The sequence below is a fragment of the Oryctolagus cuniculus genome, chromosome 17 (assembly GCF_051225735.1).
Source record: "Oryctolagus cuniculus isolate XC-2025 breed Fujian yellow rabbit chromosome 17, ASM5122573v1, whole genome shotgun sequence".
NCBI classification, from domain to species: Eukaryota; Metazoa; Chordata; class Mammalia; order Lagomorpha; family Leporidae; genus Oryctolagus; species Oryctolagus cuniculus.
Genome location: NC_142883.1, coordinates 36,892,085 through 37,145,623, shown reverse-complemented (window position 1 = coordinate 37,145,623; position 253,539 = coordinate 36,892,085). Strand labels below are relative to the sequence as shown.

Genomic DNA, 253,539 nt, shown 5'->3' with positions numbered 1-253,539 from the left:
GTTAGGCGTTGGAGTGTTGGTCCTGAGGCCACGGCGGCCCCCGTCTCCCCAGGAGGAGCTGGGTGCTGAGAGCCTGCAGCAGCTGTTTGCTGACTGTTTGCCCTGGCAACCAGAGCAGGTTGCATCTGACCCAGGGCCAGAATGAGCTCCTTCATGGAGGAGGTGGAGGGCAGGGGGCAGGAGAAAGACACTACAGAGAGCTGAGCACCTGCAGCTGGCCGCTGGGCTGTCTTTAGGGTTTCGCAACTATGCTATGCCCTCTCTGCCCCTCTGCCTCCCCATCTGCCTAAGGGGTTTGCTAGCATCCACTCTGCCTCTCAGAGTCACTGTGATGCCCAGGGTGACACTTGTCATGAGTCTAGAGCCATAGGGACCACAGAGTGGAACCCACGAGGACGGGGTGTGGTTAGGACTTCCGGCCCTGCAGTGGGCTTGTCCTGCACAGGAGCGTCCCTTCAGTGGGCTGGGCAGCACCCCATCTCCAGACACACATCCAGGGCGGACCCACAGGCAGCCCCTCTCTGGACCAGAACAAGCTTCACCATGACCCTGGCTCCATCGTGGTGCCCACCTTGGGATCCAGGCAGGTCCACACTGTAGTCCCAGTAGTGATGAGTGGGCAAAGGTGGCCCTGGAGCGCCTCTGAGAGAGCCCCGTGGGTGCTGAGTCACAGGCTGTCCTGACCACCAGGGCAACCGTGGCACACGGCTGCCGCCTTGCCCTGCCCCAGTTCTTCGAGTGAGTTGATCTGTGTGTCCTGGGCAAGCTGCCTTTGCCAGGCCCCAGCTTCTGCCTCTGTAAAGTGGGGGACAGAGGGCAGTGAAATGGCCTTATTTGGCACTCACACTGAGTGCCACCTCCCACCAAGCGTCCTCTTGTGCCTTCTGTGCCCAGAGTCCAGGCACCAGCCCAGCTGAGGCCTCTGTTGGCTCTGGACCAGAAACAGCTCTTGTAGACCTGATCTTGGGGTTTCTATTTTCATGAGGGGTCTACACTCGCCATGCCTGCAGGTCCCTGTCCTTGGCACCTAGGCATTCTGAGAAGTGGGCCTGCTGGCAGCCTGTCACTGCTCTCACACACTGGAGCTCATCCCAGCCAATGAGATGCGGCTCCCACAGCCTCCAGGGAACCCCTGCACCCGATGCTGGTGGGCCAGTCCCTAAGATGACTCACAGGAGGAACCTTCTGTCCAGAGCAGGGTGACTCAGCGACAGCTGAGATGCCAAAGCCCCCCACCTCTCAGGCGCCTCCCTTAAACTCCATCTAGAGCTGAAATAGATGTATGGCTTCCCCCAGTATCCTGTGCTCTCCCCTTTATCTGTTCTCAAGTGCTCTTCCCCTTCTGGAATGCTCTTCAACCACTGCCCTCTCAACCCCACCCTCGGTCCTGCCATCCACACCGTGTCCTTAGTTTATTCTTTTTCCTTCTCTGAACCTCTGCTTTATCATCAACCCCCACGGAAGGACCTCTCAAGACCATGAGGATTAATTAGCACCCTGTGCCTGGGTACCAGCCTCACCCACAGCGGTCCATCAGACTCCGAGCTTTGAAAGCCAACACAGCTCCTATTGTAGCCTCTGACACACAGGAGGCATTTAATAAAATCACTGGTGCCTGAAGGAATGACAAGGGCATTTTGACACTGTTCCCTCCTGGGAAGATTGCTCTGGCGTGGCGGGTAGGTGGGGAAGGACACAAGACCAGAGGAAAGGGCACAGGTCACGTGGAGGACCCATGCGTCACAAGAGCCACGTGGAGGAGTCAGGAAGTTGAAAACCCTTTGTACTCATCAAATGAGGAATCCCAAGGGCACATGAGGATCCTGGGGTTGTCGCTGCAGCTGTCTGATGCAACCAACAAGCCTCCAGTTGGTCTGAATGCCCTCCTGAGCTTGGAGCTTGGACCACCTGCAGCATGCCCTGCACAGCACGACATCCTTTTATGAAGTCCAGCAGCAAGACAGGCACGGACCAGGCACCGGTCCTGTTGGGCTCAGCCTCTCTGACAGCTATAGCTTGGCCATGGCCCTGGGCTAATGGGACCACCAGAGGTGGGCTCTCAGGTAGGCCTGGAATGGTGCAGGGCTTTTGTCACCTGCTCTGGGAGAGGTCCCGGGTATGTGGTGCAGTCTGTGCATTGCCCAAGAGCATAGCCAACGAAGTGAGACTGACCACGGCAGAGGTGACACTTGCCAGGAGCAGGGAGCCTCGCTGAGGGGCCTCCAACAGAGGGGTCATCACCTGGTTAGAGCCGATGTGCCAGCTGGGCCTGAAGCTTGGCCAGGAAGGAAAAGGAAGGCTGTTCTGGCAGGCAGGATCAGAGATTCCTGGAGACTGAAACAGCTAGGAGGTGGGACTTAGACCTGGCCCAGGAACTGCCTGTGGAGGGGACTCGGAGCCTGGGCATTAGGAGCAGACGAGTCTGCTTAATGGGCACCCTATGCTTTGTTCTGGCTGGGTCAGGAGGCCACTTCTGTACCCACCTCATCCTCACCCTCCCAGGACCCTTTTTTGGCACGGTGTCCCCAAGTGCCTCCGGCTCTGTCCTATACCCCTGGGGCCAGCCCACTGCCTTGCTCAGACTGGGGTGCCCCAGGACTCAGCCCCCAGCGTTGGTAGCAATGAGGACCCGCCAAGCATCTACACTGGAATTCTTACCTAACCAGATAGAGGCTGCTGGTGCTGGTGGTGACCAGGGCTGCCTGCCCTGCTCTACAGCTTGCCTCCCTCCCTCCTGTACCTTTTCCACCATCGCTGACCCACAGTCTGGGTACCGATCCCCTGAGTCCAGGCCCCAGACCCCACGCAGCCTCTGGTCTTGGAGGCTCGGCCGAGAAGTCGACCTCGCCCGTGTTCCCAGGGTACACAGACTGCGGCGCAGGGCAAGGGAGAAGTGAGGCTGCTACCGCGGCTCCAGGGCTCTGGCCGCTGCTCCGAGGGCGCTGTCCACACCGTGGTGCTGAATCGCGCCGCGGAGCCACCCATGAGAGGACACTCCCAGGCTGCAGGATCCGACCAGGACTCCAGGACGCGACCACACTGGTGCCATAACCGTCACAGTTCTCACCCCCGTAGGTTAACCAAGAAGCAGAGGGGAAGTCCAATCTTGCCTATGGAGGCTCAGCGCAGGCACCAGGCAGGCCCAAGAGAAGCAGGCAAACTCCACTCCCCTGCTCTTTCCAGGCACCAGCGGGAGTCCACCCGTCTTAGACGTAGTCCCTGCACATTCCAGACCTATTTTACGGATTGTGGGCAGTAGGCTGGGCACAGGGAAGGCTCGCCTCAGTTTCCTGGGACTCAACCCATGTATGGCGTCCAAGCCGCGCAAACGCACAGGGAGAAACTCCCCAGAGATCCTTCCGTGTGCCTCCCACACTGTGAATGCGCCCTTCTTTGGCTCGGACACCCCCGTCCTTTGCCTCCCAGAGTCCCTAGAAGGATGGGGGCCGGCTGTTCCCAGCGAAGAGTATAGCAGCTGCGGAACCAGGTTTTGCTCATGAGCGTGGGGACGGCTAGGCTGCTGGAGGAGTTGTGCTCATATGGACTGTGCTACTAGGAAGCCAGAAGAGGCGGGCGCGACTCTGCGCACCAGGCTCAGAAAAATAGAACCGAAAAGTACCACGAGCATCCAGAAAGCCGTGCCCCCTGGGCCCCTCTCATCGGTCCCGCCGCGCCGCTGCCCAAGGTCTGCTTCCTGATCAACCGGAAGCGCGGTTCGAGTCCGAATAGTGGAGGCAGACTTCGGGCAGGCAGGTGCTGTCCAGCGCTCTCCAGTGGAGCCGAGCCCGCGGCAAGCGCCCGCTCTGCGCCGCCAGACCGCGCGCCAGGCAGAGGCTGGCGCGGGAGACGGAGACGCCCAGCGCCGAGCTGCCAGGGACCTCGCGTCCTGACCCCTCGCTGTCCCGCGGCGCCGCCAGCAGCAGGCCGCACCCTGCAGGCACCTCCAGGCAGCGGGGTGCGGCAGGGAGAGCCAGCAGGCACGGAGCCTTCCCAGAGAGAAAGCGGAACATGCCCCAGCCGGGCGTTCCCCACTGGGCTGCTGGGCTGCGGGCTGATCTCTAAGGTGTGCAGTTGTTCACAGCCAGCCCTGGGAGGGTGGGAATGCAGGCAGAAGACAGACCTCTCCCTCTTACCAGCCTTTTATGCTACAAAATGAAAATGCGGGGCTCATTGTTCATGAAGTAAGGATATCAAGTCGGGAGCAGCAGAGCATTAAACCAAGCGCAGAGCCCTTCCAGGGGCACCCCCTGTCACTACACAAGCCCCACACCCACGAAGCCAGCTCTGCCCCTACGCAGCCCACACGTTTTGGAGGACCTTGGGACTACTTACTATTGCACCCCCCAGTCAGCTGCCCCAGTGGCGTAGTAAGGGAGGAGGCAGGGTAGGAGGCTTTATGAGCGCCCCGAGGGTGCTGGCAGCCAGCCCTTGTCAGAGGTAGTAGGGCCTTGCCAACCCTTGGCTTCTTTCTGCAGCCCCAATACCTCCATCACACCCCAGGGTGTGGAGCGGCCAGGGCCACACCAGGGGGAGGAACCGGCTCTTAGGGACCTGCTGCCTTGTTCTCAACTGTTCCTTCCCAGTATCTAAGCAGGCGGACTTCTGAAGTTAGTGAGGCCGACCGTGGCAGTGGTGTCTGGGAAGCCTCTGGAAGGAAGAACAGAGTCTTAGATCCCAGGTCTGGAGGGGACCTAAACAGTGGGTCCTCACCGGTCCAAACATTGCTCCGTTGTTATTAAATGACGCCTTCCCTAACCCGGGAAAGAGGCGCTAAGGAAGGAGAGACCTATCCTTAGGCAGGGATAAGAACTTCCAAACCATGGAAGGCCCTGATGGTTGGAAGAGCAGGGACAGCAGAGGGCGCCCTTGTTGTGCAGACACGGGGAGGCAGCACCCACAAGCACACACATTTTATCACACCTGCCCAGAGCCCCTCACCCTCGCCCTCACCCGTGCACGTACACATGCCCGGCCTCACAGGCATCTGCGAGGCCAGAGTTAGGACGCAAAGGACTCTCAGAAACCCTTCACCTTAACCCCCACGCCCCAACTCTCCATTTCCATGAACTTGTGGCCCGGCTCAACCAGCTGGGAAGAGGAACTGGGACCCGCGGATTCCTTCCCCACCCTGTGGCCCTGTGTATCTGTCCGGTGGGAAGATGTTCACTGCAGTGTTATTTTCAGTGGGGAGTAAGCTGATAACACCATCTGGGTGTGTTGCAGAGGCACAAAATGACAGCTGTGAAGGCTGTGAGCCATAAAGATAGAAAAGCAGGACACCAAGTTATTCCCATGTCAACAGTGCATTTGCATATGGAAATGAAACCTGGACTGAGCTGGGATGGACGATGGTTCTCATTTTGATTTTCCTAAGGATGTGTCAAACAGTCCCCTCTGGGAGAGAGAGGTTCCTGGTGATTGTTTTTCCCTTGTTTCTGACATGTTCCACAATGAGCAGGTATGAGTGGGATAATCAAGGGCAAAGAAGCAAACACACACACACACACACACACACATACACACGTCCCTGAAAGAGCCTGTTCTGTTAACACTGCCACAGTGGTATTAATCCGGGAGGGCATTCTCTGCCCCAGGCCGCCTTGGGGGATGGGGGCTCTTCCTTTTCCTCCCCACAGATTTCCCCCTCTTGACCCTTTTAACCTTCTTTAGGGGTCCCTGGACCACCCAAACAGGATGCAAATGAACACACTTGGAAGATCCAAAGGCCTCTGGTCCCAGCTTCCTGCTGTGTGAGCCTGGGCTCCTGGGTCGGGACACTGGGGGAGGGGGGACACCCATGGGGGTTATTCCTAAGCTTTCTGCGTGGCAGGAACCAAACACAAGCCCTCCCCACTGCCTGGCTGCCGGTTCTACTGCGAAAGGTTCCGAGGGAGGGAGGAAGCTTCTGGCGGCTCCTCTGCCAGGAGGCCCTTGTCCTGCTCCAGGGACAGTCTGCGGCTAGCTCTCTCTCTCCCGGCCCCTCTTCCCGCTTCCCGGGATTCTCCCCGCAGCCCAGAGAAACGGGGCAGGCACGAAGAGGAGGGAACGGGGGCTGCCGCTCTCACAGGTGTTGGCAGAGAAGCGGCTGTCTTGTTTTTATTGAGAAATGGCAGAGATCCAGGCTGGGGAGTGGTGGAGCCAGGCTACGGATTAAACCTTGTTCTGTGTGGGATTTAATCTCAACATCAGGGTCACAAAAGCTGGAACCTCTGCAAACTCTTCCCTGAATCATCTGCTAATCAGTGGAAAGTCAGAGGGTGCGGGGAGCAAGGGCAGGAGGAGGCCGGGGCTCCCCGTGGGAGGTGTGTGTGGGCACCGGGTGCGGGGAAGGTAGCACGGAAGTGCACTGGGAAGCAGTGGCAGGGTTCAAATCTCACCTCTGCTCTCTCCTCACTGGGCAATCTGGGCAAGTCACTGGCTTCTCCGGGCCTCAGCTTCCGCTCCTGTAACTCGGCACAGTACTGAGGACCCTGTTCCCACCTGGGAGCAAGTGACCCTCTCAGAGGGTGTCTCCCTGACAATACAATCAGGATCCTGCTGTACACCCTCCACCAAAAGAAATTCCAGCCCACCCCTCGAATCCCAACAGAAAAGTCCTGCCAGCTAGCCCCCAAAACACTCACTTCCTGGTCTCTGCTCTCAGCGTCTCCCCTCTCTCCTGAACACCCACCTCCCTGCCTGCCCTCATCCGCTTCCTTGCTTGCATTTCTCTTCCCTTCCATGTCCTGTTTTGAATGTTAATTTATTTATTGATTCATGGACTTGAAAGGCAGGGCAACAGAGAGGGAGAGATATAGACAGAGACATCCTCCATCTGCTGGGTCACTCCCAGATGGCCCCAACAGCCAGGGTTGGGCCAGGCTGAAGCCAGGAGCCAGGAATTCCTTCGGGGTCTCCCATGTGGGTGGCAGGGGCCCAAGTACTTGAGCCATCCTCTGTTGCCTCCCAGGAAGCTGGACTGGCAGCAGAGGCAGGACTTGATCCCAGGTACTCCAACAAGGAATGTGGGAGGTCCAAGGGTTGGCTTAACCCCCTGCACCCCAAGGCCTGCCCCTCCCTTCCCTTTCTTGGTTAGCGCCCACTTCTCTTTTAAGGCTTAGCTCTGGTCTCACCTACAACTCCTTCTCCAGGCCACTCCTCTGGACTCTGGTAACATTCTGTGCCTAAAGCCATTGTCATCCTCAGGGCAGGAATCCGGGTGAGGTTTATTGAGCACTCACTAAGGGCCTGCCCCTCCACCGTGCCCAGCACTGTCCCGTTGAGTTGTAGCCGTACCCACGTGAGAGAAGCGCCATCCTTGTCCCCTTTCTCTTCATCAGGACGCTGAGCCCGAGGGGTGGAGGGCACGTTTCGGCTTGGGCTGTGAACCCAGGGCAGTGCGCTCCCAAGCCTGTTGTGCCTTTCCCTTCAGACTGTGCCTGCCTCGCATTCTCAGGATTGGGCATGGTAGCTGTGCATCTAGGGAGTTGTATTTGACCCGCCCCCGGGCTATGAAAACCAGAACCGAAGCTCTCCTGTGCCTTTGTCCCTTGCCTAGCGGCGATCCCAGGAGGGCTAAGTCAGAATCTCCCAAGTCCAGGCCCCTGCCACTCAGGTTCCCTTCCCAGCCCCCGCAGTACAGGGAAAGCCCTGAGGTCCAGGGCCCCGCCCACCCAATTTCACCCTAAAGCTGCCTTGGGTCAGGTTTGATTTCACATCTACACCTGCCAAGGGTCAGCTTGGATCCAGGTAGGTAGTCTCTGCTTAGAGACTATGGTCACATGTGCCGCTGTGCCAAGCCCCGGGCCAGCCTTCCTCAGACTCCAGCTCACTGAATCCTTGTGGCAGAGAGATGACAGTATGACTTCCATCTGCTGATAAGAGGAACTGAGGGTCCACCGGACAGCGCAGAACAAGTGGGCGGAGCTAGAAGAGGGTGGTCCTCAAAGCCCTTCAGCTTCCCCACTGCCCCCCTTCAGCTCTGGACAGGGCTCTGGGAGTGCAAATCCCCCGAGGACAAGAACTGTGATTCACCCTCGAATCTGCCCCGGGTACACCCGCAGCCACCAGGAAGCCGGTTGTGAAAGTCTGGGCTGGGCACGCTCTGCTCTCAGGTTCCCAATAACTGTTTATTGGCAGGGGCCAAGCAGGGCAGAGATCATCATCCCCGCTTTATGAATGAGGAAGTCGCAATCAGAGAGGAATAGCGAAGTTGCCTAAGGTCAACCCGAGTCAGAGGAAGAACAAAGACTTGAACTCAGGACCCCATATTCAGGATACTGGAGACGGAGTGCCGAGGAAGAGAAAGGAGGCTGCAGCGATAGGGCTGCTGGACAGGCAGCTTTCCAGGCATCAAGAAGCCCCCCGCCATGTGTTAGCATCCATCTCTGCCCTGATGACCCCAGAGCAGGCCTTGCCTCCTGCAGGGAAGCTGGGCCCCAGGCAGCCTGGACAGTGTGACAGGTGACTGGTTTATGGCAAGCCAGCTCTGGGGTTGTGGCCGGGAGATAAGCCTGGGAATGCTGAGACCAGAAGTGGGAGGGATAGGACAACCCAACCTGTGTGACCCTTACACCAGAGATAGCAGAGCCATCCCCCTGCCCCCCAGGACCCCTGGGCAGCCTCCTTGGTGCCTCCATGCATCCCAGCCTCCGCCCACATATGTCAGAGGGGACACCCGCAGGGCCCACTCCTCCTTCCTTATCTCCCCCCACACACCAGGATCCTCCTCCACTCTCCTACCCCCTCCCCCCATTTCTGATCACTCCCCTTTCTGGTCAGGGGCTGGCTTGGGGTCAGAGATTGGCATCCCCCCACCCCATCCCCCAGGCCTAAAAGAGCCATTTTTACAACCATGGGAACAAAAACACTGCCCAGGAAAATCTCCCTAGAAAGGGGTGGGAAACAGTGGAGAAGCTCTTCCCACTCCATCATGGTCTCAGGCCAGCTGGAGGTTAAAATCTAAGGCAGGGCTGGCACCGCGGCTCACTAGGCTAATCCTCCGCCTAGCGGCGCCGGCACACCGGGTTCTAGTCCCGGTCGGGGCGCCGGAGTCTGTCCCGGTTGCCCCTCTTCCAGGCCAGCCCTCTGCTGTGGCCAGGGAGTGCAGTGGAGGATGGCCCAGGTGCTTGGGCCCTGCACCCCATGGGAGACCAGGAAAAGCACCTGGCTCCTGGCTCCTGCCATCGGATCAGCGCGGTGCGCCGGCCGCAGCGCGCGCAGCCGCGGCAGCCATTGGAGGGTGAACCAAGGGCAAAAGGAAGACCTTTCTCTCTGTCTCTCTCTCTCACTGTCCACTCTGCCTGTAAAAAAAAAAAAAAAAAAAAAAATCTAAGGCAGTGTAGACAGTGGGTTAAAATTCCAAAGCAGTGTAGATAGTGGGCCCAAGGCTGATGTGCAGCCCCCGACACACACAACCTGCCTTTATAGGATCAAAGCTGCTCGCAGAGGCTGTGTGATCCGCGGCCAGAAGCTGGGAGCAGACCACCAGTCTGACCGAGGAGGAAGCCCCTTGGCCTGGGTGGTTCTGGGGGAGGCCATCCCCTTCAGAGGTCCCTCACCCAGGTTCAAAGGCCGGTAGGAGCCGAGAGGTTGGCAGCGGATGGGGAAGTGGCTGAACCAGAAAACCGGGGCTTCCTGTTGAGGGTGGGGGTCCCGGTCCTTGGCTTGGATCCTCCTCTCTCCCCCACCCCAGTCTGGGCTTCCCAAATTCCTGGGAAGGTCCCCTCCTCCATGCGGGACACACAGAACCTGCAGAAGAAGGGGACCCCAGGCAAGAGAGGAGACAAGAAAGGCAGCTTCCCTTATGCCATCGGCCAGTGTTCCCAAACGCTGGGACTTTTCCTTTCCCCCGACGCCTCTGCAGACCCTTTGCAGGTGGGAGAACTGAGTGTCTATTCAGATCCCGGGCGCTTCTCAGCTCTCCGGTCCAGGGAGGCCTCGGGAGGACCCAGCCCCTGGCCTCCGACCCCTCGGTTCCTCCCCCACTGAGCCCCCTGGCAGTCTGCGTCAGGGTCGCCCCCTCGGCACTTCCCAGACACAACCGCTCTGGGCAGTTTTGTTCCGTGTTGAAAGAGGGTCTTTGGTCATTTTGGAAATTAGCTTTGGAGCAGCCTGGGAGGAAACAGCAGGGAAAAAAAAAAAAAAAAAAAAAAAAAAAGATGAGCCCCAGGGAACGGGCGATCGTGGCCAGCGTTCTCCCCGGGGCCGCCGACGCGACACTCAGCAGCGCGCACGCCCCCACGCCCTCCTCCACAGCACCAAACCCGCGCGGTTGCAAGGACCCATTTCAAGATCCTTGCGCAGTGGCTGGCGCCAAAATGATGATGGAAACCAGGAATCTGGGGCACTCGCCCCCGTGGAAGTAAAGTGCTTTGTGCTGCCACTGCCTTGGTCCCCAACCAGCAGCCAGGGCGCGAAAGGCACTCTTTAGGGCAGAGGGGATGCGGACGGAGTGAGGGGGCCTCACGCCCCAAGCCAAGGGGGGCAGGGCGGGGCGGGGGATGGGGGAGAGCGATGATTTCAGATCGGGGACTGGACGCGGGGAGGGAGAGGAGGCCCCGCCAGGGGGAGGAGCCGCCTCCCGCGACCGCTGTCGGGGCTCGCTCCCGTCGCGGCTCCGCTATAAAACCCCGGCCAGCATGCTCGCCGCAGCCCCCGCGGCTTCCTTGGCGCGCGACCCCCGCTTGGACGCCTTCTTCGCTCCGGAACACCATGCAGCTACTGTTTGCACTCCTGGCCCTCGGCGCGCTCCGGCCCCTGGCCGGCGAAGGTGAGCGCCTGGGTTTCCGCCCCAGGTGCACCTCGGAGGCGCCCTCTACGCCCCCGGCCTCGCGCCCCTGCTGAGGCTCGGCTGCGGGCGGTTGCGCGCGGTACGGAGGTGACAGGGGCGCGGGGGGCGGGCGGCCGGGCCCGGGGACGCGCGAGCTCCGGGGCGCACACGCGCTGTAGCCGGCGGGTGCGGGCCAGGGTGTGTGCGCCGCCGCACGGTGTGCTCGTGGCCCGCGGCCGGGGGCGTGAGTCGGTGGCAGGGCTGGGCCTCTGACCCGCCTCGGCGCACGCCTCTTTTTCTCACCCTGCTGCGGCTCCGTCCGTCTGCGGGTGGCCGTCGGTCCCGCCGCGGCTCAGTGCTGCGTGCTGCCCCCGGCCCAGAACAAGGGCAGTAGTGGGGTGCGGTAGGGTCCTGGCCCTCTCCAGGTGTTTGCAGGCTCCCCTCGCCGTCCCAGCCCCCCGCGCTGGATTAGGAGCCTGGCGGGGGGCACTGGAGACCCGAGGTCCCGGCTGAGCCGGTCTTTCCGGACGGGGTGATTTTCGTTTAAAGATTAATGGTGAGGCCGAGCTCTTAATTATTCGACTAGGTGGGAGGTGGCAGGAGAGACGTGTTAATATTTGATAAGGAGCTGAAGGCGCTCACGGAGGCCGGGCCCCATCTCCACCGCCCCGCGGCGCTTCCAGGAGGGCCCCATCTGCCTGCCGGTCTCCAGCCCAGCTGTCCTCCTTGGCTTTGGGGTCTCCCCACCCCGGCTAGACCTCCCCTTCAAAGTTAGGTGCTCTGTCCTTGCAGGCGGCGGTGAGGGCTGAGGGTGCCCGAGGCTACAGGAGGGACTTAGCTGGGCTCGGAGCTTCCCAAGGAAGGAGGACCGAGAAAAGGCAGAATTTCTGTAAAAAACAAAAAACGCACAGGGACATTTAAAACCTAAGTATCTGGGAACACCTGTGCTGTATAGCCACCAGGCAGGCTGAGCCACTAATCTGTTTTCTTATCTACAAAAAGGAATAGTGATTGCAGGTGTTGGGTTAGAGATTGGAATGAGATAAAGACTGTCAGTGCTCCCAAGGTGCCTACCTGTGCGGCTCAGCCCGGTGCTGGGGACCAGATGGTCAGGAATTCAGCTGGACTGGCTGCCTCACACAAGCTGGGCTTTCCTTGGTGCCAGGATTTTCTGACCAGGACCCGCCTTGCTCATCCCCAGAGGGACCAGATTGCATAAAGAAGCCCAGACCCCCCAGCATCTACTCCCACCGAGAGAGGGAGAGGGGAGGGGATCTGGCCCCTCCGGAGCCCCAGACCCCTGGCCAGGACGCACAGAGACTTTGCCCAGCACACACTGGGTTTTGCTGAGCTGGCTTTCAGGATCCCCCTTCCCTCCAGGCGGGCGGGGTGAGCAAGGTCCATGGGGGGAGAGAGCTGCTTCTGCCATCTCTAAAGAAAGGGGGGGGGGGCGGTGAGGTTGCAGTGGGGACAGTGGCTGGGTGACTGGCAGTGGATTTTAGGGTTCTTTGGAGCTTGAAGCTAAGATACATGGGTAGCCCCTCTCCCTCTGCAGCCTTCTTGGCCGTGGCTGGAGACAGTGGGCCAAGACAGGGGATCCCGGGCACCAATGAGTACAGGGGTGGAGCTGGTAGGGGCCCCTGCCGGTTCCTGACTGCCAGCCAGCACTCCACCCTCACAACACGGACACAGACCTCAGCCCTGGCCTTGGCCTCATCATCGCTGTGTTCTCCTGACTCCTGAAGGGGTAGTTACAAGCGCATTCAGCCAAGCAGGTCAAAAATCTCCGTGATTAAGACTGTGGATCAGAGGTCACCACTACAGACCCAGGAGCTGCAGCGAGAGCCAGGGACAGGGTGAATTCCTGAGAAACGCTCACCCTGGACCAGATGGGCCCCGGGGAGCTGCTCCGAGAGCTGGCTCCCGCAGCTCTGCAGCTCCGGCTTGAGCAGGGGAGTTCAGGGAGAGCTTCCCCCCACTCGCCCCAGGAGGAGGGGGGCTCCAGGCCAAAGGAGGGGCCTGCTAGACCACAGAGACCTTGCTGAGGGAAGGGGCCCTGGGCCACCACAGCAGGGATGCTCTCCCCAGCCAGTGACCTCTGATCCCGGTGGGCGGCAGCACCTTCTGCCTGAAGGGGAATGCAGGGCAGAGCCAGAGCCCGCAGCCAGGTGGACAGAGCGCTGCCCCCTGCAGGAAGGGGTCGCAGCGGGCCTCGGGGAGGGGTTTCCAGAGACAGCAGAGCGCTGTGCAGGCCAGGAGATGAACCATCCTGAAATAGGCTACACAGCAGGGGAGGCACAGCATGGATCCCCGCTGGGGGCGGGGCTTGCTCTCCAGGCCCAGAGCCCTCCCCCAGGGCACTAGCAGGGGCTCCACCTTCTCAGGGCTCTCTCCCCAACCTGTCCCCGTTCCAGCACCCCCTCCCCTGGCCCAGACCCCAGAGATGGGCTGGGCAGCACACAGGCAAGGAGGGGGCCGTGCTTAGGCGTGGCGGTCTTGGCTGCGGCTGCGCTTGGGAGTGGGAATTTTCTTAGGAAATTTCCTCATCCCTGAGTTCTTTCCAGCTCATTTCATGCTGCTCCTCTCTGCCCCTGCTTGGCCGGGGCCATCTGCTCCCCGACAGGAGGCCGCCAGAGGGAGGGAGGCAGCGGGACGGAAGGCTGCATCCCAGGGAACTTTCTGAGCCCCAGCCTCCCGGAACACCCTCTGCCACCCCTCGTTTACTCCTCCTCACAGCCCCGTGAGGTGGGTGCGTGTAGACCCCATTTTAGAGATGATGAAACCGAGGCCCAGGGAGATTGGGGGACGTGTCTGCTTCCTAAGTGGCTCAGCAGAATTTTAGCCCCAGATAAAATGCTTTATTCACCCTGCTGGCGCAACCACTTAGTCTTTGTTGTTAAGGTAGTTGTTTTTTTTAATTAACAGACTATTTTTGGAGCAGTTTTGAGTTTACAGGAAAGGGGAGCAGGAAGCACAGGGGTCCCCTGCGGCCCTCTGCCCTGCACGGTTTCCCTTCGAGTGCCTGGCACTGGTGGGGAACATTTGTGGTGCGGCCTTTTTCCCCAGATGCCCGGTTCTGCCATCCCAAGGCAGAGGATGGAGTTTAGCCAAGAATGGGACTTCCCATGGTGGGGGCTGGCACTTGGGGGAAGGGCAGCCTCATCTCCTCTGCCCTCTCCCATCAGCCCTTGGAAGGCTGGGAAGGCAGCCAGGCTGACCCTGGCTCCCAGGTCCAGGGATAATCCTCCTCCTCCCCTCTCCAGGTTTGGGGTGGGGATTGGAGGGAGGAGGGGGAGGCAGGTGACCAAGGGATGGAGAATGTCCAGGCCAGCTGCACAGTTGGAGCTATTGGGCCCAGGGGGGTCTAGGGGGTTGGCCGAGGGGGGACAGCCCTAGGTTTTCTTATTCAGTCCCCTTTGCCTGGGTTCTCACCCCACCCCAGGGGCTCTGACCCTAAGAGTGTCCCCGTGGGTGCAGGTGCATGTGCGCATGCACACACACAGAGTTCCCACGTGCACAGCTCATCGGGCGCTTAGACAGTCTGTGCTCACAGCGCCTCTGACCAGCACCCCCCAGGCTCACACCCTTCTCCTGTCTGCCGTAGAGTTACACTGGTGCTACGAGATTCAAGCGTCTAACTACTCCTGCCTGGGTGAGTACAGCCAGTCTGCGGGTGGGCCCTCCTGCGTGGTGGGGAACCCCTCAGGGGGTGGGAGGCAGCCCCTCAACACCCACACAAACTCCTAATGCTCAGGGAACACAAGCTGACCGAAGTCCTCGAAGTCCAGCAGGTCAGCACTGAAAGGGAGATGCGTTTGACTTCCTTTAAAAAAAAGTGCATTCATTTGAAAGGCAGAGAGAGGAGAGAAGGTCTCTGCTCACGAAGTGGAGAGTTGGGTTTACCCCAGTGCCTCCCCCTGCAGAGGGGAGTGGTCCCTTGCAGTTTTATCCAGATGCAGCCCTTTCTTCCTGGCCCTGCTGTGTGTCAGTAGCTTATTGGCCTGCCCCATCCCCTGCCCAGCTGAGCTCTGAGGGTGAGGAACCAGGCCTCCTCCCCTCCCCCCATTCCTCAGATAATGCTTGGTGTCTCTGGAGCAGCCCTTGGGGGGCAGGGCGGTCCCATGCCACAGCTCTCAAACCCACTCCTATTCAGCTCCTTTGAATTTCAGAATGTCCCACTTCTCAGTTGACAAAACCAGGGCTCAGAGAGCTGGTGTCCCTACCCAGAGCTCACAGCCACCCGCTGGCCACCTCCTTCCCGCCCTCTCCCCACCCCTCTCACCCCCCCCCCACCTCCGCCACAACTGCCACTGGAGGACAAGGAGGCAGGCCAGGGGCCGGTGAGGGCCGGCTTGTGAGCGGAGTGTCCCAGCAATGTGGCCTCCCAACCATCCCCAGACCTTGCATCCAGCGAGCTGGGTACCTGACTCCCAGCACCCGCTGTGCTCAGGGCCAGACAAGTGGCAGGAGGACTGCCAGAAAAGCCGCCAGTCCCCCATCAACATCGTCACCACCAAGGCAGAGGTGGACCACAGCCTGGGACGCTTCCACTTCTCCGGCTACGACCAGAGGGAAGCACGACTCGTGGAGAACAACGGGCACTCAGGTGGGCCTCGGGTGGCCTTAGTAGAGGACCTGGGCAGGACCAGGAGGCAGGGGCTCCCTCTACTAGAGGGGCTGCAAACCTCATGGTAGGGGAGGGGCGGGGAAGCACAGGCTCCAGCGAGGAGGGAACACTTGAGGTGCGACCGGTGAGGGCGGTGTTCCAGGAAGAAGGCTCGACCTCTGCAAAGGCACAGAGGCGTGAAGCAGCCTGCCAGGGACCTGCCAGGAGGAGTAGTTCCATGTGGATGGAGGGCGGAGAGAAGAGCTGGGAGGGGCTGGAGCGAGGCCCAGGGACAGGTCACCGTCACCGAGGAGTCTGGCCATGACCCTGGGGACAGCAAGGCACTGCCAAGGGGCTATAGCAGAAGAGGGACCAGCGCAGTTGCCACCTGGGGGCTGTGGGCGTTGTACAGGAGAAAGGGAAGCACTGAGGAGGCTCAGCCGTACTGCCCCATCCCATCCCTGGGGGCCCAGGACTGGAGCCTCTAGGGGCGGGAGCAGGGGGGAGGGGCTGGGGAGGCTGGTGCAAGGGTCTCTGGTCCTGTGCCCCCAGTGATGGTGTCGCTGGGGGATGAGATCTCCATCAGTGGAGGAGGACTGCCTGCCCGGTACCGAGCCACGCAGCTGCACCTGCACTGGTCCCAGGAGCTGGACAGGGGCTCGGAGCACAGCCTTGACGGGGAGCGCTCTGCCATGGAGGTGAGGGTCCCCTTCCCGACTATGGCCTTGGCTGGGCTCGGGCTCTACCTGCCTTGGGCAAGAAGGGTGGCCTGGATGCTCACAGGTCCTCTCTCTCCCTCATGCCCCCACCAGATGCACATAGTCCACCAGAAGGAGACGGGGACCTCAGGGAACGAGGTCCAGGACTCTGACGACTCGATAGCAGTGCTGGCCTTCCTGGTGGAGGTGGGCTTCCCACTCCTGGTCCCCGGCCAGCCGGGGTGCAAGGAGCTGTTGCTTAGGACCCAAGGCCTGGGGCTCCAGCAGGGCAGGAGGTGTTGGTTGGGGGAGGCCCCAACGTCCCCACTGTTTCTGGGTAGCTGTGTATCCCAAGGCTGGGGGGTGCCTGGAGCCTCATTCCCAGAAGCTTCCTGCTGCCCCCTCCCCGGGTCAGGAGAATGACCTGAGGGTCCCCATCAGCTCCCTCAGTGCCCTCTCAAGCCCCCTTCCCTCCCATTCTAGGCCGGACCCACGATGAATGAGGGCTTCCAACCCCTGGTGACGGCTCTGTCTGCTATCTCCATCCCTGGTGAGTCAGGTGGGGACAGACGGGGAGGGGGCTTCTTCCTGCAAAGGAAGAGGCCGGGTGTGGGGCCCAGGGCTCCTGGAGAGAGGTGATGAGGGGCTCTCTCCCTGTTCCTGACCCCCCACCCCGACACCACCCTCCCCATCCCCACGGCAGGCACGAATACCACGATGGCCCCGAGCAGCCTGTGGGACCTGCTGCCCGCGGAGGAGGAGCTCAGGCACTACTTCCGCTACATGGGCTCCCTCACCACACCGGCCTGCAGCGAGACGGTTGTCTGGACTGTGTTCCAGGAGCCCATTCGGCTCCACAGAGACCAGGTACACAGAGCCTTCCCGCTGCCTGGCTCCCCAGAAATCATCCTTCTGTGTGCCGCCAGGGGTCCCTGGGGTGGGGTAGGGAGCCCCAGAGCCATTCCGTGCAAGAAGGATCTGGGCTGTTTCATGTCCCGGCAGAGAAAGGGGCTGAAACCAGGTACGGCCAGCGAGCCAGTGTCCTGGGGAGAAGGCAGCTGGCCACGGCAGCAGGAGGAAATAGCCACTCATTCAGCAAGCTCTGGGCTCTTGGGAGACCACAGTGAGCCCGAAGAGCCCAACTCCCAGTTCTTCCCCCTCTCTAACAGCAATTCTCAAAGCGTGGTCCCTCGACCAATGCGTCAACCTCATCAGCAGTGCGACTTTGCTGGAAAATGCTCAGTCTCAGGCCTCACCCCAGACCCACTGAACCTGTCACCCTGGGGTGAGGCCTCCCAGCGGCTCCTGCTTGAGCCCTGCTGTGTGTGACGCTGCAGATCAGTGAGAACAGAGTACCGGAGCGGCCACGGGCCCTCAGCACTCTGAGTTAGGGAAGGCCTTTTACATCTTCCTAACACCCCGGAGAGGTTGGCGTCTTGAGCCAGTCTTCCCCTTGAGGGCTCAGAGAGGTGAGCTGCCTGCCTGAGGCCACACAGCAGGGAGTGTAGCTGCACCTGCTGGCGCCTGCTGAGCCCTGTCCATCCCGCAGATCCTGGAGTTCTCGAGCAAGCTCTACTATGACCAGGAGCGGAAGATGAACATGAAGGACAACGTCAGGCCGCTGCAGCGCCTGGGGGACCGCTCGGTGTTTAAGTCACAGGCCGCAGGCCAGCTGCTACCCTTGCCCCTGCCTACTCTGCTGGTCCCCACACTCGCCTGCGTGATGGCCGGCCTCCTCCGATGATGGCTCGCTCGCTTCTGCATGGCTGATCTCTGACCTCTGATGGTGTGGCTTCCCGCACTGGGCTTGAGTGAATGATTAAAATATGGATATATTTTTGGAGAAACTTTCTGAAGTTTTGTTTTCTAGCTCTCCACAATTACCGCTGTCCTGCTGAACCTCACCCCCCCCCCCCACTGCCCAGGGCAGAGGCCTTAAAGCCTGAGGCTTCTTGCAGGTACCACCAGGTGCCCCCATGTCCCGCCTTTGTGGATTCCCTGTTTATACCCCAGCTCTATTCTCTCCTGACCTTGGAGCTCCAACATAGCCAAAGCCAGAGGATCCAAACTAACTTCTTCCATCGCCAGGGAACTGAGGCTCTGAAGGGAAAAGAGGCTGGCCAGAGGCTGCATGTAGGGGCTAGAGCGGAGCCCACCAAGGCCCCCGCGTCCTAGGGATGGACAGTCGATTGTGTGTGGGTGCAGCCTTAGCAAGGTGGGCAGCAGGGAGCTCCTTTGTTGGCGCCAATATTTCTCAGGCATGTCTACTGCAGGCCCTGGGGATATAGCTGGGAGTAAAACAGGAGAAAACACCTGCCTTCCTGGAATTCTTACAGAAATGGACACGGGTGGCTGGCCCAGTGATTAACACAGCCGTATCCCACATCGGAGGGCCTGGGTTCAACTCCTGGCTCCGGTTCCTGATTCCTGCCACTGCAGACCCTGGGAGGCAGTCATTGGATTCCTGCCATAAGGGAGACCTGGATTGAGATCCTGCCTTCAGGCTCTGGCCCTAACCCAGGCATTCTGGGAATGAAACAGCACTTGGGAGCTCTGTGTGGCTGTCTCTGCTTCTCAAATACATTTAAAAAAAAAATAAATGGACACATTGTCTAGGATATAAGAAGGCAGTAAGTGCTAAGGGGAAAGACAAGTGGGAGAAGAGTGGCTGCAGATTCCGTGGGTGGACAGGGAGGAGGAAGAGGCACCCGGCGGCTGGAAGGGCAGCCATCTGGAGGCAGCAAATGTTCTGACTCTGAGCGGGGGGCCCTGGGAGAAACAGCAGGGGCTGCAGAGGTGGGGAAGCAGAGGGCATGGGAGAGGGTGGGTGGGGTGAGAGACACAAGGGCTGAGGCCCTTGCAGGATCCCCTATGGACATGGTTTGGAGCCACCAGAGCACATGGGCAGAGGGATGTGATCTGGCTGTGTTGTGCAGCAGGGGTGGAGAGCAGAGGGCAGGGTGTGGGGGAATAGTGCAGAGGCTACAGGATTTGCTGGCAGGTCAGCCCAGGGAGGTGGGAGGAAGGGGGGGTCACAGGTGAGACCTGGGGGAGGAAAAGTGATGCTCCCCCTCCTCCACCCCTCCCCAGTTGCTGGCCAAGAATAAGCAACCCCACCCTTTGCCAGTGACCACACAGCTGGGGGTGCTGGCATTGCCATTACCATGGCAACAGCTGGCAGCCTGTGTCAGCAGAGAGTGTGTGGACACTGAGTCTGTTCTGTGGTTCCCACACAGCCTGTGGCGGGGGGGAGGGGGGTCTAAGCCGCTTCCTCCACCCCCACCAGAGGCTCAGGGTTCTGAGGTCAGAACTGTTTCTCCCTACTCCCTACCAATACCCTAACACCTCTCCACCTTGTCCCTGCCCTCAAGGCCATGTTCGGTGAGTAACATGGCAGCAGAACCAGGGAGTCCCAGTTTTTTGCAAGACAGGAGGGCAGCTCTGCTTCTCCACCCCCAGGCAAGAGACACATGACCCTCCCACCTCCTGCCTGTCGCCTAGTAATAAGCCTAGCCAGTGGGAGTCAGAATGGGCACAGCTTGTCCAGGGCCCAGGGCTCAGGCCAGTCCCCCACATCCCACCTGCCCTCCCTGCGGCCTGGACTCCCAGCAAAGTCACTCCCTGCCAGGCCGCGCCAAGGGTGAGGCCACACCCGGAGGCCAAGGCTGCTGGGCATTGCTGTTTGTGTGTGTTCCTGAAGAGCTTCCTCTTCTGAGCAAGTTCATTCCCTCGTGTCTGCGTGGGCAGACCCCCACCCTGGAAAACGTGGGTGGCTCTAAGTTCCCTGTGCCCAGCCTGGCCCCTGAGCCCGCCTTTCATTCATTTCTGAGCACCCTGGTGACCGTGACCGCACTGGGTACACGCGCACACACACTTTCACTGCCTGTTCTAGAGAAGGCTCCTGGCTCACCGTTTCGGCCACAGCATGACTTCCCTGAGGCTCGCCGGCTCTTTTCAGTTCCCCACGCGGAGCAGGAGGCACATTGGTTGAATGCCTACTACAGCTGGGCATGGGCCCCACAACCTTCCTATCAGGGTGGTATTCTCTCTCCCATTGCATGGATGAGGAAACTGAGGCACCGAGAGGTGTCATGGACCCTCAGAGCCTGGGGTCATTTCTCTGCACCTCCTCGGCCCCCACAGCCAGCACTGTCCTTGGGCAGAGTCACAGCAACAGGGGACAGACATCTGTGACAGGGGCAGGGTGGAGTGAGCAGCACCCCCTCCCACCCTGCCTCCTCTGTTTTCTATCCCCAACGGGACGCCTTGCTGGCCTCGATTAGAGTTGGCATCCGGGTGGGAGCTGGTGGCTAAAAATACTCCCCATGTGTTTAGACCATTCTTGGAAAATAAACTTCCCCATCTTGGCTCCTGGTTTGCATACTCACTGGCCCTGCTTCCTGCGGCTCTGATCTGTGTGCTGGGGGGAGGAAGGGGAGAGCAGACAGGTCCATGAGGGCCTGGGGTTGCAGGGGTGAGGGTGGCGTGTGAGCATACCTGAGTGTAAGCTGCTGCGTCACACAGAACTCCAGGGGGCGCCTGTGCCGAGCCCACGTGGAGAGCTGTCCCTGGCCTGAGCCCTGGGGTGGAAGCAGGGCCTTCTGCGCTGGGCCTTGATGAATCCACCTGCAGAGGGGGTAACTTGGCTCTCCCATCTGACCAGGCTGAGCTGTCCCCAGGTTCCTGCCAGTGACCTCGGGAGGAAGGCCAGGCCTATCTCTCTGGGTGGGGCACGGCTCCTGCATCCCGAATCACACATGTCCCAGAGGCTCTGTTTGTTTATCTGTGTGGGGACAAAGGCACTGCCTCCTCTACAGATGAAGAGTGATGTCCCAGGCCCAGGCAGGCCCAGGGAGGGGCTTCCTCTGGAGGAGAGCAGCGGGACAGGTGTGTCACAGGCCAGTTCCTTCCGCAGAGCCCCACTCAGCTCACTGGACACGTAGGAGGCTCCCTGGTTGTTCCAAGGGCTGGCTGCCATAGGCTGGGAGGAGAGGGAGAGGACGGAGGAGCAGGACCCAGGGGTGGGCTATGGGTAGGTTTGGGAACAAGATTTTGTCTTTCAGCAAACACTATTACTTCCTCTGGGCTAGTGGCTGAGGACTTAGGGGCCAAAAATCCCATCTAGGTCTTTCTCCCAAGACTCCCAGCTGTAGCGCAAACACAGCAGGCACTGGAGCACAAGGTCTACTAAATGCAGGCCAGCAGGATGCAGACACCAGAGCAAGAACCCTAGGGTCACTTGGACCTAGGCTTGAATCCCTGGCTGACCAGCTAGGTGCCCTTGGTCATTTAATTCACCTTCCTGAGCCTTGGCTTCCTCCTCTGTGAAATGGGGACGATGGCGGCATTTACCTAGGACGGTTGGCTGTCAAGACAGACTGGCACGCTGGGCAAGGGGACACAGTAACCAGTCCTTGTTATCATGGCTCTTTTTTTTATTAAGGGAGCCCTGGAGGATGCTGGGACTTACAGATCGGGGTAGGGACACTGGGTGGGGGTTGGCTTCTGGGTTGAGCACCAGATACATGGTGGGTAGCAGGTCCTCGCCTCTCCCAGGGAGAACTCCCAACTCCCGGGGAGGCTGGCCCTCTGCCCCACACTCAGGGACCCGCCCCAGCACTTGGGCCTACAGAAGAGCTCCCGAGGCGGAATCTGCCAGCTTCAGCCGCCCAGGGCAGCCTAGAGCATCAGGACCAGAGGGGGCCGCTCTGCAGTCCTCACAGCCCTGCCTTGTCAGGTGGGGATCAGGGGTGCAGTGGGACCCCACACCAGTGGCCCTTCTTGCTGTGGGCTAGGGACTACGGTTTCCCACTTCCCTTAGTTCCAAGCCTTCCTCTCCCCCTCCCAAGGAGCTGTAGGATTACAGTGTCTGTGCTGGGCCGGGTCTCCCTCTCCATTACCAGTTCCGTCCAGAGCTACTGCAGGCTCCTTCTAGCTAAGGCCTGGGCCCATCTAGACCCAACACAGAACGCCCAGTTCACAGTGAATTTCAGGGGCTGGCGTTGTGGCGTAGTGGGTTAAGCCACCACCTGAGACTCTGGTTTCCCATATGGGTGCTGGCTCCAGTCTCGGCTGCTCCACTCCTGATCTGGCTCCCTGTTAAAGCACCTGGGAGGGGCTGGTGCTGTGACTCACTTGGCTAATCCTCCACCTGCGGAACCAGCATCCCATATAGGCACCAGGTTCTAGTCCCGGCTGCTTCTCTTCCAGGCCAGCTCTCTGCTATGGCCCGGGAGTACAGTGGAGGATGGCCCAAGTGCTTGGGCCCTGCACCTGCATGGGAGACCAGGAAGAAGCACCTGGCTCCTGGCTTCAGATTGATGCAGCTCCAGCCATTGCGGCCATTTGGGGTTTGGGGAGTAAACCAACTGAAGGAAGACCTTTCTCTGTCTCTCTCTCTCTCATTGTCTATAACCCTACCTGTCAAAAAAAAAAAAAAAAAAAAAAGCGCCTGGGAAAGCCGTGGAAGACGGCCCAAGTGTATGGGCCCCTGCACCCATGGGGGAGACCCCAAGGAAGCTCCTGGCTTTGGCCTGGCCCAGCCCTGGCCATTGCAGCTATCTGGGGAGTGAACCAGTGGATGGAGAACTCTGTCTCCCTCCCTTTTTTATTATTTATTTTATTTATTTATTTTTGACAGGCAGAGTGGACAGTGAGAGAGAGAGACAGAGAGAAAAGTCTTCCTTTGCCATTGGTTCACCCTCCAATGGCCGCTGTGGCCGGCGTGCTACGGCCAGCGCACTGCACTGATCCGATGGAAGGAGCCAGGTACTTCTCCTGGTCTCCCATGGGGTGCAGGGCCCAAGCACTTGGGCCATCCTCCACTGCACTCCCGGGCCACAGCAGAGAGCTGGCCTGGAAGAGGGACAACCGGGACAGAATCCGGCACCCCGACCGGGACTAGAACCCGGTGTGCCGGCGCCGCTAGGCAGAGGATTAGCCTAGTGAGCTGTGGCGCCAGCCTTCCCTCCCTCTCTAACTCTGACTTTCAAATAAATAAATTTTTTAAAAAACATGAATTTCAGATCAACAAGAGTTTTAGTATATCCCTAAAGCTGCACAGAGCATCCTCTCTGAAACGCTACTTCTTGTCATCTGAAATCCAAACTTCAGTGGGTGTGCTGTGTTTTTATTCACTAGGTCTGGTGAGCCCACCCTGTCCTACCTGCTTCAGGGCCACCGAAGCCAACCCAGAAGGGTGGGCAAGAGAAGGGGACCGACTGACCGAGCCAGCCACCGCCCCTCCCTCCCCTTCCGCCTTCCCCCTCCTCCAGCTGGCCACGCCTTCCAGGAGCAGATAGCAGTATGGTCACTAGTGTGGGGCTGGTGCCCGGCACCCTGTGGGGCGGGCAGCGGGCGCACCTCGGAGGGGATGCTGGAGTGGGCCCATCTGCCTGTGGGTTTCCTCCTCACGGCTTGCCAACAACTTGGCGGAGGCCAGTGCCAGGCACATCCTGAGTCCTTCTCTCTTGGTCTCAGTCCAGCTTCCGCCCGGCTCCTTCCCTGCGGCCCAGCTCCCCTCACCTCCTCCCAGGGGCCAGCTCCTGCGGAAGGGAACCCTCAGGCCTGGCTGGGGGGAGGCCCCCCCCACCAGGGTTTTATTTACAAATCAGAGACAGACTCAAGAACCCAGGACCTGGGGTGGGGGGAGAGCTGGAGCACCCCGCTCACGTCACCATTGTTGAAGTGCAGGAAGGGTGGGATCCAGGGAGCCAGACAGCAGCAGGGCGCTGAGCCCCTTTCCAATCCAGTTCCTCTCACCCTGTCGTCTCCCTCATCTCTGTCACTGTCACTGCCTTCGGCCCGCAGCACCCCCACGCCTGCCCCCCACGCCTGCCGTGCTGGGCCCGGCCCTTGGCCCTTCGCAAGGTACTTTACAGCGCTTGCCTCACCTGGTCCTGACAGCACCTTCAGCACATGGCTGCGGCACTGTTCTGGGGACTGCTTGTGCTGGGTGGAGACGCCTTCAGGCCCTCGGCCTCTGGGGAGAGGGAGCCTCTTGCTCACTCAAGGTCACTCTCCATTCTGGGGTGGCCTGCAGCCAACGACAAGGACAATGGATGGCGGTGGGGGTGGGGGTGCGAAGGGCCAGGCCGCACTCAGGCGGGCTCCAAAGGGCAGCTCCACTTCTTCCTCTTTCCGCATCCACCCCTCCCACAGGTGTGGGCCCCTGAGGCGCTCCATAGGGAGCTCTGTGCACACTGCCCCTGGGTGATGGCTTCCCAGGGAAGCCAGCCAGCCTGCGCCACTGAGGCCATCCGCACCGAGGAATCCTGCACGGGGAGGAAACAGGGCGCGGGGATGGCAAGGTTTCCTCAGGGAAAACTGACGCGCTTTCTGGCTCACTGAGCCACAGCACACCCTTCCGAGCTGAGCACATTCCTGTTTGCTGCATTCACAGATGAGGAAATGAAACACACGGGCTACACGGCTACCCAGTGGGAGAGCCACGATCCGCACCCCGCAGCTGCACGCTCCGGCCCGCCGAGCTCGGCCAGCTGAGGCTCCCGGTGGTAAGGGAACTTTGCCCCTTGCCAGCTATGCAGTGGCCGACTGGGAACTGGACCCCAGTCTGCAGAGCCCCGCATCCGTGCTGCTTCCTTTAAGCTGGGTGCTGTGGGCCTGAAAGGGCTTCTTGCCAGTTGCCACGTAGAAGACAGCGTGGCTGTGGAAACCTCCAGGCGAGGCAGAGTGGGACACACGCTGTTCCCAAGGCCTAGGGTGCTCTCCCCTCTCCCACCCCATCATGGGTCCTTTCAGCAAGTCTGCACATCAGCCAAGCCCCAGCTGAAAAGCTGCTTCCTCCTCCTCCCCCGCCAAGACTCCCCGAGGGAAGGAACAGACCACAGGGTCATGTCTTAGTCACTGGAGCATCGCGGTGCCATGGCCAAGGCCGGCCACACCGAGAGGGACAGGCAGCAAATGTTTGCAGGATGAATGAACAGAAGGAAAAAGCACAGCAAAGAATGGGATTACCAGGCCCTGTTCCAGGTCTGGGACGAAATATTTACCCTGCCCACCGGGAAATCCTGAGATAAACCTGGTTTCCACACTCTATTCATGCCAACTTTCCTTCAGAGGCTGACACAGCCAGCCTGGTTTGGTTAGTTTGAACAGCTGTTCCCACATGTGGGGCCTGGGTGTGCGCCGTGCTTCCACTGTTCCCTGGGGAATCTGCTCCCCAATCCTTTAAAAGAAATATTTACTTATTTGAAAGAGTCACACACACAGGGAGAGACAAGAGGTATCATCCGTCTGTTGGTTTACTCCCCAGAGGTTCACAACAGCCAGGGCTGAGCCAGGCCAAAGCCAGGAATTCCATGCGGGTCTTCCATGTGCGTGGCAGGAACCCAACCACCTGGGCCATCATCTACTGCCTCTCGCGTGCCTTAGCAGGCAGCTGGGTTGGAAACAAAGGTGGGACTCAATTCCGCAATCCTTGAGTCCCGGTGGCTTTGCCCTTCCTTACTGTGGGCCTGATCTGCCCACAGTCCCCATGCCGGTGAGAGTGGGGCTTCACTCTAGCTGAAGCCAAGGATCCATGTTTGGCCATGGTTTAAGCCACATCAGGAGCTGCTTGGAGCACTAAGATAGACCCGCCAGCATCTACTGCCTGGAACAGCCTCTTGGGACAAAGTCTCTTCAGGGAGCAGGGCTGGGTGTGACAACTGCTGAGCTGTAGGGAGGAGCCCCCAGGATTCACACTGACCCCTAAGGAGAACGGGAGTGGCCCCCGAACATGGACACAGACAGGTATCTCTGCTTGGGGAACTCTGGTGGAGTGGCCTGGAGCCCCGGCAGTGGTGTTGGGTGGGAGGTGCCCAGTGGACACCACAGGGCAGCTGAGAGCCCATCTGTGATACCCCTGGAGACTGCCGTCCGTATGTGGAGGGAGGCTAGGACTCGGGGAGGGGGAGGGATGAGGCGCAGTGGAACCTGGGTCATTTCAGGGCGTGAGCTTTCACAGGACAACGTGGCCGGCACAGAAGCTGATTCAGGGGACACTGCTGCTTGATTAGGTGTGGCCTGTGTTCCAGGGCAGCGCAGACTGTAGATGCAAGGACAGCCACAGAAGACACGCTCCAGCCAAGCCTTGCGGGCAGCGTCTCTGCAGCCGCCTCTGGAGGGGAATTCCCTGGGCAGGGGAGCAGGCCCTGGGCTCCAACGTTCCCTTTCCAGTTACGGAGTCTGGATTTTCCTCTGATTTTCCCTGGCTACTTCCGTATAGCCCAAATTAGGTGAGACTGTTTTTTACTCTCTTTTCTTGGATGGACATCAGTTTTAGATTGAGGGTTAACATTTCCATCGCTTTCAAAGGGAGAGGTGAGAAAACCAATGCTGGGCTCATAAGCCCAGGGGTAAAGGCTCTGAGCTGCCTCTCTGGGACTTGGCACAGTCAGGACAGAGCGGATGCAGGCAGCGGGGGTGGCCCGCTGGGTGGCTGCACCGACATGTGGGATTCAGTTTAGAGCCCAGGCTGCTGCAGGCAAACACCTGGAGAGAGATGGTCGGGCTCAATTGTTCTCGCTCCCTTCCCAGGAAAAGCCAGGAAGGAAAAGGCCCCAGTCCGAAGGGGAAGGCATTGTGCTTGGTGGGTTCAGCATGGTCAGGTAATCAGGTCTGGCAGGGAGCCAGTAGGGAACAGGAGTCTCAAGCCACCGTGGCCACGGGTGGGAGCTGCCCTCCCCAGAGGAGCTCATCCCAATCATGTCTCTCCCAGGCTGCCTCCAAAAACCGTCACCCTGGTGTTAAATCTCTGATATCATCTGCCACTCCGAAATCCAGCCTGACGCTGGCGACCTTGAGCCTCTCCTCCCCTCTGCTGCCCCTTTCCTACCTCAAGTCCAGGGCGTAAGGTCCCTGGGCCACCACCAGCAGCAAAGAGAACAGGATGTCAACAGTCCCTGTGTGGCTCCGTCTGCAGCTGAGTTCCACTTCTCCAGGGATGGGAGGAGGAGCTGCTGCCAGGACACCCGCTTCTCCCTGCGTGGAACGAGACTGCGTAGTCGCCCTGTTAGGGCTTCGAGGATTTCACACCCCCTTCCTCACCCAGGGCTTCTCATGCCCCTCATCCCTTGGTAAAGATCAGGCCACTGAGGCTGGGTGACGGACTGTCTTGCTAGGGATTGCGAAGGGCAGGGTCACAGACTCCAGAGGGAAGAAAGGTGGGTTACCAGCAGGTACATTAACCTGGATTCGAACCCAGCTCAGAAATGTTCTATCTGTGTGACACCTTGGTCAAGTGACTTAACCTTGTGGAGCGTCAGCTTCCTGTCTGTAACAAGAGATGATAATGACTGCTCACAGAGGTGCGATGAGCATTCAGTAACAGTCAAACAGCCTGGCGAGGGGCCTGGCGGGCGCAAGTCCAGCAAGCGCCTCAATGTCCTCTCCAGCTTTCCTTCCAGCCTCACGCTCAGGACTCGCCTACGCTCAGGACTCGCCTTTAAGCCGCACAGCAGGCACTGAAGAACCGTCCGACGAGGAACGAGGGACGAGGGACGAGGGAGTGGCAGACTCACTGGCCCATCTCTCCCGAAGCGAGAGGCTGTTTATTCCGCAGCTGCAAGCCGCAGGGAGCTCACCAAATGAGGAGCAGCAGCACTAACTTTCCCCAGCTGGCACAACAATTAAAGGCCTCAGGCCCTGGAGCTGGCTCCCGGCAGACACCCAGCGGCTGGGAGCAGGCTGAGGGCTGCAGGCACTCCCCACGGCCTCTGGAAGGGAGGGAGGCACACTGGCCCCCGCCCTCGTTGCCCCCTTGATTTCCAGCGGACTCACAGCGCTCTCCTGGGAGAGGCAGCAAGTCCTCTTGCTGGGGCCAATTCCCCGGGGAGTGTCCCAGGTGCTGCCGGAGTCCCGCCTGACTGGCCTTCTGAGTGCTTACAGGTGAAAGGCACTCAAGCAGACACGTGACCCAGGCCCACATGAGTTGCTCAGGCAGCACCCCCGGCCCCTTCAGCCTGAGCTCCTCTGCGTGATCTATTGGCTCTTCAGTAAAATGCGGTTGGAAGAAAGGGTCTGGTCCTCCTGTGGTTTCTAAATAAAACCTGAGGACCACTGACCTAATGCAACCCCCTCCTTATTCACAAGGGGAGCTGAGGCGCAGAGGAAGCAGGTGACCGGCCAAGGTCACACGATCCCGGACAGCGAGCACTGCGGACTGCCCTCCTGGTCCTGTGCTGCTTTTGCTGGCACTGCAACCCCAGCGGGCACAAAGGCTCCTGCTGTGAAGAACTGAAGGTGGCGCGGAGGAAACCCGCCTGCCCCCCTTCCCCTCCATCCCTCCTCCCTCACCAGGCTTTGGATGCCTCCACTAACCAGGCACACTTCTTTCTGGGCTGCAGGCGCCCAGCTGGTAGGACACGCTGTCTCCCAGGGTTCTTCCACTTTCCCGCCCCCTCTCGCCTGGTCCTGTTTTCTTCCTCCTTCACTTACTTTTGTCTTCACCGAGCGCTTTAAGCCTAATGTCCACCTATGAGCTCCTCCTGGGCTCGTGGTAAGGTCTAACGTGGATCGTCAAGAGAAATTCCAGCAAAGGTGGATTGTATAAAAAAGATAAAGTTAAATGATGGCAAACAAAATTCGTGTTTCTAAAACAGTGATCTAAACTAGATTTAGTGTACTTACACAAACTGCTTGAAAATGTTTTGCAAGCACACCAAGATACTTGGCAACGTGGAACACGTTTAGTACGACTGGTCTGACCTTCAAAACATGGATCTTGCCTTGTTGTCTTGTACCATGTTCCCCGGGCACCTTCAGCCCCACTCAGCCAGGCCTATCCCGCCTCTGTTCCCCGGGTGTCGGTCTTGTCTCGAAGGTCAGACTACGCTCCTCGCTTCTGATGATGCAACCTGGATCTCACTTCGGGGTGTAGCTCACTTCCTTCTTCCCTGAACACTTTGTGCCTCGTGTCTCATGTCCCCAGTCAGCACTTCAGAAACAATTATGTGTGGGGAGCCTTGCACTCCTCTTAGGTGTGTGCCTGTGTGTATTGTCTTTCCCTAATTAGCCTGGAAATGATTCACGCCCGGCAGCAGTGGTTTCCACGAATGACCAGTCTGCAGGCCTGTGCCAGCGGAGGAACTTGTTGAAATGCAGATTCTTAGACTGCATGGGAGACGCTGAGCACATTAATCTGGGCGTACACAGGCACAGCACATTTGGTGTGGTGTGACAATGATGGGCGGGACTCAGGTCAGCACATTTAACAGGCTCCTACCCGGGTCTGAGAACGCTATCTGCCAGGCTGGGAACGGCTGTCCCGAGAACTGATCACAGAGTTCTTACACAGTAGGTGCTCACGTGTTGTTTAATTGTATGCCTCTGGGCTCGTAATGAACTCCATCGTAACATTATTGCTTTACAAGCACTACACCTATGCTGTATTTCCTTAGGAAGGGAAAGACTTTTCATTTGAGAACAGAGGCCAAGCTCTTTGCCTATTTATATGCATGATCTATTCCCTTTAATAACCTTTGGAAATAAAATGGTATTCTCATCAGGCACGAGAACTCTGAGGGTCTAAGAAACTTGTTTTAGTTCACAGCTGTTGTCACAACAGAGCTAGAATCTGATCTCTGACTTAATGGCTCAGAGTTCGTGACCTCGCTGTTTACCGGAGAACTGGTGGCTTGTACCTGGTTTGTGAAAGTTTCCATTTGGGCAGCACAAGTTCCGAAATTTAAAAATATTAATTACCAACATTTCTAGCTTGGATATTTTATATTAATATCTGGATCTCTGGCTTCTTGCTAAAGAAAAAAAGAATCAGTTAACACTGGGGCCTACATTCCTGCAGGGCACCAGTCACTCGGAGCCTTTGCAGGGTTATGCGCTTACAGCTCCCATACGCCCCACTGCTCCCCATCTTACCCGCCCGCTCCCTCACACTCTGTTCCCTACCGGGTCCCAAAGGGCCTGGACATTTATCTACTATCTTGCTTCCCATTATTCAGGAACTAACGTCAGCCCTTTTTTTTTTTTTTTTTGTTGCTCCATCTTGCATGAGTCTCTCTGATCAAAAATGTATGATTTCAACGCTTAGGAACCTCCCTGCACCTGCTTCCCAAGCCACATTCTGGCTTCGAAAACGGAAGAACTCTGGGAGACAGCGTGCCCTACCAGTAAAATTTTATGTTCCGTCTTTAGAACAGCTGGGGGAAATGCAGCAAACCATCTATTTGCCCTATTCAGTGGTGACTGCACGTCAGAAAGCCACAGTGAGCGATGCCACCAAGTGGTGGAGTGCCTCCATGCGGAATCACCACCTCTAACCAAAGACCTATCTCAACATGCAGGACCACTGGAAACCAAACACTTGCCTGCTTCCATTAGTGGATCCTTCCAAGGCTGCTGCTGCTTTAAAAGTTAGGGACATGGACTGGCACTGCAGAAGCCGTGCTTCAACTTTTAGGACTTCCTAGATCCATTTGGCTTGTTCTCCTTAAATAAGCTGCCACTGCTACTGATTCAACACATTTTATTACTTTATCTTTTAAAAAGGTTTATCTATTTGCAAGGCACAGTGATGAGGGGTAGGGGAAGAGAGATTGATCTTCTATACATTGGTTCACTCCCCAAATGATGGCAATAGCCATGTCTGGGCCAGACTGAGGTCAGGAAACAAGAATTCCATCTGGGTCTCCTGCATGGGGTGGCAGGGGCCCAAGTATTTGGGGGCATCTTCTGCTGCCTTCCTAGGTACACAGCAGCTGGGACTTGAACTAGCACTCTGATATAGGATCCTGGCACTGCAAGCAGCAACTTAACCTCTGTACCAAATGCACACCCAACACATTTCAAAATCCGAAAAAATTTATTTATTTATTTCTAATTACTTGAGAGGCAGAGAAAGCGAGAGCGAGAGTCACATTGAGAAATGTTCCCAGTTGTCCATGATAGGCCTAGGCCGGGCTGAAGCTGAGAGCCCAGAATTCAATCCAAGTGGTGGCAGGAACCCACTCACTTGAGCTATCTCCTGTGGCCTCTGAGGATCTGCATTTGTCAGGAAACCGTGGTGTTAGGAGCGGGAGCTGAGCATTAACCCCAGGTGCTGCAAGGTGGGACGTGGGACGCCTTCACTGGTGGCTTAACTGCTAGGCTGAACACTCCCTCCTCCATGAACTTTCTGAAGTGCCATTGCATTCCAGTTTTTGGAGAACGAGCAGATAGCTATTAAACTCTTTCAGTCTCAATACACACAGTGAGGGGCCAACAAAAAGCACTCTGCACCAGAGGATGGAATCTGAAGAAGGAAGAGTTTTGTACTCACTGAGCACTCACCAAGCAACTGTGCCAGACATTTATAGACTTCAATTATTTGTCCTAAGCCTGAGTATGACACATGCTAATTTTAGGGGCAGGTATTTGTTGCAGTGGTTAAGATGCTGCTTGGGACATCCGCATCCCCGTATCAAAATGCCTGGTTTGAGCACCAGTTCCTCAACTTCTGACCCAGCTTCCTGTGAATACACAACACACCTTGAAAGGCTGTGGATGATGGTGCAAGTCCTTGGGTCCTTGCTATCCATGTTGGAGACCTGGTATAGTTCTAGGCCCTCAGCTTTGCCCTGACAACCCTGGCTAATGCAGGTATTTGGGGAGTGAACTAGCAGATGGAAGATCTCTCTGTCTCTGTCTAATAAAATGAAAAAAAATTTTAAGTATTGTAATTTTATAGGTAACAAATATAGGTTCGCAGATCTCATGGAAGGGTGAGGGACCCTGACAATGAGAATCAGCTTCAGGTTTTATACCAGAGACATACCTAGTTTTCCAGTGCTCCTAGAAACCTCAAGTCAGCTCAAGGCATTTTATAAATGAGATGTTTTCCTCTTCTTCACTTTATCTCATAATCTGTATGACAACAACTATAAGACCTCCCCTACTAATTCCCAGTTAACTACTAACTCTCCCCCCATTCCCCAACCCTTATAAGGCCTTTCTGATAATTTCTGAATGTGAGCTACATTCAAGTTGAATTCATCTGGTCAGTGCAGATACCTTATTTTGCCTTCAGCACAATTTCCATCCCCTCAGAGATGAGAGTATCCACTCTACAGAATCAGACGTGCATTATTCAAGTAGGGGAATTAAAAACAGGATTGCAGAGAGAAAGCTAAAGAATTTGACTTTTTGTCTTTACTTGTATGAGGAAAAACAGCACAGAGAGGCATCCACAGTATTTAATTTGTTTGGATAATAGTTACAGATAAACAGGTACACTCCATATACAATTACCAATACATTTTTATACAGTTCATATTTCAGTACATCAACACTATTTTATTTACACTCTATGTATGTACATTAACATCTTTCTAAAGTCAGTGCACTGTCAACAAGTTTTATACAGTAATTTACAAGGTGACTGTAGTTAATAGTTAATTTAATAAACTTTATGCTAGTTCATGAATTAAAAAATTAATTACAACCAATATAACAAACAGATCAAACAACATTAGTAGATTGTGCTACCTGCTTAAATAAAACATCTGTAAGTAAATTATTAAAATCTTTTTCACTTTTTCATGGGACTTGTTCAAGTAGGAATGAACAGATTTTATATACTGAAAAGTCCTCAAACTGTAAAGTATGCATTTTGTCTGACTTCATTATTACACCATTTAGGCCATACCTTCCTACTTGCAACTATATTCTTCTTCTGAAGAGTTTCAATTTGGGCAGCAATTTTTCAGACACCTTTTCCAAATGCTCTGAGAAGAGATATTTACTGGCCTCATATATCAGAACACAAACACTTAACCACATCAGAACTTACTACCTACGAGGAAGGAAGAGTAATGTAATCTGACAATTAATGAGAGTCAACTTCCAGGGTCTAAAAGAATACACAAGAGACTGAGGGAAGAAAAGGCTAAACATTTCCTTTGAATACATACTAAAATACAACACAGGAAAAAAAATGCTGCTCAAAATAAACATTTATACTTTTGTTCCAGTCTTGAATAATTGGAGGAAAAAATGAAGCAAAGAAACATAACTCTTGATGACTAGTGTAAATTTTAAAAAAAGCCAAATATAAAACAGAAAAAAAAAAAAAAACGGACATGCAAACAAAACTAGAGGTTACTTCCTAAAACCCTCGATTTCATTTAAAAATATTTTTGCACTATTCAGATCCAGGTTTGGGACGTGTTGTGTTTTTGAATTTACTATGATGGGGAAAGTACCCCAGTGAAGTTAATTTATAGCCCTTAGAGCCATCAAATACGGACCAGTCCATTTGTACATATTCTCTTTCTTGTTAAAGTGCAACACAAAGAAACAAAGGAAAAAAAAAACCACTAGTTGTGAAACACTAGCTAGCTTTAATGCTGCTCACCTTCCCAGAAGCTCTCTGTGCAACGTGCGCAAGTGAGGATGGTGCAAACCCTGGCAGCCACCCTGGCAGCCACCCTGGCACACTCAGCAGTGGGGGGAGGGCATCCATTTTTTGAGGATGCTTTGTCTTTCTACTGGGTCTCCCAACCAAGGCCCTGGGTAGAAGGCACATAGTTCTTAGGACATTCTTCAGACTGACCACTATATGCCTCTGCCACCAATGACTGGTTGTGTTTCCAACACAAAAACAAAAAAGCAAGCAAGAAATAGTAGGGAAATGATCTAAAAAATAAATCAAACACTCTGCATCCATGCCATAAGAATCATTTGCACACCTTCATGATCTTGCTTTCTCCCTCTTATCAATACAATGGAATAAAACTTCAGGAAAAAGGAGGTAGCATATCATGTCGTCCCCAGACAACACTACAATTTTTTGTTTTTTACTTTGACTCCAAGGAAATCTTTAGTATTTTGTTATGATTATTAGTAAACTCTATAGTCACTACATGTTTGTTCACATCTTGACAAGCACAATTTAATTCTTATTTGGTCCCAGGTGGCTGGTGCCAAACCCTTGTGTTTACAGGCTAATGGTGGGCTCTGCCTGAAAGTTCTCTAGTGGAGAGCTTGTATAAGACTTCAAAACAAAATTATTACTACTCTTAAAAGGTAACTGCTATTTTAATTAGGATTTTTATTTTGTGCTTCAGGGTCACAGGATAAAATAACTCTATTTAGCTTGCCTTTCAGCGATGCTTTTGCCAAATGTCAGCTACAGAAGTCGCCTCCCTCACCACCAGCCTGTCTAGCAGCCAGAGTGGTGGCTCTACTGTAACACACAATACTTTTTGTAATCAGACTCAAAGTCTTCATCCATGCTGCTTGTGTCTGCCATCTTTTTGCCATCGATCTTGGGCAGGAATTGTGCACAGTCTAGCCCCTGCTGCTCATAGAAAAGAATGTAGGCAGAATCGGTGTCAATTTCATCAGGGTGAAGTTCCTGAAGGGGCAAGAAAAGCCTTTAACAGAACAGCCATTGCTCTGCCGGTTCTTCCTCCTCGCCTGGGAGAGAAGACCAGCCCAATTCCCTCTCATAATTAAATGTGATTTCTTCCCATCAACTTAATATTTTTGCTGTCTCACAGTTGTCCCTAAAATAAATCTCATTATTTTCAATGTTTGTTTTGGGGAAAATATTTTAATGACAGACAAGTCAAAAGAATGACCTAAAACCACACGAAATTCTACTAGTTCAAAAGATAAGAACATCTTCTCATTAACTGACAGCTTATTTTCCTTGCTATTTGTGCTTTTATTCCTTATTCTCCTTACCAGTGCCAGCATCTATATACTGGTCCTAACAGAAAATCTATTTCTTATTCAGGACAAAGTCCGTTATTTCTACAAATGCCCCCAGATCTGATGACATTTTGTTTCCAACTTTCATGCAAACATTGAGATCATTTACCTTACAGCTGCTGTCATTGTAACAGTACCACTTGCAGTTTGGGTTTTTGGCGTAAGTGACGTAATGGCCCCCACCCAGAATTCCTGAATGGCACTGCAAAGACAGAAGAGAGGGGAGGGCTGTGAGCAGTTGACAGAGCCGTGGCCATGGCACGGCCATTGAGTCTAAGCATATTATATAGACTACTGGGGCCAGCGCTGTGGTGTAGCAGGTAAGGCCGCCGCCGGCAGTGCTGACATCCCATATGGGCGACGGTTCTTGTCCTGGCTGTTCCACTTCCAATCCAGCTTTCTGCTATGGCCTGGAAAATCAGTGGAAGATGGCCCAAGTCCTTGGGCTCCTGCACCTGAGTGGGAGACCCAGAAGAAGCTCCTCGCTCCTGGTTTCAGATTGGCGCAGCTCCAGCTGTTGTGACCAACTGGGGAGTGAACCAGCAGATGGAAGACCTCTCTCTGCCTCTCCTTTCTCTGGGTAACTCTGACTTTCAAATAAATAATAAATCTTTAAAAAAAAAAAAGTATACTTGAGCCCATTAAAAAAAAGAATACAGACTACTTAGGTGGTTAAGAAAAACATGTTCTGGAACCATCTAATTTCTTTCCTAAAACAAAATAAACAAAAAGCAAAATTCAGCCAGGTGCTGCGGCTCACTTGGCTAACCCTCTGCCTGTGGCACTGGCACCCCAGGTTCTAGTCCTGGTTGGGGCGCCGGATTCTGTCCCGGTTGTTCCTCTTCCAGTCCAGCTCTCTGCTGTGGCCCGGGAAGGCAGTGGAGGATGGCCCAAGTGCTTGGGCCCTGCACCCGCATGGGAGACCAGGAGAAACACTTGGCTCCTGGCTTCGGATCGGAGCAGCACGCCGGCCGTAGCGGCCATTTGGGGAGTGAACCGACAGAAGGAAGACCTTTCTCTCTGTCTCTATCACTGTTTAACTCTGCCTGTCCAAAAAAAAAAGCAAAATTCAAAAATCCGAAGTTCCAAATCTTGTGTGGATAGAGAATCATTATGTAGCTATAGTTAGTTTTGAGTAAGCAACAATTCCTTTGGAACACACAGTTAGGAATGACTTGAATCACACAACTATCGCCTGCACCACTCTGTGAGCTCCTGGGATTCTACCTAGAAGGGCAAAATTTCTGGAGTAACTTTCTCTACCATCAAGCTCAGTGTCTTATAAACAAGCAGGCCCTGAAAAACATCTGTTGGTGAATGAATGAAAACAAGTGACCAAGCCAGTGAAAAGTAAAGACCACTCTGAAAACCATACAACGAATCACTTACCGAGATTGCATACAGATTATAAATGGGCTTAATGCGGGGATCTTCTCTTTGGTCATCAAGGCTGTCTTCTTCCCTGTGATTTCCAAACTGCCCATTGCTATAGCCATTGCCGCACGCCTCATGCTCATAAAGGAATCCATTGGCCAAGGCTACCTCATGGTCCTGAGGGGTGACGAGCTCAGGCTGGCTGCCTCCCAGCATGTGCATTCTGCTCAAGGCATCAGCCAGTTCACAGATCTGCCCAGACCCATTTTCTCTGCTGGCATCCAAGTTCTCTTTACTACTTGATAGTTTATTTTTGCTGCCAATCTGGGGTAGGCGGAGCCTCCCTTTGCTCCTCCCCAAAGTCCGTGGGCTACTGTTAGGGCTACTGTTTTTGCTAGAAGGACAGCTGGTTCCACTCTTTCTTGATGAAGAAGGGGAACCTGTGAAAGGGAGAGCAGGTTCAAAAATCCAAATTCAGCAAGTCAAACCAGCCACCAAATGCTAACCGAGAGGCAAAAAGTTCACTAATAAACACATGAAGGTGAAGACAGGGGAGTCCTGACTGGCCACTCTGTACTTCTTACTATGTAGCTAAAAAGTGACATTCCTGTTTCTGCAGTGCCAATCCCTGTGGACAGCAATGTTCTGAAATGTAAATATACTAGAGAGTCTTACAAAACAGGGAAAGGCGAGTTATGTCAGATTCAGTTCTAAACAATGTAATTTTTAGACTAAGGACTTGTACATATTCCTCTCCTTCGTCAAATTAAGATGACAAAAGATGACTAGCTTTTATGAAGTGCTGCTGCTCAGCATGGTACTTGGATCTCTCTCTCTCACCTCCACCCTCACAGGAATTCTGTAAGGCAGTGGCTTTGCAACGTTTTGGTCACAGCCCTTGTGATCCCTTTTGTCACCTTTAAAACATTATCAAGGACCCCTAGGGCTTTGAAAAAGCATATATTATCTAAGTATTTTTTCTAAAGATAGTGTTGATCCTTCAGACCCTCTGAGAGGGTCTCAGGGCCCCCTAGGGACGCCCAGCAGATTACATTTTTGAGAAGCTCTGCTGTAAGGAAACACGGATGCCAGCACGGTTCACGCCAACCATGGCTCAAGCATCATGTGAACGTGTCCGACTCCACACAGCAAATCCTCATGCTCTGTGAGCTGGGTATGCTCTCTCCTCCGCAGATGAGAACACAGAAACAGAGAAGCTGCGTCTCTTCCTTTCTGAGTCACGTAGCTCAAACAGATTCCAGAGAGATTCTTTCCACCCCACCAAGCCGCTGGCGGCTCCACAGCAGAAGACGGGGAAACAGGCAGCCTCCGGACATCCCGAGAAGCTGCGCGGGCAGGCATCTCACCTTTTGGGCTACCGAGCACGCCGGCGCTGAGGGAGGACGGGCTCTTGCTGAGCAGCACCTCCTCTTCCCCAGCGGAGCTCTGGGCATCCACCCTCTTCACCTCTCCTGCCGGGACCCTGGCCTCGCAGAGCTCATCCCCCTGGGGTGTGAGCAGCTTACGCTGGCACAGAGCAGGGTCTCTTGGTACCAGAAAAGCGCTAGGGTCAAAACTCTCACGAGGAAATTTAACAATTTTCTGTGATTTTATCCATCGACCATTTACAAACTGGAATCGTTTAAGGTGGATAATCTGGAGGAGAGAATGTAGAAAACATCTGCATCAAAGGGTTCTAATGACACAAACTTTACATCTAAGAAACAGGACTAACATGCATGAGTGTTCAACAACATAGCATATAACTGACTCCTCACTCTTCAAAGACTTCAAAAACATGGTTTCCACAAAAGCATTTACTTCATAATTTGAAAATAATATACATTTTCACAAACCATTTTATATATATATACATATAATTTTTTTCCACTTAATTTGTAAGGCAGAGAGACAGAGATGAACAGAAAGATGGAGAGAGATCTTCCATCTGCCGGTTCACTCCCCAAAATGTCTGCAACAGCCAGGTCAAAGCTAGGAGCCCAGAACTCCAACTAAGTCTCCCATGTCAGTAATAGGGACCCAAATACTTGAGCCATCATCTGGCAGAAAGCTGGATCGGAAGTAGAGTAGCTGGGACTTTAAACCAGGCACTGTGTATGGGATGTGGGCGTCTCAAACAGCATCTTAACCACTCACTACACGTCACGCTCACGACATGCTTTATGTGATGGTTGCAGGAATACATACAAGTGTCAAACATCATCAAAATGTATATTTAAAATCTACCATTGAGTTGCATGTTTATTATACTTTGACTAAATAAAAAGTCTCCCTCCTTCATACCCTCCTTGTCCCCAAGCCTGTCCCTGCCCTCTTCTTCCCTTCCCCCAGTCCCCACCCCTGGAACTAGCTAACCAATGTTATTAACCTCCTGGGTATTCTTCCCTGGGAAGCTGCTCTGGCCTAAGGAAAGAAAAACCTGCTAGTACGGAGTAAGCAGGAGGATGAAGACATGAGGAAGGACATACACAGTGTCTGGTTACAATCACGTTTGAAGGAGCTCCCACCTCTCAGGAAAAAGCTATTTTAGAAGACTCCTGACAAGCAACAGGAGACTCTCCTAATCTATGAAGGGACAACGTAGGAGTAAAGCAAGCCTAAAAGACGACCAAGCCCCAGTGCACTGGTGCGCCTGTATGCACAAGTGGCTCAGCAGCGTGCCGCGGTCACGGGCGCTGGCGAGAGGCCATGGGCAGCTCCTGGCTCTCATGCTTCTCCGCAGTCTACTAAGAGCTCGCCTAACGCGTCCTTGGCCCAGAGAACCAGCAGCGTTCTCAGCCTCCTCCGAAGTTCAAATTCTCCTCTGTGGCACTTTTCACATGGTGCTGAACTGCAGTTACAGTCTGTGGGATTCCCCTTTCCTTTTAGGCTGCAAGCTCTTTGGGAATGGGAACTATCAAACATTTAGAGAACAGTTCACTTCTGTGCTCCACATACAAGCCTCGCGTAGTTTTAAATATTGCTGCAGGAAGTTTCTCACTCTCAAAATCACCAAAATGCCTGTTCCCTCATGGCTTCTTTCTTTCTGAGAGATTTCTTCACCTCAAAGGTGGGGCTAAGACATACCAGGATAGGGGGAAGCCTCCAGAGATCCAGCTTCTTGGTTGCCAAGCAGTGGGTCTTACACTTGGAGCAGTAGTACATCTCGTTCTCCCCCAGCTCCTCCTCGCTGGTGAAAGCACGGAGGCAGCTGTCCAGGTTGATGGGCTCAGCTTGCGCCTGCCGACTCTGCTCCACACTCTCGTGCTCATCTACGACCTGAAGGTGGAGGCAACAGGACGAACGTGAGCTGTGGAGAGCCTGGCTGGGTGCCATCCTCTCGCTCGCTCACTCCTGCCCTACTCTGCATGAGGAAAAAGAAACTCAAACCTGGAGTTTTAGAGTAAACACAGCAGCCACCCAATTGTTCACAAAGACCACATCAGTAACACTGGATAATACTTCTATTACACGATGGTAACTATTCTAGGAAAATTCCTGAATGTTTCAAGATGACAAAACAAACAACTAAGGAACTGCCTGTTTATTTCCCAACTGTGGAACCCTCAAGTGGTTTACAGGAGAACTGGTCCTCAAGCCAGTGGTGCTGAGAGGAAGCCATTGATTTTTCAGAAGACAGGGCATTGCTGGTAAGCTGCAGGCTACACAGAAGCTGGGACAAAGAGCCTGCAGCACCAGCGCCGGATCTAAATGAGGTAAGAAAGTGTGCAGAGACGTTCACTAGGAGAAGGCAACAGTCCCTATGGGAGGCAACTCATTTGCACTTCAACATGCGGGTCATCATCTGCCCTTGTACCTGAGGAGGCAACGAAAGAGCAGGCTGAAAAGAGCGAGCGTTCCTAACCACTGCAGTCTTGTTAGCTAGCACCCTCGTCTGCAGAGCAAGGAGGAAATCAGGATCAGAAAGGAAACAGAACCAAGCAGGGCAGTGATACAGAGTGGTGAGGAACAGGGCGGACTGGGAGAAGAAAGGATCCAGAATGCAACAGAAAAAGATGAGTTTTTCCTTTCCCCATTCCTGGCTGCCACTTGACAAGCAATTAGGAAGCATGACGCTGGGACACTGTGTTTGGGAAGGTGGAAGAATGCTACAGGAGACTTCAGGGGCTCTTTTTGTCCTATGGCAGAGCCAGGGCTACAAGACCAATAGTGACTGACTCTCTCTGACAGAGGTCAGACATCCGTTCATCACCTCACATGACGCTCTTCCCCTTCAGGGGTGAACTGCATTCTTTGCCTCAGGCAGTTTCTCTTACAAAATCCATGATGGGAATCCCGGGATACTTAGGTTACAAATTGGCACAGCTCCAGGCACCCAGTTTAGAAAAAGTTTTCAGGTGAGACCTTTCTCTCTGCAGAAGAAAGCTGAGTCACGAAGCTGTCACAAGACCCAATAAACTATCAAGGTTGGGACAGGTCACGCAATTAAGGTTTTACCATTGCATCACCATCCAGTCTAAAGAAATAATTTAAAATGGGGAACTTACAGGAAAATTTGGTTTTTAGAAAAGGAAACCTTGCCTGACCTCGGGTCAATGACATTTTTGGTGAGCCCAAGTTCTGTAGTAACAAGGTACTATTAACTGTCACGATCTTTTGAGCTGGTTACTCAAGGGAAAAATGGACATGCATCAAAAAGGAAGCATGCTCTACCAGGGCTGATGGAACGAGTGAGTAGGAAAAAAGGTGTGCCAAGCTCAGTGGTGTTGCTTTTCTCACAGCCAGTTAAATATTACCTCTATTATCTCTGCTAGGTATGCTTTATGGCCAACCACAAATTAGGGTAAGCTAGTCAAGAATGTTGATTTTTATTGACTATAATTTCTGTGGAACACAGGCTATACAGCTAGATGGAGACAGGAGGAAGGCACAGTGAAAAAAAAAAAAAACTTGTGGACTGACAATAATTTATATTTACCGGTAAAATTTCCCTAAACAATAAAGACTTGCTTTACTTTGTGGGACCCATGCTTTGATCCTTTCCCATTGCTCTAAATTATTTATAGACAGCATTTCATTTTTCTTCCAAATGGCTTTAAAGTTCATCCTTAACACAAAACATAGGGGATGAATTAACAGCTTTCATACATTGTAAGACTATTTTTAATAGAGAAAGAGAAACCTAAGATGTTATCTAGCTTCACTTGCTGTTGAGGAATGTGAGGTCCAAATGGGGAGGGGGGGTATACAAAGAATGAGAGTAAAGGGGCTGGCATTGTGGTGCAGCAGGTTAAGCTACCACTTGTGATGCTATCACCCCACATGAGTGATGGTTTGAGTCTAAGTTGCTCTGCTTCCTATCCAGTTCCCTGTTTATGTTGAGTGGGAAGGCTGTAGATAAAGGCTGTAGATAAAGGGAGACCTGGATGGAGTACAGGTTCCTGGCTTCAACCTGGCTGAGTCCTGGCCATTGAGACCATTTGGAAAATAAACCAGTGGATGGAAGACCTCTCTTCTCTTCTCTTGTTATTTCACTCTACCTTTCAAATAAAATTTTTTAAAAAAGATTTATTTATTTGAAAATCAGAGATACAGAGAAAGAGAGAGGGAGGGATGGAGGGAGGGGAAGGGGGAAAGGGAGGGGGAGGAGAGGGGGAGAGGGAGAGAGAATATTTTCCATCTGTTGGTTCATTCTCCAGATGATTGCAATGGCCAGGGTTGAGCCAGGTTGAAGCCAGGAGCCAGGAGATTCTTCCAGGTCTCTCACATGGGTAGCAGGAGCCCGAGCACTTGGACCATCTTCCATTGCTTTTCCCAGGCCATTAGCAGTGAGCTGGATTAGAAGTGGAGTAGCCAGGACACAAACCAGCACCCATGTGGGATGCCCGCATTGCAGGCAGTGGCTTTACCCACTTATGCCATGTTGCTGGCCCTAAGTAAAATAATCTTAAAAAAATTTTTTTAGTATCTTACAATTAATATCAGTAAAAACTGATAAAAACTGATTTTCAGTGACTGCATAATATTTCATCCAATAAGCATACCACACTTTATTTAACCACTCCTTTATAAAATGTGACAAGCACAGGTTGTTTCTAATATTTTTATAATCATGGCAGTTTTGATGCGGGGTACCTCCTTTGTCTACGTGACTCCCCAAGCACACGTAGAAACCGCACATAGGACGAGCCCGGATTAGTCATGCGTCCTCACTCCCCAGTAAGGCATGGCACCCTCAGTGCACCAGTATAACTGGAAGTGGCGCAAGACTTAACACACCACAAGGGCTCCTCTTCCTAGAACTAGAATGTTTTCTGAATTTTGAAACTACACATTAGGCTTGTTAAAAAGAGAAAGAGATTTACATAGTCAAATAATTTTTCATCTTTATCTGAATAAATGTCCTGGAGCATACAAGGCTAAGCCTCTGCCTGAGGCACTGGCATCCCATATGAGCACCAGTTCCTGTCCTGACTATCCCTCTTCTGATCCAGCTCTCTGCTTATGGTCTGGAGAAGCAGCGGAAGATGGTCCTAGTGCTTGGGCCCCTGAACCCATGTGGGAGACCCAGATGAAGCTCTTGGCTCTGGATTGGCCCAGCTCTGGCTGTTGTGGCCAACAGGGGAGTGAACCAGTGGATGGAGATCTTTCTCTGTCTGTAACTCTGCCTCTCAAATAAATAAACAAATCTTAAAAAGTATATAATAATGTCCTGTCAGATTTTTTGCTGGCAAAGATGTGGGTATCTTTGTTCAGACTTCCCCTTCAAAGGAAGCACAGCTGACCTTACCGTATTACTTTGCTACAGTGAGCATGATTACAACATCAACTTCTTTTCAGCTTTCTTTAGGTTCAGCTCAAAGATCTTTCATTTGGCAAAAAAGTATAAGTTATACTCATCCTTAGCTAGAAAGGGCTAAGGAGCCTCAGGGTGTGTGAACATTTAGGGAACCAAACAGGGAGTAAAATCTAGAACTGGTAGTTTTCCTACTCATAAATAGCGTAAAAACAAAAGTCAATTACCATTACTAACTTATCTACAAGGAATGCTGAAGAAATAAGGAAATTTCCAACAATCAAGAGCCACATAAATGCAAAAATCATTACAATTCTTCACGCGACTTAGGTACTCCTCTGATGCTGCTGGTTTGACTTTTCCAACAGAGTGTTACTGTCAGCACCCTGCACACAGTACTTAGTTGATTAAGAACTACCCAAGGAAAACATTTTTAGGTAGGGATTTAGTATTTCTGAAGTTATATCTTCAAAATTTAAAAATTGCTGTGGCCAGAAGGTATCAGGAAAGGAACCAAGTATAAACAACACCCATAAAAAATGGACGCTTAAATATCCAGTCTTGAAGTGTTTTAATTCTTTCTGTAATTTTTCTGATTGCTATGTCCACTATAGGTAGCAGCTACAGCCCGAGGATGCATGTGGGTTAACTGTATTTAATAAACATGCCAGCTTTGATAACACTTAAAAGTGTGCAGAGGGAAGTTTATTGGTAGATCATGGCCAGAGAATATAATTTCTTGACTACAATCAGGTTTATTTCAATATTTACTTAATATTAGTATTTTTAATTTATTTCTACATATTTTTAGAGATTTATTTCTTTGAAAGGCAGAGAGAGAGAGATCAATCGATCTCCTATTGCTGGTTCACCCCTCAAATGCCCATTATAGTTGTAGTTGAGCAAAGCTAAAGCCAGGAACCAGGAGCTCCATCCAGGTCTCCCATGTGAGATGCAAGAACCCAAGCACATAGGCTGCCATCTACTGCCTTCTCACACACATTAGCAGGAAGCTGGATTAGAAGTAGAGGAGCTGAGACTCAAACAATTACTCTGATATAAGATGGAGGTGTCACAAGCAGTGGCCCAAACCTCTGTGCCACAATGCCTGCCCCCAATATTAGTAATTTTTTTTAAATGTAATGCTCCAGTCTAGAAGACATAAGATAGTAAAACCTAAGCAATCATGTCAATAAATCAAGTGTCATAGAGAATGCCACTAAATGTTTTTCTGGTTACACTTAAGATGTCTAAAACAGTATAATTAAACTGGGGAAAATTTCCCATATGAAGCCAGCATTTTTTTAAAGACTTATTTAGGCCGGCACCGCGGCTCACTAGGCTAATCCTCCACCTAGCGGCGCCGGCACACCGGGTTCTAGTCCCGGTCGGGGCACCGGATACTGTCCCAGTTGCCCCTCTTCCAGGCCAGCTCTCTGCTGTGGCCAGGGAGTGCAGTGGAGGATGGCCCAAGTGCTTGGGCCCTGCACCCCATGGGAGACCAGGATAAGCACCTGGCTCCTGGCTTCGGATCAGCGCGGTGCGCCAGCTGCGGTGGCCATTGGAAGGTGATCCAATGGCAAAGGAAGACCTTCCTCTCTGTCTCACTGTCCACTCTGCCTGTCAAAAAAAATAAAATTAAAAAAATTAAAAAAACCACTTATTTATTTATTTGAAATTCAGAGTTACAGACAGAGAGATCTTCCATTGCTAGTTCACTCCCCAGATGCCTGCAATGGCTGGGACTGAGCCAGGTGGAAGCCAGGAACCTATAGTTTCACCTGGGTCTGCCATGTGGGTAAAGGGGCCTAAGCACTTGGGCCCTCTTCCACTGCTTTCCCAGGCCATTAGCAGGGAGCTGGGTGGAAGTCGAGCAACTAGGATATGAACCAGCGGCCATATGGGATGTGGCAACATTACCTGCTTTGCCACAATGCCAGCCCCACGAATCTACCACTTTAGGGTGACCCTGGCTACTTACTCTTTCCTGTGAGGTTTGATAGCGAAGGTGAAGGGCTGTGGGATCCCAATCCACGGCAATATAGGCATTTCCAATGAAAGCTCTATCTTCCCCACAATCAATTTTACAGCCTCTGCAAAATCTAAAAGCAGGGGAAAGATCCATAGAAGAAATAATCATAAAGGAATTTAAATTTTTGTAATCAGAAATACTCTCCTTTCCAACTTTTCTACTTTCTTCTTGGGCTTCTAAATTGAGATTCTGATAAATGTAAAGCATATTTATTAATAATAGCATGCTTATCACTTATTAAGTATTTGGCTTCACAAAGCACTTGATAAACCTTTGTTAATGCACAGGATGATGTGAATTTAATGGCAAATAAATGATGGAACTGGCTGTGTGAGACAAAGTAGCTCTTATGAAATTCCTAAATTCAGTTATTTCATGCTCTAAGGGAAGACAATTTACCTGGGACAACAAGGCCTATCTCCTGGTTTGTACAGTGGCACATGAAAATACGACAGGCCTTCAAAAAGTTCGTGGAAAACGCATATTATGAAAAAAAATGAATTTCAAAAATTTTTGCACCATAATAAACTTACCTTTTTATTAAGCTTTCCACAGGGAAAAATTGTTTTTTAATTTATTTGAAAGGCAGAGAGACAGAGACATTTCATCCTTTGGCTCTCTCCCTCAGTGACTGCAACAGCCAGGAATGGGCCAGACTGAAGCCAGGAGCCTGGAACTCAAGCTGGGTCTCCCATGTGGGTGGTAGGAACCCAGACACTTGAGCCATTGCCCGCTGTCTCCCAGCGTGCACACCAGTAAGGGAACTGGAATCAGGAGTAGAGACGAGACTCAAAACCAGGCACTTTGGCATGAGATCTGAGCATCTTGTGTACTGAGCCCAAGGCCAGGTTCCCCACAAACTTTCTGAATCATCATTGTATATGTATATAAAAATTTATGGCATTACAAGGGGAGGGCATGACAAAGTCATGATTCCAATGCCTGTTCGACACTCAGTTTGCTAATCTATTACAGTTCTCTAAAGGTTCATTTCAGTCTTGCCAGGTGCCTTCCTTGCTTTAACAGCAATGACTGATGGATCTGTGCAACTCTTTTAAAAACCAAAACTAGACTTCTATTAAGGCCTAGTAAATAGACTATGTTCTACCAGACTCAGAACTGCCAAACTGATTTATATTTTAAGGAGCAGAAGATCCAGAATAATAAAGATTGAAAATAAACTATGAAGTTGGTATGAACTGTGGAGTTCATACAACTGGCTAAGTCTCAAAAGTAAAACTCAGCAATCAACCTCACAAGAGTCTCATTATTTGCTATTACTTCTCATAACTAGGAATATCTTTGAAAAACTGTGTAATATCTAACTCTGCGTGGCTCTGCAATTCTACCAAAATGTTTCTTTTGCAAAAGCTCACTTTACCTGTACCATGGGCACCAAGCACAGGAGTTTCCATCTTTCTGTACAACTCGTAGAGTGAACGGGTATTGATAGCCCATGCTGTCATCACTGAAACAGAGCAGAACACAAACCAAAAAGTGTCAGAAGCCTTTCTGGTGTGAGGTTCAACTCACTTTCATCTTCCTTTGAAGAATCCTAGGAAAGGGCAGCTGCCATAGCAGTATGCAAACGCTCACAGCACAGTATTATCCTAATCCCCCACCTGCAGCCTTGAGCCAGCTCCATTCTGGACTCCCAAGCTATAACTGGATGGCCAGATGTCTCAAAAAGAGTCCATGTGGTTCACGAACATGTTCAAAGATAAGCTAATCATGAAGCCAAACGACAATTATCTTCCAGCCATAATTTTATCAGAGGACTTAATTCACATTAAATTGAAATAATTAGACAGTTTCATGCCAAGAACATTGACACATCACAGAAAGTTGAATATTTAGGTGCTTCCTTTAATCAGACTCCTGATATAATAACACATGCTAGGTACGCACCTTTTCCCTGCCTTATCTACTCAAAGACAGAAATGACTTATTAAGCTCAGAGAAACCTTTTTTTTTTTTTTTTTTTTTTTTGACAGGAAGAGTTAGATAGTAAGAGAGAGAGAGACAGAGAGAAAGGTCTTCCTTCCATTGGTTCACCCCCAAATGGCCACTAAGGTGCTGCGCCGATCCAAAGCCAGGAGCCAGGAGCCAGGAGCCAGGAGCCAGGTGCTTCCTCCTTGGTCTCCCATGCAGATGCAGGGCCCAAGCACTTGGGCCATCCTCCACTGCCTTCCTGGGCCACAGCAGAGAGCTGGACTGGAAGAGGAGCAACCGGGACAGAATCCGGAGCCCCAACTGGGACTAGAATCCAGGGTGCTGGCACCACAGGCGGAGGAGTAGCCAAGTGAGCCGCGGCGCCAGCCAAGCTCAGAGAAACTTTTTTTTAAAAAATGTATTTATTTATTTCAAAGTCAGTTGCAGAGAGAGAGAGAGAGAGAGAGAGAGAGAGAGAGAGAGAGAGGCCTCCTATCTATTGGTTCATTCCTGAAATGGCTACAATGGCTGGGGCTCAACGCTGGCTCCACAGTGTTTCAAAAACCATCACCACCACCACCTACATCTGAAAGTTGTTCACCTTCCCAAACAGAAGCTTTTACCCATTAAGCAGCTGTAAACTCCCTCCCTTACACCCAGACCCTGATCTCTAATCTATTTTCTGCCCTTATGAATTTGCCTATTCTAGATACCTTATAAATGAAATCATACAATATTTATCATTTGTGTCTGGCTTATTTCACTTAGCATAGTACTTTTAATTAAAAATTTGAAAGGATTGATTTTATGTATTTGAAAGGTAGAGTTACAGGGAGGGAGGGACAGAGACAGAAGAAATCTTCCATCCCCTGATTCACTACCCAAATAGCAATAAGAGCCATGGCTGGGTTAGGACAAAGCCAAGAGCCAGGAACTCCATCCAGGTCTATCACGTGGGTGGCAGGGGACCAAGCACTCAGGAAGTTTTCCACTGCCTTCGCAGGTACTTTAGCAAGGAACTGGCCTGGAAGTGGAATAGCTGGGACTAGAACTGGCCTTGAGGGTGGTGACTTAAACTGCTACACCACAACGCTGGCCCAGAGCATAGTGTTTTTTTTTTTTTGTTTTTTTTTTTTTTAATTTTTTTTTTGACAGGCAGAGCAGACAATGAGAGAGAGAAAGACAGAGAGAAAGGTCTTCATTTACTGTTGGTTCACCCTCCAACGGCCGCTGCTGGCAGTGCGCTGTGACCGGCGCACCGTGCTGATCCGAAGCCAGGAGCCAGGTGTTTATCCTGGTCTCCCATGGGGTGCAGGGCCCAAGCACTTGGGCCATCCTCCAATGCCTTCCCGGGCCACAGCAGAGAGCTGGCCTGGAAGAGGGGCAACCGGGACAGAATTTGGCGCCCAGACCGGGACTAGAACCCGGTGTGCCGGTGCCACAAGGCGGAGGATTAGCCTAGTGAGCCACAGCACCGGGCCTAGAGCATAGTATTTTTAAAGTTCATTTATGTTGTAATGTGTATCAGAATTACATTCCTTCATTTTTATAGTTAAATAATATCCCATTACATGTATATGCTACATTTTGTCCATTTATTTGTTGAAGGACATTTGGCTTGCTGCTCTGACACATTAGATTCTTTTGATGGGAATCAGATGCAATTTATCATTTCACCCACGAGTATCTCATCATGTACTTCCAATGCAGGCTGGACAATCTTTATTTAACCCAACCCAACACCCATGCCTTCATCTATACCATGTCACTAAAACAGCTTTCAGAAAGGTCACCAAAAACCACCACCTTATCAAATCCAGAGGGCAATTTCCACTTTTTTTTTTCTTGATTTTTAAAAGATTTATTTACTTGATGGGGGCTGGCACTGTGGTGCAGTGGGTTAAGCCACGGCCTGCAGCACCAGCATCGCATATGGGCACAGGTTTGAGTACTGGCTACTCCATTTCTGATCCAGTGCCCTGCTAATGCACCTGGAAAAGCAGTAGGAGATGGTTCAAGTCCTTGGGATCCTGAACCAATATGGGAGACCCGTGAAGAAGCTCCTGACTCTTGGCTTCGGCTGCAGTCCAGCCCTGGTTACTGTGGCCACTTTGGGAGTAAACCAGCGTATAGAAGCTCTCAGTCTCTCCTCTCTGTCACTCTGCCTTTCACATAAATAAATAAATTTTAAGCAAAAAAAAGGGACACATTTATTTGAAAGGCAGAGTGACAGAGAAAGACAGAAATCTGCTGGTTCACTTCCCAAATGGTTGCGATGGTCAGGGGCTGGGACAGGTTGAAGCCAGAAGGCAAAATCCATCCTGGTCTCCCACATAGGTGGCAGGGACCTAAGCAACTGGGCCCTTCTCTGCTGCCTTGCTAGGCACATTAGCAGGTAGATGAACTGGAAGCAGAGTGGCCAAGACGTCAATCAGTTTTCAGATGAGATGCAGGTTTTACAAATGGTGGCTTAACCTGCTCACCACAATACCTGCTCCACTTGCTCTTTTTAATTCCAAATGCTGGAATGCATCAGAAATTAACATCTTAGCATCTTGGGGTCAGAGTTGTAGCACAGTGGCTAAGGGGCTACCTGTGATGTTGGCATCTTATGTCAGGGCTGGTTCATGTTCTGGCTGCTCCACTTTTATTCCATCTTCCTGATAATGTGCCTGGGAAAGCAGCGGCAGAAGGCCCAAGTACTTTGGTCCCTATGATCCCATGGGAGACCTGGATGAAGCACCTGGCTCCTGGCTTCTGTATGGCCCAAACAGGGCCACTGTTGTCATCTGGAGACAGAACCAGTGGACAGAAGACATCCTTCTCCCTCTTTGTAACTCTTTCAAATAATAAAAGAAATAAATCTTGGCCAGCACTGTGCCTCACTTAGGCTAATCCTCCGCCTGTGGCACCGGTACCCCAGGTTCTAGTCCCGGTCAGGGTGCTGGATTCTGTCCCGGTTGCTCCTCTTCCAGTCCAGCTCTCTGCTGTGGCCCGGGAAGGCATTGGAGGATGGCCCAAGTGCTTGGGCCCTACATCTGCATGGGAGACCAAGAGGAAGCACCCGGCTCCTGGCTTCAGATTGGCGTGGCGCTGGCCGTGGCGGCCATTTCGGGTGTAAACCAATGGAAGGAAGACCTTTCTCTCTGTCTCTCTCTCACTGTCTAACTCTGCCTGTCAAAAAAATAAATAAATAAAAATTAAAAAAATAAAAAAATAAATAAATCTTAAAAGAAGAATCTTGGCATATTTTCTTTCTTTTTTAAAAAAATATTTTGAGATTACTTATTTATTAGATTTATTTTACTTATTTGAAAGGCAGAGTTACAGAGAGTTCTTCCATCCACTGGTTCACTCCCCAAATGGCCACAATAGCTGGAGCTGAGCTGATCCGAAGTTAGGAGCCAGAAGCTTCTCTCATTTGGTTCCCAAGCCATTCTCTGGTACTTTCCTAGACCTGTCAGCAGGGAGCTGGATTGGAAGTAGAGCAGCTAGGACTAGAATGGGCGCTAATATGGGATGCCGGTGCTGCAGGCCTGGGCTTTAACCCACTTTGCCATGGTGCCAGTTCCTCTTGGCATATTTTCTATCTGATTTTATTATCTGGTGTTAAGGTTTTTTTTTTTTCCTCTTAAGATTTACTTATTTTATTATTTGAAAGTCAGAGTTACAGAGTAAGAGGAAGAGACAGAGATATTCCATGTGCTGGTTCACTTTCCAGATGGCCACATTTCAGGTCTCCCATGTGTATGGCAGGGGCCCAATACTTGGTCCATCTTCCACTGCTCTTCCTAGGCCACTGGCAGGGAGCTAGATTTGAAGGGGAACAGTCGGGACTTGAAAGGGTGCCCATATGGGATGCTGGCAGCTTAAGTAGCTGGTTTATCCATTACGCCACACCACCAGCCCCAGTGTTAAGGTTTTAAATACCAATTATTTGTTGATGACATCTACACTTATAGCTCTAAGAAAGGACGTTCAGGCCGGCGCCGCAGCTCACAAGGCTAATCCTCCGCCTAGCGGCGCCGGCACACCGGGTTCTAGTCCTGGTTGGGGTGCCGGATTCTGTCCCGGTTGCCCCTCTTCCAGGCCAGCTCTCTGCTGTGGCCAGGGAGTGCAGTGGAGGATGGCCCAGGTGCTTGGGCCCTGCACCCCATGGGAGACCAGGAAAAAGCACCTGGCTCCTGGCTCCTGTCATCGGATCAGCACGGTGCGCCAGCCGCAGCGCACCGGCCGCGGCGGCCATTGGAGGGTGAACCAACGGCAAAGGAAGACCTTTCTCTCTGTTTCTCTCTCTCTCACTGTCCACTCTGCCTGTCAAAAAATAAAAAATAAAAAAATAATATAAAAAAAAGAAAAAAAGAAAGGACGTTCAAAAGAACTGGAAAAGGGGGAGTGAGGGAGAAGGAAAGGAAATATCATTTTATTGTTAGAATTTATCTACAAACTACATTGAATATGTTAAAAACTAATTAAAAATTAAAATAAAAAATTAAGGGGGCTGGTGCCGTGGCGCACTAGGTTAGTCCTCCACCTGCAGCGCTGGCATCCCATACGGGCGCTGGGTTCTAGTCCCAGTTGCTCCTCTTCCAGTCCAGCTCTCTGCTGTGGCCTGGGAAGGCAGTGGAGGATGGCCCAAGTGCTTGGGCCCCTGCACCAGCATGGGAAACCAGGAGGAAGCACCTGGTTCCTGGCTTTGGATCAGCGTAACTCCAGCCATTGCAGCCATTTGGGGAGTGAACCAACAGAAGGAAGACCTTTCTCTCTGTCTCTCTCTCACTGTCTGTAACTCTACCTGTCAAATAAATAAATAAAAATCTTTTAAAAAATAAATAAAATAAAAATTTAAAAAAGACCAGAAAAACCTTAATATAAAAACACATATCTTGGGGGCTGGTGCTGTGGTATAGTGAGTAAAGCCACCGCCTGCAGCGTCAGCATCCCCTATCAGCGCCAGTTCAAGTCCTAGCTGCTCTACTTCCGATCCAACTCTCTGCTATGGCCTGCGAAAGCAGTAGAGATGGCCCAAGTTCTTGGGCCCCTGCACCCATGTGGGAGACCTGGAAGAAGCTCCTGGCTCCTAGCTTCAGATCGGCGCAGCTCTGGCCATTGCAGCCAAGTGGGGAGTCAACCAGTGGATGGAAGACCTCTCTCTCTCTCTCTCTCTCTCTCTGTTTCTCTCTCCTCCTCTTTCTGTGTAACTCTGACTTTCAAATAAATAAATAAATCTTTAAAAAAAGCCCCCCCAAAAAAACCAAAAAATCATATCTTGAATATCATTCAATATCTTGAATTTAACTTGGATGGTCTCTTCCTGCCAGAACTACCTCCTCCTTGTTTTCTTCTTTGTATTAATTGGCAGCAACAGTCACAAACAATGGCTATAGACTCTATTCTCCCTCTCCCTCATACTTCATATTCAATTCATTGGTAAGCCCAGGAAAGTCCTCTTTAGATTTTTACTTCAAATTTAATCTCACTTGACTGTCATTTCTGCTAAATATAACACTCATCAGTTAAGTTGCTTATCTATTTTTTTAAAATTTTAATTAATTAATTTATTTATTTTGACAGGCAGAGTGGAGAGTGAGAGAGAGACAGAGAGAAAGGTCTTCCTTTGCTGTTGGTTCACCCTCCAATGGCTGCCATGGCCGGTGCATCGCGCTGATCTGACGGCAGGAGCCAGGTACTTATCCTGGTCTCCCATGCGGTGCAGGGCCTCCACTGCACTCCCTGGCCACAGCAGAGAGCTGGCCTGGAAGAGGGGCAACCAGGACAGAATCCAGCGCCCCGACTGGGACTAGAACCTGGTGTGCCGGCGCCGCAAGGCGGAGGATTAGCCTAGTGAGCCGCGGCGCCGGCATAGTTGCTTATCTATTATTTGCCATTTTCCTTCAATATTTATTTACATTAAGCTCTATCCTAATTATCAAAAGACCCCATATCAAAGATAACTTGTTTGACTCAGTTGCCACAGAAGCAGAACTCTGATTTGCAATATGAAAACAAGAAAATGAAATCCAATTCAACTGGGATACAAATAAGGTATCACAATCCCAAAGATTATTCAAAGTTCAATAGAATACCATTAGGAGGAATGGAAAGCAAACAAAACGTTTATCTTTACCTAGTTAAATGACATAGTATGGAAATAATTTAACTGAATCATTTGTTATGACATGAGATGTTTTTAGAGTTCATGTATGACGAAACAGATCATGGAAAAATTAAATGAAGAATTTATTTTGTGCAACAAAATCTGAAGTCTATGTGTTTTCCATGAGCTTTTTTAAGAAAAGATTTTATTTATTTGAGAGGTAGAGTTACAGAGAGAGGAAGAAACAGAGACAAAGGTCTTCCATCAGCTGGTTCACTCCCCAAATGGTCACAACGGCCAGAGCTGGGCCGATCCAAAGCCAGGAGCTGGAGCTTCTTCCGGGTCTCTCACGTGGGTGCAGGGATCCAAACACTTGGGCCATCTTCCACTGTTTTCCCAGGCCATAGCAAAGAGCTGGGTTGGAAGAGGGGCAGCTGGGACACTAACTGCCACTGCAGGCGAAGGTATAGCCTACTACGCCACAGGGCTGGCCCCATGAACTTTTTTAAAAGCCCTCATATACAATCATTTTTAAGACTTTCCCATCCCCAGATAAATTTGTCTTTTAATTCCATTTTCCATGAACTCTCTGAAGTACCCTTCACATGTACACTGTTACTCCCATTCTCAATCTCAGAGATTAAGATGACACAAATTTCCTGATGAATTAACTCTTTACTTTTACAATAACAGAAGACAAGAATATTACCTAAAGCACTGGCAGGAGGGATTTAGGCAAGAGGTTAGTAAAGGGTTATTGGACACCAGGATGTCTAGGAGAGGAAAGAAAGCTTTCCCTCCATACGCACAGTATCAAATCAAATGGCTGTATTATATGCTTTCTGAATGGTTCTTCCCAGAGTCATTAACTTAATGTGGAATGAGTTCTAGTAATCACACAGAATTCACACAAATCATTGAGAGTTTGAGAACTGCAAGTCTAGGTGATGCCCTGAACTCACCAATCCTGAGCATGGTTACTAGCTTCCTGAGGTGGGAGTGGGCTGGCTAATCGAGACACTTGAATCCAAACTGCATCATAGAGGTCTTTCTTCCGGGTATGCACAGTACATGGCACAATCAGTGGCATTCCAAAAAGACTGGGGCGATTCTTCTGAGATGACAGGAAATAGAGTTCTGTCCTCATCTATGTGTAAAACAAGAGGAGAGAGAGATGAGAAGAGAGATTTCTGATTCTTCCCTTCAGTTTTTCTAAGACGGCCAATAATAGGCATTGCTACCATTTTCAAATTAGTATCACACTCATCTCTTTATTTATAGAACCATCTATGGTAACATGAAGAGAAAGGCTATTTAAAATAGAGTCATTGAAAGATTCAGGTATTCCCAATTTCAGAGTTGTTGTCCATCAAACTTGGATTTCAGCAACTAATATATTTTTTAAAGATTTTTTTTTATTTGAAAGGTAAAGTTACAGAGATAGAGAAGGAGAGAGGGAGAGAGATCTTCCATCCACTGGTTCATTCCCCAAATGGCCACAATGACTGGAGGTTGACCAGGCTAAAGCCAGGAGCCAGGAGCTTATTCCAGGTCTCCCACATAAGTGCAGGAGCCCAAGGACTTGGGCCATCTTCAGCTACTTTCCAGGCACATAGCAGAAAAATGGAGCAACTAGGACTTAAATGGGATGCCAGCACAGCAGGACGTGGCTTAACCCACTGGTGTCATAGCACTGGCCCCGGAAATTAATATTTTCAAACTATTTTTTTCTGATAACATTTCATACATATACTGAATCATATATATAAACTAGTAATAGTTTCATAGTTTAAGGCTTTTAAAAAATTAAAACTATTTTTTTTCTCTAAAGTATGGCAGAAACCAAAATGCTCCCTTCAAAATTTTCTAAGAGGAAGTTGTTGATAGCAGTTGTTATGGCATAAATACCTAAATATTTGGAGACTTGTGAATCCCAGTTACTAATTTTTTAACAACTTACCACCTTCCTAAAAGCAGCTAAGAGATCTTAGCTTTTTTTTTTTAAACAAATGATAGAATATAAAGTAAAAGGAATTTAAATTTGCTTTGAATATGTTAAGTAAAATTTAAAAATAAATTATTCATTTGAGAGGCGGAGGGAAAGAGAACTAGAGATCCTGATGTTTCACTTCCCAAATGCTTGCAACGGTCCCAGGCAGGGGGCCAAACCCAGGAACTCAATTCTTGTCTCCTACATGGGTGGCAGGAAAACAATCTCTTGGGCTGTCACTACTGCCTCACAGAGTGTGCATTAGCAGGAAGCTGGAATCAAAAGCCAGAGCTGAGAATCAAACCCAGGCACCTAGGTAAGTGACGCAGGTGTTTGTGTGTTTAAATATTATTTTATTTATTTGAAAGACAGACTAACAGAGAGAGAAAGAGAGAGAGAGAAAGTCTTCCATCTGCTGGTTCACTATCTAAATTGCTGCAACAGCCAGGACTGGTTAGGCTGAAGCCAAGAGCCAGGAACCAGGAGCTTCTTCATGGGTCTCCCATATGCGTGCAGAGGCCCAAGCACTTGGGCTTTCTTCTACTGCTTTCCCAGATGCATTATCAGGGAGCTGGATTGGAAGCAAAGCAGCCAGGACTCAACCTGTGCTGATATGGGATGCTGTTTTTGCAGGTGGCTGCTTAATCTGCTATTCCACAACACCAGCCCCATAGGTGTGTTAACCATTTGGACAAACACCTGCCCCCAGAGTTTTAAAAATGATATTCCTTAACACAGAAAATTCAGAGAATTAGATTAGAAAGAGTTGCTTAATAACAAAAAAGTTGGGGCCGGCGCAGTGGCTCAGCAGGTTAAAGCCATGAACTACAGCACCAACATCCCATATGGACACTGGATCCAGTCTTGGCTGTTCCACTTCGGATGCAGCTCCCTGCTAATGCACCTAGGAAACTAGCAGAGGATGGTCCAAGTCCATGTGGAAGAACTGAAAGAAGCTCCTGGCTTGTGGCTTCAGCCTGGCCCAATCTTGGCTGTGTGGCCATTTGGGGAGTGAACCAGCATATGAAAGATCTCTCTCCTGGGGCTGGCGCTGTGGCGTAGTGGGTAAAGCCGCCGCCTGCAGTGCTGGCATCTCATATGGGCGCCGGTTCAAGTCCCGGCTGCTTCACTTCTGATCCAGCTCTCTGCTGTGCCCAGAGAAAACAGTGGAAGATGGCCCAAGCCTTTGTGCCCCTGCACCCATGTGGGAGACCCAGAAGAGGTTCCTGGCTCCTGATTGGCACAGCTCTGGCCATTGCAGCCAATTGGGGAGTCAATCAGCAGATGGAAGACCTCTCTCTCTGACTCGCCTTCTCTCTCTGTGTAACTCTTTCAGATAAATAAATAAATCTTTTAAAAAATTATAAACTTACTAGAGGTTATTGTTTCTAGATTAAAATATACTTCTGGTGGCCTGTGTTGTGGAGAGCAGGTTAAGCTTCTGCATGTGACACCAGCATCCCATATTGGAGCACCAGTTTGAGTCCTCCCTCTCTGTTTCCAGTCCAGATCTCTACCAATGCACCTGAGAAAGCAGTGAAGGATGGCCCCAGTACTTGGGCCCCTACACTCACGTGGGAGACCCAGATGGAGTTCCTGGCTCCTGGCTTCCATCTGGCCTAGTTCTGAGTGTTGCAGCTACTTGGGGAATTAACCAGCAGATGATATCTCTGTCTCTTCCTGTCTCTCTGTAACTCTGGCCTTTCAAATAAACAAAATTAAATCTTTTCTTTTAAACATTTATTTATTTAATTATTTGAAAGTCAGCATTAAATAGAGAAAGAGAGATCTTCCATCCACCAGTTCACTCGCCAGATGGCCACAAAGGCAAGGCTGGGCCAGGCTGAAGCCAGGAGCCTCTTCCAGGTCTCCCAGATGGGTGTAGAGGACCAAGTACTTGGGCCATTCTCCACTGCTTTCCCAGGCACATTAGCAGGGAGCTGGATCAGAAGTGAAGCAGTCAGGACTTGAACATCATCCTGTTATGGTAACCTTTCCCTATGCCCTAGAGGTAAAAACCTGCTCGTTTCTCACTGGTTAAATCTTATTCCCCACTCTACTGCAGAAATTTATTTTACTTTTCATATTTATTTATTTGAAAGGTAAGAGTGACAGAGCTTGAGGGAGAAAAGAGAGAAATCTTTGATTTACTGGTTTACTCCCCAAATGGTTGCAACATCCAGGTCTGGGTCAGGCTGCAGATAGGAGCCAGAAGCTCCATCTGGGTCTCCCACATAGGTGGCAGGGGTCCAGGTATGTGGGCCATCTTCTGCAGCCTTCCCAGGCACATTAGAAAAAGCTGAGCTGGAAGTACAAAATAGCAGGGACTCAAACCGGCACTCCAATATGGGAATACGGGCATCCAGCGGGGGTTAACCTGCTGTACCATGATTCCCACCCCTCTGTCCTTTAAAAATAATTTCATTAATTTTAAAGGCAAGTAGACAGAGATAGAAAGAGTGACATCTCCCATCTACTGGTTCTCTCTTGCAATGTCCACAACATCATGGCAGAGCCAGGCTGAAGCTAGGAGCTTAGAACTTAATTCATGTCTCATATGTTGGTGGCAGGGACCCAAGTATTCAAATCATCAACTGCTGCCTCTCAGGGTGTACCCTGGTAGGAAGCTGGAATCAGGAGCAGAGCCAGGGCTCAAACCAATGCACTCTGATATGGGATGTGGGTATCCACATAACATCTTAACCACTGAAACTGCATCAAACACCAGACCCTTCATATTTTCTTATTGGTATCTTTGGATGGAACTGAGGTTCTTACTGTGTTCAAATTCAGTTCTATAGTTCACCTGGAATTGTGAGAGGTAGGTGCTGATTAGTAGGATATCTATTTGTCCCAGCACCATTTACTGAGAACATGATTTTTCTCTTACTGTTCTGCAATGTCACCATTGTTATAAATCAAGTGCTCATGTATGTGTTTACCTATTTTTTCTTAATGATTTATTTGAAAGGCAGAGTTAACACAGAAAGAGATACAGACAAAGAGATCTTCCTTCCACTGGTTGATTTTCCAAATGGCCAGCACGGCTAGGGCTGGGCCACGCAGAAGCCAGGAACCTGGAACTCCATCCAGGTCTCCCACATGGGTAACAAGGCCGAAGCCCTTAGGCAATCTTCTGCTGCTTTTCCCATCAGCAGGGAGCTGGATAGGAAGTGGTGCAGCTAGGACTCGAACTGGCACTCATAAGGGACAATGATGTTGGAGGCAATGGGTTAACCTGCTGTGCCTCAGTGCTGGCTCCTGTGTACCTATTCTTACGCTCTATTCTATTCCACTGGTATGTCTTTCCTTGCACCAATATTTCAAGTACCACAGCTTTATGTAATACATGTCAGCATCTAGTAGCTCTATTTCTCATGCCTTATTGTTTTCCTTTTTTTTTTAAAAAAGATTTGTTTATTTATTTGAAAATCAGAGTTACACAGAGAGGAGAGGCAGAGAAAGAGAGAGAGGTCTTCCATCCATTAGTTCACTTCCTAGTTGGCCACAACAGCCAGAGCTGCGCCAATCCTTAGCTAGGAGCCAGGAGCTTCATCTGGGTCTCCCACGTGGGTGCAGGGGCCCAAGGACTTAGGCCATCTTCTACTGCTTTCCCAGGCCATATCAGAGAGCTGGATTGGAAGTGGAGCCGCTGGGACTATAACCAGCGCCCACAGGGGATACTAGCACTTCATGCCAGGGTGCTAACCCGCTACGCCACAGCGCCTGCCCCATCCTTATTGTTTTTTTAAAGTTTTTATTTAATGAGTGCATTTTTTCATAGATTTAACTTTAGGAATATAGTGGTTCTTTCCCCCATGTCCCCCCTACCTTATTGTGTTTCAAAAGTTATTATGGTTATTCCTGGTGTTTTAGTATTTCTAAATCAGAATCAGCTAATCAAGTGATATACACAGAAGTGTGACCATGCACGCACACATAAAGTTAGTATTTTTACTGGATTTTATGTTCAATCTGTAGATTAGTTTGTGGAGGACTGGAATCTTTAAAACACTGAATCTTCTAATCCACAAACACAGCCTATTCCTTCAAATATTTATTTTAATTTCTGATAATATTTTATTATTTACTATATAGATATATCTTCTAAAGTTTATACTAAGTACTTAATTTTTGGATGGAAAATCTAAATTTTTTGATTGTATGATAATTGGTATTTGTAGTAAGTTAAATGGTAATCCCCCAAAAGATATGTCTATATTCCAATATATACCTATATTCAAATTACCTGGAAAAGGTAAATATGATCCTATTTGTAATAACAGTTTTTGCAGATGTAATTAAATTGAGAAACTTGTGCAGAGATCATCCTGGGTTATCTGGGTGGGCATTAAGTACAATGACAAGTATCCTTGTAAGAGACAAGCAGAAGGAGAGGGAAAAGGCCATGTGGACATGTGGAGGTTACAGTTATGCAGCAAGGAAAGTCCAAACCACCAGAAGTTGGAAGAGGCAAGGAAGCATTTTTCCCTAGAGCCTTTGGAAGGAGCACAGCCCTCCTGACACCTTGATCTGGACTTCTGGCCTCCTGACTGTGAAAGAATAATTTCTGCTATTTTCAGACACAAAACCCGTGATGAGGGCCAGTGCTGTGGCACAGAAGGCTAAGCTTTTGCCTGCAGTACCAGTATCCCATATGGGCACAGGTTCAAGTCCCATCTGCTCCACTTCTGATCCAGCTCCTTGCCAATGCGTCTGGGAAAGCAGCCAAGGATGGCGCAGGTGCATGGGTCTCTGTACCCACGTGGGAGACCCAACAGAGCTCCTGGCTCCTCCTGGCTTCTGCCTGGACCAGCCCTGGCCACTGCGGCTATTTGGGGAGTGAACCAATGGATAGAAGATCTCTCTCTGTTTCTTCTTCTCTATTTCTCTGCCTTTGAATTAAATAAATAAATTAACAAAAAAACTTGCAGTATTTTGTTATAAAAGTCCTAAGAAACTAATACAGTGCCTTTAGCACAACTTCATTTTTTCTTGTTGCTGCTACATAATTAATACTTGATTCTTTACAATGATTTTGCATCCTTAAAAAGTTCAGTTCATCTGCTTTTTAAATGAATAGGGAGAAGTACTTTTTAAAAAAAGATTTATTGCACTGCGGCTCACTTGGCTAACCCTTCACCTGTGGTGCTGGCACCCTGGGTTCTAGTCCCAGTTGGGGCTCCAGATTCTGTCCCGGTTGCTCCTCTTCCAGTCCAGCTCCCTGCTGTGGCCCAGGAAGGCAGTGGAGGATGGCCCAAGTGCTTGGGCCCTGCACCCGCATGGGAGACCAGGAGAGGCACCTGACTCCTGGCTTCGGATTGGCGCAGCACGCCAGTCACAGCACACCAGCCGTAGTGGCCATTTGGGGGGTGAACCAACGGAAAAAGAAGACCTTTCTCTCTGTCTCTCTCTCTCTCTCTCTCACTGTCTAACTCTGCCTGTCAAAAAAAAAAAAAGATTTTTATTTATTTGAAAGGCACAGTTAGAGAGACAGAGAGAGAGAGAGAGAGAGAGAGAGAGAGAGAGAAAGAGAAAGAGAAAGAGAGAAAGAAATCTTCCATCTGCTGGCTCACTCCCCAAATGGCAGCAACGGGTAGAGCTGGGCTAGGCTAAAGCCAGGAGGCAGGAGCTTTAGGAGTATCTTTTAGTCCCATAGATGTAATAAATTAGATGGGAATATAAAAATAAAAGTGAATTTTATAGTTTGGATAATTAATGCATTTCAGGAATTTTCTAATAGTCCTAGTTTTTATTTTATAAAAGTCCAAAGAACTCAATCAGTTACCCAGTGCAAAATTGTTACCAAAACACAGGATGTTCAATTTCTTATCTAGTGCTTTCTATTTTTCCAAGTTGCCACTGTACCTAATGACTACCTCTTTAACAATATCTAGTTATTTAACAGATCACAGTTTTCAAATTTTTCTATTTATTTATTTGAGAAGAGAGAGGGAGAGACAGCTTTTATCTGCTGCCTCATTTGCCAAATGCCTGTACTAGCTGGGAACACCCTGGGCCAAAGCACGGGACTGAGAACCCAAACCAGGTCTCCCATGTGGATGGGTGGATGGCAGGAACCCAATCACTTGAGCCATCATTGCTACTTCCCAGTGTCCACATTAGCAGGAAGCTAATCAGGAATGGAGCTGCACACTGAATCCAGGAACTTGGATGCGGACGTCTTTTTTTTTTTTATTTTTTTTTATTTTTTATTTTTTTATTTTTTGACAGGCAGAGTGGACAGTGAGAGAGAGAGACAGAGAGAAAGGTCTTCCTTTGCCGTTGGTTCACCCTCCAATGGCCGCCGCGGCCGGCGCGCTGCGGCCGGCGCACCGTGCTGATCCGATGGCAGGAGCCAGGAGCCAGGTGCTTTTCCTGGTCTCCCATGGGGTGCAGGGCCCAAGCACCTGGGCCATCCTCCACTGCACTCCCAGGCCACAGCAGAGAGCTGGCCTGGAAGAGGGGCAACCGGGACAGAATCCGGCACCCCAACCGGGACTAGAACCCGGTGTGCCGGCGCCGCTAGGCGGAGGATTAGCCTAGTGAGCCGCGGCGCCGGCCAGGATGCGGACGTCTTATTCACTAGGCAAGGATGCTTGGCCTGACATCTTTTTTTTTTTTTTTTTTTCTCTAAATCAAAGAGTCACCCTTTAATGAAGTAGCTATATACAAGTATGCATCAAAAAGTTCATGGAGGGGGCTGATGTTGTAGTGTAGAGAGTAAAGCCACTGCCTGCACACCGGCATCCCATATGGGCACCAATTTGTGTCCTGGTTGCTCCATTTCTGATCCAGCTCCCTGATAATGGCCTGGAAAAGCAGCAAGAAGATGGCCCAAGTGTTTGGGCTCCTCCTGCTCATGTGGGTTATCCAGATGAGGCACCTGGCTTGAGCCTGGCCCAGTCCTAGTTGTTGAGGTCATCTGGGGAGTAAGCCAGCAGATAGAAAAGCCCCCCCCCCCTCTTTCTCCCTCTTTCTCTGTAACTGTGACATTCAAATAAATAAATATTTTTTTAAAAAGTTCATGGAAGAATGGAATTGGAAGATTCCACACACTTTCTGAAACACCCCTGAATAAGTCTATTAAGGGAGGAATTATGCATAGCTTGTCTTGCCCAAGAACATCCATGTGTCCTCCAAAAATATTATAAGCATACACAAACAAATTACAAAACGAATATAAAAAGAACGTTCTCCAAAGATATTCACAGTTAACGGCAGAGATGTACATGCCTACATGTGCAACAGTATACACCAATTTTTACAGAAAGTAGTCCTTAGAAGCACCAGCTATCCTGCTGTCTCTTAATGTAAGAGTGAGGAACGCCAATTTTTATACTTGATCTTAGCCAAAAGGCCGAGAAGTGATGGGAATGCCAATTTTCACATTGGCTATCATATATGATACTAAATCCTGGCCCTGATCACGTACATTAGTATATGCCACACTTGGAAAGTGTGTTCGATGAAGGAGCTGTAAAGACAGAAAATGCCTATATTTCACAAATGACACTGGCATGACCAGCAGTAAGTTGTCTAACATTTAACTAACCATTTTTCGGTGGACGGCAATGATGTAGCCTGTAAAGGGGTTGTCAGGAAGAGACGGCATATGACCATTCACCATTCCATTTGTGAAGTTCTTTTCAGTCCCACATGGTACAACAGTGTTTGGCATTCCATTGGGGATGAAGATTGGTCGGGGCAGATCCCCATTGGTAGTTAGGGTGAATATGCCATTTGTAGATGGGGAAGAGGAGAAATCTACAAATTCAAAGATAAGTAACATATGATAAGCTTGTGGAACCTTCACCTTAGTTCTTCTGTCAAGTATCCTGAGGCCTGAACCACACTGACAGTACTGTCTCTTAACACAGCATTGGGAAAAACTATAGTTAAAATAATAATTGTAAATTTCCTGGAAGATTCATTTTCAGAATTCACTGCCACTATGATTAAATGGCAAAGCACAGTAACTTCTGGAAACTGTTAAGGAGAATTTGCAAAAACCTATATTAGTACCATCTTATAGCACAAAGACAGCTCTAAAACTTTTCTTTTTCCTGTCCTCTAAAAATGCATTTCTCCATTCCTCTAAAAATGCTCTAATATAGTAGCCTCTAGTCAAATGGTTTTTAAATGAAAATTAAATTAAAATTGTATTCCCTCAACCTCACTGGTCACAGCCCAAGTGTTCAGTGCCCACGTGACTGCTGGATACTGTACCAGATGGCAAATATCACAGACAGTTTTCCTCACTGAGTTCTACTGCACAGTGACGTTCCAAACAGAAAGCAACATTACACAGCTACCCATCAGCCATCAGTACCATTTGCTAAATACAGTGAGAGGAGTCTCATTTCTGTGAAGCCCTTTATGGTTCTGAATCAACCTAATATAAGCAGTAAAAAGAAGAACAGACAAAGCACTAATAATGGTTGAAAGGATTTACCAAATGACCGTATTAAATCATATGTGTTTTTTTATACACAGATTCCTTTTCAATTATATTTATTGTTTTTATTTACTGGTGGAGTGTTCCTCTCACACCATCTGTTTCATATTAATATTAGATAAATGAGCTAAAAGAGGTCTGAATTCCAATGGTATTTTAGGTAAAAACAACTGATCTTAGTCACTTAGGTTCTTTGATATTTAGGTTCCTTATCTATTAAGTGAGGATTATGAGCCAAATGACCAGTAAGGTTTCCTTTGTGTTCCAAAATTCTCTTGTTCTTGTATCCTTGGCACAAATATAAAAATGATGAAAACCCTTGGGCCAACACTTAAAGCTGAGATCAGGAGAAGAAGCACTAGTTCCACCTTACCTGTCTGTACTGGACTGGAAGCAGAAACTGGAGAAGCAGGGATAGGGATTTCAAATGCACACAAAAATCCACTCACTGACAGTCGTACTTTTTGGTTGTCCTGAGGGAAGTTCTACAAAAAAGAGGAAAGATGAAAAGGTAGAGATGTTTCAGATAAATGTTTTATTAAAGATTTATTTTTTTGAAATGCAGAGTGACAGAGAAAGAAGCAGAAATAGTGAATCAAAGAGATTTTCCTTCTGCTGCTTTATTCCCCAAATAGTCCAGGGTTGGGCCAGGCTGAAGCTAGAAGCCAGGAACCCTATCTGGATCTCTCCCAACATGGCTGGCAGGACCCCAAGTGCTTGGGCCATCTTCTGCTGCTTTCCCAGGTGCATAAGCAGGGAGCTGGATCAGAAGTATAACAGCTAGGACCAGAACTCACTATACCACAATGCCAGTCCCTCAGATAAATCTGACAAATTCTCTCTCTGATACACAATGGAAGAGAATGACTTAGAGAGCGACTTTCATCATGAAACAGTAAGATTGAATAATCTTTCAACTAAAATTATGGTCTTGATAAAAATAACTGAAATTTAACCTCAATGTCAAAGAAAACCATTACTTCTTCCCTACTGTCTATGATTGACAAGCTTTGTTATTTGTTTCAAGCATCTGAACTCCAGACCCTCAAAGAGATGTCACACTCACATTTCAGATGAAGGAAGAAATGTCAGTGAGGTAGATTTTAAAGGGCAAGTGCTGTGGCGCAGCTGGTTAACGCCCTGGCCTGAGTGCTGGCATCCCATATGGGCACTGGTTTGAGACCCAGCTGCTCCACTTCCGATCCAGCTCTCTGCTATGGCCTGGGAAAGCAGTATGGCCCAAGTGCTTGGGCCCCTGCACCCACATGGGAGACCCAGAGGAAGCTCCTGGCTTCGGATTGGTGCAGCTCCGGCTGTTGCGGCCATCTGGGGAGTAAACTAGGAGATGGAGGGCCTTTCTCTCTGTCTCTCTGTCTCTACCTCTCTCTGCCTCTCCTTTCTCTGTATAACTCTTTCAGATAAATAAATAAATCTTAAAAAAAAAAAAGAAACCCCAATAATAAATAATACCAACAGAAGAAGCTAAGTTTGAGGTGGATGATATCTTTATTAAATTGTTTATATGCAGGAAGATGTGATTTGTGTGATTTTGCCTTTACTCTTTAATTTTGTAGTGTGATTAAAGGCCGAGAACGTACAACTAACACTTGGTATCTATAGAGGACTGATTCCAGGACTCCAAACTCTGCAGGTGTTCAAATATCCTACATAAAATGGTGCAGTATTTGCATATAACCTATGCACATCTTCCTGTATACTTGAAACTATTTCTAGATTATGGGCAATACCCAATACATTGCAAAATGATAGGCAAATAGTTACAGTACATTGTTTACGGAGTAATGACAAGGAAAATAAGCCTATATATGTTTATAACATCTCTTTTTTCTTTCTTCCCCCAATTTTTTGAGCCATAATTGGTTAAATCCACAGATACAGAATCCAAGAATAGAGAAGGCTATTTGTATACTCATAAATACTAAAAACACACATTTATAAATACATAAAATAATTAAATTAGGATGACTTCTAGTGAGAGTACAGTGCAGAAGAGTGCTCATGTGCAGTTGGGGGAAACTTATACCATAGTGAAACAGCTAGATCACTCCATACAGGCAGTTTTGCCTTTCAAATAATAAATAAATAAGTCTTTTAAAAATCATCATCATTATTATTCCTTTATTCTGGCAGACAACCTTTTAAATTTCTGGGTTAGAAAACAAATGGTGCTGGGAAAATTGGATCTCCGCCTGGAGAAGTATGAAACAAGACCCCTACCTTACATCTTATACAAAAATCAACTCAAAATGGATCAAGGATCTGAATCTATGACCTGATACCATCAAATTCCTAGAGGAGAACATTGGGGAAACTGCAAGACATTAGCACAGGTAAAGAGTTCTTGGAAAAGATCCCAGAAGCACAAGCAATCAAAGCCAAAATAGACAAGTAGGGTCATATCAAGCTAAGAAGCTTCTTTACTGGAAAAAGAATATTCAGCAAAGTGATGAGACCACTGACAGAATGGGAGAAAATATTTGCAAACCATAAAACTGATAAAGGATTAATATCTAGAATCTATAAAAAGCTCAAGAAACTCAAAAACAAAACAAATAATCCACTTAAGAAATGAGCAAAGGACTTGAATAGGCACTTTTCAAAACAGAAAATTCAAATGGCCAACAGACACATGAAAAGATGTTCCAGATCATTAGCCACCAGGGAAATGCAAATCAAAACCACAATGAGGTTTTTCACCTTCACCCCAGTTAAAAAGGCTCTCACATAAAAATCAACAAACAATAAATGCTGGTGAGGATGTGGGGGAAAGGTACCCTACTCCACAGCTGGTAGGAATGTAAACTAGTACAACCATTGTGGAAGACAGTATGGAGGTATCTCAGAAAGGTAAAAATAGATACATCATATGATCCAGCAATCCCACTCCTGGGAATTTACCCAAGGGAAATGAAATCAGCATATGAAAGAGTTATCTGTACCTCCAAGTTAATTGCAGTTCAATTCACAATAGCTAAGATATGGAATCAACCCAGATGTCCATCAACTGATGACTAGATAAAGAAATTACGGTACATATACACTATGGAACAATACTCAGTTGTAAAAAAAAAAACCAATATTCTGGTTTTTTGCAAGAAAATGAATGCAATTGGAAACTATTACACTTAATGAAATAAGCCAGTCCCAAAAAGACAAATAACATATGTTTACCTTGATCTGTGGTAACTAAGAGTACCAAAAATGTAACGTATAGGAGTGAAATGGACAGCCTGAGCTTTGATGATTGTTTATAGCCCTTGTCTCTACTGTTGACAAATGGTGTTTTTTTCTTCTTACTATTTGTTGACCTCCTTACTTAGTGTAGGGTTAGTTTTATGAGTATAAAACTAAAATGAAAGTAGATCATTGTAAAATTAAGAGAAGGAATGAGAGGAAGTAGGAGGAAGGGCAGGTGCATGGGCAGGAGGGTGGGTAGGGTGGGAAGTATCAACATGTTCCTAAATACGCATATATGAAATACATGAGACTTGTATACCTTAAGTGAAATTAAAAAAAAAAATAAAACTAGACAATATCTTTTTGTTTGGGTTTAGTTTTGAACTAACAAGTAGTAATAATTGAGAAAACTGATCTGTGAAGGATAGAATCAGAGGTATTCTAGGGAGAGCACAGCAGAGCAGATAACATTACCTTTATGTTGGAACTGTGTACTTCTGCAAGAAGGATTTGTTCTGGCTTAAGTCCACAGAGATCACTCAGCTGTTTTTTCAAACCAGTGTACTTTTCATCCATATTTAGCCTTAGTCCATATCGTACGGGAGTTGTACCATCTAACTTAATTACTAGTAAAGAGAAAATATCTTTTATCAGTAAAATTCAGGTTTTGTTGAAAGTCTTACAAACTGGATGTGGATGTATGTTTGAAATTAAAAAAAGAATCAACAAAACGGGCTCATGTTCCAAATCTTGCAAATTTCAAATCATACCACCAACTAGTCTGCTAGATTATGACATACTGATGAACAATCCTTATGAGAACCCATTAAAAATAAACAATCATACTTGTAAATTTAGGCTGTTTTAATGAGGTAAAAGAAAATGGAATCCAGTAATACTTCACGACTTTGTTACTCACCTGTTATTTCTAAGTGCATGTAACTGTCCATTGGTAGTGGCAAAGACAAAAAATTGAAGGGATCAAATCGGACACTTATATGCCCACACGTTTTACATTTGACTTGGGATCTTAGCTGCCCATGAAACAAATCCACAACAATTGATCGATTTCTCCTCAGATGGTTGTCCCAGGCCTAGCAAGAAAAAACATGACAAAATATTTTTCAAAATTCAAAAGATAAGAATTTCTACATAAATCCAAAGGGATTAGTTAAATGATTAGATCTAAATGTCAAGGAATAAACCTTAATATTCATTTAAAATATAAGATCTTTCTACCTTTAAATGTATAACTTAAATATAGAATTTAAAATGTACTAAATAGAGAGCAGAGAAAACCAGTTATGGAATCAAACCTAATTCTTTCTGAGCAATCTGTAAAATATTAAATTCAGATGGAAAATCCTATTTTTCATTTCTTCTGGCCATGCTAACAATCTTGAAGATTAAAGTTCTTTGTTATAAAGCAGATAAAATATGCTTATAGGAACAGAGGAGCTGTTAAACTCCAAATACAGAAAATGTAAGGAAATGGAAAGAGTATAATCGGTTTATGCTGTGTTTATGTGTTGCAATATTGCACTGTACTCCTTAAAAATGTACAAATACTACATGTTAATCCAAAATGTGAAAAGAGGAAAAAAAATCTTTAGCAAAAACCCCACCAAAATATGTCCACTGCACATTACTGTAGCAGTTAGGGGAATGAGGACTCTAAATTCTGCTGGATAATTATTCCTGCTTCCTATCATACAAAGTTTAAAACATGAAATGGCATTATTTTTCTATTTTCATTTAAAGTACTTTTCTTTTGGTATTATAGCATAGGAATTAAGCCCAGATAAGTAAATTCCTCACAGAATTCATACAATTCTGGTCACAGAATAATTTAGTTTGCACTTAATTTATGTTACACATATTTGTGGTCAGAATGTTACACTGACAAACCAGGGCCAGCATTGTGGTACAATGGGTAAAGCTGCCACCTATAATGCTGGCGTTCCATATGGGTACTGCTTTGTGTCCCAGCTGCTTCACTTCCGGTCCAGCTTCCTGTTAATGACCTGGGAATAGCACGGAGGATGGCTCAAGTGCCTCGGCCCCTGGAACCTATATGGGAGACCTGGAAGAAGCTCCTGGCTCCTGACTTCTGCCTGGCCCAGCCCCAGGCCATTGCGACCATCTGGAGAGTGAACCAGTGGGTGGAAGACCACTCTGTCTGTCTCTCCTTCTCTCTCTGTAACTCTGCCTTTCAAATAAATAAAATGTCTTTAATAAACAACAACAACAACAAAACTGACAAACCTCTGCAGCTACTTCCCAATCTGGCCGGCCATCACTGTCCTTCAGTTCTACATATGGCTTCTCATGGACTCGGTTCAGATCTTCATGAAGACCATCCAAAAGAAAAGCCAAAAGTTCTTGGGAGTCTTGTTGTTGGAACCCATTAAACCTGGGAGCATACTTCGCTATTGTCCACTATAAACATAAGAGAAGTCATGGCTGTTATTTCCTACCCCATAAAATTTGTGATGCACATGCCTTATAAATGAATCAGAGAGTGCATAATCAAGTAAGTAACTTAGTAGTCTGTCTCTATTTCAGCAAGTGTTTTGGATAATCACAAAATCTTTTTAATTTTTATCTCAAATAATCAAAAAGAAAAACACTGGCTAATTTTGACGTGTCAGCATCATATAAGCAAACAGTTCTTCAAGCACACAGATGTTAAGACAGAAATAATAAAATAGCATTTGTTCACACTGAGAGACTTCCTGTTCTACATAATGTTTCCTTACTCAGTTTCCTTTTCTGGTTTTGTCATAGGCTAACTTTTATTTCGAGAGTCAGAGCAGTGACTATGAGGACCATGAGGACTAAGCACTAAGGACTAAGCCATCTAAGCACTTTGAGTCTTAGTTTTTTCAGCCACAAAACAGAGATAGTAACGTTGAAATACAGTCTAGGACTAATAAGAGAACTAAATGGGTGGTAAGTCATCAAATTTTTAGCTTTTATGATTATTAATTTTTAACCTAAAAAACTTTCACCTTGTTTTAAAACAGATAATACTCCTAACTTCACAACTTCACTAAAATCTACTTCATATATGCCATTAATTTAAAACTTGCAGCCATTAAGTACATTCTTTCCTCCTGTTACTTTTTTATTTTCTTCAGATGCTGCTGTAAATGCTGGGTATATCTGGAATGAACTGTGCAGTTAGTTATCACTAACAGTGAAGGATTCCCAAATAAAGTTTACTCTTTATATAACGAAGACATTTGATACATTAGTAAAATGAACAACATTCCAAATTTAAACTATGCCTTTGGTCTTTTTGACATACTACATATTAAGAGCACTTCAAAAAGTTCATGGAAAATGGAATAAAAAGACAAGTTCATTTTAGTGAAAGTATTTGAGGAGCCAGTTTGTGTCCTGACTACTCTTCTGATCGAGCTCTCTGCTTATGGCCTGGGAAAGCAGTGGAAAATGACCCAAGTATTTGGGCTCCTGCACCAGCATGGGAGACCAGAAAAAAGCTCCTGGCTCCTGGCTTTAGATCAGCCCCAGCTCTGGTGGTTGCAGCCATTTTGGGATTGATCCAGTGGATGGAAGATCTTTCTCTGTGTCTCTCCCCCATCCCTCTCTGTAACTCTGCCTCTCAAATAAATTAATAAAATCTTAAAAAGTTTTTTGGGGCTGGCGCTGTGGCATAGCAGGTAAAGCTGCCGCCTGCAGTGCCAGCATACCATATGGGCCCCGGTTCAAGTCCCGGCTGCTCCACTTCTGATTCAGCTCTCTGCTATGGTCTGGGAAAGCAGCAGAAGATGGCCCAAGTCCTTGGACCCTTGCACCTGCAGGGGAGACCCATAGGAAGTTCCTGGTTCCTGGCTTTGAATCGGCACAGATCTGGCCAATGTGGCCACTGAAGAGTGAACCAGTGGATGGAAGACTTCTCTCTATCTCTGCCTCTGCCTCTCTGAAACTCTGCCTTTCAAATAAATAAGTAAATAAATATTTTTTAAAAAAGTTTTTGAAATCCATGCAGTTTTTTCATAATATGCATTTTTCCATGAACTTTTAGAAGACCCTCTGTATACAGCAGTGTTTTGTATATATATATTGACATATCAAAGTATTTGACATCTGGACCCCAAAACATTTATTTAACTAAACTAAAAAGCTAAGCAGAAAAAGCATGTAGAGAAAAATGATTCCTTCAACAACTGTTTAGAAATTAAATACTTTAACGTTATTTTAACTTACTTACCCGAAGCTTTAATGGAGCAACGTTCTTCTGGGTCCCACTCCAGAGCTCCTGTACTAAATCACCATAGCATTTAGCCATATGCCCCTTCATGCCGATGGGATTGGTTCTAGAAGTTTGAGAGGAAAATTTGTTACCAAACAGTCTCATAAATCACAATCTTCTGGACAGAGAGATGTCCAGCATCTCACATCAAATTAATTATCTTTTCTTTCTGAAATAAAGGAAGTATCCCTTAGGCCTTATTTCATACTAAATAGGGCTATAAGACTTTCCTGGCTCAGAGTAAAGAAAAAGGAGATTTAGGCGACACTGGTTCATACCAATGTCACAGAAGGTTAAGGGGCCAACAGTTCAAAAGTGATTACCTGTTGAGTTCATAAAGATGTCTCCCTGAGATAAAATACTGTGTCAGTGGCTGTGTGTTACTAACGCACTGTATGCTAGAGTTCATGAAGCATGTATTTCCCAGGTTACTCAGACCTGTGGCTCCCTTTTCTGTTGGAACTGGAACAAAAAATGTGAGAATCAATGCTGAGCTGTAGGAATATTTAAACAACAAACAGTATCTTGGTTCAATGCAGTGAGTTTTATAACTCTTTTAATCAGCTAAAGGGAGCTAATCTTTTTTTTAGCAGGTCTTTCAAATGCTAAAGTTGAGAAGGTCTAGCATGGAATCTCTGGCAATAACGATGATGCATGCTCATTTGTAATTCAGAAGCAGTAATTATCTAATTTCTAGGATTTTTTTTTTTTTTTTTTTTGACAGGCAGAGTGGACAGTGAGAGAGAGAGACAGAGAGAAAGGTCTTCCTTTTGCCGTTGGTTCACCCTCCAATGGCCGCCGTGGCTGGCGCACTGCAGCCGGTGCACCGCGCTGATCCGATGGCAGGAGCCAGGTACTTCTCCTGGTCTCCCATGGGGTGCAGGGCCCAAGCACTTGGGCCATCCTCCACTGCACTCCCTGGCCACAGCAGAGAGCTGGCCTGGAAGAGGGGCAACCGGGACAGAATCCGGCGCCCCAACCGGGACTAGAACCCGGTGTGCCGGCGCCGCTAGGCGGAGGATTAGCCTAGTGAGCCGCGGCGCCGGCAATCTCTAGGATTTTTTAAAAAAGAATTCAAACAATTATTTTCCTAGAATGTTTCAAAGAAATTTAAACTATTTAATTGCAGAGTTAGAAATTTAGAAAATAGGCCGAGCATGGCTCACTAGGCTAATCCTCTGCCTGCAGTACCAGCACCCGGGGTTCTAGTCCCGGTTGGGGCGCTGGTTCTGTCCCAGTTGCTCCTCTTCCAGTCCAGCTCTCTGCTGTGGCCCGGGAGTGCAGTGGAGGATGGCCCAAGTGCTTGGGCCCTGCATTTGCATGGGAGACCGGGAAAAAGCACCTGGCTCCTGGCTTTGGATCGGTGCAGCGCGCCGGCAATAGCAGCCATTTGGGGGGGTGAACAAACAGAAGGAAGACCTTTCTGTCTCTCTCTCACTGTCTAACTCTACCTATCAAAAAAAAGAAATTTAGAAAATACTCTGATGTTGGGTTTATCAACAACAAAGGCTACTTCAAGAAAAAAGAACAAGAGAAGGTCTTAGTAACTTTTGAATTAGAAAAAGTTGTTAGCATTTCAATAGCTGAAAGAATATATTTAAAACTGTCTCTTTAACAATAATATACTGGATACTTACCCTTGTGTCTATCTATTTTACTACTGTTCGCTATAAAAGACATTTCTTCTGGCCAACTCATATCTTTGTTGCGCACTGTAAAGAGAGATAGAAATGCGTTAATTTTCTATCTGCACAATTCAAAGCCACTCAGTTCCCTCTGCTTAAAAATTTCTGAATCAGACACACTCAATAAAAAAAAAAAAAAGTTGATTTAAGTAATTGGCTCTGAAACCATTTCTATTCTTTGTATTGGTTAGAATAAGCTATTACTTCAATTACCTACTTAAAGTAAAATTATACCCTATCATCTATAAATGTAATTAAGCCTTAGGCACAAATTTCCAAATCTCAAACCATTAGAAATATTATAATTCTTCCTTAAATTGTAACCCTGTCAGAGTAATCTACTCAATTTAACACAAAGGCAGTTACCAGTACTTCCATGAATCTTGAAGAGAAAAGAAACACTGTCTAAACCTATGTGTGAATATACAAGCAGCTCTGTTGGTGAGCAGCCAGCACTGACGACTAATGAGACCTGTGTGCTACTAACTATCTCAGAAAGCTGATTTCTTTACTAAATCTCAAAGAAGCAGTCTGAAAATCCCAAGAAATTGTAATTTGTAACTGAATTCACTTGTTTTTAACCTTCTCACCTCTTGTTAGCCAATGACTACAAACAAGTTATTTTTCTTTTAAAGCAATCTACATAGTATGGGAAGATTATATAAAAACGCAGCTGGTTTTCTTTACCACAAAGAGAATAATTATCAAATAATAGCTTCCCTGGAAAAGATTATAAAATTATTAGTACCTTTTTAAATACTTCCACTAAGATTCCAACAGGAATGCTGATACATGCTCTCATTACGTACCCTCAATGACCAGGTGCTGTTCATCCTGGATTTTCAAATATTCCAATCTATGATCTTCATCATCCAGAAGAGTAAGGTAATTCTATTTAATAAGGAAGAGATCTTTTTGTTAATTTTGTTAGTAAACTGGAAGCAAATATAGAAGTAAAGAAGAATGATAATTAAAAACTTCCTTGCAGTTACATAACCCATTTCACAATTATTTGGGAAATTATAGTTGGCTAGCAGTGCTGAGCTACAAAACAAGGAAGATAACATGTGGTATATAAACATTCTATGTCCCTAAAACAAAATTACACACGACTGGGGGCAGAGACCAAGAAAAGATCCATCACACATAAAACTAAAATTTACTGAGAAAGATTTCCTGAAAAGTGCAGAAATTCTTTAGTATCCAGTTTGAAATTCAGTAAACGTTCTAAACAGAATTTGATTGCTTACTTAGGAACTGAAAATGCAGAACCAAGTACAAAATTAGTTCTTTTAATGCTCACAACAACTCTAAGGAGATACTATTATTTTCCCATTTTACTCATGAGAAAATTGAGGGGCAAGGATTAAGTGATTTGCCCTTAGTTATACAACTTAACAGTGGCAGAGCCAGGCATTTAATTCCTGGCAGTGTGATTCCGTGAACCATGCTCTTAAACGCTATGCAATACTGCCCCTCAGTGGTGACCAAAGGAAGAACACACAGGGGATAGAGATTGGTTAGCACTAAGGATCCAATTTCAGAGTATTATCTATAGCATATATGTTAAGCAATTAACAGCACTGTCTCTGAGAAGAGGTAACAGAGGCTAGGGGATGGGAAGGAGAATGTTCCACTGTATATTCCTGTATTGTATGAATTTTTTAGCACCCATATAAACTACTTTAACTCAGGTGACAATGATTTACATGTATGCATACATGAATTTGAAAGTTAAAATTTTCACTGAGATCTTAGACATACATGGCTTTTAGTATAATTACTACAGAGAAAAAAAACCCACACTCATGAAACTTGATTTAACCATCAGACTCTTCATGACACTGAGATACCTCTTACCTCACTGTTGTATAGCCACAGGCGCATGTCTTCCTCTTTGATGCGCAGCCTTTGAGACAAATATTCATGAATTTCCTTGATGGTCTGCATTCGACTAAAACAGCCTGTATAGGCTAATACTCGCTTTAAAGGTGCATTCGGAGAAGGTACATTTCCTACGGTTGTAGTAATCACAATAAGGAAAAAGGCAGATGTAAAAAAGGCACCCTTCTCAGCAATGGAGTCCATGCTATTTTGGGAAATAATGTTAAGAAATGAGAATTACAGGTTTAATTTTATAAATGAAGAGTACCATTGAGTTTTTAAAATGAAGACAGGAGACTGAAGAGTCTTGAAGTCAGTCCAAAGTCTGAGCAACAAATGCCCAGAGCTTAAATGATTGGCAATATTTAGATCCCAAGGAGAGTGGGGACCCACTGGCAAATGACTGGCAATGGTCAATGGCTGCCCTCAGTTAGGTTACACTCGACAGCAAATGAAATAAAACCCTGAGTAAGAATGAGGGGGAGGCAGGGGCTGGACAAAAAAGTATTTAAAAAAAAAAAAAAAAAAAAAAAGAGTTGCGGGGGAATAAAATGGGACCAGTTTTGAATGCCATAGATAGATAATTGGGTTCTTCTGATCTACTTTCTTAAAATAAACAGCCTTAGAATTCCTAATCCCATCACTGTCAGTCATTAAGTGGCCCAATTATTTGGCACACTGGTACAATTATACAAGAAAAGAAAATGTGACTTAATATCTTCTACACAGCCAAATACAGTTCCAAAATGAAGCCAAGAAAATTCCCATGGTGACATAAATAAGTAAACAGATAGTCTTATTGCAAAGGAGTAGGGTGAAAGAAGTCACATAATCTGTCAGGCTAATAACAGCACAGCAGACATGACCTAGAATTCCTGAAGGGCCAAAGGTGGAAACAGAAAAGTGGCAATAGAGTCATCCCTCAGTACTGCAGGAGCCCGGGTCTAGGACCCCTACTTCCAAGAATACCAGCACCCAGAGATGCTCAATCCCTTACACAAAATGGGTAGTACTTGATTTAACTCAGACTCATCCTCCCATATACTTTAAATCATCTCCAGATCAGTAATAGTGTCTTTCACAAAGTAAATACTATATAAATAGCTTCTATTCTGTATTCTTTAGCAAACAATGACAAGAAAGAGGACTCTACATGTTCAGTACAGATATCGTTTTTTATAAAACATTTTCCATTCAAGGTTGGTTGATCCTCTGGATGCTTAACCTGCACACAGAGGGCTAACTATACAGGGAGGAAAAGGAGAAGAGTGAAGGAAGAATATATCCAGAGTAACTCATACTTCAAAAGAGGAAGAGGGGGCCAGCACCCCATATGGGTGCCACTTTGTGTCCCGGCTGCTTCTCTTCCAATCTAGCTCTCTGCTTTGGCCTGGGAAAACAGTGGAAGATGGCGCAAGTGCTTGGATCCCTGCACCCATGTGAGAGACCCGGAAGAAACTCCTGGCTCCTGGCTTTGGATTGGCCCAGTTCTGGCCGTTGCAGCCATTTGGGGAGTGAACCAGCAGATGGATCTCTTTCTGTCTTTCCCTCTCTCTGTCTGTAACTCTGCCTCTCAAATAAATAAACATTTTTTAAAAAAGAGGAAGGGGATAAAAAGATTATAAAAATCAAAAAAAAGTTTGCTAAGAACAAAAATAAAAACAAACTTGTTAAAACCCAGAAAACTAACTATTCAGTGAAAAATCTCAACAAAGCTGTACCTTAAATGGTCACCTTTGGCTATATACAGAAGGCTGTATTTTATTAAGCAGCCTCAATGAAAATGATGAACTTTTGTAACACAGTGTTTTTAGGATATAAACATACATTCCAGGTAGTTTTCCAGCCAGTCAGTGGTGACTTATCTTCTTCCTCCCATTAAATGTGCTTTTATAAGTTTTCATTTACTAAATAAGCAGATAAAAATATTGGCAACATCAGCTTTTTAAAGCTTCCAAGAAGAATTCACTCACCTAATCCTGGCTGAAAATTATCTAAGGAATAATGACTTCTGTAGCCTTGTCTTTAGAAAAAGCCACAATGAAGTCATGGTAACTGTGGCAAGGTTTACTTCAAAAGGAAAACAGAACCTTAATAAACAGCTATGGTAAACTGAGTAACTGAGAAAGATGAATATTATGTAATGACAGAACAAAACTTAACCATAATCAGTTTTTAAATGCACAGCAAAGCAAATTTTTTTACTATGAGCAAGCAAAAGATAATCTCTAAAAGAGCAAATTTATCTAATTACACATCAGAGGATTAGTCATAAGATTACAGCAAGAAAGCATATTTTTATAAACTTCAAAATGATTAATGATTGATTTCACAGTTAATTAGTAAGGAATAAAATTTCAAATTAAGAACAAATTTGGAGCATCAGAACTACCCCATTCTAGGATTCAGAAGCATTTGCAAGTATAGTGTCCAAGTCAATCTCTATTGTCCTAAGCCACAATAAGAAACTTTTTGAGTTCTAGATAGTTTTTACAGCAAGCTCATTAAACAGGCAGCCATTTATTACCAATAATTGTGTGCTTTTGAATGGCACCAACAAATCTAGTTGAATTTACAGAAGCAACAAAAATCTAGATCGGCACAGGAGTTACAAAGAATACTTACTAAAAGCGCAACAACACATCTTGCCTTTCATGTTATCTTTCAAAGAGAATCAAGAAAGACATATGCTATGGGTGCCCATGAAATCAAGGCTAATACTTTTATTTACTGGAAAATTATATCAAAAATTTTCAAAGTAATTCTATATTTCAATGTTCATTGATGTTCTCCCCAAAGATCGAGTTTTGGTTAGGCAGAGGCCACTAAGTTGTTATAATTTCTCACTAAACAATATGCAAAAGGATATTCATATATTATCAGAATATAACCTTTGGGGAATACAAAATTAACTCTATTTAAATTTAAAGGTAGCATATTACTTACAAAGGGTTGGTTTGGGCTCAGAAGTAGTTCCCGTTTATTAAGTTACACAAACTACAGTAACACACAGTCTGAGACAGTGTAAATGAATGAACTCACTATTTCTTTACTGCTGAAGAACAATTTCAAATATATGCAAGGCAAAAACATACAGCAAGGCTCATCCATCAATAACATTTTCTCTTACAGAGAAATCAAAATAAAACTTTTTGTATACTATACATTAAAATAGGAACTTTGCATGTCTTATAAATTTGATGTTTTTTGGGGTCAATGTGTCAATTTCATTTTCAAAAACATATCCTTTACTCTATATTACCTATTTATTTAAAAGCCTCCTTAGATTTAGCACAAGAAATATAACATTTTTTGCCAAACAAAACTCAAAGAAACAAATACAAATCATTATATGCCATAGGATCACTTTTAAAATAAATTTTAGTGGAACTGAAAAGACCCGTCTAAAGCTAGCAAACTACAGTTTGGGTCTACAATTTACAATGGCTTACTTCAAAGATATAAAGCATATAAAATCCACTCCAATTAATTACTTTCCTAAGTTTACAAACTAGAAAAGGAAACAATTCTTATCATTTTGCTGCTGGGTTTGCTTCTACCCCCATGTGTGGTTTTGCACATGATGTTGATCTAAGCCTTATAAGTGATTTACTGATTTGGATCAAAGTAGGTGGGACTGTGAATTAGTACAGTGGCATCAGACTTAGAGCAACTTGGTTTCACTATGGCTTTAAAAATTTTTTTAAAGTAAATTCATAGTATTCTTGCTGCATTCTTAAGTTACCTCTCGGTAAATGCTGAGGAAACATTCTCAGGCTCATCATACCCATATTCACCCAGATGTTAGACTGCTGTGTCCGAGTGGCAGGCTGCTGTCTCAGGAAGAGAAGGTAGCGAGGAAATAATTCCAGCTCTGGGATATCTGTCTTGCTATTCTTGATCACCTGTTATTTTACAATATAAAAGTAATTACTCTAAAAGAAGAAACAAAGATTGCCATTATAATGTAATGAGATTTACCACTCCACTAAAATCCTTGACCAGTCATTACCTATTTTTTCATAGTACTGAAACTCATGAGTATATTTAAGTTACATGGACTTGAATACTCTCAGGTTCCTGTTCCTAAAATTATGTTCCAAGAATAGAACTTTTTGTGTGTATCTTCTATATTTAAACTTAAAAGCAAGCAACAATAAAAATTAAGGGGGAAAAAGCTTCAGTATTATCTTACCGTATCTTACCCTCTTCACTTTTATATGTCATGTATATAAATGATTTTCTGAGGACATATTCACAGAGTTGGCGTTAAATAAGTCAAAAAGCATGGAAGTGGAGGTGTTCATGTCTGCAACTATAGAGCCATGCTACCACCCAAAGGTTAGCCATCTACACTATTTCCATAATATACAATTATTCTGTGCTCACAAAACTTTATCATTGGACACTACTTAGATACATTCCCATTTCTTTAATACATATAATTGTAAATTTGCTTCAACTTTTCTTTTTTAAAAATATTATTCTGTAGTTTTCTAATTTTTTAAAAAAGATTTACTTATTTGAATTAGAGAGAGAGAGAGACAGCACTTGGGTCATCTTCCATTGCTTTCCCAGGCTATTAGCAGAGAGCTGGATTGGAAGTGGAGCAGCAGGGACCTGAACTGGAGCCCTTATAGGATGCTAGTGTCACAGGTGGTGGCTTTACCCATTATGCCACGATACTGGCCCTTCAACATTTTTTTTGGTATTAGTAGTGAGGATAAAACTATTTTTAAATAAAAATTTATTCTCTGTTCTACTTCTACAATGGGTCTGTTCCTGTATTTTTTTTTTCTGTGATTAAAAACGAAACTGGAAGTATAAACCGATGTTACACATTGTTGGAATAGGATTTTCAAGCTGCTCCCTCAAAATTACCTGCTTTTCAGTCCACAGACACAGGAAATCACCTGCTTACCAAAATATTATTTAGAAGTAGCATGTTAGCAATTTTATATTGCAAAAGGATAGCAGCATAAACATCTAAACTATTTTTATTTAAGTATTTATTTATTTGAAAGGCAGAGTTACAGAGAGAGAAGGAGAGACAAAGAGAGAGAGAGAGGTTGGTTCACTCCCCAAATGGCCACAACAGCCAGGGCTGGGCTAGACTGAGGCTATGAGCATCTTCCAGATCTCCCATGTGGGTGTAGGGGCCCAAGGACTTGGGCCATACTGTGCCACTTTCCCAGGTGCGTTAGCAGGGAGCTGGATCAGATGTGGAGCAGTATCCCCAAACGGGATGCTGGCACTGCAGTCCATGGCTTTAAACCAATGCGCCACAGTGACAGTCCCAATACTTAAACTCTTTAGAACAGATCCTACAGGGGGTTAGATTTTTTTTTTTTTTTTCGACAGGCAGAGTGGACAGTGAGAGAGAGACAGACAGAGAGAAAGGTCTTCCTTTTGCTGTTGGTTCACCCTCCAATGGCCGCTGCAGCCGGCGCGCTGCGGCCGGCGCATGGTGCTGATTCCAAGCCAGGAGCCAGGTGCTTCTCCTGGTCTCCCATGGGGTGCAGGGCCCAAGCACTTGGGCCATCCTCCACTGCACTCCCAGGCCACAGCAGAGAGCTGGCCTGGAAGAAGGGCAACCGGGACAGAATTCGGCGCCCTGACAGGGACAAGGTGGAGGATTAGCCTATTGAGCCGTGGCACCGGCTCGGTGGTTAGATTTTATTTCCTCGTAACCAAGGTCTTCTGCAATGTAACTTTTTTTTTTTTTTTAATTTGAAAGGCAGAACGACAAAGAAAGAGATAGAGAGTGCTTTTCCATTCACTGATTCACTCTTCAAATGCCCTCGATAGTGGGAATCAACTCGGAACTACCATGTGAGCACAGGAATCCAATTACTTGAGCCATCACCACTGTTTCCCAGTATCCACATTAGCAAGAACCTGAGCCAGGTATTAAACTCAAATACTCTTGATATGGGATGTAGATATCTTAAATGGCATATTAACCACTAAGCTAAACGTCCACACCAAGAGAGTATTTTTCATTACCCCCTCCCAAGATTTATTTTTTTATTTGAAAGCCAAAGTTGCAGAGAGAAGAGGAGAGACAGAGAGATCTTCCATCTGCTGATTCATTCCCTAGATGGCTGCAACAGCCAGAGCTGACCCAGGCCAAATCCAGGAGCCAGGAGCTTCATCCAGGTCTCCCACATGGGCCATCTTCATTATTTTTTCTCAGGCACATTAGCAGGAAACCAGATCAGAAATGGAGTAGCTGGGACTTGAAGTGGCACCAATATGGGATGCTAGCACTGCAGGTGGAATTCTTAGCTACTATGTTACAATGCTGGTTCCAAGCTTTTTTGCTGGTTCCAAGTTGTTGTTTTTTTTTTTTTTTTGACAGGCAGAGTGGACAGTAAGAGAGAGAGAAACAGAGAGAAAGGTCTTCCTTTGCTGTTGGTTCACCCTCCAATGGCCGCCGTGGCCGGTGTGCTGTGGCAGGCGCATTGCGCTGATCCGAAGCCAGGAGCCAGGTGCTTCTCCTGGTCTCCCATGCGGGTGCAGGGCCCAATGACTTGGGCCATCCTCCACTGCACTCCCAGGCCACAGCAGAGAGCTGGCCTGGAAGAGGGGCAACCGGGACAGAATCCGGCGCCCCGACCGGGACTAGAACCCAGTGTGCTGGCGCCGCAGCCAGAGGATTAGCCTATTGAGCTGCGACGCCGGCCCAAGCATATTTTTTAAAAAAGGTCTTAATATTTAGTTATTATTATTGCTTGAAAGGCAGAAAGACAGAGCCAGCCTGCAATATCTTCTATCCACTGTTTCCGTCCCCAGTGTCTGCAATAGCTGGGGCTGAGCCAGGCCAAAGTTATGAGCCCAGAACTCAATCTGGGTCTCCCATGTGGGTGACAGGAACCCAACTATTTGAGTCATCACCACTGTTTCACCAGGTCCAAAATGGTAGGAAGCTGGAGTCAGGAGGCAGAGGCAGAGCTAGAGCTAGAGCTAGAGCTAGATATTAAACTTTGAAATGGGACACAGGTGCCTTAACTGGCATCTTAAATACTAGGCTAAATGTCTACTATGATAAAATTTTTTAAGTTTTATGTTTATATTTAATAAGACAACAGCTTTCAAAAATATTGATTATTTATTTGAAAGGGAGTGTAACAGAGAGATCTTCCACTTGCTGGTGTACTCCCTAACACTCACAAAAGCTGGGGCTGAGCTAAAGCCAAAGTCAAAGCCAGAAACCTGGAACTCAGTCCAGGTCTCGGAAGTAGATGGCTGGAACCCAACTATGTGAGCCATCACCTGCCTCCCAAAGTACACATTAGCAGGAAACTGGATTGGAGGAGGAGTGGGGACTCAAACCCAGGCACTCTGATATGAGATGTGGGTTTTTTTTTTTTTTAAAGATCCATTTATTTATTTGAGAGACAAAATTACAGAAAGAGGTAGGCAGAGACAGAGAGAGGTCTTCCATCCGCTGGTTCACTCCCAAGATGGCCACAATGGCTGGAGAAGCGCAGATCTGAAGCCAGGAGCCAGGAGCTTCCTCCAGGTCTCCCACATGGGTGCAGGGGCCTAAGGACTTGGGCCATCTTCTACTGCTTTCCTAGGCCATAGCAGAGAGCCGGATCCAAAGTGGAATAGCCAGGACTTGAACCGGTACCCACATGGGATGCCGGCACTGCAGGCAGTGGCTACTCCTCTGCCAAACACCTGCCCTCAAAACAGAGTATTTTTTTTTGAAGGTTTATTTATTTATTTGGAAGGCAGAGTTAGAGAGGCAGAGAGAGAGAGAGAGAGAGAGAAAGGGAGAGAGCGAGCAAGCGAGCATGCATGCTGGTTCACTCCCCAAATGGCCACAATGGCAGCAGCTGGACAGATCCAAAGCCAGGAGCCAGGAGCTTCTTAAGGATCTCCCATGAGGATACAGGGGCCAAAGGACTTGGGTCATCTTGTACTGCTTTCCCAGACCACAGCAGAGAGCTGGATGGGAAGTGGAACAGCCAGGACTCAAACTGGTGCCCATATGGCATGCTGACACTACAGGTGGCTCTATCCACTATGCCACAGCGGCAGCCCCAAAACAGTATTTTAACACTACAAGATGGACAATAAAGGATCAAATAAAAACACTATTACAAATCACAGTATTGCACGCATTCTGATAAATCATAACATAACATTTGAAAGACTCTATTTGGGAACATTTTAACTCCTACTTCAGTAGCATAAAAGCAACTTTTCCTGACATTCCTCTAAGACCACTGGAAGAAACAAAACCTGTGTGCCTTCCCAAACAGCAAGACACAGTGACGACTGCAAAGCCATCTACAATTTCTTAGGACTGCAATTTAAGTGTGATTTTCAGAAAGACTGATAATTTAGTATCTTTAGTTATAAGACTACATAAAAACATATCACCAGGAGAATCTCAATGGATAATTCAGTAATTTCTATAATACTTATCTTGCTTTTGAAGATAACAAGTGATTTTGTGAGCAAGAGCTTAACAAATTCTCTCTCTCTCTCTCACACACACACACACACACACATATATATATACACATTCATTTACATTTTAATTATCTTTGTCTATAAACTTGTAAATTTCAATAGTTCCCAGCAAACAACAGATGCAAAATAATCCCATCATATAAAACTATTCAGGTATAATCTTTACAGAAAAGAATGAACAATATGTATGAAATATGAGTATGACTTTTAATATAGTAATTCCACTTACAGGAATTTTCTTTTTTTATTTTTAAAGGTTTATTTACTTTTTTATTTTTTATTTGAAAGGTAGAATTAGAGAGAGAGAGAAAGAGAGAGGGGGAAAAATATCTTCCACCCACTGGTTCATTCCCCAAATAGCCTCAACAGCTTCTTTTGGATCTCCCATGTGAATACAGGGGCCCAAGCACTTGGGCCATTTTCTGCTGCTTTCCCAGGTGCATCAGCAGAGAGCTGAATTAGAAGTAGAGCAGCCAGGACAAGAACTGGAGCCTATATGGGAGGCTGGTGCTGCAGGCAGCAGCTGAACCTGTTATGCCACCCCAGGAATTTTCCTTAATCATCATAGAGATTTGGAAAGAGAATGTTCACCAGAAAATTGCTCCAAACAGATAAAAGCTAGAGGGAAATAAAATATCTATCATTAAAAATGATGGCACAAATCTAAATGTATTAACCTATAAAAATCCATGTGTCCATGTTCGTTTTAAAAACAGATCATGGCCGGCGCCGCGGCTCACTTGGCTAGTCCTCCGCCTGCGGCGCCAGCACCCCGGGTTCTGGTCCCAGTTGGGGCATCGGGTACTAGTCCCGATTGCTCCTCTTCCAGTCCAGCTCTCTGCTGTGGCCCAGGAGGGCAGCGGAGGATGGCCCAAGTCCTTGGGCCCCTGCACCCGCATGGGAGACTGGGAGGAAGCACCTGGCTCCTGGCTTTGGATCGGCACAGCGCTGGCCATGACAGCCATTGGGGGAGTGAATCAACAGAAGGAAGACCTTTCTCTCTGTCTCTCTTTCACTGTCTATAACTCTACCTGTCAAAAAACAAAAACAGATCATACCAGCATTGTGGGACAGTGGGTTAAACTGCCACCTGTGACCCTGGCATCCCATATGAGCACCAGTTTGAGTCCTGGCTGTTCCACCTCTGATCCAGATCCCTGCTAATACATGCCTGCCACCAACATGGGAAATCTATATGGAGTTCCAGAATCCTGGCTTTGGCCTGACCCAGCCCTAGCTGTTGCAGCCATGTGGGGAGTGAACTAGTGGATGGAACCACATGCTCATGAGCTCTCTCACAGTCTCTAACTCTGCCTTTCAAATAAATAAAAACAAATCTTAAAAATAGTAAAACATCAGGTATGTTGTGATTCAATTTCATAAAATTATCCACATATATCTATATATGTGTAAGTATACAGGAAGGTATAGAGAGATGCACACCAAAACACTAACTATAGTTATCTTTAAGTTGAAGATGTGGCATGATTTTCACCTTTTTTTGTTCTATACTGCTTAACTTAACATCATTGATCATTTGTCCCAAGAACAAATAAAATAAAACTACTGTGGGGCCAGCGCTGTGGCGTAGCGGATAAGGCCACCACCTGCAGTGCCAGCATCCCATATGGGTGCCAGTTCGAGTCCTGGCTGCTCCACTTCCAATCCAGCTCTCTGCTATGGCCTGGGAAAGCAGTAGAAGATGGCCCAAGTCCTTGGGTCCCTGCACCCATGTGGGAGACCTGGAGGAAGTTCCTGCCTCCTGGCTTTGGGTCGGCGCAGCTCCGGCCGTTGCGGTCAATTGGGGAGTGAACCAGTGGATGGAAGACCTCTCTCTTTTTCTCTGCCTCTCTTTCCCTCTCTGTGTAACTCTTTTAAGTAAAATAAATAAATCTTAAAAAAAAATAAAAAAATAAAGCTACTCTGCAAAACAGTAGGATTTATCTAAGAGCGAAGGTAATAGAACTTATTTTTAATCTTGTCATGGCAAATACATTGATCACAAACACCAGATTCAAATGTTTTAAAAGCAATTTTTCCTAAAATCAGGTAAATTTATTGTATGTAGACATGAAGACAGACTAAGATGAAAATAGATGAAAAATACTATTAAGTCAGCAAGTAAAGCATTAATTCAATAAAATTATGCTTCAACTACTATTTATCTCACATCCAAATAAAAAAATATGACCTCATAGGAGGCTCTGAAAGAATTCACTTAATAGTTGTTGATAATACTAATAACAGTCAACATTTACTGATCTCTTACCATGAATAAGATAATATGCTAACCATATGTGTTTTTTAATTTCAAAAACACTCTAATGAGGTAGGTCAAATTATTCCCATTTTATAAATGAAAAAACGGGAACACCAGCAATCTGAATTCAAGCAGGCTCCAAAACACTGAAATTTATGTTTTGAAGAAGGGAATTCAAAAAGCTTAAGGAAAATTCACAGTATCTATTTTTAAATATTTACTTACTTATTTGAAAGGCAGAGCAACAGAGGAAGAAAACGAGACTGAAAGAGGATAGACAGAGAGACAGAGGGATCTTCCATATGCTGGTTCACTCCCAAATTACAACAACTGGACTGGGCCAGGCCAAAGCCCCAGGATCCCAGAACTCCATCTGGATCTCCTATGTAGGTGGCAGTGGCCCAAGTACAAGGGGCATCTTCTGCTACCATTCCAGGGTGCATGTTAGCAGGAAGATAGACTGGAAGCAGAGTATTTGGGGCTTGAATATGAAGGGTTGGTATCACAAGCAGCAGCTTAACCCACTGTCGTCACAATGGCAGCCACACACAGTATCTACTTTTAAAAATTATTTGTTTATTTGAGAGGCATTAGAGATACAGAGAAGGAGAGACAGAGAGATCCCATCTGTTGGTTCTTCCCCAAATGCCTGTGATGACCAGGTTGAACTTGAGAGCCCAAACCCAACCAGGCCTTCCTTATATGTGTTACGAACCTTATTACTTGAGCCATTACCACTGTCTCCCAGGGTCTGCATTAGCAGGAAGGTGGAGTTAAGGGCCAGAAGTAAGCATCATATCCACATCCAATGTGGTATATAAATGTCTTGCAGGATACAAACATCTGGCTCCCACATAATCTTTCAATTCAATTCTTCCATAAACTTTTGAAGATCCATCATTCATGAAATATGACACAGTATTTACCTTACAGACATGGAAGATTAAAACAGATAGAAAATTGGAATTGTGTTGTGGTGCAATGGGTTAAGCTGCTGCCTATGATGTCGGCATCACACATGAGTAACACTTCGAGTCCTAGTGATTCCACTTCTGATCCAGTTCCCTGCTTAGTGCTCCTGGGAAAGCAGTGGAAGATGGCCCAAATACTTGGGACACATGTGGAAGACTTGGATGGAGTTCTTGGCTCCTGTTCTGACCATTTGAGGAGTGAGCAGTGAGCAGACAGAAAATCTCTTTCTCTCTCTCTCTGTGTCTGTAGCTCTGCCTTTCAAATAAATAAATCTTTATAAAGATAAAACAAAACAAAACAGGAGCTGGTGTTATGATGTGAGTTAAGCTGCCTGTGACACTGGCATCCCATATGAGCACTGGCTTAAGTCCTGGCTGCTCCACTACCAATCCACCATCCTGCTAATGTGCCCGGGAAAGCAGCGGAATATGGCCCAAGTATGTGGACCCCTGCCATTCACATGGGTGATCTGGACAGAGTTCTGGACTCCTGGCTTCGGCCTGGCACGGCTGTGGCCATTTCAACCATTTGGGAAATAAGACCAGCAGATGGAAGAACATTCTCTTCTTGTCTCCCTCTCTTTCTGTAATTCTGCGTTTCAAATAAATAAATCTCAACAACAACAAAAAATCAGGAAAGTCTGACATTAATTGACTCAAGAACTGTTCCACCCCCCCTAATAAATAAAACAAGAACCTATATATCCAGGAGTCCTGATGTCAAATACTAACAGTGTAGGAACCAACAAAAACCCTAAATTTCTGATTCCTAAACATAATTTTTAATAACCATAATTATTTATAACTCAAATCAACACAGCAGAGGCTGGAGCTGTGGCATGGAGGGAAAAGCTCCTGTATGTGATGGCAGCATCACTGGTTCAAGTCTTAGCTGCTCTGCTTCCAATCTAGCCCCATGCTATTGTGCCTAGAAAAGCAGCAGGAAATGGCCCAAGTTCTTGGGCTCCTGCATACATATTGGTGACCCAGAGAAAGCGCCTAGCTTCAAACTGGCCTATGCCGGTCTGTGTGGCCCTTTGGGGAGTGAACCAGTGGATTCTCTCTCTCTGTAACTCTTTCAAGTAAATAAATAAATATTTAAAAAAATCGACATAGCAGATTTGTACTATTTTTGTAAGCTAACTTGCCATACCTCATTTATATATAAAAAAACTCTCTAGGTATAAAGAAGTTCTAATTTGAATATTATAAAAGGAAGAGTGACTCTGGATTACAAGAGAGATCTTGCTGTAAGATTTCTTGTTTACTGCTTCAACAATGTAAAAAGTAAAATCTTGTGTGATGAGCCCATGTATCATGCAAACAGAGCAAGTGACTGATCAATATTTTCATGTAACATTCTGCAAATCCTTTCAAGTATATTAAAGCTTTTGACTCCAAATGACGCATTCCAGGGATAGCAATGATCAAAATTCATTAGTCTTGAATTCCTATCATCACACATTGTGATCTTTTATATGCTCTCCCTTTCCCAAAGATAAACTACAAAAACTCACTAAAAGCCGCATGAAGACAGCAATCCCCAAACTGGTTGCCTGTGTGAAAAAGGGGAATAGCAATATCACTCAAGTTTGTGGCGCTGGCTCTGAGCCTTCCTTCCTCTCCAATCTAAGTTCTGCATGATATTACATGTGGACAACTCATAATTCCCTGGCTTTTCTCAGGCTAGTGACTGTTCTTTCATCTCCATGTCAGCCACCTACTGCCATGTCAGTGAAGAAATGACATCTGATATAATGCTCAATAAATGTTGAATGAATCAATGAGCGAATGTGAAACAACCTAAAATTATTAGTCAACAGATCTGAAAAGATTTTTGAGTACTATGCTATCATAAGTAAGAATTAATTTGTGGACAGTGACGCTCAAATAGAAAAAGTAATAAGAAGATTCCATTTCCAACCGCTCCATACGTAAGGCAGTACTGGATATACTTACTGGTCTAGGTAGGGCCAGGTTTGCTCCATACCAATGATAAAGTGCTCTCCATACAGGTTCTGGGACCATTTCATAATCTCTTCCATGGATTAGCTGTGGAGTTCGTTTTAATCGTCCTCCTTCTAGTGTCAATGATGTAGCCTTAGAAAGAATGAAATGTAATGCTGATATTAAAAAATCCAATTATTTATTTTTTCAGGCGGAGAGGTAGAGACACACAGAGTGAGAGAGAAAAGAGAGTTTCCTAAATGCCCACAATGGCCAGGGCTGGGCCAAAGCTGAAGCCAGGCACTCAATCCAGGTCTCCCATGTGGATGGCAGGCACCCAGTTACTTGAATCAACATCACTGCCTCCTGGAAACTGCATTAGCAGGAAGCTGGAACCAAGAAGAGCTGGAGCCAGGTATCAAACTCAGGTACTCTGATATGGGATGCAGGTACCACTCCTAAATGTTGGTTTTTAACATTTTTTTTTTTAATTATTTGAAAGTCAGAGTTACAGAGAGAGGGGGAGGGACACAAAGAGATCTTCCACCCACTGGTTCACTCCCCAGATGGCTATAAAGGCCAAGGCTAGGCCAGGACAAAGCTGGGAGCCAGGAGCTTCATCTGGTCTGCCACGAGGGTAGCAGAGGCCCGAGTCTGGGCCATCCTCCTCTGCTTTTCCCAGGCCATCAGCAGGGAGCTGGATTGGAAGTAGAGTAGCCAGGACATGAACTGATCTCCATATGGAATACCAGCATCACAGGCAGCAGCTTCATGCAGTATTCCACAACACCAGACTCTGGTTTTTAATACTTTTAATTACAAAATCTCTTGTGTTTTAACAAAATGTACTCATAAAAGAACAAAGTCATATATTAGTATCTAGAGTCTCATGTTGTTGAAAAGACTCAATTTTCTAAAAGAATTTTTACTTGTGACTTTCAAATAAACTGTTTTTGAAAACTCAAGGCAAATAAATCATTTGGAAAAATCACTGGAGTATTTGGAAACAATAGTATTAATTTTCCTATATTTCTTTCAAGCAATAAAAAATATGGAACATTTTCTTAGTAGTATCCCAAGTAAGAATAATATTTCCAAGGACCACTACATTACTTCACTGCAAGTATTAAGTCATAAAATATTCTCACTGAAATATACATGCAAGGAGATTCTCATCCCCAACAGGTTAATTTAAAAGAGCCACCAGCATTTTGCTAAGTGCTAAAACCTCTTGGATGAAATTCAACTGGTAACTTGGCAGGGAATGATTTTAAAGCTAGAAGTCAAATTACCTACCTTTACTGGTTCTTGAGTTACTAGTGGCTGATTATCAATAGCCCCTGGTTTCTGAGGATTAAGATGCAACAAAATATTCCCATTGGCTCCTAGTAAACATTGGTTGTTATTGTCAGAAGTGTTGTGTTGTCGAGCAAAGCACATATCTGCCCCAGGTGTGGTAGAATACAGAAAGCCTATAAGGAAAAAGATGATAGAATCTCTTATTCTTAGTTATTATATATGTTTGAAGATGTGAACTCAATGTCCATGTTTTGGATTAATGCTACTATTCTGCTGACATGTCAGTATAGTGTTAGATTCTAATGACTCTGCAGAAGACAGGAAACATGGGTGTACTCTTTTCTGAACAATGTACAGCACAGCACTAAGAAGAATAAAAACTTTTAAAATTGTTACTAAACAGACACTTGGCCACCTCATCAGAACATATAATAATTCATCATGGAGATTATATATCCTCTGACAGGAAGCCAAGAGATATGGATCCATAGTTGGACTTTTGCAAATGATTAATGACAACTTACAGTTTTAAACTTCAATCGTTATTTTTTGGCATTTCAACTTTCAACTGCATGTTAGGGTTAGGTAAACAATACAGTCATCAAATCACTTTGTGACCTACCTATGGGATGCTCAACCTGTGAGTATTATATAGTAAGCACACACCAAACAGAACCTTAGACAAGGTCAAGAAAAAAAAAAAATCTTGGTGTTAAAGTTAATCAAAGGGCTTCCAGGATGGCTAAATCTTAGTAATGTCAGATAGAGAAAGAGAAGCAGTAGGTTCTACAAAGATCTTTGTAGGGAAAATGCTATCTCTATTCAATTTGCTTCCTCCCTCCATAGAAAAGGATATTAAATCTCAAAGAGGAAATAACAATAGGGTAAAACTGAGGGTCCTGCTACTATTCCAGCAGCACAACAGAAACCAGCTCAACTCAGTAGGGTCACAGAAACCAAAGCGTCTCCTCCATAAGTGTGGAAATACATGGTTTTAGGTAAATACCAAGAAATACAGAAAACTATTAGAGGCACTATGAATTTTTTGTGTTTTAACAAAATAACCCCCAAATTGTGCTTCCAAATAACCACACAATCTGATGTAAGAGTGCATTTAATCCAACAAAGAAATACTTACGAATAAAAAGAGTACTGGATATGGAAATTTTCATTTTCTTAAAAACTATCCTCCCAAATCTAATGTATAAATACAATCAATTTAATAGCATCATAGATAGATGAGATTGGATTAATGACACCAGTACAAATACTTTGACAATGAGATGTTAATGGAATATAATACAGAAATGAGATTTTCTTTGGAAAGTTAACAATGCATTCAAGAATCTTACAACTGACTGCTTCATTCAAAACTTATTTCTGTGAATGGAAGCTTGATGCCCAATATTCCATCCATAACACCCTCTGCTGAAATGGACTCCCTTAAGAACTACCCATAACCAAACCCCAAGGAAAGGAAGTCATGCTTACCACTGCCAGTGGATTCCGAGGCTTCAGATGCAGTAGAAATATTGTCTGAAAATTTTTCTTCTGTATTCCCATAACTGAGACTGCCTCCAATTCTATCTTCACCCTGTTCCACTGGATGTACTGCTGTTCCAAATGAATATTTTCCTCCATTCATAACAGTTGATGGCTCAATTACAACAGGGTTGGCATCCTAAAATTACAAAATCAGAATAAGTACAATTTAATAATCTGACAACTATGTAGCCTTCAAAAATAAATCCAACAATTATCTATTATTCCTAATCCTATGTTTGGCTATAGCCATTTAAAATATTTTTTAAAAATATTTATTTGAGAGACAGAGTTACAGACAAAGAGAGGGAAAAACACGGAAAAAGAGATCTTCCATTTGCTGGTTCCCAGATGCCCCCTGCGGGCAAGGCTGAGCTAGACTAAAGCCATGAGCCTGGAACTCCATTCAGGTCTCCCACATGGGTGGCAGGGGCCCAAATGCTTGGGGCATCTTATGCTGTCTTCCCAGGAGCAGGGAGCTGGATCGGAAGCAGAGCCATTGGGACCTCAAATGGTGCTCTGGGTATGGGATGCTGGCATTGCAGGCAGCTGCATAACCTGCTGTGCCACAGTGCTGGCTCCATCAAAAAACATCTTAATTTTGAAAGTTTAAGCTCTGTAAGGGGGAAAAGTGTGCCTATAAATAAAATGAGTAAGCTGGACTGGAAAAGACTAGGAGGGACTGTGCACCACATAAATAATTTAGATATTATTATGCTGCATGTCTTTTTTGATAAAAAATAATACTTTATTACTACAGATTAAATGGTCGCTGTAGAAAACAGGAAAAACTGAAGAAAATAAATATGAACCAGACTCAATAATTTAGCAATAAATGTGGCTGACATTTTAAATTATTATTTGTTTATTTGAGAAGCACAGGGAGAGAGAGAAATAGAGCTCCTATCCACTGATTTCACTCCCCAAACATCACCAATGGCCTGGGTGAAGCTGAAGCCTAGAGCACAGAACTCGAGTCAGGTCTCCCATGTGGATCAGAAGAATCCAATTACTGGGGCCAACACCGATGCCTCCTGGGATCTGCATCAGGAAGAAGCTGGAGCTAGAGCTGGGCACTGAACCCAGGCATTCTGATACAGGTACACATATCTCAACCACCAGGCTAAATGCTGGGTCCACAGTTTATGTCTTATGATGGAAAAAACATATGTAAATGTAAAAGACAAATGGAATATCATATCCTATAGTCAATGTGAAGGGCACTTTTTTTTTTTTTAAAGATTTATTTATTTTTGTGAAAGGCAGAGGGAAGAGTTAGAGAGAGAGAGAACAAGATTCCTTCTCCTGGTTCACTCCCCAAATGGTTGCGATGGCCAGCTGGTGCCACAGCCAGCAGCTTCTTCCAAATCTCCCACATGGGTGCTGAGACTCAAGCACTTGGGCCACCTTCCACTGCTTTCCCAGACACATTAGAAGGGAGCTGGCATTACAGGCAGCAGTTTAACGCACTAGGCCACAATGCTGGCCCACAGGGCTCTCTTTTAATTAAAGGCAAGGGAATTTCCTCAAAGCTAACTTCTAAAGGATTCACGGACTCACAGCAGTAACTTGGTTTATGGATCAAAGGGGAGAAAACAGCTAATGAATTGCTGATCAATGTCTCCCTATGCTAAAATGAGTGATGCTACAATTGCTTTAAAAGAAAAAAAGCATCAATTATGCTACTGATGTGGTGTGACTTGGAATTTGTCTTTTAAATCTGGTATTTCCTTGAGTTTCAGTTACACTTGATAAGCAGTGCGCTCAAGACCCACATTCACTGACCAGTTTTATCTGCTATAATCTGTGCCAGAGTTCACTGAATGCCACTGAGTTCTTCACCCATGGTATTGCCTATTTCCTCAGATGCCTGTGGGATCTTGTTCCACTGGTTGATCTTGGGGAGGGGGGAGGGGGAGGGGGGAGGGAGAGGGAGGGAAGGAGGGAGAGGGAGAGAGAAGGGGGGAGGGGAGAGAAAGGTAGAGGGAGGGGAGAGGAAGAGGGAAAGGGGGGAGGGAGGGGGGAGGGGAGGGAAGAGGAGGGGGAGGGAGAGGGAGGGAAGGAAAGAGATGGAGGGGGGAGGGAGAGGGGAAGTGGGGAGGGGGTAGAGAAGGAGAGGGAGAGGGAGAAGAGAGGAAGAGGGAAAGGGGGAAGGTGGAGGGAGAGGGAGAGGGGGGAGGGAGAGGGAGAGAGGAGCTACCCTGATCTGAAGCCAGGAGCCAGGAGCTTCTTCCGGGTCTCCCATGTGGGTATAGGGGCCCAAGGACTTGGGCCATTTTCCACTGCTTTCCCAGGCACACTAGCAGGGAGCTAGATCAGAAGTGGAGCAGCCAGGATTCAAACTGGTGCTTATATGAGAGGCCAGCACTGAAGGCCATGGCTTAACCAATTGTGCTACAATGCTGGCCCCATTACTTCAATTTTCTACTTCATTAGTCTGAAAGGCTGGTTTTGGAAAAGCGGCAGGCTGCCTGGATTAATGGAAAAAAGACTAAGGCAAACATTAGGAGACTTGAGCTCTATAGTTCAAGATCAGGTAACAGAGTCATTAATAGAGATTTCAGCAATTAAAAAACTAAACGGAACCCAGAGTCTTCACTTGTAGAGTTACACAGAGGTACATTAAAGTCCTTCCTAGCTCTGATGTTACATGATCACTAAACAGTGAAATCTGTACATGAGTGGTAACAGCCATTCTCCCTTAACTCTGTAACAGGAAGAAAGACAAATATGTAAACTACAATGATGATAGAAAAGAGTTCACCATTCCTCTTCATTTAAATTGATAAGAGATTCTAAATAAAAGAAAAATGCTTAACTTATTAAAGAGGAAAAAGATTGGTAAGAATTCACAAACATGGACTATAAAATACCCCAAGAAAGGATGGCTTATTTTTCCTGTTCTCTTGGTGTCTGGTCTTTCCATTTTGGCATGCAACTCTCTGAAACATATGGTTTTCCCCACAATCAGTAATAACATAATAACCTAATTAGGGCATTTGTTCAAAACAAAACAAAACAAAAAACCAAAGCTAAGTGATGTCTTAGGCAGGAAGATGAAGCCCAGAGCAAAATCAAATATGTTGATATGTTATGATATGTTAAGAACACTATTTTTTTAAACAAGGCACTTGTCAAAGTTGTAATATATAGCAGAAAGAAAAATTTAAAACACAACTGCTGATATTGTTACAACAACCATCATTATTACCTCTAATCTTATATAGGATTTTTATTTGTCAGGCACTAGGCTAAGTGCTTCACATATATTAATGCATTTACTTCCCATTAACAGCCTTATTAAAATAGATATTAATTCCAGTATTCATATGTAGACACTGAATTACAGAAAGGACAACTAATTTGTTCAAGGTCATATAGAAAGTGGCAGGATCAGGACTCCAACATAAGTTCATGTTCACTATGATTATCTAATGTTGGTTTCTCATAGTAATAGTTACTGCTTATTTAATATGTATTCTGTGCAGATGTCGCATTGAATCACTTAACATGTATCAACTCATTTAATCCTCAGATCACCCTATGAGAGAGCTTACTATTATTACTCTCATTTTAAAGACCAGATTGTCAGGGCTGGTGCTGTGGTGTAGCAGGTAAAGCCGCTACCTGCAGTGCTGGCATCCTATATGGGCGCCAGTTCAAGTCCCAGCAGCTCCACTTCTAATCCAGCTCTCTGCTATGGCCTGGAAAAGCAGTAGAAGATGGCCGAAGTCCTTGGGCCCCTATACCTGTGTGGGAGACCCAGAAGAAGCTCCTGGCTTCGGATCGGCACAGCTCTGGCCATTGCAGCCATCTGGGGAGTGAACCAGCAGATGGAAGACCTCTCTCTCTCTGCCTTCCTCTCTGTGTAAGTCTGACTTTAAATAAATAAATAAATAAATCTTAAAAAAAAAAAAAAGAAGCTGGGTGGCAATACTTACAGTTATCAATTAAAAAAATAAGACCAGATTTTCACTTTTAAAAAATATTATTTGTGGAGCAGACATTAAGATTCCAATTGGGATATCCATATTCCCATATCAGAGTGCCTGGGTTGGAGTCTGGCTCCAGCCCCATAGTTCCAGCTTCCCAGTTGTACAGATCTTGGGAGCAACAGGTGCAAAATAATTGGGTTGCTGTTACCCCTGTGGGAGACCTGGATTGAGCTCTTGGCTCCTGGCTTCAGACTGGCCCAGCCTTACCTGTTGCAGGCATTTGGAGTGAACCAGCAGATGCGAGCTCTTTCCCTCTCTTCTTTCTTCCCAACCTCCCTCCCTTTGTCTCTCTTATACTTTATTTAGTAAAGAATGCTTTCCTAATTATTTTTAAAATATTAATTTTATTTATTTGAAAGACAGAGTTATAGAGAGAGGTAGAGACAAAGAGAGAGGTCTTCCATCCGCTAGCCCACTTCCCAGATGGCTGCAACGGTCAGAGCTGCACCAATCCAAAACCAGGAGCCAGGAGCTTCCTCCGGGTCTTGCACATGGGTACAGGGGCCCAAGGACTTGGGCTATCTTATACTGCTTTCCCAGGCCACAGCAGAGAGCTGGATTGGAAGTGGAGCAGCCAGGACTGGAACCGGTGCCCAGATGGGATGCTGGCGCTTCAGGCCAGGGCTTTAACACACTGTGCCACAGCGCCGGCCCTGAATGCTTTCCTAATTAATACACATCTTCAGAAAAGACTGCTGTTATTCTATTTACATTCCTACCCTACCCACCCGCCATTTTATTAAACAAGTTGCCACAGTTCTCTGCCACCTTCCCCTCCATAGGAACAGATGCTCTTCTGAGGTTTTGTAACAATTAACCTTTATATTAAAGTAGATTTTAGAGTCAGCATTTGTTAGACACACACACTGTATAAGAACATACAATGGGGAGAGGAACATGTAAATGCCTGCCTGTCTACATCTCCATTATTATTCTCCCTTTTTTTTTTTAAAGATTTACTTATTTATTTGAAAGTCAGAGTTACACAGAGAGAGGCACAGAGAGAGAGAGAGAGAGAGAGACAGAGAGAGAGAGAGAGACAGAGACAGACACAGAGACAGACACAGAGAGAGAAAGGTCTTTCATCCGATGGTTCACTTTCCAATTGGTCACAACAGCTGGAGCTGCACAGATCCAAAGCTGGGAGCTAGGAGCCAGGAGCTTCTTCCGGGTCTCCCACATGGGTGCAGGGGTCCAAGCACTTGGGCCATCCTCTACTGCTATCCCAGGCCACAGCAGGGAGCTGGATTAGAAGTGGAGCATCCAGATCTCAAACTGGTGCCTATATAGGATGCTGGCGCTTCAGGCCAGGGGGTTAACCCACTTGCCATAGTGCAGGCCCCTCCCCTAATTCTTTTAATGCAAAAAAGTATCACAGCAAGCAAGAATAACATAGGCATGGTCTTATATTGTCTGTTTACAAGGAATATGTTGTTAATTATAAGACTTAATCACACTCCTACATAAAACAAAAAGTAAAACATTTAACAAAACTACATTATGCTTTGAATCTGTTCTCAGTCATAGATTAATAACCACTCATTCTAAGGCCAAACTAAGAATTTAAAGAGCAAAAAGTCTTTCAAAATAAAGACTGATGTTTTTACCACCAATGTTCTCCTCTTCTACCTATACTCAGCATCATTATTTACCTACAGGTTCCTTGAAGTTGTTTATCTACTTTTATTCCTTCAGAAAAACTAAACTCCATGCTTCCCAATTACTGTATTTTTACAAGTGAAAACACACTATTAAACTCTGCAAAAGAGAAAAGTAACAAGGAAGCACGGTGATAAAGTAAAACATCTAATATCAACATTCTGATACGAAGTGATAGAAAAGAATACAGAAAAAAATATGAATCAAATTATTAGATTTTTGGCACTCAAAATTTGTTGGCAAATGACAACAAGCTCATCAACAAGTCAACTGTGCAGTGACTCTCAAGAAGGAAACACTCGATTCCTGGCATTACTTTCAGTTTTCTAATTCTGCAAAGAAAATTCCACATTTTAAATAAGACTCCATAATATTCAAGAATGGGAATTTTTTCAATTCTTTCTTTGGAACAATGGCAAACTGTCTATTAGAAATTCTGAGTTCTCACATTAGTTCCAATACTAGTTTTCTTGTATAGGAGACTGACACTTCTTATGCAAGGGCCTCCAACTTTTTGATGGAAAAGGTAAACTGCTTTGAGAGAACACAGGCTTTAAAGCCAGTCCTTAGCTGTGACCCTAGATCTTCCACATGAAACGAAATATTCAGGATACTGTTTCTCTCAGTAACAGGTCCCTCACAGGAAAAACAGATGTAATATCACCTTCCTCACAGGGATGCTGACAGAATTAAATGAGATGTGAGGGGTATGACATATACAGGCACCTCCATGCCCAATATGACCTTTGTCACAGTGCTGTTGCAAGGGAAGAATCTTACACGGAAGTGTAAGCACAGAGCCTAGTCCATGGCAAGTACAATATACAAATTCCCTTCCTTTCCCTTCAAATCTGTATCTATACTGCACTATTTTATTATTGGCTACTACTTGCACAAAGCCTGATGGGGATCAAAATCGTATGAAATAATAGATAAACAGGAATGGAACTCACGTATTTGACATATTCTTTCCACTGCTGCCACCACTGCATAGAGATGATAAACCAATTGTGTCCTGGCTGCAGACCGTACCTGCTCTCTCGTTCTAACCATCCTCTGTATACACACACACACAAAATAAATAAATAAAAATCCATGCATCAAATGATGTTGTACAAAACACATGACAACATCTACAAATAACATTAGAAGTTTTACAAAGGAATAAAACATGAAACATGTCGATATACTCAGGAGATTGCCATATTGATAAGCCAATTTCAAGATTACTATCAAGCATCTTACCGATGTCAACCATCACCATAATCCAGTTTTAGATCATTTAGAATACATCAGTTACCGCAGAGAGATCTGCTGTACCCATTTTTAGTCCGTCCCTGTTACCACCCTCAACCTTCAGAAACAACTCATCTATTTCTTCTCACTGATTTGCGTTTTCTAAACTATTCAGATCCATGGAATGATATGAAGCATGGTGTTTTACATCGGCCTTTTTTATTTTGCATGTTTGTGGGGGACACTTATGTTGTAGCATCTATCAGTAGTTTGTGCTTTATCACTGGCCAATGTCCCACTCTACATATGTACCACATTTTGTTTGTCCAGACAACAGGCTAATGAACATTTACAACTGGTAAACTAATGCCTGAAGTGGCTGCACAATTTAAAATTCATATAGTGATGTATGAGTGCTTTTTACAACAGTCTTTTTATTTCTTTTTAAAAAGATTTTATTTATTTATTTGAGAGGTAGAGTAACAGACAGTGAGAGGAAAATACAGAAAGGTCTTCCATCTGCTGGTTCACTCCCTAAATGGCCACAACGGGTGGACCTGAGCTGATCCAAAGCCAGGAGCCGGGAGCTTCTTCCATGCAGGGACACAAGCACTTGGATCATCTACTGTTTTCCCAGGCTGTGGCAGAGAGCTGGATTGGAAGTGGAGCAGCCGGGACTAGAACCAGTGCTCATATGAGATGTTGGTGCTGCAGGCAGAGGATTAACCTACTGTGCCACAGTCCTGGTCCCTACAACACAATCTTGCCACAATTATACTGTCAGTCTGTCCTATTACCATTTTAGTAAGTGTGAAGTACTGTCCAACTGTGATTTTTTTTTTTTTTTTTTTTTTGACAGGCAGAGTGGATAGTGTGAGAGAGAGAGAGACAGAGAGAAAGGCCTTCCTTTTGCCGTTGGATCACCCTCCAATAGCCGCTGCTGCCGGCATGCTGCGGCCGGCGCATCATGCTGATCCAAAGCCAGGAGCTAGGTGCTTCTCCTGGCGCTGATCCGAAGCCAGGAGCCGGGTGCTTCCTCCTGGTCTCCCATGCGGGTGCAGGGACCCAAGTACTTGGGCCATCCTCCACTGCGCTCCTGGGCCACAGTAGAGAGCTGGACTGGAAGAGGAGCAACTGGGACTAGTACCTGGTGCCCCAACTGGGACCAGAACCCAGGATGCCAGTGCCGCAGGCGGAGGATTAGCCTATTGAGCCACGGCACCGGCCCTCAAACATTTTCATACATCTCAATCAAAACCATCTATTAAATAATTATTCCAAATTACACATTTCCCCCAGCCCATGACTCCTACCTACCTTCATGGTATACCTATTCTGGACACTGCAAATAAATTTAATAATGTGAAGCTGGCATTGTGGCATAGTGGGTAGAGCTGCTGCCTGTGATGCTGGCATCCCACATGGGTTCCGGTTTGAGTCCTGGGTGTTCCACTTCTGATCTAGCTCCCTGTTAACGCACCTGGGTAAGCCGCAGAAGATGGCCCAAGTGCTTGGGCTTCTGTACCCACATGGAAAACCCAAAGGAGACTCCTGGATCCTGGTTTAAGCATGACTCAGTCCTGGGCCAATGTGGCTGGTTGGGGAGTAAACCAGTGGATGCAAGATCTCTCTGTCCCTCCCTTGCCTCTGCTGTAATTCTGCCTTTCAAATAAATAAAAAATCATAAAAAAGTTAAAATCATCAATAATCCCCCCCCCCCAAAATGTAATAATGTACATGTGACATTTATTTATTTGTTATCTGAAAGGCAGAGTGACAGAGAGGGAGAGACAGAGGGTTTACTCCCCAAACAGCTGCCAACATTCAGGGCTAGGCCAGGCCAAAGCCAGGAGCCAGGGACTCCACTCTGCCACATGAGTGGAAGGGTCCCAAGCACTTGGGCTACCATCTGCTGCTTCCCAGGTACATAAGTAGGCAGCTAGATCAGAAGTGGAGTGGTCAGGACTCAAATCAGCACTCCAATATGGGATGTGACATTCCATTTGGCAGTTTAAACTGCTACACCACAATGCTGGCCCCAACACAGAACCTTTTATATCTGGTTTCTTTTACTTAGCATGCTTGTGAGTTTTATCTAGGTTGTAGCATATATTGGTACTTTGTTCATTTTTTAAAAAATAATTGTTAGAAATAAAAATTTAGTATTTGCAGGGCCAGTAGTAGACAATATTTTAAAAGAGCTATTTATTTATTTAAGAGGCAGAGAGACACAGAGAAAGAGAGAGAGAGCACGAGCTCCTATCCACTAACTTACTCCTCAGATGCTTCCAATGGCTAAGGGGCTACAGACAGAAGCCAGGGATTCAATCTAGGTCTCTCGAATAGATGGCAGGAACCCAATTACTTGAGCTGTCACTGCTGCCTCTCAGAGTTCATATCAGGAGAAAGCTGGAATTGGCAGCCAGCATCAGAAGTCAAATCCAGGCTTCCTATGTGGGATGTGGACCATATCCTAATTAGCATTTTAACCACTAGTCAAATGGCTGTTCCTTCATTCCTTCCTCTGGATAAATATTCCATGGCCTGTGTGCACCATGGCTTATTTATTCATTCACCCACTGATGATCATGCAGACTGTTTCCAATTTTGGCTATTGTGAATAAGTGGTGCTATGAACACTGCATACAAGTATTTACCTGTTTTGAAATCTTTCGGTTATGTACCTAGAAGTGGAATTGATGGTTGATGTGGTAATTCTTCTTCTTTTTTTTTTTTTTTAATATTTTTACTTTTTATCAGAAAGGCAGAGGGGGAGAGAGAGAGAGAGAGAGAGAGAGAGAGAGAGAGAGAGGTCTTCATCTGCTGGTTCACTCCCCAAATGGCCAAAATGGCAGGAGCTGGGCCTTTATCTGAAGCCAGGAGCCAGTAGCTTCTTCTGGATCTCCCATGAGGGTGCAGGGGCCCAAGGACTTGGACCATCATCCACTCCTCTCCCAGGCCAGAGCAGAGAGCTGGATTGGAAGTCAAACAGCTAGGACTCGAACCAGCACCCATATGGGATGCTGGCACTGAAGGTGGCAGCTTTATCTGCTAGACCACAGTGCTGGCTCGATGTGGAAATTCTGTGTTGAGTAACTATCAAACTATCAAATGTCTGCACCATTTGACATTTCTATTAGCAACACAGGAGAGATAAGGTTAACTCTGGAAAACAGACTCCCCTCTTCAGGCACATGAGTGTCTTTCCTAATTCATTTCTTTGTAAAGTATAATATTCTCTCTTATATGTGGTTTGTTAAGTCTCTTTCATTTAATTTGTTCAGCTAGTATTTTGACAGAGATTTTCAAGAAGGGTAAAACTGCACAGGTGATAGAAATCAAGACTGTCTGCAGAATGGCTCTGTGCTGGGGCATCCCTTCAACGCTTGTCCAGGCTGCCTCAACCTCTCCTTTCTGCATGTCCTTAGTCTAGCCATTAGCCAGAAGTAAAAGCTTTAGGGTCTTGTCAGGTCTTTTCTGAGTGTGTATCTTGCTCTAGGCATGTGCAAGACACTAAATCTCTTAGTATACAAGTGTGCTTCCGAGTGCTAATTTCCCAAGGAAATCTCTTAGCTTTCCCTCCCAGACTTCCAGAACTCTTTTTATGCCTCTATACATTATCTTTTGTACTAAGAAGCTATAGGTTGTTCATTTGCCTTATAGTATTTTTGAGGAATGTATCTGCTTTTCTAGCCTGAGTTAAGTATAGCAGAGACAATCACTTTGTGACAGATCTTAGGATAGCCCCAGACTGGTTAGCACACAAACTCTTTATGAACATGTGGAAACAAGGGACCAGGGCTCAGACTGGCGATCTGGGCTCCATCTTCCAGACTACCACTGAGTTAGGCAAGAACAACTATAAATGCCACACTGAGCTTAATTTTTTTTTAAATTAGCATTTGCTTGGTTGCTGTAAAGCTTTCTCTTCAAGAGTTCCAACAAAAATGTGCTGTGCTTCTCAGTTTCATTTGAGATGTGCTCTTATAGTTACCTACTACACAATTTTCACTGAGTCATTTCTCTGTGCTTTTAATTTGCCTTCCCTGGAGATGCAGCTGGGCCTTTTTTTTTTTGACAGGCAGAGTGGACAGTGAGAGAGAGACAGAGAGAAAGGTCTTCCTTTGCCGTTGGTTCACTCTCCAATGGCCGCTGCCACACTGATCTGAAGCTAGGAGCCAGGTGCTTCTCCTGGTCTCCCATGGGATGCAGGGCCCAAGCACCTGGGCCATCCTCCACTGCACTCCCTGGCCACAGCAGAGAGCTGGCCTGGAAGAGGGGCAACCGGGACAGAATCCGGCGCCCAACCGGGACTAGAACCCGGTGTGCCGGCACCGCAGGCGGAGGATTAGCCTATTGAGCCACGGCGCTGGCCCATTTGGGGTACATTTTTGAGCATAATGTGGGTAATGGTCTAAATGGATCTGTTTGCATGTAGATATCCAATTATCACTGCAATATTTTTTGAAAAGGATATACTTTATTCAATTTTCTTGGTATCTTAGTAGAAAATAAATCAACTAATAACACAAGGATTCCCTTCTGAACTGTCACTTAAGTTTGATTGTTCCATATGCCCTTATATCAGTACTTGATTAAAATGTAAGCTTATGGCAAATTTTGAAACCAGAGAAGTGTAAGTCTTAAGTTTTCTATTCTTTCTATTCTTCAAAATTGTTTAGGCTTGGGATTAGCATTGTGGCATAGCGGGTGAAGCCACCACTTGTGATGCTGGCATCCCACATGGGCAATGGTTCGAACCTCGGCCGCTCCACTTGGAATCCAGTCCTTGCTAATGGCCTGGGAAAAGCAGTGGAAGGTGGCCCAAATGCTTGGGCCTCTGCTAAATACGTGGGAGAACTAGATGATGCTCCTGGCTCCTGGCATTGGCTTGGTCCGGCCCTAGCTGCTGTGCCCATCTGGGGAGTGAACCAGCAGATGGAAGATCTCTCTCTGATTTTCATATAATCACATAATTTTCACATAATCAAATAAATTCTGTTTTTTTTTTTTTTTAAAGAATCTAGCCTACAATTTTGGCCTTTAAATTCATTTACATATTTATTTGTTTGAGAGGCAGGAGCCAAAGCTGGGAACTGATATCCTAGAACATAATACAAGTCTCCCACATGGGTGGCTGGAACTCAATTGCTTGAGTCAATTGTCTTTGAGGGCTGTCATTGAATGAGAGTATAATCCATTTATATCTAAGTTAATTACTTACATGGATTTATGACTATCATTTTAGTTGCTTTCTGTTTATTTCAAATCTCCTAATTTGTTACTATATTCCTCTATTTCTTTTTCTCATCATTATGTGATATATATTGTTTTGCTAGATATTTCAGTCAGTTTAAGTCTGCTTCCAGCCACTTTAAGTGAATTTTTTTAAAAGATTCATTTGTTGGCTGGCGCTGCGGCTCACTAGGCTAATCCTCCGTCTACGGCGTCAGCACTCTGGGTTCTAGTCCTGGTCTGGGCGCCGGATTCTGTCCCAGTTGCCCCTCTTCCAGTCCAGCTTTCTGCTGTGACCTGGGAAGGCAGTGGAGGATGGCCCAAGTGCTTGGGTCCTGCACCCGCATGGGAGACCATGAGGAAGCACCTGGCTCCTGGCTCCTGGCTTCGGTTTGGCACAGCGCACTGGCCGTGGCGGCCATTTGGGGAGTGAACCAATGGAAGGAAGACCTCTCTCTCTCTCTCTCTCTAACTCTGCCTGTCAAATGAAAACAAAAAGATCTTTTTGTTTATTTGACAGGCAGAGTTACAGAGAGAGACAGAGAGAGACAGAGAGAGACAGAGAGACAGAGAGAGACAGAGAGAGAGAGAGAGAGAGAGGGAGAGAGAAAGAGAGATATCTTCCATTTGCTGGTTCACACTCCCCAGATGGCTGCAATGGCCAGAGCTGGACAGGTCCAAAGCCAAGAACGCTTCTTACTGGTCTCCCACGTGGATGTAGGGGCCCAAGTATTTGGGCCATCTTCCACTGCTTTCCCAGGTCATTAGCAGGGAACTGGACTGGAAATGGAGCATCTGGGTCTTGAACCAATGCCCATATGGGATGCCAGGGCCTGAGGTGGAGGCTTAACCTACCATGTCATGGCATTGGCCACCAAGTGAAATTTTTTTTTACTTTTAAAAAAGGATGTACTTATTTATTTGAAAGGCAGAGGGATAGCGAGAACGTGATAGAAAAAGAGCGCTTCCATTCATTGGTTCACTTCTTAAATGGACAGAATGGTTGGGGCTGGATCAGGTCAAACCCAGACACCCAGGACTCCATCTTGGTCTCCCACATGGGTGGCAGGGGCCCAAGTACTTAGGTCATCTTCCACTGCTCTCCCAGGCACATTAGCAAGGGGATGAATTGGAAGCAGAGTGGTAAGAACTTGAACCAGCACTCTGGTGGGGATGTTGGTGTTGCAGGTGGTGGCTTAATCCGCTAGGTCACAATGCTGCCGCCCTCCCCTCTGATTTTTTTGTACTTAGGTAGTTTAGAAATCATTGGAGATTATTTGGTACCCTTTTTAAGATGCACTGAAGTCTTTGTACGGTAAGTCCAACATTTGGGTCTACCTCAGAGATAGTTTCCCTATTAACTGGTTTTGGTTTTTTCTCTGTATATGGGTCAGAATTTCAGGTTCATTCCATGAATCATAATATTTTCTTGCATAAAATTGGACACATTTGAGTTTATGATATACTTCAGCAACTCTGGATTCTAATACTCCTGTGTTTTTGTTTTTGTTGTTGTTAACTTCCTGGACTAATTCTGTACAGTGTATCTCTCTCCAAGCATGGTATCTTGCAGTAGGAGGCTGCTCAGTTTCTTGGTTTCTTTTTTCTTTTTTTTTTCATTTTTATTTATTTGAAAGGAAGAGAGGCAGAGATAGATGGGAAGGCATTTTCTAACCACCAGTTCTCTCCCTGAAAGCCTGCAACAGACGGGGCTGAACCAAGCCAAAGCCAAGTGACTGGAACTCAATCAGATTTTCCACATGAGCTGCATGGACTCAACTACATAAGCCAATATCTGCCGCTTCCAAGGGTGCATATTAGCAGGAAGCTGGAATCAGGAGCAGAGCTGGGACCGGAATCCAGGCACTTCGATGTGGGCATCCCAACTGACATCTTAACCATCATGCCAAATACTTACCTATTTTTTTGTTTTAATATATTTTTATTTTTATTTTTAAACCTAGGTTTCTTGAACATGAGTATAATTTACTGATCAGCCAATGACTGCCAAGGTTGTGCAGAAACACCTAGAGCCAGTAACACTTCTAACCTTTCATGAGGGCTGATCTGTGGATAGTTTTAGGAATACACTCCAAGTTCAAGGAGCTATAAATCTTTCCAGACTTTTGCTTTCTGAAAGCCTTCACATTTCAGTGAAGAACAGATAGCTAAGGCCGACTTCAGTATTTCCTGAGTTTTGTACATGCAAAGCAGCGCTACAGATCATTACTCGTCCCCTTCATCCCTGTTAGACACCTGACTGATCTGCTTGTTGCTTCCCGTAACTAGTATCTCAACTCATGCTGCTGCTCTCAAGCCTTTCCTCATCATTTGCCATCATGACCTTACTTTTTCCAATAACCTTGTGCAGGCCTCTATCCCTGCTCCAGTCAAAATCAAGTGAATCCTTCTGGCCTGCGCTGGTAGAACTTTGCTGGACAGGTGGGAACAAAACAACCCTAGGGATAAACTGCCATATACTTCAGTGTACTTACCAAGGGCTGGTAGTTGGGGGCCAATGCTGTGGTGCAGTGGGTAAAGCTGCATCTGTAGTGCCGACATCCCATATGGGCACTGTTCTGAGTTCTGGCTGCTCCACTTCCAACCCAGCTCCCCACTAATGTGTCTGGGAAAGCAGCAGAGGATGGCCCAAGTGCTTGGGCTCCTGCACCCACATGGGAAAACCAGAAGAAGCTCCTGGCTGCTGGCTTCAGATGGGCCCAACGCTGGCCATTGTGGCCATTTGGGCACATTGTGGCAGATGGAAGATCTCTCTCTTATCTCTCCCTCTCTTTCTCTGTGACTCTGCCTTTCAAATAAATAAATAATTTTTTTTAAAAAAAGGTTACTGGTTTTTCTTGAATAAATGCTTCTCAATTTACTATACCCAACTGGCCTTTTTTTCAGAGTCTTGAAATGGTTTTTATTGTCCAGTTTTATAGTTGTTTTGGGCAGACAGGATTTGCTGAGCTCTTCAGTCACTCCAGAAATCATGATACTTGTTCTCCAAAACAGTGTAGTGACTTTGAAGTTAGAAACAACTATTTCACCTGACAGCATATGCATCAACCAGCCAAGCAGATTTTTTTAAGTAAAACATAGAGGTAAAACAAAAGAAAACTTAAAAAACAAAAACCTCAAAAATGAAACAAACAGATTATAACCAATGACTTTAAATTCATATATATTAAAAAATAAAAGATTACAAAAAGCAAGGTATAGTTGGTGTTTTTAATAAAAAGGATCCCAGAATTATTTTTGTCATTTCCATGCCGTTTCAGGCAAATATCTTAATTTTTCTGAATCTCAGTTCTTTTAAAAAATGGATGACACTAAATTCAAGCAGCTATTCTGAGGACTAGATGAAATGATGCAAGTGGAAGAACTTTACAAAGAATAAACTTCTATAAAAACAGAAGATTTTGTCAGCATTACTTTTTTGAAATAAGGATGCAATGAAGAGCTGGAAAATAAGCCAAGAAATGTAAGTACTGACTAAATAGCATTCATTCTCTCTATGCTAAGTTATAGTAACTTCAGAATATCTTATTACATCGTGGAATTATATTTGTTATAAGGAAAAAAGTCACTGTAAGAATGTAAAAGACTTTAAGTGTTTTCTTATAGTATCTCCTTTATCAACATATTTTAAAATGTTATTTTACATAACACAAAAATTAGAGAAAACCAAGACAACATTGTCAAGAACACATTAAAACTATGAAGAGGCTATCTTCTGAATATGAAAATTAAAAAGGCTACATGACACTATAGTTTTTAATGATAGTAATATTTTAACAAAGAAAGTCTGCTTAATCTTCTTTAAGAAATAACCACTTCAAAACTTGGATAATATACATCAACTAATCCAAGTCCTTTAAAAATCATTTACTTATTTTCACTTATTTAAAAGGCAGAGAGTCAGAGACAGACATCTTCTACCTGCTGATTTACTCTCCGAACGCCTGTAACCAGCTGGACCTGCGTGGAGCTAGGAGCCCAGAACTCATTTCAGGTCTCATATGTGAGCAGTAGGAACTAAATTACTTGAGCCATCACCTGCTGCTTTGGAGGGTGCCCATTGGCAGGAAATTGGAATAGGAAGTGAAGCATGGACTTGAACCCAGGCACTAAGAGGGGAAGCAGCTTAATAACTGTGCTAACTCCCTACCCACCTACCTTTCAACTAACCTAAACCTTAATTGGCATTGGTGAATACATAATCCTGTTCTCAGGTAAGCCAACCAACTATATTTCAGAAAACTGCCTTCTACCTAGAAGTCCCAACCCAAAGAAACTACTGAAGAATTTTATGTGCAATACTTTTAAGAAGAAATTAAATGACAAGGAACATACATATGAGAGTTTATTCACACAAATGCGTAGTACAATGGTAACACCACAAGGCAATGAAAAATACTCAAGGTACTAAAAATTGAACAGCTATACCTTGGATAGGCATTTTTATATTACCAAGATTTTCACTGAGAGTAATTTATCCTAAGTAAATCCATAAGCAAAAGCATTTTAGACTATTACAAAATTGTTCCAATATGCTTAAAGAAAAATAGGGAAAACAGAAGATGATTAGGGTTACCAGTCAATTACTTAAAGGCTTTTTACTGATCAAAATATCACATTATATGACCTGAAGTGAAAGCAGAAGCAGGAAATCAAATGATAGTTCAGAATATTCCTATTTATGGGAAAGTTTTACAAAACACCCTTGTGGGCATAATTATAAGTGGGTGTATGAATATAAAACTGGTCCACAGCAATTATCTGCAAATACAGAAATTATGAACTTTTTTTGCTTAGCTCTATTTTCTATTTTTATTGTTTTTACAATAAACATGAGTGACTTTTATACCAAGATAAATGGCTTCCTATTCTTATAAAATATTTTTATTTCAGAAATTAAACTTGGTATTCTGTGTAATTCCAAATTAATCCTGTTCCTTGGCTAGGAAGGTATTTTTAACGTTTCACTAGGATTACTTTAAAATGGGACATGCTACTGTTTAGTTATAAATATAATTCAGGTTGTTAGAAATTACAACTATTTAATGAAAAACACATATTGAAAGCACAAAATTTACCTAATAATTTGTCCTTCTTCTTCTGGAGTAGCTGGTCTTAAACCAAGAACTATGTGACAAACCTAGGGAACAAAATCATAAATCAAACTTTATTGACTACTGCCAACGTTCAGACTGCATAATATTTCACATTCTTGTGATGAGTTCCATTAAAAACATTTTTACTTATTTATTTGAAAGGAAGAGTGATAGAGAGCCAGAGATGAGTGAGCAAGAGAGAGAGAGAGAGGTCTTCAAATCTCTGTTTTGTGTCCCAAATGGCTGCATCGGCCAGGGGTGCGCCAGGCCCAAGGCCAGGATCTAGGAACTTCAAGATGTGGATCTCCCATGTGGATGGCAGAGGCCCAAGCACAAGGGCCATCTTCTGCTTTCCCAGGCATATTAGCAGGGAGCTGTATCAGAAGTGGAGCAGCCAGGACTCTAACCTGAGTGGGATGCTGGCATCACAGGCTGAGGCTTAATTTCCCCAGGTTGGGACTCAAAGCATCCAAGTGATGGCTTAACTCACTGCACCACAATTGATGAATTACTGATGATTCACCTAGGCAAAAATTTAACTTCAGGTATTTGTGTGGTTTAGAAAAGCATTTTTTTTTTTTATTTGAAAGGCAGAGAGAAAGGGAGATAGGTATCTTCCATCTGCTGGCTTATTCCCCAAATTCTCACAACTGAAACTGGACCAGACCAAAGCCAGGAGCTCATGGAACCCAGCTCTACCACACAGGTGGTAGGGGACCAAGTATTTGAGTCATCACTTATTACCTCCAAGGGTGTGCATCAGCAGGAAGCTGGAATCAAAAGTGAACCTCAAGGAGTGGCACTATGGTACACTGTGGGCTAAGTTGCTGCCTGCAATGCTGGCGTCCCATATGGGTGCCAGTTTGAGTTCCACTGTTTCACTTTTTTTTTTTTTGACAGGCAGAGAGGACAGTGAGAGAGAGAGAGACAGAGAGAAAGGTCTTCCTTTTGCCGTTGGTTCACCCTCCAATGGCCGCCACGGCCGGTGCGCTGCGGCCGGCGCATCGCGCTGATCTGAAGCCAGGAGCCAGGTGCTTCTCCTGGTCTCCCATGCGGGTGCAGGGCCCAAGCACTTGGGCCATCCTCCACTGCACTCCCGAGCCACAGCAGAGAGCAGAGAGCTGGCCTGGAAGAGGGGCAACCGGGACAGAATCCGGCGCCCCGGCGCCGCTAGGTGGAGGATTAGCCTAGTGAGCCGCGGCGCCGGCACACTGTTTCACTTCTAATCCAGCACCCTGCTTCCTCTTCTATCTTCAGGGTTAGCAAAGACGCACCTTTGAGTTAATTCTTCCAACACTCTCTCCTCTTCCCTTTTCTCCTTCTCCTCTGATGATGGTTGGGAAAGGTTCTCCACTTTCACTGAGCCAGAGATCACACTCAGCCCCAGGCTAACTTTTCTGTCTCTTGAGTTCTTAACCCGATATGGATGCAAAGTTCTTTTTGTTATGCAAGAAGACACTCACTGGTTCTGGGGGTCAGGATCTGAATATCTTGGGGGAGGTGTGGCATTATTCTCTCTACTTCTTTCCTTAACATTTGATATTTTTTGACAAATGCACAAGAGAGAAGACTCTGATGATGTTTCCATGCTTGAGATGGTACTTTGGGACAGTTTTCAGGATAGTTTTATTGTCACCTGTATTTGCTAGTTTTTTTATGTGTGTGAAGTGATAAGGTTTTTTTTTTTTAAGATTTATTTATTTATTTGAAATTCAGAGTTACATGGAGAGAAGAGAGGCGGAGAGGCGGAGAGGCGGAGAGGCGGAGAGGCGGAGAGGCGGAGAGGCGGAGAGGCGGAGAGGCGGAGAGGCGGAGAGGGAGAGGGAGAGGGAGAGGGAGAGGGAGAGGGAGAGGGAGAGGGAGGTCTTTCATCCTCCAATTAACTCTCCAATTGGCTGCAATGGCCAGAGCTGCACCAATCCGAAGCCAGGAGCCAGGAGCTTCTTCCAGGCCTCTGACACAGGTGCAGGGGCCCAAGGACTTGGGCCATCTTGTACTGCTTTCCCAGGTCATAGCAGAGAGCTGGATTGGAAGTGGAGCAGTTGGGTCTCAAATAGACATCCATATGGGATGCCAGCACTTGGCCCCGGTGATAAGGTTTTAATGGGGGATACAGCATCCATCAGAATGGAAGGGATAAGGGAGAGAGTGCTCATTCAGATTGGGGGAAAGGGAGGTTACATGGTTGAATGAAGAGAATACACCTGGGCAGGCCAGGCTGGGTGGCTCAGCAGAGAGCAGAGGGCTGAGCTCGCCTATCTTTGTTTAGACTCCTATTTTTTTAAGGGAATCTGCTTACCCAGCATCCCCTTACCGCCAGAACAAAGGATGGGAGTCTTAGCTGAAGGGTTTGTTGAGTGAAAATTAGCAAATTCCTCCCCAGATTTGCTAGCAGAGTAGAGGGGCTTCCCTTAGGGCATCTTTATCAGGTCAGTTAACCCATTTGGTCCTGAGGAGAAAATTCTCCTGGGAGCTTTCCTTGGGGCAAGAGCGGGGACCACCTGGAAGGTTATCAGAGAATACTCCAAACATTCAGTGAGATCTTTGCAAATATTGTAGGAGCATAATTCAACACGCAATATCACTGAATTTACCAGCTAACTCTAGTAAGTTTAAGACAGAACATAAAACAACTCAGCAGAACTGTCTTTAGACTCTTATTTTAATTGAATGTATATTTGAAAACACATTAGAATATATGATAAAGCAAGTATAGTAAAATGTACTAATAGATTTAGGGGGTGGGTGTGCGGCTTTAAACTGGAAAAACCTTTTTCATAATAAAATCTTGGAAACACATGTTCACATAAGCACATCTCAAGTACATGTTTGTTTATAAGTCAGAGTTTCAGAAAAATAACACCTTTCCACATCCGTAAGAATGAGAAGATAGGAAGGGAAACACCAAAACTCAAAATGCCAGTGTTTGTGACAGTGACAAAACTCAGACACAAACTTAAGTGATCAAAATGCTTACATACTGTGTATTTAACAAAGCAGTTTCAAAAATAGCAGAAGTAAAATAGCCTACAAAACCCAATAACACAGATATTATTTTAAATGGTAGAAAAAGAACTAACCAATTTTCTTGTTACCAAGCAAGTCAGTTGTGTTTATATGAAGATCTATATTACCTTCATACATATTTCAAAGCCACTAACTTGAATCCCTGCTGAAAACTGTCACTGACAGTAAAGCAACCAATGGGGGCCAGTGCTGTGGTGCAGTTGGTTAACGCCCTGGCCTGAACTGCCGGCATCCCATGTGGGCACCGGTTTGAGACCCGGGTGCTCTACTTCTGATCCAGCTCTCTGCTGTGGCCTGGGAAAGCAGTAGAGGATGGCCCAAGCCCTTGGGCTCCTGCACCCATGTGGGAGACCTGGAAGAAGCTCCTGGCTCCTGGCTCCTGGCTTCGGATTGGCACAGCTCTGGCCATTGAGGCAATTGGGGAGTGAACCGGCGATGGAAGACCTCTCTCTTTTTCTCCCTCCCTCCCTCTCTCTCTCTCTGCCTCTCCTCTCTCTGTGTAACTCTTTCAAATAAATAAATAAATCTTTAAAAAAAAAAAAAAGTAAAGCAACCAATGGACAAGAATGGGTGGTATAAAGCTTATCAGATTAGATGTTAGGAAGAGACCAATTTCTATTTATTCTAACACAGCTGTGTTGTGGACAAATTATTCTTCATTTAAAATGGAAGATCATGATAAATAAAATGAGAAAATAGAAATTATTTTTAAAAATCAGAGCAAGTAATTAATCTAACTAGAAAAACACTTATAAACTGGCAAGCTTGATGAGCTGATAACTCCTGGTAGCTCTTCTTCCTTCTTAATCTTTCTTAGATCTTCTAAAGAATAAATGTTAAGACACACCCTTACAGCTAAGATAATATCCATCTAGAGACAATATACTTTGAGAAACTTATAATTACTTACTTATTTCCCATTTTCTATTCATAACTGCCTTACTTATTAGGAAGGGCATTAAAGATTACAATGAAGCAAAACAACAGTTACAGCTTTGGCAATTTAAATTACCCTCTGTATGCTTACATGCTGCCCTATCATGAGTTATACGAAGACAAGTAAAATCTTCTACATTCTGTTTTCCTAGTTTCTATATCACAATGTTGGGGAGCTTCAGCAGTCACTTATGCTCTTCTTACCAGGTTTCAAGTACTGTACAGCATAAGGTAGTTGTTTTATCTGTTTATAATCTATGGTTTGCAGCTTTGATATGATACTTTTAGCTATTATATGACAGAAAAAACACAAAATTACTGATAGTTCTGCTCTGTGTATCTATCATTTACCTTAAACATACCTGGAAAAGGAGATTTAAAAATTCATTGGCAAGAACATTTTTCACACTCCAGATCTGATAGTCTTCCAGAGTAAGATGGCCCATCTGAAAGAGAGGAATTCAAAATATCTTAGATGAAGATCATTTATTTAGTTTATAAATAAAATCTGGTTTATTAAGCTTAATTTCTGAAAGCAAACCCATAGTTTATAGCAGATGCTATGTGTTCACCTGAAGAGTCGGCAGACTGTACAAGGGGTCTACACAAAGGTCATGTAAAACTCACATTAAGAAAAACCTATGCACAGACTTCAAAATGTTTTTGCAATGAAGTAAACTTATCTTTTAATACCATTTTTCCATGAATTTCTTAAAATGCCCTGAAATGAATTTAAAAGTGACAAAACTTACACAAATGCCATTTGTAATTTTGTTCAAGTAGTCAATGTTAACAGAAACATCTAGGAACATTAACAGATTTCAGAAGAAATTTAAAGGAGTGGGGCCGGCGCCATGGCTCACTTGGTTAGTCCTCCACCTGCGGCACCAGCATCCCATATGGGCACTGGGTTCTAGTCCCAGTTGCTCCTCTTCCAGTCCAGCTCTCTGCTGTGGCTCAGGAAGGCAGTGGAGGATGGCCCAAGTCCTTGGGCGCCTGCACCCACATGGGAGACCAGGAGGAAGCACCTGGCTCCTGGCTTTGGATCAGCGCAGTGCACTGGCCGTAGCGGCCATTTTGGGGGTGACCCAACTGAAGGAAGACCTTTCTCTGTCTCTCTCTCACTGCCAAAATCTATCTGTCAAATAAATAAAAAAATTAAAAAAAAAAAAAGAAATTTAAAGGAGCTTAATGATATACCAAGAATGAACATCTATGTTACAATTCCCCACTTGTAACTGTAATACAATTAGTATTATTTCTCTAAATTAAATAAAGCAGTATTTTTGTCATGTCAATGTGTACCACAAATCACATATACAAGTAGAAGTCAATCTATATACTTTTTTCCTATCAGGAAAAAATATAATCAAATGTTTGTTATTTCATGTGTTCAACAATTACTGAACAATCCTAGATGAATGACATTTTTAGCTTTTGTTTAATAATGTTGAGCTTTTCCATTATATAATATTATACAGAATATCATACAGCATAAGACCTTAAATAATGTCAGTTATAACAATTGGCTTTCATGATACAACTTTTACTCAGATATATATTTTTAAAATATATATCTGAAAGACAGAGAAAAAGAGAGAGAGGGAAGGAGGGAAGAAGGGAGGGAGGGAGGGAGAAATTCCCCATTCACTGGTTGATTCCCAAATGCCTGCAATGGCCAAGGCTGTACTGGCCCGAAGTCAGGAGTTAGGAACTCAATCTGGGTCTCCCAGTAACCCAACTACCTGCTGCCTCCCAGGGTGTACATTAGTAGGAAGTGAGAATCGAGAATGAAGCTGGCCCTGGCACCCTGATACTAGATGTGGCCATCCCAAGTATGTCTTAAGTGCTACACCAAACACCCACCCTAACATTGATATATTAATACCAATCTAAATGTTGTCTAACAACAGATAGCAATTTCTTCATCTTTACTTTTCTAACACCACTGCGATGCAGAAGGTAAACAAGTATAAGCTTACTCCTATACTTTCCCTAGGAACATTTAACAGCAAAAGCTTATAAGTTGTGGTAATGCAAACAGATGTAGTTTAACTCGGTAGGCCTATGCACAGACATATTTAGTGAATCTCACAACCAATAAAAAAAAAACTACCCATATTCTAAAAAATTTACATATGAACGAAGATATTCTAGCAACATTGTTTACCCTTGTCTTTTTTTTTTAATTTATTTATTTTATTTGAAAGAGTTACACAGAGAAAGGAGAGGCAGAGAGAGAGAGAGGTCCTCCATCAGCTGGTTAGCTGGCTGCAAAGGTCAGAGCTGAGCCGATCAGAAGCCAGGAGCCTGGAGCTTCTTCCAGGTCTCCTACGTGGGTGCAGGGGCCCAAGGACTTGGGCTATCTTCTACTGCTTTTCCAGGCCATACAAGAGAGCTGGATTGGTAGTGGAGCAGCTGGGACTCAAACCAGCACCCATATGGGATGCCAACAACACAGGTGGAGGCTTCATTCACCATGCCACAGCTCCGGTCCCTACCTTTGCTTTTAAGACTTATTTTATTTAGTTGAAAGGCAGAGTTAGGAGAGAGAGATCTTCCATCCACTGGTTCACTCCCCAGCCCAGAGCCTCATCCGGTTTTCCCACATGAATGCAGGAGCCCAAGCACTTGAGCCATCTTCTGCCACTTTCCCAGGCACATTAGCATGGAAAAAGATTGGAAGTGGAGTGGCTGGGACTTGAACCGGCCACCACATGGGATGCCAGTGCTGCTGACAACACTGGTCTCTACCCTCAATTTCTTTTATACCTCAAATATATTTGTCAGCAGCACTCTGAACTACTAACAAGGAAAACCTCGGATATTTTTAAAAAATTATTTTCATTTTATTTGAAAGCTAGATAGTGACAGACCATCTACTGGTTCATTCCCTGAATGCCCCAAACAGCGAGGGCCACAGTGGCCCAAAAGTAACATCCAGGAACTCAATCTGGGAGTCCTACATGAATGATGGGGACCCAAGAACTTGAGGAATCTCCTACTGCCTCCCAGGGTATGCATCAGGAGGAAGCTGGATAGGAAAGGGAGCCGACACTTGAACCAGGCACTCCAATTCAGATGCAGGTCTCCCAAAAGCCTGTCCTACCCACTTTGTTGTTAAAAGTTGACTTGTGGAATCATTGAAGTGGACTTGTGGAATCACTTATGTAATCAATAGTTCAATAACCACACCACAGATATGTAAAGATTATAATAATTAGGAAAATTTTCCAAATCAAGGTAGAAAACTATATTAAGGGGAAAGTTAGAAAAAATTCCTCAGCTTTGTTTTTTCAAATAAAATAAAAAGTAAAACACTGGGAGAAGGCATAGGCAAATCTTTTGATTGACTAATATTGAATCACAGAGTGTTTCTTACCAAATCAATTATTTTTTAAATATTTATTTATTTATTTGAAAGTCAGAGTACACAAAGAAAGAAAGGTAGAGAGAGAGGTCTTTCATCTGCTGGTTCACTCCCCAATTGGCTGCAACAGCCGGAGCTGCGCCAATCCGAAGCCAGGAGCCAAGAGCTTCTTCCAGGTCTCCCACGTGGGTGTAGGGGCCCAAGGACTTCTACTGCTTTTCCAGGCCATAGCAGAGAGCTGAATCAGAAGAGGAGCAGTCGGGACTTGAACCGGCACCCATATGGGACATCGGCACTGCAGGTAATGGCTTTACCCGCTATGCCACAGCACCGGCCCTCATTTATTTTTAAAAAGATACATTTACTTGAAAGGCATAGTTTCAGAGAGAGAGAGAAAGAGAGAGAGAGAGAGAGGGAAGGAGGGAGAGTGAGTATAAGAGTGCACTTCTATCTGCTGGTTTACTCCCCAAATGGCCATAATGGCCAGGGCTGGGCCCAGGAGCCTCTTCTGGTCTCCCACGTGGGTGCAGGGGCCCAAGCACTTGGGCCATCCTCCACTGCTTTCCAAGGTGCATTAGCAGGGAGCTGAATTGGAAGTGGAACAGCTAGGACTTGAACTGGAGCACATATGGCATGCTGGCACTGCAAGCAGCATCTTACCCTGCTGCACCACAGCATTGGCTCCATTGCAATCACTGTTTTTTTTTTTTTTAAGATTTATTTATTTATTTGAAGACAAGTTACAGAGAGGCAGAGGCAGAGAGAAAGACAGAGAAAAAGAGAGGTCTTCCATCTTTCCATCCACTGGTTCAGTCCCCAGATGGTTGCAACAGCCAGAGATGCGCTGATCTAAAGTCAGGAGCCAGAAGCTTCTTCCAGGTTTCCCATGAGGGTGCAGGCTTTCCATGAAGGCCTTTGGCCATCTTCCACTGCTTTCCCAGGCCACAGCAGAGAGCTGGATTGGAAGTGGGCACCCATAGAGGATGCCGGCTGCAGGTAGCGGCTTTACCTGTTAAGCCAGAGTGTCGGTGCACCACCCCCCCCTTAAAGATTTATTTACAATCACTTTTTAAACTGTCTGTTCTCCTACAGCAAAGAGGAATCCTCTGAAGAGTTTTCCCCCTTTAAATCAGCTGAAAACATCTGGACACGTAATACATGATATCCAAGAGGATTTCTGATGTAGGAGCCTGTTGCTCACACCACACTGCTATCAAAGTGCTCAACTCCATAACCATTCATTAGTATCCCTCGTGCCTTTGAAAATTATTTTTTGGCTATAGCAATATTGTTATTATTTTTATTTATTTATTTATTTTTATTTTTTGACAGGCAGAGTGGACAGTGAGAGAGACACAGAGAGAAAGGTCTTCCTTTGCCGTTGGTTCACCCTCCAATGGCCGCCGCAGCCGGTGCGCTGCGGCCGGTGCACCGTGCTGACCCAATGGCAGGAGCCAGGTACTTATCCTGGTCTCCCATGGGGTGCACGGCCCAAGCACCTGGGCCATCCTCCACTGCCTTCCCGGGCCACAGCAGAGAGCTGGCTTGGAAGAGGGGCAACTGGGACAGAATCCAGCGCCCCAACCGGGACTAGAACCCGGTGTGCCGGCGCCACAAGGTGGAGGATTAGCCTAGTGAGCCGCGGCGCCGGCATTATTATTTTTATTTTAAAGGGAGACAGAGTCTTTCTTCTGCTTAGTTCATTCCCCAAATATCCACAACAGCCAGTATTGGGTCAGACCAAAGCCAGGGGCTAAGAAGAACTCAGTGTACAGCACCCAGATGAGTAGCAAAGATGGAAGTACTTGACCTATCACCACCGCCTCCCAGAGTACACATTAGCAGGAGTGGAACCAGGATGTGAAACCAGGAACTATGGTATGAGACACAGGCATCCCAGGTACTATCTTAACCACTGAGCTAAATGCCAGTGCCAGCAATTTGATTTTTAAATATATAAGAATGAACCATAGGTATATTTGCAGCATAATACTATGCAGAGGCTAAGAGCAATCTCTCTATATAAAATATTTGTAAAAGATTTATTTATTTACTCGAGAGGCAGAGTTACAGAAAGAGTGAGAGATAGAGATCTTCCATGTGCTGGTTCACTCCCCAGATAGCCACAACTGCCGGAGCTGGACTGATCCAAAGCCAGGAGCCAGGAGCTTTCTCCAGGTCTCCCACATGGGTATAGAAGCTCAAGGAATTGGGCCATTCTCTGCTGTTTCCTCTGGTGCATTAGCAGGAACCTGGATCAGAAGGGGATCAGCCAGGACTCAAATTGGCACTCATATGGGATGCCAACATCACAGCAATGGCTTAACCTGCAATGCATAAGTGCTGTTTCCTATACATTTTTTTTTCTTTCTTAAATTTATTTGACAGGTAGAGTTATAGATAGTGAGAGAGAGAGAGACAGAGAGAAAGGTCTTCCTTCCGTTGGTTCACCCCCCAAATGGCCACCACGACCGGAGCTATGCCGATCCAAAGCCAGTAGCCAGGTGCCCCCTCCTGGTCTCCTATATGGGTATAGGGGCCCAAACACTTGGACCATCCTCCACTGCCTTCTCGAGCCACAGCAGAGAGCTGGACTGGAAGGGGAGCAACCGGGACTAGTACCCAGCGCCCCAGCCGGGACTAGAACCCGGGGTGCTGGTGCCGCAGGCAGAGGATCAGCCAAGTGAGCCACGGCGCTGGCCCCATACATGGTTTTATATTTAACATATGAAAGATACATAATAAACATTTTTGAAATTTAGAAAAATTAGTATTATTAATTAATTAGTATTATTTAATTTTTAAAATATAAAACAAGGACTGGCATTGTGCATAGCAGGTTAAGCCACAGCCTGCAATGTCAGCATCCCATATAAGTGCCAGTTTTAAGTCCCAGATGCTCCACTCCCAAACCAATTTCCTGCTAATGTACCTGGGAAAGCAGTGGAAGATGGCCCAAGTCCTTGGGTCCCTGCATTCACATGGGAGACCCAGAAGGCTCCTGGCTTTGGCTTGGCCCAGGCCCAGCCATTGCAGCCATTTGGGGTATGAACCAGCAGACAGAAGACTCTCTGTCTCTCCCTCTCTCTTCTCTCTCTATATCTCTGCCTTTCAAATAAATATATCTTTAAAAAACGTATATATATAAAACACATACAATGGATATAAGTGTATTCAACACTTCGTAGAAGTCAGAATATTATTTACTTCCTCTTCTCCACAGTGGAGAAAAGCTAAAACTTTAATTCTTAAAAAATACATACAGAACAGGATTTGTAGGCTATTGCATATCAGATACCTCAGTCACAAGGAGCAAAAGAGGAACATGTGTTACATAACAATGGTTTCTGAGAGTACGGTTATGTTTTGATAAATTTCTAATCATTATGGAGTTTCACAACAATCAGGGATGACAGAACTATCTAGGACAGAATAATGAAGAATGCCAACAGAGAGGGAAATTACAATGAAAAGCTACATTTCAAAATGCCTTGTATCTTTGAAGCAATAACATATATTATTATTATGCCTATACCAGTATGACTCATTTTAATTACACAGTATTTAGCATTTGTAACAGACTGGGGAACTCAAGTAAAATAATGAAAATGTGTTAATTTTTACTAGTTTTGTCACTTGAAAATCTAGGCTTTTGAAAAATAATTTATCTGGGGCTGGCACTGTGGTGTAGAAGGTTAAGCCTCTGCCTGCGACACTGTATCCCATATGTGCACCCGTTACAGTCCTGGCTGCTCCACTTGTGATCCACCTCCTTGCTAATGTACCTGGGAAAGCAGTGGAAGATGGCCCAAGTGCTTGGGCCTCTGCAATGACGTGGGAGACCAGGAAGAAGCTCCTGGCTCTTGGCTCCTAATTGGCCAGGCTCTGGCTGTTGCAGCTGTCTGGGGGGTGAACCAGCCGATGGAAGATCTCTCTCTGTAACTCTGCATCCCAAATAAATAAATAAATATTTATTTGAGTAGCACATCATTGCGGGGGTGGGGGGAGGATTGAGAAAGGAGGGAGGGAGGGAGAGAATGAACTCCCCTTTCACTAGTTCACTCCCCAAATGACTGAAAACTGGAACTGGCCAAAAGCCAGAGACTGAAGACTAGGACCCAGCAATTCAATCCAGGTCTCCCTCATGGTTGGCAGGAACCCAACACTTGAGTCTTCACCTCTGCCTCCCAGGGTCTTCATTAGCAGGAAGCTCAAGGCAGAAGCCAAAGCCAAGAATTGAACCCAGGTGCTCCAATATGGGAAACAGGCATCTTAACTGCTAGGCTAAATGCTCACCTTGAAAAATCCAGAATTTTAATAAAAACAAAATAAATGCAGTTTTAAAAAGAACAGTTGTAATTTATGTGTCTTGAGTAGTAAGTATAGGAACTTCTAGAAAAATGAACTAAATATAAAACGCTTAAGACAGTAAAAATAATTTTTAGGATGATAATCTGATTCTTTTTTGTATTTAAAGTAATCACAAAAATTCAAGGAATGTGGTAAGGGTACATAGATATCAAAGATATTTTAACAAACATGAACAAAAGGAATACTAGTGGGGCCAGCACTGTGGCACAGTGGGTTAACACCCTGGCCTAAAAGCACTGGCATCCCATATGGGCACTGGTTCGAAACCCGGCTGCTCCACTTCCAATCTAGCTCTCTGCTATGGCCTGGGAAAGCAGTAGAAGAAGGTCCAAGCCCTTGGGCCCCTGCACCCGCGTGGGAGACCCGGAAGAAGCTCCTGGCTCCTGGCTCCTGGCTTCGGATTGGCTCAGCTCCGGCCATTGCGGCCAATTGGGGAGTGAACTAGCGGATGGAAGACCTCTCCTCTCTCTGTGTAACTTTCAAATAAATAAATAATTTTTTTTTAAAAAAAGAATACTAGTTATAACCACAAAGATTTGGCATGAGTACAATGATGGTCAAAAGCCTATTTGCTATACTAACATTTGAGAAATAATTAATATTCAGAGTAAAAACATACACAGCATTATTCTTAGAAACTAGAGTTGTTGTTTTGCTTTCTCTCAAAAAAATTTTTTAAAGATTTATTTATTTATTTGAAAGGCAGAGTTACAGAAAGGCTGAGACAAAGAAAGAGAGAGAGAGACAGAGAGAGAGGTCTTCCATCTGCTGGTCCCCAGATGGCCACAATGGCCAGAGCTGTGCTGATCCGAAGCCAGGAGCCAGGAGCTTCCTCCGGGTCTCCCACATGGGTGTAGGGGCCCAAGGACTTGGGCCATCTTCCACTGCTTTCCCAGGCCACAGCAGAGAGCTGGATCAGAAGTGGAGCAGCCAGATACAAACAGCACCCATATGGGATGTTAGCACCGCAGGTGGTGGCCCTACCTACTACACCACAGCACCGGCCCGTTCTCTCAATTTAATTAATGTTTTACTGATTGATTAGGACTGGTGCTAAGCAAGGTGTAGTTATGAATCAATCAAATTCATAACTGTAAGATTTATCTGTAAATGTGCTCTATTTAAATACAGCTTGACCATCAAACTGGTATCAGATGTTCACACTGCTCTGCTCTACTTCAATCTTTCAGGTTCCCCATAGTTTGCTATAAAGTTCAACTCCTACCCTTTGTACCCAGGGACCTTCATGTTGTGACCCTAGTCTAGGCCTCCAACCTCAAACATACCCATCTGTTTGTTCCAGCCACATCATATTATGGGCAGTTCCAGGACCACAGAGGTTGCATCCCACAGCATCTCCTATCCTACCACTTGGTGTTCCTTCTTTTAGCCATCACTTTTCAACCTTTGACAGCGGTCGCAATCCCACAGAAACCTCCTTGATTCTCCCAGTTGAATTCAGAGTCCCTTTTGTAGGTCCCCACAATACCCTCAGATATGATGATTCCTTATGGAATGATGACTTAAGAAAGAAAAAACAATTGGCCGGCACCGTGGCTCACTTGGCTAATCCTCCGCCTGCGGCACCAGCACCCCAGGTTCTAAGTCCTGGTTGGGGTGCCAGGTACTAGTCCCGGTTGCTTCTCTTCCAGTCTGGCTCTCTGCTGTGGTGCGGGAGGGCAGAGGATGATGGCCCAAGTGCTTGGGTCCCTGCACCCACATAGGAGACTGGGAGGAAGTACCTGGCTCCTGGCTTCGGATAGGCACAGCGCCAGCTGTGGCAGCCATTAGGGGAGTGAACCAACGGAAAGAAGACCTTTCTCTCTGTCTCTCTCTCACTGTGTATAACTCTCTCTCTGTCTCTCTTTCTCACTGTCTAACTCTGCCTGGGGGGAAAGAAAAGAAAAAAGAAAACTGATTTTATTTGGTTTCTAAACCTCTATTTTATAATTCCATGTCATCTATCTTCTACTGCTCTCCTTATAAATCAATGTTTGAGTAGAAAGAATCTAATGCAAACATGCTTAAGATACATATATTTTCAATTTCACAAGGACACACGGACATTGTAATAATGCAAGTTATAGAAGCAGACCTTTTATGATACCATTACTAATAAATGCTATCAAACCAAGTAATTCAAGGATTTATTTATTATAAAGTACATGCTTATTCCTGCTATTACATGTTTATTCTGGTTGCTATTAAGGGAGTCAAAAGAGGTCCTTTCCAATTAAAAAATATTTTAAATATATGTACCACACACATACCCTTATATTTCTTCCCAGGTACTCCATATACCTCTGAAGTCACTGTACCAACTTCTATCACTATGTTAATTTCATTTCTATTCTTGAATTGAATAAATGGAATCATACAGTATGTATTCCTTTTTGCTAGGTTTCTTTTGCAGAATGTTAGCCTTAATATAATTTAAAATGGAAGAAATAAAAATCGTAAAATACAGATGTCAAGGGTTATTAGCGATTTAATTCTCATAAAATATTGCATATAGATTTAAAATAAATATTTTCACTTATATTATACTTCATAGGGTTGTTTAAACATGAAACTGCTTATCTTTAGAGGTAACCTGGCAGCATTTTCATCACAGGTCCAGGTAAGTACACAGTGGAGGATGATACAGAAGAGATCTGAGCATGTATAAAAGCTACATACCTCAATGCAGAGAACATGGTATTTTTAGAAAAAATAAAATAGTCTTAGTTACACTCACCTTTGTGGTATCATGTGCATCCAGTATGCCTTCTACAATGTCAGAGAGATCCATATGTAATTCCTTTAAAAACAGCAATCCGAAGGAGTAATTAGAAAAGAGTGGATACAATTTTTATTTTATTATTCAGCTGGTAAAGTATATGTTGCTTATTTTTAAATTATCACACACAATTCTCAAATCTGCTTTAAAAATTAAGATAAATTTTCCTGTGACTTTTTACTTTCTTCTTACTTTATACAATAAGTTCAGCTTACTAATTTTTTTCAAGCCAAACGTTCTTCCCAATTTTGCATCTCTTTTATTTATTGGAAAACCAGAGAGACAGACATACAGATAGATAGATCTTTCATCTGCTGGTTAGCTTTCCAAATACCTGCAAGAGCCAGGAACTCTATCTGGGTCTCCCACACGGGTGACAGGCACCCAGGCAAAAGTAGCCTGGACTGGAACCAGGCATTCCAACATGGCATGTGGGCATCACACACAGGTGACCTAACCACTGTATCAAATGCTGGCTCCATCTGTTTTTTTTTTTTCTCTAGCTCATTCCATTTTCCTGTTGGGATTTTAAATGCAACAAGACGTACACAATCAGAACTTACAGGGATGTCATCAGTGCGGTTGTCCTTCCAGACCTCTAAAAGCGCAACCACCATGTCTCTGAGCTCAACTCTGGACAGCACTCCATCACGGTCAACATCAAACACCTTGAAGCAAACTAACAAAAAGAAACTCTCATGGACCAAAAGTATCTTTATATTCTGAAGTAGAAGATATCTTATTAGAAGGTGGCCTTGTGTAATTACTTAGTTTTTTAAACAAGGATATTCTGGAGTAGCTCTCCGCAGCAGACTAAACCTACTCCCTGTACATGAATCGATCCCTCAAAATCATTACCCAGGTCAGGGAGCTCCATCTTTCAGCCAAACCTAGAGCTTATATTATAAGCCAGAAAGCATTAAGTCATCCCACAATGTGACAGTACATTATAGGGTTTGAGGTGGTAATGTGAACACTTAATTTTATTTCTTATATTCAAAACCAATCATTGCAAACTTCTTAAAATATTCCACATACATTGAGAATCAGTAAGAAAAAGCTGGTGTAAAGGTAGCGTACTTCCACTTTACCTCTCCAATGTAACAGTGTACAAATACATTCAACTTTGAAAAGAACAATTTCAACTCTTTATAAAAGTTCTTCAATGTGCTAAAAACTAGAAAATCAGCACTTTGCTAATTATCTTCAAATGATTCACTCAGTTTGTTAATCCCCATTATAAAAATTTCCATTTCAAAAGTAGTAATTAGTGGGGGCCTCGCCCTGGCCCCTGGGAGCTCACTTGCAGGTGAATTAAATCCAGCCAAAGGAAAAAAAAATGTAGTAATTAGCCTCAAATGAGAAGGAGAGTTCACACTTCCTATTTAACATTAAATTTTAATGCAAAAAAATCATAAACTAACAGTAGATAAACAAGGGATAAAAATAAAAATAATTCATAATTTTTAGGATTAAAAACTTATGTCACAGAATAGTTATGGTTTTAAATTAATTCAGTATATCATAGTATAATATTACTATGTAAGATAAAAATATCAAATAGTTCTATTTTAGAAAGACAAAAAGATAATGACCCTAGTAAATATATTTGAATTAGGTTCTAATTAAATGTAAACTGCTGTAGTGTCTCAAAAACAGTAAAGATTTAATAATGTAATATTCTTATGCCTGTAAATTAGGCTGTAACAACATTTTTAGCTAGGGTAAAAAAAGGACATTTTAGTATTTAATATAATTGTGTTTTGATCATAAATTTCATTCCAATAAAATATTAACATGTATAAGTGAAAGACTTATACTTCAGATTATGTAAGACACAAAATTCTCTATATAGACTACTAGAAAATATTTCCTAAATGATTAATAAAACTTTTTAAAAATATATCATAGCTGATTGTTTCATTTATCAGGAATTACAAACTATTCAGGAAAATCAACCCCATTGTTAATAACAAAGAATCTTGGGGCTGGCGCTGTGGCATAGTGAGTAAAGCTGCTGCCTGTAGTGCTGGCATCCTATACTGGCACCGGGTAGAGTTCCGGCTGCTCCACTTCCGATCCAGCCCTCTGCTATGGCCTGGGAAAGCAGTAGAGGATGGCCCAAGTACTTAGGCCGCTGATCTCGCATGGGAGTCCTAGAGGAAGCTCCTGGATCCTGGCTTTGGATGGCGCAGCTCCAGCCAATGTGGCCAACTGGGGAGTGAACCAGCGGACAGAAGACCTCTCTCTCTCTGCCTCTCCTTCTCTGTGTAACTCTGACTTTCAAATAAATAAATAAATCTTAAAAAAAAAAATAACAAGGAATCTTAATGATTTCACAGTAACAAAACAAAACAAAACAAAGATTCTTGATTTTTCAGAGTAATTTCAATAAAATCCCAATAGGAGACTGATATTTGCCAACCTCAAAAAGTTGTAAAAATTAAACTTTAATCCACAGATGATTTTACATGGATAAAAGCTGATTTTCTTTCTACAATTTTTGAAATAGTGTTTAACACACTTACATTTTTGTCTTTCAGCCAGGGGGCCCCTGCAACATGCTGATAATCCACAAGATATCTCCTTAAAATCTATGTGATTGTCACGATTTTCATCAAAAGCATTAAACAAACCTGTAAGATAGGAAAAGACAATATAAATCACAACCAACACACTTTCTAATATTAATACTGACAGGTTTATAGAAGAGAGGATGAAAACACTCATAAACTGGTTGAAGAAAGAAAAGAAGAGAACATTTATCAGTAGTTCCCAATGGCTATGAAAGTGGTTTTTTTTCCTTTTGATATAATTATAATTTATATCTGATCCCGGCAGGAAATCATATACATATTATTAATGTTTGGGTTATACTGTATGGATTTCTCTTATATCAATACTTAGATAAAAATGTCTATATTTTGCAAGTTGGTAAATAAAAAAAAATTTTTAAATCCCAGAAAGTCCAATAATTATCTTTACTTCTAAAGACTGAGATGAAAAAGAAAAAAAGAGAAAAGTGGAATTTCTTATTAAATGAATACTGAAAGATACATGACAGTATAATGAACAAGATTCCATAATATAGCTCTTTTCATGAAGCAAAGGAAAACATCACAAGAGATAAGGACTCTATTATATCATGTTTAGACTAATCTTTTATACATGAATATTAAAAATTCCAAAAATCAATAATTTTATCCTGTGATTTTTTTCAAACATTTTAGAAAAAAATGGAATAACTTGTGCTTTCAAGTGAAATTACACATTTATCTCCAATTCTGAAAGTATAAAAACAACCATACTGTTGATATAAGTGGAAACCCAGAGCCCAACTTTCCCTGGTTCCCACAACAAGTACTTCTAACTAACTTAGGAATCTGAAAAATACAGAATATATAGTCCTAGAATCTAATTCAGCATGTGCTTCAAGAATGGAAAACTAAAGCTTCACAAAGGTGTAAGGGGCTGGCATGGTGGCACAGCAGGTCAAGCCTCTGCTTGTGATGCTGGCATATCTTACTGGAGTCTAGGTTTGAGTTCTGGCTACTCTGCTTTTGATCCAGCTTCCTTAATGTGCTTGGGAAGGCATCTCAAGATGGCTCAAGTACAGGGGCTCCTGCTACCCATGTAGGAGACCAGGATGACGTTTCTGACTTCAGCCTGGCCCAGTCCCAGCTGTTGTGGCCATCTGGGAAATGAACCAGTGAAGATTTTTCTGTCTCTCCTTCTCTCATTGTTGCTCTTTCAAATAAATAGATAAATATTTAAAGAAAAAAAGGTGATTTTAAAAAGGTCAGAACCTATTCAGATTTAGAGAGGATGTCAGACATAGTCTACTGTGGTAGCTCAACTTTTTTTCTTTTTTGGATGGGTAGAGATATAGCAGTGGAATATTTTTTTTTCTTTTAAGATTTATTGATTTATTTAAAAGGCAGAGTTACAGAGAGGCAGAAGCAGTGAGACAAAGAAGTCTTCCACCCACTGGATTACTCCCCAAATGCCCACAATGGCCAGAGATGGGCCAATCCAAAGCCAGGAGCCAGGAGCTTCTTTCCAGGTCCTCAATGTGGGCACAGGGGCCCAAGCACTTGGGCCATCTTCCATTGCTTTCCCAGGACATAGCAGAGAGCCAGAGCAAAAGTGGAATAGCCAGGACTCAAACTGGCATCCATATGGGATGCCGGCACTGCAGGCAGAGACTTTACCTGCTACGCCACAGCAGTGGCTCCAGTGGAATATTCTATGAAGGAAAACAAGTGGTGCATCCTAGCTGAGGAAGAGCTATAGAAAACTGGAGCTTTCTCATTTGGTAGCCACCGGCACACTCCCTACAACAGCTACTACGCTGCTTTAGAAGAGCACATTTTCATAAATACTAATTTGGTCAAATTCACTTTATACATGAAGATATTCACAAGCAGAGGCGTAGAGTGATTTATGAACGGCTAAACAGGTAGAATATGAGCTAAAGATTACAATCTTAATTTCCATTTTTGTTTTTCCCATCTCACTATACAATTGCAAGAAATGTAAAAACGCTTAAGAACATCATCTTTTAGGGGTAGGCACTGTGGCACAGTGGGTTAAGCTGCTGCCTGTGATTTTGCCATTCCATATGGGTACTGGTGTGAGATCTGACTGCTTCTGATCCAGCTTCCTGTTAATGTGCCTGGGAAAGCAGTGGAAGATGGCCCAAGTGCTTGGGCCCCTGCACTCATGTGGAAGACCCAGAAAAAGCTCCAGGTTCCCAGCTTTGGCCTGGCCATTGTAGCCATTTGGGGAGTGAAACCAGCAGATGGAAGATCTCTCTCTGTCTCTTCCCTCTTTGTAACTCTTTCAAATAAATAAAAAGTAAATCTTTTTAAAAAAAAAAAAGAACACTGCCTTTTAGACTTAAAATGTGTTAGTTAGAAAGAAGAAAAAGGCTCAGATATATTTCCTATTAAATATTTGTAGAAAATGGAATGAGTCCTACCTTCACTTAGAGACGGACGAATAGGTGGTGAAACCAATGGGCCAAATGTCTCTAAATCAAATCTTCCAGTCCGGGACTGAGCCTTTAGCAACCAATAGCGTTTCTCGAGATCAATGATGTCTGATTCTTCCACTGAGAGTGAAATTAAGCAAAATTATGAGACTTCAAGAATTCTCTTCTGGGAAGTTTGCTTATCCTGTTAATATATTTTCCAAGGGTATAATTTTCCATTTCAATTGCTAAATATAATCATGAACAAAACTGAAACTCTGAAAGATAAATCTATTATATGTAACATGGTAAAACAATGAAATAAAAATTAGCACAAAGCAAGAGGCTTTAAAACAAATCTGCAATTCCTCATTACCAGGCTGCTGAAATGCAACACGTAAAATCATATACAACTGAGCCATTTCTTTTGGACTTCCCCACTACTTCTACCTCTATTCATTTTTGTTTACCTTCAGTCTCCATCCTGGATTTGAAGTTCATATGTACATCTTCCTTTCTGGCTAGACTACTCACACAGGACACAGAAAAGGACACGTCTGAGTCATCCTATCAGCAGGGTGACTCATGTACACATTTAATATTTAATGAATACATAGAAAAAATATGATCAAGAATGTTATAAGTAACAGAGTCAATAAATGACAGAGGAAGTAGAGTGGGATCCAAACGTGATAGATATTAGTAAAGTCATCAAAGCAGATGTTACTTTCCACTTATTCATCAGAAGGTAAACAAAAAAAAATTACAGATAAGCTCCAACCATGGTAAAAAGCATATATGGAAGACTGGCATTGTGATGTAGTGGGTAAAGTTGCCTCCTGTAATGGGGGCATCCCATATGGGTGCCTGTTCAAGTCCCGGCAGCTCCACCTCCAATTCAACTCCCTGATAATCCAGCTCCTGGGAAAACTAGTAGAACATCTGCTGGTTCACTCCCCACGGGGACGTAAGAGCCGAACTAGGCCAGTCCAAAGCCAGGAGCCAGGAGCTTTTTCTGGGTCTCCCACATGGGTACAGGGCCCAAGGACTTGGACATCTTGAACTGCTTTCCCAGGATATTAGCAGGGAGCTGGATAGAAAGTGGAGCAGCCAGGACTCAAATTGCCACCCATATGGAGTGCTGGTGTCACAGCCAGAGGCTCAACTTGCCATGCCACAGCACTGGCCTCTCTGCAACTCTTTCAAATAAATCAATAAAATCTTTAAAGAAAAGAAGCATATATAAAACATTTATTCTTAACTCAACAACCAAATCTAAGATATAAATAGGGAACTTCCAATTCTGACCATAATAGAATAACTAGCATCAGATTTGTCCTCCTGCCATAAAATACTAGAAAAACTATATAAAATATATAAAACAACTGTTTCTAGAATCAGATAACAGGCAGTTCAGGACTGCGATTCCTGCAGGAAAGAAAACAAATAAGGTGAGGCCTGGATTTCAGCCTGCAGTCATTTTCCAGACTTCAGGAAGGAACGAGGAACCTATGTACAAAGATTTCACTGAATGAAGAACAGAGGTTGGATTTCAGAGAGGTTGAGTTAGGCAGCTGAAATCTGTATGGCAGAGTACTGGATATTAATGAGTTAAACAAAGAGGGAGCTCCAGAAATCCAAACAGGTGTCTTGTTGAGTTTTGGCAGAACAATAGTCTGTATATGCAGAGAGAAACTCATTGAGGTTAGGCTAGGAACAAATGCTAGGCAATTAGAAGCTAAAAAATACCTAGAGCTCAAATGGGGCTAGGTGATGTCTGAGTTCTGACCAGCAGAATGGAGATCCTTTTTTTTTTTTTTTTTTTTTTTTTGACAGGCAGAGTGGACAGTGAGAAAGGTCTTCTTTGCCGTTGGTTCACCCTCCAATGGCCACCGCGGCCAGCGCACTGCGCTGATCCGAAGGCAGGAGCCAGGTACTTATCCTGGTCTCCCATGGGGTGCAGGGCCCAAGTACTTGGGCCATCCTCCACTGCACTCCCTGGCCATAGCAGAAAGCTGGCCTGGAAGAGGGGCAACCAGGACAGAATCCGGCGCCCCAACCGGGACTAGAACCCGGTGTGCCGGCGCCGCAAGGCGGAGGATTAGCCTATTGAGCCGCGGCGCCAGCTGAGATCCTTTATTGAACAAAGGGAGTATTCATAGACTCCAGAGGTCTTTAAAAAACAAACTGTAGACTATTACCAACTTGCCCCAAGAAAACTTAAATACAATTCTGCTCACTTTCTGCCAAAATAAATAAATAAGTAAAAATTTAAAGAGGATGGGGAGAGTAGCAAGCTTTTGACTCAGCAGTCAAGGCACCTGCACCCTATTTTGTAGTGCCTGGGTATGAGTACTGGTTCTGTTTCAAGTTCTAGCTACACGCCACTGCACACCCCAGGAGGCAGCAGGTGATGGCTCAGGTAGTTGGGTTCCTGAAAACCACATGGGAGACTCAGACTGAGTTCTTGGCTCCTGGCTTCAGCCTTGCTCAGACTCAGTTGTTGCAGGCATATGGGAAGTGAACCAGTTGATAAAAGATCTCTGTCTCTGTATGTCTGTCTCATTTTTGCATGCGCACGTGTGTTCTCTTTTTATATGTCTTACTGACTGGCATAGCGGGTGAGGCCACTTGTTGTGCTAGCATCTCATATGGGCGCCAATTCGTGTCTTGGCTGCTCCACTTCCAATCTGGCTCTCTGCTATGGCCTGGGAAGGCAGCAGAGGATGGTCCAGGTGCTTGGGCTCCTGTACCTGTGTGGGAGACCCAGAGAAAGCTCCTGGCTCCTGGCTTCGGATCGGCACAGCTCTGGCCATTGTGGCCATTTGGGAAGTGAACCAGCAGATGGAAGACTTCTCTCTGTCTCTCTGCCTCTGCCTCTCTGTAACTCTGCTTTTCAGATAAATAAATATATATATTTTTTAAAAAGATCATTTAAATGCCTGAAAATATCAAGCTGATTCACAAATAACTTGACTATCTATCAAAAAAGTATTCCTGGTGTCAATGCTGTGGTTTATCAGGTTGAGCTGCTGCCTGCAGTGCCAGCATCCCATATGGATGAGGGCTCCACTTCTGATCCAGCTCCCTGCCCTTTTTTTTTTTTTAAGATTTAGCAGAGAGCTGGATTGGAAGAGGAGCAGCTGGGACCCACATGGGATACCAGCACTGCACACTGCGGCTTTACCCGTTATGCCACAGTGCTGGCCCTGAGAATGAAGCTCTTTCACCTCCTTTTCCCAACACGAGGCAGAAACCTCCTCCCTCCAATCCATTACTTAACACAATTCTGGAAATTCTCACTAATGCAGTAAGATAGAAAAATATGAAGTATGAGGTCAGCACTGCAGTGCAGTGGATTAAGTTACCACCTGTGACAACAGCACCCATATCAGAGCACTAGTTAAGAGTCCCAGATTGGGGTTGGTGCTGTGGCATAGCAGGTAAAGCTGCTGCCTGCAGTGCCAGCATCCCATATGGGCATTGGTTCAAGTCCCGGCTGCTCCGATCCAGTTCCCTGCTAATCTACCTGGGAAAGCAGTGGAGAATGGTCCAAGTACTTGGACCCATGGACCCACATGGGAGACCTGGAAGAAGCACCTGGATCCTGGCTTTGGATCAGCCCAGCTCCAGCCACTGTAGCCATTTGGGGAGTGAAAAAGCAGATAGAAGATAGCTTGCTTGCTCTCTCTGTCTCTCTCTGGCTCTGCCTCTCTATAACTCTACCTTTCATATATATAAATAAATCTTTAAAAACTAATAAAAAATAAGTCCCAGATCTTTCACTTGCCATCCATATCCCTACTAACGTGTCTTGAAAAGCAGTAGAAAATGGCCTAACTTCTTGGGCTCCTGCCACCCATTCGGTAGACCAGAATGGAGTTCCAGGCTTAGGTTTTGGCCTCGCCCAAACAGCCATGGTCCTTTGGGAAGTGAATCAGCAGTTGGAAGGTCTCTTTTTCTTTGTCTCTCTATCTTTCAAGTAAATAAAATAAATCTTTAAAAATTATGAAATACAATAATGGAAAACAAGCAAGGTTATTATTGGCATACAAGCAAAATACATATCACAAACCTCAAGAGAATCCATTTACAAATTATAACTCATTTCAAAATCTATTGGAATACAAAATAAACATATAAAATCTATGCTCTTGTTATACAGTAAGAAAGAAGAGAAAAGTGTGTGGATGCTAGCAACCCTCGAGAAGAGACAAATACTTAAATGGGGAAGGGGTCCTAAAGAAAAGGAGTGACATCATCTAACCCACAGAATCATTCTTAACTTTTGAGTTGAGAATAGCCTGGTGGGCAGCAAGAATACAAAGAACAGAAGTAGAAGACTACCTAAACATTCATTAAAGAGCTAAAATGGGGGGCTAGTGTTGTGGCACAGTGGGTTAAGCTGCTATATAAGCGCCGGCATCCCATATGGGCGCCAGTTCACATCCCAGCTGCTCCACTTCTGATGCAGCTCTCTGCCAATGGCCTGGGAAAGCAGCGGAAGATGGCCCAAGTGCTTGGGCCCTGGCATGCATGTGAAAGACTAGAAAGAAAATCCTGGCTCTGGCTTTGGTCTAGTTCAGCCCTGGCCATTGCAGCCATTTGGGGAATGAACCAGGGGATGGAAGATCTCTCTCTTGCTCACTGTCTCTTCACCTCTCTCTCTCTAACTCTGCCTTTCAAATAAATAAAATAAATCTTAAAAAGAAAAGAAAACATTATGACCACAACAGACTCAACAGTAAAACGTGTTCTCAAAGATTTATTTCGTTTTAGTGTATTAAGTGGAGGATATTCTTATGTCCCATATGTTTTAGTTATGCCTAAGTGTCCAACTCCAGTGCTCGTTACAGAGAGAGGTCTTCCCTCCGCTGCTTTACTTCCCAGACGGTCGCAATGGCCGGAGCTGTGCCAATTTGAAGCCAAGGACTTGGGCCATCTTTTACTGCTTTCCCAGACTATAGCAGAGAACTGGATCGGAAGAGGAGCAGCCAGGACTAGAACTGGTGCCCATAAGGGATACCAGTACTACAGGTCAGGGTTTAACCCACTGCGCCACAGCACCGGTCCCCAGTGCTTGTTTTCTTAGATGCTTCATTAATAAATGATAAAACTTGTTCTCAAGGACTTTATTTTAATATATTAAGTGGAGATTATTATGTCTCATAAGTTATAGTTATGTCTAAGTGCTCACCAAAGATGTATCATTCTTGGCTACTTCTTTAAAGTTAATTAAGTTTAAAAAAAAACAGACTACAATAGAGTAACAGGTACTAACCAGCCGATTCACAAAAACAAGGCTAAGGTTTAATTTCACTGGTAGTAAATCATTTCAAAAGAAAAACATAAACAATCATACCACCTCTGCCTTAAAAAATTTTCAACAGTTCCCCAAGATATGTGCATGGCTTACTCCCACAACCCCATCAGATACTTATGCAAATGTCACCTTCTCAGAATACTCAAACTGTACCCTAAGCAATGATACCCCTTCATCCTTCTTGCCCATTTTACTTTAGTTCATAATACTCACCAAACATCTGAGATAATTTACTCATTTGTTTTGGTTACTGCCTGTCTCCCCATATACTCCTCAAAGGCAGGATTTTGGATCAGTTTGATTCATTGTTATATTCTAACACTTAGAAAAATAGCTGGCATGTTTTGGGCACTAAATAAATAGTTTAATAAATGTTTAAGAACTTCTTTACTGAACTCCTACTTCATTTTAAAATTTGTTTATTTGAGAGGCAGAGAGACAGAAGAGAGAGAGCACTCCTATCCACTGGCTCACTGTCCAAATGTTCCCAAATGGGGATGAAGCCTGGAACCAGGAACTCAACCCAGGTCTCCTGTGTGAGTGACAGCAACTTGAGCCACTGCTGTTGCCTCCCAGAGTTTGCTTGCAGGAATCTGGAATCAAAAGGTGGAGCCAGGCATCAGAACCCATGCACTGGGCCAGCGCTGTGGCATAGTGGGTGGGGCCAATGCCTGCAGAGCCGGTGTCCTATATGGTTGCTCCACTTTTTTTTTTTTTTTAAAGATTTATTTATTTATTGGAAAGACAGAGTTACAGAGAGGCAGTCAGAGAAAAAGAGAGAGAGGTCTCCCATATGTTGGTTCACTCCCCAAATGGCTGCAAAGGCCAGAGCTAGGCCTATCTGAAGCCTGGAGCTTCTTCCAGGTCTCCCACATGGGCACAGGGGCCCAAGGACATGGACCATCTTCCATTGCTTTCCCAGGGCAGAGCAGAGAGCTGGATCCAAAGTGGCACAGCTAGGACATGAACTGGTACCCATATGTGATGCCAGCACTGCAGGCTGTGGTTTTACCCTCTATGCCACAGCGCTGGTCTCTGTTCCACTTCTGATCTGGCTCTCTGCTAGGCCTGGGAAAGCAGAGGAAGATGGCCAAAGTCTGTGGGTCCCTGCACCCATGTGGAAGATTCAGAAGAAGCTCCTGGCTCCTGACTTCGAATCAGTCCAGTTATGGCCATTCCAGTCATTTGGGGAGTGAATCTACAGATGGAACACTTCTCTCTCTCTCTCTCTCTTTCACTGCCTCTGCCTCTCTGTAACTCTGCCTTTCTAATAAGCAAATAAATCATCAAAAAAAAAATGCATTCAGATACAGGCTGGTGCCTTAACACTAGGCCAAATACTTGCTCTAGAATCCCTATTTTTACACACACACACAGACACACGTGTGCACGCTATATATATATACACACACACACATATAAATATTATGATAAAAGATAAAGATTAGTATTAGACATGAACCCTAGCCTCTGATAACATTCAAGTTACCCCAGAAGACAAGAACAATGCTAAATTTATAGTGCCTTCAAAGCATCCAATCTCACTTTATTCCCTAATGGTCTTATTAAGAAAAATCTTGGGGAAAATTTTTCATGATCAGCAGGATAACTAAGATATATCAATATCAATATGTGTATCTTAGTGAGCTAAGATTCCATCTAAGGCTCTGGAATCTATATGGGCTCCAGTTAATGTCCCGGCTTCTCCTCTTAAGATCCAGCTCTCAGCTATGGCCTAGGAGAGCAGTAGAAGATGGCCCAAGTCCTTGGGGCCCCTGCACCTGCATGGGAGACTCGGAAGAAACTCTAGGCTCCTGACTTTGGACTGGCTCAGCTTCGGCCATTGTGGCTATCTGGGGAGTGAATCAGCGGATGGAAGACCTCTCTCTCTGTCTCTACCTCTCTCTGTCTGTAACTCTGTCAAACAAATAAATAAAATGTTTTAAAAAAAAAAGTTGTGGAAAAATGAAAACACATTCCACCATCTAACATAAAATTTTTGAGAAATTATTTTCCTTTTGCTTGGCCTTTCTTTTATAAAGGAAAAAAAAATTTAAAGATTTATTTGGGAGGCAGAGTTAGAGAGAGAGGGGGAGAGAGAGAGAGAGAGAGATGTGTCTTTCATTTGCTGGTTCACTCCCCAAATGGCTGCAATGGCTGTAGCTGGGCCAATCCGAAGCCAGGATCCAGGAGCTTCCTCTGAGTCTCTCATGTGGGTGAAGGGGCCCAAGCACTTGGGTCGTCTTCTGCTGTTTTTCTAGGTGCATTAGTAGGGAGCTGAATCCGAAATGGAGCAGCCGGGACTTGAACTGTCACCCAGATGGGATGCCAGAGTGAAAGGCAGAGGATTAACCTGCTTTGCCATAGCACCGGCCCCTGTTTGACCTTTAAGCAAGCCCAGGAACTAAAGCTGATGTTTTTCTCTTTCCTTGCTACCTGACCCTACCCTATTCTGACACTCATTATGTCTGAAACCTAAAAGAGATTGTTACTTTAAGGACCTAGGAGGCAATTCTCTTGAAAGCAAAATATAAAAATGGGGTGGGGGGAAGACACTGCACTGAAAGCACACATTTTTGTACACATTATCATACATCAGTAAAGGGCAGAAATGAGATTTTCAGAAAACCACCATTCTAATTTATTCTGAAGTAAAAGGAAAAGCCCATGCGAAGAACTATACCTGCCACGGCTAAAAACAAAACAGTTCTTGACAGGGTGGGACGGGCTGAGTTCAAGATGCTCTGCTTCTGACTCAGTTCCCTGCTAGTGCACCTGGGAAGCAGCAGATGATGGCTCAAGTTCTTGGGTCCCCGCCACCCACACGGGAGATCTTGATGGAGTTCCTGGCTTCAGTCTGGCCCAGCCCTAGCTGCTGCAGCCATTTGGGCAGTGAACCAGTAAACAGAGGATCTATTTCTCCTTCCAGCTCTTCTCACTCTAATTTCAAATAAATAAATCTTCCAAAAGACAAAAAAAATCTTGACAACATGCACTTGGGAAAATACACTGATTCTACCTAGTTTCTTCTTTACTAAAAAAAGAAAAAAAAAAGCTCTCTTGGAAAGTTCTTGATTGGACTATCCCTAGATCAGTTCTCTAAGGCTCCACAAAGCCTATGCAGAAGGATTCCAAGAGAAATAGTGTATTCCCATATTTTTGACAGTTACAAGGAACTAATTTACTTAATAACATTTACAAACAAGAAATTACATGGTTGTGAGGTAAATATATTAAGAAGTTAAAACATGGAAAGCAACCTTTACAATCTTTTTTAGGCTTCTGTCACTTTAACCTTGGAGGACAAGAGAATCAGCATGTGTTATTTTATTAGCACTTACTGAAATCACTAAGCCAAACATCTTTTCTCCCTATCAGAGGCCAAGGTTTTTCAACCGTGACACTACTAATGTTTTGGATCTGATAATTCTTTTTTTTGCAGAAGGCTGTTCAGTGCCTTCACTGTAGGAGGTATAACAACATCCTAGCCTCTAACCATTAGACGCCAGTAACAGGCTCCAAAGTGTGACAACCAGAAATCGTCTCCAGATACTAAATAACATCCCAAAGAAGATGAAATTACCCCCTGGAAGAGAACTGCCATCGATACACAAATTATGCTGTGCAAGTGACCTGTAAAATTACTTAATTTCCCAAGAACCCCCATCTGTACTGAATATAAAGTTAAATAAAATAAACACTGGAAAACAAATCTTCCTAGATATCAAAACTTCAAATACTGTACTGAATACTGATAAAGTTTCAATCATTTCAACCAAATCACAACACCAGCACTACGGGTCAGTGGATTAAGCTCTACTTTTGACACCAGCACCCCTTAGTAGACTGTCAATTTGAGTCCCAGCTCCTGCTTCCTATCTAGTTCCTTGCACCGGGAAAACAGCGAATGCTGGCCTGAGTACTAGGACCCCTGCCACCACTTGGAAGACCAGGATGGAGTATGGGTCTCCTGGGTTTGGCCTGGCCATGCCCTGGCCATTGCTGCCATTAGGGGAGTGAAATGGTAGACAGAAGATCTCTCAGACTTCTGTGTCTCTCCCTCTCTCTGTCATTCTGCCTTTCAAATAAATAAACAAAACCAAATGAAGATAAAAAACTTATAAAGATAAACGCTATTACAACCGGATCTGTGATCAGAGAAAACCAAAATTACTTGGTAAACTGGTATCAAAAGTATTTTATAAGACTAATATACTACAATTAAAAGGCAAATCATGAATAATAAAGCTTATAGACTTATACTATTTTCATTTTTAAAACAATCACACAAATGTTTGTTATGTCACAAGAGATCGTTGTAACTGCGATGTAGCTTGTAACCATATAATTCTTTTTTTTTTTTTTTTTTTTTTTAGATTTATCTATGTATTTGAAAGGCAGAGTTACAGAGAGAAAGAGAGAGAGATCTTCCATCCACTGGTTCACTCCCCAGAAGGCCTTAATAGCCAGGGCTGGGCCAGGCTGAAGCTAGCAGCCAGGAGCTTCTTCTAGGTCTCCCACTTGGATGCAGGGGCCCAAGCACCCACGCACTTGGGCCATCTTCCGCTGCTATTCCAGGAGCATTAAGAGGGAGCTAGACAAGAAATGGAGCAGCCAGGACTTGAACTGATGCCCATATGGGATGCCAGCACCACAGGCTTTACCCACTGTGCTACAGAGCCACTCCATACTGTATCGTACTTTCACATCAGAAGTTTTATTCCAAGCCGGCGCCATGGCTCACTAGCTAATCCTCCGCCTGCGGTGCCAGCACACCGGGTTCGAGTCCTGGTTGGGGCACCGGATTCTGTCCCGGGTGCTCCTCTTCCAGTCCAGCTCTCTGCTGTGGCCCGGGAAGGCAGTGGAGGATGGCCCAAGCCCTTGGGCCCTGCACCCACACGGGAGACCAGGAGGAAGCACCTGGCTCCTGGTTTCGGATTGGCACAGTGCGCCAGCCGTAGTGGCCATTTGGGGGGTGAACCAACGGAAGGAAGACCTTTCTCTCGGTCTCTCTCTCTCTCTGTCTAACTCTGCCTGTCAATAAAAAAGTTTTATTCCATTTTATTTTAAAGATTTATTTATTTATTTGAAAGGCAGAGTTACAGAGAGAGAGAGAGAGAGAGAGATCTTCCATCCGCCGGTTCACTCCCCAGATGGCTACAATAGCTAGGACTGTCCCAGGCCAAAGCCAGGAGACAGGAGTATCTTCCAGGTCACACATGTGGAGGCAGGGGCCCACACACTTGGGCCATCTTCTGATGCTTTTCCCAGACCATTAACAGGGAGCTGGACCAGAAGTGGAACAGCTAGGATATGACCTAACACCCTTATGGGATGCTGGCACTGCAAGTGGTGGCTTTACTTGCTATACCACAATACTGACTCTTGTATTTTTTTTTAATCTAACTAATAAATGATTAATTTAAAAGGCAGAACATCAGAGAAAGATGGAGAGAGACAGAGAGCTATCTTCGACTCACTGGCTCACTTTCCAAATGGCTGCAATGGCCAGGTTAGGCCAGGCTGAAGACAGGAACCTGGGTTTCCCAGGTGGGAGGCAGGGACCCAAGCACTTGGGACATCACTGGCTGCCAGGTACATTAGCAGGGAGGTTGATGAAAAGTGGAGCACCCGGGACTCGAACCATCCCTTATATGGGATGCTAGTGTTATAGGTAGCCGTTTTACCTGCTGCACCACAATGTCAATAGGCCAACTTCACATTTAAATTTTGCCACAAGATTATCCAGAAAGACTATGATACAATAAAGACAAAATTTTTATACCAGAATATACAATGTACCATCCACTTTTCTTTTCTAGCCAAATAACTAATACAGTACACCCTAAACTCCGGATGAGTTACAATTTGCAAAAGCCCAAATACTTTGAAATATAAACTAATCTTTAAAATAAACAAAACTTCTACTTACAAATGTTGCTTTCAGGTTTTTTGCTTTTGTTTTTTAAGATTTATTTATTTGAACGCCAGAGTTACAGAGAAAGAGGACAGAGATGTCTCATCCACTGGTTCACTTCCTAAATGGCCACAATGGCCAGGGCTGTGCCAGGCCAAAGTTAGGAGCCTAAGTCTTCCATGTAGATGGCAGGGCCCAAGCACTTGGGCCATCCTCTGCTGCCTTCCTAAGTACATTAGCAGCAAGGTGGATGGGAAGTGGAATAGGTAGGATTTGAATTAGCACTCACATTGGATGTTAGCACCCACCGCAGGCAGTGACATAACCTGCTGCACCACAACGTCAGCCTCTGCTTTCAGTTCAGATAACAGAAATATCTACTTGAAAATCCCAGATAACAGAATTTATTTAAGAGGAAAATGTTTTATAAACTTTTAGCCAAAGGAAACTACCACAGAAGTCTGATATGTATGTTGAAATAGCAATACTGTTCCCTATTCCTAAAAAACATGTCTATCTACTGTTAATGACATTTAAAAAAAAAAAAAAAAAGGAAAAGAAAGAAAACCTCTTCCATTCCTCCTCAGAGGCATTAGTTTTCTCAAGCTCTATACTCTCTTAGAAGTAGACTGCCACATAAAACACCTGACTCTGAAACAAAAAGAAGACAACAGCTTTCAGGGCAGAAACCAATCTCCTTTTTCTATATTTTCAAGGTAAAAAACAAATAATGTATATTCACTAAGTACTTCGGGTTAATTCTAGCCACATAAAACAGCAAATAAGAATACAGAAAAATTCATCAACTGTGATTTTTTTTCTAACTTTGAAAACTATATTTATCAATCACCTTAAAAATTACAATTTCTTTGTCAAAGTAGAAATATGGAAAGATAAACTAAAATTTTTAGGAAGGGAAAAACAACAGATTGGCTGTGGTCACTAATTAAAACTACAGTTTAGTGCTGACTTTAAAGCTTATGTGATTTCTTTATTTATTATTCAAGCATTTGCGAAATGTATGCTAAACTGTACACTTTACCAAGGTTCACCGTATTATCATTACCAAACATCACACATGAACTAGCAACAGAATTACTGTGAAGAGAGAATTCAACTAATCATATTTCACTTAAGTTGGAGGAGGTAATTTCAGCAGTTACTCTTTCCAGCTGCTATCTGTATATCAGTATCAAAGCTTATATCCTACCGGCTAAATAAGAATGATTTCATCACCCACCTATATGTATAATTTTTTCTGGGTCACAAAAATGGCATATCATACTCCCAACATTCTAAACAGTTCCTGGCCTGTGCTTTGGGCCAAGCAAAAGTTTCACCTCACCAAAGGTTCCAGTTTGCAGAAATATTTCCTTAGCATCAGAAATGGATCCTGATCAAAAAGAGCCTGGCACGACATCCAAGCATTGTCACACGGTAACACAGGTCGTTTAAATGTTTTCAGACAGCAACCTGCCCTCAGAAGCAATGACCTGAGACGGACTTAAAATGGCGGTAAGCCTTACCTCACCAGTAATAGATAAGAGGATAATGAAGGGAGAAATGCAGATTTACTAGACGGTTTATAGTCTAAGAATCACCGAAGTACTTTTTCCCTATTGAAAGAAAACTTTCATACTGCAAACTAAAATGTGACAAGGGAACACAGCAATATACACATTCTTTCTTGAGATAAATGCTAAAACAGACAGGGACAATATAAATTTCTTCCTATAGATATGAAAAGAGAATAATCAAGTGAATTACATGCCTCTCAAATCCACCCAAAATATGACATTTATTACTTCAAAATCCAGATTCTACTATCCAAAGAAATCACTGAGTTATCACACTTATTTGTTCTTACGGCACACTGAGGAGAAACTCCACAAACCCTTTCACAATTTATTTGAAAACAAATTCATAAGAAAGACAGGCACATCTATTTTCTTCCAAATATAACAATTCTATAGAAGACTATAATCAACATTAAGGAAAATAACTATCAACAGCAGATCTTTTTTTTATTTTTTTGACAGGCAGAGTGGACAGTGAGAGAGAGACAGGGAGAAAGGTCTTCCTTTGCCGTTGGTTCACCCTCCAATGGCCGTTGTGGCCGGCACACCGCGCTGATCCGAAGCCAAGAGCCAGGTGCTTCTCCTGGTCTCCCATGCAGGTGCAGGGCCCAAGGACTCGGGCCATCTTCCACTGCACTCCCGGGCCATAGCACAGAGCTGGCCTGGAAGAGGGGCAACCGGGACAGAATCGGGCGCCCCGACCAGGACTAGAAGAACCCAGGGTGCCAGCGCCGCAGGCGGAGAATTAGCCTATTGAGCCGCGGTGCTGGACTCAACAGCAGATCTTTAAAAAAATTCTAAGCCTTCTATTACCCGTTCCACTGTTGGTAAATGGGCAATCATTCAACAGTCTTGCCTGGGCCAAATAAAATTAGTTATTGGAAGAGAAACAAATATTTGTAAGTACCCCAGGGGAAAAAGGAAATTAGCTAGAACAATCTGCAAGACAGTCTGACATGGGTCTAAAATGGCTGACCACAACCACAACGACCACTTGACAACCCCTATTTTCATAAAAGATTGAAGAACAGGAGTGGGCATTTGGCCTAGTGGTTAAGACATCAGCTAAGATGTCAGGGACCATAGAGGAGTGCAGGGTATGATACCCACCTCTGGCTCCTGACTCTATCTTTGTGCTAATGCTGATCCTGGGAGGATCATAAACTTCTGGCTTCGGCCTACTCAACCCCAGACACTACAGGCACTTGGTGGGGCAAACCAGCAGATGGGAGCTCTCTGTATGTCTATCTCTTTCTACCTGCCTCTCAAATGACATAATAAAAATATTAAGAAAAAAATTAAAGAATAAAATCATATGTGTCAATAAATTATCTCCAAGCAAGTACTAAATGATAACACACCCACACTTTGGCATTCAAACATCCCTGTTTTGTCACCCCCTAATAGCCATTTGATTTCGATAGTTTCTTTATTCTCATAACTTTGGAGTTCTCATTTTTTAGAATGGATATAAAATGAACTACAGAGACAACACAATGATTAAATGAGATGATGAAGAGAGCACAGTGCCTCCTGCAATAAATGCTGGATTTGTGTGTTATAAGTTGCAACCAGCCCCCAGGCAAAGTATTTTTGGAAGAAAAGCACAAAGCCATAATCAAAAACCATGCAATACTGGCCGGCGCCGTGGCTCAATAGGCTAATCCTCCGCCTGCGGCGCCAGCACACCAGGTTCTAGTCCTGGTCGGGGCGCCAGATTCTGTCCCAGTTGCCCCTCTTCCAGGCCAGCTCTCTGCTGTGGCCCGGGAGTGCAGTGGAGGATGGCCCAAGTCCTTGGGCCCTGCACCTGCATGAGAGACCAGGAGAAGCACCTGGCTCCTGCCTTTGGATCAGCACGGTGTGCCGGCCGTGGTGGGCATTGGAGGGTGAACCAACGGCAAAGGAAGACCTTTCTCCCTGTCTCTCTCTCACTGTCCACACTGCCTGTCAAAAAAAAAAAAAAAAAAAGGCCATACAATATACAGAATCAATATGTCAACAAAACATATATGTATCTGCAGTCAGTAAAAACAGGAAATTATGTGCCTAACATTATAAAACTACAGATAGGACTAGGAACATGTTAACTTTGCTTAGAGTTCAGGAGAAGTAAAAAATTAGCCATTTTAAACTAGTGTGGAAGGTACAATAAAGGAACCAACTGGGGATTTCTGGGAACACATATGTTAGCAGACTCTGGAAGTCTTGATATTTAAAAAGGCACACAAAGAACATCTAAAGGTTGACCAAAAAAGGAAAAGGAGTGTGACAGAAGAAGGATATTGTAAGTAGAGAAAAAAGAGGATTTATAAAACTCTGAGCGGGGTGGTGCTGTGGCACAGTGGGTTAAAGCCCATCTGCAGTACTGGCAGTCCTGGCTGCTCTACTTCCAATCCGGCTCTCTGTTATGGCTTGGGAAAGTAGTGGAAGATGGCCCAAGTCCTTGGGCTCCTGTACCCACATGGGAGACCCAGAGGAGGCTCCTGGCTCCTGACTTTGGATCAGCACAGCTCCAGCTATTGCAGCCATCTGGGGAGTAAACCAGCAGGTGGAAGACCTTTCTCTCTCTCTCTCCTCTCTCTCTCTCTCTCTCTGTAACTCTGCCTTTCAAATAAATAAATCTTTAAAAAAAAAAAAAAAAACCCTATGAGGGCACAATAGACAATAACAAAACACAAAGAAAAAAAGGCGTGTTAATGCGTTAGTTTAAAAATAAGGAAAAGGATAACACACGGAGGGATTTATAACAAAGATGCACAATAGAAGGCGAAACATAGGAAAGAAATTTACCTTCCAATGACTAAAAAAAGGATGTTCATGACAGCAGTTTAACTTAGAACCACTAGGCAATTCAGTCCCAGTGTAGGTATTTCAGGGGCTGGCATGAGTACAGAAGACTCAAAAAGACTTGACTGGCCTCTGTATGTGCTAGAGCAGAGGATGGAATGCACAACGTACCTCAAAGAGCCCATGGAAAATGAAATTAAAATTTAATTTTATTTTGGTACAAAGAACTTCCAAAATCCAAATACACAGAAGCTTTTGAAAAGTTCACAGAAAATTAATATTATTAAAAACTTATGCATGGGGGCCGGTGCTGTGGTGCAGCAGGTTAAAGCCCTGGCCTGATGCACAGGCATCCCATATGGGCGCTGGTTCTAGTCCCGGCCGCTCCTCGTCTGATCCAGCTCTCTGCTATGGCCTGGGATAGCAGTAGAGGATGGCCTAATTCCTTGGGCCCCTGCACCTGTGTGGGAGACCCAGAAGAAGCTCCTGGCTCCTGGCTTCGGATTGGTGCAGCTCTGGCCGTTGAGGCCATCTGGGGAGTGAACCATTGGATGGAAGACCTCTTTCTCTGTCTCTAACTCTCTCTGTAACTCTTTTAAATAAATAATAAAAATATTAAAAAAAACTTATGTATAATTCCAAAATTCTTCACAAATAAACTTATCTTCTAATACTATTTCCCACAAACTTTAAAGTACCCTTGTACAGGTTTAAAACTGAAAAGTTGGTTAAAGATACTTATATTTTGAATTTATAGTCTATCTTTTGAAACTCCAACACTATGTGTGCTAAACAACTATTAACAAAATGAACAAGAACAGGGTATTACAATAAAAAAACAAAATGATATGGCTTTTGAAAGAAAAATGATCTCTCAAATATCAAAAACAAAATGAGGTAATATACTAACTGATTTCAAATTTATAATCATAAAGAACATTTTGCTCTCTATACAGGCTGATTCTAAATACCATCAACAAGATGTTCAGCATCATCAGAAACATCACTTCTATATGGATAATTCTAATAAACATTGCTTCTTTTTTTTTTTTTTTTACTTGAAAGGCAGAGAAAGAGCAAGAGTGAGAGTGTTGTGTGTGAGAGAAAAAGAAAGATATGTCATCTGCCAAAGCCAGGAGTCCAAACTCAGTCTGGGTCTCCTACATGTCTGGAAGTTCCCACGTACTGGAGCAGTCACTTTCCGCCTCTAATGGGGCACATCAGCAGGAAACTAGAAACAGAAGGGAAGCCAGACCAAACACAGGCACTTTGATATGGGATGTGAGCATCCCAAGCAGCATCTTAAACCCTGTGCCAAACACCCACCCCACAAATGGCTTTAAAGATCAATCTATTAATAAGAACCCTGTCTATATGTGACAGATTTTATTTTTAATGAAATCTTTGATATTGAAATAGCAAGTTACAATAGAAAAATTTAACAGTCCTTATAAAAATATTGGCTAACATTTACTAAATCATAGTAACTTAAACTTTGGGCTAAAGTTTTAATTCAGTATCAATTTAAATAAAAGGATAAGGTAAAAACAGCTTGGGTTGCGCAGTTCTGAACAATTTGCCATGACAAAACCTACAATCACATGTAAATCAGTTAATTATTCTAACTCCATGGTGAATACAAATAGCTCCCCAGTTTCATTTGTGATTTACATAAAAAAGAAAAAATATGATTAAATATGGCAGGGTGTTCAACTTACTGTGACTTCAAATTTTATTCTATAATTGTGTGTGAAAAAGTCATTAAAGATATCTGTACTCAAACACAAATGTTATTTACTAGTGAAAAATTGTAATTCCTTTTTGTTTCCTGGATACCTTGGCTCATTACAAAAATTTAAGTAGAGTTAGTGATGCTTTACAATAAACATTTTGCCTATCTAAAAATCAGTTAATGGCATTCCATATTTTTATCAGGAGTTTCCACATTCGGACATTATTTGAAAAGTACAAGGTAACAAATATTATTTGAGTAGAAGAGCCTATAAAGATCAGTTTTGATTTGTTCAGCCAGAAGCAGAGTGAGAATTTATAAGTAATATAAAGAGTCATCAGAATGTAAACCTTCCCATGACAAAATTTCTATAAGGAAATTAGCAATAATTCTGACTTTGCTATAATTCTTTCATGGTAAGACCCCCTGAGATGAGGGCATACCATATCAGAGTGCTGGTTCAAGCCTAGCTGTTCCACTTCCCATCCATCTCCCTTCTCATGCTCCTAGTGATGGTCCAAGTGATTGGGCCCCTGCCACCCATGTGGGAGACAAAAGTAAGGAGAAAAAACAGGTGGATCCCTAATTCCTAGAAGCTGTTGCCCTTTTCCCAGAAACAGTGTCAATATTCCACTAAAATACTAACACATATTTGCCAGGCCCATAAAGAAACATACTAGGCGTGCTCTGTGTGTGCAGCAGCCTTCTCTTTGCCACTTTCCTTAATAAAGCCCTCTTGTTTTCACTTGGCTGCCCTGAACTGATATCTCTCCAAAGCCTCCTGAGACTGGGGTGGCCCAAAAACAATCTCCAACTGTCTGGTATCAACATCATTTAGCTAACCAAAAGTTCTAGAAAATCTTAAAACATCTAATCTTGCAGCCTGCAGCACTTCCTTAAATTTTGAAACATAACTCATTTCCCACCTAAAAATATAGTTAAGTCTGAACATTCATATACTATGAAGTTGTTAAACATTATTTTTTTAAAGATTTATTTATTTATTTGAAAGTCAGAGTTACACAGAAAGAGGAGGAGAGGTAGAGAAAGAGATGTCTTCCATCTGCTGGTTCACTCCCCAGCTAGCTACAGTGGCCGAAGCTGGGCAGATCAGAACCCAGGAGCTTCCTCCCAGTCTCCCATGCAGATGCAAGGGTCCATGCACCTGGGCCATCCTCTACTGCTCTCCCACGTCATAGCAGAGAGCTGGATCAGAAGTGGAGCAGCCGGGACTTTAACTGGCACCCATACGGGATGCCAGCACTGCAAGCGGTGGTTTTACCCACTACGCCAAGGCATGGGCCCCAAACATCATTCAAACATGATGATTTATCTTGGTCCTTTCTCTATAGTATAGCTTCAGTCATAATTTAAAAATAACTACCCCCCTCAAAGATATTCAATATTTAAAAATCAGGACTAGTGGCTGAAAACTGTTCAATCCAATATCATGCATTTAGTCCACTATGCTAAGAAAAACTGCCTTATACTCAAAAGACACAGAACTTCTATGGACAAACAGTCATTGCCAACCGCCTGTAGGGTAAGGCATAAAGTAAGTTAATTGCTTGAACTGAAATACTGTGGAGCAAGCATGCCAGCAGAGGCAGCAGGTGAGCTGGGCTTTCATGACAAAGAAGGATTTTAAGGGGTGGGGGTGTGCTGCAGCAGTTCAGATGCCACTTGGGTCACCCACAATCACCAATCTAAGTGGGTTCAAGTTTGGATCTTCTTCAGTTCCAGCTTACTGCTCATGTACACCAATGTATATACTACTGAGGTTCCAGTTCCTGGACTGGGCATGGCCCGTCAGGCTATTGCAGGCACCTAGGGAGTAAACCAGAGGATGGGTATGATGTCTCTGCTTTTCAAGTAAGTAAAGAAATAGTATTTTTAAAATAAGAAGTACTGAGGCCAGCATTGTAGCACAACAGATGAAGTCATTGCTTGTGATACCACCATCCCATAGCATCCCATATTGCAGTACCCATTTGAGTTTCAGATACTCCACTTCAGAACCGGCATATGGAGGGCCTTCTAAAACTTCATGAAAAGTGTATTATGATAAACTATACTTGGATTTCAAAATTTTGCATAAAACAAGCTTAACAGCAGAGTTGGGGGCCGGCACCGTGGCTCACTTAGTTAATCCTCCACCTGCGGCGCCAGCATCCCATATGGGCGCCAGGTTCTAGTCCGGGTTGCTCCTTTTCCAGTCCAGCTCTCTTCTATGGCCCAGGAAGGCAGTGGAGGATGGCCCAAGTCCTTGGGCCCTGCACCCGCATGGGAGACCAGGAGAAGCACCTGGCTCCTGGCTTCGGATCAGCGCGGTGCGCCAGCTGCAGCGCCCATTGCAGGGTGAACCAACAGCAAAAGGAAGACCTTTCTCTCTCTCACTGTCCACTCTGCTTGTCAAAAAATAAAAAAATATTTGAAAAAATGCTAGCCACTCCAAGAACTTTTTGAAGTACTCTTATAGATTGAAAATGGGAGAAAGTAGCTAATGTGTAATTAGCAGCCAAGTTAAAAAGTCAAAGCAACAGACACAAATATTATCTGACACCCAAGGTCCTCTGCTCAGTTAACTCTTTCTCACTTAGGCCTGGCAAAGGGGGAGACGTAAAGAATAGTAATACCTGGGGCCGGCGCCGTGGCTCAATAGGCTAATCCTCCACCTTGCGGCACCGGCACACTGGGTTCTAGTCCCGGTCGGGGCGCCGGATTCTGTCCCGGTTGCCCCTCTTCCAGGCCAGCCCTCTGCTGTGGCCAGGGAGTGCAGTGGAGGATGGCCCAGGTGCTTGGGCCCTGCACCCCATGGGAGACCAGGAGAAGCACCTGGCTCCTGGCTCCTGCCATCGGATCAGCGCGGTGCGCCGGCTGCAGCGGCGGCCATTGGAGGGTGAACCAACGGCAAAGGAAGACCTTTCTCTCTCTGTCTCTCTCTCTCACTGTCCACTCTGCCTGTCAAAAATAAAAAAAAATAATAAAAAAAAATAGTAATACCTGAGAGAAGACACATTTAAAAAACAGAATGCTACAAATAATCAAAACAGAAGTACGAAAGTGTTTAGTTAATTGAAGAAGGGCATAAAGATGTTATGAGAGTTCAGAGGGAAGACAGATGATCTCTAACAGGAAGGCAAGAAAAGTTCTCATGAAGAAGGAAAAAGGGCATATGTGATCTAAATCTTCAAGGACATCCAGGATTTACGAGAAGCAGAGAGGCATTTTAAGGTCAAGAGGCAGCATACACAAAAGCAGAGTACAGGCAGTTTCTGTAACTACCAGAAAGCAGCTCTATAAAAGATGACACTCAAGTCTGAATCCTGTCTACCCAAAATTCATCATCACCTGGGACATCACATGTGATCTCGCTTGGGCACATCATCTGATGAGGTAAGAAGTTGAAGGTAAGATTGAGACACACTAGAAAGGCCATGTGAATATGGAAGGAGAAAATGAAGTTATGCTGCCCCTGCCAAGGAATGCTTGGGGTTAGCAAAAGCTGAAAGGGCTGAGGCAGGAGGCAACACAACCCTGTTAACGCTTTCATTCCACGGCTCATGCTTTGAAGCACTAAGTCTCTCCTGTTTTAGGTTATGAATTGTGGTCATCTGTTACAGCAGCCCTAGGAAACCAATCTAGGTAGGGTAGGGACAATTTGCAGGAGGGCTACGTTTCCCATATTCCAGGATCTCATTTCATTATACCCTGGAAGAAAAAAATACTGACAAAAATTGATAAGCATGTCCCCCATATTACTCCCAGGTAATTATATTAAAAGATTAGCAGAAAACAATGCAATGCCATTACTTACAATGCGTGACTCCTGCCAGAGTTTGGTAGAAAGTGGGAGTATCACTGTCATCAGTGAGGGTGACATATACACCTCCAGACAGCAGCCAACGTGAGAAGGTAAAAGCATCTTTGTTTAGAAGCAGCCAATTTCTAAACTTTTCGTAGTTTACCTTTTCACCCTAAAATTAAGAAAACATGTTTAGTCACATTTAAATGTATCTTACTTGGAATCTGCACAACCTGAAATTTTCAATTTGATACTGCAAGGAATATATATTTGGAAATCAAACTGATTTAAAAAATAAGCATACTTTAGAACTCTATTTGCATAAAATATACATATGCTAATTGTAAATTATTTCATCAGTACATTAACATAGTCCATTTATAATAAGAAGTGACATTTTAGGGCCAATGTTGTGGCACAGTGGGTTAAGCCACTGTCTGTGATGCCAGCGTGAGCACTGGCTTGAGTCCCGGCTGCTCCACTTCCAATCCAGCTTCCTGCTGTGGCTCAGGAAAAGCATCAGAAGATGGCCCAAGTGTTTGGGTCCCTGCCACCCACGTGAGAGAGCCAGATGAAGCTCCTGGCTTCAGCCTGGATCAGTCCTGGTCATTGCAGCCACCTGGGGACTGAACCAGTGTATGGAAGACCTCTCTTTCTCTCTCTCTCTCTCTCTGCCTCTCCCTCTCTTTGTGTATAACTTTCTAATTAATCTTTAAAAAACAAACAAAAAAACAACATAAAAAAACACTGCCAGCCAACAAGGCCACCTCATTTCTCTCCACCTCTCTCTCCCTTTCTGCAACTCTTTAAAATAAATAATTTTTTTTCAAGTTCAATAAACCTTATGTTAACCTGTTAACAGATTGTGGGAATAGTGATAAAAAAAATCCAACACTAGAAAAGGCAATTAGAAAGAGATCCTGAAATTGATACATCTTTCAAGAATAGTATAAGACAACAATTTCTACTTTCAGAACCAAAAATAACAACAAAGCTAATGTTAGGGAAAAAAATTAGTACAACTCAGGTGAAGTTCCTTTATAATATGTGTCAATATTAACAATAAAACCTAAAATACAAAAAATTGAGATCAAAATCACTTAAACTGAGGTGCCATGTAGATCTTTTAGTTAAAATGCTTCTCCCCCGCAACGCCCCCATGCAATAATCAGACACATCACTCAGAAATAAAAATATATAAAGACATCAAACAGCCAAATCAGATTAACATCAGCCCATTCACAGTGTTGGGGTTTATTTTTTTACAAACCACAGGTACCCAATAGTTCAAACAGCCACATAGTTGAGCATTCCAAAATCTACGGTATTCCTTTGATCTTTTCCAAAGGCCTTGTCATTAACAACAATTCATTGTTAACGAATGTTACTGTTTCATCTAAGACCCTTATCCAGGCCCCAAATAAAGTTCCAGATCACCAGACTGAAAACAGCTGTTATATAACCTCAGGAGAATCAGGAGAGGGGAGAACAGCTAAGCACCCAATTAGAAGGATAATAAAGTTTTACCTACTTTTGGTTTTTACAAGCCAACCTGAAGTAACCTGATGTTAACCAGCTATATTTCTATTGTTCGGTTACCTTGTCCCCACAGTTCAAGAAAAGTAACTTTTCTTTTCCAAAAGATTTATCTGAAAGGCAGAATTACAGAGAGAGAGGGAGAGACAGAGAAATCTTTCATCCACTGGATTACTCCCAAGATGGCCACCACTGCCAGGCCAAAAGCAGGTGCTTCTCGCGGGTCTCCCATGTGAGTGCAGGGGCCCATGTATTTGAGCCATCCTCTGCTGCTTTCCCAGGTACATTAACAGGGAGCTCATATGTGATGCCAGCGTCACAAGCTGCAGCTTTACCCACTGCGCCACAATGCCTGCCCGAAAGATGACCAATCCAGTCTTTGTTTTTTCTGCTTTGTCCAGCTCTTCTCTGATAAAAAACCAACCTCTTCTGCTTAGCACAATACATAATAAATTATAATTTTTGTCTTTTGACATCAAACTTTACTACTATCTCTTTGATCTTTTTGCTATAATAAATGGCCCTCTTTCCCTAATAATTCTAATCATTCTCCTCTGCATAATTTCCCCTTCTGAGTATATTCCTTTGAGCATCCTGACTAGAGTGATTTTTCTTAACGTCACAGAACCCGCATCATTGATCTAGCTCCAGGTTGTCATCTCTTCTCAGTGATGAAAGGTCAACCACATAACTTTTCAGTATATTTGACACAGCTGAGCTGTCCTTCCTTCATGAGTCACTTTCAGCAATTGGCTTCCAGGACACTACTCTCTTTAGATAATCCTCTTACCTCCCAGGCCATTCCGTAGTCTCCTGTTTTGAATCCTCTTTGTTTCATCATCTATAAATACTGGAGTAGCTTACTCTCCTCATCTGTTTTGGGGCGACTTAGATACCCTAGATGACTGCATCTTCCCCTGCAAACTGGTAAGTGCTTTCCCCAGAACAAGGATTTCATATCAAAAGATATGGTTGAGAACTCCAGTCTTATGACTATTAGAATCCTCCTAATTAAACTTTTAATATCCAATCCTCAACATTCCTTCTCCATTAATCGTAATGAACTTAGCTAATAGAAATTCCATTCTTCAACTAAATCAGGCCTAACACTTTAGTCATCCTTCCTCTGCTTTTTCAGTTTCAGCTCATAATGTAGAAAAGATTCTATCAATTGCACATTCAAAATACAAGCAGAATTGTAAATAAAAATCATCACCTTACTGCTTCATCATGATCTAAATCACCATCCCCCCAAACCAGACTACTCATGTACTTTAATTGGACTCTGGTCTGCTTAATTTCCACAAGATACCAAGTGAGGGGCTGGCACTGTGGCAGAGTAGGTAAAGCCATTGCTTGCAGTGCTGGCATCCCATAATGGACACTGGTTTGAGTTCCCGCTGCTCCACTTCTGATCCAGCTCCCTGCTAATGTGCGTGGGAAAGCAGTAGAAGATGGCCCAAGTGTTTGGGCCCCCATACCCATGTGGGAGACCAAGAAGAAGATCCTGGCTCTTGGCTTTGGATCAGCACAGCTCCAGACCTTGCGGCCATTTGGGGAGTGAACCAGCAGATGGAAGATTTCTTTCTCTTTGTCTCTCTCTGTAACTCTGCCTTTCAAATAAATAAATAAATCTTAAATAAAAGACACAAAGTGATCATATTTAAAACAAAACAAAGTAAAAAACATCTCATGTTACTCCACTGCTGAAAACTCCAGTGGTTTCTGTCTTAGGGCAAAAGACAAAGGACTCACACTGTATGACCACATATATTTCCATATATACTTCCCACTCCCACAAAAATCTCATAAACTTTATTTCCAATTATTCCCATGTCCATTCCATCCCAACTAAATTGATTTTTCAATTGTTCCTTACACATTCTAAGCACACTCCCACCTCAAAGCCTTCATTATATTCTTTTCATAGAAAAAGTGGTTCTCCCTTGGGGCCAGCACTGTGGCATAGTGGGTAAAGCCACTGCCTGTGGCACCAGCATCTCATCTGGGCCCAGGTTCAAGTCTCGGCTGTTCTACTTCTAATCCAGCTCCCTGCTAATGCACCTGGGAAAATCAGCAGAAAATGGCCATGTCCTTGGGCCCCTGCATCCACATGGGAGCTCCTGGCTTTGGCCTGGCAGTTGAGGCCATCTGAGGCGTGACCCAGATGAAAGCTTGATTGCTCTCTCCCTCTCCCTCCCTCCCTCCCTCTCTCCCTCCCTTTCTCTCTCCGCCTCTCCTTCTCTGTAACTCTTTCAAATAAATAAATATATCTTGAAAAAAAAGAAAATAAAGTAGTTCTCCCAAATATTGCCATGGTTTTCTCTCTCACTTCTTGTAAATTTCACTTTGTCTGACATATCTCCTAACCATCCTATCTGAATAACAACACTCAGCTTCCTCCACCATATCACCACATATTCCCCTTATTCCATTATATTTTCCCCCCAGCACTAATTATCATGTAATACACACACCTGCTGTTGTGCTTAATTTAAAGAACTCAGTGGGCAAACACATTTAGTTTCCATCACCAAAATGGGAAGGAAAATAAAAATCTTATTAAAATGAAAAACTATAAATTCTCCCTGAAAAGAATATTAATACATTAGACATCTTTGTGAAAATCCTAATTAATCAGGTCTTCAACTTTTAGATTATTTTTTGCCTGATCCACAAATTTTTATTATGGAAAAAAAAATCATAGGCCAGTTTTTCATGAAGTAGTGAAATACTATCACAGTGATATTCAGTTGGTATTTACATAGCAAAAACACAAGGAAACCTGTCTTGCATCCAAGACAGAAAAGCTGGGTAAAAGTAACACCAACAACTACCATTAAAAAAAAAACCAGCCAAGCTAAAAGCAAGAAAGGGAAATCACAAGGTGCTATCAACATAGAAGAAACTTAAAGTCAGAGTGGTATTAAGACAGACAGCCCCACCCAAACAGATATTAGAACCATGTCTATGCATATAGGTGAGTATAGACAGCAGTGTCTACACACTTAGGAAGGTGGAGCTCAACTCCCTGAACAAAAGAAAGAACACTGAAGGATTGTCACACTGGTAAAATAGAAGTAGGTCATATGCCACTCTTAAGAAACTGGGTAGGAAGGCCGGCGCCACAGCTAACTAGGCTAATCCTCCACCTAGTGGCACCGGCACACAGGGTTCTAGTCCCGGTCGGGGTGCCGGATTCTGTCCCAGTTGCCCCTCTTCCAGGCCAGCTCTCTGCTGTGGCCCAGGAGTGCAGTGGAGGACGGCCCAAGTGCTTGGGCCCTGCACCCACATGGGAGACCAGGAGAAGCACCTGGCTCCTGCCATCGGATCAGCGTGGTTCAGCGTGGTGCGCCGGCCGCAGCGCACCAGCCACGGCGGCCATTGGAGGGTGAACCAACGGCAAAGGAAGACCTTTCTCTCTGTCTCTCTCTCTCACTGTCCACTCTGCTGTCAAAAAACAAAATAAATAAAAAAAAGAAACTGGGTAGGGGCTGGCACTGTGGCTTAGTGGACCATATAGGTGCCAGTTCATGTATCACTGTTCCACTTCCAATCAGCTTCCTGCTAATGGCCTGAGAAATGCAGTGGAAAAGGCCCAAGTGTTTGGGTCCCTGCCACCCATGTAGGAGACCTAGAAGAAGCTCCTGGCTCCTGGTTTCAACAGTGCACACTCCTGGCTGCTGCACCCATTTGGGAAGTGAACTAGCAAATGGAAGCTCTCTGTTAACTCTGACTTTCAAAAAATAAAATCTTAAAAAAAAAATGGGGGTCAGCTTTGTGGCACAGTGGATTAAGCCACGGCTTGTGATGCCATATTCCATATGGGTGCCTGTTTGAGACACAGGTGCTTCACTTCTGATCAAGTTCCCTGCTAATGCACTTGTGGAAGCAGCAGAAGGTGGCCTAAGTGGGCTCCTGCACCCAAGTGTGAGATACAGAAGAAGATCCTAGCTTCAGCCTGGCCCAGCAAGGCTATCTCTATCTTCCTCTTCTATTTCTATCTTCCTTTTCTCTGTAACTTTTTCTTCTAAGTAAATAAAAAAATAAATCTCTAAAAAACAAACAAACAAACTGGGCAGCACTGTGTCCAGCACCCCATATCTTAGTACCAATTCGAGTACTGGTTGCTCAGCTTCTGACTCAGCTCCCTGCTGATGTATCTGGGAAAGCAACAGAAGGTGACCTAAGTACTTGGGGCTCTGCTACTCTTGTGGGATATCAGGATGAAGTTCCTGGCTCCTCACTTTGGCCTGGTCCAGATCCTTTTGTGGAAATCTGGGTAGTAAATCAGCAGATGGAAGATCTTTGTACTACTTCCCTTCCCTGGTCTCTCTGCTTTTCAAATAAGTAAGTCTTAGAGAGAGAGAAAGAGAGAGAGGCAGAGAGAGAAAGAGAGAGAGAAACGTGGTAGCACTGAGGGCTGCATGAAAATATCAAAAACTTCTTAAGAGCTTTTTACTCAATCATCTCTAAGAAACAGTCATATCGATATATCTCTGAAAAGTAAAATGAAAATAAATTATGTTTGAGAACAGAAAAAAATGACAATATATTAATATAATTATTTCATTATGCAAACTACCTAAGAAAATAAGTAATTAAAAAAGGTCTTTATAAAATAGGTAATAGAATGGCTCAAGGACAAAGACTGATATATCTACATACACATGATGAAAAACAACTGGCATAGTAGCATAGGAAATAATTTTATTTATTTATTTGACAGGCAGAGTGGACAGTGAGAGAGAGAGAGAAAGGTCTTCCTTTACCGTTGGTTCACCCTCCAATGGCCGCTGCGGCCGGCGCATCGCGCTGATCCAAAGGCAGGAGCCAGGTGCTTCTCCTGGTCTCCCATGGGGTGCAGGGCCCAAGCACCTGGGCCATCCTCCACTGCACTCCCAGGCCACAGCAGAGGGCTGGCCTGGAAGAGGGGCAATCGGGACAGAATTGGGTGCCCCGACCGGGACTAGAACCTGGTGTGCCGGCACCGCAAGGTGGAGGGTTAGCTTAGTGAGCCACGTCGCCGGCCATGTGGCATAGCATATAAAGCTGCCACTTTCAATGCTGGCATCCCACATGGTGCCGGTTCAAGTCCCTGCTGCTCCACATCCAATCCAGCTCCCAACGAATATGCCTGGGAAAGCAGCAGAAGATAGCCCAAGTATTTGGGCCCCACCCCCTTGTGAAAGATGCGAATGAAGCTCCTGACTCCTGGCTTTGGTCTGGCTTAGTGCTGGCCATTGTGGCCATCTGGGAGGGAACCAACAGGTGGAAGATTTCCCTTTCTAGGTCTCTCTCTCTCTCTCTCTATAACTCTTGACCTTCTAAATAAATAAGTAAATCTTTAAAAAAAGAAAGGGAGGGAGGGAAGGAAGGAAGGAAGGAAGGAAGGAAAGTAGGAAGGAAGGAAGGAAGAAAGGAAAAGAAAGAAAGAGCAAGAGCAAGAGCAAGAAAGAAAAGAAAGAGAGAAAGAAAGAAAGAGAGAGAGACAGAAAGAGAGAAAGAAAAGTAATGGGACTACAGCAGAAGAACTATGTGAGCTTCCTGCAGAAGCACATGTGCATGTACTTGTGTGTTGGTTGGGAAGGGTAGCAGTGTGTTTCATTATACAAGGGGACATCAAGAAGTTCATTGAAAACGAAATTAATGGGCCGGCGCCGCGGCTCACTAGGCTAATCCTCCACCTAGCGGTGCCGGCACACCGGGTTCTAGTCCCAGTTGGGGCGCCAGATTCTGTCCCGGTTGCCCCTCTTCCAGGCCAGCTCTCTGCTGTGGCCAGGGAGTGCAGTGGAGGATGGCCCAAGTGCTTGGGCCCTGTACCCCATGGGAGACCAGGAGAAGCACCTGGCTCCTGCCTTCGGATCGGCGCGCTGTGCCGGCTGCAGCCCGCCGGCCGTGGCGGCAATTGGAGGGTGAACCAACGGCAAGGAAGACCTTTCTCTCTGTCTCTCTCTCTCACTGTCCACTCTGCCTGTCAAAAAAAAAAAAAAGAAAAGAAAAGAAAACGAAATTAATGGCCGGTGCCGCGGCTCACTAGGCTAATCCTCCACCTAGCGGTGCCAGCACACTGGGTTCTAGTCCCGGTTGGGGCGCCAGATTCTGTCCTGGTTGCCCCTCTTCCAGGCCAGCCCTCTGCTGTGGCCTGGGAGTGCAGTGGAGGATGGCCCAAGTGCTTGGGCCCTGCACCCCATGGGAGACCAGGAGAAGCACCTGGCTCCTGCCCTCGGATCAGCGCGGTACGCCGGACGCAGCGTGCCAGCCGTAGTGGCCACTGAAGGGTGAACCAACGGCAAAGGAAGACCTTTCTCTCTGTCTCTCTCTCTCACTGTCCACTCTGCCTGTCAAAAAAAAAAAAAAAAAATGAAATTAAGTTTATTTTGGTATAAGAAAATCTTAAAATTTATGCAGTTTTCCCTAATATGCATTTTCCATGAACAGTTTCAAGATCCCTTATATGTATAAATTTCCAAAAATTGTACCAAAATAAATTCATCTTTTGATTTTGTTTTATAAAAATATTTCCAAGTACTCTTGTACTGTAAGTATAAACAGTTTCCTTTATAGGAAAATTCAGAATTGCCAGATTCACAAATATAGCAGATATAAGAGTTTTGCACCTTGCACAGGGGCACATAAATGGTTAAAACATCAACTATTACATATAAAATTACCAAGAACAGAAAGAATATAAACATCTATCCATTATAGTTAAATCAAAAAACTAAGAGTCAAAACTTTGTCAAACTGACATTTTTTTAAGAAGACATAAACTGACATTCAAAACAACAACAAATACCGTGTGACCAGGAAGGGATGAAGTGTGGTCTTTAAGCATACCTCTGCAAAACACTTCCTGAGTGTATCTGGGACTTTACCATCCACCACATGGAGCATTCTTTCCATTTCTTCCCGTACAACATAGCTCCCGGATTCACTTGAAAAAAGACTAAAAATGTCTAGGAGAAAACATGATAAAATACATTAATTTCAACATATATCAAATATATCCTGGTGAAAGTAGGGAGAGGAGAAAGCTATCAACAACTGAGTGATTACTAGTGCCAGCACTTTATAAATATGAATTAATTTATTCCTCAAAATAACCCAGTAAACAGCAATGTGTGAAGTATATTTTCAAACTACCAATCTGGAAAAAAAAGTTTAGGTATGGCAATATTAAATGTTAGCAATGATTGGGACAAAAGGGATCCTTATACCAAATGGATACCTCAAAAAGTCTGTGAGGTCTATGAGGTAGTGGATATCTGACCTGGCAATTAAGATCCTGATTAGGATACCCATGTCCCAAGCAACAGTACCTGGCTTTGAGCCCCACTTCTGGTTTCTGATTCCAGATTCCTATGAATGTAGACTGTGGGAGAAAGTAATGACGGCTCAACTTAGTGGGGACGTTGCCTGTCAAGTGTGAGACCCAGATTGAGTTCTGGGCTCTAGGCTTTAGCCTGGTCCAGCCCCAGCAGCTACAGGCTTGTGAGGGGTGAACTAGTAGACGGGAGCACTACTTATCTCTCTTTCTGTCTGCCTCTCAAATAACAGTAAAATAAAAATATACTATTCGGGGCCGGCATCGTGGCTCACTTGGTTAATCCTCCACCTGCAGCGCCGGCATCCCATACGGGCGCCGGGTTCTAGTCCTGGTTGCTCTTCTTCCAGTCCAGCTCTCTGCTGTGGCCCGGGAAGGCAGTGCAGGATGGCCCAAGTCCTTGGGCCCCTGCACCCACATGGGAGACCAGGAGGAAGCACCTGGCTCCTGGCTTTGGATCAGCGTAGCTCCGGCCATAGCGGCCATTTGGGGGGTGAACCAGTGGAGGGAGGAACTTTTTCTTTGTCTCTCTCGCTAACTCTATCTGTCAAATAATTAAATAAATAAAATTTTGTAAAAAATTTTTTTAAAAAATATACTATTTAAGGGGAAAAAGCAAATTACAAAACAATATGTATATCATTTTATAAAAATGCTAATGTTTGCATAACGGTTGAAGGTATTTTTATTTTTATTTATATTTTATTTATTTGACAGGTAGAGTTATAGACAGTGAGAGAGAGAGACAGAGAGAAAGGTCTTCTTTCCATTGGTTCACTCCCCCCAAATGGCCGCTACGGCCGGTGCTGCACTGATCTGAAGCCAGGAGCCAGGTGCTTCCTCATGGTCTCCCATGCGGGTGCAGGGCCCAAGCACTTGGGCCATCCTCCACTGCACTCCTGGGCCACAGCAGAGAGCTGGACTGGAAGAGGAGCAACCGGGACTTGAACCTGGCACCCATATGGGATGCCGGCGCCGCAGGTGGAGGATTAACCAAGGGAGCCACGGCGCTGGCCTGGTTGAAGGTATTTTTAAGGATATAAAAATCTATTACAGATGTATGTACCAGGCCAGCACCGCAGCTCACTAGGCTAATCCTCTGTCTGTGGCACCGGTACTCTGGGTTCTAGTCCCGGTTGGGGTACCAGTTCTAGTCCTGGCTGCTCCTCTTCCAGTCCAGCTCTCTGCTGTGTCCTGGGAAGGCAGTGGAGGATGGCCCACATGCTTGGGCCCTGCACCCGCATGGGATACCAGGAGTAAGCACCTGGCTCCTGGCTTTGGATCAGCGCAGCGCACCGGCTGTAGCAGCCATTTCGGGAGTGAACCAACAGAAGGAAGACCTTTCTCTCCGTCTCTCTCTCTCTCTCTCTAACTCTGCCTGTCAAAAAAAAAAAAAAAAAAAAAAAAAAAAAAAAAAAGACAAAAAAAAAAAAGACAAATATATGTACCAGGAATGAAAGATAACCAAATTCATGAGGGTTAACCTCTGTGAATGGAAGAGAAGCAATGGGATCATGAATGGATAGAAGGAGAGCCTCCCCTCAGCTGTAATATTCTTTTTAATTTTTTTTTGACAGGCAGAGTGGACAGTGAGAGAGAGACAGAGAGAAAGGTCATCCTTTACCGTTGGTTCACCCTCCAATGGCCGCCACGGCTGGCACGCTGTGGCCGGTGCACCGCGCTGATCCAAAGGCAGGAGCCAGGTGCTTTTCCTGGTCTCCCATGGGGTGCAGGGCCCAAGCACCTGGGCCATCCTCCACTGCACTCCCTGGCCACAGCAGAGAGCTGGACTGGAAGAGGGGCAACCGGGACAGAATCTGGTGCCCCAACCGGGACTAGAACCCGGTGTGCCGGCGCCACTAGGTGGAGGATTAGCCTAGTGAGCCACGGCGCTGGCCAGCTGTAATATTTTGTTTTTTAGAAATAAAGATATGGGGTGTTGGCATTGTGGTGTAGCAGGTAAAGCTGCCACCTCAGGTGCTGGTTCAAGTCCTGGCTGCTTCACTTCCAATCCAGCTCCCTGCTAATGTGCCTGGGAAAGCAGAAAAGGATGGTCCGAGTGCTTGGGTCCCTGCATTGACATGGAAGACCCAGAAGAAGCTCCTGGCTCCTGGCTTCGGACCAACCCAGCTGCAGCCAATGTGGCGATTTAAGGAGTGAACCAGCAAATGAAAGTGCTCTCTTTCTTCCTGTCTCTCTGTAACTTTGCTTTTCAAATAAATAAATAAATTTTTAAAAAGATGTGAGACAAACACGATGCATTATTAAACAATAAAGCTAGATGGAAGTACATATTATATGTATGACTGGAATAAAAGTATTGTTATTATGAATTGAATTAATCTCCGCAGAAGGTATGTTCAAATCCTAACCTTTAGGGAGGGTTGTTGCTTAAAATCCATGAGGAATTGGTTTCAGGATCCCCATCTCATCTCTCCTAGATACCAAAATCCACAGATCTCAAGTGCCTTATATTCATATAAAATGACATAGAATGGAGGCACTTCAAAATTGAGGCGTAGGCATTTGGTGAAGTACTTAAGTCACCACTTGGAACTCCCACATCCCATATTGGAGGTGCCTGGGTTCTGCCTCAGATTCCAGCTTCCTGTTAATGCACACCCTGGGAGACAGCAGGTGATGGCTCTTGTAACTGAGTTCCTGACACCCACACAGGAGACCCAGATTGAGTTCTGGGCTCCTGGCTTTAGCCCAGTCTCAGCCATTATAGGTGTTTGGTGAGTAAAGGGATTGAGGATTCCTGCCTGTCTGCCTCTGAATCTGCCTTTGAAACAAAAAAAATAAAATTTTTTAAAAGATTTATTCATTTATTCAAAAGTCCGAGTTACACAGAGAGAGAAGAGGCAGAGAGAGAGAGAGAGAGAGAGAGAGAGAGAGAGAGAGAGGTCTTTCATCTGCTGGTTCACTCCCCAATTGGCCACAACAGCTGGAGCTGCACCAATCCAAAGCCAGGAGCCAGGAGCTTCTTCAGTGTCTCCCATGCAGCTGCAGGGGCCCAAGGACTTGGGCCATCCTCTACTGCTTTCTCAGGCCATAGCAGAGAGCTGGATCGGAAGTGGAGCAGCCAGAACTGGTGTCCATATGGGATACCAGCGCTTGAGGCCAGGGCTTTAACCCGCTGTGCCATAGCACCAGCCCCAAAAAATAAAATTTTAAAACATAAGTCTCTTTTGTTCAAAAAACTTAGAATGTCATGCATTATTATTTGCATGAACTTTTTAAAGACTCTCATATGCATGGAATTCGAATTTTATACACCAAAATAAATTTATTTTTTAAATTCCATTTTCATGAACTTGTAAAATATGCTCCTATTTGTAAATAACTTATGCACATTATCCTGAATATTTAAGTATATGTAGTCTACTTGTAATACCTAATACAATTTAAATGCTATGTAAATAGTTACCATTCTGTATTAGGGAATAATGACAAAAACAGTCTGCCCATGTTCCATAGAGATAATTTTTTTTTTAATATACTTGGTCTGTGGTTGACTGAATCCACGGATGTGGAACCCTTGGACACAGATGGATGACTATATCTGTGAATCTGAGCATATCTGGAAACAGGGTCTTTGTCAGATGCAACTGGGTTAAGGTGAGATCATTAGAGTGGAACTCGATCTGACTGATGTACTTACAAGAAGAGGAGCAGACAGACTCAGAGAGAAGAAAGCCACGTGATCAGAGAGGCAGAGGTTGGAATATTGCAGATGCAAGCCAAGGAATGGCAAGAATTGACTGCCATCACCAGGAGTGGGGAAGAAGAAAGGATTCTCCTGACGGGTTTCAGAGGGTGCCTGGCCCAACTGACGCTCTGATTTTGGACTTCTGGATTTAATATTTTTTTGTTTTAACCTATTCAGTTTATGATACTCTGACACATGCAGCCCTAGGAAACTAAAACATTCATAAAATGAAGAGGGGTGGATGATTTAGTGGTCATTGAGAGGTCTGCATCCTGGGGCTGGTGCCCTAGCACAGTGGGTTATGCCTCAGCCCGAGATGCCAGCATCTCACATGAGTGCTGGTTAGAGTCCTGGCTGCTCCACTTCTGATCCAGCTCCCTGTTAGTGCACCTGGGAAAGCAGCAGCAGATGGCCCAAGTGCATTCACATGGCCCCTGCCATTCATGTGGGAGACCAGGATGAAGTTCCTGGAGCCTGGCTTTGGTCTGGCCCAGACCTGGTTGTTGAGGCCATACGGGGAGTGAACCAGCAGATGGAAGATGTCTCTCTCTGTCTCTGTCTCACCCCTCTCTAACTCTGCCTTTCAAATAAGTAAATAAATCTTAAAAGGGAGAGAGTGGGCTGTATCCCACATCAGAGCACTTGGGTTTCATTTTCACTTGTGGCTCCTGATTCCAGTTTCCTATTAATGTAAACCCTGGGAGGCATCAGTAATGGCTTAATTGGGTTTCTGCCATGCATGTGGGAGACCTGTATTGTATTCCTGGTCCCTGGTCCAACACTGGCCTTTGCATGCATCTGAGAAGTGAGTAAGTAGATGAAGTTCTGCCTCTGCCTCTAAAATAAGTAAACAGATTTTTCTTTTTTTTTTAAACTTTTATTTAATGAATATAGATTTCCAAAGTACAGCTTATGGATTACAATGGCTTCCCCCCCCATAACATCCCTCCCCCCCGCAACCCTCCCCTTTCCCACTCCCTCTCCCCTTCCATTCACATCAAGATTCATTTTCATTTCTCTTTATATACAGAAGATCAGTTTAGCATACATTAAGTAAAGATTTCAACAGTTTTCTCCCACACACAGAAACATAAAGTGAAAAATACTGTTTGAGTACTAGTTATAGCATTAAATCTCAATGTACAGCACACTAAGGACAAAGATCCTACATGAGGAGTAAGTGCACAGTGACTCCTGTTGTTGACTTAACAAATTGACACTCTTGTTTATGGCATCAGTAATCAACCTAGGCTCTTGTCATGAGCTGCCAAGGCTATGGAAGCCCCCTGAGTTCAATGATTCTGATAATTTTTAGACAAGGCCATGGTCAAAGTGGAAGTTCTTTCCTCCCTTCAGAGAAAGGTACCTCCTTCTTTGATGACCTGTTCTTTCCACTGGGATCTCACTCGCGGAGATCTTTCATTTAGGGTTTTTTTTTTTTTTTCCAGAGTGTCTTGGCTTTCCATGCCTGAAATACTCTCATGGGCTTTTCAGCCGGATCCACATGCCTTAAGGGCTGATTCTGAGGCCAGAGTGCTGTTTAGGACATCTGCCATTCTATGGGTCTGCTGTGTATCTCACTTCCCATGTTGGATCATTCTCTCCCTTTTTTTATTCTATCAGCTAGTATTTGCAGACACTATTCTTGTTTATGTGATCCCTTTGGTTCTTAGTCCTATCATTATGATCAATTGTGAACAGAAATTGATCACTGGGACTAGTGAGATGGCATTGGTACATGCCACCTTGATGGGATTGAATTGGAATCCCCTGGTATGTTTTTTTTTGTTTGTTTTTGTTTTTTTTTGTTTTTGACAGGCAGAGTGGACAGTGAGAGAGAGAGACAGAGAGAAAGGTCTTCCTTTGCCGTTGGTTCACCCTCCAATGGCCGCCGCGGCCGGCGCGCTGTGGCCGGCGCACCGCGCTGATCTGATGGCAGGAGCCAGGAGCCAGGTGCTTTTCCTGGTCTCCCATGGGGTGCAGGGCCCAAGCACTTGGGCCATCCTCCACTGCACTCCCTGGCCACAGCAGAGAGCTGGCCTGGAAGAGGGGCAACCGGGACAGAATCCGGCGCCCCAACAGGGACTAGAACCCGGTGTGCCGGCACTGCTAGGCAGAGGATTAGCCTAGTGAGCCGCGGCGCCGGTCCCCCTGGTATGTTTCTAACTCTACCATTTGAGGTAAGTCAGCTTGAGCATGTCCCGAATTGCACATCTCTTCCCTCTCTTGTTCCCACTCTTATATTTAACAGTGATCACTTTTCAGTTAAGTTTCAGCACTTAAGAAGAATTGTGTATTGATTACAGTATTCAACCAAAAGTATTAAGTAGAACAAACAAAAAAAATACTAAGAGGGATAACATATCAAAATGCCGGCGCCGTGGCTCACTAGGCTAATCCTCCGCCTAGCGGCGCCGGCACACCGGGTTCACACCGGGTTCTAGTCCCGGTTGGGGCGCCGGATTCTGTCCCGGTTGCCCCTCTTCCAGGCCAGCTCTCTGCTGTGGCCCGGGAGTGCAGTGGAGGATGGCCCAAGTGCTTGAGCCCTGCACCCCATGGGAGACCAGGATAAGTACCTGGCTCCTGGCTTCAGATCAGTGTGGTGCGCTGGCCACAGAGCGCGGGCCACAGAGGCCATTGGGGGGCGAACCAATGGCAAAAGGAAGACCTTTCTCTCTGTCTCTCTGTCTCACTGTCCACTCTGCCTGTCAAAAAAATAAAAATAAAAAAAAAATCTGTTAGCTTTTTTTCTTTTTTAATGAAGAAACTAAAGATATATGTGTTCATGATCCAAAAAAATTCTCATTTTTAATTATTACTGCTTGGAACCAGTTTATTTGTGTGCTCCTGGAGATATATTAATTTGGAAAAACAGAACCACAATTAGATTCTAGTACTCAAAGTTGGGTTTACGGATAGTTTATTATCTTGATTACAGCAATAGTTTACTGAATGCGTACATAAGACAAGACATATCAAAATGTCTTTTATATAGGTACATTTTACTGCATATCAATTATACCCCAACAAAAATGCTATTTTTTAAGATTTACTCCGTTATTTATTTGAAAGGCAGAGTGACAGAGAAAGAGAGAGGGAGAGACAGAGAGATTCACAACATTTGGAAAAGATTTAAGAACAGTCCAGATTTAGAAGCAAGAGAAGATTCTGAGAGATCTGGAAGAAACTATCCAAAGGCAGAAGTTAGTCCATTCAGACTAAGCCAAACAACTTATAGACAACAGACATGTATTTCTCACAGTTCTGGATGGTGAGAATTCCAAAATCAAGGAGCCAGAGAACCTGGATTCTGCTGAGAGCCCACTTCCTGTACCACAGTCAGCCATCCTCTCATGGTAGCTCACTGTAAATATATGTATTAAATTCTCTTGGGTACATATGGGGGAGCAGAATTGCTAGGTCATTGGATAATTGGATTTTTAACAGAGAGGAACTGTCAAATTTGAGCTTTCTAAAGTGGCAGCACTATTTTACACTCCCACTAGCAGTATATGAAACTCACAATTTTTCTATATCCTCACCAACACTTTTATTTTAGTCACCCTAGTTGAGTACAATGTACTTTCTTACCGAAGTTTTAATTTACATGTCTCATTACTATGCTGAGTGTTCTTTAGAATGTTTAATGGCTTCCTGAGCATCTTCCTGGGAGAGATGTCAGCTCCAATCCTTTGCTTGTTGTCAGAATTTTGAGATCTATTCTGCACAAAGATGTGGTATTGCCATTTGAGATAAATAAAAGTACTTACATTTTGCTTTCTCTTCATCTCTGCCTCTTGTAAGGAGGACAAGTCCAACTATTAAGTTATTGAAGTGCAGCCCTTTGGACGTTCCACCAAAAGAACAGTAAATCACCTGTAAGAAAACGGTAAAGGCAATTTTAGGAGCTGTTTCAGTTGTGGAGGACTTTAAGGTGGGTATAACCTTTAACAAATCTTGTCTTCATTTTTAGACAAGGATCCGGTAAATTTTAGTGAAATTGTTCCTTTTTTGTACCTTGTTACGGCATTTAGCCAAGATTACACTGTCATCAACTCTAAAATACATGGATTACAGGCTCACATGAGTGAATAAATATTCTGTTTTTAAAAAGATTTCTTGGGGCCAGCACTGTGGTGTAGTGGGTAAAGCTGCTGCCTGCAGAGCCAGCATCCCATATGAGCGCCGGTTCGAGGCCCAGATGCTCCACTTCAGATCCAGCTCTCTACCATGGCCTGGGAAAGCAGTAGAGGATGGCCCAACTGCTTGGGCCTCCGCACACGCATGGGAGACCCAGAGGAAGCTCCCAGCTCCTGGCTTCAGATAGGCACAGCTCCAGCCATTGTGGCCATCTAGGGAGTAAACCAGCCTATGGAAAACCTCTCTCTCTGCCTCAGCCTCTCTGTAACTCTGCCTTTCAAATAAATAAATAATTTTTTTTTTTAAGATCAGACCCTTGGGTTGTCTTTTATTTATTTATTTTAATTTATTTGAAAGATAGAGTCACAGAGAGAGGTCTTCTATCTACTGGTTAACCCCCCAGATGGCCACAACAGTTGGAGCTGAGCCAATCCAAAGCCAGGAGCCAGGAGCTTCTTCCAGGTCTCCCATGTGGGTGCAGGGGCCCAAGGACTTGGGCCACCTTCTACTGCTTTCCCAGGCCACAGCAGAGAGCTGGATTGGAAGAGGAGCAGCGGGAACTAGAACCAGCGCCTATATGTGATGCCGGTCTTCAGGCCACGGCTTTAACCTGCTGTGCCACAGCGCTGACCCCAATAAATCAATCTTAAAAAAAAAAAAAAAAAAAAGATTTCTTTTATTTGAAAGGAAGCATGGCAGTGAAAGAGACAAAGAGAGATCCTCCATCTGCTAATTCATTCCTCAAATGCCCACAACAGTCGGGTATAGGCCAGGCTAAAGCCAGAAGCCAGGAACTCCATTCAGGTCTTCCATGTGAGTGGCAGGAACCCAGGCACTCAGGCTATCAATTAGTGCCCCCAGGTGAGTTAGCAGGAAGCCTGATGAATGCAAAGTAGCTAGAACTCAAACAAATGTAATGGAGGCAACCCAAGCTGTGGCTTAACTGGTTTAATCCTCTGAGACACAATGCTCGCACCATGAATATACTTCTTTGGAGTCTATATCAAGGTCCAATAGGATAAAGGTCTTCCTTCAATAACTGCAACCATGTGATAAGGACTCAGTATAATTACAGAGCTTCCGTCAACCTTAGTTAAATATATTATATCTTGATTGCAAAGAAAGATACTATCTAGGGGCCGGGTGCTGTGGCTTAGTGAGTAAAACCGCCGCCTGCCTCCAGTGCCGGCATCCCATATGGGTGCCGGTTCAAGTCCCGGCTGCTCCACTTCCAATCCAGCTCTCTGCTATGGCCTAGGAAAGCAGTAGAAGATGACTCAAGTCCTTGGGCCCCTGCAGCTGCATGGGAGACCCAGAAGAAGCTCCTGGCTCCTGGCTCCCAGCTCCTGGCTTCTGATCGGCACAGCTCTGGCCATTTCGGCCATCTGGGGAGTGAATCGGCAGATGGAAGACCTCCCTCTCTCTCTCTCTCTCTCTCTCTCTCTGCCTCTGCCTCTCTGTAACTCTGCCTTTTCAAATAAATAAGTAAATCTTAAAAAAAAAAAAAAAAAAAAGAGGCCGGCGCCGCGGCTCACTAGGCTAATCCTCCGCCTAGCGGCGCCGGCACACCGGGTTCTAGTCCCGGTCAGGGCGCCGGATTCTGTCCCGGTTGCCCCTCTTCCAGGCCAGCTCTCTGCTGTGGCCCGGGAGTGCAGTGGAGGATGGCCCAGGTGCTTGGGCCCTGCACCCCATGGGAGACCAGGAAAAGCACCTGGCTCCTGGCTCCTGCCATCGGATCAGCGCGGTGCGCCGGCCACAGCGCGCCGGCCGCGGCGGCCATTGGAGGGTGAACCAACGGCAAAGGAAGACCTTTCTCTCTGTCTCTCTCTCTCACTGTCTACTCTGCCTGTCAAAAAAAAAAATAAAATAAAAAATAAAAAATAAAAAAAAAGAAAGATACTATCTAACCGAATCTTCAGAAACACAAAAAGACCACAAAAGATACTTCTTTCATACTCTCAGAAATGAGTTAAAGCCACACTAATCACTACACATTCATTCAATCACAACTGAGTTGCTAGCATTTATAATGCAGAATCTTTGCCAGCACTGTGGCATAGTGGGTTAATGCCCCGGCTGGCCTGCAGTGCTGGCAACTCATATGAATGCCAATCCGAGTCCCAGCTGCTCCACTTCCGATCCAGTTCCCTGCTGATGGCCTGAGAAAGCAATGGAAGATGGCTCAGGTGCTTGGGCCCCTGCATCCACCACATGGGAGACATGAAAGCAGGTTCTGTTTCCTGGCTTTAGATAGGCACAGCTCTGGCCCTCGCAGCCATATGGGGAGTGAATCAGCAGATGGAAGAACTCTCTCTAACTTTACTTCTCAAACAAATAAATAAATCTTTTTTAAAAAAATGTATGATTAAAGAATAATTCAAGGACTGGCACTGTGATGCAGTGGGTTAAGCTGCTGCCTATAACATCCCACCACATACGGGCACCTGTTTCAGTCCTGGCTGCTCCACTTCCAACTAACATCCTGTTAATGTGCATAGGAAAGCACTAGAAGATGGCTCAAGTGCTTAAGCCCCTACACCCTCCAGGGGCGACCCAGATGGAAATCCAGGCTCCTGGAGTCAGCTTTGCCCAGCCTCAACAGCCATTGTGGCCTTTTGGAAGGCTTAACCTGCTACACCACAGCACCCACCCCTATTGTAGCCTTTTGGGAAGTGAACTACCAGATGGAAGATCTGTCATCTGCTCTCTCACTCGCTTTCTAATTCTTCCTCTTCTCTGTAATTCTACATTTCAAATAAATGAACCTTTTTAAAAAAAATTCAGGAAATAAAACTTCAATGGTCAACAAATGATTTTTTACAAAAGATTTATTAATTTACTTGGAAGTGAGAGTTACACAGAGAGAGAAGAGAGGCAGAGAGAGAGGTCTTCCATCCACTGGTTCACTCCCCAGTTGGCTGCAATGGCTGGTATTGTGCCAATCCAAAGCCAGGAGCCAGGAGCTTCTTCCGGGTCTTCCACACAGGTGCAGGGGCCCAAGGACTTGGGCCATCCTCTACTGCTATCCCAGGCCACAGCAGAGAGCTGGATCAGAAGTGGAGCTCCGGCCGGAGAGTGAACCAGTGGATGGGAGACCTCTCTCTCTCTCTCTCTCTTTCTCAGTGAACCAGTGGATGGGAGACCTCCCCCCCCCATGTGTGTGTGTAACTGTGACTTTTAAGTAAAATAAATAAATCTAAAAAAAAAAAAAAAAAAAAAAAGGCCGGCGCCGTGTCTCACTAGGCTAATCCTCCGCCTTGCGGCGCCGGCACACCAGGTTCTAGTCCCGGTCGGGGCGCTGGATTCTGTCCCAGTTGCCCCTCTTCCAGGCCAGCTCTCTGCTGTGGCCAGGGAGTGCAGTGGAGGATGGCCCAAGTGCTTGGGCCCTGCACCCCATGGGAGACCAGGAGAAGCACCTGGCTCCTGCCTTTGGATCAGCGCGGTGCGCCGGCCGCAGCGCGCTGGCTGCGGCGGCCATTGGTGGGTGAACCAACGGCAAAAGGAAGACCTTTCTCTCTGTCTCTCTCTCTCACTGTCCACTCTGCCTGTCAAATAAATAAATAAATAAATAAAATAAATTTAAAAAAAAAGGTGAATGTATTAGCAGATTAAATCTTTTCCTTCTAACAAATCACATAAGTAAACCAACCCCCTCATATGCCTAACCAAAGGGTAGCCTAGACATTAGACAAAACTGAAGATTCTGGGTCCACGGTGTGGTGTAGCAGGTTAAGCCACTGCCTGTGACTCCTGCTGCCCCACTTCTGATCCAGCTCAATGCTAGGATGTGGGAAAGCAGCAGAAGACTGACCAAGTGTTTGGGCCGCTGTCCCATGCTGGAGCGGCCCAGCCCCAACAGTTGTGGCCTTTTGGGGAATGAACAAGCAAATGGAAGTGTGCTCGCTCACTCTAACTTTGCCTTTCAAATAAATAGAAAATAAATTTTACCAAAAAACCTGAAGGTTCTTTGTTTCACAGAGACCATGATCCAGAAATTTAAAATGATAAAGTAACTGAAATAACATATAAGAATGAAGATAAGTGCATGCCAATTTTCTTTCGGCAAATATGATTAGACAAGGTCTCAGAATACATTTTAGGTAATATAGTAAATTATGAATTAAGTAATTATACCTAGGACCATGCAAACCTGGTTGAAGAATCATAAACATAAAGAATATTGATTAAAAGTTCTCTCTCTTCTTTGGAAAGAAGGCTCTAAAAGAATGCAGGCAGAGGGCTTAAACCACTATGCCACAACACCAGCCCCAACTGGCCTTAAATCATGACCATAAACATTTTATCAATGATTTGGACTATGACAAAGAAACTATGTGTATCAATTTTGTAAATTTCAAAGCTGAGAGGGAAGGTTAAAGGCAACAAGATTAAATATATTTAAATACAGTTTTCTTAAACACTCAGCATACTTAAGGACAGGAGAACAAGATGAAGCTTAGAAATTTTAGTCAGTAAAGCTATGACCTTTTTGCTTGTTTAAGCTAATACAATTTTATGCTACACAGTAGTGATTAAAGAATTAAATATGTTCCCCACTGTTTACTAATCTAATTCCAGCTAGAGAACAGCATGGGATTAACTGGTAGGCACATTAAATATGGCTAAGGAGCAGCAGGAGAAAAGGACTTGTTCACGTCCCTAGAAGGGAAGGATCCAGTTTTCCAATTCCAACAGCTGAATTCCATCTCTGAAAGGTAGCAGATTTCCAACAGAGACTCTAGCAAAAACTTTAGATAGTGATGTGTGACAAAAATCATCAGTGGCTCCTATCTTCACTATTATGTCCAAAGCCAGAAAATACAAACTGGTAAATTTACACAACTATTTCAATGACCCCAAATTTAAACAGAGTAAAACCCCAAATCAAAAATTTCACGATATCCTAGATCTTGTTCAAGCTCATTTGCTACACTGTAAAAGTAACATTAAGGGGAAGGATGTGAATGAAAAATTGACCATTTTTAAAAATAGGAGTTATGGGGCCAGTGTCGTGGCATAGCAGGTTAAGTCATTGCTTCCAATGCTAGCATCTCATATCAGAAAGCAGGTTGGGGTCTTTGCTGTTCCACTTCCAATCCAACTTCCTGTTAATGTGTCCGGGTAGGCAGCAAATAATGAGCAAACTTCTTGGGCCCATCATACATGTGAGAGAGCCAGAAGGAGTTCCTAGCTCCAGGCTATATCCTGGCCCATTCCTGGCTGTTGTGGCCATTTGGAGAGTGAACCAAGCAGATGGGAGATTTTTCTCTCCGTCTCTTCTTTTCTCTCTGATACTCTGCTTTTCTAAAAAATAAATAGGCCAGCGTCATGGGTCACTTGACTGATCATCTGCCTGCGGTGCTGGCACCACGGGTTCTAGTCCCGGTTGGGGCAGTGGAGGATGGCCCAAGTCCTTGGGCCCTGCACCTGCGTGGGAGACCAGGAAGAAGCACCTGGCTCCTGGCTTTGGATTGGCGCAGTGCGCTGGCCGTAGCAGCCATTTGGGAGGTGAACCAACGGGAAAGGAAGACCTTTCTCTCTGTCCCTCTCACTGCCTAACTCTGCCTGTCTAAAAATAAAAATAAAAATAAAGAAATAAATCTTTTGAAGAAGTTATTACAATGTGGTATTATTATGGGATATTATTCAGGCACAAAAAGGGATGAAGTTGGCCGGTGCTGTGGTGCAGTGGGCTGAACCTCTGCCTGCAGCACCAGCAACCCATACAGGTGCTGGTTTGTGTCCTGGATGCTCCATTTCCAATCCAGCTCTCTGCCATGGCCTGAGAAAGCAGTGGAAGACGGCCCAGGTGCTTGGGCCCTGAACCCTCATGGGAGACCTGGAAGAAGCTCCTGATTCCTGGCTTTACATTGGCCCAGCTCCAGCCACTGTGACCACTTGGGGAACGAACCACTGGATGGGAGACCTTTCTATCTCTCCCTCTGTCTGTAACTCTCTCAAATAAATAGAAGCTTTCAAAAGGGGGGGGGGGGATGAAATTAGAAAAATGAGACAACATAGATGAACCTGGAAAGCATTCTCCTAAGAGAAATAAGGCAAACACAAAAGGGCAAATACACATGATTTCACTTACATCGTTTAGAAAGGCAATTCATCCTTTTTGTTGTTGTTGTTCATTGATTTATTTATTTATTTAAAAGCCAGAGACAGAGACAGAAACAGAGAGAGAGAGAGAGAGAGAGAGATCTTCCATCTGCTGATTCACTCCCTACATGACCTCAAAGGCCAGGGCTGGGCCAGACCAAAGCCAGGAGCCTGCAGCTTCTTCCATGTCTCCCTATGTGGGTGCAGGGGCCCAGTGACTTGGGCCATCCTGCACTGCCCGAGGCACATTAGTTGGGAATATCAGAAGTGCAGCAGTCATAACTTGAACTGACACCTATATGGGATGCCAGCATCACAGGCTTTTCCCACTACACCACAATGCCAGCCCCTAGAAAAGGCAATTCATAAGAACTGAGAGTAGATTTGAGGCTCCCATTACTGCTGCTTACGGGATTCAAAGTTTCTGTTTGGAGTTATCAAAAAGTTTTAGGAAAAGAAAATGGTGATAGCTATGTAATTCTGTTAAAATAACTAGTGCTGACAAATGATACACTTAAAAATGGCAAATTTTATATGTATTTTACCAAAATAAGAAATGTATAAAGCTAGTTATTAGTGAACTATAGATACCCAGATTAAGAATATTCTGATAACATGAGGAAGCAGAAAGGAAGAGGGGAGAAGGAGGAGGGAGAAGGAGCTTTCTGTCAAGGCTGGGAACTGGAAACCCAATCCAAGTCTCCAACGTGGATGGCAGAAAGCCAAATATTTGAGTCATCACCACTTCCTCCCAGGGCCTGTAGTGGCAGGAAGCTGGAATCAGAAGCCAGAGTCACTAGCTGAGCCTAGGCACCCCACTGTGGGATGTGAGCATCCTAACCAGCATCTTAACTATTAATCCAAATGCTTGTTCCAGTCAAATGGCTTTTGATATTTCAAGTTTCACTGGATAACCACAAAAGTCACCAAGCACACCGGCTCATCCTGCATTCCTAGTTTTAAAAGTACAGGCTGAAAATGAGTATATTTTATTGATGTCATTTATATATATATTTAAAAGATTTATTTATTTATTTGAAAGGCAGAATGAGAGAGAATCTTCAATCCACTGGTTGAAGACAGGAGCCAAGAACTCCATCCTGGTCTCCTAAATGGGTGGCAAGAGCCCAAATACTTGGACCATCATTGGCTGTTTCCAGGCACATAAGCAAGAAGCTGGATCAGAAGGGGTAACTGGGACTTTGGCACTCTGATACGAGATGCTGATATCACCAGCTGAAGTTTAACCAGCTGCACCACAATACCTGTCACACATTTGTACTTGTTTTTTTTTGTTTAACATTTTATTTTTAATTATTCGAGAGGTGGAGTAACAAAGACAGAGACAGAGATATAGATCGTCCATGCTTTGACTCAATCCCAAACAGCCACAATGGCCATGGCTGGAACAGGCCAAAGCCAGGAGCCAGAAACTCCAACCAGGTCTCCCACATGGGTGGCAGCAGGCCAAGCACTTGGGTCATCTTCCATTGCTTTCCCAGAGGCATTAGCAGGGAGATGAATCAGAAGTTCAAGAGCTGGGATTCAAACAGACACACCAATGTGCAAAGCTGGCATCACTGGTAGTGGCTTAACCTACTGTGCCATAATGCTGGTCTCTATTTTTGGATTTAAAAGGCAGCAATCTTGAAAGTACACTAACACAATTAATGTAAGAGCAAAACATAATTAAATTCTCATCAGCCTTCTTAAGTCTCTTTCTTAGTAAAGAAAGCATAAACTTCCTGAGATGGTTTTCTAATATATATAATTTTGAAGTTCAAAATTATAAATCTACTATGTGAAACTTTCTAATATTACTCAAAGAACAGCAAAATTTATTTCTTTCCCTATTTTATTGGGTATAGTTGATAAAATTTATATAATTAATGAATACCGTGTGATTTTCTATATGTATACACTGTAAGATGAGTGACACAATCACACTAATTAATATAGCTAACCCTTCCCAGTTATCTTTCTCTGTGTGTGGTGAGAATGCTTAAGGATCTACCCTTAGGAAATTTCCAAAATGCATTATTACTAACTATTTCACTATGCTATCAGGATGCACTGCTGTATAACTAAAATGCTCACTGCCTAGGAAAGAATCCTAGCATTTACTTAAAAACAAAAAGCCTACAAGAACTTGGTTTAAAAGGATTGTGCTGGGGCCAGAGCTGCGGCATAGAAGGTTAAGCCTCCGACTGCAGGGCTGGCATCCCACACGGGCACCAGTTCGAGTCCTGGCTGCTCCATTTCCAATCCAGCTCCCTGCTAATCTGGGAAAGCAGCAGAGGATGGCCCAAGTCCTTGGGCCCCTGCACCCATGTGGGAGACCAGGAAAAGGTTCTTGGCTCTTGATCTAGGCTTGGCCCAGCCCCAGACATTGCGTTCATTTGGGGAGTGAACCAGCAGATGGAAGACTGATAATCTCTCTCTCCCCTCTCCCCTCCATATCTCTTCCTTTCAAGTAAACAAATACATCTTAAAAAGGCCGTTGCTTCTGTAAGCCCTTCCACTGGCTATTAGAGCAGATACTACCTTCAGGTTAGACGTACAAGGAGGCAATCACAGTCTCACAATATATTTGGCAACTCTTACTTGCATATCACGATGTAAACCTTATTACTAAACAGTAAAATATTTACAAGGTTTAAACTTAAAGCACAGTGTGCTTGTAAGAGGGAGGAACAGAAATTCACACACAATGCTTGACCTAGTCTTACTGGTTAGGTTTCAACAGAGGTGCGGCAACACAGAGGCATGCAAAAGCAGCCCATTTGTTATACAGATGCAACTTACTGAATCACTTCTCTGAAAAATAAAAACAGTTTCATCAATGATTTCTATACTCAAACCTACTGAGTATCATCATGCTAGAGATGTTGAGTTTTCAAGCACATGCTTTGCTTTGGAAAAGAAAAAAAAATCACCTTTTTAGTTTTCAAATACAGAAGTAGGAAGATACTGGTTGGTACATTTCTCTACCCTCTTGAAGTTCAGTAGAACTCTAAGCGACTCACTTGAGGCCTGACCTATCCTGTCAGATCAGTCATCTTACGCCGTGGCCTCATGGAACTACTCAGAAAATTCGAAGACTGTCTACAAAACAAAACCAAACAAAACCCAACACAAAAGTTGCCCTTAAAGTCACTCAAATTGTTCTAATTATTAAGAAACAAAGAAATCACTCCCAGCTTACCAGTCAACTATATAGGGACAATTTGTGAAAATGACTGTTTAGAATACAGAATGCATTTTCCCTCATAATTAATGATGAGTTTTCACCTGGCTAATTCTCAGAATTCTACTTAAATTATAATTTGGTTTTAAAAAACTGAGCAACAGGGCCAGCCCTGTGGTATAGTAGGCTAGACTTCTGCTTGCAGTGCCAGCATCCCACATGGGTGCTGGTTCCAGTCCTGGCTGCTCCACTTCCAATCCAGCTCTCTGCTATGGCCTGGGAAAGCAGTAGAAATGGCCCAAGTGCTTGGGCCCCTGCACCCATGTGGGAGACCTGGAAAAAGCTCCCAGTTCCTGGCTTCAGATTGGCCCAGCTCCAGCCATTGTGGCCATTTGGGGAGTGAACCAGCAGATGGAAGATCTCGCTCTCTAACTCTGCTTTTAAAATAAAATAAATAAATCTTTAAAATATAAAAGGAGATGGTCCAAGTGCTTGGGTACTTGCACCCATGTGGGAGATCCAGAAGAGGCTCCTGGCTCCTGTCTTCAGATCAGCTCAGCTCCAGGCACTGCAGCCATTTGGGGAGTGAACCAGAGGATGGAAGACCTTTCTCTCTGCCTCTCCTTCTAACTCTCAAATAAATAAATAAAATCTTGTTTTTTTTTTTTTTTAAATGAGCAATGAACAACAATTATAAAAGGATTTTAAAAGCATACTACTGTGAACATACATATTTCATCTTTATTATCAATAAGCCAGAAGCTAGCATGGGAATGCAGCCATCCTTTACAAAACATACTTTCCAGGGGGAAACATCTGTACTACACAGTGAAAAGGTAATAATAAAGACAAAAATATGTCTCTGCCCCTCCTTCTTTTCATGGTCCTTTCCAGTCTCTGCTAGTGAGATTATTGGGCAAATGTAATCTAAACAAAGTAAGCAACTGGAGTTGGAGCATGGGGCATTATCAGGTCTGAATTGTACTTCAAAAAAAATTTATTTACTTATTTATTCATATGAAAGACAGAGCAACAGAGAAAGAGAGATCAATCGTCCATTCACTGGTTCCGTCCCCCAAATGTCCTCAATAGCTGGGTCTGGGCCAGGTAAAGTCATGCACATCTCCCACATGGGTGACAAAAATCCAAGTACCATCCACAGCTTCCCAGGCACATTGGCAGGAAGCTGGATGGAAAGTGGAGATGTGACTACACCCCAGTTACTCTGATACAGTGTATCTGCAATCCAAGCAGCAGCATTAACCTGTAGTGCCACAACGCCTTTAATTAGCCATCTGCCATAAACTGTATTTGATAATACAAAAAAAAAAAAAAAAACATTCCCAGAACTTGAACTGTCATTGATCCACTGATTATGAATCAATCAAGCAGGCTATAACATGTATAGCCTCTCTCTGACCATTCCTTCCTCTCATTTCCAGTAATTCAGTTCAAGTTAAGAAGGAATGAGACAGACAGAGCACACTTTCTAAATTTATACCCATTGGCTACTGCCAACACACCCAGAGTGAAGTCAACAATAACACCTGGGAAAGTCTGTAAAGGCAGTCATAGGGACTGACTTTAAAGACATGTGGGGGCCAGCACTGTGACGTAGCAGGTAAAGCTACTGCCTGTAGCACCAGCATCCCATATGTGCCAGTTCAAGTCTCAGCTGCTCCACTTCCTATCTGGCTCTCTGCTATGGCCTGGGAAAGCAGTAGAAGGTCCTTGGGCCCCTGCACCCGCTTGGGAGACCTGGAAGAAGCTCCTGGCTTCTGGCTTCAGATCGGGCAGCTCCAGCCGTTGTGGCCATCTGGGGTGTGAACCAGCGGATGGAAGACCTCTCCCTCTCCCTCTCCCTCTCCCTCTCCCCCTCCCCCTCCCTCCCTCCCTCCCTGTCTCTGTCTCTTTCTCTCGGCCAAGCTCCAGCCATTTGTGGCCATTTGGGGAACAAACCAGAGGATGGAAAATTTCTTTCTCTCTCTCTCTCTCTCTCTCTCTCTCTCTCTCCCTCCCTCCCCCCCCACCCCTCCCCCTCATCTCTGTGTAACTCTTTCAAATAAATAAAGATTAAAAAAAAAAAAAAGATATGTGGACTCTGTTATTTTAAAGAATGGTGAAGAGGTGCCAGTTCTGTGGTGTCACAGGTAAAGCTACTGCCTGCAGTGTCGGCATCCCAGATGCTCTACTTCAGATCCAGCTCTCTGCTGTGACCTGGGAAAGCAGTAGAGGATGGCCCAAGTGCTTGGGCCCCTGCACCCACATGGGAGACCTGGATTTCGATTGGCACAGCTCTAGCTGTTGTAGCCATCTGGGGAATGAACCAGGAATGGGAGACTCTCTGTCTCTCCTTCTCTCTCTGTGTAACTCTGACATTCAAATAAATAAATAAATAAATCTCAAAAAAAAAAAAAAAAAGAATAGTGAAGAAATGTGATAATTTTGTGCGAAGACATTCTTAATTGTTTGCTCAGCAACCAAAGATACCTACTTAATAAACAGAAGTTCTGGGACATCTTCTTGTCAAGCAAACTTAAAAAACATTGTACTTCATGGGGCATTTAGCCTGGTCATTAAGATGCTGGTTGAGATGTCAGATCCCATATCACGGGTTCAATTTCTGACTTTAGCTCCTGACTCCAGCTAGATTTGCTAAAGCAGATCCTGGGAAGCAGCAGTGATGACTCAAGTAATTGGGTTCCTACCACCACACCTAGATTGAGTGTCAGGAGACCTAGACTGAGTGTCAGGTCCCTGGCTCCGGTGTGGCTAGATTTGTTTTTGCTTTTGTTTTTAATTATTACTATTATTAAAGGCTGAAGTCACAGTCACTATACAAAAGGGAAAGAATGACATAACAAATCAATTATGGGCATGATTGTGTTTGCAGTGAAACTCTGGCTAAACAACTCTGGAACCAAAAAGATTAGCATGTTAATACTAATTTCTTTGCCCTTTTATTTAAGAGTTATATTGCCTTGGATAAATTACAACTTCAGCTCGCTCATCTAGAAAATGGAATTAACGGGGCTGGCGCTGTGGCACAGCGGGTTAATGTCCTGGCCTGAAGTGCTGGCATCCCATATGCGCGCCAGTTCTAGTCCCGACTGCTCCTCTTCCGATCCAGCTCTCTGCTGTGGCCTGGGATAGCAGAAGATGGACCAAGTCCTTGGGCCCCTGCACTGGTGTGGGAGACCCAAAAAAGCTCCTGGCTCCTGGCTTCGGATCAACGCAGCTCTGGCCGTTGCAGCCAGTTGGGGAGTGGACCAATGGAAAGAAGGCCTCTTTCTGTCTCTACCTCTCTCTATAACTCTGTCTTTCAAATAAATAATAAAAAAATCTTTTTAAAAAATGGGTAGTGGGGCTGGTGCTGTGGCACAGCGGGTTAATGCCATGGCCTGAAGCGCCAGCATCCCATATGGGCGCCAATTCGAGATCCGGCTGCTCCACTTCCGATCCAGCTCTCTGCTATGGCCTAGGAAAGCAGTAGAAGATGGCCCAAGTCCTTGGACCCCTGCACCCGTGTGGGAGACCCGGAAGAAGCTTCTGGTTCCTGGCTCCTGATCAGCGCAGCTCCAGCCGTTGTGGTCAATCGGGGAGTGAATCATAGGATGGAAGACCTCTCTCCCTCTCTGTGTAACTCTGACTTTCAAATAAATAAATAAATCTTTAAAATAAAAAAAAGACCTCTCTCTCTGCCTCTCTGTAACTCTGCCTTTCACATAAATAAATAAATCTTTAAAAAAAAAAAATGGGTAGTAACATTAGCACTTGCCTATGACAAATGCTACATAACCTAAGTGAGCTGTCAAATTAAAAACTCACAAGTTCAATTGCAAATTGATTTTTTTTAAATTTATTTATTTTAAAGGCAGAGTTACGGGGGGGGGGGGGGGGTGTCTTCCATCCGCTGGTTCACTCCCCAGATGGCCGCAATGGCCGGAGCTGCGCCGATCCAAAGCCAGGAGCCAGAAGCCTCCTCCAAGTCTCCTACGCAGCTAACAGGGGCCATCTTCCACTGCTTTTCCAGGCCATAGCAGAGAGCTAGATCAGAAGTGGGGCAGCCGGGACTCTAACCAGCGCCCATATGGGATGCCAGCAATGCAGGTGGCAGCTTTACTCGCTATGCCACAGTGCCAGCCAAACACAATCTTACCCAATACTCAGAGTCAACAACATTAATGCAATAACCCAGCTAAACAATATTGTTAAAAGTGCTAAGTGACATATTTGTAAAATAGCTCATCAACTAACTAGAACATATTTGCAAAATATCTAATCAACTAGAACATAGTAATAACTGAAGTCTTGTACAATGATACAATATTTCTAAGGGAAAAGTTTCCATCTCTTGTAGCATATGCAAAAATGTTATTATGTACCACCCATGTTATTGCCATTTTGGGGGTCATCTGGAATTACCCATAAGAAAGTAAAACTGGGGCAGGCATTTGGCCTTGTGCTTAAGGTGCCAGGTAAGGTGTTTGTATCCCATATTGGAGTGCCTGGCTGGAGCCTCAGCTCTGGCTCCCAATTTCAGCTTTCTGATAATGCAAACTCTGGGAGGCAACAGTGAGGGCTTAAGTAGGAGGTTCCCTGTCACCCATGTGGGAGGTCTGGAATGCATTTCCAGTTCTGGCTTTGACCTAGACCACTTTCAGCTATTGTGGGTATTTGAGGAGTGAAACAGCTGACTGGAGCTTTATTTTTCTCTGTTGCTCTTTGCCAGAAAGAATGAAAAGAGGAAGAAGAAAGACAGATTAAAACCCTATGCCATTATAATATGATGCTCTCAAATGATTTAATGAGAAATGGACTAATACTGATTGAAACAGTCCAGATAGTATACCTTTGCAGTTCCAGAATATTAAATAAGTATCCTGTTAAACTTCAAATAAATACGTTAGTGACAGTTTAATATGGTTCCCAGGGATTATTGCAAAAATGATCCTGATCCTAATCAAAGAAACGATGAGAGGGCCGGCAAAGTGGCATAGTGAGGTAAGCCTCCACCTGTGGCTCCAGCATGCCATATGGGTGTCGGTTCAAGTACAGTCTGCTCCTCTTCAGATCTGCTCCCTGCTATGGCCTGGAAAAAGCAGCAGAAGATGGCCCAAACTCTTGGGCCTCTGCACCCATGTGGGAGACCAGAAGAAGCTCCTGGCTCCTGGCTTCGGATTAGCTCAGCTCCGGCCGTTGCAGCCATTTGGGGAGCAACCTGCACATGGAAGATCTCTCTCTCTGTCTTTCCTTCTGTCTGTCTGTAACTCTACTTCTCAAAGAAATAAATATAAGCTTAAAAAAAATTAGAAGAAAATGAAATTTTCTTCTTCTTCTTCTTTTTTCTTTTTTTTTTTTTTTTGACAGGCAGAGTTAGAAAGTGAGAGAGACAGAGAGAAAGGTCTTCCTTTTTCCGTTGGTTCACCCCCCAAGTGGCTGCTACGGCCAGTGCGTTGCACTGATCTGAAGCCAACAGCCAGGTGCTTCCTCCTGGTCTCCCAGGTGGGTGCACGGCCCAAAGACCTGGGCCATCCTCCATTGCACTCCCGGGCCACAGCAGAGAGCTGGACTGGAAGAGGAGCAACCAGGCCAAAACCGGTGCCCCAACTGGGACTAGAACCCGGGGTGCCAGCGCCACAGGCGGAAGATTAGCCTAGTGAGTTGTGGCGCCAGCCCGAAATTTTCTTATTTGAGCAATGAAAATTAGCTGAAAAACCTTTTCAACACACAGTTTCCAAAATATCAGTATAATTATGTTGCTGATTCTTTTTCAGCACTGCCATGAGAAAGGATCCTCAAACACCCCTAGATGAAGGCTTCCTATTCACAGGAACAAAAGGGCACCATAAATGTCCCAAATCAAAACCCAATCCAAGCCAGAACCAAATGAATTTTGCTGGAAGAACACTGATAAATGGACAGTTGCAAATCCTATTGTATAGGATTCTATTCTCTGACTTCTACAAATAAAATAAAATATAAACATTATCAAACTATCAAGTTTTTGAGGTTGTTTAGTATATACATGAACCCAACACTTACAAAACTATAAAATCATGTACAAGTGTACACACACATGCACACGCACACATACACACACAACTTAACATGAAAAATCATAATGGGCTCAGTAGATAGTATCACAATCATCCTGGTTGTGATGGAATACATTTGCAAAAAGTTACTTTTGGAGGAAACTGGGTGAAGTGTAAGAGATTCTCTCTCTCTGTGTGTGTGTGTGTGTGTGTGTGTGTGTGTCTGTCTGTCTGTCTCTATCTCTCTGTCCCTGTCTGTCTCTCCCTGTTGTTCCTTTTAACTGCATGTGAATCTACACATATCTTTAAAAATTTTCCATTAACAAATTTAGGGGTAGGGCAGTTGGCACAGCAATTAAGATGCCTCTTGGGACACCCATACCGTAGCCCATGTCAAAGTACCTGGGTTAGACTCCTGGCCCTGCTCCTGACGGCAGCTTTCCGTTAGTGTATATCCTGTGAGGCAGCATGTGAAGGCTCAAGTATTCACATCCCTGCCAGGCATGTAGAAGATCTGGATACCCAGGCTACTGACTTCCACCTGGCCCAGCATGGGAAGTTGTGAGCATCTGGAGAGTGAATCAATAGTTGGAAGATCTCTGTCTGTATCTTCCTCTCTCAGCTTTTCAAATAAAATGAAAATAAATTTTTAAAAATTTAGAATGAACTGATATTTAGAATATTTGAGCATTCATACCACAAATGACTTTTCACATTTATATTAACTAAATTCTAAATATCTTCTTCCTATTACTAGTTTTTTGTTTGTTTGTTTGTTTGTTTGTTTTTGACAGGCAGAGTGGACAGTGAGAGAGAGAGACAGAGAGAAAGGTCTTCCTTTGCCGTTGGTTCACCCTCCAATGGCCGCCGCAGCCAGTGCGCTGCGGCCGGCGCACAGTGCTGATCCAATGGCAGGAGCCAGGAGCCAGGTGCTTTTCCTGGTCTCCCATGGGGTGCAGGGCCCAAGCACCTGGGCCATCCTCCACTGCACTCCCTGGCCACAGCAGAGGGCTGGCCTGGAAGAGGGGCAACCGGGACAGAATCCGGCGCCCCAACCGGGATTAGAACCCGGTGTGCCGGCGCCGCTAGGCAGAGGATTAGCCTAGTGAGCCGCGGCGCTGGCCTATTACTAGTTTTTTTTAATTGTGAGGTTTTGTTTTTTTGTTTTTTTTTTAAGATTTATTTATTTGTTTGAAAGGCAGAGTTACAGAGAGGCAGAGGCAGAGACAGAGAGTGAGAGATCTTCCAACTCCCCAAATGCCCATGATGGCCAGAGCTGGGCCAATCCGAAGCCAGGAACCAGGAGCTTCTTCTCTGCTTTCCCAGGTCACAGCAGAGAGCTGGATTGGAAATGGAGCAGCCAGGGCTTGAACTGGCACCCCTATGGGATGCCAGAACTGCAAGTGGTAGCCTTACGTGGTACATCACAGTGCCATCCTCCTTATTACTAGTTTTAATAACTAGCTTTTCTAAGGGCAAAATGATCAAGGGAAAACATCCCACAAATATCCACACACTTCGAATTTGATGTTATTTAAGAAATAACATATATATTTCCAATTAAACAAAAACTTCTTAAAAAGCCAAATAAGCAATAAAAGCCATACCTCACAAAAGTATTTATTGTGCATCTATGTATCAGACATTCATTAGGATAAGGGAAAAATAGTACAGATAAGAAACAAAACTATTCGATTGGTCTTTTTTAGTACCAACATTTTACACTATCCCTTGCTTGTGTTTAGCTTGTTTGTTTTAAAAAAAAATAAAAGTTTTATTTATTGACTTAAAAGGTAGAGTTACACAGAGTGAAGGATGAGGGAGAGGGGAGAGGGGAGAGGGGAGAGAGAAAAGAGGAGAGACACGGGGTTAGGGAGAGGGATCTTCTACCAGCTGGTTCACTCCCCAAATGGTCACAACAGTCAGGACCACGCCAGGCAAAAGCCAAGAGTCAGGAGCTTCTTCCGGGTCTCCCATGTGGGTGCAGGGACCCAGGTACTTTGGTCATCTTCCAGTGTTTTCCCAGGTACATTAGCAGGAAGCTGGATCAGAAGCAGAGCAGCTGGGACTTGAGCCGGTGCCCAGTGCTGGTGTCTACAGTGGCAGCTTAACCAGCTGAGCCACAACGCCAGCTCCAACTTCTTTCTTACACTATATCTTCCTTATCTCATTAATAACTCTCAGTTTAGAAGAAAGATTGTGATATTTTCTTAGAGTTTTTTTAAGATTTATTTACTTATTTGAAAGAGTTATAGAGAGCGAGGGAGAAAGCACAATCTTCCATCCATTGGTTCACTCCCCAGATGACTGCAACAGCCAGGGCTCCAACAGGCCCAAGTCAAATTCCAGGAGCCTCTTTCAGGTCTCCTACATGGGTAGCAGGGGCCCAAGGACTTGGGCCATCCTATGTTGCTTTCCCAGGCCATGAGAAGAGAGCTGAATCAGGAACAGAGTAGCCGAGACATGAATCAGCTCCATGTAGGATGCTGGCACTGCAGTTGGAGACTTAACCCTCTACGACACAATGCTAGCCCCTTCTTAGGTTTTCAGAGGTCCTTTCAGATAGATAAGGAGTTGTTCTAGTAGCATATTGTTCCTATTTCTTAAGCAAGATTCTTCTGAGAACCACCTGCCTGCCAAGAACTCTTACCAAGATAAGGAATAAGTTGGCCGGCGCCGCGGCTCACTAGGCTAATCCTCCACCTAGCGGCGCCGGCACACCGGGTTCTAGTCCCGGTCGGGGCGCCGGATTCTGTCCCGGTTGCCCCTCTTCCAGGCCAGCCCTCTGCTGTGGCCAGGGAGTGCAGTGGAGGATGGCCCAGGTGCTTGGGCCCTGCACCCCATGGGAGACCAGGAAAAGCACCTGGCTCCTGGCTCCTGCCATCGGATCAGCGCGGTGCGCCGGCCGCAGCGCGCCGGCCGCGGCGGCCATTGGAGGGTGAACCAACGGCAAAAGGAAGACCTTTCTCTCTGTCTCTCTCTCACTGTCCACTCTGCCTGTCAAAAAAAAAAAAGATAAGGAATAAGTAAGCAACAGTGAACTATGGTTATTAGCTGGCAGGCAAGCTTAGGGTAAAATTCTCCTAAATTCATGCTACCTCATGACCTCACCTATAATCTTCAGTAGTTTATATCCATCCAGACACCATTCAACTCAACTATTAAGTATATACTATCTAACTGAAAAATGAGAAAGTAAAAACCCAATTTAAGGGGCTGGCATTGTGGTGAAGTGGGTTAAGATCCTGTCCACAATACCAGCATTCCACATGTGTACCTCTTTGAGTTCTGGTAGCTCCACTTCTGATCCAGCTCCCTGTTAATGTGCCTGGGAACTGGGAAAGCAGCAGAGGATGGCCCAAGTACTTGGGCCCCTGACACCCATGTGGCAGACCTGGATGGAGTTCCAAGCTCCTGGCTTTGTCCCCAGTCACTGTGGCCATTTGAGGAACAATCCAGTGAAGGGAAGATTTCTGTCTCTGTCCTTTCTCTGTAACTCTTTCAAATAAATTAATTATTTTTTTTTAAATTGGACAGGTGTTGGCACAGCAGTTAAGATGGCCACTTGGGAAGCCTGCAACCTAAACTGGAGTGCCTGGAGAAAGGAACTTGGGAAGCTTTGTGGTTTTTTTTAATTTCCTTTACAAATTAATAAGTATTCCATTGCATTCATAAAATACCACAAATTAAACTTACAATCACAGGTCTTGTTTCACATTCAGATAACATTTAGATATTGTTCATCAGTCTGCTGAACTGTTCCTTTTTCAGGGACATACAGACTCTCTCAAAATTTTCTGATATCCTTGTTTTTACCTGTTGTTGCCTACTCAATCAAAGCAGCTGAACTTGAAACAAGTTCAATGTCAATTCCTTCAAATGACATTGAATTCATCTTTCTGGGTTTCAGACACTGAACAAGCACCACCTGATGTACTCTTCACCCAAGAAACTTGAGATTTCAACAAGAGACCCATTCTCCTGCCACCCACATGGGAGACCTGGAAGAAGCTCCTGGCTCCAGCCTGGCCCAGCCTTGGCCACTGTGGCCATCTGGGGAGTGTATCAGCAGATGGAGGATCTCTCTCTTTCTTTCCTTCTTTCTCTATAATTCTTTCAAATAAAAAATAAATCTTTAAGCAGAAAAGAAAAGAATTTTACATATGACACATTCCTGTTGTTTCTAATGGAATTGGAAACAGGCAAACAGTGTGATTAAAAGTCACACAATTCACCTCTTATTTGTTTATCTTAACAACCCAAACTACTTTGGCAAATAAAGAAAACTTACTAATGAAATGCTTACATCAGAATTTTTATTCAGAGTAGAGACAAAAAAGGTCAAAAGTCATTAAAATTCATAGAATATTAGAGGAAAGGAAGAAAGTCTAATAAATACTTCAGCTAAAAATATATTCATAAAAGCAACATAAAATATTAACCTTTGTCTCACAGAAAATCATACTGAAAAGCTGTTGGAAGGATGGGACAATTTAGTTACAAATTTCACGAAAGCTAAGAGAAAAATAAAACAATTCTAACCCCAGGAAACATTTTAAAACTGGGTAAGAAAGAAAACCGTATCACAGTGCACTATGTTGCAGGGAATAATTATATATCCATAATACTGTAAATAACACTGATTTAACAAAAAAATTGTAACGTAATTATATTGGAAGGGATGGAAGAGAAGAGAAGAAAATGAAGTACTGATGTTTCACAACTGCAAAGCAAAGCGTAAAGTCTAAACAATTAAAAAATAGAGAGAATATTCCAAAGTTGGAGATATAAACTACAATCAACCAGTAGAAAGTGGTTGCCTTAGGGCCAGTGTAGTGGTGTAGCGGGTCAAGCCACTGCCAGAAGCACCAGTAGCTCCCAGCTAATGCTCCTGGGAAAGTCATGAAAGATGGCCCAAGTCCTTGGGCCCCTGCATCCATGTGGGAGACCTGGATGAATCCCCTGGCTCCTGGCTCCAAGCTTCAGCCTGGTCAGCCCTGGCCATTGCAGCCATTGAGGAGTGAACCAATGGATAGAAGATTCTCTCTCTCCCTTTCTCTCTGTAATTCTTTCAAAAACAAAGAAAGAAATATTTAAAAGAAATAGAGAATTTTCACTAACACATTTTTGTAAAACTTAAAATTTACTCCTATTACCACTAAGTAAATAATAAACAAATAATAGTTCAGAGGGCTATAGAACATGAAATACAGAAATGCTAAAAACAAATGAACATTATGGGCATAATTTAATATAAATATTTATTTTATGCATTTATTTTATTAAATACATTTGGACCAATATAGTAATATATGGCCTCATGATATGCTACAATGCACTGAATAAATTCTTGTTGCTACTCATCCTGGATAAGCCAGCAGTAGCTGTTAGCTATAGCAGAAACTGTTAGCTATCTAACCCAATGCCCATTTTTTCTTTCTTCTTTAGTAATAGAACCCCAAGCTCTTCTAATATGCGTTTTACAGAGTTTCTTGCAACCAGGGATAGCTAATGACATATAACTGAAAGTCAGTGGGTAGACTTCTACAAAGGGTTTTAAACTTGAAAGCCAGAAAAAGAGAGAGAAAGAGAAAAGAAGCAGAGAGAGCTCTCATCTACTGACTCACTTTCCAAATGTCTACAACAGCTGGGGATGGATCAGGCTACACTGGGCTTGGGTAGGCCAAGGTCAAAGCCTAGAACACAATCCGTATCTCCTGTGTGGGTAGTAGAACCATCACTGATGCCTTTCCAGGTCTGCATGCACATGAAGCTGGAGTCTGGAGCCAAAGCTGAGACTCGAACCTAGGTGCTATGATGTACAACATGGCCATCTTATATAAGCTAAACGCCTGCTCCTGGAAAAGCTCTTCAATCAAAAAGGACCTGGGCCCCACAGCCAATTCCTGCAATGACTACCTTTGGAATTTTTAATATATTATTTACTTATTTGAGACAGAGTTACAGACAGAGAGAGGGAGAGACAGAGAGAAAGTTCTTTCATCTGCAGGTTCACTCCCCAGAAGTCCCCAACAGCCAGGATTGAGCCAGGTTGAAGCCAGGAGACAAGAGCTTCATCCAGGTATCCCACATGGGTGCAGAGGCCCAAGCACTTGGACCATCCTCTGCTGCCTACCCAGGGGCATTAGCAGGGAGCTGGACTGGAAGCAGAGCAGTCAGGAATCGAACTGGCACCTATATGGGATGCACTGCTTAACCTACTATGCCACAACATTGGCTGGCCTCAGCTGTTTGCTTTTATATGATGATCATCATATCCAAAAACACTCCAGACTCCGAGATTGCTTTAGCATGAAATAATCATTTTCGGGTCAGCACTGTGGCGTAGCAGATAAAGCCACCACCTGCAGTGCTGGCATCCCATATGGGCACCGATTCAAGTCCTGGCTGGTCCACTTCTGATCCAGCTCTCTGCAATGGCCTGGGAAAGCAGTAAAGGATGGCCCAAGCCTTTGAGCCCCTGCACCAGCGTGGGAGAACCACATGAAGCTCCTGGCTCCTGGCTTCAGATCGGCACAGCTCTGGCCTTAGCAGCCAACTGTGGAGTGAACCAGCAGATGGAAGACCTCTCTCTCTCTCTCTGCCTCTCCTTCTCTCTCTGTTTAACTCTGACTTTCAAATAAATACATAAATCTTAAAAAAAAAGAAAGAATCATTTTCCACTAATATAGAAAATGGTTAAGTATTCAAACATTGCAAGGCTAACTGACTTCAGGAGTATGGTCTCTAGGTCATTGTGCTGGTTCTTCTTTTAACAGGGTTTTGCAGAATGATACAATTGCTACAAAGAAAGCACTAATAAATCAGATATTCACTAAGTTCATACTATATGCATAGCACTCTGAGGCATAATTTCTAAAAGCCATATAGTCTGCCCATCAAGAGTCACAATTTACTTAGATTAGATTTACAAGAACAATTAGTGAATAAACCACTACCTAAAGAAATGATACGCTATGGACTACAGATGCAGTCTTCAATTTCTGAAAGAGTTTAGGAATAGGGGGAAAATGTGGGATAAAATTATCAGAGGTAGCTATATGAGGAAGAATAGTTATTAATGGGTAACTATTATAAACTTACTTGCCTAAAAGAATTTTTTTTTTTTTTTTTTGACAGGCAGAGTGGACAGTGAGAGAGAGAGACAGAGAGAAAGGTCTTCCTTTGCCATTGGTTCACCCTCCAATGGCCGTCGCGGCCGGCGCGCTGCGGCCGGCGCACCGCGCTGATCCCATGGCAGGAGCCAGGAGCCAGGTGCTTTTCCTGGTCTCCCATGGGGTACAGGGCCCAAGCACCTGGGCCATCCTCCACTGCACTCCCTGGCCACAGCAGAGAGCTGGCCTGGAAGAGGGGCAACCGGGACAGAATCCGGCGCCCCAACAGGGACTAGAACCCGGTGTGCCGGCGCCGCTAGGCGGAGGATTAGCCTAGTGAGCCGCGGCGCCGGCTTAAAAGAATTTTTTAAAATATTTACTTATTTATTTTAAAAGTCAGAGTTGTACAGAGAGAGGGAGAGACAGAGAGAGGTCTTCCATTTGTTGGTTCACTCTCCAGATGGCTGCAACAGCCAGGATTGTGCCAGGCCTACGACAATTGCCAGGAGTTTCATCTGGTCTCCCCAACAGGTACAGGGGCCCAAGGACTTGGATCATCTTTTGTTGCTTTCCCAGGCACATTAGCAGAGAGATGGATAGGAGGTAGAGCAACCAGGATTCAAACTTGGCTTAACCTGTTACACCACAACACAGGCCCTTAACAGAGTTTTTAAATGATGAAAATCACTTGGGGGGCTGGTACTATGGCACAGCAGGTTAAAGCCCTGGTCTGCAGTGCCAGCATCATATATGGGTGCCGATTCGAGTTCCAGCTGCTCCACTTCCAATCCAACTCTCTGCTACGGCCTGGGAAAGCAGTAGAAGATGGCCCAAGTCCTTGGGCTCCTGCACCCACATGGGAGACCTGGAAGAAGCTCCTGGCTTTGTATTGGTGCAGCTCCAGCATTGCAGCCATCTGGGGAGTGAACCAGCAGATAGATACTTTCTCTCTCTCTCTCTTCCTCTCTCTGCCTCTGACTTTCAAATAAATAAATAAACCTTTAAAAAAAAGCGTACAGTATAAAAAAAAATCACTTGCAAGTAAATATGAAAACAGGAAACAATTATGAATTAATATTACATAAAAATTTTATTCTTAAATTCGTTAGAGTAAGTAATAGGGAGTAACACTCTGAAGAAAAATAAAAACACTGAATGATTAAGAGTTAGTGACCTTGGTTCAGGAAAGTCTTATTCCAGGTAGAACACATTTTTTAAAATTTATTTTGTCTTCTCAATTCTCTCAGACTCTATTCGTTTAATATTCAAGCAATTTCTGAGTACTATTAGTTACTCAGCAGTACTATAATTACTACAAGCAAGATCAAAAGTGCATCAAAATACTAATTATAGGCCGGCACCGCGGCTCACTAGGCTAATCCTCCGCCTTGCGGCGCCGGCACACCGGGTTCTAATCCCGGTCGGGGTGCCGGATTCTGTCCCGGTTGCCCCTCTTCCAGGCCAGCTCTCTGCTGTGGCCAGGGAGTGCAGTGGAGGATGGCCCAAGTACTTGGGCCCTGCACCCCATGGGAGACCAGGAAAAGCACCTGGCTCCTGCCATCGGATCAGCGCGGTGCGCCGGCCTCAGCACACCAGCGGCGGTGGCCATTGGAGGGTGAACCAATGGCAAAGGAAGAACTTTCTCTCTGTCTCTCTCTCTCACTGTCCACTCTGCCTGTCAAAAATAAAAATACTAATTATATTAATCTATCCTAAAAACAGTATGTCTAAGGAGATTTATGTAACTACAAACCGCTGTGAGTGCCTAGTCATCATTACAGACTGTGCCATGGGATTCATGATGGCAAGCCTTCAGAGAATGTAAAAACATGGAGTTCAGTTCAGTCCTGGAGAAATCTCCCTTTGTCTCTAAAAATATAAAGCTTATATCTTTTTGCAAATAATTTAGAAACTTGCATTACTTCTTTAACAGATCCCAAAGATACTGTCATCTTAAGCTCATGACCATTTTGTACTAAAATTCAAAAAACAGCTTTCCTTGCTATTGGAAAAACATGCCATTACTTTTACTATAAAGAAAAACATTGACTAGCTAGGGAATAAGGTTCTCTTTCCATCTGTAAGGGGCAGTTTAAGTGCTTCCTGTGGCTTTCCTTATAGAGACACCGATATTAAAATAATGCTATTGTGTCTCAAAACATTAATTTCAGAATCTCAGCAAGAGCAGGTGACCCTCTTTCTCCAGACTTAAGGCCCAGGCTCTCTGCAGGATTTTAAGACAAGACCCACAAGGGTTACACTCAGCGACCCTTCCCTAGCTTTAGAACTAATCACCTTCACTCAATCTCCCTGCAGCTGGGGATACAGAGCCTCCATACCACGCATCTATCTACCCCCTGAAAACTAAATTCAATCTTCAAAACTATCTCTTCAGAACTCTATTTCCATTCTATTTAAAATACACCATTTCTCATTTAGCAAATAACTCTGTACTCTCAAAGTATGAATTATACTAACACACACAAAAGATGATAAAGTATAGCTACAAACCTGTCTATCTTGGAGAGATGCCTGAAACCAGTCACCAGCTCATTTTATATGAATACTGTAACTTTCCACAACTGATCTTAATGGGGTTCACTCATCCTCTGAGACTACTATATGAGAAACTATAAAGACATCCTTTCTTGAGAAAATGCTAGAGATTAAAGATAGAAGTACTTGGGACAGTGCTGTGATACAGGCAGATTAAGCCCTTGTCTGCAGCGCCATCATCCCATATGGGCCTTACTCCACTTCCAACCCAGCTTCCTGCTAATGTGCCTGGGAAAGCAGTGGAGGATGGCCCAAACTGAAGATCTCTCCTTCTGTCTTTCCCTCTATGTAACTCTGCCTTTCAAAAAATTTTTAAAATCTTAAAAAAAATCCTAAATTCCAAGTCTATATTGATATATTAGACTCAAGACAAAAATGATTAAAAGAAAATGGGGTGGGGTGTAGCACTGTGGTTTAGCGGGTAAAGCTACCACCTACAGGGCCAGCATCCCATATGAGTGCCATTTTGAGTCCCAGCTGCTCCACTTCCGGTCCAGCTCCCTGCTATGGCCTGGGAAAGCAGTAGAAGATGGTCCACATCCTTGAGACCCTGCACCCGCGTGGGAGACCCAGAGGAGGCTCCTGGCTCCTGATTGGTGCAGCTCCAGCTGTTGCAGCCAATGGGGAGTGAACCAACGGATGGAAGACCCTCTCTGTCTCTGCCTCTCCTCCTCTGTGTTAACTCTAACTTTCAAATAAATAAATAAATTAAAAAAAAAAAAAAAAAAAAAAAAAAAAGATGGCCCAACTTCTTGGGCTCCTGCACTTGCATAGGAAGATCCAGAGGAAGTTCCTGGCTCTGGATCAGCACAACTGCAGCCATTGCGGCCAACGGGGGAGTGAACCAGTGGATGGAAGACCTCTCTCTTTGACTCTGCTTCTCTCTCTGTGTAACTCAAATAGATAAGGAAGGAAGGAAGGAAGGGAGGGAGGGAGGGAGGGAGGGAGGGAGGGAGGGAGGGAAGAGAGCGAAAGACAGAAAGAAACAGAAAAAAAGAGGGGTGGCATGGTGACTTAGTAAGTTAAGCCTTTGCCTATGATGCTGACCTCCCATATGGGCGCCAGCTACTCCACTTCTGATCCAGCTCCCTGATAATGTGCCTGGAAAGCAGCAGCAGATGTCCCAAGTGCTTGGACCTCTACCCAATGTAGGAGACCTGGAAGAAGTTCCAGGCTCTTAGCTTCAGCCTCATCCAGTACTAATGGTTGCGGCTATTTGGGGTGTGAACCAGCAGATGGAAGACTTGTCTTTGTCTCTCTCTCTCTCTCTCTCCCCGCCCACTCTCTCTCTTTCCAAACTGCCTCTCCTCCTCTAATTCTGCTTTTCAAATAAGTGAAAAGTAAATTTTTTTAAAAAAAATGAAACCCTATAAACAGAAAAAATGCCAATGCAGTCACAACTCTGAAATAATAGAGGAAAGTGTAAAATTTTATACAGTAAATATATGTACAGGAAATAACACAACTTATATCTTCTACCAAGCACACACACAAATGCAGTATCTATGCTGTGTGAATTGCAAGGCTCAAAAACACATAACACAAAATAGAAACAAACTTATTAATTAGAAATGGTGAAGATTCTATATAATATACCACACTTAAAATTACTATTAAAAATTTCACTAAATTATAAATCTAATTATTTCCTGCTTTGGATGATATAATGCCTATCTATGTGCATAAATACAAAATAATAAATTTATTTTTATAAAGTAAAAATTTACATCAACTTAGTACAGTTTACCTCTACCTAAAAAAAAAAAAATTTTTTTTAAAGATTTATTTATTTGAAAAGCAGAGAAAAAGAGAGAGAGAGGGAAAGACAGAAAGATGGTTTCCATCAGGTGGTTTACTTCCCAAATAGCTGCGAAGTCCTGGGCTGGGCCGAGCTAAGCCAGCTTTATCAGGTTTCCCACATGGGGCAGTGCACTTATTCCATCATTTGCTGCCTTTCCAGACACATTAGCAGGGAGCTGGATTGGAAGTTGAAAAGCTGGGACTCCAACCTGCACCCATACGGAATGCCAGCCTTGCAAGCAGCGGCATACCCTGCTGTGCCACAACACTAGCCCCTACCTAAAAATTTTAGTAGCATTTAAATTAAGTTTCCATAAACTGATGTTTAATTTACAACTTCAAATTTATAGAATTAACTAGGTTCCACTACACAGAAAAGTTTTCTTTAACCCAAAATTTATAAAACATACTCATCCCACAAAAATTTTAGTAGAGTGGTACTTAGCATAATATTCCATATCAAAGTGCTTGCATTCAAGTCGTAGTTCTGCTCCCAACTTCAGCTTCTTGCTAATACCCACCACCCTGTGAAGCAGCAGATGCTGGCTCAAGTAGTTGGGTCTCAGCCATCCATACAAAGGAGATGCAGACTGAGTTCCTAGCACTTGGCTTTGGTCTGGTCCAGCCCCAGCTGTTGCAGATACTTGGGGAGTTAACCAACAGATAGGAGATTGATCTCTCTCTCTCTCTCTCTCTCTCTCTCTCTCTCTCATATAACATAAATAATGTCATGTCAGTAAGGTTTAGGTGTTTTGCTTAACAATTCAGGCACCATTTGGGACACCTGCAGCCCATATAAAAGTGCCTGGGTTCCAATTTCAGCTCCACTTCCAATTCCAGCTTTCTGTTAATGCACTCCTTGGGAGGCAGCAGGTGTTGGCTCCTTACCACCAACAAAGGAGACCCAAACTGAGTTCCAGCTCCTCCCTCAGCCTAGCCCAGACCAGCTATTGCAGGCATCTGGGGAGTGAACCACCAGAAGTGAGCTTCGTTGGTCTCTATCTCTATCTCTTTTTTGTTTTTTAAGATTTATTTATTTGAAAGTCAGAGTTACACAGAGAGAGGAGAGGCAGAGAGAGAGAGAGCTCTTCCATCCACTGGCTCACTCCCCAGTTGACCGCAATGGCCGGAGCTGCGCCCATCCGAAGCCAGGAGCCAGGAGCTTCTTCTGGGTCTCCCACGTGGGCGCAGGGGTCCAAGAACTTGGGCCATCTTCTACTGCTCTCCCAGGCCATAGTAGAGAGCTGGACCAGAAGAGGAGCAGCTGGGACTAGAACCAGCACCCATATGGGATTCCGGCACTTCAGGCCAGGGTGTTAACCCACTGTGCCACAGCGCTGGCCTCTCCCCCACCCCCACTCTTGCTCTCACACTCTGTGTGTGTGTGAGTGAGTGTGTGTGTGTGTGTGTGTGGTGTGTGAAATCTTTGTCAGGGGCCACTGCTGTAGTGTAACAGGTAAAGCCACCACCTTCAGTGCTGGCATCCCATATGGGCACTGGTTTGAGTCCTGATGCTCCACTTCTGATCCAGGTCTCTGCTGTTGCCTGAGAAAGCAGTAGAAGATGACCCAAGTCCTCGGACTCCTGCACCCACATGGGAGACATGGAAGAAGCTCTTGGCTCCTGGCTTTGGATCAGCCCAGCTCCAGCTGTTGTGGCCATTTGGGGAGTGAACCAGCAGGTAGAAGACCTCTCTCTCTCTAACTCTGCCTTTCAAATAAATAAATAAATCTTTTTTGAAAAAATCCATGTCAATGCAATGAAATTTCTAAGAATTAGAAGTCAAACATATAAATGGTTCTATAAGTGACTATTGAAACTCAAAAGTAAAAGAGAGGCAGAACTGCAGCTCTGCAGTACTCCCATTTGGCCTCTAAGAACAAGCCATCTTGACATCTAAAACAAGACTGTTGGCTGGTGCCGTGGCTCACTACGCTAATCCTCCGCCTAGCGGCACCCACACACCAGGTTCTAGTCCCGGTCGGGGCACCGGATTCTGTCCCGGTTGCCCCTCTTCCAGGCCAGCTCTCTGCTGTGGCCAGGGAGTGCAGTGGAGGATGGCCCAAGTGCTTGGGCCCTGCACCCCATGGGAGACCAGGAAAAGCACCTGGCTCCTGCCATCAGATCAGCGTGGTGCGCCGGCTGCAGCACGCCGGCCACGGCGGCCATTGGAGGGTGAACCAACGGCAAAGGAAGACCTTTCTCTCTGTCTCTGTCTCTCTCACTGTCCACTCTGCCTGTCAAAAAACAAACAAACAAAGAAACAAACAAAACAAAACAAAACAAAAAAAACACAAGACTGTTTATCTACACAGCATGAAAAAAAAAAAACTACAGGGAAGATTCAGTCTGTTAAGATCAGGAGGCTGCCTCAAGAACTTAGGCTGTTGGATGCCTATCTGAAATGTGGAATGTGAGGATTACCTCAGCAACTTTCGGAGGTACTCCGTCCCCAAGCACTTCCCTGATGAAGCAGAGCTGACCCATGTAATATGAGAGTCCACAGGTCCTCTTGAAGGCATCTTTGAGTCGTTTTAGCTCCACATCGGTAACTGCAATTCAGAAAAAGAAGATAAGTAAGAAACCAGGAGATAAAGTATATGTCTCAAAACCTTTTCTCAATCTGATCTCAAAGAAAAATTGGCAAATATTACTTTTCTCATGTAATACTGGAAAATACAACAAATCCAATGATATTTACTCATGATTCTAATTTTCAAATCCAATATTAAAAAAAGGATGCAAACTGTTGACCTGCTATTTTTAAGACACACTATAAATACGCATAGAAATTTTAGGAAGGGGCAAGAAAGAAGTAACAAACACATCAAATGATGGGTAAGCTAAATAGCATTGGTCTCCAGCATTAATGTTTTCAGCTGCAATACTCATTCCCTTTGTGATAAAAAATATATTATTTGTACATCTTGAGCACATCTCTTGATGCACATGGAAGACAGTCTCTAAATTTAGCTTACACTTTGTCAACACATACAAAGAAAATAATTTCTAAGTAGATGTAATAACCACCTAAAATGTTTAGATGCCCACTTTAAAAGACAAAAAGATTACTGAGTCTCTACTTATTTTAGGCACTGAAAACTTTTTTTTCCCTGTTAGAAAAATCTCTGTCTACAGGATAGAGAAATAGGTACCTTTTAAATAAATATGTAGTCAGTACCACAATCACAATGGAGGCAAAAAATGGTACCTTAGAGCACTGCTGAAAGAAACAGAAGGCGTCTGAATGAAGAGGAGGATTATATTAAAATGTAAAGGCTGGGTCTGGCGCTGTGGCATATTGGGTAAAGTCGCCACCTGCAGTGCCGGCATCCCATATGGGTACTGGTTCCAGTCCCAGCTGCTCCTCTTCCAATCCAGCTCTCTGCTATGGCCTGGGAAAGCAGTCCTTGGGCCCCTGCAACTTCGTGGGAGACCCGGAAGAAGACCTTGGCTCCTGGCTTCGGATCAGGACAGCTCCAGACATAGTGGCCAGCTGGGGAGTCAATCAGTGGATGGAAGACCTCTCTCTGCCTCTCCTCTCTTTAACTCTGACTTTTAAGTAAATAAATAAATAAATAAATCTTAAAAAAAGAAATGTAGGCCGGCACCACGGCTCAAAAGGCTAATCCTCCGCCTGCAGCGCCGGCATACCGGGTTCTGGTCCCAGTCGGGGACCAGATTCTGTCCCGGTTGCTCCTCTTCCTGTCCAGCTCTTTGCTGTGGTCCGGGAAGGCAGTGGAAGATGGCCCAGGTGCTTGGGCCCTGCACCCGCATGGGAGACCAGGAGGAAGCACCTGGCTCCTGGCTTCGGATCGGCACAGTGCGCCGGCCGCAGCAGCCATTGGGGGGTGAACCAACGGAAAAGGAAGACCTTTCTCTGTCTCTCTCATTGTCCATTCTGCCTGTAAAAAAAAAAAAAAAAAAAAAAAAGTAAAGGCTAACCCAAGCACAGGGACACAGGCAGAGGGAATAACTTCCATCAGAAGACAATGGTGTACAGAGAGGTATCGCATATTACTAGAATGAGAATAGTAAATAATAAACCTAGAGAAGCAGAGACCAAGTCACAGAGACTGTTCAGTCCTAGTAAGGAAGGGATATACCTTCAGACACAATTCAAATACTAACTCCAGGCAGAAGAGAAACAACACAGTCAGATACAATGTAGATATCTCAGTCTACCAATAGCATAGACAATACTACAAAACTGGAAAGCGGTATGTAGACTGCCACAAGAGCAGCAGCTACATCTGGAAAATATCAAGAAGAAAAATTCAGAACCTGAAGCTTCACTGCGAATAGAGAAGGCCAAAAATAATACCTAGGTTTCTATCCTAGGAAACTTGTTTATTTGTTGGAAAGATAGAGAAAAAGAGACAGAAATTTTCCACCTACTGATTCACTTCCTAATTCCACCAACAGCCATGGCTAGGCCAGGCTAAAGTCAAGAGGCTGGAACATAATCTGGGGCTCCCACAAGGATAGCAGGGACACAAGTATTTGAGACATTACGTGTTGTGTCCCAAGATACACATAGGCAGGAAGCAGAGCTGTGACTGGAACCCAGGCACTCTGCTTTGGGATGCAGGTATCCCAAGAGGCATCTTAACCACTGAGCCAAAAATTCACCCATGTCGGCCGGCGCCACGGCTCACTAGGCTAATCCTCCGCCTTGTGGCACCGGCACATCGGGTTCTAGTCCCGGTCGGGGCGCCGGTTTCTGTCCCGGTTGCCCCTCTTCCAGGCCAGCTCTCTGCTGTGGCCAGGGAGTGCAGTGGAGGATGGCCCAAGTACTTGGGCCCTGCACCCCATGGGAGACCAGGAGAAGCACCTGGCTCCTGCCATCGGATCAGCACGGTGCGCCGGCCGCAGCACGCTGGCCGCGGCGGCCATTGGAAGGTGAACGAACGGCAAAAGGAAGACCTTTCTTTCTGTCTCTCTCTCTCACTGTCCACTCTGCCTGTCAAAAAAAAAAAAAAAAAGGAAAAAATTCACCCATGTCCTGGAAAACTTTAAGGATAGCATTATCTTATAGACAGGAAACATAAGAAAGGAATAAATCAGGGAGAAAAGATGATAATCTCTGTTAAGGACAATGAGAGTAAAAGACCTTACGCAGATGCATTGGGTATATAGAATTACAAATGTGAAGCTTGAGTTTCAAGGGAGTCATTAACATACAGGTAGTAATGAAAGCCATGCAGAGGAAGCACAAGAAACACACACTGGAAAAATCAATGTTTACACTGTCTAAAAAGGAACAAAGTTGATAAGGAATGTAAGAAGGGCAGAAGCAGATACCGAAGAATGTGTTTTCCAAAAGCCAGGGAATCAACAGTTCCAAGTAAGGCAGAAAGGACCAACAAGATAAAGACTGAAGAGGGCCTGGCCCATAGCTTATCACTCAATAAATGTTTATGGTACAGAGGGAGGGTTCATGGTTCAACAGCATGTACAGCAATGATAAAACAACAAAACTAATACCTCCATAAGTCTCTAGAGAAAAGTGCAAATATTAAGTGCTTAACATTAAAAATTGGGCTCATTAACATCTCTAATATACTAATTCAATTTTATTTTTCATTTAAAACGTTAAAGTGAAAAACAGAACAAAGCTCATCTCATTAATTACAGTAACAGAGGAGACAACTACAGCTACCACGTTATCTATTTCTTCAAGATGTCTAGTTTTTAGGGGCTGGTGCTGTGGCATAGCAGGTAAATCCACTGCTTGCAGTGCCAGCATCCATATGGGTGCTGGATCAAGTCCTAGCTGCTCCACTTCCCACCCAGCTCTCTGCTATGGCCTGGGAAAGCAGTAGAAGTAGAAGATGACCCAAGTGCTTGGGCCGCTACACCTGCGTGGGAGACCCAGAAGAATCTCCTGGCTCCTGGCTTCAGACTAGATTGGCCCAGGTCAGGCCATTGCAGCCAATTGGAGAGTGAACCAGCGAATGGAAGACCTCTTTCTCTCTCTCTCTCTCTCTCTCCTTCTCTCCTTCTCTCCTTCTCTCTCCCTCCCTCCGCCTCTCTGTAACTCTGGCTTTCAAATAAATAAATAAATCCTTAAAAAAAAAAAGATGTCTAGTTTTCATTAATGCCCTTGCTAACTGTACTTATTGGAAGAAACAAGAAAATCAATCACTAGAATATAATACAGTAATCTCCTCCACTGTTGATTAGGGATTATTTGAAGGGTTATTTGGTAAAATATTTTTTAAAAATAGCAAATTGATGACTATTGAATTTATCCAGTCATAATGGAGGGAAACATATTTTTTCAAACATTTATAAGCAAACAGTGTCATATCAACAGAAGACAGATTGAATAAGTTATTGTATACACTCTCAAAACAGAAACTAAAATGTTGCTACAGTACCATATTTGCTGAAATGCCATTTTTATTCATTTATGAAAAGACTTAAGATTTGGCTAATTTATAGATAAGGAGAATATAAACATGTTCAGTGTATAAGTGAAACTTTAAATTGGTATAGAGGTTAGAACACTCACATTCCATATCAGAAAGCTGGGGTTTGAGTTTCCCTACCACTTCCCACCCAGCTTCCTGCTAATGTACACCCTGGGGAGTAAATCAGTACATGGAAGATCTCTTTCTCTTTCTCTCACTCTGTAATTATGCCTTTCAAATACATAAATAAATCTTTTATAAAAAGTTATACGTATGAATTTAATTAACTATACACATATATGTCAATTTTTAAACTATATTTATTTATTTTCATTTTATGTGAAAGGCAGAAAGACAAAAAGAAATGTTCACCTGCTGGTTCACTCACCAAATGCCTGCAACAGCCAAGGCTGGGCCAAATGGAACTCAGTCTAAGTCTCCCACAAGCATGCCAGGAAACCAGCTACTTGAGCCATCATAACCTACTGCCTCACAGGACACACATGAGCAGGAAGCTGGAATCAGGCGCCAAGCTTGGGCTTGAACCAAAGCACTCTGATATGGGATGCAGGCATCCCAAAGGGTAACAACTGCAGCAGCACATGCCTACCCTACTTTTTTCTTTAATTGTGGTATATTTTCATTTTATTTGAAGGCAGAGAGAGAGACAGAGAGACTGTTTTAAAATGTCTAAGCCAAATCAGTAGGAAAAAGAATAGTCTTTTCTATAAATAGTGCAGAAACAATAAATATTCATATGCCAATAATAAAGAACCCTAACCTAACCTCATACTATGTACAAAATTACCTCAGGGCCAACGTTGTGGCGTAGCAGGTAAGGGTGCCATCTGCGATGCCAGTATCCAGTCTGGGCACCAACTAGTGTCCTAGTTGCTCCATTTCTGATCTAGCTCCCTGCGAATGGCCTGGGAAAAGCAGCAAAGATGGCCCAAGTGTTTGGGCCCCTGCACCCATGTGGGAGACCCAGAAAAAGCTCCTGGCTTCAGCCTGGCCCAGTCCCAGCTGTTGTGGCTATCTGGGGAGTGAATCAGCGATAGAGGATTGATTTCTCTCTCTCTCCCTCTCTCCTGCCCTCCCTCTTAACTGACTTTCATATAAATAAATAAATCTTTTTAAAAAATTATCTCAAAGTGAATTATAGACCTATATATGAGACACAGACAGAAACAGCTGCAAGAGCTGGGCCTGAGTCAGGACAAAGCCAAGAGTCAGGCCTCCATCTGGATCTCCCATCCAAGTAGCTGGTAAGGACTCATGTACTAAAGTCATCACCTCCCACCTCCTGCCTCCCAGACTGTGCATTAGCAGGAAGCTGGAATCAGATGCTGAACCAAGACTAGAACCAGATACAGTATGTCAAGTGGTCACTAAACTGCTGAAGCAAACGCCTGCCCCTGGACTTCAACAAAATATTTCTCTCTGCTCTTTCAAAGTCAATTTAAAGAAATGTCCCAGAAGCTGGTGTTGCAGCTCAGTGGGTAAAACTTCTGCTTTGCAATGCCAGCATCCCAGACAAGAACTTAAGTTCAAGTTCCCAGCAGCTCTGTCTTTGACCCAGCTCCCTGCTAATACGCCTAGGAAAGCAATGGAAGATGGCCCTGCCACCTACGTGGGAGACCTGGATAGAATTCCTGGCTCCTAGTCCTGATCAGTATAGCCACCAGGAGAGTAAATCAGCGATGGAAGATCTCTTTCTGTGTCTCACGCCCTCTGTCACTCTGCCTTTCAAATGAATAAATCTTTTTTTAAAAAGATGTATTTATAGGGCCAGCACTGTGGCCCTATATGGGCGTTGGCTCGAGACCTGGCTGTTCCACTTCCAATCTAGCTCTCTGCTATGGCCAGGGAAAGCAGTAGAAGATGGCCCAAGTCCTTGGACCCCTGCACCCATGTAGGAGACCTAAAAGAAGCTCCTGGCTCCTGGCTTCGGATTGGCGCAGCACCAGCCATTGTGGCCAATTGGGCAGTGAACCATCAGATGGAAGATCTCTCTCTCACACACACACACTCTCTCTCTCTCTCTCTCTGCCTCTCTTCTCTTAGTGTAAATCTTTCAAATAAGTAAATAAATCTTAAAAATAAAAATAAAACATGTATTTATTTATTTGAGAGGCAGAGTATAGACAGAGAGAGGGAGAGACAAAGAAAGGTCTTTCACCCACTCATTCACTCCCCAAATGGCTGCAACAGCTGGAGCCAACCCAGTCCAAAGCCAGTCATCAGGAGCTTCTTCTGGGTCTCCCATATGGGTGCAGGGGCCCAAGCATCTGGGCCATCTTCCACTGCTTTCCCAGGCCATAAGCAGAGAGCTGGATAGGAAGAAGAGCAACCAGGACTCAAACTGGCGCCCACATGAGATGCTGACGCTGCAGGCGGAGACTTAGCCTACTATACCACAGCACCAGCACTTCAAATAAAAATAAAAATAAAAATAAAACAAGAAAAAGAAATGGCCCTTCCACAGGGTGTGGCTTCTAGCAAGTTCCAAGAATTTGCTGGAATATGGAAACGCAGACATCAGGAATATAATTTCTTTTTGTGAAGTCTCCCTATCTTTTAAAAGTGTTGACAACTAGTTTAAAAAAAAAAAAACTTTAAAAAACAAGCAGTCTCAATATGGCACACCAGCTGCAGACGGCAAGCTCCAGCACAAACAAAATATACATATATTCAAATCCAGAACTGCTACTTACTAGCTATGTGAATGAACATGGGCAAATTTGGCTTACTCATCTATAAAATGGAGAAAATACTACCTACTTCTTGGCACTGTAAAAAGGATTTAGTGAAATAATATAAATCTCAAAGAACTTAAAAAAGATTGGAAAAATAATAAATGCTCAATAAATCGATCTGGGAAGAAGGGATTTCCAGCAGTCTATTCTGATCCCTTTCTACTCCCAACTCTAGAGGTAAACAGGACGGCAGTTAGGACAATAAGGACCAGATAAAAGAGGCACATAGAAAACATACAAAGTACAGATTTTTCTACCCCACCATCCATACCTATATCTATATACACACACACAAATATGACCACTCCAGCAGACCCAGCTGCCATCTAACATTGTAGGAAGAAAGAAAAAAAGGACAGCAGGAAAAAAAAAAAAAAAAAAGAGTATCAAGGTGTCAGCATTGTGGTGGAGCTGCTTAAACCTCCACTTATGATGTCAGCATCCCATACTGGAGTAATGGTTCACATCCCAGCTGCTCTGCTTCTATCCAGTCTCCTGCTGGTGCACTTAGGAAAGCAGCAGAGGACAGCCTGAGTACTTGGGCCCCTGCCACAAATATGGAAGACTCAGATGGGGTTCCTGGCTCCTTGCTTCAGCCTTGGTCCAGATTTGGCTGTTACAGCCATTTAGGGAGTGAACCAGCAGATGGAAGATCTCTCTCTCTCCCCTACTCTGTTCTTCAAGTAAATAAAGCTTCAAAAAAAAAAGATAAAAAAGATTGCCATTCATTGTAAAGAATGTACCAAGCTCACTGTATAATACTCAAATATAAGTGCTATCTTCCTCAAAGACCAACATCTGCCACGTTAAGTCATATTATTAACGATCTGCAATATTATCAAGAAAATGAAATCTTTCTTCGTAAAACAAATTTTGCAATTAACACTAAATAAAAGGAGCAAGCTAGGAGTCACTTTTTCTTAAAAGAGCAGCTCAGGGGCTGCGCTGTGGCATAGCCGGTAAAGCAGTCGCCTGCAGTGCTGGCATCCCATATGGGTGCCAGTTTAAGGCCCGGCTGCTCCAGTTCCGATCCAGCTATTTGCTATTTGCTATGGCCTGGGAAAGCAGTAGAAGATGGCCCAAGTCCTTGGGTTCCTGCACCCGCATGGGAAGACCCGGAGGAGGCTCCTGGCTCCTGGCTTCAGATTGGCACAGCTCCGGCCATTGCAGCCAATTGGGGAGTGAACCAGTGAATGGAAGACTTCTCTCTCCCTCCCTCCCTCTCTCTCTCTCTCTCTCTCTCTGCCTCTCCTTCTGTGTAACTCTTTCAAATAAATAAATAAATCTAAGGGAAAAAAAAGGAAAGACAGAGGTGACATCAATGCAGATTCTACAGATATTAAAAGGATTGTAAAGAAATATATATTTTTAAAAAATAAAAAATAAAAAAATAAAAGAGCAGCTCAGTGGGGTCATTCAAGTGCAGCATGCAAGGGCTACAGATTGGTCTAAACAGTTTCCGTTCAAAACATAGGTGCATTCCTTTACTATATTTACTACATTTTTCTGTAAGGGTTTCTAATTAATCATAGTTCGACTAAAGTCACCTAGAATTCAATGTATTTACATCTTAAAAAGACTACCTTGTAACAGATTTAAGAACAGAACTTATTCTATCTAACTCACCAATAAAGCAAAAAGTTACTTCAGAATTCACTAAATCCAGACTTCCCTAGAGGGTATTTTTCCTGTTTTTAAAAGACAAACAGGGGGTTGGCACAGTGGGTTAAAGCCCCTGCCTGCAAGGATGGCATCCCATATGGCGCCAGTTCAAGTCTTGGCTGCTCCACTTCTGATCCAGCACCTGCTATGGCCTAGGAAAGCAGCAGCAGCAGAAGACCCAAGTCCTTGGGCCCCTGCACCCACGTTAGTCTTGGAAGAAGCTCCTGGCTTCAGACTGGCTTAGCTCTGGCTGTTGCGGCCAAGTGGGGAGTGAGCCAGAGGATGGAAGACCTCTCTCTCTCTTTTTTTCCCTCCCTCTCTCTCTCCCTCCCTTTCTCTCTCATTCTCTGCCCCTGCCTCTCCGTAACTCTGCCTTTCAAATAAAACAAATAAATCCTTAAAAAAAAAAAAGTAATCCAAGGGTTGGCATTGTGACATAGTGAGTTAAGCTGCAGACTGCAATGCCAGCATCCCACATGGGCTCTGGTTCAAGCCTGGCTGCTCCACTTCCAATCTAGCTCCCTGCCAATGCACCTGGGAAAGCATTAAAAGATGGACCAAGGACTTGGGTCCTTGCAACCCACATGGGTTACCTGGATAAAATTCCATGGCTTTGGTCTGGCCCAGCCCCAGCCATTACAGTCATCTGGGAAGTGAAATACCAGATGGACAATCTGTCTATAACTCTGCCTTTCAAATAAACAAATAAATATTTTAAAGTAATCCAAACAGTCCGGCACCGCGGCTCAACAGGCTAATCCTCCACCTAGCAGCGCCGGCACACTGGGTTCTAGTCCCAGTCGGAGCGCCAAATTCTGTCCTGGTTGCACCTCTTCCAGGCCAGCTCTCTGCTGTGGCCAGGGAGTGCAGTGGAGGATGGCCCAAGTGCTTGGGCCCTGCACCCCATGGGAGACCAGGAGAAGCACCTGACTCCTGCCATCAGATCAGCGTGGTGCGCCGGCCGCAGCGCACCGGCTGCGGCGGCCATTGGAGGGTGAACCAACGGCAAAGGAAGACCTTTGTCTCTCTCTCTCTCTCACTGTCCACTCTGTCAAAAAAAAAAAAAATTAAAGTAATCCAAACAGTCTAAGTAATTCATATAACTACATAAATATCACAAAAAAGTGAATAGAACAATGTATCTGTGTCTATATATATAGTCTGTCCCTTCTTCCCTCTCTTTATACACACACATGCTCAAATATGAGCACTCCAGAAGACTCAGCTGCCACCTATGTAAATACACACACACACACACACAGAGTCACCCCTAGGGATGACTCTATGTCATATGACACAGAGAGACAGTGAGATCCCTCCGTGTCCATGATAGATTGGCTTCATGACACATACCCTACCTCACACAGATATCCAAACCTGCTCAAGTCCCTTATATAAAACAGCATAGTGCTGGAATTGGCATTGTGGTACAGCACATTAAACCATTGCTTGCAACACAAGCACTCCACATAAAAGTACCAGTTCAAGTCCCAGCTGTTGTACTTCTATCCAGTTTCTTGCTAATGCACCTGGGAAATTATCTGAGGATGGCTAAAGTGGTTGAGCCCCGGCCAACCACATGGGAGACCTTGATGGAGTTCCAGGCTCCATTCAGCCTGGCCCAGCTCTGACCACTGTGAGCAGTTGAGGAGTAAATCAGTAGATGAAGCATGCATGCTGTGAGCATGTGTGTGTCTCCATCTTTCTCTCATTCTGCCTTCCTAATAAATAAATCTTAAAAAAATAAAAAATAAAAAAAAATAAATAAACTGAAACTGGAAAACAGGAAGTCTGGGGCCAGCACTGTGGCACAGCAAGTTAAGCTACCACCTGTGACACCAGCATCCCATGTTCACACTGGTTCATGTCCCAGCTGTTCCACTTCCTATTCAGCTCCCTGCTAATGATCTGGGAAGAGCAGAACAAGATGGCCCCAGTGTTTGGGACCCCGCCACCTATGTGGGAGACCCAGATGAAGCGCCTGGTTCCTGGCTTTAGGCTGCCTTGGCCCTTGCTATTGTGGCCAGGTGGGAAGTGAACCAGTGGATGGAGTTATCTCTGCCTTTCTGTAGCTCTTTCAAATAAATAAATAAATAAATCTTTTTTGTTTGTTTGTTTGACAGGCGAAGTTAGACAGTGAGAGAGAGAGAGAGACAGAGAGAAAGGTCTTCCTTTCGTTGGTTCATTCCCCAAATGGCTGTTACAGCCTGCGCACTGCGCCGATCCAAAGCCAGGAGCCAGGTGCTTGGTCTCCCATGCAGGTGCAGGGCCCATCCTCCACTGCCTTCCCGGGCCACAGCAGAGAGCTAGACTGGAAGAGGAGCAACCAGGACTAGAACCCGGGGTGCCAGCATCACAGGTGGAGGATTAGCCCAGTGAGCCGGGGTACCAGCCATAAATAAATCTTAAAAATAAAACAGAAGCCCACAAGGAGCTTTGAAAAGCTCTCACATATTCCTGGGAATCCAGAAGGCCACGTGCATAAGCAGAACAGTGTACGTGACTAAAAACTCCCTTATCTCTCACCTCTGGGTGACCTTGAAGCTCTGCACAAGCAGAAAATACAAGATAAAGCAGAGTTGTAAACTGCCTACAGAAGTTTTGACGGCATATCCTAGTAATATATAACACATAAGCCAAGGCAGTGAGATTTATTGGTTGAAGGAAATCTCTGTCCAATCAGTTGACTACCACGCTCTGCCCACATAATAAAGATGACATACTTCACGAATCATTCCAGTAAAGTCACTAAACAAATAAAACAACAAACAGCAACAACAAACCCTGGGGAGGGAAGGAATACAATTTTCCAGAGCTGCATGTGGCTGCATAATACTTAAAATGTTTATAGCAGGTAAAGCTGCCACCTGCAATGCCAGCATTCCATATTGGCACCGGTTCGTGTCCCGGCTACTCCACTTCCAATCCAGCTTCCTGCCGATGGCCTGCTAAAAGCAGGAGATGATGGCCCAAGTGTTTGGGTCCTAGTCACCCATATGGGAGACCCAGATAAAATTCCTGGTTCCTGGCTTCAGCCTGGCTTGGCACTAGTTGTTGCAGACACTGGGGGAATGAACAGGTGGATAGATGATCTCTCTTGGTCTCTCCCACTCCATGTGTAACTCTTTCCAAATAAACAAATTCTTAAAAAAAAAAAAAAAAGTTGGGAGGCAGGGGGCATATTTGGCATAGTGGTTAAGACACCTACATTCTGTATTAGAGTGTGTGGGTTTGGTGGCTGACTGTTCCCAATTCCAAATTTCTGTTAATGTGCACCCTGGGAAACAGCAAGTGACGGATCAAGTCATTGGGTCCCTGCCACCTATGTGGGACCTAGCTTTGGGCTTGTCCAGTCTTGGCCATAGTGGACGTTTGGGGAGTGAACCAGTGAATGGAAGTGCACGCACCTGTGCGCGCGCTCTCTCTTTCTGCCTTTTTTTGTTTTTCCCCAAAGGAATATTTTATCTAATGAGTACAAATTTCCTAAGTACAACTTTAGGAATACACAATACCCACCATCCCACCCCCTCTCCAGCAAAAAATTCCAAGATGTGCAAATGCTAAATTTGGCCTGTACACAAGGAAAAAGTAAACAGAAACCGTTTCTAAGGAAATCCAGAAACTAGACTTAGTACAGACTTGAATTAGCTATTATGAATATGTTCAAAGAATAAAGGAAACTATGTCTAAAGAATTAAAGAAAAGTATGAGAATAATGTCTCACCAAGTACCAACTAATTCTGGAATTGAAAAGTACAGTAACTGAAATGAAAAGCTTTCTTTAAAGTAGCTCAATACTAGATTTGAACTTGCAGAAAAAAGAATCACAGAGCTTGAAGACAGGGCAGTAGAAATTACCCAGTCTGAGGAACACAAAAGATAATGAATAAAGAAAATGAAGAGCCTCAGAGACCTGTGAAATAGCATCAAAGGTAACAACAGGGCCAGTGTTATGGCACAGATGCTTAAGCTTCTATCTGCAACATGGAAATCCCAAATCAAAGTGTTGAATCTACTCCTGACTGCTCCACTTCCCATCCAGTTTCCTGATAATGTGCCTGGGAAGGCAGCAGAAAGATAGCCCAGGTATATGGGCGGCTACCACCCATGTGGCTCCTGGCTTTTGCCTAGATGTTTTGTGGCTACCTTGGTGTCGCTCCCCCTCTTCGCAGAGGAACGACACTAGACCCTGCGCTGTTCTTTTGTCTGCTTGGCCCTTCCCGGGTTTGCTGCTGGTCCTTCCCGGGTTGGCTGCCGATCCCTCCACCTCCGTGGAGGGGCGGCTCCCCCTGCCACTTTCTCCACTTCCGTGGAGGAGCGGCACACCGCCGGCAGGCTCTCTCGGGGGCTGCTCAGATGTTATCCGGATGTTCCTGGTGCATGTTGTCTCTCTCCTCCTTTATAATCCTCTTCCACCAATCCCAACTCTGCTACCCACACGCTGAGCACGCTGCTCTCCTCCAATCAGGAGCAGCTCCTGCAGTTTATTGGTCGAACTGGAGGCAGCTGCGTAGAAGCTGTTTATTCCTCTCCCAGCGCCATATTGTGGGAGAGCAGATGCATAGAATAAGTCTTAATTCCAGTAACTTAGTCTAGTGCAAGTTGCTCCCCACACCTTGGGAGTGAAAATCAATCAAGCAATTACCCCCACACACCATCTTTGTCACTCTTTCAAATATAAAACCATTTTTGTAAAAAATGTAACAATATATGCAAAATAGGAGATCCAAAAGTAAAAAAGAAAGGAACAGCTATCTGCTATGGCCTGGGAAAGCAGTGGAAGCCTGCCCAAGTCCTTGGGCTTGTGCTCCCGTGTGGGAGACCCGGAATAACTGGCTCCTGGCTTCAGATTGGCCCAGCTCTGGCCGTTGCAGCCATTTGGGAAGTGAACCAACGGCTGGAAGATCTCTCTTCGTCTGTCTCTCTGCCTCTCTGTAACTCTGGCTTTCAAATAAATAAATAAATCTTAAAAGAAAAAAAAAGCACTTAGGTAAATAAAGTATCAATTTGTAACTTCTTGTTTTCTATTTTTTTAAAAGATTTTATTTTATTTATTTATTTATTTGAGAGGCAGAGTTACAGAGAAAGGGAATGACATATTTCACTGCTTTCCCAGTTGCAATTGGGAGCAGCATCAGAACAGGTAGGACACAAACCTGTGTTCATATGGGATGCCAGCACCACAGTGCGAGGCTTAGCCCACTATGCCAAAGCACCAGCTCCTTTCTATTTTTAAAGAACCGCATAAAGCAGTAGTAACTAAACCATTGAACCAAGGCTAAATTAAAATTCCCAGTTCTTATTTTAAATTAGGAATTGAATACAGATTAATTGGTTTAACAAAAGTACATCTTTTCCTCTCAGAGCTTCCAAAATTTTCTCAAAGTAAGTGCTAAAAATATCAACTTAGGATTATATGAAATTGTAGTTCAATAGCTAAATAAGTAGCTCAATGGCATAACTTTAGGGGCAATAATATATTTAAGTACTTTTACTCAAAAGCCTAAATAAAACTCAAGCTATTTCATTACTTTCATCTCAGTAATAAATTATACCATCCATGAACAAAATGCTACCACTCAACTACAGCCAGATCTTTTAAAAATCTCAAAAATTATTACAATACTCCCTCAGAAATGAAAATTCTTCATGTGCTCTTATAATTCTGAGCAAGATGACCAAATCTTCAGTATGACTTGCTTCTTGCAGTTTTTCTTGCCACAGCCTGAAACCCTCTCACAAACACCCCCAACTCCTGAAAAAATCTACTTGTCTTTGAGACTTTAGCTCAAATGCCACTTTCTTGGAACAATCTTCCCTAACCTAGATCTGGTACCACAATCATAGATCTTTCAGTGCATTTTGCACAGTTGTAAATTTACATATATTTGAATGGATGTAACATTTCTTTTCTCTACAAGACTACAAGGTACATGGGAGCAGAAGACTGTCTTTTTTTGTTGTCATTCATAACTATCTTAAGTACCTCATACATCGTCAACCACATCATTTGTGTAATGAATGAAAAAGGATCATATAATACCTTAAGGACTAAAGCAGATATTTTCTAAAATGATAACATTCCCAAATATTTAATTAATGCAAACTACAGAATTATACAAACTTAAAGAAATGATAAATACTTCTAAAGAATATGTAGGATTTCACATAGCATGAAATATATATATGGCCTGAAGCCATAAGGGACCCATTTATGAAATTAGGAAGCTAGGATGTGATTTAGCTTAGCAGTTTATACATCCTATCTCATGTTGGCATGCGCAAATTCAATTCCTGGCTCTGGCTCCTGATTCCAGCTCCCTGCTAATGCAGACCCTGGGATGCAACAGTAATGGCCCAAGTAGTAGACTCATGCAGGAGACCTGCATTGAGTCTTTGGCTCCTGGTTTGGGTCTGGCCTACTATGGAGCTAAAGACATTTTGGAAACAAACCAGATTGGAGTATGTATTTTCTTTATTTCTTTCTCTCTTTGACTCTCTCAGCCAAATAAATAAACTCTATGCTGGTGGAGAAAAAAGAAAAATAAATTTCTATTTCTGTTACAGAGAAGGTATAAAACTGGGTCCCTGACATTAGATCCCCTTTTTATATTCCTGAGAAGATCATCTGTAATTAAAACAGTACAGCAATAAATACACCATCTGGCTACAATGCTCAAAGTGTTGACAGTATTGCTGCGTGTGCCTAGAAACTAAACATGGACCCAGTCAACTCTTCTACTAGGTCTGTTCTTGGCTTTACCACAACACACATGGTTGGTGCAGCCTGTGGAATGGACTGTGGCTCCCTATCTTCACTCTACAGGCTGCCAGTGCCTGTAATCAAAATGAACCACTCCATCCTTGCAGAGCATCAGATTGCCCCATCTGCCACTACTTCTGTTCCCCAGCATCCCTGAGCTTGGCTGTATTGCACAATACTGAAATGGTCTAAGAAACATTCTGCTTCCTTGTTCCTAACAGAAAAGTCTTACTTATAAGTAAAAATGTTAGCCGGCGCCGCGGCTCACTGGGCTAATCCTCCGCTTTGCGGCACCGGCACACCGGGTTCCAGTCCCAGTCGGGGCACCGGATGCTGTCCCGGTTGCCCCTCTTCCAGGCCAGCTCTCTGCTGTGGCCCAGGAAGGCAGTGGAGGATGGCCCAAGTGCTTGGGCCCTGCACCCCATGGGAGACCAGGAGAAGCACCTGGCTCCTGCCAGCGCGGTGCGCCGGCTGCAGCGCACCAGCCGCGGCGGCCATTGGAGGGTGAACCAACAGCAAAAGGAAGACCTTTCTCTCTGTCTCTCTCTCTCACTGTCCACTCTGCCTGTCAAAAAAAAAAAAAAAAAAAAAAAAAGTTAAGAAAAAATAATATAGAGTGAAATCTGTCTACTGGACAAGAAAGTTATTTTGTCAATGAATGAACCAGTAATAATTTACAGATTTCAAAGCTTAAGTAGAGAAACATGCAAACTATACTAGGTTTCTTCTACTAAAAATGACAGTTCCCACCCTGAAACACATCAAACATGCCACTATAAAGTTAACAACTTAAAATAATTTCTGAGGAAGAATTAATCTTTGAAAACTGCCCATAGGAACAGAACATACATCAAAATAGATATCATTTAAGTTCAGGATGACAGGAAACCTATTATACACTTAAATGCTGCAGGATATTCATAAAAATATGATGCAGACATTAGTATTCATTAGTTATTTTATTTTATATAACAAAATAACTAGTTTTCTTGTTTATTCACTTGCTTCCAGCAGTTTCTCAAACAATTTATCATGCCTCTGGTTCATAAACTTCTTAAGCTATCAACAACATGCCAGTCATCGGTTTAACTACATTAAAATATGTTTCCAAGTATCCTCCTCTACCCCAGTGGAAGGAAAACAAGAAACCTTCATAAAAAGGCACACAGGGGCCAGGCATTTGGCCTAGCAATCAAGATGATGCTTGAAATGCCCACATCCCATATCGGAGTGCCTAGGCTTGAGTCCCAGCTCTGCTCCCAATTCCAGATTCCTGCTGCTGCATACCATGGGAAACATCAGGTAACAGCTCAATTTCTTGGCTCCCTGACACCTATGTGGGAGCACAATTGAGTTACTTGCTCCTGACTTTGAACTGACCCAGCCCTGGCTATTAATAGGCATTTGGAGAATGAACCACAGAATTGGTCATTTCTTTCTGTCTCTCTCTATGTGTGTTGTATGTGTGCACGTGCCTTTCAAGTAAATCAAATAAAATGAAAATTAGGGGCAGGTGCTGTGGTGCAGCAAGTAAAACTGCCACTTGGGCCAACTGCATCCCAGTGGAAGTGTCTGGTTCAAGTCTTAGCTGCTGTGTTTCCAATCCAGCTTCCTGCTCATGTGCATCCTGGAATGCAGCAGATGACGCTTAAGTACTTAAGTCCCTGCTACCCATGTAGGAGAATAGGATGGAGTTCCAGGATCCCGGCTTCAGCCTGGCCCAGCAAAAGCTACTTCAGGCATCTGGGGAGTGAACGAGTGGCTAGACAATCTTTCTGTCTCTCTCTCTCTCTCTCCCTCTCTCTCTCTCTCTCTCTCTCTGTTGCTCTGCCTTTCAAATAAACACACATTTTAAAAATTTTTAAAAAAAATTGACATCTGGAATAGAATTTGACCAACAGGTTAGGACATTGGTTGAGATGGCCATATCCCACAGTAAACAGGCAAAACCTCCCTTTCAGAACAAACAAAGGGAGAGAAAGCATTAAAGCGAGGACAGTTTTCCTCATGGGAAAACTACCTCAGAAAAAAACCACTATCAGAACATGCCTGTGACTACAGACTTCTAGTTTAGGCCACCAAAGATTAGAGATGGGACTTAAGCACCCCCTTGACTTGCATCCTCTGGCCTGCTTTAACAAAAGCCAGGAGGAAAAGAAAGCTAGGCATCAGAAGCAATGTGAAGAGAGGTGGTAGGCCTAATAAAGGCTGCTCTGTACAGTGATCTCCCCTCAAGGAGACCCAACAGGTCAATCCACTACAGTGGCTTTCAATGTGGTAAGCCTGGGCCTCTGCAGAAGTCAGCTTGTGAAGAGCCCCGGAGGATGCCCAGGTCAGAGCCACAGCTCTTTCTGGCTCCAAGCTGAACAGCCTTTCACTCGGCCCAGCTTCCAAAGTGACCACCGCTGCTGAGGGGATGGCCAAGTAGGGTCACACTGCAGGCAGAATTGTAAATTTCCTGTTAGAGATGCCACCTGCCTTTACTTGGCCAGCTCCCCTCCTAAGCCAGCTAGGTAAAGGGAGTCAACAGGGTGCCTTCCCCAAGGAGGTCCACACCTCCCTTAGGATGTACCCATGTGAAGAGATAGATAGGTCTGGGCCTCATAACTGACAACGCCTTAAAGCCCACAGATTAGTATCAAGCCCCTCTGACAGTTTCTATTTGCCTCTCAATCAGAAAATGTAGTTGTGGCTTAGATAGCAACTTTCTTAGGTCCTCTAGTAATGATTCTGTCCTTTGTTCTAGACCCTGTCTAGCCCACTTGGGGCCTCATTCCTTTGTAATCACGGCCTCTACTCTTAAACCAATGGCTCTACTCCTGACCTGTGTGTATTGATGGTCCTCTCCCTCACTTAATGTTGTATAATTGTTCAGAATTTCTCGACAAACTCCTCTACCTGCAAAAGTTGAGTGGCCTTTCCCCTGGTCTTGGTTGGGACCAGCTTTAAACCACATTCATCAAACAGTCCTCACAAGAGTCCAGATAACCCCTCCCCCTCACTCCTCTCCTCAATGAAATCCTCTCATTACCTGGTTAATGCCACTCTTAGGATCATTGCTTGCTACTCTCACGCTGTCTTTTACACTACAGTGTCTATTTAAGTGTTTACAGGAGTCAATAATGGAACGAACCAAGGCCTTCAGCAACCAGGCAGTCAACCAAATGCTGCTACAGGGATATACTTGGCTCCCCATCCAGGAGACAGCGGTTTGAGACATCACCCCATGCCAGCGAAGAGTACCTCATTGCCCCACGTCAGCAGGAAGTAGCTCTAAAGACAGATCATCGTCCCTCTACCCCTCCTGGACTTTTGAAACTAATGTCATCCCATACAACTCCTGCTTTATAAAAAACAAAAGGGGGAATGTTAGTAAAATGGTACAGTCTTATCTATGGTGCGATCTACACCCTGACACCATCCTAGGCTCTAACCTCCACCGCCATTGCTGGAAGCCAGGTGGCCACATGGCCCAACCATGGGTGTCAAGCTCCACCCGCATCTAATGGGATTTGCTGCTCCTACTTCCTTGCCCAACCCCTGGCAAAGTTTTAAAAGGATCTGTTCCTGAATATGTGGCTCTCTTTCTCTCCATCTCCTGATCTCTGTCTGTCTCTCTGTCTCTCTCTCTCTTACACTCCTCCTCCCTCTTTTCCTCCTTCACCCCTTCCCTCCAGTCTGTCAGGTTTTCCCCAGTAAACTCCTTTAAAAAAAGAGAGAAAGAGATGACCATATCCCACATCAGTGTGCATGGGTTTGAGACCCAGCTCCACTTCAGATTCTAGCTCCCTCCTAGTGAGCACCCCGGGAGGCAGCAGGTCATGGCTCAAGTAGTTGGGTTCCCGCCACTCATGGAGGTGACCTGTATTGAATTCCTGATCAGCCTCATCCTTGGTGGGGATTTGGGAAGAGAACAAGTGGTTCAGAGTCATTGCGCATGCACATACTCTGTGTGTCTTTCAAATTAAAACATACTTTTAAGACATAATCCAATTTCCTTTGCAAATCTAACCAAAGCATAATAAAAGGATATCTTCAGAATCTTTAACCTATGAAAGTAACAGTAACATGCTATACCTAATCTATCATTTTACTCTTTACAAAGCAATTTCACATACATTATCTCAAAAGATACTTACTTAGGAGATAAGGATAACATACAATCTAAGTCCCTCTTGGTTCTTTTGCTTTTGGAAGAGGTGGGGAGGAAAGATTAAAGCAGCCTCATCCACAGGTTACAAGTTTGTGACCTGAAGAAACCAGCAGTATTTCACCACCACCACCACCACCACACAAAACCTGCTCAGTCCATTCAGCACGCTATAATACCTTAGCCTGGGTAATTTATAAAATCAGAGCCATTTATTGCTCATTTCTGGAGGCTGGAATGTCTAATGTGCAGATGCCAGTAAACTGGGTGTCCTATGAGAACCTGTTCCTCACAGATGGCACCTGTTACGCATCCCCATGTGGCACAAAGAGCAAAGGCAAGCCTCTGTGGGCCTCTTTTATGAGGAAACTAATCCTATTCATGAGGACTCCACCCTAATGACCTGTCTCCTGAAGGCCCTGATCCAACATAAGAATTTCTTGGGGCCGGCACTGGGCATTGTGGCACAGCGAGTTAAAGCCTCAGCTGCTCCACTTCTGATCCAGTTCCCAGCTAATGGTCCTGGGAAAGCATCAGAGGACAGTCCAAGTCCTTGGGCCCCTGCACCCATGTGGAAGACCCAGAAGCTCCTGGCTCCTGGCTTCAGATTGGCACAGCTCCGGCTGATGCGGCCAATTGGGGAGTGAACCAGCTGATGAAAGACCTCTCTCTCTTTCTCTCTCTCTGCCTCTCCTCTCTCTCTGTGTAATTCTGACTTTCAAGTAAAAATAAATAAATCTTTTAAAAAAAAAAAAAGAAAAGAAAAGAAAGTCCAATCTTCCAATGAGATTCATTGCCCAAATGAAGTCAAGTTTTGTATTTTAGGTTCCTTTTTGTAAAGAAAACCACAAACAGCATAGTTTTACACCTTCATCAAATAATTACAGAAAATCAGATCTACATTCTACTAGGTTAAACCTGAAATATTCACACTGGAAGTCAATTCCTTTTGCCTTTTACTCAACAATTCATGAACTTTTCTCTGCAAAGCTATGAGAATTCATCCATCTTTATATATTACTGAGAGCCTTGTTGAAAGGCACTATTGAAAAAAAGCCATCTTGAATCCATGAAATTTGAAAACAAAATCAACATTAACAAAATTTAGAATTGCTCTTATCTATACAGAATGGAAATAACTGTAATTTTTAAACATTCTTCTTGACAGCTAGTGGAAAACAGAACATGCAGTGTCTCCATGTCAGTATAATTTGAAAAGAAATACTACTGAAATCAAGTTGATGTCTTTGCAACTAGTACATCTAAGAAACGAATGAGGAAATGTTATTTTCATTATTATGAATGGTAATAACATATAAAAAATCTTCACGCAACTTTGAAAGAACTAACAACATGGCTAAGAGAGAAGTATGAACAAACTGAATTCTTTAAATTCATGTATTTATATTGTCAAACTGAGTTTGTGCTTTATATTTTCTCAAGAGTGTTGTATCAATAGTTCATAGTTAGAAAGCACATATTGGCCGGCGCCGTGACTCACTAGGCTAATCCTCCGTCTGCGGCGCCGGCACACCGGGTTCTAGTCCCGGTCAAGGCGCCGGATTCTGTCCCGGTTGCTCCTCTTCCAGGCCAGCTCTCTGCTGTGGCCAGGGAGTGCAGTGGAGGATGGCCCAAGTGCTTGGGCCCTGCACCCCATGGGAGACCAGGATAAGTACCTGGCTCCTGCCATCGGATCAGCGCGGTGCGCTGGCCGAGGCAGCCATTGGAGGGTGAACCAACGGCAAAGGAAGACCTTTCTCTCTGTCTCTCTCTGTCCACTATGCCTTTCCAAAAAAAAAAAAAAAAAAAAGTACATATTAAGGGGCCTGCATCATGGCACAGAGGGATAAGCTGCCATCTGCCAACACCAGCATCCCATATGAGCACAGGTACAAGTCCCAGCTGCTCTATTTCCAAGCCAGCTCCCTGATAATATGTCTGAGAAAGCAGCAGAAAAATGGCTCAAGTGCTTGGGCCCCTGCAACCCCATGGGAGACCAGGATGGAGTTCCTGGCCCAATCCCAGCTGTTGTGGCCACTGGGGAGTGAACCAACAGATGGAAGATCTCTTTATTTCTGTCTAATTACTGCCTTCCAAATAAGAAAGTACTTAATCAAATATCAACACTAGTAACAATGAATGTTTCATCTGAACTTTTAAAATTATAATAAAATCTAACATTCTTCAAATTTTTCTAGGTTTTATATACCATTTAATTCTCATGACTATTTTAGGTTTCATTACTTCTTAGATCCCACATATTTTTATAAGAGCAATGATACACAGTTGGTCCTCTGCTTCAATTGATTCAACCAACTTCAGTTTGGAAATTAAAAAAAAAAAAAGGAAAAAGAAATTTTATCTATACCAAATAAGTACAGACTTTTTATTTGTCATTATTTCCTAAACAATACAGTATATCAACCACTTACATTGTATTAAGTATTACAAGTAATCTAGAGATGAACTGAAGTATACAAGAAGGCATACATAGATTCCATGCAAATACTCTGCCAGTTTGTACAAGAAACTTGAACATCCAAATTTTGATAACCATGGGGGTCCTAGACCCAATACCCCAGACACTGCGTAAGGACCATGTTTATTCTACCCTTAACTCTCAATCAGAAGTATCAGAGAATTGACTAATTGTGTGAGGCGAACGTGACAATCGCTACACTATGGAAACCACGCATGAGAGGTGACTAATTGTATAACCACTGGCACAGATAGCAACGCACCAACAGTTCACTCACAAGAAAAGAATCATTACTGAACACTAAAGAGTCAGGTAAACAGCTTTTATCAATTTATGGTACAAAAAAATGAACACAAAGTTATTTCATCAAGTGAAAAGTTTGTTTAACTGAAGAAATATTCTGGGCCAGCATTGTGGTATAGCAGATTAAGCCACTGCTGGCCATGCTGGCAGCCCATATGAGTGCTAATTTGAGTCCTGGCTGCTCCACTTCTGATCCAGCTCCCTGTTAATGCCCCCTGGGAAAGCAAAGACAGTCTAAGTCCTTAGGACTCTGCACCCACAGGGAAGACCTAGATGAAGCTCCTGGTTTCAGTCTGGCCCAGCCTTGACCGTTGTGGCTATTTGGGGAGTGAAACAGTAGATGGAAGATATCTCTCTCTCTCCAACACTGTCTTTCAAATAAATAATCTCTTAAAAAATTGTAATTATTCAACTAATCTAATTTCATAAACATTTATTTCTTCAAAAAATGAGGGTTTTAAAGTTGAATTTAACTTTCAAGCTAATTAATCTGTAACTAAAGAATCATCTAACGAATATTCCCCCCAAGGAATTCTTGTCCTAGTTAGTACAAAAATTTTATTACTTCTTTCAGCATCTGTGCTGTGACTTCAAGGTAACAGTTATGAACTCGTTAGAAAAACATTACTAAAAGGATTCACTGAAAGAAAATATTTTTATAAATAAAATTTATACATAGCTTTATTAAAACGTAAAAAAACACAGAACATATATTTAAGAGAAAAAACAGAACAAAGCTATCAAAAAGAACATGACCTTGAATCCAAATTTCTGCAAACTGTCAGCTTCAAAGTAACTTGGTATAGTATCTATTTTAATGGAAACTAAAATAATTGTTTCACTGTACTTTTAGTAAAATATTTATATTTTATATATATATAAATTTTAAATATAAATATATGATAAAATATACAAAATATATATTTAATAAGATTTTATTAATTTTTAATTTCTATAATTCTACAAATACCCTAATTATATCGCTCATCTATTCTTTAAAATTTTGGTACAGAGCAGGTATTAAGGCACAGTAGGTTAAGTTGCAGTTTGAGAGACCCATATCCCATATCAAATGCCAGTTCAAGGCCTAACTCTTAGCTACCAGTTCCAGTTTCTTTCCAGTACACCTGAAAAAGTAGAGCATAATGTCCTAAGTATTTGGGCTCCTGCCACCCATGTGGGAGACTTGGATGCAATTCGTGGCTCCTAGCTTCAACCTGGCACAACTCTAACTGTTTCAGGCATTTGGGAAGGGAACCAACAGATGGTAGTTATCTCTCCCCGCCTCTTTCCTCCCTCCATCCCTGTATCTTCCCCTCTTTCACTCTGTTTTTCAAATAAACAAATCTCCTTTAAAATATAAACAAAATAAAATTTTGGTGCTACTTTTCTTCTAGAAACACAATGCCACTAATAAAGAGGATAAGGGAGAAGGTCTTTGCCACAGCAGATAAGACACACTCTGGGAAGCTGTCAACCTATATGGGAGTGCCTGCGTTCAAGTTCAAGCCACTCCAAATTTCAGGTTCCTGCACACCCTGGGAGGCAGCAGGTGATGATGGGTCAACCACTTAGATCCCCACCAGTCACATGTAAGTCTCACACTGAGTTCTGGACTTCTGGCTTCAGCCAAACCCAGTCTTTGCCATTGTGGTCATTTGGAGGAGTGAACCAGGGAATAGAAGATCTGTTTCTTTCAAATAAATAAAAATGTTTAAATTTTCTAATTTAAAGTGGGTAAGAAGTTTAAGCCCAATTTTAAAAAACCTCCTACTTCAAAGAATCATATAAGCTAAAATTAAAAAAAAAAGAAAGAAAGAAAATTCAGGCACCGTCAATAACTAAAAATTCACCAAACCAACTTCATCCTGTTTCATGATATATCAACTCCATTCCTCACGCTCCAAGAGAAATACAGTAGTCAGACAATGAAGACTCAGGCTAGCTACAGAACTGGAAGTGTTATTTATCTTAATTTCAATTAAAAAAAAAAAACAAATTATATAAACCTGATTGATTTTAATCCCAATAATTTAAATCTCTTTAACTCAATAGTTACATAAACATTAGATTGCTTTTTAATCCAATTATGTAAATTTTTTTACTCCCGTAAAAGTCAAGGGAGGGCCTGCGCTGTGGCATAGCTGGTAAAGCCGCCACCTGCAGTGCCAGCATCCCGTATGGGCGCGGTTTAGTTTAGTCCCAGCTGCTCCACTTCCAATCCAGCTCTCTGCTATAGCCTAGGAAAGCACTGGAGGATGGCCCAAGTTCTTGGGCTCCTGCACCCACCAGAGAGACCTGGAAGAAGCTCCTAGCTTCAGCTCGGCGCAGCTCTGACCATTGCGGCCATTTGGGGAGTGAACCAGTGGATGGAAGACCTCTCTCTCTGTCTCTGCCTCTCTGTAATGCTGCCTTTCAAATAAATAAATCTTAAAAAAAATTAAAATCACACATGAGAATGAAACCAAAAATTAAATTTGGTCATCAAACAATAATAAACACAAAGTAAGTCTAGGAGTTTATTTTCTTTACTACACAGTAAGCACTTCATAGTTGTCAGCAATTTCCTAATAACCATACATGGTTCTATATACAACTACAAGATGACAACATTCTTAAGTTTTATTACATAAAAGCAGAAGTTCACAACAGTTCCCAAACAACCAAAACAGAACAAAATAATTTAAAATAAGGAAGTCTAGACTTCATATGATGCAATTCAATTTTTTCTGAGAAAATACACAGGTTTGTGATGAAAGACTACTTGGAGGAGTAATTGGAACAATTTAGAAGGCAGAATAGGAATTATTACACATACATACACTATTTTTAAAAGATTTTTTCAAGCTAAGAATGAAAATTCCTGGCTCCTACCAGATTAGCTGCAAGTAGTAAAGAAACTTTTTAAAAATACTAGCGGCCGGCGCCACGGCTCACTAGGCTAATCCTCCGCCTTGCGGCGCCGGCACACCAGGTTCTAGTCCCGGTCGGGGCGCCGGATTCTGTCCCGGTTGCCCCTCTTCCAGGCCAGCTCTCTGCTGTGGTCCGGGAGTGCAGTGGAGGATGGCCCAAGTACTTGGGCCCTGCACCGCATGGGAGACCAGGATAAGTACCTGGCTCCTGCCTTTGGATCAGCGCGGTGCACCGGCCGCAGCGCCGGCCGCGGCGGCCATTGGAGAGTGAAGCAACGGCAAAAGGAAGACCTTTCTCTCTGTCTCTCTCTCTCACTGTCCACTCTGCCTGTCAAAAAATAAAAAATAAAAAATACTAGCATTATGGTATAGCATTACATAAAGTGCCACTTTCAACGCCAGCATTGCATATGAGAGCTGGTTCGAGACCCAGCTGCTCCGTTTCCAATCCAGTTTCCTGCTAATGTGCCTGGGAAAGCAGTGTAAGGTGGCCCAAATGCTTGGGCCCCTGCACCCAAATGGAGATCTGGAAGAAGCTCCAGAATCCTGGCTTCAGTCTGGCCCAGCCCCAGCTGTTGCAGCCAACTGGGGAGTAAACCAGCAGATGGAAGATCCCTCTCTCTGTCTCTGTCTCTTCCCCTCTGTATGTAACTCTTTCAAACAAATAAGCAAATCTTGAAAAAAAATTTAAAAAAAAACACATAAATTTAGATCCTAACTTTTTACCACACGCCAAGATAAATTTCAGATAAATAAAAAAATAAAGGTGAACACTAAAAAGATGAAGTCATGAATTACAATCAGACTTAGCTAAAATGTGAAACTTCAGACTTAAAACAAAAAGTTAACTGATCTGAATGTATTCAAATGCTTAATTCATGCACATTAAAAACAGTAAAATAAAAAACAGCAATAATATAACTAATTTGAGAAGGTATTTGCAGCATATTGTGAAATGGTTAACATTCAAAGAATTATTAAAAATTCTATAATTTTTTTAAAAACTTTAACAAGTAAAATGATGATAAACAGCAGCAAAGGTCAAAGACAATGAAACAATGAAGAAATATAGCTATCAAAAATGTGGGGAAAGGTTCCACCTTGACAGTAACCCAGACAGTACAAATTAAAATAATCAGCCCTTGTATAGCATTCAATTACTAAAGAATTATTTTTTGCAAGCAATAATACTAAATGCTGATAAACATTCAGTAAAATCAACATTCAGATATCCTCAAAAAGTGATCTGAGAGTAGGTGATTTGGCAAACCAGTTAAGCGGCCACTTGGAATACCTGTGTCCTATTTCAGAGTACCTGGGTATGAGCCAAGGCTCCACTCCCAATTCCAACTTCCTGCTAACGTACACTCTGAGAGGCTACAAGTGATGACAGATCAAGTATTTGGGTCACTGTCACCCATATGAAAGACCTGGATTGAGTTCCTGGATCTTCTGGACTTTGGCCCCACTCCAGACTCAGGCCATTGCTAAATTTAGGTTGAACATAAATGGAGATTTAAAAAGAAACAACTGACCATGAGAATGTTGAACTGCTGCCTTTCAAGAGGCTAGAATTCAGCCAAGGAACATACTGAAAACTGAACTTCCCGACACAAAAGAATAAAGTGGTGATGACAAATGATGGAAGATGACGACAGGAGTAGACACTGGCAAAAAAAAATATCTGCACATTAAAGAAACTAAGATATTTCACAATATCAAAAGCACAAAATAGAAAATGTTTGAAGTTGACCTAAACTTAGAAAGCAGTATGACAACCCACCAAGGCATAGATAGAAAAAATTCTCAAACTATATTATTTTATAATATACAACAGGAAGGCAAGTACTGTTCAAAGTACTTAAAAAAAGATTTATTTATTTATTTCAAAGGTAAGAGTTATAGCGAGAACAGAAAGACAGATAGATCTTCCATCTGCTGGTTCATTCCCCAGATGGCCACAAAGGCTAGAACTAGGCCATGATGAAGCCAGGAGCCAGCAGCATCTTCTGTGTCGCCCACAAGGGTGCAGGGGCCTCAAACACTTGGCCCATTTTCCACTGCTTTTCCCAGGCCATTAGCAGGAAGCTGGATCAGAAGTAGAGCAGCCAGGACACAAACCAGCACACATATGGGATGCCAGTGTCCCAGGCGGTGGCTTTACCCACTATGCCACAATGCTTACCCCTGTTCAAACTACTTTTGATTAAGAAATAAAAACTTTAATTCTGCTATTTTAAATTACAATGCATTAAGTATTAGTTTAAATTTTTTTTAATTTTTTATTTATTTATTTATTTTGACAGGCAGAGTGGACAGTGAGAGAGAGAGACAGAGAGAAAGGTCTTCCTTTGCCGTTGGTTCACCCTCCAATGGCTGCCTTGGCCGGCGCGCTGCGGCCGGCGCACCGCGCTGATACGATGGCAGGAGCCAGGAGCCAGGTGCTTTTCCTGGTCTCCCACGGGGTGCAGGGCCCAAGCACTTGGGCCATCCTCCACTGCACTCCCTGGCCACAGCAGAGAGCTGGCCTGGAAGAGGGGCAACTGGGACAGTATCCGGTGCCCCGACCGGGACTAGAACCCGGTGTGCCGGCACCGCTAGGCGGAGGATTAGCCTAGTGAGCCGCGGCGCCGGCCCTAGTTTAATTTTTTTTAATTTTCCTGTAAGATAGTTTTAAATGCTTTGACAAAAACTTTTAAAGGTCACATAAATCAATCAATTTTCCCATTGACTTATTGCAGTCACTAAAAAGACCCAGCTTGCAAGGTCTTTTTTTTTGACAGGCAGAGAGAGAGAGAGAGAGAGAAAGGTCTTCCTTCCGTTGGTTCACCCCCCAAATGGCTGCCAAAGCCGGTGCTGTGCAGATCCGAAGCCAGGAGCCAGGTGCTTCCTCCTGGTCTCTCATGTGGGTGCAGGGCCCAAGCACTTGGGCCATCCTCCACTGCCTTCTCGGGCCACAGCAGAGAGCTGGACTGGAAGAGGAGCAACTAGGACAGAACTGGCGCCCCAACTGGGACTAGAACCCGGGGTGCTGGTGCCGCAGGTGGAGGATTAGCCTAGTGAGCTGCAGCACCGGCCTGCAAGGTCATTTTTATAAATCTATACTACCGTGCAAATCAAGAATTGACTATATATAATACAAATTTATTCTCCATCTCAGGCATTTTAACCTCATTATTATTACACATTTGCAGGTTGGGGAGCCCTTTTTGTGCCAAAGACCATCTGGGTACTTATGACATCATTCATGGGCCAAACAAAATTATCAACTTAAAAATTAGCCTGGGGGCCCGCACTGTGGCAAAGCAGGTTAACATCCTGGCCTGAAGCACTGGCATCCCATATGGGCACTGTTTCAAGTCTTGGCTGCTCTACTTCCAATCCAGCTCTCTGCTATGGCCTGGGAAAGCAGTAGAAGATGGACCAAGTCCTTGGGCCCCTGCACCCACGTGGGAGACCCAGAAGAAGCTCCTGGCTCCTGGCTTCAGATCAGCATGGCTCCGGCCGTTGCACCCATCTGAGGAATGAACCAGCAGATGGAAGACCTCTCTGTCTCTACCTCTCTCTGTAACTCTTTCAAATAAATAAAATAAATCTTAAAAAAAAAAAAGATGGCCCAAGTCTTTGGGCCCCTGCACCCGCATGGGAGACCCAGAAGAAGCTCCTGCCTCCTGTCTTTGGATCAGCGCAGCTCCAGCTGGAGAGTGAACTATCAGATGGAAGACCTCTCTCTCTCTCACTCTCACTCTCTCCCTCCCTCCCTCTCCTCTGTGTAACTCTTCCAAATAATAAAAATAAATAAAAATTTTTTTTTAAAAATTAGCCTGCTACAGATTTACTGAATTTCAAGTCCCACGTGCAATAGCCCTTGCAGGGCCAGACCAAATGATTTCACAGGCCTTCTATGGCCAGTGGGCCAGATACTCCCCACCCCAGATTTAAAGGAACATCTGAGGCCAGCACCGTGGCTCACTTGGTTAATCCTCTGCCTACGGCACTGGAATCCCATATGGGCGCCAGGTTCTAGTCCTGGTTGCTCCTCTTCCAGTCCAGCTCTCTGCTGTGGCCTGGGAGGGCAGTGGAGGATGGCCCAAGTGCTTGGGCCCCTGCACCCCCATGGGAAACCAGAAAGAGGCAACCTGGCTCCTGGCTTCGGATCAGCGCAGCGTCAGCCATGGTGGCCATCTGGGGAGTGAACCAACGGAAGGAAGACCTTTCTCTCTGTCTCTCTCTCACTGTCTAACTCTATCTATCAAATAAAAAAATAAATAAATAAAGGCACATCTATCTATAAGGCATCATAAACCACTCAGCACAATGTTAGAACTTGCCCTACAGAACCAAACACATACACACACACCTGGTGTGTACCAATGATACAGATAAAGCCTGAGAAATCACTGGGTCTCCCACATAGGAGACCTGACAATTAAAGAGCTTTCTCTTCTTCCCTACTCCCACCACTCCATCACTCTGTCAAATAAATAAATCCTTTAACAACAAAAACTGAAAACAGATGTACAAAATTTGCATTGCCTAATAAAGTGATAATATGAAAAGGACCACATTTGCAAGTTTACATACCTAAAGTAAACTTTCACAATATTTGCTACCCCCTTTACCTCAACTATTAATATATACATGACCATTAAGATAGAATATTTTTAGAACAGTGGCCTACAAATAGAAAGGTAAAACAATTCACCACGGGCCGGCGCCGCGGCTCACTAGGCTAATCCTCTGCCTAGCGGCGCCGGCACACCGGGTTCTAGTCCCGGTCGGGGCGCCAGATTCTGTCCCGGTTGCCCCTCTTCCAGGCCAGCCCTCTGCTGTGGCCAGGGAGTGCAGTGGAGGATGGCCCAGGTGCTTGGGCCCTGCACCCCATGGGAGACCAGGAAAAGCACCTGGCTCCTGGCTCCTGCCATCGGATCAGCGCGGTGCGCCGGCCGCAGCACACCGGCCGCGGCGGCCATTGGAGGGTGAACCAACGGCAAAGGAAGACCTTTCTCTCTGTCTCTCTCTCTCTCACTGTCCACTCTGCCTGTCAAAAAAAAAAAAAAAAAAAAAAAATTTCATCAGAGCCTTCAGTAAAAGGATCTGTACAACAGCCAGAGATATTTAAAAAAAAAAGTTCTTTACATCACTAATTACTCTCTACAGGTCTGTACTCCATCAGTATACATAACAAATAAGTCTTAAATCCCAACAGCGCCGGCGCCGCGGCTCACTAGGCTAATCCTCCGCCTTGCGGCGCCAGCACACCGGGTTCTAGTCCCAGTCAGGGCAGGCACCGGATTCTGTCCTGGTTGCCCCTCTTCCAGGCCAGCTCTCTGCTGTGGCCAGGGAGTGCAGTGGAGGATGGCCCAAGTACTTGGGCCCTGCACCCCATGGGAGACCAGGAGAAGTACCTGGCTCCTGCCATCGGATCAGCGTGGTGCACTGGCCCCAGTGCGCCGGCCCCAGTGCGCCGATCGCAGCGGCCATTGGAGGGTGAACCAACGGCAAAGGAAGACCTTTCTCTCTGTTTCTCTCTCTCACTGTCCACTCTGTCAAAAAAATAAAAAAATATATATATTAAAAAAAAATCCCAACAGCAATTGGGTTAAAAAACATTAAGGTTCATAAAGATATAAGGTATTTCTCATTTTTTATTTTTTTTTTAATAATGGCTTTTAATTCCCTTATTTCTCAGAGCAGTCTTCATGGGCATAGGTTTTTTGTTTTTTTTTTTTTTTTTTTTTTTTTTGACAGGCAGAGTGGACAGTGAGAGAGACAGAGACAGAGAGAAAGGTCTTCCTTTTGCCGTTGGTTCACCCTCCAACGGCTGCTGCGGCTGGCGCGCTGCGGCCCGTGCACCACGCTGATCCGAAGGCAGGAGCCAGGTGCTTCTGGTCTCCAATGGGGTGCAGGGCCCAAGCACTTGGGCCATCCTCCACGGCACTCCCAGGCCATAGCAGAGAGCTGGACTGGAAGGGGAGCAACCGGGACAGAATCTAGCGCCCCGACTGGGACTAAAACCCAGTGTGCTGGCGCCTCTAGGTGGAGGATTAGCCTATTGAGCCACGGTGCCAGCCTGGTATTTCTCATAAAAGGTTCATTTTTTTTATTTGAAAGGCAGAGTTACACAGAGAAAGAAAAGATAGAGGTCTTTCATCCACTGGTTCACTTCCCAAACGGCCCAACAGTCACGGCAGGGCCAAGCCAAAGCCAGGAGCCAAGACCTTCTCCGGAGTCTCCCACATGGGTTCAGGGTCCCAAGGACTTGGAGCATCCTCTGCTGCTTTCCTAGGCTCACTGGCAGAGAGTTGGAACAGAGTGGAGTAGCCAGGACTCAAACCAGCGCCCATATGGGATGCTGGCATTTCAGGAGGCAACTTTACCCACTATACCACAGCACTGGCCCCAAAATTCAAAACTTTTACAGCAGGCATTTAGCCTGAGGTTAAGATACCCATGTTCCAAGGGCTAGCACTGTGGCAGAGTAGGATAAAAGCCAGCATCTGCAATGCTGGCATTCCCATACAGTCCATGTTTAAGATCCAGCTGCTCGGCTGGCGCCGCGGCTCAATAGGCTAATCCTCTGCCTGTGGCGCGGGCACACTGGGTTCTAGTCCTGGTCAGGGCGCTGGATTCTGTCCTGGTTGCCCCTCTTCCAGGCCAGCTCTCTGCTGTGGCCTGGGAAAGCAGTGGAGGATGGCCCAAGTGCTTGGGCCCTGCACCCCATGGGAGACCAGGAGAAGCACCTGGCTCCTGGCTTCGGATCAGCGCGGTGCGCCGGCCGTGGCGGCCATTGGAGGGTGAACAAACGGCAAAGGAAGACCTTCCTCTCTGTCTCACTGTCCATTCTGCCTGTCAAAAAAATTAAATAGGCCGGCGCCGCGGCTCACTAGGCTAATCCTCCGCCTAGCGGCGCTGGCACACCAGGTTCTAGTCCCGGTTGGGGCGCCAGATTCTGTCCCGGTTACCCCTCTTCCAGGCCAGCTCTCTGCTGTGGCCAGGGAGTGCAGTGGAGGATGGCCCAGGTGCTTGGACCCTGCACCCCATGGGAGACCAGGAAAAGCACCTGGCTCCTGGCTCCTGCCATCGGATCAGCGCGGTGCGCCGGCCGCAGCGCGCCGGCCAAGGCAGCCATTGGAGGGTGAATCAACAGCAAAAGGAAGACCTTTCTCTCTGTCTCTCTCTCTCACTGTCCACTCTGCCTGTCAAAAAAAAAAAAATTTTTAAATAAAATTAAAAAAGGAAAAAAAAAATCCAGCTGCTCCATTTCTAATCCAGCTCCTTGCTAATGCACCTGGGAAGGCAGTGGAAGAATGACTGAAGTCCTTGGGCCCCTGTTACTCACATGGGAGACCAGGATGAAGTTCCTGGCTTTAGGATGAGCCAGACACAGCCATTGACGCCATTTGGGAAATGAACCAGTGGATGGAAGATCTCTCTGTAGCTCTTTCAAATAAATATATCTTTAAAAAAAAAAAAAAAAAAAAGATAGCTGTGTTCTGCATCATCTACACTAGAGTATCGAAGCTGGATACCCTGCTCTGGCTCCTGACCCCAGCTTCCTACTAATGTAAATCCTAAGAGGCAGGGTTTCAACAACCATGTGGGAGACCTGGATTAAGTTCCCAGCTCCTACCTTTAGACCTGGCCCAGCCAGGCCACTGTGTAATTTGCAGGTGAATCAGTGGATGGGAGCTCAGTTTCTGTCTCTCTGCCTCTCAAATAAATAAAATTTGAAAAAACATATAAACCTTTTGAGTATCAAAAGATACTATTGGTGGCCGGCGCCGTGGCTCAATAGGCTAATCCTCCACCTAGCAGCGCCGGCACACCGGGTTCTAGTCCCGGTCAGGGTGCCAGATTCTGTCCTGGTTGCCCCTCTTCCAGGCCAGCTCTCTGCTGTGGCCCGGGAGTGCAGTGAAGGATGGCCCAAGTGTTTGGGCCCTGCACCCCATGGGAGACCAGGAGAAGCACCTGGCTCCTGCCTTCGGATCAGCGCGGTGCGCCAGCCGCAGAGCACCTGCCACAGCGGCCATTGGAGGGTGAACCAACAGCAAAGGAAGACCTTTCTCCCTGTCTCTCTCCCTTTCACTGTCCACTCTGCCTGTCAAAAAATAAAAATAAATTAAAAAAAAAGATACTATCAAAAGTGTCAAAGACAATCCACACAATGGGAGAAAATATTTGAAAATTAGTATCTGATACAGAATTAATATCCAGAATAAAGAACTGCAATTCAATAAAGTAACCCATACACTGCAATTCAAAAATAGTCAAAGGACTTAGATAAACATGTCTCCAAAGATGGTACACAAATGAGCAATAAACACATGATAATGATCAACTAGCCACCAAGGGAACTATAAATTAAAGTTACAATTTTACTGATACCACTTTACACCCATTAGAAGGCATTTGGGAAAAAAAAAAAAAGCGGCAGCATTGGATAGAATACAATGAGACAATTAAACTAGAACCTTTGTATACTGCTGATGGGAACATGAAATAGGACAGTCACTGTGCAAACCAGTTTAGCAGTTCTTCCAAAAGTTAAACACAGAGTTGCCGTGACTCAGCAATTCCACTCCTCTAGATACACCCAAAAGAACTGAAAACATGGATTTGAATAGATACTTGTACCCAGTGTTCACTGCAGCATTATTCACAATATCTAGAAGATAAAAATAATCCAAATGCCCCATCAGCAGAATGGTTAAACAAAATGTAGCATGTTTATTTCACTCAGTCATAAAAAGGAATGAAATTCTTCTATATGCTATGACATGAAACTTGAAAATATTATCTTAAGTAAAATAAGACTTTACTCCATTTATATGTACCTATAAAGGCAAATTCATAGAGACAAAAAGTAGAATAAAGGTTACCAGAGACTGGAGGAAAGAGGATTGGGAATTATTATTTAATGAGTACAGAGTTTCTATTCGGAATAATGAACAAGTTCTGGAAACTGACAGTGGTAATGGCTTCACAATATACTATAAATGTACTTAATGGTATTAATTAGACATTTAATTAAAATGATGAACATATTATATACATTTTACAATAATAAACTGGGGAAACTAGAGGAAAAGTACATACACAGCTGAGTTTGTGAAGATCATACAAAAATTCACATGTAATACTTTAATTTTCAACCATTTATTTTTACTTACTCAAAAGGCAGAGACAGACAGACAAAAAGATCTTCCATTTGCTGGTTCACTCCCTAAATATGTGCAAGCCAGCACTAGGCATGCTGAAACCAGACACCAGACTCAGTTTAGATCTAAAGTACTTGGGCAGGAACCCAAGTACTAATGCTATCACATGCTGCTTCTTTGGGTATGCATTAGCAGGAAGCTGGAATAGCAAGTAGATCTAAGACCTGAACATAGGCACTCCAATATTGGATGCAGGCATCCCAAGAAGAATTTTCATGGCTGTACCAAACACCTGCCCTCAACATTAAAATATATATATATATAATCAATAATTTCTTGGGAACAAGACAGTATATGTGGGGCCGGCACTGTGGCACAGTGGGTTAACGCCCTGGCCTGAAGCTCCAGCATCCCATATGGGCGCCGGTTCAAGACCTGGCTGCTCCACTTCCCATCCAGCTCTCTGCTATGGCCTGGGAAAGCAGTAGAAGATGGCCCAAGTCCTTGGGCCCCTGCAACTGCATGGGAGACCCGGAAGAAGCTGCTGGCTCCCGGCTTCGGATCGGCACAGCCCCGGCTGTTGTGGCCAATTGGGGAGTGAACCATCGGATGGAAGACCTGTCTCTCCTTATCCCTCTCCTTTTCCCTCTCTCTCTCCTCTCTGTGTGTAACTCTTTCAAATAAATAATCTTTAAAAAAAAAAAAAAAAAAGACAGTACACGTTCCCATCTGCTAATTCACTCTCCAAATGTCTAGCCAGGGCTGGGTTAAGCCAAAGCCAGGAACTCAATCTGGGTCTCCCACAAAGTTGCAGGAACCCAAGAACTTGAGCCATCAGTTGCTGCCTCCCAAAGTACATATTAGCAGGAAGCTAGATAAGAAACAGAGATGGAACTTGAAACAAGCACTTAAATATAGAAAGCAGGTGGTTTAACTACTAGGCCAAATGTCTGTCTGCCTGCTTGTGTGATTGTGTGTGTGTGTGTGTGTATATGTATGTATGTATGTATGAGGCAGAAGACTGACAGAAAGACAGCCCCCATCATCTGGTTCACCCTCTAATGCCTCCAACAACCAGGGCCAAGCCAAGGCTGAAGCCCAGTGCTGGAAACTCAATCCAAGTCCCCCAAGTGGCAGCAGGAATCCAGTCACCTGAGCCATCACTGCTGCCTCCAGCATTAGCAGGGAGGTAGAATCAGGAGTCAGGGCTAGGAATTGAATGAACCCAGGCACTCAGATGTGGAATCCAAGCACCCTAATTGCTAGGCCAAACGCCTAACAGGCAAAATGTTTGCCCCCACATAAAGTATTTCAGAAATTCCTTACAATGACCCTGATAAGACATATAGCTGAAAATACAGTACTGTTCATGAGAAAACTATATTTGTATTCTTTTTTTTTTTTTTTTTTTTTACAGGCAGAGTGGACAGTGAGAGAGAGACAGAGAGAAAGGTCTTCCTTTGCCGTTGGTTCACCCTCCAATGGCCGCTGCGGCCGGCGGGCTGCAGCCGGCTCACTGCGCTGATCCGAAGCCAGGAGCCAGGTGCTTCTCCTGGTCTCCCATGCGGTGCAGGGCCCAAAAACTTGGGCCATCCTCCACTGCTCTCCCAGGCCACAGCAGAGAGCTGGCCTGGAAGAGGGGCAACCAGGACAGAATCCGGTGCCCCAACCGGGACTAGGACCCCAGGTGCCGGTGCCGCAGGCGGAGGATTAGCCTACTGAGCCACGGCGCCCGCCAAAAACTATATTTGTATTCTTATTACAATCATAGCTCATATTTTTTCTTCTTGCTTTCTCGTAAGTATTTATGTACTAGAAAAATATATATAGCCTTTAGGAAAGGTTTACAACAGTAATGTCAAATTAGCTCTGGCAAAAATTGAGGAAAATAAGTGTTTTTCAAAAACTAAGGAGATAACGGTGAAGAATGGAGTAAATTTGAAAATCTCAAAACTCCACCTGTCATGTTTTCACTTGCATAAGGAAATTCATAAACATTACTGTATTTCAGACACAGGGATTCAGCATACTAAAATAAGGCCTACCTTTCAGCTCATCTTATCCATTGCCAGGACCACAAGAGGTAGAGGTTAAAGTAGAAACCGTGAGTATCCTTTCAAATCCTCAAACTTCCATAAAAACACAAGATGAGCAAAAGTCTATTCTACATCTCAGTACAACCCACAATTGCCTATATTCTAATAAATTCTTCTAACAAATATAGAACTGCCTGTCACCCAGTGGAGTTCTGTGAGAGCTATATTCAGTATCATTCTTATGAACCTGCATACTGGGAATTTAAGATATGAGCCACACGTTTAACATTAGGACAAGACATAGAAATGGGGGGAGGGGGCGATGCTGTGGCATAGAATGTTAAACCTCCACCTGCAGTGCCAACATCCCATATGGTGGCCAGTTTGAGTCCTGGCTGCTCCATTTCTGATCCAGCTCCCTGCTAATGCACCAGAGAAAGCAGCAGAAGATGGCCCAAATGTTTGGGCTTCTGCACCCACGGGGGAGACCTAGGAGCTCCTGGCCATTTGGGGAGTGATCTAGCAGATGGAAAATCTCTCTATTCCTCCTCCCTTCTCTGTATCTCTGCCTTTCAATTAAATAAATCTTTTTAAAAAAGACACAGAAATGAAAATAAGAAGGTACTCCTTAAAAGAAAGTAAGACAGGTCTCCTGATATTAAAAAAAAAAAAAAAAGCAACATATCACGCTCATAAAAACACCAAGGCTTGGGGCCAGTGCTGTGGCAGAGCAGGTTAAGAAGCCGCTTGCAGTGCTGGCATCCCATATGGCACCGGTTCAAGTCCTGGCTGGTCTACTTCCAATCCTGCTCTCTGCTACAGCCTGGGAAAGCAGAAGATGGCCCAAGTCCTTGGGCCCCTACACCCACATGGCAGACCCAGAAGAAGCTCCTGGCTCCTGGCTTCGTATCAGCACAGCTCCGACCATTACGGCCAATTGGAGAATGAACCAGCAGAAGGAAGACCTCTCTTTCTGCCTCCCCTCCCTTCTCCCTCTGTGTAACTCTGACTTTCAAATAAATAAATCTTTAAAAAAAAAAAAAAAAAAAAAAACAAGGCTATTAACACATGGTTCTTTCAATCTTCAGATACATACTAAACACCTATGTTTGCTTAAAACAGTACAAAGTAGTTTAAAAAAAAATGGGGGTGAAGGGAGCTGGCATTGTGGCACTGTGGATTAAGCCACCACCTGCAATAATGACATCCCATGTGAGCTCAAGTTGCAGTCATGGCTGTTCCATTTCCAATCCAACTCCCTGCTAATGCACCCAGGAAAGCAGCGGAAGATGACCAAAGTGTTTAGGCCCCTGACACCCAGATGAGAAATCCGGATGGAGTTACTGGTTTTGGCTTGGCCCTGCTGCTGCCCAGGCCACTGCAGCCATTTGGGGAGTGAACCAGTGGATTGAAGATCAATAGGGGCCGGCACTGTGGTGCAGCGGGTTAACGCCCTGGCATGAAGCTCTAGCATCCCATATAGGCACCAGTTCAAGACCCAGCTGCTCCACTTCTGACCCAGCTCTCTGCTATGGCCTGGGAAGGCAGTAGAAAATGGCCCAAATCCTTGAGCCCCTGCACCTGCGATGGAGACCTGGAGGAAGCTCCTGACTCCTGGCTATGGATCTGCACAGCTCCAGCTGTTGCAGCCAATTGGGGGGGTGAACCATCAGATGGAAGACCTCTCTCTCTCTCTCTGCTTCTCCCCTCTTCGTGTAACAGTTTCAAAGCAATAAATAAATCTTTAAAAAAACAGGCCAGCGCCGCGGCTCACTAGGCTAATCCTCCACCTTGTGGTGCCGGCACACCGGGTTCTAGTCCCGGTTGGGGTACCGGATTCTGTCCCGGCTGCCCCTCTTCCAGGCCAGCTCTCTGCTGTGGCCAGAGAGTGCAGTGGAGGATGGCCCAAGTGCTTGGGCCCTGCACCCCATGGGAGACCAGGAGAAGTACCTGGCTCCTGCCATCGGATCAGTGCGGTGTGCCGGCCGCAGCGCGCCGGCCGCGGTGGCCATTGGAGGGTGAACCAACGGCAAAGGAAGACCTTTCTCTCTCTCTCTCTCACTGTCCACTCTGCCTGTCAAAGAAAAATAAATAAATAAATAAAATAAAAAAACCATCTATCTATATCACTATCTGCTCTCTAACTGCCTTTCAAGTAAACAAATACATCTTTAGGGAAAAAATAAAAAAGGTTTCCCCCTCAAGAACTTTCAATCCAGACAGGAGATTAATAGTCACAAAATAATAGCATATGTATGTGAATATATTCAAATGCAAAGGATATAAATTAAGAGTCATAGGAATTCAAAGGAAATAACTAAATGCTGGATATTCTTGGAAAGTTTCACAAAATAAAACTTAGGCAAAGTCTACAAGGATAGACAAAATCAAATGAGAATGAACCCTTCATAATCTAACATCATCTCGCCTTTCCAATACCTTGTACAATATAAATTAGAATAGATGAAAGCAGAGAATAGGTCATTCCAGCGAAATCAAACAAATGTGAAATGAGAAGAGCAAACTAATTATCCCACAGGATGCTTACTGTGGAGAAGTTAAAAATTCTAGGTGAGGGGGTGAGCATGTGGCCTAGCAGCTGGGAGGCTGCCTGGGATGCCACATCCCACATTCAAGTGCCTGGGTTTCAATATCAGCTCCACTTCCACTTTTTCATGTGCCCTATTCATATTACAAAGCATTGGTTGTTTAAGAGAAATGTCTCAGAATCAATCAAACCAAAGCTCAAATGCAAAAGCTGATGACCCAAATCTGACCAAACGAGTTCAATGCAACACAAATTATGAATCCCCTGCTCCTTTCATAAAGGTCCTGTCTTCCTTTCTCCTTCATTTACTACTGAAAGCTTCATGTATTCAGTTTAGAGCCACAAAGTGTTATTAACAACCCAAATTTTAAATGTTTATATTCCTAGAACACTTGGGTATTTACATAAGTGTCAAGAAACTATTCTGTAACAAATACAATTCATCAGATTGTTACCATTAGTTTTATTTTGTCAGCTTTCTCCTTTATTAAGACAGCACTAAGCAGTCCCATTCATGCAGCCAACATTTATAAGACCCTGCCAATTACCTTGTAGACTCAGAGTCCTTCTCAAGGATTTCAGAACTCACAGAAGATAGAGGGAACAGCCAACTAACTACAGCTGTAGTGCAGTAAATAAATACTACTACACTGAGAGTTTCTTAGAGCCAAACAGGTGAGAAAAAGAAAAGCCAATGCCAAGGAAGGTTTCTTAGAGGCTTCACAGCTGGGCTTAGTTTTGATGGCTAAGGATTCAAGGAGGCAGGCAGTCCAGTGGAAAGATGCAAGCCAATTCATCAATGAATATACACTTCAAGCCAGCTTCTATGCAAGCTTCTAGAAATAAAAATAATACACTGGCTCTAATTTCAAGATACTAGTTTTTTTTTTTCTTAATTTGCTTTATTTGGCAAGTTTTTTCCCAGAAATCTTTTATTTAAAGAATACAAATTTCATGCATTTCATAAAAACAACCAAAAATACAACTTTAGGAACACTGTGAATCTTCTCACTGTATCTGCCCTCTCACCCTTCTTCCTCCTCCCTCTCCTATTCCCATTCTTATTTTTTACTAAGTTCTATTTTCAATTAACTTTATATACATGATTAACTCTACGAACAGTTTTGTTTTGTTTTTCATACTATTTGTTGAATTCTTTACTTAGATACTAGTGATCTTATCAGAAATCTTCATAGAGATGCTTAAAATTTGGTGTTAAAATGAGTTCACCATACACACACACAAATAAAGATTGTACAATTCTATTTATATGAGGCCCAAAAAGAGGCCTAATCAGTGGTGACAGGTGTCAGTATAGTGTTTACCTTTGAGAGGTAATACAGACTAGGAGAAGACAGGAAGGAACCTACCGGGGTGCTGGAAATGTTCTATGTCTTGACTTCACTTGGTTACTACTTGGGTACATACATAAATATTCATCAAGCTCTACAGTAAGAACTGTGCACTTTATATTAGTAATAAGGCAAGAGATGGGGAACCTTTGAAACAAGAGCATTTCAAGATCTAGGAAGCAGTATTTGCTGAGTGCTTGGGCAGGGACGAAATCACAAAACTACCAGGTGTGCCATACGGAAAAGACCAACTCAAACCACACGACACAGGTATCTTCCACTGAAATGCGCCTTAGTAAAATGACTAGAGGTACATTTCATAAAGATTATCTGGTACGACTATAAAAAATAAACCGAAGGGCAAGAGATAACAATGTTTCAGTGAACAGATGAAAGCCTCTTCTAAGGTAATACCTTTAAAGATACAGAAGAAACAGGAAATAAGAGTATAGTATCAAAGTGACACTGTGGATAGATCAAACGTGAACACAGAAAAGAAGTGAAGTGTTTCAAATGATGATCAGGCTTCTGGAATGGGCCCATAAGCAATTCGCGAAGATATGCAATATTTAAAATGCAGCTGCAGATTGCTTCCTGTCCCTCACCTCCTCACACGTTCCCAAAGAGCTCTGCAACCCTGCACCACGTACCGCGCCGAGTTTGAGAAAGTTGCTGAGGACCTCAAGCAGCTTAAGACGAAGCCAAGTGATGCTGAGATGCTGCTCATCTGTAGCCACTAAAAGCAAGCAGCTAAGAGCAACCTAAACACAGAATGGCTCGGCATGTAGAACCACAAAGGCAAGGCCAAGTGGGATGCCCAGAGTGAGCTGAAAGGGATGTCCAAGGAAAAACTTTAAAAAAAATTTCATTTTATTTAAAAGTCAGAGTTAGACAGACAGACAGACAGACAGAGGCAGATCTTCCATCTACTGGTCCACTCCCCAAATGGCCACAAAAGCTATGGCTGAGCCAGGTTAAAGCCAGGAGCCAAGAGTTTCAACCAGGTCTCCCACATGGGTGGCAGAGGCCCCAAACACCTGGGCCATCTTTCCCTACTTTTCCCAGGCCATCAGCAGGGAGCTAATGGATCCCAAATGGAGCAGCTGGGCCATGAACCGGAACCGATATGGTATACCAGCATTGCAGGCAGTGGCTTTACAGGGTACGCCACAACCTCAACCCCTTGTACTTTCTATAATCAGCTATAAAGAAATAGTTTCAAATCAGCACCTCAAAAAAAAAAAAAAAAAGAACTGGTATATAAACCTCCATCCAATGAAAGATTTCACTTATGGATGCTTATATAAACTGAAAAAATCTCTAAACCAAATTTATTAATCAAAAAACTGTTAAAAGACAGTGAAGAAGGTTGGCGCTGTGGTACAGCAGGTGAAGTCACTGCCTGCAGTCCCAGCATCCCATACAAGCACCAGTTCATGTCCTGGCTGCTCCTCTTCTGATCCAGCTCCCTGCTGATGCGCCTGAAAAGGCAGCAGAAGATGGCCCAAGTGCTTGAGCCCTTGCACCCACATGGGAGAGCCGGAAGAAGCTCCAGGCTCCTGGCTTTGGATTGGTCCAGATCCAGCCGTCACAGCCATTTGGGGAATGAACCAGTGGATGGAAGACCTGTCTCTTCTTCTCTCCCGAAACTCTGCCTTTCAAATAAATCAATCAGTCTTTTAAAAAAGGAGCCAGCAGCTTCTTCCAGATCTCCCACATGGGTGCAGGGGCCCAAGCACTTGGGCCATCCACTGCTTTCCCAGACCAGAAGGAGAAAGCAGGATCAGAAGAGGAATAGCCGAGACATGAATCAGTACCCATATCAGATGTTGGTGCCACAGTCAAAGGCTTAATCTCCTAAGCCACTGCGCCAGCCCCAAAAGAGACTATTAAAACATCTAAAAGGGGAAAGCAGTGGAAGATGGCCCAAATGCTTGGACCCTCGCACCCATGTGGGATTCCCAGAAGAAGCTCCTGGCTCCTGGCTCCAGATTGGCCCAGCTCTGGCTGTTGCAGCCATTTGGGGAGTGAATCAGAGGATGGAAGATCTCTCAGTCTCTGTATCTCCCTCTCTCTGTAACTCGGCCTTTCAAATAAAATAAATAAATAAATAAGTAAATAGGAAAAACAAAGCATTAACAATAGCAAAAATTAGGGGAAAAAAGAATCTCAGAAAAAACTAATCATAAAATTTAAAATAACCTAAATTGTTTAGAACTAATGAGAGAACTCTGTATGATGCTGTAAATTTTTTTCTCAGCTTCCAAACTCTGTACACTTTAAGCAAATAAGTTTCCAACTCTAACCAGACATATGTCAGTAGAATAATACTAGCCGTCATAAATAAAAAGTACATAAAGATTAGGGGCCAGTGTTGTGGCATAGAGGGTAAAGCCACAGTCAGTGATGCATGCATCCCATGCGTGCCAGTTCATGTCCTAGCTGTTCTACTTTCCATCCAGCTGCCTGTTAATGCGTTGAGAAAAGCAAAAGAAGATATCCTAAGTACTTGGGCCCCTGCCACCTACATAGAAGATTCAGATGAAACTCCTGGGGCTGGTCCAGACCAAAGTCAGGAACCTAGAATCCATCTGGGTTTCCCATGTGCATGGCAGTGGCCCAAGTGCTTGGGCCATTTTCTACTGCTTTCCCAAGCATATTAGAAAGGAGATGGGGCCGGTGCCATGGCTCACTAGGCTAATCCTCCACCTTGCGGCGCCGGCACACCAGGTTCTTCTAGTCCCGGTCGGGGCGCCCGATTCTGTCCCGGTTGCCCCTCTTCCAGGCCAGCTCTCTGCTGTGGCCCGGGAAGGCAGTGGAGGATGGCCCAAGTCCTTGGGCCCTGCACCCCATGGGAGACCAGGAGAAGCACCTGGCTCCTGGCTTCGGATCAGCGCGGTGCGCCGGCCGCAGCGCACCGGCTGCGGCGGCCATTGGAGGGTGAACCAACGGCAAAGGAAGACCTTTCTCTCTGTCTCTCTCTCTCACTGTCCACTCTGCCTGTGAAAGAAAGAAAGAAAGAAAGAAAGAAGGAAGGAAGGAAGGAAGGAAGGAAGGAAGGAAGGAAGGAAGGAAGGAAGGAAGGAAGGAAGGAAGGAAGGAAGGAGAGAGAAAAGGAAGGAAGGAAGGAAGGAAGGAAGGAAGGAAGGAAGGAAGGAAGGAAGGAAGGAAGGAAGGAGATGGAACAGAAGCAGAGTAGCCAAACTTAAAACCAACATTCTGAAATTGAATTGAATTGAAAAGCATCACAGGCAGCGGCTTAACCTGCTGCACAATCCTGGCCCAAACATGGTTTTGATTTAAATGCAATCCAGTATCAAGGACTCCAAAAAAATACTTCATGGCAAGATTTCAAAGTATCAATTTTCCTGAATCTAATTCACAAGATAGTGATGAACTTGAGAATTCCCTAAAATAGTTTCAGATTAATGAGCATTAAATCCCTAACAAAGGAAGGCATTAAGTGAAGGCCTTGAACACTAGTAATCTCTAAAAAGACAGATCTTAGAATAGATACATCTGAAGATAACAGTACTTTTTTCTTATTAAAGATTATTTATTTATTTATTTATTTGAAAGGCAGGAATACCTGGGGAAGAAGGGGGTCTTCCAATTACTCATTCGGTCCCCAAATGGCCACGACAGCTAAGCCAAAGCCAGGAGCCAAGAGCTTCCTCCAGGTCTTCGACGTGGGTGCAGGGGCTCAAAGACTTGAGCTGTCCTCCGCTGCCCTCCCGGACGCATCAGCAGGGAGCTGGATCAGAAGTGAAGCAGCTAGGACTCAAGCCCACACCCACATGGGATGCTGGCACTGCAGGTGGAGGCTTAACCTTCTATGCCACAGTACTTAAGAAGCTAGTTTTATCAGACTTTTGTGTCGATCATTAACTATCAACTCTTAACTTCCAAGAGCTCTTTATTATTACTTAAAAGGAACAAGAGAACTTACTGGCATGCAGAAGAGATAGAATGTCTCAATTTAAACACAAATATCAAGAAAATCCATGTTCTGGGGCAGGCATTTAGTACAGCACTTAAAACAACACTTGGGACACCCACATCCCCTATCAGACTGCCTGGGTTTAAGTCCCAGTTACACTTAGGATTTTAGATTTTTTAAGTCAATTATTTTTTTTTTAATTTATTTTATTTATTTGAAAGGCAGAATTAGAGAAAGAAGGAGAGACAAAGAGGTCTTCATCTGCTAATTCCCCAAACTGCCCCAACGATCAGGGCTAGGCCAGGTGGAAGTCAGGAGCTTCTTCCATGTCTTGCACATGGATGCACGAGCCCAAGCATTGGGGCTATCCTATGATGCTTTCCCAGGAGTATTAGCAGGGAACTAGACTGGAAGTGGAGCAGTGGAGACACAAACTGGCAACCGTAAGGGATGCCAGAGTTACAGGTCGCAGTTTAACCTACTCAGCCACAAACCTGGCCCCAGGATTCTAGCTTTTTGCTAATGCACACCCTGGTAGGCAGCAGATGCCGGTTCAAGTCAAGTCCCTAATACTCTGGCAGATCTGGATTGAGTTCCAGGCTCTTAGCTTCAACTTTGGGGAGTGAACCAGGGGATGGTAATCTTTTCAGTACTACTAATCACATCACCACTTTTAACTCATAAATAAAATTCTTCCACCACTGCAGATGCTTAACATTAAAGCTTCTATTTCAAACTATCAGCATTAACTTCTAATACTGAAAAAACAGATTTTCCACAGTCACAGCAAGAATAATCAGGGCCAGAGCTGTGGTGTAGTAGGCTAAGCCTCCACCTGTGTTATCCCATGTGGGCACTAGTTCATGACCCAACTGCCCCTCTTCCAATCCAGCTCTCTGCTTATGGCCTGGGAAAGCAGTGGAAGATAGCCCAAATGTTCTGGCCCCTGCATCAGCGTGGGAGATCTGGAATAAACTCTTGGCTCCTGATTTCAGATAAGCTCAGCTCCAGCTATTGCGGCCATTTACAGAGTGAACCAGCAGATGGAAGACTTGTCTCTTCCTCTGTTACTATGCATCTCAAATAATATTTTTTAAAAAAGAAGAATCATTTTCCTAAGTTTTCCTGTGACCTAGCATATAGTGGCCTGCCAAAAATCTTCTCTTTCTCCTCCTGAGAAAAATACCAGGTCACTATATTTTTGTTGTACAATCCCAACTCCAAATTACTTTCACATCTTTCTGGAAGGGCATCATGAGTGCTGTCACTATAAAGTCTCACTAACTAAGCACAAAGACAAACAATGAACAAGAAAAAAACAATTGCTCAGTTTAGTAAATGGAGAAGTCACTAGACATCAAGTGATGTCATCTCATTCCGCTCATCCCCCAAAATCAAGGTTTCATCAGTGTATTTTTTAAAAAATTTTTTTCAAAGATATAGTCATTTCTTTGAAAATCAGAGTTACAGAGAAGGAGGGAGAGGAGAGAAAAGGGGCAAGGGAGAGAGGGAGAGAAGGGGGGAAGGGGAGAGAGAGATCCTTCATCCACTGGTTCACTCCCCAAATGGTCACCAGGAGCCTGTAATTTCATTCAGGTCTCCCACATGGGTGGCAGGAGCCCATGCACCTGGGCCATCTTTTGTGGCCTTCCCAGGCACATTAGCAGGGAAGCCAGATCTGAAGTGAAGCAGCGGGGACTTGAACCGGTGTCCATATGGGATACCAGCATTGCAGGCAGCAGCACAACCCACTGCACCACAATGCTGAACCCTCATCAGTGTATTTAACTCCTCCTTGTTACCAATATTCCAAATACACAAACAGCACTTTTGTGACTACACATACACAGACTATTTTAGTAAGTGAGAACGTTATTCCTTCTCTGTGAAATTCAATTTTCATTTATAAAATGAAAAACTATGCCAAGTCAGCTATCCAATAAAATTTTTTAATATTAGGGGGCCGGAGCTGTGCCGTAGCAGTAAAGCCACTGCCTGCAATGCCGGCATCCCATAATGGGTACCGGTTCAAGTCCTGGATGCTCCACTTCCAATTCAGCTCCTTGCTAATGTACCTGGGAAAGCAGCAGAGGATGGCTCAAGTACTTGGGCCCCTGTACTCACATGGGAGACCCAGGAGTTGTTCCTGGCTCCTAGCTTCAGCCTGGCCCAGCCCTGGCCATCATGGCTATTTGGGAAGCAAAACAGCAGATGTAAGACCTTTCTCTGTGTCTCTCTTTATCTGTGTAACTCTTTCAAATAAATGAATCTTAAAAAGAAAATTTAAAAAAAAAATTTTAATACTAATATACTGAGACACTTGGGAAGCAAAATCTTGGTTAGAGAATCATGTTTCAGAGCATCTGAGGGTTGGTGAATAAGCAAAACAAAAAATACTGCAATCTTATAACTATTACATGCATAATTATTCGATAAGCAAACATCACAACCTGTAAGAAACTAAGAAATTAACTTCTTTAACATAACATTATTGAGTACATATTATAAAATGAGTACAGTGTTAGGGGTACTTCCAGGCCATCAAACATACCCACACACACTTTGCATTCCTACAGAATTCCCTTCTACAACACTAGAGCACTTAACTTGTTAATTATTTACAAATGATATAAACACTATCCTTGATTGTGTATTTTACTAAGCATACACAAATCAGAACTATAAATAGAACTTTTAATATTCCCATTCCCTATGGATAGTCTTGCATACACCTTGATGTATACACACTTCAGTGGAGACCATTGGCTCAGGCTATATGACTCTGGGTAGAGTGAGTTTTGTTTGTTTCTTTAGATCCTAATTCATAACCAGAGTTCAGTAAAAACTTGTTGAGTGAATGAGCAAAAGGAACTCTCAAAAACAGGAACCCACAATATAATCTTTTTGATATACTACAGTTCATCACTCCACTACTTAGTCCAGTATTAGAGCCAAACTTGAAGATTAGAAGACATTCAACCATTGTGTCTTAGTACCACAATTTAAAAGTTAAGATTACTTTAATTCAATCAAGTCATGCACCAAAAGAAAAGGGGTCTGTAACCCTCAGTCTCAAGAAGTATGACTGGAAAGAGAAGAGCAGGGAAGAATAACTAAAGATGATTTTTAAGGTTCCTTGGAATTGTAAAATGTTCTAAACTGCAACTCATCTTTCATTCAGTGTTTAATGAATAATAACTGTATCCCAAGGATTTAGAACATATTTCAAGACTACACACACCACAAACTTAGATGCAATAAGAGGGCAAAAGATGAAGGACATAGCTGCTAAAATTCTGCTTCCATGAGGTACAACAGGTATACTGCCTTACAAAACACATGCAATCTAAACCAGAGTCAAGCCTTCTCTGTGTTCTACTCAAATACTTAAGACAGACACAAGTCAAAAACAAAAGCTTTCACTGAAAAACCTCCCTAAAAACTGTTTCAAGGTATACTTTCAGAGAACTGTTAAGGTTTATACAACTTACATACAGTCTAGCTAAATTAGTATATAAACCCAATCTTCTTAATATCTATAGCTTCTGAAATGTAAATGAGTCACTAAACTGCCCTTTCACTCAAGCAAGCCCAGGAAGTGTTATCTGTTATTAACATAACACACTGCATTTCCCAGGCCCCACTTTGCAAGATCAATTGCCTACAATTCCATGTTTGTATGTGATAAGATACCCAACTATTTTTTTTATACTCCCTAATTATGGCTAGGAATTATTTAGTACTCAATAATCTTCGATAAGGCCAAGGAGGCCAATATTCCTGTTTTATTAAGCTTCTTTTTATTTGTAAAATGACTCATATAATACATAATGGACTAATGTATGTTTGTCAAATTTTGTATCCCCCTCTCCCCCATTCATTTTATACATAATGAACAGGTGGATGAAACCAATGAATATAGGTTTTAGTACCTATTTATGGAGGCACACAAAAAGTTTCAAACCATTTCTTAACCCCATCAAAAACTGTATGAACTTTCTATAATCTCAGTAAAACAAATTCTATATTGGAGTCTGACACAAAAATACTAATACCTACTTGCAAAAATGTAAAAAAAAAGGCTCCTGGTTTACATTTAGAAATGCTATCTCATCAATTTATTCCTCTCTTTTAATTTTCCTCCATAGCAAAACCAGTAAGACAAATTCACCCAAACAAGTTACAAATAAGGTTTTAACAAACATTTTGCTACCTCTTCCAATATCTGTGTTTTAAAATTCAACAGGCAGACACAACAAATTGAAAACTTTCAGTCAGATCAGTTTAAAATGCACAATTAACTTCATTTATACTTAGAAACATACAACCTTAGTTTAATATTAAACAGGCTAGAGTTGATAAAAGTTTTAGAATTTCTTAATGCCAGGTTCACAACTGGTATTCCCCACCTCAAACTTAAACACTTCTGAACCTTGCAACTATAAATCAGTCTGACTGATGTCCTCTCCCGTGCCATGTAAGCCATTGCCTAATTGAGGCCAGACCTGTCAGGCTCAACAGCATCCCGGAAATGACTAGCCTACCAGGGCTGGAAATATATCAAGAATTTGGAACATTTCTCATATTGGGGCAAAGAAGAAAGCTGAAGTGAGACTGTGCGTAAGAACAACCATTATGTTGTTCCACAAGACAAAAAAAAAATGTTTTTGTCTTTCCAATAAGTCCACAACCAACATAGCTAAACTGTGTATCTTACAGTCGGATGATCGTCCACTAAACTTCTCTCTCTTCTATATATGAGCAAAAGTTCCCTCCTAAATTCTCATTCTGAATGCCTTTGATCTCATCGGCATTTTATATCCCTCGCGACTGAAAATCACCTGGAACATGTCTGGTTTCTTGGCTTACAAACGTGTTAACAATAATGTCTAGCATCCAATCTGCTTAATGTTTTTCACTTCTTACCCTGAAAACCCGTTAAAAGTCCAGAAGAAATACACGTACACACAGACAGACACACACTCAAATCCCAGTCCTGAAAAAATTAAGTCCCATTCCGGCCATCAAGCGTGCACTAGACACACTCGCAGCCAGCGCGTGCCCGGCGCTCGCGGACAGCGGCCTCAGGCAGTGGGAGGGGGCTGGGAACACCACACCGTGCGGCGGAGCCAGCGAGCAGCAGGCCAGTCCCTACAGGGAGCTACAACACAGCATCACCAGGCTGGCCTCCCGCACGCCAGTTCGTGGGCAGGGACGGGGCTGAGAACCGGGAACCAAGTGCACTCAAAGGCTCCGGTCAACGTCGGAAGAGATGAAACCGAAGACAGGGGCGTGTGGCAACGCCAGCTGTCCAGGCTCATCTCACCCCAAACACAACTTAATTTCAAGTCGTTCTGACCAAAGTCAGCCGCTCAAAGGGTGAGCGGCGGCAGCAGCAGACGCCAAGAGACCCCCGAGAGACTGGCAAATGCCCTCGGAAAAGGCAGACTCCCCAGCAGGAAGCGGCTGCTCGCTCCGCAGCCGCCCCCTCTCTGCCTTCCTTGCAGCCGAGGCTGTCAGGAACCGGCTTAGGATGTTGTCGGAGGATTTCACGAAGGGAGAGGAGGAAATGGCAGAGAAAAATGAGGCTGGCGGGCTGGAGCCACCCAAGAAAAGGGAGCGAGGGCTTCCCTGGCCCCCTCCAGGGTGGCAGCGCCACCGGAGAGCCAGGCCACTGCCCTGCCAGCGCCTGACACCTCTCTCCGGGAAAGCGTCGCCCCCTTCCAGCCGGTCCCAAGGCTCCACCACCGCCTCCCCGCCGGCCTCGCGCCCCCACGACAGTGCCCCTCGCCGGCCTCCCTTCCCTTCCGCCCCAAGCGCCCCACGCCCTCAGCCTCCGCTCCCCTCCCTGGTCACCCACCCTCTGGGCAGCCCGTCGCTGGCCTCCCCGGCAGCTCGCCCAGACCCCTCCCCCCTCACCTCTCCTCAGCGCCTCCTCGTAGCTGAGGAATCCGATCCGTGACTCCTTGGCGCCCATGCTCCCCTCATCCCCTCGGCCGGGGGTCGGAGCCTGGCCTCGCCCCCACCCCCACTCCCGCCTCCTCGGCGTCCCTGGGTGACGGTGTCGGCGTCGGCGTCCCCCGGCCCCCTCCTCCCACCACACTAACAAGTGCGGCTTCTGCCCCGGCGGCTCCTCCCGGCCGCCGCCACCGCCTCCATGCCTGATCACGTGACCCGCTCCCACCCCGCCCCCTTCCCCTCCCTTCTACTCCGCCCTTCTCCTCTCTCCTCCTTTCCCTTCCCTCCTCACGCCCTCTTCCCTCCCCCGTCCCCTCCTGCCAGCCCCGCCGAGGGTCACCTGACCCGAGGCCCGGGATTGTTCCGGGTAATGGCCGCCCGGTGCCTCACACTCCGCCCCGCCCCACGCTAAACGCGCGCAGGAGCGTCGGAGGAGGGCCCGCCTCGCTGCACGTAACGCATCATCCCCACCGTCCCGCCAATCCCGAACCCCGAGACCCGCCCGAGCCTCCGCCGGCCGGGGCGGGCGGTGACTTCCGGGGCGCTCGGGGACGGGTCGTCCCACCCACACGTTTTGGCGCTGGGCGGGCGGGGTCGAACCGGGGTGGTTGGTGTTTCTGCGACCCAGACCCACCTTGGCAGACAAGTGGAGTCTCAGAGGACGGGACGTGATCCTGCAGCGCCTGAGAGAAAGGGGAGTGCGGGCGGGGGACTTGGGACGTGCGGGACTATTTTGACTGCGAGGCAGCTGTGAAAGGAAACAATCTCTGCTTTCCCGTGAAAGTGAACCTTAGAACGAAGTGGATAATATTTGCTCTTCGCCTCACCCCTTCCGCTGCCCCAGCTGCCCCTGGGCTCCCCTTCTCGGCCTTGATCCAGCCGCCCCTCTCCGGATGCTTCTGCTTGAGCCTGCGTCTTGGCTTCGTCTACCTTGCAGCTTCCCAGAGTTACGCTCCTCCAGAAATGTGGGGGTTACAAGGCTTAGGACGGAGTCCTTTGCTGTTCCTTTAATTCTGGAATATGTGTAACAAAACTTACGTTTTAAGTGACATTAAGTTCATTTGCATTGTTATGCAGCTGTCCCCATCCCTCTCCAGAACTCATCTTGCCAAACTGATACGTTCTACCCAATAAACGGTAACTCCCCATTCCCCCCAGTTCACGCACCCACTGACCTGCTTCCTCTCATTTGATTACTGAAGTATTTCATGAATGAAACTAGCTCTCCTTTTGTGACCGGTTTATTGGCTGATTTTCGTATTTTTTATTTTTATTTACTTGCAAGGCAGGTGGATGGAGCTCCCATCCACTGGTATACTCCCCAAATGCCTGCAACACGGGCTGGGCCAGGCGAAAGCCAGGATCCCGGAACTGCAGCCAGGTCTCCCACTTGGGTGGCAGGGAACTAAGCACTCGAGCCATCACCTGCTGCCTCCTATTAGCAGGAAGCCGGGATATGGGGTGTGAGTGTGCCAAGCAGCCTCTCAAACACTGAGCCAAAGCCGCACCCAGTAACTGGCCTATTTCACTTAGCACAGTGCCGTGTAGGGTCATTGCATGATGGCACGTATCAGACTTGCCATATGATCCACTTCGCAGTGTACACCCAAAATAATAGAAAGCAGGGACTTGAAGCACTATCTCTGCACCCAAGTTTATAGCATTATTCACTCACAACAGCGGAAAGATCTTTGAAATACATGGGTCATGGACTGGTAAAATGTGGTGCACATGTCCAGTGGAATACCTCTTACTCAGTTCCTGGCTTTTTTAGCTCTCGCTGGTTTGTTTTTGTTATTCTTCACTCTGAAAGTCACAGTGTAAAGCTCCTGGATAAGGAAACAACACTGAAAAATAACCATTTGGATTAGACTAGATTCAAGGTGCCAGCTAGGTAATTTAGGGCCTACCAAAGGGTTTTAGTTCCTGAAGCCAACAGATTCTAGTATGCCCAAGCCAGAGAAAGAAGGTAATATTCTATTTCTCTACTCACCTTTCCTGGCAGACCAGATCAGCAGCATGGCATTAGTCACGGCGCTACCCTTTCCAGTTCACTGTGAGGCAGTTAATTTTAAGACCTCAGATTAGTTGCCTTACTTTATAAAAGACCATGCATCAGGGGTTTGGGAATGTATTTCAAACCTTTAATTTCCAGGTCATTAGTTCAGTGTAGACAGATGTCTACAGACAAAACAACTCAGTCATCTTCAGTGTGCAGAGTTCTCAGATTATCATAATTAATGGGAAGTGAATCTTTTTGTTGTTGTTGTTTTGACAGGCAGAGTGGACAGTGAGAGAGAGACAGAGAGAAAGGTCTTCCTTTTCTGTTGATTCACCCTCCAGTGGCCGCTGCAGCTGGCGCACAGCGCTGATCCGAAGCCAGGAGCCAGGTGCTTCCTCCTGGTCTCCCATGGGGGTGCAGGGCCCAAGGACTTGGGCCATCCTCCACTGCCTTCCCGGGCCACAGCAGAGAGCTGGACTGGAAGAGGAGCAACCAGGACAGAATCCAGCGCCCTGACCAGGACTGCAACCTGGGGTGCCAGTGCCACAGGCAGAGGATTACCCTATTGAGCTGCGGCGCCGACCAGGGAAGTGAATCTTAAGAAAGGCTCAGCTATGAGGGAAAAGAGAATTATTTACATTTATGTTTAGGCATAGTGAGATATCTAATCCCATTTGGGTTTTAGCTATCATGTCCCCAAAAGTTGAGTTGTAACATATTAGAGGCATTTTACTGTCCTTAAACAATCAGCACCTAAAAATGATCTTGCTGAGGCCGGCGCTGTGGCATAGAGGGTTAAGCTGCCACCTTGCAGCACCAGCATTCCATGTGGGCACCAGTTCGAGTCCTGGCTGCTCCACTTCCAACCCGGCTCCCTACTAACGTGCCTAGGAAAGCAGCAGAGGATGGCCCAACTGCTTGGGCTCCTGTGCCCACCTGGGAGACCCAGATGAAGCTCCTGACTCCTGGCTTTGGTGTAACAGCCCAAACATTGTGGCCATTTCAGGAGTGAACCAGCAGATGGTTCACTCTCTCACTCTCTGCCTCTCCTTCCCTCTCTCTGAAACTCTGCCTTTCAAATAAATAAATATTTTAAAAATAAATAAATAAATAAAGATGATCTTACTGTACAGAGGATAGGCCTCGATGTTTACCTTCTTGGTTTTCTGTGGCGTTAGGAATGAATTATTTTACCTCTTTGTGGCACTTGCCTCATTTAAGAGAGAGGTGATTAGAGTTGGAATTTATCTCATGAGAGGAATTATTACAAAATACTCTGGAAAGAATATAATATAAACGTTATAGTTAATATTTAGAACCGTACTAACACATAGTAACTTTTAAAATTTCCTTCTCAAACTTCAGGCCTGGCTGCATTGATTCAACCCTGCTAAAAATTGTGAGATGAGATAGCAATATGAGAAATACTATTTCTCCTTTGTCTGAGTTAAATTAAGCATATTATTGAAGGCAGTGGAGCAGATGGTTATGTCTAATGGGAATTTTAAATGTTAAACTAGGATTAAAATCTGCCTTTCCATTTGTATTACAAAGTACTAGGCAGTCAAAAGTTAAACTTAAAATATAACAAAATTAATACAGTACTTAAATTTGATGATGTAGAAAAACTAAAGTCTACTTCTCATGCTGCTAAGATTTAATTCATGTGTTCAGTTTCACCTAATCCATTGAAGAGTTAGGCAGCTATCACTTTAAGAATTAGGTCATACTTAGGAAACCATAGGTTGAACTGTAATTACATGCCTGTGAAAGGGTTTTCCATATGCAGATTTAAAGTGTGGGAGATTGGTATATAATTTCTACTTCCAGTTGGTCAACCCAAATGACAGTGTTTCTCAGTTTGTACACCTAGAGAAATGACATAACAATAGGATACAGTCATTCTAGTGCTTACCAAAGCAGCTTAGCAAAGCTAGAGATTGGGAGGTCAACACAATCAAGAGAGCTGGAACAGCCACCGATTTAGGTATAGTTTGATTGCCACAACGTAAAGCCAATACTGCATGAAGTATGACCAGACAATAAGAGAATTGATTTTCCAGTAGTATGGATTTATTCTCTTATGGTGACAATGTGAAGATGCAAATAATACTAGTACCTGCTGATGGTTAAAAAAATAAAATTTCCTTCAGTACCCAGGCTCATATAATGTAACAGATTACCTCCCTCACCCAGTCTCACTCCCTAGAGGTAAGTATATAACCTAGTTCTCTCTGACTACATCTACCATATTTCCCACACATACAAACATACATCTATATTGTCTTTCTTTACATACATTGTGTTATAGTCTACTTACTGATCTGCAGTGTATCTCTATATATTTAAGTCTGCTTTTCATGCAGATCTACCTTATTTTTTCTATCTGATGCACAGTGTGTCACTATATGTATTTAATGTTTACTTAAACAATCATCTATTGGTGAGCATTAGATTGTTTTAAGTATTACATTATTGCATTAAATATCCTAGCCAAATAATAACTTTAATAATTACTCTGCAGTTGATCACTGTAGCACAGATGGTTAGGGTGCCACTTTGGATACCCAGATCCCATATCACAGTGCTGGTCGAGTCCAAGCTACTGCACTCTTCTGGTCCAGCTTCCTGCTGATGCATCCTGGGAGGCAGCAGGTGTGGCTCAAGTGCATGGGCCCCTGTCACCTACACGGAAGACCTAGATGGAATTTCGGGCTCTTGACTTCAGCCTGGCCCAGCCCTGGCCATTGTGGCCATTTGGGGAGTAACCCAGTGGATGGAAAATCTCTCCTCTACCCCTGCCTCTTTCCTTCGCTCTCTGTAACTCTGCCTTTCAAATAAATAAAGACTTTAAAAAAAATCAGTGTAACAATGTTTAACTTAGTCTCTTTTTCTATCTTATCACAATCCATGTTTGACAATCCTACACTACCCACTGAGTCTCTTAGTGAATGTTTGCTCATTCTTTTTTTTTTTTTTTTTAAGATTTTATTTATTTGTTTGAGAGATAGAGTTACAGACAGGAGAGACAGAGAGAAAAGTCTTCCTTCTGTTGGTTCACTCCCAATGGCCAAAGCTGCGCCGATCCGAAGCCAGGAGCCAGGTGCTTCTTCCCGGTCTCCCATGCGAGTGCAGGGCCCCAAGGACTTGAGCCATCTTCCACAGGCCACAGCAGAGAGCTGGACTGGAAGAGGAGCAGCCGGGACTAGAACTGGTGCCCATCTGGGATGCCAGCGCTGCAGGCGGAGGATCATCCGGCTGCACTGGCCCCATGTTTGCTCATTCTAATATCCCTAGTCACCCTTCTTCAGACCAACACAGTGAAGTTGTGTTTCTGTTCCCTATAAATTAGTCATTTACAAAGGTGAAGAAATGGCTCTTTTGGGCAGGACCAGCAGCAACTGCTTTTTCCTGTTAGCTCTTCAAAAATCAAGTAAGTAGCTTAGCGCTCCTCTGATGGCCTGCTCTTTCCCAAGAGGCAGCAGCCGAGTTGTTCCCTTAGGCCATTTTTTTTTTTTTTTCCCCAGCAAACGCCAACTACAAACTGAGGACAACTACGTCAGTTGAACTCTAATCAGCCATAATACGCATAGAGCAATGCCAATGCAGCTTTCCACACACGTGATATGACTTACTTCAGCTTCTGGGTCGTAAACAAGTTTGCCAAGTCACCTGGAGCCCAAGCTTATCAGTCTAATGTGCTTTCTTAGATAGCTGTGACATGCCGGCTCCAGCCACGTGCCTTTGACTTTGATTTCTTCCTCTTGTAGACGAGAGATTTCAACTCACTCAGGCCTTTTCCTGGTTCTTAAATCTACCACCTCAATATATCTTGAAATGTACACTCTTCCCAGTTCAAATCTTCTGGAGGGGCTGGCATTGTGGCACAGCATGTTGAGCTGCCACTCACAATGCCAGCATTCCCTACCAGAGTGTCCCTTGGTTCGAGTCCCAGCTGCTCAGCTTCTGATGCAGCTCCCTGCTCGTGTACCTGGGAAGGCAGCAGAAGATGGCCAAGTACTGGGGCCCCTGCCACCCACTGGAGATGTGGATGGAGTTCCTGGTTCCTGGCTTGGCCTGGTCCAGCCCCTGCTGTTACAAGCATTTGAGGAGTGAAACTCTGACACTCTGCCTTTCAAATAATTCAACCTTAAAAATACAAAAATAGGCCAGTGTTGCTAATAGGCTAATCCTCTGCCTGTGGCACCGGCACCCCAGGTTCTAGTCCCGGTCGGGGCTCCAGATTCTGTCCCAGTTGCCCCTCTTCCAGGCCAGCTCTCTGCTGTGGCCCTGGAGTGCAGTGGAGGATGCCCAAGTGCTTGGGCCCTGCACCCACATGGAAGACCAGGAGAAGCACCTGGATCCTGGCTTCAGATCAGCACGGTACACTGGCCGCAGCGCGCCGGCCGCAGCAGCCATTGGGGGGTGAACCAACGGAAAAGGAAGACCTTTCTCTCTGTTTCTCTCTCTCTGTCCACTCTGCCTGTCCAAAAAAAAAAAAAAATGGAACCAAGTAGACATTTTGTCTAGTGGTTAAGATACCAGTTGAAACACCTGTATCTTGGGCCAGTGTTGTGGCACTGCAAGTAAAACCACCGCCTGCAATGCCAGCATTCTGTTTAGGTACCAGTTTGTTTCCCTGCTACTCCACTTCCTTTTTTTTTTTTTTTTTTAAAAGACTTTTATGTTTTATTTATTTGAAAGGCAGAATTACAGAGAGGAAGCTGCAGAGGCAGAGAGATCTTGCATCTGCTGGTTCACTCCCCTAAATGGCTGGAAGGGACAGGCCAGGCTGAAGCCAAGAGCTTCTTTGGGGTCTCCCAAGTGGGTGCAGAGGCCAGGCATCTAGGCTATCCTCCACTGCCTTCCCGGGTGCATCAGCAGGGAGCTGCAGGGGAATTGGATCAGCGGGGACTTGAACTGGCACCAATATGGGATGCTGGTGTTGCAGGTGGCAGCTTAACCTGCTATGCCACAACTTCAGTCCCATAGCTGCACCACTTCTGATCCAGCTCCCTGCTAATAATGGCTTGGGAAAAACAGTGGAAGATGATCCAAGTGTTTGGGCTCTGCCACCCACCTGGGAAATCTATATGAAGTTCTTGGCTTTGGCCTGGCTTAGCATGTGGGGAGTGAAACAGTGGATGGAAGATTCTGTGTCTTTCCTTCTCTCTCTCTGTAATTCTGTCAAATAAATAAAGAAATCTTTTAAAAAAAAAAAATATGCAGCCGGCGCTGCGGCTCACTAGGCTAATCCTCCGCCTTGCGGCACCGGCACACCGGGTTCTAGTCCCGGTCGGGGCGCCGGATTCTGTCCTGGTTGCCCCTCTTCCAGGCCAGCTCTCTGCTGTGGCCAGGGAGTGCAGTGGAGGATGGCCCAAGTCCTTGGGCCCTGCACCCCATGGGAGACCAGGAGAAGCACCTGGCTCCTGCCATTGGATCAGCGCCGTGCGCAGGCCGCAGCGCGCTGGCCTCGGCGGCCATTGGAGGGTGAACCAACGGCAAAGGAAGACCTTTCTCTCTGTCTCTCTCTCTCTCTGTCCCAAAAAAAAAAAAAAAAAAAAAAAAAAAAAAAATCTGCATCCAGGATCTGCACTGTGGCATAGTGGGCTAGGCCTCCACTTGCGGTGCCAGCAATCCATATGGGTGCTGGCTCTAGCATCCGGCTGCTCCACTTCCAACCCAGCTCTCTGCTCTGGCCTGGAAAAGCATTAGAATTTGGCCCAAGTGCTTATGCCCCTGCACCTGCATGGGAGACCTGGAAGAAGCTCTTGGCTTCGTACAGCCCCAGCTCTAGCCATTGCGGCCTTTTGGGGAGTGAACCAGCAGATGGAAGACTTTTTTCTCTGTCTCTCCATCTCTCTGTCTGTAACTCTATCTCTCAAGTAAATAATAAAAATCTTTAGGAAAAAATCTGCATCTAATATCAGAGTGTCTGGGTTCCAGTGGGACCAATTTCTATTGTAATTGAGTATACCTGGAAAAGTTAATTTCCCCTCATGCTGCTAATATTAATACCAAGTTAAGCAGATTGTTAGTATTACCTTTTTTTTGGTAATATTTATTTATTTATTTATTTGAGAAGCAGAGTTAAAGACAAACAGATGGAAAGACACACACACAGAGAGAGAGAGAGAGAGAGAGAGAGAGAGAGATCTTCCATCTGCTGGCTCACTCTTCAAAGGCCACAACCTGGCCCATCCAAAGTCAGGAGCCAGGAGCTTCTTCCAGGTTTCCCACATTGGGTGCAGGGGCCCAAGTACCTGAGGTACCTTCCACTGCTTTCCCAGGCCATAAGCAGAGAGCTGCATTGGAAGAGAAATAGCCAGGACAAGAGCCATATGGAAATGCTGGTGCTGCAGGCGGAGGCTGCATTGTGCCATAGCAGGTAAAGCCACCACCTGCCACACCAGCATCCCATATAGTCATTAGTTCAAATCTCAGCTGCTCTACTTCCAATCCAGCTCCCTGCTGATGCACCAGGTAAAGCATCGGGAGGATGGCCAAGTGCTGGGACCCACACATGGAGTTCCAGATGCCTAGCTTCAGTGGGGAGTGGCCCCATGGATGGAAAATCTCTCTTTCTCCCTTTCTCCCCATCATACACACTCTGTCTTTCCTTCTCTGTAAATCTGACTTTCAAATAAAGTGAAATTTTATAAAAAAAAAATCAGTGTAAGAATCTTTTTTTTTTTTTTTTTTTTTTTTGACAGGCAGAGTGGACAGTGAGAGAGAGAGACAGAGAGAAAGGTCTTCCTTTAACGTTGGTTCACCCTCCAATGGCCGCCAC

The 253,539-nt window shown here is 44.9% G+C and overlaps 2 protein-coding genes and 1 long non-coding RNA gene across 18 annotated transcripts; 1 reads left to right on the top strand and 2 right to left on the bottom strand.

Annotated features, from left to right (window-relative positions):
• Positions 1-10,525: 10,525 nt before the first annotated feature.
• CA4 (carbonic anhydrase 4) lies at positions 10,526-17,901 on the top strand. Of its 3 annotated transcripts, none has more exons than XM_089316608.1 (8): positions 10,526-10,850; positions 14,355-14,402; positions 15,201-15,356; positions 15,909-16,054; positions 16,169-16,261; positions 16,538-16,604; positions 16,758-16,921; positions 17,604-17,901. In XM_089316608.1, exons 4-8 carry the CDS (start codon positions 15,911-15,913, stop codon positions 17,796-17,798), a joined length of 663 nt encoding a protein of 220 aa, XP_089172734.1. In that variant the 5' UTR covers positions 10,526-10,850; positions 14,355-14,402; positions 15,201-15,356; positions 15,909-15,910; the 3' UTR covers positions 17,799-17,901.
• Positions 17,902-19,609: 1,708 nt separating this feature from the next.
• Positions 19,610-29,446, bottom strand: LOC149121186 (uncharacterized). 4 transcript variants are annotated; one of them, XR_016223808.1, is made up of 5 exons: positions 28,685-29,446; positions 28,376-28,560; positions 26,892-27,037; positions 23,947-24,089; positions 19,610-20,680 (listed from the first exon to the last, which is right to left on the bottom strand). It is a non-coding gene; the product is annotated as an uncharacterized LOC149121186 (long non-coding RNA). The 4 variants fall into 4 exon arrangements; XR_016223807.1 differs by having other exon boundaries at positions 28,376-29,444; XR_016223806.1 differs by lacking the exons at positions 28,376-28,560; positions 28,685-29,446 and adding an exon at positions 27,360-28,360.
• Positions 29,447-32,178: 2,732 nt separating this feature from the next.
• USP32 (ubiquitin specific peptidase 32) lies at positions 32,179-245,202 on the bottom strand. Of its 11 annotated transcripts, XM_089317332.1 has the most exons (36): positions 244,709-244,956; positions 194,736-194,863; positions 174,552-174,720; positions 165,141-165,246; positions 157,172-157,290; positions 151,813-151,944; positions 148,808-148,967; positions 127,664-127,795; positions 125,211-125,318; positions 123,246-123,361; positions 122,641-122,703; positions 112,525-112,608; positions 108,182-108,243; positions 97,565-97,667; positions 90,907-91,096; positions 89,413-89,588; positions 88,129-88,269; positions 78,239-78,356; positions 74,428-74,582; positions 73,377-73,458; positions 72,520-72,594; positions 71,206-71,344; positions 70,841-70,946; positions 68,869-69,042; positions 67,523-67,697; positions 67,078-67,229; positions 63,779-63,890; positions 62,503-62,714; positions 53,920-54,104; positions 46,310-46,396; positions 44,878-44,998; positions 39,227-39,418; positions 37,507-37,795; positions 36,155-36,579; positions 34,875-34,967; positions 32,179-34,406 (listed from the first exon to the last, which is right to left on the bottom strand). In XM_089317332.1, exons 5-36 carry the CDS (start codon positions 157,235-157,237, stop codon positions 34,233-34,235), a joined length of 4,599 nt encoding a protein of 1,532 aa, XP_089173458.1. In that variant the 5' UTR covers positions 157,238-157,290; positions 165,141-165,246; positions 174,552-174,720; positions 194,736-194,863; positions 244,709-244,956; the 3' UTR covers positions 32,179-34,232. The 11 variants fall into 11 exon arrangements, with proteins under 11 accessions (XP_089173458.1, XP_089173454.1, XP_089173455.1 ...); XM_089317328.1 differs by lacking the exons at positions 174,552-174,720; positions 244,709-244,956 and adding an exon at positions 245,088-245,202; XM_089317329.1 differs by lacking the exons at positions 151,813-151,944; positions 174,552-174,720; positions 244,709-244,956 and adding exons at positions 77,077-77,112; positions 245,088-245,202 and having other exon boundaries at positions 78,197-78,356.
• Positions 245,203-253,539: the final 8,337 nt, after the last annotated feature.

Coding starts and splice junctions, on each gene's coding strand:
- CA4 (XM_089316608.1), top strand. CDS start 15,911: ATGGTGTCGCTGGGGGATGAGATCTCCATCAGTGGAGGAGGACTGCCT. Junction 16,055..16,168: donor GGGAGCGCTCTGCCATGGAG/GTGAGGGTCCCC, acceptor TGCCCCCACCAG/ATGCACATAGTCCACCAGAA. Junction 16,922..17,603: donor TTCGGCTCCACAGAGACCAG/GTACACAGAGCC, acceptor TCCATCCCGCAG/ATCCTGGAGTTCTCGAGCAA.
- USP32 (XM_089317326.1), bottom strand. CDS start 244,766: ATGGGCGCCAAGGAGTCACGGATCGGATTCCTCAGCTACGAGGAGGCG. Junction 70,947..71,205: donor CATCTTTATGAACTCAACAG/GTAATCACTTTT, acceptor TCAAACTTCTAG/AACCAATCCCATCGGCATGA. Junction 69,043..70,840: donor TTGCTCCATTAAAGCTTCGG/GTAAGTAAGTTA, acceptor TTATGTTTATAG/TGGACAATAGCGAAGTATGC.